Raw genomic sequence first — 262,966 nt, 5'->3', positions numbered from 1 at the left:
TTTTTAAATCCAAAATGTGTTCATTGGGATGGTTTCCCACTCACCTTAGTTCAGGGTGCTTTCAGGGCTGCTTCTGTCTACAGGAGCATTCTTCCGTAAACCTTGCTTTTTTTCCCTGTAGGCTGGCAGAGGACAGCGGAACAGGCAACACACAAAACCACCATTTGCGCATGGCTGAAGACGGTGGTGATTTTATAGCGTCCTGGTCATTCCACACCCATGAAGTAGGAACTGGGGCTCTGTACCAGGTGCTTCTTCTTGTGCTTCCTCTTCTCTTCTGGAGAGGAATGAAGGAGGTCCTCTGCAAGAGGCATGTTCTTGTGGGGGAGGTCATCACCACAGGAAACTATATTTCTTATTATAAATCACAATATCACACCTCCCCTAAGTAGGTAGCTATCATTCAGTCCTATTAAGGGCCTGAATAGAATGAAAAGGTGAAGGAAGAAAGAATATGCTTTCCCTGCCTTACTGCTTGAGCTGGAACATTGGTCTTTTTCTGCTCTAGGACTGGGACTTCCACCACTGGCACTTCTGGATTTTAGGTTTTCAGACTCGGACTGGAACTATACCACTGGCTCTCCTGGGTCTCCAGTTTGCTGACTTCAGGGCATGGGACTTCTCAGCCTCCATAATTGCATGTACCAATTTCTTATTAAAAACTCATATATATACACATATTATATATATGTGTGCATATATATATATATATATATATATATTTCCATTGGTTCTGTTCTCCAGAAAGCCCTGATTAATACACAGGTCAGTTATTTAAAAAACAACAACAACCACAACAAAAAATAGAATCCAAGTATAAAGAGTTGTATGGGAAGAAATTCAACTTCCAGACAACATAAGGCTAAGAACTATGATGAATCTGAAGGGATCATGTCTTTATTTTTCATTTTTTTGTATGCAGTCATTCAGATCCTTCCCCTACGGATTGCTGAAATTACTCATCTAAGGAGAGGTAGGTCTACTCCGTCGGGATATGGAACCCACATAATACTGTCTCATCTTTCTAACACTTGGTATGAAAATATTTTAAATATGTAACATTGAGTTTTATACTTATTTTAATATTATATTACCCGCATCCTTCATGTTCATCTACAACTGTATTTTCTTTCATAGATAGTCATTTCATTGATCAGGGATTGACAATTTATGGTCCATAGCCTGTTTTGCATGGTGTGCAAGCTAAGAAGGGTTTTTACATTTCAAATGGTTTTTAACAAATAAAAAGAATAGTATTTTGTGGCACATGAAAATTATCTGAAATTCAAGTTTCAGTGTCCATAAATAAAAGTTTATTGGAACACAGCCACATTCATTCACTTATGTATTACCCATGGCCGCTTTTGCACTGTCATGGAGAGTTAAGTAGTTGCAACAAAAACCATAAAGGCCCTGCAGAGCCTAAAATATTTAGTCCAGCGGTTTACAGAAGTCTGCTGACCCCTGTCCTAGATGGCAAAAGGATGCCTGTTTAGTTTCTTTTGTATATTATCTAACCTTTCTAATGAAGGTTATGTGCCACTAGCATTGGTTTTGACTAGGCCAATATTATGTAGGAAAGGATTTAATAAGTTGTTTAATAGTCTTCACAAATCTAGCACATAGGGTGTGTATACTAAAGGTTTATCAGACAAATTAGTAAATTAGTAACTCCGATGAATTTGGAAGCATGTAGCCTCGGCAGGAAGCTAAAGAAAGGCATACTTATTCCTGCTGCATATTTGCACACAGCCCGATGACGGATATTTCAAGAAGCACATCCATATCCGAGATTACAACTCTTTCCCGACAGATTTATAGGATGTTAAAGTCGGGGAAACAAACACCCTGTTACTAGAGACAGTATCATAGAATAATAGAACTGTTACCCGAAAACAGTCTCTTTGTTGGTGTCGAGCCAGAAGATACAACCAAGCCAAAGAGTGGGAGAAGGAAGGATTTATTACTTGCAGCAATCAAGGAAAACACCTGGGATCTTTCTTAGAGCAGCGTCTCCCCAAACAGGAAAACTGAGGAAGCTTTAAGCTAAGGGCGTATGCATATTCATGAAGGGGCCTGAGCAGAGGAGAATGCAGCATAGAATTGGGGCAAAGGTCAACAGAGTCCAAGCCTCAGCAGACTGAAGTCTGGAAGGTCAACATCTTCATTCCATCCCCCACCTGGGTGGGGACTTTAGTTCCTGCAGAAGTCTAAGACTGTATCAAATTGTTATGCATATGCCTTGAGGAGGAACTAGGACTCCTTTATTGCTGAACTGTTTCTTAACTGCTTTTCTTTTGCGTTTGAATGCCCTTACTTCCCTTAAGATCACTGATTACCGAGACCTATTCAAGGGAAAGCACTGTAGCCAGGCTTAGATCACAAAATGACTTAGGGCAAAGATGGCTTCTCTTTTGTCAAGAAAGCCATTCCTGGTTTTCTTTCTCTGGGGACCTCCTAAGCTATCTGCTTACAGAATGGAGGAGGGAAGCATTTCATACAGCTTCTGAATTTAAGCAGGACTGTATTTGAATCATTTCCAAAAGATGTTTGATCTGTAATAATCATAATAATAATCCATAGACACTTTACAACTTCCTGTGGTTAGGTATTTCAGAACGTCACAAATAAACTGTTATAAAGTACTTCCTTTTCTTCAGTTTTATTCTTCATGTAGCAATATAAACATATTATTTTGCCATAAAGTTTTATAGTTGTGTCTCCCATCTTCCTAGTCATCTTATTCTCAGTTTGGGTGCAGTGCTTGGTATATTTTTTTGTGTTTAAAAGTTATCACCACCGCTATGTAACCATCCCCAATGCTCATAATGATTGGAATTAATAAATTGTCTGGTAAGAATAATGGGCTTGGAGTCTAAAAATCAAGATGTGTTCCGGCTTAAGATGGTTCCTATAATATAGTGGGTGTTTGGTGAATATTTGTTCTCTTCGGTCTTTTTCTCTGTGAAGCTGGGTGATTTACTGACTCTGAGCCTCAGTTTCCTTAACTATGAAATGTGAGAAGAAAACACTTTCTGGGATGATACGGATATTGAAGACTCTAACCCTATGAAACATTATATAATTATAAATTATTATAGGGAAATGAGAATTCAAAAATATAAGAAAAACATCTACAAATGGCACTACAAATCAAAAGATCAGAGAGTCAACATTTGCCATTGTCTTTTCTCCACCCACATCTAGATTTTGAAGTGAGTGTGTTTACTCGACAAACAGAGAACTCTGGGTCTATACTGTAGACCAGCCTCTCTTCATTCAGGTCAATATGGCATTTCAGCAGTGACGCCCAGCGAATTGCAAATGAGGGTCCTGACTTGTGCTGAAATTTGCATTGGAGTTGTTTCAGAACAGGCAAACAAACAAACAAAATTTTTAAATGGGCATCATTAGAAGTAATAACAAATTGTCAATCAAATATGGGAAATAACTTTGTCCAATCATGTAAAGACTACACAGATTTTTGTAAACAGTTTTTAAATTTAATTTTATTATTATTTTTTTTATCAGAGATTGAAAGCAGCACAGCTCTGGCTATTTTATACTATAATGTGAAGACTGAGGGGGAAAAGTCCACTTAAATAGTTATTATTTCAAGTCTCAGGAAAAAGTATTTGGCTTTAACGCTTATAAATACGTTTTAGTATTTACTTTTAGAAGTAAACTTAAAACTTTGTTTTATTGCTATTTATCTTTATTTGAGGGTGATATTTTGGCTGATCAGTAAGGTCTCTGTCCCAATTTTTCAGTTTGGTGTTGTAAGGTGAAAGCAGTCATAGATGGTGCATAAATGAATGGGAACCGGCTAGGATCCCATTCAACTTTGTTTACAAAACAAAAAATGACTCTTATTCTTTGCTAATAAGTAAAGACCGGAAACAGCTTACTTTTACCCAGCAGTACACAAGAGTCCTGTCCCAAGGCTATATCAGATCTCCAGCTCTCTGTCATAATCTAGTCCACAGGGAATTTGATAGTCTTGTCACACCACAGGACTTCACACTGGTCCACTGTATATTAGTGATGTAATGATGATTGGAACAAGTGAGAAGAATTCACAGGTACCTTTACGTTTCTTAAGACCTCTGCCAGAGGGTGGGAGATAAACTCCTAAGAAATCAGGGCGTGCTAACTTGGTAAAGTGCCTAGGAGTCCAGTGGTTCCAGGCGTGTCCAGTTACCCAAGGGAAAGATTAGATTTCTGCAACTTGCATCTGCAGCCACAAAGAAACAATCTCTAATGCATACTTCATTTAGTCTCAGAACATTATCTGACTACCCTTAGGGTAATGAGTCATATCTTATTTGTTGGTACTTAGCACCATTTCCAATCCCTTTGATTCTCTCCCTTTCATTCATTGCAGGGACTGGATGAATGAGAACTACATTTTCCAAGTAGTTCCTTGCCAGATGGCTTACAAATACAGTTTAGATTCAAGAGAGATAGAAGCCATTCTCTTTCGTGGCAGTGGCCGTGGACGTGTGAATTTAAGATGGGACTTTTTGCAGCAACTTCCATATTTCCTGTCCAGCCTGTCACCCCAGGGCGGCAGGGCAACGAGGATTATTGATTTCGGTCCCTTTCATCTTCCTGACTTCCGTATGAAAGCAAGAAGTTTCAGATTCAGTTTTAGTGAATCTGAAAGCTGGTGGTATCTCCTCTGACTTTCACCCCTTAAATCCTTTCAAAAGTTTATAAGTACCTATTTCTTGGTATTAAATGCCTTTAGCTTTAAATATTTAAATTGCTTTCTATTTTCTTGACTGAGCCTTGACTGTGTACAGAAACAGGATCTAATTCATTTTTGCATTTTCTATAATTCTCAACAAATATTTGTTGATGGAGTGCAGCAGGATGACTGACGAGATCTTTTGTATATATAACCACATTCCAATCATTTTATTTGTCATGAAGCCCTTTCTGGCATTGTTATATTTCTCATAATGGTACAGATCATTATTGTTTGCCTCTAAAGCTCAAGCTAACGAGTCTTCCCAAGGGATTAGTACAGAGTATTATCACTCACTGCCATCTGGCTGTCTGATATAAAGAAATAAACAAGATCTTAGTTGAGATAAACAGTCCTTGCTGGTTTAACATCATGTACAATTTGATCCTATGTTCTAGGGGCACTTGGGTACCATCACTTAGTAAATAACCTCAAGAGCATAGGTAATGTAAAATAATTAGAAAATGGTGTGTTTTAAATATTTATTATCTTTTTTTCAAATAAAATCTTATTGAGATATAACTCATATACCATACAATTCATCCATTTAAAGGATAAAATTCAATGATTTTTAATATATTTATAGAGTTGTGCAGCCATCACCACAATCTAATTTTAGAATATTTTCAACATTCCAAAAAGAAACCCTATTACCATTAGCAGTCATCAACCCTTCCCCTGCCTCCCAGCTATAGGCAGCCACAAATCTACTTTCTGTTTCTATGGATATGCCTGTTCTGAACATTCCTAATTTCTACACATGCTCACCAGTATCTGTTATTGTTTGTATTTTGATTATAGACACCCTAGTGGGTAAGTACCTCATTGGGGTTTTGATTTGCATTTCCTCAATGGTTAATGATGTTGAATATCTTTTCATGTGCTTATTGGCCATTTGTATATCTACTTTGGTGAAATGTCTATTCAAATCATTTATCTTTTAATTGGTTTTTTGTTTTTATTATTATCGAGTTACAAGAGTTTTAAAAAACATATTCTGGATACAAGTCCCTAACCAGATTTATGATTTGCAAATATTTTGTCCCATTGTATGGGTTGCATTTTCACTTTCTTAGAAGTGTCCTTTGAAGCATTAAACTTTTAAATTTTGATGCAGTCTGATTTATCTACTTTCTTTCTTTTGTCATTTTTACTTTTCGTGTCATATTTAAGAAATCATTGCCTAAGGCACAAAGATTGATCCTTATATTTTTTTTCTAAGAGTTTTATACTTACCATCTTTTAAAATTTATCTAACTATAATTTTTATAATTTAATTTTTTTCTTTTACTTATTTAACATCTTTATTGGAGTATAATTGCTTTACAATGGTGTGTTAGTTTCTGCTTTATAACAAAGTGAATCAGTTATACATATACATATGTCCCCATATGTCTTCCCTCTTGCACCTCCCTCCCTCCCACCCTCCCTATCCCACCCCTCTATGTGGTCACAAAGCACCGAACTGATCTCCCTGTGCTATGCGGCTGCTTCCCACTAGCTATCTATTTTACGTTTGGTAGTGTATATATGTCCATGCCACTCTCTCACTTTGTCCCAGCTTACCCTTCCCCCTCCCCATATCCTCAAGTCCATTCTCTAGTAGGTCTGCATCTTTATTCCAGTCTTGCCCCTAAGTTCTTCATGACCACTTTCTTTTTTTTTTTTTTTCTTTAGATTCCATATATATGTGTTAGCATTTGGTATTTGTTCTTCTCTTTCTGACTTCACTCTGAATGACAGTCTCTAGGTCCATCCACCTCACTACAAATAACTCAGTTTTGTTCCTTTTCATGGCTGAGTAATATTCCATTGCATATATGTACCACATCTTCTTTATCCATTCATCTGTTGATGGACACTTAGGTTGCTTCCATGTCCTGGCTATTGTAAATAGAGCTGCAATTAACATTTTTTTTGTGTGTGTGTGTGGTACGCGGGCCTCTCACTGTTGTGGCCTCTCCCGTTGTGGAGCACAGGCTCCGGACGCGCAGGCTCAGTGGCCATGGTTCACGGGCCCAGCCACTCCGCGGCATGTGGGATCCTCCTGGACCGGGGCACGAACCTGTGTCCCCTGCGTCAGCAGGTGGACTCTCAACCACTGCGCCACCAGGGAAGCCCTGCAATGAACATTTTGGTACATGACTCTTTTTGAATTATGGTTTTCTCAGGGTATATGCCCAGTAGTGGGATTGCTGGGTCATATGGTAGTTCTACTTTTAGTTTTTTAAGGAACATCCATACTGTTCTCCATAGTGGCTGTATCAATTTACATTCCCACCAACAGTGCAAGAGGGTTCCCTTTTCTCCACACCCTCTCCAGAATTTATTGTTTGTAGATTTTTTGATGATGGCCATTCTGACTGGTGTGAGGTGATACCTCATTGTAGTTTTGATTTGCATTTCTCTAATGATTAATGATGTTGAGCATTCTTTCATGTGTTTGTTGGCAATCTGTATATCCTCTTTGGAGAAATGTCTATTTAGGTCTTCTGCCCATTTTTGGACTGGGTTGTTTGTTTTTTTGATATTGAGCTGCATGAGCTGCTTGTAAATTTTGGAGATTAATCCTTTGTCAGTTGCTTCATTTGCAAATATTTTCTCCCATTCTGAGAGTTGTCTTTTCATCTTGTTTATGGTTTCCTTTGCTGTGCAAAAGCTTTTAAGTTTCATTAGGTCCCATTTGTTTATTTTTATTTCCATTTCTCTAGGAGGTGGGTCAAAAAGGATCTTGCTGTGATTTATGTCAAAGATATAATTTAATTTTTAATAGTAGCTGGGCATTATCACCAGCTTTCAAAATTCCTGAAGTTCAACAATTGGCTATTGCAATTGTAATTTGGTATGAGTCAGCTCCAGCACACCATTGGTACTAGGAATATACCTTGCTGAGTGGTCCTAGAAAAAAGACGAATTAAAACTCTGATGTCGAGACTAATAGGAGAAAGATGCTGCTGGTCATTCACCCATGAAGGCAGGGGTGCCCGGGGAATCTAACCCTGCTCTGAAAACAGATCTTCCTAATGGCAACTAGAAAAATCATCTAAGGCTAATCCCATGAGAAGTCTTAGGTGTGGTTCCAGAAACACCAAAAAGAATCGGATTCCTTTGGACTAACTGGGAAAACAAGTTGGGGTGGTTGGTGGTGGTGGCAGCATTAGATCGACCTATATTTTATAAAATTCCTCAAGAGATTAGGGCACAGGCAAGTAGGTTCTGACCTCAGAGAAAAAGCACTGACTGGTAGCAAACAGATGTGGCAGTGAGCCCAAGTCATTAGATGGAGCTCAGAGCCAGTTTGTCACTGGACAGATCACCAGCCTTTGCAGAGTATGAAAGCAAAGTCAAATGATACTAGCTATTCTGGATTACACCTACTGACTGGCAAGGAATATGAAAAATTGGAGGAGATACCAAGGATACCAGATATCAGAGCCAGCAAGTAAAAAGGACTGAAGGACATATGGTTCTGATAGAATATCATTTGAGATACTCTGGATGACTCCCCCTCACAACATCATCTCCTTAATCCCTTGCTGCCAAAAACAACTAGAAATACTGGATAAACTACCTAGAAATATTTTTTAATGTTTCATGGAGCGGGCAAGACAGTAATGAATCTACAGAAACAAAAAAAAAAAAAAAAAAGAAAGAAAAAGGAAAAGAAAATACTCCTAAAAGGTAAGTGATCTGTAAAGCTGATTTTCACACTAAGGGTCAACCTAAGGGACCCTGTATTTACATTTTGATAATTACATGGAGTGCAGAGGATAGCAGATAAAGCCAAGGATCTGTGGGAGATCACTGCATAGATCTGAGATTCTAATGAACAATGCTATCATGATAAGAATGAGCAAGAAATAAATCCACCTTAAAGAAGAAGACACTGAAAATTAACCTGTCTCAACCTTTGCCCTGGGAGAATGGGAAAAAAAATTCCCTGAGAATTCATAAACTTAAGCAAGCCCTTACATGAGTTTGAAGCCAATTTCAAGCTACTTATGTGTATGGTTGCCAGACTTAGCAAATAAAAATAGAGGATGCCCAGTAAATTTCAGATAAAGAACAATTTTTTAGTATATGTTCCAAATATTGCACTAAAAAGTGTTTGTTGTTTATCTGAAATCTAAATTTAACTAGGTGTCCTGTATTTTATTTGGCAACCCTACCTATGTGGTATGAAACATCAAAGAGCAAATTTAAACTGTTCCTGGTTAATAGTGCCCCCTGGTGACATAGAAACAAACCTGTATCTTTTTGGAGGAATGTAACTTCAAACCAGGTTTCTAAGAATTTCCTCAGATTAAAATCCAACATGAACTCACAATAAAAACTCACAAAATATATAAGAAGAAAACGGAAGTATAAGTATGAATCAGGAAGAAAATCCAGGAAGTATAGTCATATCCACAAAGACTTCAGAAATTCAAATTATCACATTTAGAATACAAAATAATGTGATTAACATGTTTAAAAACTTAAAAGGAGAGACCTGGAAACATGAGCAACAGACTTAAAAAAAAATACAAGGAGACATGAAAAAGAAACAAATAGAGGCCTATGAATGAAAGAAAAATATAATGCCTGAAATTCAGAACTCAGTGGTTGGGTAAATAACCTATTAGACAAAGTTGTAGGAAGGATTAGTGAACTGGAGAAAACATTTGAAGAACTTATCCAAAATGAAGCTCCGAAAGACTAAGAGATGGAGAATAATATAGAGAGGTTAAAACAAATTGAAGACAAAGAGGATTTCTAACACAATTTAATTAGAATTCTAGAAAAAGGAAAGAGATTATGAGGATGAGGCAATGATACAAGAAACAATGGTTGTATATTTTCCTGAATTGTTGAGAGATACCAATTCTCAGATTCAGGAAGCCCCATGTTTCCCAGCAGGTAAGGAAAATAAATTCATGTCTAGATCCAGAAAAGTAAAACTACAGTGCTCCAAAGACAAAGAGATGGTTTTTAAAAATTGTTGGAGAGAAGAGAGATTATTAGGCAATAATAATAGCACATAATTGAGGAGTCTGAAGCTCTAAGTCCTTCCATATTGGTAAACAAAACTGCTGGTAAATTTCTTGCTTCTGTCAAGATTAGCTCAAGGTCTTGGGGTCAATTACTTTGAGATTCAACCATGGGAATTATGGAAGTCAAATCTCTATAGTGGAAACGAGGCAAAAATTGAAAAAAAGTGTAGCCACTCAAAGGTTTTGGTCAGGAAATTGCTGCATCATCAACTCAAAAATATTGTTTAGGGACTTCCCTGGTGGCCCAGTGGTTGAGAATCCATCTTATAATGTAGGAGACGCCAGTTCCAACCCTGGTCGGGGAACTAAGATCCCGCATGCCGTGGGGCAGCTAAGCCTGCACACCGCAACTACTGAGCCCGCACACCATAGCTAGAGAGTCCATGCACCGCAACTAATGAGCCCATGCGCTCTGGAGCCCACATGCCATAACTAGAGAGAAGCTGGCATGCCACAAAAAAGGGTGGCCTGCACACTGCAACTAAGACTTGATGCAGCCAATAAATAAAGTAATTAATTAATAAAAACTTAAAAATATATATTGTTTAAAATCACCTGGAAATTGCCTAGATTTCCCACTTCACTTTTCTAGCATGGATGAGATAAGGTTTTGGTGTGTAAGTGTAGATCAATCAATTTTGATTTGTTTCAGAAAAAAAAGAAAATCAAGTCTGTCTTAAGTATTAAGCAAAGTGCTAGGCTCCCTTACGGTGCTAACTATCCAATAAGAGGATTACCTATCATGGAAGGTAGAATGCAAAAGAAATTTTCTACTGCCAAAGAAAATAAAGCTCAGGGGATTTTTAGAGTAGAGAATATTCCCATTTGGTTGGAAAGATCAGATGAAGGAGACATATGAGATGGAGATTTAAGGAAGAACTGAAATTTTTTCTACAGGTAATGAAGAAGATATTTTAGATGAAGTTTACATCATACACTAGAATATAGTTGTTCAAGGATGCTTAGGAAATAGCTAATTTGTTAGTTTGCTTGATGTATTTGAAAGGTGTTAAACAATAATAACACCCTCCCTCCCCCAATAAAGAAGTGTGTAGAGATGAGCCATGGCAGGCCTTGAATGCAGAGCTGAAGAACTCACACTTTATTGGGTAGGCAATCCTGATTGTATGGGAGGCTTGCTTCCAAAGCTCATCACAGATAGCAATCTGGCTTTCAGAGTCTATGCTCTTAACCACTCCTATGCTGCCTATGGACAATGATGCCTGTTTATAAGATCCAGTGAATTTTTGGCAAATATTAGGTACTTGCTAAATATTTGACCTTTGGAAAATTTTAGCATTGCTGATGATTTAAGAAGTGCAACTGTAAAGAATTAGGAAGTACCAAATAAATAATAAGCCCAATGCAGTGAGGGCTTTTGGGGAGCAGATGTCTTTTACACTACCTTTTTGTTTTTTTTAACCTGTAGAGCAATCTGATATACTACTAAACAAAAGTCAAAAAAGCAAATAAGTTTCTCTTAACTTGGTAAATTTACTTTTGATATATGCATCAAGAAAATAATACAAAAGAAAGGAAAAAAAATCCAAGGATATTTGTAAGTGCCTTCTACTGGAAAGCCAACATTGTCAAAATGACCAAGCTTTAGTGACTGGTTAAACAGATGATGGTGTAATACAGTAAAACATTACGATATAGTGCAAATTATGCTATATATAAAAATACGCATTTGAAATAGCTATTAGAAAAATATTAAATAAAAGTGGTGTAAACTATTATACATTATTTGTCTACATGTACAAATTATGTCTATAAACTGTACTATGTTACTACAAAGTGATAAAGGTTGAAAGAGTCAGATCTTGGGCAGCTGATACATTATAGAGAGGGGATTTTTCCAGTTTTGTTGATTATAATTATTTTGGCTTTCTTTCATTATATAGATATGTGTCAATAGACAATGAAAGATATTCTTTGAATTGAAACCACATACTACCTAGGCAAAAAGCTGTTAGGTAGTGAATGTATTCAAATAGGTGACTATCAGTAAGAAAATCCTTTACTGTACAAGGGAGAATAGACTCAAGTTTCCTCGAACTCTGATTCTATTTCCTTCTGGGACTTTTAAACTCTATTTTTTTTTCTATTTCTTATATCATCTACTTCTTACATTATTCAAAGAAAACCTCATAATATAATTGTCAATTATACTCTGATTGGCATGCAAATAAGATTAGTCTTGCCAGTGAAGTCTTGTGTAATGATTTAAATATCAATTACACAGGTAAAAAACGAGGAACACTCATGCCAAGTAAGCCATGAGATGACTAAATTTAGAAAGATGTGAAATCTACTAAGCCAGATATTAATATCCTATTAATATAATCCATGTTAATATCTCCCTGAAAATAACTGAAGTGAAAAATAACAAATTTAAACATAAACTGCATTAATACTTTCTAGCATGTGAAGAGGAAGATGAAACCAACAAATAATAATATACAGCCTTGATGACCCCAGAAAGTGGAATTTAACATACCTCTTAACACTTTCCTTTTAGTATTCAGGAGATCTGACTAGAGAGTAACAACAGCAAATCATTAATGCAGAATGCTCTACTGCAAAGTATAATGAAGGTTTACATGATGTGTATGATATAAAAAATAGCCAAGAAAACATAGAGTTTCAAGGTAAGAAATCCTATAGACTATCAAATGAGAAACTAATCCCCAGCACTAATCAAATTCAGGAAGCAGAATTAGAGCTGTTACATCTAATCTCCCAATTTGGCACATGTCCAAAATGTGGTCAGGTGCACTAACTACTTTAGGGCAGAAAAACCGACATGATCTGTTTTTATAAAAACTAAACCAAATGATGATTTAAGAACATCATTATCTCTGAGTAATGATACAAACTAGCATATTCGTTACAATATGTAAATGTTCCCTTTTCACTTGACTGAAGAAGAATCATGTTCTTGATGAATATGTTCTTACAGCGATTCTGTCTTATTCTTAGCCAGAAAGAAAGACATGTGGTAAGCATGTAATAATCCAGGCAGCTGATGAAATGTTTTTTGTTTTTTTTAATTTCGATTGTTATCACAAAGATGGTGAAAGTGTTCCATCCACAGTCCCTTAACTCCATACACTCTCCCTGGGTGACCTCATCCAAACCCACAGTTTCAAGGACGATTTGTACATCTATAAAACTTCCAAATCGCAAGATTCTCCCTGCAGTACCGCCTTCTCCTTCCAGCAAATGTCTTCACCTATTTTCATTAGGGAAACTGACACCTTTAGAAAGCCGCTCCCTTAACCACAGCCCCATCCGATCAGAATACTTACCAAGATCCATCTAGCCCAGCTTACTTCCCACCCATCTCTCCTATCTAAGATCAATGCTTCATCTGGCTCTGACTTTATACTCCCAATATTCCTCAATCAATTTTCCTGCTTTATTGTATCTCTGTCTTTCCGTGGGCATTTAAATGGAACCCAGCTGAATGTCACTCCTGCCCCTCAAGATCCAGTGAAACTGCCTCAAACTCTGATGGCATGTGAAAGTTCAAGTTCAAATTAGGTGCTTACAACCATAGGACCCTTCCAGGCTCCAAGCCCAGGAATTCTTGTGTGCCCTCTGTTCCTCAGCTTTCTCTTTGGTTTCTACAAGAAACTCACTCACACTTCAGATCAGTGGATTGAATTATTGACTTTACTGAAGACCTCTGAGAGATGGAGGACAGGGTCCATCATCCAGCACACATTTTCTGCCATCTTGCTCATGCACCCACCCCTCTCTCCATCCTCTCACTCTTCATCCTTTTCATTCCTGGTTGCTCTGGGAGCACCGGTTTCACCCCACTTCTACCTCTTTGTGCCAGCCAACCAATTTTCAAAGTTTCACCAACTATTGTCTTGCAATCTCTTAAATCTATCACTTTTGATTTTATTTCTAGCACACCACCTTAGCTTGGGTTTTTGACGCTCCCATGTCGATTACTGGAGTACCACAGTGAACTGACTAGATGTGCGGTTTTGACTCAGCCCTCTCCAATAAATCCTGCACAGACCTCAACGATGTGTCTTTCTAGAGCCATCCTTCACCAAGTCAGTCCCAAGGGAAGTTCTTTAACAAATCCTAATTCTTATGTAATAGAGTCCCAATTGCTTAGTCTGGCATTTAAGACCTCCTATAATCTGGTCCTAAACTAATTTTCTGGCCTTATCCCCAGTCCTCTGCCGCCTGAACCAGTCAAACTGGGAGAACGGCTCTCCTTTGCATCTACTTGTACCGTCTCGCCTCCCAAGTCTTCAGTGTGTGACCCACCCCACCCATTCTCACTCTAGCTCTCTTAATCCACTCATTTTCAGAGCTGGTCTCAAATATTACCTCTTCTTTCAAGCCTTTCCTGGTTCTCTAAGCCCAGAGAAATCTTTGGACACATGATCTAATTTCTCTCCATCTGTATGAGGATCAGAATTGTATCTGTTTCACCAGAGACTGAGAGGTTGCCCGGGACATGGGACCTGCAGTGCTAAAAATGAACAGCCCTGGGCAAACTAGGACAATTGGTCACTCTACCTGTAATATGTGTAGCAGCTGTAATATATGTGGCAAGGGTCCTGGGGCAGGAAAGGAAGGCCATGTTTTTTGTGCATGCCTACTGTGGAAATTTAGATGTCAGGGCTGGCCACAGGAAACTCCAGGGAGAGAAAAGGAAGGGGGTGAGGACACTTTCTGGAGCTAAGGATAGGCCAACTGGGGCTGAGACCTTCAGATAAATACATAGCTAAAGGGATCCCACTTTTGCATTTTCCCTCATTTTAGCTCTCTTTTTTTGCTTAAGAAATTAAGAAAAAGAAGGGGGGATAAAAAGATACATTCCAAGTAAAGGAATTTTAATAAGGATGTAGAAGGCTCTATAAATAGTCCTGTGAAAGGAAAATATTTTTAACTGTTACAGCAAAGAAATATAATCATTAAGGAAACTTAATACATAAGACTATATACAAATTTTCAAATTCTGCATGCCAAAAACTACTGCACACAACTTAAAATGCAAATAACAAATTAGGGAAAATGTTTTCAATATATAAGACAAAGGTTTTAAAATCATTAATATTGATAAATAGGGAATTCCCTGGTGGTCCAGTAGTTAGGACTCAGCACTTTCACTGCTAGGGCCTGGGCTCGATCCCTGGTTGGGGAATTAAGATGATGCAAGCCGTGCGGTGCAGCAAAAATAAAAGAATCGCTAATAAATAGACAGATTTTATGAAGCAGTAGAAACAGAAACAACAGATAAACAGTAGAAGAAAAATAAGCAAAAGTTTTTTATAAAGACATGCAAATGGCTCTTAAACACATTCAGCAATATTCAGATTCATTAACAGTTAAAGAAATTCAAGGTAAAATAACAAGCATTTTTATCTTTCAAATGAAAAATGAGCAAAGAACTTAGAATTTCATAAACTACTTACAAGCATGTAAATTGGTAGATAATTTGGCCATATATTTCAAAAGCCTTACAATGATTCATAATCTTTAACCTATCAAGCTTCTTTCTGGGAATTTGTTTTAAGGAAATGATAAAAAATATATACAAAGATTTATAGAATAGTTTTATCATAGAGATATTTTTTTTGTTTGTTTGTTGTTTTTTTGTTTTGCGGTACGCGGGCCTCCCACCGCTGCGGCCTCTCCCGTCGCGGAGCACAGGCTCTGGACGCACAGGCTCAGCGGCCATGGCCCACGGGCCCAGCCGCTCCGCCGCACGCGGGACCCTCCCGCACCGGGGCACGAACCCGTGTCCCCCGCATCGGCAGGCGGACTCCCAACCACCGCGCCACCAGGGAAGCCCCATAGAGATATTTTTAATAATGAAAAAACTGAGATGTATTTAAATGAGACTGAACAACGATAATCAATAGGCAATTGATCAAATACACTGTGATACATTTATGTAAAGATTTAATATGCAGTCATTGAAAAAATAATTTTTAATGACATGAGAAATTTGTCACAATATGTTGCAAGGAAAAAAGCAGGCTAAAAGCCATATGCAAGATGATTCTATTTTTATAAAAATATACTATAATGGTGTGTGTATGCATATGTATATCTAGACAGATAGACTTCTGGTTGATGTATTATAGATCATTTTAATGTTATTCCATGAGTTTTTCTGAATTTAAAAATTGTATAAAACAGTACAATTTATGTACATAAATTTGAAATTTGAAGTCAGAAATATTTAAAATAATTTAAAATGTTCACCCTGATATTTAATATTATCAGGCTCTTTAACTGTGTCTGGCTACTGAAATAAATCTATTATGAAATAGGTGTAGTGATTTCTTTTTTTTTAATGTAATAAACATGGCCTCCCTTTGCCCCTTTATTATTATTTTTTAATGTAATAAAAATGATTTCTTAAACAAATACTATACTCAAACATTAATTGAAAAGCATGCACATTTTACTGTTAAACACATGTCCCTCTTCCAACAAAATGAAATGTCATCCTGAGTCACCTTGGGTCACCAAAGGTCTCAGTTGACTTTCTACTGGTATTTGACCATGTCCTGTATAACTGCATGACTTCATCCTCCTGTTACTGAATGCAAATTCCTGTGCCTGATGTACAGTGGGGCCAAACAAACCAAAATGTCAGAGTTTGGAGCAGAGAAAGGTTTATTGCAGGGTCAATGTCAGAGTTTGGAGCAGAGAAAGGTTTATTGCAGGGTCAGTGTCAGAGTTCGAAGAAGAGAAAGGTTTATTGCAGGGTCACTGTCAGCGTTCGGAGCCTAGAAAGGTTTATTGCAGGGTCAATGTCAGCGTTCGGAGCGGGGTCAAGCAAGGAGAATGGTGGCTCGTGCTCAAAAAACCGTGAAGCCCCTGATGGTTTGTTTTGCAGAAGTTTTTATAGGCAAAATTTGGGGTGAGGGCTACAGGGTGTGTGACTTTCTTCTGATTGGTCGGTGGTGAGGTAACAGGGCAGTGCTCCAGGAATCTTTCCCTCAGTCTGAAGTTACCACCCTCCACCGGGGGAATCTTCTGCAGAAGAACTCAAAGATACTGTTATGTAGATTCCTTGAGAGGAACCAGGACCCTGCCCCAAGGCTGCATGATGGTTTCTTGACTGTTCCTCCCTTTTGTCTGAATTCCCTCTCTTCCCTGATTAGCAACTGTTTGAATCTGCCTTTGGAACTCAGGGAGGGTCAAGGAGGCTGAATGAAGCCTATTTCCTACAAACAGGAAACAGGGGACACGGAAAGGATTTGTACCAGGAGGGCCCCACAGGGTCCTGCTCCATTTCACTACTTGATGAACATTTACAGCTGTAGTTGATGGGGAGGACTGAAGAAACTCCTAGGACCAGAATGAAAACAACAACTATTTTGGTTATGGGGACAGGACCACACCACAAAAGAGAATTAGGGAACTAAAGAGAGAACTTACCACACAGAAGGAGCCTGGCAGAACAAATATGCCAATTCAGCAGCAGGCCCTGGAGGTCGGAGGTCAGAGGTGGGTGGAGGAATAGGAAAAGTGTGCTAGCTTGAACTGGAACCCTTCCAATCCAGTCATCTTGGCAGTGTACACTGTCATCTGGGGAGAGAAAGGGCTGTATGTGTGAATTGTTTAAAGATAAACAGAGGCATATTACAAATTTTAAGAATTTTTTGAGCAAAAACTCAATTCAAAACTGGCAACATCCAATCTAGCAGATAGAAAGGAGTTCCAAGGAGAGGTACAAAATGAAAGATTTTTATAGGCAGAAGGGAGTGGGAACAAGGAAATTATAGTAGGCAAAAGATTGGGTCCGTTACTGCAAGGTTACTTCCCTTTGGGGGATGGCAGGGGTCTATCAGGCAGATTACCTAACTAGTGCTGATCAGACGATTCCTAATTGACTGGTTTTAGATTCCATTTCTGGGAGAATAGAAACTGTAAGTCTCTGGTGACGTGGGGCTTAGCATAAGCGACTCCATTTTGGGCCTGTTGTTTCATTTTTAACAAAAGGAACATGCTATCTCCATGAATTCTATATCTCTCAGAGGTCCAAATAATTTTCCTGGCATCAGTCACTGTGCCCTGTCCACTAAGCAGTGTAACATGTGGTGGAGAAATTGGTCTATTCATTTGCAAGAGATTGTCACCCTGAGGACTGAGAAGATCCATCATGACCAAGTGAACCACCAATCAGCTGATGTCTGGTGTGGACAGAGGACTTTCTGGAAAGGAAACTGGACCAGTGAGACAAGGACTGGGCATGGTGGCAGCCTGGAAGATTCATTAGTGATGTCAGGCACAGTATAGAACCCTAGATGTATTTTGGAGGGATTACACTAGGGGCTGGAGTTCTGGCTGGAGCAAATAGGTCAATTTAGCTATCCAGATTTAGGTATTAGTGTTAATATCAACCGATTTTTAGCCTCAAGCTGGTGAAGCTTTAGGACATTAAGATTACCCATGACATTGTTTCTTTTTTTGAAATTTATTTGGGTGTGTTGCTTTCTTTTTTTAACAAATACCAGTACAGGTCTGATGGTTATAAAACTTTTATTCATTCATTCAACAACTGTTCATTGAACAAGCTCTATGCACTTGGGAAAACAAACACTTTTAAAAGAGTCTGTGCCTTCACGGGAATTCCCTAGAGGTCCAGTGGTTAGGAACCTGTACCTACACTGCCTTTACAAGTGGAAATTTACGTCACCTTCACAAAGTAAAACTGATGCCCCGCTATTAGGCAGAAAGGGGAGGGCAGAGAGTTCTTCAGTATCTGCCGTTTCTCAGTTGCCTCCAAAAATTATCTTAATGCTAAAGTGGCATATTTTGATCCCCTTCAATGTTGACTGTGGATTCCTTTTTTTTCTTTTAGTGTATTACCTATTGCAATTTACTCATGTTTCTTTCTCTGCTATTAGGTGACCGGCTCCTTAAGGAAAAGACTTGTCTGATTCACCTGCACACCCTCAGGACAGAGTAGATTTTAGAGGAATCTGTTGTCCCTCTCCAATCAGCCCATAATTGCTATGGGTGTGCAAACCAGATACCCAACGTGCTAGAATTATTTTAGGGTAACAAGCTTTATGACTTCTTGTGTATGGTTTTGATGTCAACTATTGTGGCTGAGTGAGTTCCTTGCTTCCATTTCCATTCTAGGATGTATTCAAGATAAGTGTTATCTGGGACTTCCTGGTGGCGCAGTGGTTAAGAATCCACCTGCCAACGCAGGGGACACGAGTTCAATCCCTGCACCGGGAAGATCCCACATGCTGCGGAGCAACTAAGCCTGTGGTTGCCGCGCCACAACTACTGAGCCTGTGCTCTAGAGCCCGCAAGCCACAACTACTGAAGCCCACGTGCCACAACTACTGAAGCCCGCGCGCCTAGAGCCCGTGCTCCACAAGAGAAGCCACCGCAGTGAGAAGGCCGCGCACTGCAATGAAGTGTAGCCCCCGCTCACCGCAACTAGAGAAAGCCCGCGCAGCAACGAAGACCCAACACAGCCAAAAATAAAAAAATAAATTAAAAAAAAGATAAGTGTTATCATTTGCAAAATAGGGTACATTGATTTGTTGAGCGATGTACCTCATTTTCTTACTGCATGGTTTCTTTGCACTTAAAAGAAAACTACAGTACAATTCTGACCCAAACTCAAAAGTTTATTTTTATTAATTAATTTTATTAATTAACTAAATTGTTTTTACTCATATTAGTGCTTTACCCTACAAACACCAGTAGCTGCTTTCCATTTAATTTCTAGGCGTGAAACCATTGTTAAAACTTTGAGATATCGCCACAATTTGGGTTTTTTTTTCCTTTAAAGCAAAGTAAATTATCTAATTATACAGATGGACAAGGTCTCGTTCCTATACATCTCGCTCTTCCCAAATATTTTTTAATCACAACTCTGTGTTTTGAAAGCCCTTTTTAAAACTAAACACATGGATCCTCAAGAGACCCAGGATCGGGGAACGCTTTCAGCCCAGGCCCAATCTCACCCCTCCAAACTTGGATGGTAAAGGCCGCGCCACTGGAGATTGCTGAGCGCCGCCAAAGGCTGCACGGGGCCCCGGCCGGGAGCGGGGGCGGAGCGTCGCAGCGCAGAGAAGAGCCCCCGGCCCTCCCCGCGCCGGGCCCGCGTCGCTCGCCGGAATCCGGTACCGCAGCCGCAGCGGGTCGGCCCCTTCCGCTCGTTCCGGGCTCCCGGCATGGGCATGCAGCTTCTGCGGGGACTGCGGCTCTGGGGGATCGGCGCCTCCGCAGGCCTGGTCGCCGCCGCCCGAGCCCCCACCGCCCCCCGCTCCCCGCCCCGCCTCCGCGCCTCGCCCGCTGACCCCCGGCCCCGCCCCGGCTTCCGCCTCCGCACCCACCTCCCGGCTGGCCCCAGGTTGCAGCGCCAGGCCGCAGCCGCCTGCAGAGACCTGCCGCCAGCCAACGCCAGCGCTATGGAGCGCGCCGGAGCCGGTGAGCCCGGGTAGCCGAGCGGGCCGGGTGGGGTGACCGGAGCCCGGGGGCGTGGGCCCCGCTCGGCGCTCGGCCTCAGGGAGGGCCCGGCCTCGCCGCCCCCCTGCGCCCCCAGCGCTTGGAGCGCGACCCCACGCCTGCCCAGCTCGGGGCCTCCTCTCCCCGCTCAGCGCGGGACTCTGTAGCCGCTGGGAGCCCAGTGCAACCGGGGTGTGATCAGTGCTGCTTGTAAGCAAGCGTTTTCGTTAGTGCACGCACTGCTGGTGCGACCGGAGGCCGGGGGTGTGAACCCACGCTAAGTTTCACTTTGCTTTCCCGAAGGTCTTATGACCTTTTAGAAAGTTCATGCCTTCACACACCCTCCGACGGTGTTATTGTGTGGTCGGCAAACTTAGAAAAAGCTCAGTTTTTATACTTTATCACAAACAATCAAAGACCTGAACCACTACACTTGGGGTTTCCTTCTAGGATTTTATTCTAGGTGTAGAAATGACCTCTTTAAACTGGCGCTAGATCTAAAGTAGGGCTCAGAATTGATTTCCAGTTCAGGTCGGCATTTGCCGTGGACTGAACTTTGTGGGTAGAGCGAGTTACGGGTTGGACTTTTAGTGAAAGGGACCAACAAGCCAATTAGAGAAAAGGTGCTCTTCTGTGAGATTTTTGTAATATAAACGCATAAAAAGATATGAAAAGCATGAAAATCTTAAAATGTTATGCAGTAGCCGTTAACTAGTGTGAATATGTTTACAGTTGTTGAGGGAATGAAATGATGAAGACCTTGTAGGTGTATGCTGAGGGCGGGAGTTTTTTTTTTTTTTTTTTTGCGGTACGTGGGCCTCTCACCGCTGGAGCCTTTCTAGCTGCGGAGCACAGGCCGCGGACGCGCAGGCCCAGCGGGCATGGCTCACGGGCCCAGCCGCTCCGAGGCACGCGGGACCCTCCCGGGCCGGGGCACGAACCCGCGTCTCCTGCATTGGCAGGGGGACTCTCAACCACTGCGCCACCGGGGAATCCCCAAGGGCGGGAGTTTTTGAGATGCATTTATAAAGGGGGACCTGTAGGGGATTGTCAGTGTCAAAGAGAAAGGATTCACACCCCAGCTCCTTTAGTGTCTGGCCTTGCAGCTGAGGATGCTGACGGCGTACTTTAAGATGTTTGTGGAGTTTACTGTCTTCTTACATTCCTTTTCAGATATTATTAACTTTAATCCATTACTCTCTAGTAATTTGGGTTATACTTTAGTTTCTGTTTTAACGATGTGGAAACCAAAGCATGGAGGTCAGGTGACTTGTTGACAGCTCTCAACATTTCTCCAGCTGTAAGATGTTTCTATTTTTAGTAGCCAGGCCAGGACTGACATGGATGATGGGATTGACTCTTTCTACTAGTTCTTGGGGAATATACCTACTATATACCTAGTAGAGTGAATAAAAGAGAATCTTTCTCAGTAAAGTTGTACTTGGTTATCCAAATAGGAAACTACATTTTGTGTGACAAAGGGCAGACTATCCTTTTTCTCTTCTATTGGTCTTTGATGAAGGCATTTGCTGAAGTGCACATATATTTGAATATTAGTGTATACTTCATGTATGGTTTTATAATATATTTTAAATGTGTGCATTGTTTCCTTATAAAAGTAATATTAATTCTGTTTAAAACACTTGAATAGCAGAAATATATTGAGTGCAGCTCTGTCAGCCTTTTCATATATAATTGTAAACATAGCGCAAGTGCATAAGTAGTCTTATATCTGCTTTTCAAAAGGTCAGTACAGGTATCCCCTGCTTTTCAAAAGTTCACGTTATGTCACTTTGCTTTTACATTTATGAAAGACCTGCATTAGCACCTGTTTTCACTAATCAAAAGAAATCCTAACAGGATTTTTCAACCAAAGATAATTGCTTCTTCACTTGAGGTCATTTTGGCTTAGCAAATTTTTCGTACGAAGGCTCTGCTTTCAGATAGCAGGGAATCCTGTATTTGTTACGAACTTTTTTCAGCTGTTGTAGTCTTCCTAGCCATTATTCTTAGTTGTCATTATAGTGAGTATCCTTTGTTTAACCATTTCCCTATTATTAGGCGTTTAAGTTGTTAAACTTTTTCTTTTTTGTTTAAACAGAGCTGAGGTGAATCTATTTTAACAAGTATGATAGACTCCCAGATATCTATCTGGTATCTGTTGGGGTAAGAAGAAAATTCTCATGGCTCCTGATTGCTTTCTGAAAGGATTGCCTCAGTTTACAGTGCTATAAACTACGTATGTGAACTTTCCAGCAGGGCATGTTGCTGGAAAGGGTGGGTTTTGGCCATTGAGTAACTGGATTCAAATTCTAGCCCCAAGACCTACTAGCTGTAACCTGAGGCAGGTTACTTAATCGGCTAGGGTGTAAAATGAGTATAATAAGAGTACTGCCTGATAGCATGGTTAAATGAGTTACTGTCTGTAAAGTGCTTCCAGCTGTGCCTGGCATAGGAACGAGCTCAAATGTTAGCTGTTGTTGTTACTACTAGTAGTAGTTAACCAGTTTCACCTGTCTTTATAGTATTAATGCACTTAGCAGTGTTACTTTTATTTGGATTTGTACAAAAGATAGAATTTTATTTTAACTATAGTTAGACCAGATTTTAAGTACTTAAAATGGTGAATTTATAGTTTAAATGCTTTATTTAAAGGTTGGTTATTTTAAGGCAGTTTTCCCAAAGCAACATATTTGCACTTCTGTAAAAGAAAGTGTAGTTATGATGGCTGTGTTGAATTCAGGTCTGCCAGCCTTTGCCCAAACACTAGAGCTTAGAGAACTGGAGGAAGGCTTCCAGATATGAGTCCTGCTGAGAAACATTGTTCTATAGAATGGCCAGCAGTTCTTTCAAGAGTTACTTGAAAGTGGTATTCTTTTTTCTGAGTTAATAATTCATATCTACAAAAAGGTTTTCAACTATTCTGTAATTTAATAGAACAAAATTTGTATTTCAAGTTCTAGATGCTTGTTGATTTTGACATACCATTGTACTCAAGAGTTTATTTATTTTAAAAATTAAAAATCTTTTAAAAAAGATTTTATTGGCATATAGTTGATTTACAGTGTTGTGTTAGTTTCAGGTGTGCAGCAAAATGATTCAGTTATACATATACATATCTTCATTCTTTTTCAGATTCTTCACCCTTACAGGTTATTACAGAATATTGAGTAGAGTTCCTTGTGCTATACAGTAGGTCCCTGTTGGTTATCTATTTTATATATAGTAGTCTGTGTATGTTAATCCCAAGCTTCAAGAGTTTACATGTACTTTATTTAACAAGATGGGGAATGTTGTTGAGCAAGTCATGTTATACTTCAATTTTTATTTTTATGTCAAATAGAATATCATTTATTCTGTGAAAATGAATCTGTGATGTGCTAAGGATGCCATTAAACACCAGGAATTATTTTTAGGAGCACTGAGATAGCTGTGTGGCCATGGAGCTTGAGTAATTTATTAACCACTCCCAAATGGGTACTTACCTTTGTTGTTCAGTACAAGTGTATTGAGCACCTCCTGTGAGTTGGACACTGTGCTAGGCATTGAGGAATCAAAGGAGGATAAGACGTAGCACTTAAGGAACTTAGAGTAGGGCGACCATACAGACAGATAGGGGTGTAATTGGAAAAGTTCCCCGTTTCACTTTTCAAAGGAGCCCTGGTTTGGGCTGTAAATTATCTGGTCACTTTAGCTTAGAGTCTAATGGAGAAGACATGTAAGTGGACATCTATAACATGATGTATTCATGCTGTGATTGTATGTGGAAGGAGATTGGATTACCTCACTCAGCCCTGAGCTGGTCATCGGGAAAGATTTCCCTGCCAGTAGACGATTAATCAGAGTTTTTACTTTTAAGTTGATTGTTCTCAACTGTTAACATAATTTCTTAGTCTGGCACAGAATCAAGGTATGGAATAAGTGAAAGGGGAGCAGTGGTTTTCAAACTTCATTGCACGTTAGAGTCACCCTGCGAGGCTTTATAAAAGTACAAGAGGCTGGCCTCATTTCCAGAGATTCTGATTTAGGTGGCCTGGGGTGAGACCCAGATGTTGATCATTTAAAAAAGCTCTTCAGGTGATTCTAATGTACAACCAAGCTTTAGAATTTTTCAACTAGGACAACCTTGTCATCTAATAGATGAGATAACTACTAGGGCCTAGAGAATTCACGCGACTTGCCCAGGATCACAAGTGAGTGGCAGGTCCAATACTAGAATATCTGTCTCCTGATTTTTTAAAAAAATATTTACTTATTTATTTGGCTGTGCTGGGTCTTACTTGCGGCACGGGAGATCTTCGTTGCCGCGTGCGGGATCTTTAGTTGAGGTATGCGGGATCTAGTTGTGGCATATGGGACCTAGCTCCCTGACCAGGAATTGAACCTGGGCCCCCTGCATTGGGAGCACAGAGTCTTAACCAGTAGACCACCAGGGAAGTCCCTGTCTCCTGATTTCGAGTCCCAAACCCTTTCTTTTATAGTAGCCAGCTTGCCTTGCATGTTACCCAAACACCACTATTATCACCATTGTCACTGCTCTATTGTTCTTTTGGTATAGCCAGAGTGATCCACATAGCACTTGTTCTCTAATTGTTGTTGATTAATTGGTTAAGATAAGGTAAACATTTAATTGTTTCAACAACATTTTTCATTTAAAAATGACTAAATTTAATTCATCATGTTATTTAATTCTTCATCTTGCCTTCAAAACGTGAGCATAGAATTCAGCCTTCCTTCCCCATTCCACATATTGCCAAGAATCCAGTATATTTCCAAGTGGCACTTTGGAGCTAGTATTGAGATGTCACTGTTAAATGGGCCAATTTAATATCACTAATTTCTCCCCTCCTCAGCTTTATTGAGGTACAATTGGCAAATAAGACTGTATATATTTAAAGTGTACAGCGTGATGATTTGATAGAAGTACACATTGTGAGATGATTGCCACAATCAAGTTAATTAACGCATCCACACTTCACTTTTTTTTTTTTTGGTGAAAATGCTTAAGATCTCTCAGCAAATTTCAAGTATACAGTACAGTGTTTATTAACTCTAGTCACCATGCTGTACATTAGATCCTTAGAATTTATTACTAAGTTCTTAGATTAAGAGTAAAATAGAAAAATGAAAGTTGGGTTTATTTCATTTTGTCCAGATTTTCATTCAGCTTTGTGCACTTGTAACTGCACAAATACTCTTTGTTGCTAGCTTTTAAGTGTAAGCAACATGGTCAGTGATGATATTTTCTGCATAGCTGCATGTGCCCCAAAATATAAAGATATGTGTTGATCTATTAAAACTGTTGTTTAAATATAAGCTGCATTTGTATTTTTCAATGCAAGTGTAAACATAGAAAGGAAACATTTACTTGTTCTCACATGTTTCAAATAGTTGTGAGTTTGATTAGATTTAAAGTAAACTAACATTTGTTGAACACCTGCGTGCCAGGCACTCATACTCAATAAGGTTTGAACTGTAATATAAATAAATAGCATTATTAAGAATGTACTATTAATTTTTTTGATTTTGGTATTGAACATGATTAGCTGATATACAAAAAGCAACAACAAAAAGGTTTTATTGTCATTTTTTGCTTTTATCTAGAAAATAGGGGTGTGTGTGTGTAGGTAATATTAGAGATTACCCAAATTGCAATAAAAATTTAGTTTTTTTTGGTTTATGTTAGCTATGACCTACCAGGATATTTATTATCTTGTGTATTGAAGCCATATTCTTAATGGAGTGTGTTTTTTTAAGGCCTGATATATGAAAATAGAGGATTACAGCAGAATGAAATAAATGACTTTAATATTGTTAGTGGTAAATTAATCTTTACTCAATATATAGAGTAGAAATTATATAAGTATCCCAGGATTTTGTTCAGTTCTAGTTCAAACAACATTTGTGTCTGTCAATAAAAGCATGGAGAATAATAGTACTGGGGAGACCACCTACTGATAAACTTAGCAATTGACTATCAATTTGAACAGACACCCTCTTTCCCTTAACCTCCTCCCAACGAATATGATTGTTCCACCCGTAAAAACAAAACAAAACAAAACAAAACAAGGACCAAATGTGAAATGTGGCTCTAATATTAATATCCATGGGAGAGCTGTCGGGAAACTGTAAGATCTTTTTGCTTTTTAACCATTGAATTTCTAGAAAAGCGTATTTAAAGCTATGTGTTTTTAACGTTTGAATTTCCAATGTTAATATAATAATGGAGACAAAAACATTTAAAAGTCTTTATGAAGAAAAAAGTAAAAGTCATAGCTTGTACAGATGAGAACAGGTAAGTGATATTGTTAAAAAATAAACATGAAAAAGACTGCCAAAACCTTGTTGGCTTATTTTCAAAAGGTATGTGAAAAACTGTAGTTTTAGAATTAAGAAAATGCAGCTATAAAGGATCTTGAGGCTTGCTGATTAACTCAACTTCATTTAACCCTGAGTTGAGTACTGTGCTTCAGAAAATTATTAAAGCTGTTTAACATAAAAATGCATTTATAAAAATGGAGAATATGGTATAAATATTTATATAAATAGCTGTACAATATATTTGAATACCAGTTTTAGCATTTCTTAACAGATGTTAATTTATATTGAGTTCAGTTAGTTGAGTTATTGTAGCTTAGGATATGAGTTAAAATAAATAAAATAATATACTTTTCTTTTTGTGATGTTAAAGGAGGAATAAATTCCAATGAGTGTGAAAATGTGTCAAGAAAAAGGGAAATGTCAGAAGAATCTGAAGCCAACACAGTGGATTCTCTGGTAGATTTGCCATTTGCTACTATCGATATTATAGATGACTGTGGAAGTAAGTACTTTATTAAATAAATATGTTTAGAAGCAATGAATAGTAAATTTAGTGATACATATATTTTTTTCTTAATAATTACTTCACCTTAAGTACTTGTCATGTTTTTGAGTTTGGGTTGTTAATTAATAATTGTCTGTTGGTAGTCTATTGATAAAACTATCACAGCTAATATTAAGGCATTCTCACAGAATTTGGGGCCAGATCATTCTGGAGTTTATAAGCTACTTCAGAAAACAATGGGCCACAACATTCCATGGTTTATAACCACCTCAGTTATTCTGGACCTACTGCTAATTCAGCAGTACCCATTCATCTAACAGATGTTTACTGGCCAAAATGATACGTATTGGAATATAAATAAATACATAAAAATATAAGTAAAGGTAAGTAAAATAAATAAATATATATATGAAATAAAATATACAAATGTATGTAAAAAGAAAATCTTTCAGAAATGTTGAGGAAGCAGTACAACCTGAACCACACCTTTGGCCCTGTAGGTTGAATGTTTTCTGGGAGAGAATCCAGCATTAGTGAGTTGCTGACCTGGACCTGGATGAGTCTGTTCTGTTTACAGGCGGAAGGGTCGTTGGTCAATTGGTTGGAAACCCAGTAAACCATCCAGAGGTTTGACGTTGCTGTGAATCCTGCCTCTGAAGGTTGAGTGGGAGCGTGCAATGGAGAGTCTTTCATTCTACTGCTGATAGGAATAACTTAGAATGCTTCCCACAGAGTGTAAAAATTTGTGGAGAGCTTTAGTTTAAATGACTCTACTCTCTTAAGATAATCACAGCCCTTAACTATGAAGCCACACTTAAATCAAGGTTCAAAACAGAGTAGTTCAGTGATTTTTTTTTTTTTGTCACATGTCTTTCCTAAATGTGGCATTCAGTTCTCCTCACTGAAATTACTGTAATCCTTATTTTAGCTCACAGAATTCTAGGTCTAACCTTATAATTATTGAAGATTTTAGAGATATGGGAAATTATCATTTTATTCCTTATTCATTAGCTAATACTATTAAGTAGTATATTAAAAAATACTTTGAATCTTAAGTATTTTAAAGTATCAATTGAAATCTCCCTTTACCTGGAAAAAAATTTTGTAACAGAAAAATGTATATCAAATAAAGATTGAATCTCCGTACTTGGTATAGTAAGTGATTGTCCTGAGTCAATTTTTAAAAAAGGGTAAATTATATCCTGTACCTTTCTGTAATTTATTGGGGAAGCCTGTAATGCATATTTCAGATTTTATTGTGAAAGGACTTAAGGCAAATATTTGTCCCAAATAATAAAAAATAATTGGTATCTGGCAAAGGGTGTAAAAGATAAAACTCAGTAAACAAATGTATGGAAAATTATTCAACTTCATAAGTATCAAAGGATGCACGTCAAAATACAATTGTAACTTATCAGATTGGCAATATCTCTGAAAAATAATACTCAGTGATTTTAATGTTATATCTACACGGCTTCTGACAATGTACTGTTATAGTCCTTTTAGAATGGAGTTTGTTGGGATCTTGAGCAGTGTTCATACATGGGGTAGAGTCACTCATGGAATTCCTACTATAAGGACCTAGTCTTGTGGGAAGAAGTTTTATTTATAAATATGTGTGTCACAGTGTTTTTAAATAGTAAAAATATTGGGGAAAACCCAAATGTCCATTAGAGTGTGGTTGAATAAGCTATACTAGTGCCTTTAGACTACATAGTATGGAATTATATATTATAAAAATATTTCTGAAGACTATGTAATAGTGAACATTTCCTATATAAAATGCAAAGTGAAAAAGTAGAGGGAAAATATATGTGCTGTTTGTTTACAATTGTGTAAATACTTTAGGTGATTTGTCACCAAAATTCACAGTGGTTGTGTTAAGATGGGAGGTTTCTGAGCAATTTCTTTTTTCCTTTTTCTAATCTTCAAATTTTATAAGTGCTCTTGATGCTTTTTTTTTTTTGTAAATTTATTTTTATTTATTCATTTTTGGCTGCATTGGGTCTTCGTTGTTGCACGCAGGCTTTCTCTAGTTGTGGCAAACGGGGGCTACTCGTGGTTGTGGTGCACGGGCTTCTCATTGTGGTGGCTTCTCTTGTTGTGGAGCACAGGCTCTAGGCGCACGGGCTTCAGTAGTTGTGGCACTTGGGCTCAGTAGTTGTGGCGCGCGGGCTCTAGAGCGCAGGCTCAGTAGTTGTGGCACACAGGCTTAGTTGCTCTGCAGCATGTGAGATCTTCCCGGACCAGGGCTCGAACCCGTGTCCCCTGCATTGGCAGGCAGTTCTTAACCACTGTGTCACCAGGGAAGTCCCTGAATGCTCTTGATACTTTTCATGAAAAAATATGATTAAAGTTTTTAGTTGTGGTTAGAAACTTGCTTTTAAAGGTGTAAGCTTCATCAATTCAGTAAACAGAGAACTAGAGAAACTTGGTTTTTTTTTTTGATACTATCCACTAAGATATCACTAATAGTGTTAAAGTTAGGTGGTTAAAAGTTAGGGCTGTGGAGTCAGACTGTCAAGGGACAAAATTTGCTTCTACACTTTCCTATTGTGTACTTTGAACAAGTGTCTGGGCTTACTTTCATTATCTCTAAAATTGGTTTAATAATGGTAGGGTTGTTGGGAAGATTCAATTTGTTAATGCTGTCCTTACAGCAGTGTGTGGCACAAACTTGCCTCCGTAAATTTTTATTAATTTAATCTTACCAAAATTTTTTGCCCAAATATATTTGTTGAATTAAGTATTAAAATACTTGCCCTTTGAGAGCAGTATTTTATAATAATATCGAGTGCTTCTAGCACATCAGTAAATGCTTTATTATTTCTTAATCCTCACAATGAATGAGAGGGGTAAATTATTTTTTTAGAAAGTTTTAGTAATTTGCCAAAGATTATTCAGAGTAATTCTATGAAATATAGAAGGTAATATTCTAAGCTGTATACTTAAGTTTTAAGAATGGTTACTTCAGAGATTTTGACTGCTTAAGTAACAAGAAAAAAGGAAAAGAATATAAAAGCAAAATCGAATTCATTCTCAGCCTTTTGGCTAACAGCAAGTATGAAAACAATCAACCAACAATAACAGATGGACTACCTCATTACATTAATTTCTCCCATAATTCGTTCCCTTGTAGTTTTTCGAGGGAATTAAACAAACTTTAGGAAAATTAGTTAATTTACATAAAATGACATATGTGGTGCTTTAGGTAAAAAAAGCCAACTCATGGATGAGAGAGTTACAGCCTTTGTCAACAAGACCAGATTCATTAGAGCACATTAAAATGGCTACTGAAATCATTATGAAAATTAACAAATGTAATAAATTTATGGGATGCGTTTACAGGCTCTACTACAACTGATACTTTTTTTTTTTTTTTTTTTTTTGCTAAACAATAAAGTTACTCAATAATCCAGTGAAAGATCCAGGGCATATTGCCAAAAGCTTTCTACATTTTGCTTCTATGGTCATTGATCTTTAATGTTTTTATTGTAAACTTGATATTACTTGAATACTTTGCTCATTGTATTTTCATATGCGCTAAATAAAAAGTATAACAGTAAATTGTATTTTAGAACTTAGATTATGATTTAAAAGCTAGAAATAAAATGAAGTTCAGTAAGGAAAAGAGGGATTTTATACTCTGGCCATACAAATAAACCTGCAAATAAACCAAACAAATAAACCTGCAAATGAAAGGCAAAGAAGATATGCAAACAAGTGTCTAGCAAGTTGACCATAAATCATCAGGACTCACAGAAATAGAAAGACAAACTACTTATAATGGTATATTAAACTGCACTATAACAGTAAATACTCACAGAATTCTTTCCCCCTTTTTTGCCCAGCTCACATCAGATAATTTTAAACTTTACCCTGTCTGTGATGCCTAACAAAAGAAAAATGTAGATAATCCAGTTCAGAGGGAAGTTTAATAGTTATTGATAAGAGAAAGCTAAGGGAATTTAGAAAAACCCTGTACTTCTTTATTTTTACCAAGAGGTTGCATTCTGAATTGGGGGCTTTACTCTGTGTCATTCTCACGATACCAGAATTATTAGACCTATTTCACATTATAACTATTACCTTCAGAGATTATAATTTTCCTTCTCTGGATATCTGCAAAATGGACTTATGAAACATTTGAAATGGCAAAAATGAGTAGCTACAGACAGGAGGACACTTTAGTTTTAAACAGGTAATGTGTAAAACAAAATACTGAACACTCCAGTGGTCTTTTAAATACTGTTTTATTAAGTCTATTCCTCTTCTTAGTACTGTTATATTGAGTAAAATACAGCAAAAGTGTGTCTTATGTTCAGAATAAGAAATAGATTTTACATTGCCACCCAATATACATATATATGTAAAAAACTGAAATTTCATTAAGTAATACATGTATCGTAAGCAGTGTACTGTTTACCATTCTGTCCTTTTGCTTTGTTTTCCTTTTCTTTCATTCCAATCCATTCCATTCTAGTTATTAAAAAGAGCTTTTTTTTTTTTGTTTTCTAAGGTGATTTCATAACCCACTAGTGGATTGATACTTGCAGTTTGAAAAAAGAAAAAATAGACTATAGGCTTAGGATTCTATTTCTACTATGTTAATTTTGAGGTAAACTAAAGGTTATAAAATCAGCTGGATTATTAGTTTGGACACCATTCTTTGTTTAATTTCACATAAAATGTCCTAATTAGTACAGGTAGTAACAGTTGGTACCTTTATTCCAAATCACAGAAAACTAGAACCAGAAGAGACCCCTAGTTACTAGATTATGCAGCTTTTGTTCCTCCCATGCCCCTGGGTTTTTTTTTTTTAAAAATTTGATTATAGAAACTTTTAAGCATATTCAAAAGTAGAATAGTATAAATGAGCCTCATGTATTCATTACCTCTTCTTCACTGGATTATTTTGAGGTAAATCGCAGAGAGCTCATTTCTTCTGTAAATAATGCATATCCTTAAAAGATGAGGAATCTTATTAAGCATATAATAGTAAGCGTACTTGAAATATCCTTACTACATGAGAAAAATAATGGTAATTCCTAATGTCATCAAATACCCTGTCATATTCACATTTCTCTGATTGTATTGTAATTATTTATTTATTTATCTTTGGCTGCGTTGGGTCTTCCTTGCTGCGCGCGGTCTAGTTGCAGCGAGTGGGGGCTACTCTTCGTTTTGGTGTTCGGGCTCCTCACTGCGGTGGCTTCTCTCGTTGCGGAGCACAGGCTCTAGGTGTGCAGGCTCAGTAGTTGTGGCATGCAGGCTTAGTAGTTGTGGCGCACAGGCATAGTTGCTCCACGGCATGTGGGATCTTCCCAGACCAGGGCTTGAACCCATGTCCCCTGCATTGGCAGGTGGATTCTTAACCACTGCACCACCAGGGAAGTCCCTGTATTGTAATTTTTAAAAAGTTGGTTTGATTTAGGAACCAAAGCCTATGCATTATATTTGATACATCTCTTCAGTCTCTTTTCTAGGAGATCTCTAGATCGCCTCCTCCTTTTGTTTTCATTTGTGTGTGTGTGTGTGTGTGTGCATGCACGCTTGCACGTTTATCATTGAAGAAATCAAGTTGTGTAGAAGTTTACTGTTATGGTCATTTGATGTTCAAATTGTCCCATCTTTGGCCTGTGGGGGAACTTTCAAACTGGCTCTGGAGACCTTCTGACATGATCCCAGGAGTCTTTGAATTTCTAGCCTTCTCTTGTACATTTTATCCCCTAAACCTAGAATTAGCTATTTCTCCATGGATTGGCCAGATTTTTAAGTTCTCAGATAAAGAAATGAAGTAAATTGATGGAAAGATGCTTGTTGGAAGACTAGTCTTTGGGTCAGTGCCCTTTCACTATCTAGTGCTGCCTCTGCTGCATTGCTGGTTGTCTTCCCAGCAGCCATTTCCACTCCCCCTTTTCCTTTTGTAGATTACTTTTATGCAAAGGCATAGGCTGATAACTGTCAGATACCCCTGCAGTAGAAGCACAGAGTCTTAACCACTGGACCACCAGGGAAAGTCCCTAAGTCAATGTTTAAATGTTCCTATGAGGTAGCTATTATTATTATCCTCACGTTAGAGAGGAGGAAACTTAGGTCAGGAGAACTTATGTGACTTATCTAAGGTCACACAGCTAGTGTGTGGAGCCAGGATTCCAGCCCAGATTATGTTAAAAATGGTTTCCTTTTCCAGAGTGCCAGTTTACTAACAGCAGACGGAGGTGGGCTAGGAATGTATTTTAGAAGTGGATTTAAAATATGTGGTCCTTCATTAGCATGTTTTGTGGCTTTTGTTTAAAATTAGTACATTTAATTCATGTTACTGCAATCAATGGTAGGACTATTTCTTATATATCTGAAATTACAAGCAGCTCAGTGTATTGATTTGATTTTCCATATGAAAAAAGCTGCATGGGAAATAAAGCCCAGTGGCATCTTATGAAGCAATTCAGATAATGCTCGTAATACAGAGAATGCTACGAACTTTTTAAAAGTTCTGACAAGCTCACAGGTACAAAAGAAGCTAATAATTTATATTTCAAATATGTGTTCTCTGTGAAGATATATCATTTTAACCATGTTAATCATTATGCATATTGTTGAGAAATGTAGTAGAGAAATGGTTGCACAAACAGACTGGGTAATTTTGCCTTAACTCATTATGATACAGTCAGACTTATTACCCAGATCACCTTGCTCTCAATTTACCCCTGTCTTAAGTCTTTTTCTAGGGCTCACAGATATGTTAATCCTAGAAAGAAAGCATGTCTATTCCCACAGACTCTTAATTTTTAAATTTTAAACGTTTTCTACTATTTTTCTTAGAAGTTAGCATTAAAGTATTATTTGCAGCATTCATTTAAAAATTGTTTACTATTAATATTTCAAAGAACAACAGAATAAGGACATTTCCTTCCGCTCTTTGGTTTTGTGTGCAGTAGTAACTACTCATCTAGAACTGCGAGAGGGAAGCAGTTTGCTCCAGTAGAAAGTACACTAGAAGGAGACCTTTAAAAGATCTAGACACCAGGCTTGACTCTGTGACATTGAGCTGCTTTAAAAAGGTTTTCTTCTCTTCTCTTCTCTTTCATCGTATGTAAAATAAGGAGTTTAGTTAGATGCACATGGGCCTTGTGCTCTTGGTCACTATGGTCTGTTAGAGTTGATCCCAAAGATGAAACCAACTTCATAGGACTGAATGTAAGGCAAGGTGCTTCCTCCCTCATCTCCCTCTTTGCAAAATCATACCTCAGAATATACAATTATATTTGAATTTTTCAAAGTCTCTCTGATGTACTGTATTTTGAACAGTAAGCTACTGTTCAAGAAGGCACACCTGAAAAATAAATTAATGGTAGTTTTGCACAAGTAGGGAAGCCCCTCATAGAATTTGTAAAAGAGACAATGGCATTTCACGCTGATTTGGAAATTACTTCTGGGGGTATAGCTTCATAATAAGAGTTGTTGGGTGTTGGAAATGTCTTTTGAAGATGACCTTAAAAAGCATGCTAAGTGTTTCTCAAGTTATCTATGGTCAAGGACCATTTTTTTTTCTTTAATTTCTTACTTGTTGCTGACTGATACTTTTGTAAAATATAATAAAACATGAATTATTAGCAAAAAGGTGTTAAAGAAAAAGATCTATAAAATAGAAGCCAAACTTTGACAGACAAAATTACTTTGCCTAATTGCTCTGAAAGTTTATAAAGCATTCTCTCAGTTTCTGGAACAAATGGTTTGTAGTGTGACACTGGCCATGAACCAAACTTTGAATGGCACTGCTGCAAGTGCTTTTGTTGTAAAAGTTACAAATATACATATACAGGATGGATGAAAAAGTGATTTTTCCTAGCATCATGAAAATTGTGGCAAGGGGAAGAGAATGGTGGTTAGTTATGCTTTAGATCAGAGGTTAGTGAACCCATGGCCCATGGGCCACATCTATCTGCTTTGTAAATAAATTTTTATTAGAAAACAGTTGTACCCATTCATCTGTGTTTTGTCTATAGCAGACTTGGGTAGTTTTGACTAAGACCGTACGATCTGCAAAGCCTAAAATATTTATTATGAGGTCTTTGGCAGAAGAGTTTGCCAATTCCTATTTTAGATTTGAAAATGACAGTTAAGAATGATTGCTACTTGTATAGTGCTTGTTTTTTTTCTGATTATATTATCTTTGTTTAAATGCATTAGACATGTTGTTTGACTTTTTTTCTCTAGTCACTGATGTACCTCAGATAAATTTGGAGAGAAGTAAAGAAAAGGAATGGAACAATAAAGATAAAATAAAGAAGAGGAAAAAAAAGCAAAAAGATGGTCAACCCAACTATTTCCTATCCATTCCGATCACCAACAAAGAGGTGCTATTTTTTTTAAAAATTATTTTTACTAAGTTTATTCTAAATTATATTTAAGGTACACTAAATGCTCATAAGCCCATTTGCTCTCAGCTTTTAAGAGTCTTTGGTGGCATTTTTAGCTGGGCCACACAGGGAATATAGAATATGTATAAACAGTAATTTTAAAAAACACTATTTAGGGCTTCCCTGGAGGCGCAGTGGTTGAGAGTCCACCTGCCGATGCAGGGGACACGGGTTCGTGCCCCGGTCCGGGAAGATGCCACGGAGCAGCTGGGCCCGTGAGCCATGGCCGCTGAGCCTGCGCGTCCGGAGCCTGTGCTCCGCAATGGGAGAGGCCACAACAGTGAGAGGCCCGCGTACCGCAAACAAAAACAAACAAATACTATTTAAACAATCATATTTAAACAATAATTTTGCAAAAGCCACTTGAAAAAGTGTTGCCAGGTAGCATGTCAAGCTCCTTTCTAAGTGTTTGTTCATCATAGTGGAGGAATCTTTCAGAAGCAGAGAGCTGGTAAAAAAAGATTCTGAAATCTCTGTGGGAAAAGTAAACTGGGATTTCCTGCTGCTTAGTCCAGTTCATGGTAATGATTATTGCAACGTAGTTTCTTTAAAAATTACTCATTGTTGTACCAACTTAATAGTGCATGACAAACTCGGTAGAAATCTATTAAAAGTCTGAAAAATTAATGTGGCATCGGTAATAGGAAATGGGACCAGCCAACTGGCCCACACTAAGAAACCCTTATATGTGACTGAGAGAGAAAACTGCAGTATCTAAGACCTCTAGAGCAGTGAGTTAGGAATTAAAAATGCCTTAGGAAAGAACACCTTATTCGGATGACTGACTGTTTTTATATCTTGGCCCAATTTCATATATCTTAAGAGCTAGATCTGAATTTCTGTTTGATTGTGGGCTCTGATCTCTTAACTGGGCATGTTTTCAGGTTGCTTTTCCCTTTATTTAACTAAAATGTTTCTACACAATGCTAGTGAATTTTTAAAGATCAAAGCAAATGAAATTGAAATCAAAGAAATAAATATCAAAGAAAAAAATAAATTCTTTTAGGACACTCTAGGAAGTATCTAGTCTGTGAGATACAGTTTAGTTGGGGAGAGAAACACATAAAAAGAGAAATGGTATTACCTAGCAATACAGGATTTTAGAATTTGATACAGTAAAGAATCAGACTTTGGTTTTACTGGTACGTAGTGGCGGGTTAACAGTAAAATAGCCCTTAAAAGTGTTTAGCTGATGCAAAGTTTAATGCAATCAGAAATTATGTATTAAAATACTTGTGAGTTATTTGGACAGGTTTTCTCTGAGATTTAGGATCACGTGTACCTATGGGAATGAGAAGAGAGCAGGAAGCCACAGGTGGTGCTATTTAAGCAAGCAGTCAGACGGAGGCCAGGTCCTGAGGAAACTGCCTGTGAAACAGGCCATGTGATGTCCCCAAGGGCACATGATTTCTGATTGGAAGAGACGCCAGGTTCCTTCTTTTGATTTCTTGCTTAGAGATTGTTTCACTCCAGCGTCTGTGAGTGTAGAAGTTGGGTGAGCCCTTCTCTAAGTTGCTTTGCTGAGGTCCTTCCTTTCCTCTTGCTCCCTGCCTGCCTCTGTTCTTGGCCCTGCTGGTCAGAGCAGCAACTCTGCAACTCCTCTGAGCCTGCCCCAGCCGCTTCCAGCCCTGTGCCGGCTTCCCGCCTCCTCCATTGAAGACTGGTGGGGTGATGTGCTGGGATAGGGCTGGCAGGGAAGGGGACCAAGGGGAAAGAGGGTGGAGAGATTCTTTTCTTCTGCTACTTATTTCAGGATTCAGGCTGCAAAGATGAGAGGAGGGGATGAGAGAACTGTTTGCAACCCTTAGTTCTCACCCCGCAAGCTGCTTTGTTTCACCCTGTAACCTTTGTTTCTGCTTCTCAACTTCTTGGAGGTTCTGTAGAAAGTGAGGAGAGTACAGGCTTTGGAACCTGACAGACCTTGTTCGGATACCAGCTGGATTACAAACTGCACTGTGGATGTAGGTCAGGTTACTTAATTGCTGTAGTTTCGGTGTCTTCAGTTGTTAAATGGAGGTGATAATGATTATTTTCTAAATCCAAATCTGGACACATCCCCTACATGCTTATCACTTCAGTATTTTCCCATTGTTGTTAGGATGAAGACAGAGGCTTTACCATATTCTAGAAGGTTCTACATGGCTTGGCCTTTTCCACCTCAGCCCTCGTTCCTTCTGCTTGAGCCCCTCTGGCCTTGCTTGAACTTGCCAGTTTCCCTCTGCCCTCTGGAAAGCCTTCTCTGGCTGGGAGTTTACTTTCCTCTCCTTTTGATTTTGTTAATGCCAAAATCTCAGCTCAAACCTCTCCCACCCGTGACCACCCTGACTAGGGCAACCCCTTCCCCCCAAAAAAAACCCCAAAAAAACCCCAACAAAACACAACACTTTCATGGCTTTCCTTTTGTCATTTGTCATCCTTGAAGTTTGACACTTGTTAATCTTCCTCACAAAGTTTTTCAGGTCGTTCCCAGTACCTAGAACGGAGTTTGGCAAGAGTAGGTGCACACACACAAAATATTGTCATTTCGGGGTGGAAGGTGTGTTTCTGGCGTACCAAATTCCAACCAGAACGTTTATAAATAATAAGTACAGTGTTACAAATGCTGGTTTTATAATATAGGTTCAATGGCACTTTGTTTTCCAGGGGGTAGGGTGACTTGTAATAGTGGGGCACACAAGCTTCAAGTAACCGGGAAACCAAAGAATTTAATATTTCCCTCTCAAGAGACTTATTTGTGGGTAACAGAAAGCTTAATGCAAAAATGGGGAGGAGGGCTAGGAATAGGACAAGATTAGGAGATACTTTTTTTTTTTTTGCGGTATGCGGGCCTCTCACTGCTGTGGCCTCTCCCGTTGCGGAGCACAGGCTTCGGACGCGCAGGCTCAGCAGCCATGGCTCACGGGCCCAGCCGCTCCGCTGCATGTGGGATCTTCCCGGACCGGGGCACAAACCCGTGTCTCCTGCATCGGCAGTTGGACTCTCAACCACTGCGCCACCAGGGAAGCCCAGGAGATACTTTTCATATCTTTCGTATGAGCACCTTTTTTGTTTGTTTGTTTGAAAGTATCGAATGTTAATTTTCTGTTGAAACTACTTATGGGCTTTTGTGGGAAGGCCTGGGAAAAGGAGCAGCATTTATAACATTATTTCAATGGGAGACTGTATTCCAAGTTCCAATTAAGTGACCTGCAAACAAGCTTTTGGAAGCCAGCACATTGACAATGAGCTGCTCTACTTTTGGCCTCTACTTGTTGGCACCTAGTTTTAAAGAAAAAAGTATTCAGACTTATAAGGGTCTTTGATTTTTAAACACGTTATTAGACATTTGGAATGCTTTAGTTTTGGAAAATCATGATTTTCATATTTTTAAGAAATAGAATTGGAAAATGAATTAGAATGACTGCATAAAAATATCCTAATTGCATGCATGTGAAAGTATGTTTCTCCACTACCTACAATTACACATTAGTTTAAAAATAAAAAGATGAGAAATTTAATGGCATTATAATAAATCCTAAATATTTCTTAACTGGCTAGAATTGCTTAATTATTAGTTCTGGGTGGATTTGCCCATATGTTGGTTTTGTATGCTTTCTTACGTGAGGTAATAATTTAAGGTAAGTCAACACCGAAAAATGCAAGGGAACAATCAGAAGCTGATTGAAATTAGGAGTGTATTAATTTTTTTGGTAAGATAATTGTTTTATACTAAGGGAAAAATACGATGCTCTTTAGGGGTTTTAAAAGGCATTTGCTACATTTAATTCTGTATTTCATCATTTTGTAATGTGAAAATTATTGGTCTTACGAAAAGATGAAAAATGATTTGTGCATTCTGTTCCTTTCTGGGAAATGTAGTTGTGAAAATACTTGATATCATCATGTATGTTAAAATACAGAAAATTCTCCTATTTTAGGATGTTTTTAAAATTTTTACTTATTGCTGTATCATTAAATTTTCAAGTTTTTTCCTTTGTGTAAACAATCAAGAAAAATGACTATATTCAGTTTTGAAGAAAAGTTAGGTAGCAAATTGTTGGGATAATTCTGTTAAATCTTAATGAGGCAGCAAATTTAGGAATAATTTATGTTAACAGCTTAGAAAAAATCCAGAAATAATGTCAAAAGATGAGGTCAAGGACATTCTCCTTCTGTGTGCTAGACTATAACTGCTCTCCCTCACGAACTAACTTGAAGGCTTTTTCTTTGAGCTCATGTATGGTTTGAATCAACTAGAAAGCTTAAAAGATAGAAAAATGAAATTTCTTATTGTGTCATTTTTAGGCATGTGAAACATGGCTTAGTGGTGAGGTTTAGCAGATTCGTGTCTGTTTTTATTCTCTAAATACAAAGAAACTACTCAATGAATGAAATATTTAAGATTTTAATAAGCTTTTATTTTTTAAAGTTTCTTTTAATATTCTAGTTAAATATGGCTCTACAATATTAGGTATAAAAAATGTGCATTGTGCAATACTGCCAGTGGCTGGGGATTATGATGACAGATACGCTTTAAAGGCTTTGTAGAATTTTAAACAGGGACTGTAAAAATTAGTTTCCTTTGGCCTTCAATGACATTGGTACTTTAAAAAAAATTTATTTTTGACTGCGTTGGGTCTTTGTTGCTGTGCAGGGGCTTTTCTCTAGTTGCGGTGAGCGAGGGCTACTCTTCATTGTGGTGTGCGGGCTTCTCATTGGGTGGCTTCTCTTGTTGCAGAGCATGGGCTCTAGGCGCGCGGGCTTCAGTAGTTGTGGCAGTTGGGCTCAGTAGTTGTGGCAGACGGGCTTAGTTGTTCCACGGCATGTGGGATCGTCCCGGACCAGGGCTTGAACCCATGTCCTCTGCAGTGGCAGGCAGATGCTTAACCACTGTGCCACCAGGGAAGCCCGACACTGGTACCTTTTAAAATGGCATACAGAGAAGACTCTGAAGTAGTTTCGTTTTTTCTTTTTATCTTTTAAGAATATAATTAGTAATAAAATGCATTAAAATTTTTTTAAAGATGATATCAAGGAATATGTAAATTGATCTGGAGCATCAAAGCATAGTTAGAAATACATTACTTGATTAGATTATCTTTAGAATTTTCATAGATTAAGGTTATTTTTGCATTATAAGTACTGTATGACTTCAGAGCAATAGTCTTCAAAGTGTTTTACAAATTTTAATTTGCAGTTTTACAAGCTACTGGATAATTCAAAGATATGAATGGTCTAAAACTTTTTCACTGAATAGTAGGACATTGCACTAAAATGCGGAATATACAAATGGATGGAAATTTTTGAGCATTGTCCTGAATTTACATATAATTAGTATTTGAGCTTAGAATGAAGACTCAGTTTTTATGAAAATGCAGATACTCTACCACTAAGTGCAAGTGGCAAACCCCAGGTGTGACAATGAAAATGTCTTCAGGCATTGACAAATGTCCCCTGGGGTAGAGAACCACTGATTTTAATAATAGTGGCAGTGTTGCAGACCTTATATTAGGCAAATGGTGCAGAGCTTGCAAAGTGCTTTCCTGTAGCTTGTCTGCGTGACCTTTAACACATCCCTGTAAGTTTGGCAGTGCTTTACAATTGAAGAAACCAAGACTCACTGAGACTAGGTGACCTCTATGGGGTTCCACCCACGGCAGACCTGGGGTAAAAATCCAGGATTTCTGATACAAGTCCAGTACCTTTAATTTGCATCACTCTGTATTAAAAAGTTATCATCCTAAACCACTTTTTCACGATCAGTTAAGCCAGAATTACCATTTGTACCAGCTAAGATTTGAAGATGTAGTTATACTGTTTTGAGGTCTGATATTCTTGATCTCGCGTGATTTACTCGGCACTGGCTAGGCCCTTCCGACGTGAACCTGGACCGTCTTGAGCTGCTTCATCATTCCTGAAAGCTGATCTCAGCACTTCATTGCACCTGGAAAAATCTCTCAAAAATTCATGTGTAAAATCCTCGCAGAGTGGTGTAGACTTATACTAAAGGCTTTTATGAGAGGGCCTGTGTGCTCTATTACACAGGATCCAGTAAACTTCCTCAGAATCTCCTTTAAATGCCCTTTTTTCCCTTGATGTTTCATGTCTTGAGTCACTACCCACATGTCTGCCCCTCTCCTTGTCTCCTCTTGAAAACACATTACCTGTACCTCTTCCTGCACGGCTCTCTGGCCGCTTCTCCTCACTCCTGGATCTTTTCCTCCAGGTACTTCCCTCATCTTTTCTCATGTATTGTAATTTATCCTTTTCTCAAATTCCTTTGCTATTTTGGGTATATGATCTTGAAAAGATTTTTTTAATCTTCTGTGTTTCAATTTATTTTAATGGAGACAGTACCAACATCTTACCTCACAGGATCGGCGGGAGGTTTCCGTGAACTAATATATGTAAAATGCTCACTCTAGTGCCTAGAGCCTAGTGACCACACAAGAAAGGGTAGTTACTGTTGTGGTCTCAGTGTCGTGTTTATTTTTATTATCAGGCACTGTGGTGAGATGGAGGGGTGGAAGAAATAGATGTTGCCCTCGGGGAGTTTACAATTTAGTTTTATCAATATAGAGGTAGAGGAAACGCTGACTCTGTAAGATCTTTGTGTACTATTGCTTTAGGAGCATTTTAATTATCAGGCTGTCAGTATTCTTTTGTTGGGTGTTGTGGAAGTGACATCTTCCCTTGGGAAGTCTTGTGTTAGGTGTTACTGCATAACTTCCTACCAGGAAAACACTGTTTCTCATTTTACCGTCCTCCAGGTTGCAAGGAATAGAGAAACGCTGAGGTTATTTTGGGTGATGTGGATTTATTGTAAAGATACGTGAGAAGTCAGATCCCAGGATAGTATCTCATGATTTGCCCAATTGCATTCTGCAGATAATGGGAACATTGTTCAGGATGAAACAGCTTCTTTAGTATCAGAACAGCCTGCTGTGCTCATGACTCAGTTGTTTCTTATCTCTGCTGTCTCTTTAGGGCTCTGCTTCTGTTGCCAGCCCCCTCTCTCTTCCTTTTCTCTCTAATTCTGCTGCCTCTGGGCTTCTACGTGGGCCCTTTTCTCTGGGGATTGCTTGGTTTGCTAGTCCATATTCAAACTATTTTCCAGTGCACTCACATTTAGAAGTTGACTAGAGTTGTCTCCAACTGGAAATGGAGGAGGGAAAAGCCACCATTCCTCTTCTTTGTTCTCATTAGGTTGAGAGGGGAAGGCTGATGAGGGACCAGGAATTTTGCTTAGGTGCAGACTGTACAGTTTTTCTAACATACGCATTTAGACTTGTTTGCAGCTCTCTCTCCATGGTGATGCCCCTCCTCACATGTCTGGGGAAATGACAGTTGTCATTCCTGTTGAAATTATTGCTGTCCTAAAAAATCTTAAAGGCCATGAAGAATGGGTTCTCAGACACATTCACTTGGGGACAAATAAATATTACTGCCAACAGAAATGGAATGTTGTCTGCCAGTTTGACCTTTCTGTGGCAAGAATAAAACTTTTATTTTTAGGAAAGATCATAATTATAGTGAGTCATACTGTATATTCCAAGGATACATTTCTGAAAAGATACATGGCCATTAAGAATTTTTCCACGCAACCAGTGGCGCAGTCTGTAAAAGAAGGGTGTTGGGCTTGATGCTTTTTAAATGGACAAGCATTGTGTGATTTTTTTTTTTAACTTAAATGTCCTATTAAACTTTCCAAGTCATTTCTCCAGGATATTTGAGAATAGTTAGACAATTAAGCATTGTTTGGCTGAAGGATCTTGACATCATTCTCATTTCATATGTTGCTTATTTTTCTTCTCGATTTCAGTGTTACCATAAGGAAATTTTGCTTACCTAATCTCTGTTTTGTCTGTGTGTGATTAGATTACAAAAGAAATTAAGATCCTGCAAAATGCAATAATACAACAAGATCAGCGACTGGCCAAAGCAATGAACAGAGATGGTTCCTTTCATATTACCCTGCTAGTGATGCAGTTATTAAATGAAGATGAAATAAACATGTGAGTAATACATCTTTCTGGAATATTGTTTTCCAAGTTATTACTGTAATGTGAGTAATCATAGCAGAACCAAAAGAGGCATTGAAATTCTAAAGAAGTATTCTTTTTTTTTAAGAAGTATTCTTTTATAATTTGTTCCAGTTAATAAGCCAATGTACAGAATTAGCCATATAAATATTCTTCCTGATCTACACTTTTTTTTGGGCTGTGCTGCTGCGTGGTGTGCAAGATCCTAGTTCCCTGACCAGGGATCGAACCTGTGCCCCCTGCATGGAAGAGCAGAGCCCTAACCACTGGACCACCAGGGAATTCCCCTTAATCTCTACTTTTAAACTGTTATTGTTATCAGATGCATTGGTTATGCAGTTATTTGATCTGTGTTAACTATGTAAGCACTCTGGGGTCTGACCATTTAGGTTAGGATTCCAGGTAAAGATTCTGGAACCGTGGCCCAACCATGTCTTAACAGCTGCCCAATTTTGGGCAAATCATTTACTTTTTAAATAAATGGAGAAAATAATAGTACTAATACATGTAAGAACTCTTAGTATAGGGCCTGGCACATAGCAGGCACTTGATATTATTAGCTATTAGAGCTGTCATTTACTAGAGTAACGGACAATTTCAGTTTTACTGCCTTCATTCCTAGAGTACCTGTACACCCTGAACCTCCAAACCCAGAGCTGTACCATAAAAGTTGAGTATTAGTCATTGATTGCTGTTTTCCAGCCTGGAGTGGAGAAACCTTGCTCTTCCTCAAATTCTCTGGGATACTCTGTCTGTCGGTATGAGCACCCCTTGCCCTGTTTAGCCCTCTGGATTAAGCTTAAGCATAAGCTCTTTGGAAAGCCAAAACCAGAATTACAGGTTACAGGTTACTTCTGTTTTCTCCCCTGACATAGTCTCCTGAGGGAATGAAGAGCAAGGCTTGGATTGGGAAGGGGGCAACGAAAAGAAAAAATAGAGGGGAGAAAACAATAAATTAGTAACTCAAAATATACAGTCAAATTATGATTCGGGTAGTGATGTCTTTTTCAATAGTTAGAACTGCATGTCTTTAAGGATCAGTCTTCTGATCTCTCTCAACATGATCTACCCAAGAGCAGGTCTTGAGCACGCTGCAGTGACAGAGAGGACCAGAAGATTTTACTTAACTCATTTTCACTGTTCACTTTGCCAATCAGAAGAAAAAAGAAATACTCTGATGCTCTTAAAAGAAAAGAAGCCAGAGAAGATGTGACACAAGATGAAAGCCTGAGAGAAAATGAGTGGTCCCCTGTGTGTTAGAATGGTGGACTAGTCAGGGTTCCCCAGAGAAACAGAACCAATAGGATGGATATCCATTTGGATATCTAGATATATGGATATATCTGTATCCACAGCTGTAGCTATATAGAGAGAGATTTCTTTTAAGGAATTAGCTCACATGACCGTGGGGGCTAAAGTCCACACTCTGCAAGGCAGCCTGGCAAGCGGCAGACCCAGGCGAGGGTTGACAGTATAGGCTCGAGCCCAAAGGCGGCCTGGAGGAAGAATTCCTTCTTCCTTGGGGGACCTCAGTCTTTTCTCGTAAGGCCTGCAACTGACTGGATGAAGCCCATCCACATTCTGCTTTACTCAGGGTCTACTGATTTAAATGTTCATCACATCTAAAAGAACTCCTTCACAACAACATCTAGACTGGCGTTTGACCAAACACTAGGTATCGTGGCCTCAGTTGACGAACAAAATTAACCCACACAAATGGCAGGAGCAGGAGCAAATACTGAGCTGGTCTCACGGATGGCAAGTAAGAGATGCTGAAAAAGTGATTAATTCAGAAGAACTGCATGTGGTCAGTGAAACCACAGCCAGCTGGGAGGAGGGTTGTCGTCCAGGATGGGAAGGGAATCTAGAGGCCTTCTGGTGCTGGGCGGAGTGAGCAAATCAGAGGAAGAGGCACGAAGCCAGACACATCCTGGCTCCCCTTTTGGGGTTGACTGTTCCAGCCAGTGTTGGAGCAGAGAACTGGGAGTGATAGAGACACTCACCTTGGTTTGGGGTTCTCAGGGTGTAGCTGGGAAAAGCTCAACTCTTTAGAGAAGTTCCTGTTCAGTAATGCTGAAAGAATGTGCTGCCGAGTCGAGGGAGATTTCTAACACCTGCACCTGAGGTGGTTCCTTCAATTCCCCATTGCCTATCAAGGTATATAGATGGATCCAGAAATTTCTTTGTGCCCTGGTGGGTAGACTTGGAAGGTCAGAGAGAATTGGTGGATCAGAAGGCACAGGATGGGGGACAGCGACACTGCTGAACATCCGTGTTTCTTTTCTTTCTTTTTTTTTTGGGGGCAGTACGCGGGCCTCTCACTGCTGTGGCCTCTCCCGTTGCGGAGCACAGGCTCTGGATGTGCAGGCTCAGCGGCCATGGCTCCCGCTCCGTAGCATGTGGGATCTTCCCAGACCGGGGCACGAGCCCATGTCCCCTGCATCGGCAGGTGGACTCTCAACCACTGCGCCACCAGGGAAGCCCTATCCGTGTTTCTTGATCAGAGACCCCAGCAGGGATCTTGTGCTTCAGCAGCACATGCCAGTGCAATGCCCAGAAAGAACCGGTGGGCTTTCACGGACACGAGTGTAGGGCACCCAGGGATATGACCAGACCAGTCGCCCTGAAATAGGAATCTCTTAGGACCCAAACAGCAAGCAGATCAAAGAGCTTTTTCAGTCCTCTTATAAGAGTATGCTGGATTCCCTGGGAAGGGGAAGGGAAAAACAATCCTGAAAGAACGTTTGAATTAACTGAATAATTGTACCCCAAAGAGACCTTTTTAAACCAGAGGAGACTGTTACCATTGATTGGTAAGTTTAGGGTTTATCTCTCTTATCGGAGATGGGTCTTGGCTATGGCATGTATATATATTTCAGTCTCTGTTCCTCAGCCACGATTCCCCAAACAAATGTTATTTTATTTTATTTCCTTAACAAGTGTTCTGAGTCGGGCAGCACAGAAGTGTCACCTTTTTTATACATTGGAGGAAACTGGCAGTCCTAGGAATTAAGCGAATGCGGGTCAGTAGACAAGCCAGAACTAATCAGTTTTCTATTATTATTCCATAGAGTGTGATTGTGAAAGATGCAGAGGTAGAGGGAGAGGAGTGGGATGGGGACAGGAGGGAGAAGATGAGCACAAGTGCATGAAGGGCGGGAGAGATTAGTCTGCTGGAAGTACAGACGGCCTCCTGTATCTCAGTAGCCTCTACTGATGGACACGTAACTGACTAGAAATACTGTTAAGTGGTGTGCAGTCGGGTTGGGGTGAGGGGTTGGGTATGTTCTCAATGTATTATAATGTTTACATTTCTCAGTGGAGGTGGGACTCCCTTCTCTAGGAGACTTTTTTTTTTTTAACGTCTTTTTTGGAGTATAATTGCTTGACAATGTTGTGTGTGTTTCTGCTATATAACAAAGTGAATCAGCTATATGTATACATATATCCCCATATCCCCTCCCTCATGCACCTCCCTCCCACCCTCCCTATCCCACCCCTCTAGGTGGTCACAAAGCACTGAGCTGATCTCCCTGTGTGATGCAGCTGCTTCCGACTGGCTATCTATTTTACATTTGGTAGTGTATATATGTCCATGCCACTCTCTCACTTTGTCCCAGCTTACCCTTCCCCTTCCCTGTGTCCTCAAGTTCATTCTGTATGTCTGCGTCTTTATTCCTGTCCTGCCCCTAGGTTCATCAGAACCATTTTTTTTTTAGGTTCCACATATATATGTTAGCATACGGTATTTGTTTTGCTCTTTCTGACTTCACTCTGTATGACAGTCTCTAGGTCCATCTACCTCACTACAAATAACTCAATTTCATTTCTTTTTATGGCTGAGCAATATTCCATTGCATATGTGTGCCACATGTTCTTTATCCATTCATCTGTTGATGGGCACGTAGATTGCTTCCACATCCTGGCTATTGTAAATAGTGCTGCAGTGAACATTGTGGTACATGCTTCTTTTTGAATTATGGTTTTCTCAGGGTATATGCCCAGTAGTGGGATTGCTGGGTTATATGGTAGTTCTATTTTTTAGTTTTTTAAGGAACCTCCATACTGTTCTCTATAGTGGCTGTATGAATTTACATTCCCACCAACAGTGCAAGAGGGTTCCCTTTTCTCCACACCCACTCCAGCATTTATTGTTAGTAGATTTTTTGATGATGGCCATTCTGACCGGTGTGAGGTGATACCTCATTGTGGTTTTGATTTGTATTTCTCTAATGATTAATGATGTTGAACATCCTTTCGTGTGTTTGTTGGCAATCTGTATATCTTCTTTGGAGAAATGTTTGTTTAGGTCTTCTGCCCATTTTCGGATTGGGTTGTTTGATTTTTTGATATTGAGCTGCATGAACTGCTTGCTTATTTTGGAGATTAATCCTTTGTCAGTTGCTTTGTTTGCAAATATTTTCTCCCATTCTGAGGGTTGTCTTTTCATCTTGTTTATGTTTTCCTTTGCTGCACAAAAGCTTTTGTTTCATTAGGTCCCATTTGTTTATTTTTGTTTTTATTTCCATTTCTCTAGGAGGTGGGTCAGAAGGGATCTTGCTGTGATGTATGTCATAGAGTGTTCTGCCTATGTTTTCCTTTAAGAGTTTGGTAGTGTCTGGCCTTACATTTATGTCTTTAATCCATTTTGAGTTTATTTTTGTGTATTGTGTTAGGAAGTGTTCTAATTTCATTTTTTGACCTGTAGCTGTCCAGTTTTCCCAGCACCACTTATTGAAGAGGCTGTCTTTTCTCCATTGTATATTCTTGCCTCCTTTATCAAAGATAAGGTGACCATATGTGCATGGGTTTATCTCTGGGTTTTCTGTCCTGTTCCATTGATCTATAATTCTGTTTCTGTGCCAGTACCATACTGTCTTGATTAGTGTAGCTTTGTAGTATGGTCTGAAGTCATGGAGCCTAATTCCTCCAGCTCCATTTTATTGGCATATAGTTGCTTGTAGTAATCTCTCATGATCCTTTGTAGTTTTGCAGTGTCAGTTGTTACTTCTCCTTTTTCATTTCCTATTCTGTGATTTGAGTCTTCTCCCTTTTTCCTTGATGAGTCTGGCTGATGGTTTATCAATTTTGTTTATCCTCTCAAAGAACCAGCATTTAGTTTTATTTATCTTTGCTATTGTTTCCTTCATTTCTTTTTCATTTATATCTGATCTGATCCTTGTGATTTCTTTCCTTCTGCTAACTTTGGGTTTCTTTTGTTGTTGTTCTTCTTCTTTCTGTAATTGTTTTAGGTGTAAGGTTAGGTTGTTTATTTGAGATTTTTCTTGTTCTTGAGGTAGGATTGTATTGCTATAAACTTCCCTCTTAGAACTGCTTTTGCTGCATCCCATAGGTTTTGGATCATTGTGTTTTCACTGTCATTTGTTTATAGGAATTTTTTGATTTCTTCTGTGATCTCTTGGTTATTTAGTAGTGTATTGTTTAGCCTCCATGTGTTTGTATTTTTTACAGACTTTTTCCTGTAATTGATATCTAGTCTCATAGCCTCGTGGTCGGAAAAGATACTTGATACGATTTCAGTTTTCTTAAATTTACCAAGGCTTGATTTGTGACCCAATATACGATCTATGCTGGAGAAGGTTCCATGAGCACTTAAGAATAAAGTGTATTCTGTTGTTTTGGGATGGAATGTCCTATAAATATCATTTAAGTCCATCTTGTTTAATGTGCCATTTAAAGCTTTTGTTTCCTAATTTATTTTTCATTTTGGATGATCTGTCTGTTGGTGAAGGTGGGGTGTTAAAGTCCCCTACTTTTATTGTGTTCCTGTCAATTTCCCCTTTTATGGCTATTAGCATTTGCCTTATGTATTTAGGTGCTCCTATGTTGGGTGCATAAATATTTACAGTTGTTGTATCTTCTTCTTGGATTGATTGCTTGATCATTATGTAGTGTCCTTCTCTGTCTCTTGTAATAGTGTTTATTTTAAAGTCTGTTTTGTCACTCCAGCTTTCTTTTGATTTCCATTGGCATGGAATATCTTTTTCCATCCCCTCATTTTCACTCTGTATGTGTCCCTAGGTCTGAAGTGGGTCTCTTGGGGACAGCATATATACAGGTCTTGTTTTTGTATCCATTCAGCCAATCTGTGTCTTTTGGTTGGAACATTTAATCCATTTACATTTAAGGTAGTTATCGGTATGTATGTTCCTATTACCATTTTCTAATTGTTTTGGGTTTGTTTTTGTAGGTCTTTCCTTCTCTTGTGTTTTGTGCCTAGAGAAGTTCCTTTACCATTTGTTGTAAAGCTGGTTTGGTGGTGCTGAATTCTCTTAGCTTTTGCTTGTCTGTAAAGCTTTTGATTTCTCCATTGAATCTCAATGAGATCCTTGCTGAGTAGAGTAATCTTGGTTGTAGGTTTTTCCCTTTCATCACTTTAAATATGTCCTGCCACTCCCTTCTGGCTTGCAGTGTTTCTGCTGAAAGATCAGCTGTTAAACTTATGGGGATTCCCTTGTATGTTATTTGTTGCTTTTCCCTTGCTGCTTTTAATTTTTTTTTTTTTTTTTTTTTTTTTTTTTTTGCGGTACGCGGGCCTCTCACTGTTGTGGCCTCTCTTGTTGTGGAGCATAGGCTCCGGATGCGCAGGTTCAGCGGCCATGGCTCATGGGCCCAGCCGCTCCGCGGCATGTGGGATCTTCCCAGACCGGGGCACGAACCCGTGTCCCCTGCATCAGCAGGCAGACTCTCAACCACTGCGCCACCAGGGAAGCCCTTAATATTTTTTCTTTGTATTTAATTTTTGATAGTTTGATTATTATGTGTCTTGGCATGTTTCTTCTTGGATTTATCCTTTATGGGACTCTCTGTGCTTCCTGGACTTGATTGACTATTTCCTTTCCCATGTTAGGGAAGTTTGCAACTGTAATCTCTTCATATATTTTCTCAGACCCTTTCTTTTTCTCTTCTTCTTCTGAGACCCCTATAATTCAAATGTTGGTGCATTTAATATTGTCCCTGAGGTGTCTGAGATTGTCCTCAATTCTTTTCATTCAGTTTTCTTTATTCTGCTCTGCAGTAGTTATTTCCACTATTTTATCTTCCAGGTCACTTATCCGTTCTTCTGCCTCAGTTATTCTGCTATTGATTCCTTTTAGAGAACTTTTAATTTCATTTATTGTGTTGTTCATCATTGTTTGTTTGCTCTTTAGTTTTCTAGATCCTTGTTAAACGTTTCCTGTATTTTCTCCATTCTATTTCCAAGATTTTGGATCATCTTTACTATCATTATTCTGAATTCTTTTTCAGGTACACTGCCTATTTCCTCTTCATTTGTTTGGTCTGGTGGGTTTTTCTCTTGCTCCTTCACGTGCTGCATATTTCTCTGTCTTCCCATTTTGCTTAACTTACTGTGTTTGGGGTGTCCTTTTCGCAGGCTGCAGGTTCGTAGTTCCTGTTGTTTTTGGTGTCTGCCCCCGGGGGTGAGGCTTGTTTAGTGGCTTGTGTAGGCTTCCTGTTGGATGGGACTGGTGCCTGTGTTATAGTGGGTGGGGCTGGATATTGTCTTTCTGGTGGGCATGGCCACATCTGGTGGTGTGTTTGGGGGTGTCTGTAAAGTTAGTATGATTGTAGGCAGCCTCTCTGCTAATGGGTGGGGTTGGGTTCCTGTCTTGCTGGTTGTTTGGCCTGGGGTGTCCGGCACTGGAGTTTGCTGGCTGTTGGGTGGAGCTGGGTCTTAATGTTGAGATGGAGATCTCTGGGAGAGCTCTCGCTGAGTGATATTACGTGGAGCCGGGAGGTCTCTGGTGGACCGATGTCCTGAACTCGGCTCTTCCACCTCGGAGGCTCGGGCCTGACACCAGCCCGGAGTACCAAGACCCTGTCAGCCACATGGCTCAGAAGAAAAGTGAGAAAGAAAGAGAGAGAGAGAGATGGAGGGAGGGAGGGAGGGAGGGAGGAAGGAAGGAAGGGAGGAAAGAAAGAAAGATTATTAAAAAAAGTAATAATAATAGTAAAAAGAAAAAGAGAGCAACCAATCCAGTAAAGAAATCCACCAATGATAACAAGCGCTAAACACTAAACTAAGATAAACATAAAAATTAGAAATAAAACTGTCGCAGACAGCACACGCCATGTCTACAGTTGCTCCCAACATCCAACTCCTCAGTTTTGGGATGATTCATTGTCTATTCAGGTATTCCACAGGTACAGAATACATCAAATTGTTTGTGGAGCTTTAATCTGCTGCTCCTGAGGCTGCTGGGAGAGCTTTCCCTTTCTCTTCTTTGTTCGCACAGCTTCTGGGGTTCAGCTGTGGATTTGGACCCGCCTCTGCATGTAGGTAGCCCTCAGGTATCTGTTCCCACGCATACAGCATGGGGTTAAAGCAGTGGCTGATTGGGGCTCTAGCTCATTCAGACCAGGGGAGGAAGGGGTACAGTATTTATAATTGGAATGCGGGGCGAGCCTGTGGCAGTAGAGGCCATCGTGACGTTGCAACAGCCTGAGGCGCACCATTTGTTCTCCCGGGAAAGTTGTCCCTGGTCTACGGGACCCTGGCAGTGGCGGGCTGCACAGGCTCCCAGTGGGGAGTGTGGAGAGTGGCCTGTGCTCGCACACAGGCTTCTTGGTGGCGGCAGCAGCAGCATTAACGTTTCATGCCCGTCTCTGGTGTCCGGCTTGTGCTTGTCTCTGGACCTCGTTTAGGTGGTTCTCTGCCTTCTGTGGGCAGATGGGGAAGGAATCCCCTCTCCTCATGCAGCCCGAAACAATGTTCTCTTGCCTCTTTGGCAGCTCCAGACTTTCCCAGACTCCCTCCCGGCTAGCTGTGGCGCACTAGCCCCCTTCAGGCTGTGTTCACGCCGCCAACCCCAGTCCTCTCCCTGGGATCCGACCTCTGAAGCCCGAGCCTCAGCTCCCAGCCCCTGCCCGCCCCGGCGGGTGATCAGACAAGACTCTCGGGCTGGTGAATGCTGGTCGGCACCAATCCTGTGTGTGGGAATCTCTCTGCTTTGCCCTCCGCACCCCTGTGGCTGCGCTCTCCTCTGTGGCTCTGAAGCTTCCCCCCTCTGCCACCCGTGGTCTCTGCCCGCGAAGGGGCTTCCTAGTGTGTGGAAACTTTTCCTCCTTTACGGCTCCCTCCCAGAGGTGCAGGTCCCGTCCCTATTCTTTTGTCTCTGTTTTTTCTTTTTTCTTTTGCCCTACCCAGGTACATGGGGAGTTTCTTGCCTTCTGGGAAGTCTGAGGTCTTCTGCCAGCGTTCAGTAGGTGTTCTGTAGGAGTTGTTCCACATGTAGATGTATTTTTGATGTATTTGTGGGGAGGAAGGTGATCTCCACGTCTTGCTCCTCTGCCATCTTGACGGTTCCTCTAGGAGACTTAGAAATATTTTGGGGGGTATTTTTGGTTGTCACAATTACTGAGGAGTGCCGTGGGCATTTATGGGCAGGTCTCAGTGTTACTAAATCACCTGCAGTACATGGAACAGTCCTGAACTAGGAAGCATTGTGTTGCCCTTAATTGTGGCATCACTTGTTAAAGAGTTACAGTACAGAGCACAGTGACAGTCTGAGTCATTCAGCCCCATGTTTTACAATGTCTGTTTGCAAATTTCAGTTTTGTGTAAAAAATTAAATATTTAGCAAGTCTACTTTGTGTTTGAAGGATTAAAGTGACATTCTTATGCTACTTTATGATACTGGGAGTCACAGCTCTACTGGAAAATGATGACCAGATATTTGCAATTTAGCAATTATTCTTGACTAAGTTGTAATGAAAGATCTAAGTAATAGTTGAAGTTTGCTGTATAGACAAGATAGTATTTTACAGTTCGACCAACATTAATTTCCAACCATGTGTTAGGTACTGAGCTAAGTGCTTTGGCGAAAATAAAGATGAACCATGAATGGATCTTGTACTCATGGATTATACCAGGTAGTTGACTAGGTCATACGGACCCAAGTAGCTATAATAGATAAATGTAAAAAGTGGTATGTTTCAGTTGGTGTAAAGTATTAACGGAATTGCAAAGGAGAGAAGATTTGCTTCTGGTTTGGGGAACCAGGGAAGTGTTTGTGGCAGAAGTATCGACTTTTAGGTGATGATGAGATTCAAGGTGTGGCTTCATTTTGGGTAGCTGTATAGTGAGAGTGAAACTGATTGGATTTCCTGGTAAGACATTGTTTATATGAAGGATTTTCTAAGTCCCTAATTTTTAAATTTTACCTTTCATCCTATACAGTATAATATGCTAGAGACACATATTGTTGGTTTCTTGTTCTATATTCTTACTTTTTGAAGTCTAGTATCATATTTTAGGTGTTTAATAAAGTATTGATCAATGGATTGGATATGGAGTGTGTAGAAACTTTTTTTTAATAATGAATTTCTTCAGGTAGGTATCACCCTTTGTGTCCTCACAGTGCAGAAGAAAGAATAGAAATATGTTAGCCCAGATGCTGATTTGCAAAGACGCTGCCCTATTTTAGTTTTAAGTACAACCTTTGGGTCTGAACTCTAGTTTCAGAATTGTTTCCTACGTGCCTGTACTCTTCATTTTACCATAAAGAAGTCTTTCCATAAACCGTTCTTGAAAAGATACTCTATTTAAAAGAATTTGAAACTTAGTGATATTTATCAGTAGGCACTATGACTCCTTTCACTCTGTGAGCAGTGACATCTCATTAGAACAAATTTATGGATTTATGATACTGAAGAACTGAAAAACTGGACTGAATTTAGATCGTCTATATTTCTTCAAAGAAAAATGGGGTATAGAATTCACTGTCTCTGAAAAATCCTGACCTTCAGGGTGGCCTACTTTCATGTAGAGTTACATTTAAAATGAGTGTATTGAATTCCCCTCATTTACGGTAGATGAGCCGGAAGTGGCTGATCTGTTTTCACATGCTTTAAGTCAGTGTGTGGTGAAGGACAGTATTATAGCAGAAGTGTGTCTTTTTGGATGAACATAAATACAGGTAGGCAAGATTGGATTTTGGATGTGGATTTGGAGGTACAACGAGAAATGCTGACATTTCTAAAGCTATTTTGAAGTATTATGTACTGTTTTGACAGAGAAACAAGACTCAGCATGGGAGCTATGGATGAAAATCAGTTAAAACTTTTATACGAATACTAATTTAGAAATATGAAAGATCTAGAAAAATTCCTAAATTTCTTTTCACACATTTGACATAATTACTACTGGCGAACAAATTGCTGATCAAGATAATTTAAATTAATGGTGGTTCACCAGAAGGGTGTTTTAAACCCCTCTCCATAATGTAATGATGTCCTTAGTTCTTTTTTGAGTAATTGCTGCCCTCTAGTGAGATTTTATTTTTTTTCTCATAATAAAGTACCTATACCAAACTCCTCTTACTATGGAAATAATTGATCTTAATTTTCAAAATATTCCAAACTTTATAATGTCTAATTCACTAATATAGTAAACATTTATTTTTAGAAAGAAAAATAATGCATTTGAAACACAGAATAGCCCTTAGAGGCTATTTAGCCCATAGAGGCTAAACAGATACAGCAAACTTATGTAGCTGTAGTTGGTAAATATAAATTGCACTTTGGTTGAACCCAAGTATAATAAATTATCTTATTGTGGAGACTATTATATTTTAAAGAGATAATGTATTTTAAATTTTAGTAGAGTGCCTCACAAATAGTAAATATTATATAAGTATTAGTACTTTTAACAAGAATCTAGAACTTTCACATAATCTAATATAATGTTTTGGAGGTATTAGGTTTTTCTGCAATATACTGTCAGAATATTCTTTTTTAGTTGTCCATGCAGTATTTCCTTGGTTAAAAACCTTTTGGTGAACTATATCTTCTTTTGTGTCTTTAATATAAAATAAATTATAATTAGGTAAAGATTAATTCACTTCTACAGATTTTGTTAAAAATTAGTATTAGTTTTATTTTGATCATATTGATTAGATTTTGAAGGTATTTTGAGCATTAAAGTAATTAGTACAAGTATAAAAATTTATCTTTCTAAAACTTTCTCATTTGGTTTTGTATATTTTATTACTTAATATGTTACTGAAAAATATATTATTTCTTACCAGTGGTATTGATGCTCTTTTGGAATTAAAACCATTTGTGGAAGAAATCCTCCAAGGAAAAACTTTGACTTTGCCCTTTGAAGGGGTTGACACTTTTGGAAATCAGGTTGGATTTGTGAAGCTGGCAGAAGGAGATCACATAAACCCACTTTTGGAGATAGCAGGTAAAACAAACAGTGATATACTTACATGAACTCTCATCTGTTGAAGAAGCAATTTTTTTCTCCCAATTCTTATAATAGAGATTTGACATCTTTTAATTTTGGGGAGCCAGTGTAACCTCACTTTATAAGTGAGCTGCTTCAGCATTTGTTTGTATAGGGAAGTAGCCAAATAAAGGGTGGGAAAAGTTATCTTGATTCTTTGACCTGAGGAATATGTTGATTCTGGAAGATGATGGACTGGATCAAGTATTTGTTAGGACTGTCCTAATCATAAGTGTGAAGGATCCAACGCTTATCATGACATTTGACATGTAGTTGGCATTTAGTAAGTATTGAGTGAATTAATAAGAATCACCAGTTGCCTATTTGGAGGCTTGTGGGCATTGTCAGCTCTATTCCGGAGAATCAGTAGATGAATCAGCAGCATTTTTCTCTGTGCTACCTTTTTACCTTCCTGTTTAGGTACTGCTCTAGGAGCAGAAAGTCCATTGGTGGTGGTAGAAGGTCTCGCATCCATTGGAGAACACATTGCTTTGTGCAGCACAATTGAAAATGTCAGGGAAATAGAAGCAGGAAATTATAAAACCTGGTTGAGTGCTTTTTAAAGATGATCCAGAGATCGTAATTTGGGTGTCAGTAAAACAATTGTTAATGAAACAATTTTTATTTTCATTTCCTCTCATATTGTGCCAGGTCATTTCATGTCATCTCATTTCAGATTCAATAATCCTTGATTCATAACACACTCTCATCATTGCTCCATGCTGGGTTTATTTTTATCTATGTGTTTATCTGTCTTAAAATAATATCATAATCATCTGGGAATCCACCACCCAAAACAAAAGCTAGGACCTTGGTAGTAAACTAACCACGTTGTCCTTTTCATTAATCTATCCTTTGGCCTTCCTTCATTTAAGCTAACCATCATCCTGAGGTCAGGGTTTATTTCCTTGTATTCTTCCCAAGTATATGTATTTTTAATTGGTTTTAATCTTATAAAAAGGATATCATATTGTATGAGATCTTTTGAGACATACTTTTTAAAAAACTTAATATATTGTCTTTATGCAGTTTTTAGTTGCCCATTCAAAAGTGCACCTCTTTAGGGGTGAGGGAGGCATGAGGATCAGATTTCATTTCATTGTTGGTTAAGTTTTTCTTTTGTGGAGCAAAGTATGTATAAACAACAAACAAGCAAGCAATTAAACAATAGTCATGAGTCAAGTAGGATTTAAAATCATTAGTTGGCCAAGGAGAAGGCAACTCTAACAGTTTTGATGGCAAAGCATTTGGGAACCCATGCCTTCAGTTAACAGACTTAATCTGTTCATCCTGAACTGCTCTGGAGAGAATGCTAGATTCAGGTCTTTCCTTTTGTAATATAAATATGTCTGAGCTCAAGAAACATTTCTAATTAGTCATTCATTCATTGTTCTTTTAAATAATTCAATGGGTGCTTGCAACATTGAGAATTCCATCCATTCTTAGCAATATTCTCACAAAGGCAGTTTCCAGTATTGATGAAAGAGCCATTGTGTGGTGAGGAATGTGAAATCTCACCAGCTTTAGCGTGACTCTGAGCTCAAGGGTGTTGGTTTGTCATTTTAGAAAAGGCCACTGCCCCTGTAATTCCTTTCTAGATGCCAGAGACTGTTTCTTAAAAATATATATACTTTTCTAAATGTTTAAACAAAACATTACAAGAAACGGAAAATAGAATGGCACTCTGTCTACTCATATAATCACTTGCTTTTAATTTTGTGTGTATATTATTGTTTTGGATTATGTTTTTTATTTTTAAATTTTTTTTAGCTGCGTCCTGCAGCATGCGGGATCTTAGTTCCCCACCAGGGATCGAACCTGTGCCCCCTGCAGTGGAAGCACGGAGTCCTAACCACTGGACCGCCAGGGAATTCCCTGGATTATAGTTTTTATGCAATTTTATAAGAAATCTAAATATTTGAATATGTGTATGGAAAATTTCAGTGAAGTTTAGTTGAGCCTCAATTTGTGTAGAGTTCAGATAGTCCAGATGTTCAGTACATGGAATTTTTGTTAATATTTTACTTCATTAGATTTATTTTTAAAAGAATGCCTCAGGATTAGTATTGCTTTAGTCCAACAGGATCAGTAAAATAATGTCATTTGTTTTTGTGTCATATTTTATAAACTTTTTCAAATATATTACAACTTTCAGAAGAATATATTCCATTGACCAGGGTAATACATTTCTTAGATCATTGTTATAAACTATGTATATGTGTATGCTTATACAAGAACATTAAACTCTTATTTGTTCAACATAAAGGAGGCAGAGCTAGTTGACTTAATCGAAAGAAGGAAATTTTTTTTTTTAAGAAAAGGAATTTATTGTTTACATCACTGAAATAGTCCCCCGTAAGAACAATACGTACCGTATTTATTTGAAAGAATCAGATTCCTTTCAGATAGAAAACTGTATAAAGCAATACTGTCAACACAAAACAGTGGTCATATTACATATCTACAGGCATAAGCATTGCAAATAAATTTTTCTTTTTAATCTTATGGCTAGATATTTTCACTGCAACACAGTGTTTGCCCTTAGAGAAGACAGAGCTGGAACAGGACAAAAACTTTTTGTTCATGCTTTTTAGGGCTGAACCAGTGATACGTCCCATTTCAAAATGTACTGCCTTTAACTGCTTTTAGGACAGTGGTTTTAGGCAGGAGTGCTTCTACTTGGCTAGCACAAAGAAACACACTCTTGTTCCTTAGTTTCATTCCTCATTCTCGTGTTTTCTGTTTGTCACACTATGACATATCTATCAGAGCAGACATTTTCCAGTTTTGCTTAAAGAACACTGATACACATACACACCAAACTGAGACAGCTCAGAATTTAGAGATGTTAAGTAGTGAAGTAATAAGAGAAATTGTGTTTATGACAAAGGAATAAGAAAAACTCTCAGTGGTTTTAAGCATACCAAACTAGGTTTCTTACTAAAAACTTTTCTTATTTTGGTTTTAAAAATAGTATTTTCAGATTGGGTTTGGGCTTAGATAAAAACACAGTGAGACAAAAACACAAGACATACTTGTTTCCAAAGTCACAAAATGACATTGTTAAGTATACGTTTTTGTCCACTTTTTGTGTGTGTGTGTGTGGAAAAAAACTCAGTACTCTATGCTGGAGAAAATGTTTTTCGGGAGTTACAGTATATTCATACAGGGGGAAAAAGGTTTTCTTTTTTCTTTTTTTTTTTTGCATATCGCTATGATCTTCAAAAAATATAAAATTAAATTTACAAAAAACTGGAAGACCAAGTGTAAGCAGTCTGGTATTTACTGCAATGTCCAGCACTATCATAATGATCTTTAGCATAAAAGCGAAAAGAAATTCATGGATCTCAAGCATCTTCAGTAACTGCCAGTATAGCTTGTAACTACTGTCCTTGCTTCTTTGAGAGATACCTTTCCCAATATTTGTGATTTAGGTCCAAAAAGTCATCTAACTTTGCTATTTCCTTGAGGTACTGGGTTAATTTTAAAAGTTCTTTGTCTTTATCTTGATTTAGGTGTGCTTTCATAAAAGGTCTTAGCTTTAGTCCATTCTGTGGGTTCATTAGAAAATTTCTTCCTATGTCATCAAACATGATGGGTTTTTTTGCTGTAAAACTCTGAAAACTTTCCCCATATAACACCAAGAGGCTTTACATCTGTTAATCCTCTCCTTGGAGTATGCACTGTTATCATAGCAGCACTGTCCAACATGAAGATAATCTTGTAATTTGCATTTGTACTCACTCGCAGCTCTTTCATTTTAGCTTCAATCCACTTCAGATCAGATAACAATGTCATAATCCTCATATGCAGATGTTAGGAATTCATGAAGATATGGCCACATTAATTCTATCCCAGTATCTGCACAAGAGACTATGGTCAAATAATATATAATCAACGCCTAGTACCAAAGGTTTTTTCCCTTCCCTGGGAGGATTCAAAATTTCCACTTTGTACTCTTTTACTCTGTGGGAAATTTTCAGTAGGTTTTCCTCCCTATTTTCTGCTTCAACTACTTCATCTTCAATATCAGAGTCGTTAACAACATCATCATTGTCAGGAGGTGGACCTAAGGCATCTTCCAAGCTCTCCTCATGAGTTCCCATCATCATGATTTTAGTATTTGGTTTCAGTTTGGGAGCTCCAAGCTTAACATAATTTTCTGCAGGTTTGCCTTTAACTTTGAGTCCAAGTAACTTCTGACATTTTGGTAACACTCCTGTAAGGGTCTTGAGAAATTGAGATATAGCACAGTATCGTCTTCTGAAAGTGCAGTCACTGAATATTCCTGTCTGCCCCATTTTACAATGATAGGGAGAGCCATCCTTGAAACATACGATGAGGCAGCTTGCATTCAGAAAAAGATACCTGGAGCGCAGCGGAACCGGCAGCAGCCCAGGAAAAATTTTTAAAGAACATAACTTTAATTATTAAAGTGTTGATAAAGAAGTTAAGTTTAAGTATATGTTATGAAGTGAAACTAACTTGAAAAATAGTTGAAAATTATAGTTCATGAATAGTCTGATTTACCTAATTTTCATAGAGTTTTTCAATTTTCAAGTTAAAAGAAACAAATTCTTAAAATATTTCACAGTTGTTACGAAAAAAGGACTGAATTTTAGATACTAATATTTGAACTCATTATTGAAAATTTACAGGGTAAAGAGTAATTTAGAATTAATGTGTAATATTGAAGAAAATTATTATGCATTTTGAACTAATAAAGTCTGAATTGATGAGTTAGTAACTGTTATTTTTGGTAGATGCCTGTGGGCTGAAGAGACCACGCCCATCTTTTTTTTTCTTTAATAATTTTTATTGGGATATAGTTGATTTACAATGTTGTGTTAGTTTTAGGTGTACAGCAAAATGAATCTGATATACATATACATATATCCACTCTTTTTTAGGTTCGTTTCCCATATAGGCCATTACAAAGTATTGAGTAGAGTTCCCTGTGCTATACAGTAGGTATTAGTTATCTGTTTTATATATAGTAGTGTGTATGTGTCAATCCTAGTCTTCCAGTTTATCCCTCCCCCACCCCGTAACTGTAAGTTTATTTTCTACATCTGTAACTCTATTTCTGTTTTGTAGATAAGTTCATTTGCAGCCTTTGTAAAGATTAGTTATCTATTTTATATATAGTAGTGTGTATATGTCAATCCCAGTCTCCCAATTTATCCCTCCCCACCTCTTTCCCACTTGGTAACAATAAGTTTGTTTTCTAAATCTGTGACTCCATTTCTGTCTTGTAAGTAAGTTCATTTGTACCATTTTTTTAGATTCCACATATAAGTGATATCATATGGTATTTGTCTTTCTCTGTCTGACTTCACTCAGTATGACGATCTCTAGGTCCATGCATGTTGCTGTAAATGGAATTATTTCCTCCTTTTTTATGACTGAATAATAGTTCATTGTATAAATGTACCACATCTTCTTTTTTTTTTCTTGCGGTATGTGGGCCTCTCACTGTTGTGGCCTCTCCTGTTGCGGAGCACAGGCTCCGGACGCGCAGGCTCAGCGGCCGTGGCTCATGGGCCCAGCCACTTCGTGGCATGTGGTATCTTCCTGGACTGGAGCACGAACCTGTGTCCCCTACATCGGCAGGCAGACTCTCAACCACTGTGCCACCAGGGAAGCCCCCACATCTTCTTTATTCATTCCTCTGTTAGTGGACATTTAGGTTGCTTCCGTTTCCTGGCTATTGTACGGAAACACAAAAGACCACGAATAGCCAAAGCAATCTTGAGAAGGAAAAAAGGAGCTGGAGGAATCAGGCTCCCTGACTTCAGACTATGCTACAAAGCTACAGTAATCAAGACAGTATGGTACTGGCACAAAAACAGAAATACAGATCAATGGAACAGGATAAAAGCCCAGAGATAAACCCACGCACATATGGTCACCTTATCTTTGATAAAGGAAGCAAGAATATACAATGGAGAAAAGACAGTCTCTTCAATAAGTGGTGCTGGGGAAACTGGACAGCTACATATAAAAGAATGAAATTAGAACACTCCCTAACACCATACATAAAAATAAACTCAAAATGGATTAGAGACCTAAATGTAAGACTGGACACTATGAAACTCTTAGAGGAAAACATAGGAAGAACACTCTCTGACATAAATCACAGCAAGATCTTTTTCGATCCACCTCCTAGTGTAATGAAAATAGAAATAAAAAGAGACCACGCCCATTTTTGCGCACTGTGTACATGTAGGTTTATGGTGGTAGCCGCTTGAGGGAGCTGGTATACAGTAGCCAAGACTGTCTCAGCTTACTACCTTGACCTTGAGTGATCCTGTTTTTCCAGAATAAAAAGCACCTTCTGCTTTCCAAGCAGTACACAACAGCTCATAGAGCTAAGAAGGTATTGAAAATTAGGCATTTACATGTCATTTCTCCACATTTTACAGTGATGAAATTGCACTGGAAGCTTTTTGCATAGAAATGAATGTGATTTCATTCATTTTTTTGTGTGAAATGTAATTTTGTTAAGAAGTGTATTAGATTGAGAGATTGCTAAAAATTTAGCCTGCTGGGATTATAATAGTCCTTGCAAATCTTTTTTTTTAAATGAGAAAAATGTGCTTGTTTAGCATGATAAAAGATTCCAAGTGCATTTATCTCATAAAAGGAAAAATGAAAGGTTTTCAGGGTGTTCATTTGAACATTACTCTTTCTCTTATTATGACCGTCATGTTCCCCAAAAGATGGAGAGTATATGCCCTGTGTTTCTGCTCCTTGTGGGGATTCTGTTCAGTTGCTGGTATCTTCGGGCCTTTTTCTAAGCTGTTCTGCTCTTGCACGTCTAACCACCACAGGCAGATGGGCATCCCAGCAGCCTGCTGACCCTTCCCCTTAATGGCTGGACTAAGCTGTCTTCAGAGACATCAGCACACCTTAGCCACACATCATTTAGAACTAAGCAAAGACAAACTTTTCTCCCCAGCCAGAATGTCTGAATCACAGCCCCGCTCCCTAGAGGGCCCTCTGAGCCTCTTGTTGCACGCCCTGCCTCTGTGCAGGCCCTCAGGCACAAATCCTCATACTTCTTCTCCCCTCTCACCTCTCTTTTTACCCTTTCCATTGTCCCGTATAGGGACAAATTGTTTTTCCTTCTGCCCTCCTAGATTCTCCCCCAGGGACCCTGTAGACTTAGACTGACAACAAATTAACAAGGGAAAAGCAAAGAGTTTAGTAATGTGTCCAGTACACATCACATGGGTGAAACCTCAATGAAGAGTAACTCACAGGGGTGGCTAGAATGTGGGCTCATATAGCATCTTAACAGAAGAATAATAAATTTGTAGAGAAGTGACAAGACAAAGGAAAAGGGTTTTAAGCTTTCAGGGTGGGCAGACTGGGGGGGGGGCTCTAATGGAGTAAGATTTGTGTGTATAGGTCCACCTTGGCCATACAAATTCCCCAGGAGAGGGGACTTTTGGCAGTCCTCATTTTTCACAAGTGTCTGCTTTTGGTCAGACAAGGGAAGCTCTGGGAAAGTTTCTTTTTGCATCTATTGATTCTCTTTGTCTCTAGCTCAAAATATGTCTTATGCCCAAGTGGCACATTTTGGGGTGGCATATTCCCTATATCTTTTATTTTACTTGATTTTCAGTCAAACACTTAAATGGATTTACTTTATGCTGGATATTATTCTAATCATCTTACAAATGTTAACCCTTTCAATCTTAACAACTATGTGAGACAGAGATGATTGTCATCACCCCCGTTTTACAGTTGGGAATCTGAGGCAAAAGAGGCTAAATAATTTGTTAGTAAGTGGTAGAGCCAGGACGCAAATCCAGGCAGTCTGGCTCCATATTCTGTGTTCCTTTTTTTTTTTTTAACATCTTTGTTGGAGTATAATTGCTTTAAAATGGTGTGCTAGTTTCTGCAGTATAAAAAGTGAATCAGCTATACATATACATATATCCCCATATCTCCACCCTCTTGCGTCTCCCTCCCACCCTCCCTATCCCACCCCTCTAGGTGGTCACAAAGCACCGAGCTGATCTCCCTGTGCTATGCGGCTGCTTCCCACTAGCTATCTATTTTACATTTGGTAGTGTATATATGTCCATGCCACTCTGTCACTTCGTCCCAGCTTACCCTTCTCCCCTTCCCGTGTCCTCAGGTCCATTCTCTGTCTGTGTCTTTTTTCCTGTCCTGCCCCTAAGTTCTTCAGAACCTTTCTTTTTTTTTTTTAGATTCCATATATATGTGTTAGCATACGGTATTTGTTTTTCTGTTTCTGACTTAATTCACTCTGTATAAGAGACTTGAGGTCCATCCACCTCACTACAAATAACTCAGTTTCGTTCCTCCTTATGGCTGAGCAATATTCCATTGTATATATGTGCCACATCTTCTTTATCCATTCATCTGTCAGTGGACACTTAGGTTGCTTCCATGTCCTGGCTATTGTAAATAGAGCTGCAATGAACATTGTGGTAAAAGACTCTTTGAATTATGGTTTCTCAGGGTATATGCCCAGCAGTGGGATTGCTGGGTCTTATGGTAGTTGTATTTTTAGTTTCTTGAGCAACCTCCATGCTGTTCTCCATAGTAGCTGTATCAATTTACATTCCCACTAACAGCGCAACAGGGTTCCCTTTTCTCCATACCCTCTCCAGCACTTATTGTTTGTAAATTTTTTGATGGTGGCCATTCTGACCGGTGTGAGGTGATACCTCATTGTAGGTTTTTTTAAATTAATTAATTATTTAATTTTTGGCTGCATTGGGTCTTTATTGCTGCACACGGGTTTTTTCTAGTTGCAGTGAGCGGGGGCTACTCTTCGCTGCGGTGTGTGGGCTTCTCATTGTGGCGGCTTCTCTTATTGCGGAACACGGGCTCCAGGTGTGGCGTGCGGGCTTCGGTAGTTGTGGCATGCGGGCTCAGTAGCTGTGGCTCACGGGCTCTAGAGCGCAGGCTCAGTAACTGTGGCTCACGGGCTTAGTTGCTCCACGGCATGTGGGATCTTCCTGGACCAGGGCTTGAACCCATGACCCCTGCATTGGCAGGCAGATTCTTAACCACTGCGCCACCAGGAAATTCCTCATTGTAGTTTTGATTTGCATTTCTCTAATGATTAGTGACATTGAGCATCCTTTCATGTGTTTGTTGGCAATCTGTAAATCTTCTTTGGAGAAATGTCTATTTAGATCTTCTGCCCATTTTTGGATTGGGTTGTTTTTTTGATATTGAGCTGCATGAGCTGCCTGTATATTTTGGAGATTAATCCTTTGTCAGCTGCTTCACTTGCAAATATTTTTTCCCGTTCTGAGGGTTGTCTTTTTATCTTGTTTATGGTTTCCTTTGCTGTGCAAAAGCTTTGAAGTTTCATTAGGTCCCATTTGTTTATTTTTGTTTTTATTTCCATTTCTCTAGGAGGTGGGTCTAAAAGGATCTTGCTGTGATTTATGTCATAGAGTGTTCTGCCTATGTTTTCCATTACGAGTTTTATAGTGGGCCTCCCTGGTGGTGCAGTGGTTGAGAGTCTGCCTGCCGATGCAGGGGACATGGGTTCGTGCCCCGGTCCGGGAGGATACCACATGCCGCGGAGCAGCTGGGCCCATGAGCCATGGCTGCTGAGCCTGTGCATCCGGAGCCTGTGCTTCACAATGGGAGAGGCCACAACAGTGAGAGGCCTGCGTACCGCAAAAAAACAAAAACAAAAAACAACAACAGAAAAGAGTTTTGTAGTGTCTGGCCTTACATTTAGGTCTTTAACCCATTTTGAGTTTATTTTTGTGTATGGTGTTAGGGAGTGTTCTAATTTCATTCTTTTATATGTAGCTGTCCAGTTTTCCCAGCACCACTTATTGAAGAGGCTGTCTTTTCTCCATTGTATATTCTTGCCTCCTTTAAAAACAGTAAGGTGACCGTATGTTTGTTGGTTTATCACTGGGCTTTCTATCCTGTTCCATTGATCTGTATTTCTGTTTTTGTGCCAGTACCATACTATCTTGATTACTGTAGCTTTGTAGTATAGTCTGAAGTCAGGGAGCCTGATTCCTCCAGCTCCGTTTTTCTTTCTCAAGATTGCTTTGGCTATTTGTGGTCCTTTGTGTTTCCATACAAGTTGTGAAATGTTTTTTTCTCGTTCTATAAAAAATGCCATTGGTAGTTTGATAGGAATTGCATTGAATCTGTAGATTGCTTTGGGTAGTATATTCATTTTCACAGTGTTGATTCTTCCAGTCCAAGAACATGGTATATCTCTCCATCTGTTTGTATCATCTTTAATTTCTTTCATCAGTGTCTTACAGTTTTCTGAATACAGGTCTTCTGTCTCCTTAGGTAGGTTTATTCCTAGGTATTTTATTCTTTTTATTGCAGAGGTAAATGGGAGTGTTTCCTTAATTTCTCTTTCAGATTTTTCATCATTAGTGTATGCAAGAGATTTCTGTGCATTAATTTTATATCCCGCTACTTTACCAAATTCATTGATTAGCTCTAGTAGTTTTCTGGTAGTATCTTTGGGATTCTCTATGTATAGTATCATGTCATCTGCAAACAGTGACAGTTTTACTTCTTTTCCGATTTGGATTCCTTTGATTTCTTTTTCTTCTCTGATTGCTGTGGCTAAAACTTCCAAAACTATGTTGAATAATAGTGGTGAGAGTGGGCAGCCTTGGCTTGTTCCTGATCTTAGTGGAAGTGGTTTCAGTCTTTCACCATTGAGAACGATGTTGGCTGTGGGTTTGTCATATATGGCCTTTATTATGTTGTGGTAAGTTCCCTCTATGCCTACTTTCTGGAAAGTTTTGATCATAAATAGGTGTTGAATTTTGTCGAAAGCTTTTTCTCCATCTATTGAGTTTATCATATGGTTTTTCTCCTTCAATTTGTTAATATGGTTTATCACATTTATTGATTTGCATATACTGAAGAATCCTTGCATTCCTGGGATAAACCCCACTTGCTCATGGTGTATGATCCTTTTAATGACCTGTGGATTCTGTTTGCTAGTATTTTGTTGAGGACTTTTGCATCTGTGTTCATCAGTGATATTGGTCTGTAGTTTTCTTTTTTGAGGCATCTTTGTCCATTTTTGGTATCAGGGTGATGGTGGCCTTGTAGAGTGAGTTTGGGAGTGTTCCTCCCTCTGCTGTGTTTTGGAAGAGTTTGAGAAGGATAGGTGTTAGCTCTTCTCTAAATGTTTGATAGAATTCGCCTGTGAAGCCTGGGTCCTGGGCTTTTGTTTGTTGGAAGATTTTTAATCACAGTTTCAACTTCAGTGCTTGTGATTGGCCTGTTTATATTTTCTATTTCTTCCTGGTTCAGTCTTGGGAGGTTGTGCTTTACTAAGAATTTGTCCATTTCTTCCAGGTTGTCCATTTTATTGGCATAGAGTTGCTTGTTGTAATCTCTCATGATCCTTTGTATTTCTGCAGTGTCAGTTGTTACTTCTCTTTTTTCATTTCTAATTCTATTGATTTGAGTCTTCTCCCTTTTTTTCTTGATGAGTCTGGCTAAAGGTTTATCAATTTTGTTTATCTTCTCAAAGAGCCAGCCTTTAGTTTTATTGATCTTTGCTATTGTTTCCTTCATTTTTGTTTTTAATATAACTTATTTATTTTTGGCTGCATGGGATCTTCGTTGCCGTGTGCAGGATTTCTCTAGTTGCGGTGAGTGGGGTCCACTCCTTGTTGCGGTGCATGGGCTTCTCGTGGCAATGGCTTCTCTTGTTGTGGAGCACCGGCTCTAGGCATGTGGGCTCCAGTAGTTGTGGCTCCCGGGCTCAGTAGTTGTTGCTCAGAGGCTCGGTAATTATGGCACATGGGCTTAGTTGCTCTGCGGCATGTGGGATCTTCCTGGACCAGGGCTCGAACCCGTGTCCCCTGCATTGGCATGTGGATTCTTAACCACTGCACCACCAGGGAAGTCTCTCCTTCATTTCTTTTTCATTTATTTCTGATCTGATCTGTATGATTTCTTTTCTTCTGCTAACTTTGGGGTTTTTTTGTTCTTCTTTCTCTAATTGCTTTAGATGTAAGGTTAGGTTGTTTATTTGAGATGTTACTTGTTTCTTGAGGTAGGATTGTATTGCTGTACAGTTCCTTCTTAGAACTGCTTTTGCTGTATCCCATAGGTTTTGGGTCGTCGTGTTTTCATTGTCATTTGTTTCTAGGTATTTTTTGAATTCCTCTTTGATTTCTTCAGTGATCTGTTGGTTGTTTAGTACTGTAGTTTTTAGCCTCCATGTGTTTGTATTTTTTACAGATTTTTTCCTGTAATTGATGTCTAGTCTCATAGCCTCGTGGTCAGAAAAGGTACTTGATATGATTTCAGTTTTCTTAAATTAACCAAGGCTTCATTTGTCACCCAAGATATTATCTGTCCTGGAGAAAGTTCCATGAGCACTTGAGAAGAAAGTATATTCTGTTGCTTTTGGATGGAATGTCCTATAAATATCAGTTAAGTCCATCTTGTTTAATATGTCATTTAAAGCTTCTGTTTCCTTATTTATTTTCATTTTGGATGATCTGTCCATTGGTGAAAGTGGGGTCTTAAAGTCCCCTACTATGATTGTGTTACTGTCCATTTCCCCCTTTATGGCTGTTAGCAGTTGCCTTAAGTATTGAGGTGCTCCTATTTTGGGTGCATAAATAGTTACAATTGTTATATCTTTTTCTTGGATTGATCCCTTGATCATTACGTAGTGTCCTTCTTTGTCTCTTGTGATAGTGTTTATTTTAAAGTCTGTTTTGTCACTCCAGCTTTCTTCTGATTTCCATTGGCATGGAATATCTTTTTCCATACCCTTACTTTCAGTCTGTATGTGGCCCTAGGTTTGACGTCGGCCTCCTGTAGACAGCATATATACGGCTCTTGTTTTAGTATCCATTCAACCAGTCTGTGTCTTTTGGTTGGAGCATTTAATCCATTTACATTTAAGGTAGTTATTGATATGTGTGTTCCTATTACCATTTTCTTAATTGTTTTGGGTTTGTTATTGTAAGTCTTTTCCTTCTCTTGTGTTTCCTGCCTAGAGAAGTTCCTTTAGGAGTTGTTGTAAAGTTGATTTGGTGGCGCTGAATTCTCTTAGCTTTTGCTTATCTGTAAAGGTTTTAATTTCTCCATCGAATCTGAATGAGATCCTTGCTGAGCAGAGTAATCTTGGTTGTAGGTTTTTCCCTTTCATCACTTTAAATTTGTCCTGCCAGTCCCTTCTGGCTTGCAGAGTTTCTGCTGAAAGATCAGCTATTAACCTTATGGGGATTCCCTTGTACGTTATTTGTTGCTTTTCCTTTGCTGCTTTTAATATTTTTTCTTTGTATTTGATTTTTGATAGTTGATTAATATGTGTCTTGGCATGTTTCTCCTTGAATTTATCCTGTATGGGACTCTCTGTGCTTCCTGGACTTGATTGACTATTTTCTTTCCCATATTAGGGAAGTTTTCAACTACAGTCTCTTTAAATATTTTCTAACTCCCTTTTTTTTCTCTTCTTCTGGGACCCCTATTATTCGAATGTTGGTGCGTTTAATGTTGTCCCTGAGGTCTCTGAAACTGTCGTCAATTCTTTTCATTTTTTTTTTCTTTATTCTGCTGTGCAGTGGTTATTTCCAGTATTTTATCCTCCAGGTCACTTATCCATTCTTCTGCCTCAGTTATTCTCCTATTGATTCCTTCTAGAGAGTTTTAAATTTCATTTATTGTGTTGTTCATCATTGTTTGTTTGCTCTTCTTCTAGGTCCTTGTTAAACGTTTCATATATTTCCTCCATTCTATTTTTAAGATTTTGGATCATCTTTGCTATCATTACTCTGAATTCTTTTTCAGGTAGACTATTTCCTCTTCATTTGTTTGGTCTGATGAGATTTACCTTGCTCCTTCATCTGCTGTGTATTTCTCTGTCTTCTCATTTTGCTTAGCTTACTGTGTTTGGTGTCTCTTTTCTGCAGGTTGCAGGTTCGTAGTTCCCTTTGTTTTTGGTGTCTGTCCCCAGTGGGTAAGTTTGTTTCAGTGGGTTGTGTAGGCTTCCTCTTGGAGGGGACTGGTGCCTGTGTTCTGGTGGATGAGGCTGGATCTTGTCTTTCTGGAGGGCAGGACCATGTCCGGTGTTGTGTTTTGGGGTGTCTGTGAACTTATTATGATTTTAGGCAGCCTCTTTGCTAATGGGTGGGGTTGTGTTCCTGTCTTGCTAGTTGTTTGGCATAGAATGTCCAGCACTGTAGCTTGCTGGTCGTTGAGTGGAGCTGGGTCTTAGCATTGAGATGGAGATCTCTGGGAGAGCTTTCGCTGTTTGATATTACATGGGGCCAGGAGGTCTCTGGTGGACCAGTGTCCTGAACTCTTCTCTCCCACCTCGAAGACTCAGGCCTAACCCTCTGCTGGAGTACCAAGACTCTGTCAGCCACCCAGAAAAGCTAGAACATGCTGAGGTTGTAAAGAATATTCCTTGCAGCTCCTTTCTTTTGGAAGCCTTTTGATCTGCACTCTGCTTCTCCCTCCTTCTCTACTGTCTTCTTACAAATAACCTGGACTTTCCACCAGGGATGTTGAAGAGAAGACACATGGATCTACGCAGATCTCAGCAACCTCAACACATGATTTTCTTACTTTCCTTGGCAGAGAAATTTCATCTTTTCACTTCAGGGAAGCACTTTACGCCTTCTCTTTGGCGAATCTGAATTGCCAGTGTCACTCCTCTCGCACTTTGAGGCCATTATTAAATAATATCAGGGTCACTTGAACATAAGCACTGCACTATCGCGAGGCGTGAAGTGACAAACCTGTGTTCTTTTTTTAACAGTATTATTTATTATAACGTATGTGTGATATACAGTCTACATAAAGAAGAATATTTGGTACAGAATAAATGCCCAGTTAAGAAATGTTAGCTACCATTATCATTGTCATGAAACAGTCTCCGAAAGCATTACTTTTACTGGTTGTATAATATTCTGTTGCATTATAATTTATTTTACTCTTCCCCTCTTGTTAGATTTTTTTTTAATTGAGCTATAATTGAGTTATAACATTATATTTGTTTCTGGTGTTCAACATAATGATTTGATATTTGTATATACTGCAAAATGATCACCACGATAAATCTAGTTAACATCCGTCAGCACACATAGTTATAAAATTTTTTTTCTTGTGATGAGAATGTTTAAGATTTACTCTTTTAACAGCCTTCAGATATGCAAGACAGTATTATTAAGTATGGGCAGCGTGGTGTACATTACATCCCCAGGACTTATTTTTTTAATAAGTGGCTGTTTGCATCTTTTGACCTCCTTCACCCATCTTGCCACTCCCACCAGATCCTGTGTTCATAATCGCTATGCTGGTCTGTTACACTGTAAATGAACAACGGGACTCCTAACCAGTGTCCGGGAGCACCCCCTCTACCCTCCAGCCTAAGCTGAAGCCCGGCTCCAGTCCGAGATCATAGCTTCCTCGCTGTACCAAATGCCTCACACCATGGGACCCAGAAATGTCACCCACTTTCTCTTAGTTCTTTCTTGCTTTGGCCCTGTTTTGCTCTCACACAAAAGCGTTTTTTTATTGGTGGTTCATGGTGTCAGGTTTTGTTACCCTCTACCTCTCCTTTCTGCTGTTGTCTGAATGTTTCCTCTTGGGCATTGAGGGCTTTGTTCGCTCTCTTGCTGCAGCACTGTGAGCACAGCCATCCAACCATCCTGGCTCACAGTGAGCTGTGGGGTCAGTCAGAGCTGATTGCCGGCCTGCTCCCTGACCCACAACACAGCCTGTGACCAGCTGAGTGACTTTAAGCAATCTATCTAATTCCTTACTTAATTTCCTTATTTGTAAAACAAACATAATAGAAACTATTGAAACAAAACAAAAACAAAAACAAAAACAAAACAAAATGAGATAATATACATGAAGTGCTTTGGGATAGTGTTTGGCACATGTACAGTGTTAAATAGATGATAGCTATTATCATTAATAATAATAATAATAATAATTACCCCCCCCCGACTACTACCATTACAACTGTTCCTTTTCTTGAAATCCCTTGACTTCTTTGACAGTAGCCTCCTATACTCCGCTCCAGCAGTTTGTAAGCATAGTGAAATCTTTGACTCTTCATCTGCCAGAATGACTCTGAGTATAGCTGGGTATAGCTGTCTATCACAACTTTCCAGACTCCTTGCTATGGCCCGCGGTATCCTTGTGTTCTGGTCTCCTGCTGAGGTCTCCTGTCTTACCCTGCTTCTCTCTTCTCCCTCAGTATGCTCCAGTTACACTGCTTGTCTTCAGGTATGGGAGGGAATTGAATAAATACAAAAAATAAAAAGTTAAAAATAGATAAAATTGTATTATTTAGGATTATAAAAGTATTGTCTCTTTATTATTCATTTTGATGTTCTTTTATACAGCCAAGTCTTCTTGTGTTTAAAATATACATTAAGAAATTGTTCTTCAGACAATTTGCTTCTTTAAATATGAGGTGAATTATATTATTTAGGGAGCATTCGTAGATGACTTTTGAAGGATATCTGATGTATTTGCTATGTGCTTTTCTATTTAGCGCTTGAAAGAATGTCTTTGGTACTAGGAGGAATTGAACAATTTATTAAAATATTCATAAGTTTCTCTTCCAGAACATGAGTTAACATAGATGAAAAATGACATGTGGTTTTTACACTAGCAAGAATTTTTCTGATCTCAAGAATGATATTTCTATAACCATTACCCAGTATTCTGGCTAAGCAATAGATTATACTTATAGATTATATTAGGAATATAGAGTCAGTCCTAAGAAATAACTTTCCCAAATGAAGGTGACATTTGTTCCCCATATTTCTATGTAGCTAGAGAATATACTCTGCTGGAAAAACACAGTAATAAAAATGAAATGTGCTTTGTGACAAATTATTTAAACCGGTATTGTGGATAGATATCCATCATCAAAGAGTTCAGGTCTAGTGAATAATGAGAACTCTTGGATCAAAATTTGATGTAACTGAAGCCAATAAATCAGAAAATGTTGTTTCTTTAGAATCAATTTATAACAATATTGATATAGCAAATAAAATAATATGTAAAAACAAATGTAGATAGTAATGAACATTACAAATACCTACTATTTTGATTTCTGTTAACAAAGCTCCTTTCCTTATATCTCTTGTATTTTCTGATAATTCTGAACTTTTGTCTTTCTCCTTCTTGGGCTAAATCTGTCCCATGAGACTATAAACTCCATAAAAGCAGGGACTGTTTGCTGTCTTCAGGACATATTGTACCTGGCACATAGGAGAACTGCTCAGTAAGTAACTTAATAAATGAATTTTACCTTTGACACTTTCTAGCCATTTCTATTTTGAGGGTTGGTGTGAACACGTTGCTAAGTTGCCATCCGAAGCTCTTCTATGTGATAATTCTTCAAATACTTGAACACTTAGAAGATAAGCCCTAATCTCTTTAGTCAAATTTTAGGGATTTAGTAAGTTAGCCCATTATGGTATATGTTAAACCATCAGACGTTGCCAATATTTGACTGTTTTTGAGCAATAAAAATGACAGTTTTATAATATTCAGCTTAATGTTTTGATATTAGGTTTGTTTAAAACAGTTGAGAATATGCCGAAATAAAGAAGTTTAAAGCTGGGTTATGATAGGGTAGTTGAGAAAAGATATACCTGTTTGTGATTATGTGAACTAAAAGGTGATAAGTTAATTGTAACAGTACAGGCAGACTTCATTTTATTGCTCTTTGCTTTATTGTGTTTGACAGATAACTGCTTTTTTTTTTTTTAACAAATTGAAGGTAACCCTATATAGAGCAAGTCTATCAGTGACATTTTTCTAACAACATTTGCTCACTTAGTGTCTCTATATCACATTTTGGTAATTCTTGCAATATTTCAAACTTTTCTGTGATTATTATATTTGTTATGGTGATCTGTGGTCAGTGATCTTCGGGGTGCCATGAACCGTGCACATATAAGATGGCCAACTTAATAAATGTGTGTCTTCTGACTGCTCCACTTACTGTCCGTTTCCCCATCTCTCGCCCACTCTTTGGGCCTCTCTGTTCCTTGAGACACAATAATACTGAAATTAGGCCAGTTAGTAACCCTACAACGGCCTCTAAGTGTTCAAGTGAAAGGAAGAGTTCATCAATGCGGCAGACTTCACTGGCGTCTTATTTTAAGGAACCGCCGCAGCCTTCCCAGCCCTCAGCAGCCACCACCCTGATCAGTCAGCCGCCGTTGACATTGAGGCAAGACCCTCCACCGGCCAAAAAAAATTAGTATTCACTGAAGGCTCAGATGATGGTTAGAATTTTTTAGCAATAAAGTACATTGTTTTTTAGGTGTAATGCTATTATTGCACATTGAATAGACTACAGTAGAGTGTAAATATGACTTTTTTATGTCCCCCCCAAGTTTGTGTGACTTGCTTTATTGTGATATCCTGCTTTATGGTGGTGGTCTGGAGCTGAACCCTCCGAATCTCTGAGGCATGACCATAATTGGCACGGATACAGTCTTCTTTAACCACGCATATGCTGATTGTTGTCTTTTTGTTTAGGTTGCCTAGTATCTAAACTCTTCCGCACTATCTCTCATGTCAGATATGTGCTTTCACAGACTTCTCTTTTTGGTGTTACGTGATCTTGCTTTGGCCCAGACTTTGAGTCAGAAGCTAGCAACCTGAGCAAAAAAGGACCGTGCAGAATCCATTGTGGGGATAGGTTGTGTCATCAGTGTCTAAAGCAGGTGACAGTTCTTGCCCTTTGTGTGTGTGCATGGCTTCAGTAGTGCCGGCTGGGAGAGGTGGTGGCATCCCCAGACCTGTTATCCACTGTTGGATCCAATGTTGGGCATCTTGGCTTCCTAGCCTTCCAGGCTGCAACTCTAGTCCTCTCAGTGTTATTATATAAATTCCTTTCCTGCTTAACTCAACCAAAGTGGTCATCTGTTGCTTACAACTAAGAACTAGCGTTTTTTTGGTATTTTAATGGTCTATTGCTTAACCTTTTTTATTACCATAGAAGAGAGAGGAAAAATCATGGTGGCAGTGACTCACAGTGAATGGTTTTAGGACATGCCCCAAATTTACAAACCGATCAAAACATCACATTTAGCACATACTAGCACTTGGTAGATATTACAGAAGTAAAATAGCAAAGGGAGATTTTTGAAAATGTGGTGGGATAATATTTTGAGATACCAAGTTTTTATCTGTGTGTTTCTTGTATTCCTTCTTTAATGCCTAGCCCCCCATCCAAGCAGTGGCACCTCGTGCTCAGAAGAGAGAGAATACTGCAGAAAAAATAGAGAAAGGGCTTTGGGGTTTCAACAACAAAGGATAATGGTGTTTTTCCTGCCCTGATGCTAGGAAAGATTCCCTAGTTTGGGTGAAGGAGAGAGTCAGAGGCTAAGCTAGAGTGTGAATTCTTTTTTTTTTGGCGGTATGCAGGCCTTTCACTGATGTGGCCTCTCCCGTTGTGGAGCACAGGCTCCAGATGCGCAGGCTCAGCGGCCATGGCTTACGGGCCTAGCCGCTCCGCGGCATGTGGGATCTTCCTGGACCAGGGCACGAACCCGTGTCCCCTGCATCGGTAGGCGGAGTCTCAACCACTGCGCCACCAGGGAAGCCCTAGAGTGTGAATTTTGCCCCTCCATCATCCCCTGAATGAAGCAACAGAAACACCCTAAGTCTGAGAGCAGAAGTGACCTGTGCTCTGTTTCTGAGACGTGTCCGTAGAGGTAGCAAAGCCAGAGTGGCAGTGGAAGTGAAGAGAGGATGGTCTTGTGTGATGGATGGCTGTACAGTATTCTCACCAGTTCCACCTTTGCCCTAGGGAGCTCTGCTTTTTCTGTGTGCTCAAGAGTAGTGGAAGGGGGCTTCCCTGGTGGCGCAGTGGTTAAGAACCTGCCTGCTAATGCAGAGGACATGGGTCCAAGCCCTGGTCTGGGAAGATTCCACATGCTGCAGAGCAACTAAACCTGTGTGCCACAACTACTGAGCCTGCACGCTAGAGCCCGTGAGCCACAACTACTGAGCCCGTGTGCCGCAACTACTGGAGCCTGCACGCCTAGAGCCTGTGCTCTGCAACAAGAGAAGCCACCGCAATGAGAAGCCCACACACCACAATGAAGAGTAGCCCCCGCTCGCCGCAACTAGAGAGAGCCCGCACGCAGCAAGGAAGACCAAACACAGCCAATAAATAATAAATTAAAAAAAAAAAAAGGAGTAGTGGAAGGGTGGTAAGGGGCCTCAGCTCCATTGAGTTTATGAGCTTGTGAGCAATAGAATGAAATCTTGTGTACCTGCGAGGGCACAGAAATTGCAGAGAGTCATTGTATAGGGGAACAAGGGAGGATACAACTTCAAAAGCCAAGTCTGGTACATGTCTCAGGAGATGCCAGATGGTGACCCAAGACCCCAGTGCCCCCCCTCCCCCATCTTAAACACTGTGACATTCCATTTAGCTGTCTTTCCTTCAACTAATACATTTCCAGGGAAAGAGAAGAACACTTTCAATCTCCTGAGACTCAATTGCTTTCACCAGGAAGACATGTATATTTCAGTTGAAATATAGATGAGTAAAGAAAGTTACTATCATACATAAATTTCCCTTGCTTAAAACCCTCAGAATTTCCCACCAACCTTAGAATACAATCCAAAGCTTTTGCAGTGCCTCGTAAGGGCCCCTGCCCACTTCTCTAAACCCCTTTCCTACCTCTTCCCCGATCCCCCGCTCATCCTGTTCTGGTTATCCTACCCTTTTTACTGCTTTTGAACCTGCTAACCACTTTCCACCATGGAAGCTGTTTCTTCTGCCATGAGCACCCTCGCTCCAGATCCACACGTGATTCTCTTCTAGACCTCATCCAGGTGGCTTCTCAAATGTCTCATCTTCGGAACACGATTCCCAGACCACCTTCTCTGAAATAACAACCCCTTTTCTTCCACATCACTTTGTATGCCCCTACTGCTTTATTTTTCTTTGTGTCACTTGTTGATACCCCGCATTGTGTATTTATTTGTTTGTGGCACCCAGTATAGTTGGATGCTCCCTGAGGGCTGGGGATTTATTTTGTCCATTGTGTCCCCGGCACCCAGAACAGTACCTGGTGTATCTTTTATTTTTAAGGACACATTTCCTTGAAACATTAGGTAATCTTTCACTAGGCTCATGGTTTTAATTGTTAGAAAAATTAGGACATACTTAGCATTGATGAGAATTAGCTGAACTTAAAAGGGACAGTTTCTCACTGAATATTTATTTATTTATTAATTTTTATATCTTTATTGGAGTATAATTGCTTCACAGTGTTGTGTTAGTTTCTGTTGTACAACAAAGTGAATCAGCTATAAGTATACATTTATATATATATCCCCACATCGCCTCCCTCTTGAGCCTCCCTCCCACCCTCCCTATCCCACCCCTCTAAGGTCGTCACAAAGCAGCGAGCCGATCTCCCTGTGCTATGCAGCAGCTTCCCACTAGCTATCTGTTTTACATTTGGTAGTGTACATATGTCCATGTCACTCTCTCACTTTGTCCCAGCTTACCGTTCCCCGTTTGTGTTCTCAAGTCCCTTCTCCACGTCTGCGTCTTTATTCCTGCCCTGCCACTAGGTTCATCAGTGCCGTTTTTTTAGATTCCATATATGTGCGTTAGCATACGGTATTTGTTTTTCTCTTTCTGACTTACTTCACTCTGTATGACAGACTCTAGGTCCATCCACCTCATTACAAACAACTCAGTTTCATTCCTTTTTATGGCTGAATAATATTCCATTGTATATATGTGCCACCTCTTCTTTATCTATTCATCTTTTGATGGACATTTAGGTTGCTTCCATGTCCTGGCAATTGTAAATAGTGCTGCAATGAACATTGTGGTACATGTCTCTTTTTGAATTATGGTTTTCTCAGGGTATATCCCCAGTAGTGGGATTGCTGGGTCATATGGTAGTTCTATTTTTAGTTTATTAAGGAACCTCCATACCATTCTCCATAGTGGCTGTATCAATTTACATTCCCACCAACAGTTCAGGAGGGTTCCCTTTTCTCCACACTCTCTCCAGCATTTATTGTTTGTAGATTTTTTGATTATGGCCATTCTGACCAGTGTGAGGTGATAACCTCATGGTGGTTTTGATTTGTATTTCTCTAATGATTCGTCACTGAACATTTAGATTGAATGTGGGGACTTCCCTGGTGGTCCAGCTGTTAGAACTCTGCGCTCCCAATGCAGGGGGCCTGGGTTCGATCCCACATGCTGCAACTAAAGATCCTGAATGCCACAACTAAGACCCAGCACAGCCAAATAAATAAATAAATAAATTTAAAAAATAGATTGAATATAGTCTTATTTGAGATTCAAAGATGTATTCTGTGTCCTATATTTTACCAGTTTCTATTTTGGTTTTTTTTTGGACATTATTGGTGGGATTATTGCTACTGAAGTGACCCTATATAAGTTTTTTGATCATTGCTTTTCAAACTTTCTTTTTGGTAAGGATTGGAATCCTTTAAAAAAATGAAATTGTACTCAGAAGCTCAGTGTGTAAAACAGGGGAACTTCTCGGACTGAAACCAATGTGTGTGGGCATGGTGGAAGGCGGCAGAATCCCCTGCCTTCCTCTTCCTCATTGAGTTGTTGAGGCAGCTTCTGTGCCCTTCCTTACTCCCAGGGTTCAAGCTGGGGTTTCAGCCAGCTTGAAGATGACAAGGGTAGAAGTTAGGGCACGTGGATCACAGTTCCTTCTTAACTGCTAACAAGGAGTGTGACCTTGAACATCTTATGTTTCAGTTTTCTTATCTTTAAAACTGACTTATGTATTAGCCCTGATTTTAAGGGAAAAAGACCAAATGAAAAGTTGTTTACCAAAGGTCTTTGAAAGGGATGGATTTTTCACATGTGTGGCAAAGGACTCTCTCCTATTTGTGCATTCTGCTATGATGCTTGTGCACTCGTAGCAATGTTATATTGCTAACATATTGTCAGTTTGTTATTGTGCTTCTTATTTTTAAACCTTTTATTCAAAAGTAATACATGCTCATTGTAATCATTCAAACAATATAAATATGTATAAAGAAAACATTACTGTTCTCTTCTGCCTCTATTCAATCTCAACCTCCATTCTAAGGTATTCTATACTATTTTTCTATGCTAATAAAAACATAAATATTTAGCATTTATTTTCTTTCTTTCTCTCTCTTTTAAACCATGAAATTATGTTATGGATATAGTAACCATGCAACTTGCCTGTTTTTGCTTAGTAGATATCATGGATGTCTTTTCAGGTCAATATATGTAGCTCTAATTCATTGTTTTCATTATGATAGTTCTTAGTATGGCGCTATGGTAATTTAACAACCATTTCTTTATTGATGAAGGTTATTTCCAGTTTGTGATAATTCAAACAATGCTAAGTATCTTCTATATAGAATCTTATGTATTGGTACTTTTATTTATTTTTGTGTATTTTCTTAATATTGGAATTACTGGTTCAAAATGCTTGTGTAGCTTAAATTTCGATAGTTAACTGCCCAGATTATTTTCCATTGTGGTTGTGGTATAGCTCTCATTCCCTAACAGCCATTAGTTCTTCAAGTATCTTCTCTTATCTCTTTCTCTCTTGCCTCTTTTTCAGGGACTCCACTTATACATGTATTTGGCAACCTAAGTTGCCTCACAGCTTACTGATGTTCTGTTCCTTTTTTTTTTTTCTTATTTTTCTTCTCTGTTTTATTTTGGGTGGTTTTTATTGTTACGTCTTCAAGTTCACTAATTTTTTGTTCTGCAGTGTCTAATCTGTTCTTAATTCCATCCAGTTTATTTTTCTCAGACCTTGCAATTTTAATCTCTATAAATTTAATTTGGGTCTTTTTTTTATAGTTTGCATGTCTGAACTTAACTTTCTGAACAGAGAGAATACAGTTATAATAACTACTTTGAAGCCCTTATCTACTAATTCTAACATCTGTGTTAGTTCTGGGTCACTTTTGATGAATTAAGTTATCTTCTCATTGTGGCTCATATTTTCCTGTTTATATGCCTGGTCATTATTTTTTTTATTTTTTTTTTTGCGGTACGGTACGTGGGCCTCTCACTGTTGTGGCCTCTCCCATTGCGGAGCACAGGCTCCGGACGCGCAGGCTCAGCGGCCATGGCTCATGGGCCCAGCCGCTCCGAGGCATGTGGGATCCTCCTGTACCGGGGCATGAACCCGCGTCCCCTGCATCGACAGGCGGACTCTCAACCACTGAGCCACCAGGGAAGCCCCCTGGTCATTTCTGATTAGATATCAGGCATTATAAATTTTACCTTGTTGGGTGTTGGATAATTTGTTTTACTCTATTCTTGGACTTGGTTCTGGGACATAATTAAATTACTTGGAAATAGGTTTTTCCTTTGGCGTCTTGCTTCTAAGATTTGTTAGGTGGGACTAGAGCAGTACCAGGCCAGAGCTAATTTTTCCTCTCCATTGAGGCAAGACCCTTAGATTACTCTGCCCAGTGTCCCATGAATCTTGAGGTTTTCCAGTCTGGCTGATGGGAAAAGAATTCCTAACCCTGGGTGACAGCTGGGCATGTTCTCTCTAATCCTTTGGAGTGTGTTTTCCAGCCTCTGGTAGTTTGCTCACACACATGCTGGTCAGTGGCTTAGCTGAATCCACTAGGGGGACCCTTTGCGGATCTCTGCAGTTTTCTCTCTGCAGGACTCATTTCTCTGGCACTCTGTCCCATGAGCTCCAGATGCCTTGGTCTTTTCTACCCTCTGCTCTTTTTTCTGAACCTAGTGTGATGACTGGGCTCCATCTGGGTTTCTCTTCCTTGAGCAGAGACCTAGACAACCAGGGACATAAGCTGGACAATTTTAGGGCTTATCTTGTCTGTTTCTCATCTCTGAGGGATCACTGACCTTCATTGCCTGGTGTACAGTGTCTTGCAAACCATTGTTTCGTATACTTTGTCCTTTTTTTGGGTGGTTTTAGATGGGAGGGTAAATCCGATTCCTGTTATTCTATCTTGGTTAGAAGCAGAAGTTTTGAATTATGAGGGTTTACAGATAAACTAGTCCTTTTTTACACATATGGACACCACTGGGGTATTGTGTGAAATCTGCATCATACCAGCCAAGAGCTATTTTATTTATTAAATGTTTCTTTGTCAATTTGTGGCTTTTGTGTGCTTTACCGAAAGTTTGACATCACTGCAGATTTACCTGTCATGATGTGTTTGTTATCATACATGTTGTGTTTTTTCCTCTCTTAAAAAAAGTCTCAAACCGGTTTATAATCTTCCTTATAAGATAATTTGTTATCTTTTGAAATGCCATTTTTATGATTAAAGACTGCCATGTGTTATAGTAGCATTTTTTTTAAAATTTTAATTTTATTGGAGAATAGTTGATTTACAATGTTGTGTTAGTTTCAGGTGTATAGCAAAGTGATTCAGTTATACATATACATATATCCACTGTTTTAGATTCTTGTCTCATATGGTTATCATATGGTAACATTCTTGTGCTTCTTTTTATTTTCTTCAGATGCTGCAAAAAGGACATTTCAAGAAAAAGGTATCTTGGCAGGAGAAAGCAGAACTTTTAAGCCTCATTTGACCTTCATGAAATTGTCCAAAGCACCATGGCTCCGGAAGAAGGTCAGTGGACATTTTCCCTATAAGCCCTGTTTTGTTAGCCACACCAGCCCTGAGCATGAGGGGCATTTGTAGTGCTTTTCGGCACCCCTGCCACTATTGCTCCTGGAATTCCAAGTCAGTCTGGTTCCAATTCCCAAGAATGCTGAGTTGTCTCAAGAGCCTCCATGGAGGCCATGGCAGCTGTCCCCTCCTTTGCCACCGTGCCTATTAGCCTCACACTCTGACAATCACTTACCATTGCTTCGTCTGTTGCCACATCTGCTTCATCCCTTGAAAAGCCTTGGGGGCGGTGCCAGAGTTGTATTTCGCTGCGTTCTTTGCTTCTGGTTGTTTGCAGCCTGCTGCGCTCAGAGCTTTCTCCACTGGCCTGCATACACTGGGGCTGCTTCCTGAGGCTGGGTTCTTCAAGGTGGGACAAGCTCTGCCCCGCCCCCCTTTTACGTAGCTCTTTCAAGGTTTCCAAAAAGCCACCTTGCTCTTTCAGCAGTTGTCTCCACTGAGGGTGTGGAACAAGTGTTCCAGGAACTGGGTAAGAGGGTAACAGAAGGGCTCCCCACTACCCAGCTCAGTACTTAAAAGTACTTCTCCCTGAGAATGGTCAGCAGTGCCACAGCCAGGGGACATGTCTTTTGACTTCCCCTATCTCAGGGTGACTTTCTGCCTTCCTAGGCCACTGCCTCCTCTCTCAGAGGTTGGAGTGACTTTGGACTTTTCTCTGGAGTCACGAGCAGTTCGCTTGGAATCCTAAGGGCACCCTTCCTTTTTTTTTCCCATTTCAGCCTAGGGAGGTTCTCATGCAAATTAAGACATCTGCTGACCTGCTCTGATGTACCAGAGTTTTGGAGATGGGCATGCAGATTAGTAGTTGTTCCTGCTCTCCATGACTCTTTGCTGCAGTTAAGACTGATTTGCAGCTCTGTAAATGAAGGTCATGTTTATTAGTAAGTAGATCTTTTTTCTGAATTCAACAGTTTGTATTTAATGTCTCTGTGCTCAGAAAGTCTTTTTGGTCCTGTAAAAACATGTGTTTGGGTGGTTGACCATCCTGTGGTTATGAGTTTTCTACATACTGTAAAAAATCCCCCCCCAATATCTTGCATGTTTTTTTTTAAATAGCTATGCCCAAATTAAATAATAACTATATTCCAGAATATTTAGGTAAAATCATTTGTATAAATCATAGATTTGGGAATTAGGAATGATAACAACTGACAAAACCTGTAGACTGACAGTTTACTTTTTTTTTTTTCAGTTTACTTTTTTTACTCATTATCTTTCTTGTTTTGCTTTCAAATGGATTGTCCCCTTCCCAGTGGTATCAAACTTAATCACAGAATGACAAATCAGTGGTGAAGGTAATACCCACATTTCAAACTGTTTCTGTCTTTATGATATTAACTTTGAAATGAGAGCACCCAAGGACGTTTATCAAAGGGATGTTTCAATTAACTCTAGAATTTGTATTTCAACGTTTCAGACTGCGTGCATTTTAAATGATTTCTTGGCAGTTGATTTCACAGAATCTGCTCCTTTACTTTATAGAAAAGGGATCTGAGACTTAGAAGTTAAGTGACTGAAATGAGATCACATCGTCCTCAGTTGCAGAGCCCCGTCCAGAATCCCTCTTACCTCATTCTCAGTCTCATCTTCTTCCCTCCCACTTGCCAAGTCCTGTCCATCCAGTTTCATTTCTCTATGTGGGGAGCTCCTTGGTCCAAATCCTACTAATTCAACAACTATTTATCAAGTGCCTACTGTGTGTCAAACACTGGGTGCTGGGCATAGAGTGATGATCAAAATAGAAACAGTCCCTGCTTGAAGACTGTATAAAATCTAAATCAGGTTGTGTTTTGTTTTGATTAGAATGTTAATCTTTGGAAAATAAACTAAGATCTTACTGTCTTTCAGAAAGCCAAATAAGAATATTTGCCTTTAATTTGTGGAATCTGTCTGTTCCTATTTACTATTATGATGGTTAGTGTTTCTGAATGCTTAAGAAAATATGTCTTAAACTTTGGGATTCATGAGTCGCCTGGTGTACTTGTTGAAGCTGCAGATTTCCATTCTCTAAGTTCAGATCTGGAATTGGACCCAACACCTTGGCTTTCATTCAGTAAATGTGACAGGGCTTTTGATCCAGATGGTCTGAAGAGTAGTATACTTTGAGATGTACAGGCTTAAAATAGCCAGTATTTTCTCTTTTTTTGTTTTTCATCTTTTTTGGAGTATAATTGCTTTACAATGTTGTGTTAGTTTCTGATGTACAACAAAGTGAATCAGCTATATGTATACATATATCCCCATATCCCCTCCGTCTTGAGCCTCCCTCCCACCCTCCCTATCCCACCCCTCTAGGTCGTCACAAAGCATCGAGCTGATCTCCCTATGCTATGCAGAGCTAGTATTTTCTTTATGCAGCAAATCAGTGGGTCCACTGCAGAAGTTAAAACCAATATGAAAAGGTGGCATACACATCGGTAGATTTTATTATGCTTTGTGGTTTGGAATGTAGATTATTTTAAAATATGTGACTCTTCGTTTCTTAACTTGGTTTTTACATTTCCAGCTGTCTGTTTTCCTCTCTCAGCACTAATTCTCTTCTAGGTTTTCATTCTGAGTCCACTCATTTACAAGGGTGAGACAGACCATTGGTAAAGTCAGTAGTGGAATGTATTACCAGCATTCAGTTTACTTAAGATTGATAATGAAATAAAAGAGGGGGGAGAGAGAGAAAAGGGTGTGGAATACTTTTTTTCACTCATATTAGGAAGTTTGTCTCATTTCAGGTACTTGTTATTTTAAAAGTTATTTTAATTACAGAAGTGCTAGATGAATATATGCTCACTGTAAAAAATCCAAATATTGATACATACAAACCTACAGATCGAAAGATACATTTTTTTCCCTCATCACCAATCTCCCACTCCCTTCCTCCCGATATAATTTCTCTCTCTTAGGTACCGCTACTAGTATATCCTCCTGACCTTTTCCTGTACACTACCAACATATATAGAAAGTCTCCTTCAAATTTCTCGATATGGAACTTCCTCTGCTACAGCATGGTATTCTGGTTCCCAAGCTAGAGAACTAAGTTCTCTAACAGATTCTGGGAAACATAAGACTTTTTTGGATAATTATATATTTTTCTAACACCAGGAGGCATTTAGTCAATGTGTTAATTTTACATCTTCTTAGTTTCATAGAATTCTAGTGGAATATATCACCTAAGAGAGTATTAAAAATATTTTATTTATTTTTTTGGCTGTGCCATGTGGCTTACGGGATCTTAGTTCCTTGACCAGGGATTCAACCCACGCCGTCAGCTGTGAAAGCATGGAGTCCTAACCACTGGACCACCAGGGAATTCCCTTGAAAGTAGTGTTGTGTATCGTAAAGCTGTTTTGATTATCACTGTGTTTTCAGAGTTGTAGTTTTTTAAATCAAATGAATGAAGCCTCAGAAAATCTTATTAAATTGCTTTGCCTCTGAAAGAGTAGCTAAAATTTATTTATTTGTGTAATTTCTTTAGAGTATATTTGTTTCACATGGTTAGACTACTACTTGTTTAGGTCAGTGCTTTTTTTACAGTGCATTCTTTTGGATTTATTTTTCACATTGAGTGACGTATTTCTGTGATTTGAACATTGCAGAAACTGGTTGGTTAGCAGTGTGTGCTAACACTTGGTGGCAGAAGACGACCAGTCTCAAATCAAACATGCATCTTAATGCAGATCCAGATTCCTCAAGAAATAAATGCAGTCTTTTCATGGATAGATCAGTTGTTTTTAAGCATGAATTCTTTTCTGGGTTTCTTAGATATCTTTCCTGAGTTATGACTCTTTCAAATTACTAATGTAGCACTTAAAATCAAAGCTGTAGGTTATTAATCGGCACTTCCTTATAGAAGCTTTCACAGAGTCAGTGAGAGAACTTTAGAATGAAAGAAATGATCTTTGAAATTGTTCGCTCCCCTTGTCACTTAGACTAGTTTGTTTTGAGTGCAGAATTCGATATGCACATAGCAAGGGCAGGGGGGTGGTTATTGGACCAAATGATGATGAGGTTAGGAGAATTAGGGGTGAAGATATATGGCAGGCATCAGTGGGAGTGGAAATGGGTAGTGGAAAAGAAGAGTGTGTGCTTGAAAATTCTGTTCTGACGGTACAACTAAAAGGAAAACCCAGTCCCTGAGTTATTTGGTGATTGATATACAGGACCAAGACTGTATTTAAAAATTGGCCAAATTCCAACTTTCTTCTACGTCCTTCCCCAGCTAGGACTCTCTGCTGTCATCTTTCCTTACGTACAACCAATTATTATTTATTCGTTTATCTATCAGGTCGCATGTTTTCTCGGGATTTTGATAACTGGCCTGGTGTAATTTGGCTGCCACGCCTGTTCCTGGGTCTGCATGATAATGGGCCTTTATAAACCATTTGAAAACTCAGGAGTACTGACTATTCCTTCTCAAAGGAGTCTCTGTAATACATTGGAAGGAGCTTGAGTTTTCCTGTTTTATCTCTGTTGGTTAGCCCTGGACAAAATCTCATTACCTTTCTTGACTTCTGTACTCATAGTGAAAGGAGGAGCTTGGTCTTAATGACTTGACTCCTGGGCTCTTCTGACATGTCTTATGAGGTAAGCATTATGACCAAATAGGCTAATTTGGCTTGACGTGGAGAATTTTTTTTTTTTTTTTTTGGTATGTGGGCCTCTCACTGCTGTGGCCTCTCCCGCCACGGAGCACAGGCTCCGGACGGCAGGCCCAGCGGCTATGGCTCACGGGCCCAGCCGCTCCACGGCATGTGGGATCCTCCTGGACCGGGGCATGAACCCGTGTCCCCGAGAATTTTTTTTAGATTGTAGATTAGCGTTCTTGTATGCATGGAAGGAAAATGACAAACAGGGGAAAGGTCTTTAAGTAGTGGTAGGAGTATGGTGGCAATCTTGCTACCTCTCCTCCTGGAAAACCTACAGTACAGTAAAGACAATTGGGAACATATCAGACTACATTTTTAGTGAAACTGGGAGATAGAGAAATCTATAAATGCCACATCACGTGCAGGTGTGGCCAGCAAGCAGCTGGGACCAGCAGGACTTGCGCGAGAAGCTGCTTCTGGGTGGGGAAGGCTGTTCAGGGAGGAGCAGGCCTGTTGGTGAGAGAGCTCAGAAATCACCCACAGATTTTCACTCCCAGTGGGTGAGCGCTCCACTGTAAGGAGGCACGGAAAACGTCAAAAGGGGACCAGAGGGATTGAGTCTTGGCAGGTACCACCTTCAGAAAGGGAGGGGAGTGTCTTCAGGGCGGGTATTAGAGAGGTTGAGCAGGTCACTTTCACAGGGACCCTTATTGTGAAGAATAGCCCATCGCTGCAGGAGAAGAGGCCCTGCCAGACTGCACTGCCACTGTCTTCTCTCCTTCCCTGAAAGAAGGCACTCTAGGTGCCCTTAGTATCAGCGAACCTTTTATTATTCCAGACAAAAGCTGGCCTTAGAAATACGCTTGGTACAAGATAAAGCAGATTGTTTCAGTAACCTATTCCCGAATCTCCCAATGCCAAATGACTTAATCACAATTTTTAGTTGTTTTTGAGTCTCTTTTCATACTATCAGGTGCACTTAGATTTAAGGCCATAGTATGGAATTCCCTTTGGATTTTTCTTAGTTAAAAATCACACATTTTGTTTTAATGTGTTTTTTTTTAAACTAAAAATTCAGTGAAATCTGCTGTGAGATGGAATTGTAATTTCTTCCGAGATTCTAGGTGCTGTTAGTCAACTGTATCATCTGTTGTGTGTCTGAGCACTATCTATAGCAACTGACTTGTTTTTTTTGTTTTTTGTTTTTTTTTTTTTTGCGGTACACGGGCCTCTCACTGTTGTGGCCTCTCCCGTTGCGGAGCACAGGCTCCGGACGCGCAGGCTCAGCAGCCATGGCTCACAGGCCCAGCTGCTCCGCGGCATGTGGGATCTTCCCGGACCGGGGCACGAACCCGCGTCACCTGCATTGGCAGGCGGACTCTCAACCACTGCGGCACCAGGGAAGCCCTTCAGTTTTGTTTTGAATGCATTTTTCAACTTCATGCTGTTCTGTTGTCTGTTTCCATATATTGAAAAATAAATAAGTATGCTTATAATTGTTTAAAAATTGGAATGATATCTACAAAGGTAGACTAAATGTTCATTTGTAACCTTTCAGTAATTTATATGTCTTTGAATAGTGAAAAATATAGAAAATAATAAGCAGAAAGTGAAATTAGTTTTAAGGAAGAATTCTGGGAATTGATTAATGTCAGAATACCAAAATGGCTCCCGATTGACCCTTATTCTGTTAGAGATTTTGAAAAATTTGAAAACCCTAGAAGAAATGACACAGTCAACCTAATAGTAAGTCTGTGCAAAGTGGAATGGAGACTTGAAGTAAGTATCTTCATTGACATTTCCTGAAAATGTTGTCTCAGAACATTTCTCAGGATTTTATGTGAGGTAACGATTCTGTGATCAAATGCGTGCTAGCAGTGATGGGTTAAATAAAGTTAATCTGGGTCTTTATTTCAGGACTTCTTAGGATCTCTGAAATGTGAATGTTTAGTGTGAATCTTAAGAGCTTACAGCAACAAAGGTTTAGTTTTTGCCTCTGGACATGGCTCATCTGTGGCTCTGGTCTTTGTTGTCTTTACTCAGGGTTTCGGCCAAGCAGCTTCCGTTTAGGACTTTGCTGGTCTTTGGCAGAAGGAAAAGAGTTGGTGATTCACAAACTGAAAGCTTCTGCTAAGTGACACACGTCATTCCTGTTCACATCTTATTGGCCAAAGCAGGTCATGTGGTCCCTTCTGAGTTCAGCAGAGCAGGAGGTGTAACCCGTGTGCAGAAAAGGACCCACCAGAAGGGCAGTGAATATTTTGAACAGTTATACATTCTACTTCAGCATCGTTTTCCAGATGTAGTTGATCAGCGTGGCCTTTTCTCATCCATCGTGTTGTAGCACTGGTGTTCGGCAGCACATGGTTTAGGAAATGCTGATCGTGATAACTCAGGCTTTAAATGTTACTTTTGCTTCAAGCATATAGATTCTGTGGACATTTTTCCTTATTTCTAGCACTTGTATCCACAGGCAAAATTCTGATTTAAGTGTAATTTAAGAAACAGTTTTAGAGCTTGCATTAAAAGATGCAATGATGAAGTATTCAGGGTAATTAGAATTGCATGGGTTTGCCTTAACTGTATTCAAATATAAATGTTCTCTCTGTCTCAACCATTACCATTAGTGATGGCAACATTTTTTTCTCAAGTCATTTTTAGACATTTTGAGATCTCTCTAGATTTCATTTTTCTAGTCAAGGACAGAATGGAGCATAATGATCTTGTACGAAACTGGCAAGCCCCGTAGTGGGTTGATAATGGATAAAGGCAAAAGGGAACGTATGATCAAGAAAATGTAAACTTTATTCCAAAATGGTGTTGCTGTAAAATTAGCTTGTTTAATAGGTAACAGCTAATTTCCAACGGTGAATAGTCACAAAGAAGCAAACCAGCTAAAATTATTTGAATGGCAATGAGATTTTCTCTACCACTGCAAAGAGTGCCCAAGCTCACTGGCCAGTCACCTCTTGTTAACTATAATTAACTGCAAAATAAAAGAAGGTAAAGCTGTATTTTTCTTGCGAGCCCCATTTAGATTTGAGGGGAAGGTAAGGTTGCAATCCAAAATTCTAACTAGTTTACATTGGAATTATATTTCCATTCCTAAGTATGAGCTGATTTATTTTGACCATTCAGTCGAATCTTATTCTCCCAAGGAGAGGTACCTTAAAAATAGAATATACTAAATTGCTCAATTCTTCTAATTGATTATTCCTGTAAATTAAAGAAAAAAAATGTTACTGGTCTCTTTGCCAGGGCAAAACTTCACATTAACTGCAGTTAAGACCTAACAAATCTAGCTCATATTGCCTGAGGGATTAGCCACCCTTGACTAGAGGAACTCCAGCTTGGTTCCTGCAGTAAGTGTTCTTTCTCTATAACCTACCTGATAGCAACATTTTTAATTGTTAGTAAACATTGTGACACCATTTTGGAGACCCATCTTTAAGGCTTTCTAAGTACAACTGTGTCTTTACACTGCCCTCAAGCTGATGGCCAGAGTGTGAAAGTACTTTTCTTCCTTCCTTGGCTACGGCCTTCCCCACAGCTGACTTTGACTACAACAATTTGTTACATAACATTATTTAGACCAGAACATTTCTTTCAGAGTGATTTCACATTTGTCTTCAGCACTACTGTGGGATCTTTTTTTTTCTTTTCTAATTAATTGATTTATTTATTTTTGACCGAGTTGGGTCTTTGTTGCTGCGTGCGGGCCCTCTCTAGTTGCGGCGAGCAGGGAGCTACTCTTCATTGTGGTGTGCGGGCTTCTCATTGCAGTGGCCTCTCCCATTGCGGAGCACAGGCTCCAGGCATGCGGGCCTCAGTAGATGTGGCACCTGGGCTCAGTAGTTGTGGCACATGGGCTCAGCAGTTGTGGCTCACGGGCTCAGCAGTTGTGGCACGCAGGCTCCAGAGTGCAGGCTCAGTAGTTGTGGCACACGGGCCTAGTTGCTCCGTGGCGTGAGGGATCTTCCCGGACCAGGGCTCGAACCCATGTCCCCTGCATTGGCAGGCGGATTCCCAACCACTGCGCCACCAGGGAAGCCCACTACTGTTCAATCTTAATCAGCCATTACCTGGGAGAATGTTCTGTGACTTCCTCTAGTGGCCCTGCACCTTTAGCAGTGTCCTCTTCCTATTCGTACCCATTCTGTTTTTCATGACTTGGTCCCTTTGGGTTCCATCTTGCTCCTCACCCTCCCTGGCCTATCCTGATAATCAGAGAACGGTAAACAGAGGACTTAGTGCTCTTGAACTTCCAGTGCAAATATTTCTAGAACTTAATTCAAAGGAATCAAGTGGGGGCAGTAATCACCTGGGAATTAGCTGAATGGATAGGGAAATCATGTCAAACATACCTCCCAACAGATTGTAACTTTCTATCACGTGTATCCCTACTGGCATGTGCCTAAATTGTACAAAGTAGGGATGAGGTAGACGTGCAGGGGATGGTGTCAGGTTTGGCTGGTCTAGCTTTCCTGGGTGAGGAATGTACTGGGTAGAGCAGAAGAGCAAATGGAGTATGCCAGTGTATATGATCTTTGGCATACTATCATCCTAAGGTTCCTTGCTTCTTGTTAACTCTTCTATTTTTATTTTTATTTATTTTTTCCCTACTAAACCCGCTGCTTATTTTATTAGTCTGGAAGTGCTTCTGAAATTTTGAAGAGATTCTTAATTTTTAAAATATCTAAAAATTACTGGCTGGTGTGTTATGTTTTTTTTTACTATACTTTTTGGGAAACAGTATGTAATTGAATACTCATATATTATGCTATGAGTCCGGTAGAGAAACTATGAAATCCTTTTAATTTTGTATTTCAAGAGTACACCGAAGGGTGATTTCACAATTGAATGTTAGATTGTTTGAAATGTGGTCAAAAGAAAGATTCCTATTGAATATTATATATAAAATTATTTTACATAGCAATCTGTGTCACGTTGAAAAAGAAAATCTATGAATACATTTCTTGCTCTACCTGGAGAGAAATATTCATTTTGAAATTGGTTTAAGGGCTACACGTGATTCCCAGGATACATGTTTAATGACTGTTCTATATCCAGTTATTGTGGGTTTTTTCCCCCTAACTCTCCTTTTATCTAATATGATATCCAGGGAATGTTTCCAACCAAGTAAGTGAAAAGGCTTGTATTGGTGAGCACCTTGCTTGCTTGCCCCATTTCCTACCCTATAGCACACTCAGCGTGAACCTTGGTGTCATTATTTCTTTCCCATTCCTTAGCTTAGTTCTTGTTGGGTTGCCTTTCTGTTAGGAAGGAGCTTTGTCCTAAGTGGTGTGCAGGGAATATGCCCAGGCAATTGAAAGAGGATGAGTTAGGGGAAGTAAGGTGTCCTCTGAGAATGAAGGGAGGGAGGAAGGAAGAATGTTGATGGGAGGGGAGTCAAGGAAATTGATTAATTCATAAGAAAGTGGGAAAAGAAGAAAGTACTAGATGCATAGGAGCCGAATGAGCTACAAAAACGCTCTAGGTGTTTCTTGCTTAACATTAAGTGCTGTACTTAGTGATGTCTATGGATGCATTTAAAATATTTTGTCGGGCTTCCCTGGTGGCACAGTGGTTGAGAGTCCCCCTGCCGATGCAGGGGACATGGGTTCGTGCCCCGGTCCAGGAAGATCCCACATGCCGCGGAGCGGCTGGGCCCGTGAGCCATGACCGCTGAGCCTGTGCGTCCGGAGCCAGTGCTCCGCCACGGGAGAGGCCACGGCAGTGAGAGGCCCGCGTACCACAAAAAAAAAAAAAAAAAAATATTTTGTCAATGTACAGTCCCTGCTACACTGTCTAGGTACTCAGTTCTCATTTAGGTTGAATCTGAGGCTATAGTTTGGTCTGAAATTCTATCTGTGGATAATCCAACCAGTTTACAGGAATGGTTCCATGCTTCTGACCTCTAGGCTATAAAAGCAGAACGGATTCAACCACAATATATGTTGCGGTATATAGGCCAATGTTATAGGCCGAGTTAAAATTGTTCGTTAGGATTTTTCTATGAACTGATTTCTGAATGTGCTTCTGCAGAACGCTTCACTGTCCTCTTCCGTTGTTGAGATCCTGAGAGTTTTTTGCATCAGTGGCTGCTGGCATTACTTAATGTGGAGAGAACTGTTGATTAGAAGGGAAAGCTGTTGCAAGGAAGGAGGGAAACAGATTAAGTTATGTGTGTAGCTCGTATTTGGGGAGAGATTTGGGGAGGTGGGGGATATTTCATGTTTTATCTTTAGTTGATAGAAATAAATGGTTAAGTGGGTGAATTCAGGAGAACATGTCCTTATTTGCTCCAAAAAGCAAAATATTAAGAAAACAGAGGTGGTGGGAGGAGCAGGCTGTAGTTTGTTTACACCTGAGTGACCACAGGCTGCGCCGAGCCAGGAACTCAGCTGGAGTTTGATCAAGGGGAGCTGAGGGTCTAGCTGAGATTGGGCTATCAAGGAAGCATCCTTGGATGCCTGAGTTATGAGGTTCTTTGTTTCACTGGAATGAGAAAAGCCACACACAAATATCGTAAACAGTTATATGTCCAAACAGCATCTGATTTCTTACGCTATACTTGGAGAAAGCTTGAGGAGGAATTGCGGTTTGCTAAGTAGACAAAGAATGAGCTTATATGGGAACAGTCTGTGTTGTAAATAAAGGTATTGAGACATCCCTGTGCTTGTTGCACTGAGTCTGCGGCCTTGAGAACTTCCTGGTTGCCATCAACCTGTTCTTTCCCAGTTAACGTGTCGTTAGTCAGTATAAATGAGCTACACGTTTGTGGACCAAATTCATGTTTCTTCCTCTGTTCTATTTGAGGCCAGCACCTCATGGAAGGGAACTCCAGGCCCAGGAAACAATACAGCATATTCTCTTGGTGCTTTTTGTGAAGTGGCTTCTGCTACCAGGAGTTGTCTTATCACCTGCCCTCTGTGACAGCTTTCCTTGTCACTTGATAACCCCAAGAAGCCTCCGGCTCTTCTCAGTGTTAGGACAGGGAGAAGGGGGTGTCAACAATAGGTTAAAAATTTAGCTCTAGCAGCTTTGTTTCTACTTGTTATTTGCTGAAAGGTGCAATATTGTAAATGTTTGATATAGCGCTAGGGTAAAAAGTTTCTACTTTTTCTTTCTCTGAAGCCTCCAGATTAAACAAAACGGTAGTGCTAAAAGCAAGTATATAAATAGAGGGATTAAGAGGATGACCTCTTTCAAAAGCCTTATGAGGCTTTTGAAAAGCCTCATAAAATGAGATGCATAGATGCTCCAGCGTAAGGTAAAATGAAGAACTGAGAAATACTGGATGCTCAAACAAAGAGTTGGTTTAAAAAACGCAGGTAATCTCTGCCAGTATTTTAGTTGATTATTTGCATATTTGCAGTATAAGAAGACTTCTTTTTATAGGCTGGATTATTTGGGTAATTTTTACTATGTGGAAGTAGCATCTATGAATTCTTTCTCATCTCCCTTTATGAAATTCATTTACTATGGACATATAATTATCACTTTATTAATACTAATGCACATATTAAATGCAAGTATTTTAGATGCTCGAGATTCTCAAAGTAATTTTCACATTGGTTTTAGAAATATAGTATATATGATTATATCTTAAGAATGATTAATATTCTTAGAATTTTAGTATTTTAAATAGTGAAAGAGCTTGAATATTATCATTCTGTTCTTTTCAATTTATCTGTGTTCTCCACTTATCCTGAATCTGAATCCAAGCTCTACTTCTTACTAGCTGTGTGTCCTTCGGTAAGTGACCTGATTTCTCTGTGACTGTTTCCTTGTCTGGGGATAATAATGGTACTAATCTTACAGGGTTATTGCAATTATTAAACAAGTTAATAAGTTCTTAGAGCAGTGCTTGAACATAGTAAATACTATGTAAGTATTTTCTATTATTGTTAAACTGATGGTAGGAAGCATCATTTTTTTCAGATTGGTACAAAACAATGAGCAAAGTACAACTGTTTTTTCTGTTTTCCATCACTTGTTACTTTTTCATCTCTGAAGTTACTGACAGGCACGAGGGAGGGTGTCGGGGCCCCAGGCAGGTAGGAAATGGGCATTGCTGGACAGAGGGTCGAGGCAGAGCCCAGGCCCACAGGCTGGCCGAGAGCTGCAGGAGGAGATGGGAAGGCTTCAAGGCAGTTCTCACTCGGGGGTGCTGGGCATTGGCTCTCAAACCACCATGCTGTTCTAGAGAACATTAGCTGTGTGGTGAAGACTCCTAGTCTCTTTCCATCCCTGTCAAGAACAGGCTTGGGTGGAATTGAGCCTGAATGGGAAGTGTCTCCATTTTCCCCACTGAGAGGGGCTGAGGGAGGACTGCAGCCAACAAGGAGGTCATCAGGTGTCTGTATCAGGAGAAAGATGGCAATAAAAGAGTACAAGTAAGAGTGAAAAATGTAGTTTTGCTGAGAGATGGAGTCATTAAGAATCGTAAAGTAAGATTTGCTTCAGGGAAGCCCCTTGTCAATATATAATCTTTTTATAACTTTGAATCACCAGTATGTAACTTTTCACTAGGATGACTATTCATCATTAAAAATAATTTTAGGGGCTTCCCTGGTGGCGCAGTGGTTGAGAATCCGCCTGCCGATGCAGGGGACACGGGTTCGTGCCCTGGACCAGGAAGATCCCACATGCCGCGGAGCAGCTGGGCCCGTGAGCCATGCCCGCTGGGCCTGAGCGTCTGGAGCCTGTACTCCTCAACGGGAGAGGCCACAGCAGTGAGAGGCCCGTGTACCACAAAAAAAAAAATAAATAAATAATAATAATAATTTTAGTCTTTTAACCAATATCGTATCACTAAAGATATGTACCTGTTTTCCACTTATGAAAATGAGTGTAAAAGATTACCATATTCCTCTTTAATCAGCTGATGCCCCAAATGACAGGCCAATTTGCTTTGGCTCTTAGTTTGCATCCTGAATTTTGGTTTCATGCCATTATCACAGGAAACATACTTTTCTTTCATAGCTGTTGGGTGACAGGAATAAACTATTGGAAAACAACAGAGCTCCAGGAATATCAAGCTTAACCTCAGAAGGACACAATTTTTTCGATTGATATGCAGGCTGTTTATTTTTTCATCATGGAAGTTGCGATTATTATAATAAGATAACAAGTGGGCTTCCCTGGTGGCGCAGTGGTTGAGAGTCCGCCTGCCAATGCAGGGGTCACGGGTTCGTGCCCCGGTCCGGGAAGATCCCACATGCCGCGGAGCAGCTGGGCCCGTGAGCCATGGCCGCTGAGCCTGCGCGTCCGGAGCCTGTGCTCCGCAACGGGAGAGGCCACAGCAGTGAGAGGCCCGCGTACCGCAAAAAAAAAAGATAAGTAACAATATGAAATTATCTTCTATTACAAAAAAAGTTAACCTTCTTAACAGCTCTCATTCCATTGTTTTTCTGATCTCAATAACTTTGTTGTAGAAACTAAAGATGAATAATAAGTATTTTATCTTTCAGAACCTTAACTGAATGATTTTCACACACTAATGTGATTTTTCATATTTTGTGGCTCTGTTTCCTTCCTATATTGAAAATAGAGTTGGATGCATAGTAATATAAGATTGAGCCCTCTTTGGTGCCTATTAAATTATACACATCATTTAACTAAATATAAATGATATGGTGAGTGCTTCCCGAGTAAATAATTTCCATTACCAGATGCAGCCATGAGACGATTCTAAAACTACACATCACACTCTCAATGGCATTTTTCCTGTATTGGCTCTTTGCGTGCCAAGTTACAATCAAGAGTGAAGTTCCTCAGGGTTTCATGGTCCATTGTATCAGAAGTTACCAAGTGGCTTTGAACAGCACTGATAATTCTCCCTAAACAATACTTGAAACTAGGCCAAAGGGAAGTAAAACTTCAGTCATTTCTGAGGATTAATTAGGATAGTCTTGAAAAGTTTTTGTGTTTGATGTTTCTTGCCACTAATTTATTGTTTCAAAGTGTGCTGTTCTGTCTTTAACTTCCTATTTTCTCCTTCAATGTTATGATGCATAATTGATATGTCAGTTATATTGGGTACAATTATCAATATGAAGCCTTAAAAAATATACCCTGTTTCTGTTAGGTCCAAGGCAAACGTAATTTTCAAACATAGTACTAGACAATCACAAGGCATATTCAGAATTCCAGAAATGCAACACCCTTAGCGTGGTTTTGTTGAAGATACCCTACATATTGTTGGAAATAATCCCAACTCTCTCAGCCTTTACAGGTCAAATTTTCCTGGCTTTAACCATTTTTCTGTGGTTTTTCTTTGAGCTCTCCTAACATATTATACCTCCATCTTTCTTTAAATGACAAGGTACCTTGGAAAGGGTCTGGGCTGTGAAAAAGGGAAGCAAAGAGAAATTTGTGGTCCAAAACTTGAAAACCAGCCTTGTAAGCTTTAAAATATAACCTTGCCAGGGTGATGTCTCTGGGACTAGTTTGGCAACCCAGTGGATCCATTCAGAAAATAGGAGGCTGCCTAGTCTTACTCTAAAGACATGCAATTTTGATGTACTTGTTTATTTTCTTTGAATGATAGTCATTTCTTTATTATGAAGGAAGAACACCACCTGCTGCAGCTGGATGGTGAGACTAATTCACATAGATTTTACTAGAACAGAGATGTATTGCCATGGGACACAAGAGCCTGAAAAAATCCTGCAAAATATGCTGTCAAACAAAAAATTCCCCAGAGAACAAAGATCATGCTAATATTATATATCAGACAAAGCAGATTCTTATAGAATCTTAAAGATCTTCTAGATCTTTATTATTGAAGATGTTTTCTGATCAGGGCATGTAACTTCAGTGCCTTCTAAGGCCTCATGCCTCTTTGAACCACAGCTCTCTCTATAAATTATGAGTTAAAGAATTAATTCCATTTCACTCTTTGGTAAAAAATAACTCCTTAAGATTCATGTCGGAAGTCATCTATGGAGAATTCTTGCAAAATAGTTGGTGCTTACTTTTTGCTAAAATTAAATTAATTAGCCTAACAGATTAGAGTAGCTCTTATGTTTCCCTTATTTCTTATTTTTTAAACAATGACATCTTACAGAACTGAAATGGAGATTATAGTGGCTAGACAGTGCTGGCAATGGTATCTTGAAAACTGAAGGTCCTCATTTTTCTGCTGACTTATCACTGATCTTCTGTCTGGTCAAAGGGAATGACACCCTTACTCCACCCCACCCCCACTCAATAAACACACACGAATGAAAAAGCATTTGAAAGAGAAATAAGAATGGTCAGTTTCCATTTACTTGGAACCTTTTCCCCCTGAAATCTTACCTATTATTTTCACTAATGGTAATTATATATATCAATATATTACAGCATTTACCATATTTCACTGTTTTAAGCGCTTCTATAAATTTACTTGTTTAGTGCATATAACACTTACCAGGTAGGTAGTATTGTTAATCTCATTTTACAAATGAGGAAACTGAGGTCACATGGCTGAAAAGCGGCTGAGCCAGGACTTGAACTCATGCACTGACTGGCCCTCAGTATTAGGCTCTGCTGTCTCTCAAGGCATTCAACTCACCAAATCAAAAGAAATCCATTCAGTTTCATTCTTGTTGAACTCTGAATGAACAGCATTTGATATTGTCAACTATCCTCTTCTTGAAACTTTATCCTCCTTGGCATTTGTGACAATTATTTATCAAGCACTGCTCCATGTCAAGCACTGTTCTAGGCACTGGGGATATTTCAGAGAATAACAGATGAAAATCCTTGTGTGGAGCTCACATTCTAATGGAGAGAGACAGCTAATGACAGACAATGAAAATAAACATAAATTACAGAGTATGTTAGAAGATGGTAAGTGCTATTAAAAATATAAATAAGTGTGTATAAAGGGAGAAGGATAGAGAGGATTTGGGAGTACCTCCTGGGTGGGGGGAGTACAAATTAAATGGCATGGTTAAGTGAGGCCCTATTAAGAAAGTAATATTTGAGCAAGGAATTAAAGGAGATGGGGATGGGCAATGAGGAGGATATCTGGGGGAAGAGCATTCCAGGAAGAGGGAACAGGCAGCACAGGGGCTGTGAGGTGGATATGCCTGGCATGTTCACGGAAGAGCAAGGAGGTCGGGGAGGCTGGAGGGGGTCAAAGGGGAGAGTGGTGGGCATGAGGCCCAGGAAGTAGGGGGAGAGCAGAACAGGAGCCTGCAGGCCGGTCTGGTAATTTGACTCCTCCTTTGAGAGAAATGGAGACCTTTTGGAGAATTTTGACCAGAGGATGACCTGATCTGGATGTATGTTTTTATAAAATCACTCTGGCTTTAGAAGAGGCAACGGTGGGAAAACAGGAGGTGGTGGGATAATCCAGGTGAAAGACAAAAGCAGAGGTGGCTCAGACAAAGGTAGCAGGAGAATGGTGAGAGTTGGGTGTGTTTTGAAGGTAGAGCCAACAGGATTTGATTGGAGGTAGCGTTGAGGGAAAGAGGAGAATCAAGGATGACCCCAAGGCTTCCAGTCTGATCAACTCGAACTGAGGTGGGAAAGAAAGTCTGTGAGTGAAGGGGTTAGGAAAGATGGGGAGCTCAGTTCGGACACAGAACAAAAACATGTATCAACAAAACATGTTAAATATAATATTAAAAGTTAAGACCAACCTAAATGTTCAACAATAAAGAACTGAATGAATAAATTATATCTCCATACAATGGAGTACTATGGAGATGTAAAAATATTTTGCACATCAATATATTATTTATTGATAGGACATATTAACTGGAAAAAAAGCACTGGTGTCAGTTAGTACTCATGGTATAACTCATGTTGTGCGTAGGAAAAATAAAATACATAGTAAAATTTTAGTAGTAGTAATTTGAGGTGATTTAATATTTTTGTTTTTATATCTCTGTTTAAAAATTTTGTGTAACTTGTGAGTAAAAAGGGAGAGTATATTCTAATTGCATTTGAGTAAGATTTTTATAAATATAATTTGATAATAATACATATGCATAAAAAGGATACTTGAAGGATATGCATCACAGGGTTAATGTATTTTATATAAATAACAGGGTCATGAGTGATTTTTCTTTTCTTTTTTTCTAGATTCTTTATATTTTCTAAGTTTTAACAAATAACAGGTATTTCCAGGGCAATGTAAAAATATATATAAATTTAAAGAAAAAGTTTGTGCACGGTCAGCTGGTAAACTTGCCCTGTAAAGTACTGTATCTTCATCTTATGGACTGTGTTTTTGGACTGTGAGATGGGTATAAGACCATGTATAGTAAGGGGAGGGGAAGACATTCTTTCCCATATTTGGGGGAACTACCAAGTTACCAAGGGCATCCATCCCACTGTAATTTTTCAACAACCAGCCCTATTCCTGCTGTGAAAGTACACTGAGAATCAGGAGGGGCAGGTAGAGAAGAACTTGGAAGATCCATTGACCGCTCTACTCTAATTCAAATAACCTTTGTCTTTCAGATGATTTTTTACATAAGTTTAAAAATTGCATCCATTTATTAAAACATTTTACACACTGTAAAGTGTTAAGATCCATATCACTTTAAAAAATTCACCCATTGCTGCATTGTTGTTGGAGATGATTACTCTTCCCATGGTATATCAAATTTCAACCTGATATACTTTATTATTTCTGAAGCTTAAAGTATATGAAGATTTGAATGCTTCCACGTTCAAACTCAACGCTCTTTAATGATTTTTTTAAAAAAAATACAACTCATTCTAGGCAGAGGGACTTTAAAAACAACTTTACAACAATTTTGTGGTATCCATTTTAAGATGCCAGTAGGCAGTCAAAATGTAATATCAGGTTCTAAGAAAGTGGTATAGATGTGAACTGGTTGCTTAGGTGAAATGATTGATTGATGTGATTTTGTTTTGTTATTTCAAGGGAGTGAAAAACATAGACCCCAAATTCTATGAAAAATTTATCAGTCACAGATTTGGAGAAGAAATGGTACATCGCATAGATCTTTGCTCCATGCTGAAGAAAAAGCAAAGTAATGGTTATTATCATTGTGAGTCTTCAATTGTGATTGGTGAGTGCCATTTAAAAATTACTCATTATCTTTGATTTTGATTTCTTTAGCATAATTTTGTTTTGGCAAACGTTTATGTTGTATGTTTTTCTCAACGACGTATTTTCCTAAGTATTACGTTTTGACAGTAATACATTAAACATTTTGTGGAACATATTTAGTATTCATGTTTATTAATCAAGATTTTAGTACCTATGGTTTTTATACTTTTGTGCTTTAAACACAATCATCATGAAGTCTTCAAATGTTGATTCATAATTCATTTCAGTTTAATTTTATTTCGTGAATATGAAGAAAGCATTTTCTCCAGTGAAGGCCTACGTGACCACAGCATTCCATACCAGGCATTTTTGTGTTCACTGCTTCTAATTAGGAAGAGAATGTGCCAGGTCAGAAAGTTTCTCTCTGGGAAGGGAAAGCATAGGTGGCCTGCAAAGATTGAAAACTTGTCCTTTAATTTCCCTAAGAAAAATGTGTTTTAAGGGGACACAAAGATTCATACATAAATGCTCTGTCATCATATCAGGGAGATGGCATGTGATGAGACAGGTTCATACACAATTATGTTTCCGAGTGCAAAGTGTGTACACCAAATGAAGAATCTGAAAAACCAGAACAGGGGTATTTCTCATTGTTTGCAATGTGAATGTCTTTTAAAGGAGCCTGATCTGTTGTGATTAAAATATACAATTTCAAACTGGGTAGTCTTCTTACAAAATTGTGAACTTCAAGACAACCTGATTTGTATACTTTTGAAGTAACATGAAAATACTCAGAGAAGATAAATACCAATATCTAAATATTTCAAGGTCTTCAACCAAGGTAATTTCTCTCCACGTCAGCTTGAAGAAAACCTATGGAAATATACATCCTGAAAGAATCTTTATACTGAAGTTTAAAGTATTTTAAAAATGTTCAAGAGACACAGTTTTGTTTTTAAATTCTCACTAGAGATCTTCAGAGAAATCATTATTTTACCTTCCAAAGATCTTAGCAGCTATCTTAAACAGAAGATAATATGTCATTTGAATTTTATGTTCTGGAACATTTCAAGTGTGCTTTAAGGAAGATTTTTGTGTTTTCAGAATCTGTAAGAGAGCTGCCTTCCATCAAAGTTTTGATGAAGACCAAACATTGCTGTTTAGGTTCATTGTAAAAGGCAAATTTAAATGCTTCTTGCATAATATAGATTTTGGCTGGCTTTCCATATCTTCTCTGTAATTACTTTAAACCAACCTTGAAGGAGAACTCAGTGCTTCATTGCCTTTCCCACTCCCATTTTCTAAAAAAAGAGCAGTATGTAGATTTTACTGAAGGTATTGTGGGGCTGCATTATATAGCTCACAGCATGGATCTCCTATATTGCCATTACACAGCTCTGTTCAGGTCATCCCAGATTACTGTGTTCCATTCACTGAGTTTTCTTTTATTGCTCTTTATCAGCTTGGTTTCTAAAATTCCCCTTATTATGACAATTTCTCTAGATTTTTCTCTCAGGCTTCTTTCTGTCTCACGCTTTTCTACTTCAGAGCAATTTAGTTTCTTTCAAACTTCACCCATCTTATATCCCCATATCAATCATATAACATTATTTAAAAAATGGTTTTTGCCTGTTACACATACTCTATATTCTCCTGCCTTTATGAACATTAAAGCAATATCTGCATCTAAAATGATAATTATTATTTAATAATTAGCCAATTTTAATACACACTAGAGTCTTGTATTTGCTATGGATAATGACTGATTTTCTTGATCTTACCTGAGTTTTGCAACAGAGAATACTGGGCAGGACTCTATCTTTGTGAATTTCATTTCTTGTTCAGATTTTTTTTTTGTATTATCTTTTTTTAAAAAAAATTTTATTGGAGCATAGTTGATTTTCAATGTTGTGCTAGTTTCAGTTGTACAGCAAAGTGAATCAGTTATACATTACATATATCCACTCTTTTTTAGATTCTTTTCCCATATAGGCCATTACAGAGTACTGAGTAGAGTTCCCTGTGCTATAAAGCAGGTTCTTATTAGTTATCTATTTTATATATAGTAATGTGTATATGTCAATCCCAATCTCCCAATTTATCCCTCCCCTCCCTTACCCCCTGGTAACCATAAGTTTGTTTTCTATATCTGTAACTCTATTTCTGTTTGTAGATAAGTTCATTTGTACCCTTCTTTTAGATTCCACATATAAATGATATCATATGATATTTGTCTTTCTCTGTCTGACTTACCTCACTAAGTATGACAAACTCTAGGTCTATCCATGTAGCTGCAAGTGACATTATTTTGTCCTTTTTTATGGCTGAGTAATATTCCATTGTATATATGTACCACATCTTCTTTATCCATTCCTCTGTTGATAGACATTTAGGTTGCTTCCATGTCCTGGCTATTGTAAATAGTGCTGCAGTGAACATTGGGGTGCATGTATCCTTTCGAATTATGGTTTTCTCCAGATATATGTGTAGGAGTGGGATTGCTGGATCATATGGTAGCTCTATTTTTAGTTTTTTGAGGAACCTCCATACTGTTCTCCAAAGTGGCTGTACCAGTTTACATTCCCACCAACAGTGCATGAGCACTCCCTTTCTTCACACCCTCTCCAGAATTTACTGTTTGTAGATTTTTTGATGATGGCCATTCTGACCGGCGTGAGGTGATACCTCATTATAGTTTTGATTTGCATTTCTCTAATAATTAGTGATGTTGAGCATCTTTCCACGTGCTTTTTAGCTATCTGTATGCCTTCTTTGGAGAAATGTCTATTTAGATCTTCTGCCCTCTTGTTCAGATTTAACTGGCTTCCGTTGGTATGGCTTCTCTTTAATTTGATACTAACTCAAATTTAATGTCTGTTTCCTGAACTTTGAATCAGTATTGTGTTGTTTGCATTAAAGAGTGAGACAGATTTCAGATCTTAAGATATTTTGTATTCAGAATTCTAGAGTGGAAGTTAGGCTTCAGGGACTCTGGGAACCTTCTGAAATTGTTTATAAAACTTTGTATGTAGGTACATATGTGGATTTTTCTGAGGAGAGAATTTATTAGATTTACATATTTCCTATCTCTTAATTTGTTAATGGTGCATTCTTGGAGAGCACTGGATTCCAAATCACTGATTTTCTTTTCAGCTGTCTCAATTATATCATTTAGGACATTAAAAAGAAAACAGGGGCTTCCCTGGTGGCGCAGTGGTTGAGAGTCCGCCTGCCGATGCAGGGGACACGGGTTCGTTCCCCGGTCCGGGAAGATCCCACGTGCCGCGGAGCGGCTGGGCCCGTGAGCCATGGCCGCTGAGCCTTGTGCGTCCGGAGCCTGTGCTCCGCAACGGGAGAGGCCACAACCGTGAGAAGCCCGTGTACCGCAAAAAAAACAAAAAAACGAATGACTATGCTTCATTTCCAAGATCTCCAGTTGATTCTTTTTCATCCTTTCCTGTTCTGATCTTTGCTTTATAGATGCTATTCCTTCATTTATTTCTTTGATGATGTTAATATAGTTAATTTTGAAAATTCATGTTTTGAAAATCTGATTCCTTGGGTGTGAATTCTACTATTTGTTGGGTCTTTTGTGGCACTTGATTTCCTCTGGTGCTTTTAAAGTTTTTTTTGAGAGCTCATTTAATTGTGCATGTTTCCCCCTCATAACCCCATGTGTGGTTTTGCAGATGTCTCAGTTCTAGTCCCACAGGGTACACTACTTTGTATGAGGTTAGGAACTGGCAACAGCAACCATCTTTGTCCATAAGGAGTTGGAGTGCATTCTTCTTGTGTCTCTTACCAACTTGCGAGGTTTTCTTAAGAGTAAAGATAATTTGCCTTTTGCCATATTGACTTCAAATATTTTTCCAGGTTTTATTTTGCATTTAGTTTTGGTCACAAGATATTTTTCATATTAAATGTTTTTAATTTTTGTAAAACTATAGATAAAAAAATTCTGTGATTTCTTTAATTATTATGATAGCGTCATCTCCAAACCAAAGATTTGATACATTTTCGTTTATATTTTCTTCTGATTTCTTTGTTATTATTTTTGCATTTGAGCTTTTCATCTATCTGTTGGGATCATTAATTAAGTAGTCAGACATAGAGGATTAACATAGAAATCCAGTTACTAAAAGTGGTTGTGAAATAGAGATTTAGTTTTAGGAAATTCTTTTAGAATGTTTTTTTTACACCCCACCAACCTTACTTTGTGTTCCAAAGATCACAAATTAGCAGCCTTTCATGTTGTACTCAACTAACACAGAGTTTTTAAATTTGTTTTTATAATTTTAATTACTTGCCAATCTGGGGGTGATTTTATGTAAAAAATCTGGGTTTCTGATGCCTTTGAATAATCCAGAAATGTGGCCACACGTGCTCTACATTCTTGCATGCAGTGATTTCCTGGGTGGGGTAGTAGGCACACCTTGAAAGTAGCTGCCTTTCATCAACCCCTGACTCTTGTTCTTCTACAGTTTGCCTAACTCACTTGCACTACTTGATTGGTTCCTGAAGGCATCTGAGTTTGGATCCCCCGGCAGCTGCTGCTGTTCCCTGGGTCTACTTTTCATTTCCATGCTGAGCATTTTCCTCTCCAGCTTCTGCCATCATGCATCTTTATATGGAGTGTTAGGGGAGTTTGGTAGGATATGGAGGCAACAGTCACATGTTCAGGTGCAAGAGAAAGGTACTACATTCTAATTCTCTCATAATAAGAAATGTGGTTGATATTATGCTTACCTAATATTGAGATATAACTCCTTCAAACCTAACTGCATTAATCAGCTAAAATTCAAAAAAGAAAAAAGTGAAAAACCAGTTCTTCCTGGTGAATCCAGGAATGAACTATAGCTCAGATATCCTAGAGTGGTGAAAGCTGTTGTCTGTGAGCTACTTACTGGAGTTGGGTGAATTAATTTTTCTCTTGCAGCTCTGTTCCATTTATATTTCCTTAGGGAAGGTAATTGACTAAATGACACCCTTTGTAAGATTGATGAGCAGTTTAGTGCTTGCAAAGACTAGTTTACTTTCAGCTGTCAGACACCTCTTAGAGGAGGCAGTGGGGAATTTGGAAAGGTCGAGAAGAGATATATATATATATATTTATATATATATCTATTTTTTGCTGGCCAATGTACTTCTTTATAGCTTCTGCAAGCAGAGGTAGAAACATGATTTTCTGAGAACCCCAGCTGTTTTTTGGTTTAATAATAATTATTCACCATTAATTTAATGAATGTTATTGAACGTGTACAGTGTGTGCACTTTTCTCAGGTATAATGAGATACAGAGAAGTATAAGACATAGCCCTTAAGAGTGATATAGCGTTGGGGGGGGGGAGGGAGATGCAAGAGGGAAGAGATATGGGGACATATGTGTATGTATAACTGATTCACTTTGTTGTGAAGCAGAAACTAACACACCATTGTAAAGCAATTATACTCCAATAAAGATAAAAAAAAAAGTGCTATAGCGTCACTGGGGAGCTAAGACTATATCTGAGAAATGGAGAGGGAGGAGGAGTAGAGAAATAGGGCTTCATCCCTGACAATAATGGGCTTTGATAGGACACAGTGGAAGAAGCTTTAGCTTCTAGGAAAGTGGGGATGGGGCGCGGCAGAGCTTGGATAAATAGGATGAGGTGGATAGTAGAGAAAGGACACTGTCCAGGAACAATAGGTACAGTTTACAGGGGGGAGAGAAGCAATAGATTGGGAGGCAGGGTTGGGGTAATATTAGTGATAATATTAAGTGATAGGAATAATAGTAATATTAGAGATAGGAGGCACCGTGACTGAGTCTACAGTCTAGTTAGCTGAGGAAGCTACAGAGGGGAGGTTTGTGTGTTTGAGGAGTTGGTGAGGGAGGTGGGAAAGGAGATGGGCACAGTTGAATATACTAAGTCAGTGAGTAAGTGATAAAGGAAACTGAGTAGGTAGATGTGAGATAAAAAGAGGGTGAAGTTTAATACTCAAGAATGACTTAGGATTGGATCCTAAAGATAAGACCTTCAATTAGTTCTAACTGTAGAACAGAGGCAGTGAGAGGGTTAGGGTTGGGCTGACCATCAGCTGAAATAGAAACAAACAGGCCTATGCAGATATGGTGATAGAAGAGGACAGGGGTCATAGGCAGTAAGTTAGCGTCATCAGAGCTGTAGTCAGCAGTCTGTAGCCAATGTCAGATAGGTCAGACCAACAATACACCAGACTCAGACTTTATGGGCTGAAATGACTATGGAGAATTCCAAGTGAGTTGAGTCAATGACTTTATTCTATCCAGGTGTCCCTGCTTTTTTAGAATCACTCTTAGACCTGGACAGCTTAGACCAATCCTGTCAGTCTTAAAAGCCTTGTCATGGTCCATCCAGCGATTCCCGGTGGTCCTGTGTAGGTAGTGGTTCAGCCAAAAGGAAAGTACTTTTTGGGGTTACTTCTAAGGAGACCCTGAGATTTGACTGTGGTGTTCTAACCTTCCATGCTTCTTTACCATTAGGGGTCAGGGCAGAGCTCCAAAAGCTCTGAATCTTGCCCAGTTTGGTATGTAAGCGTGGGGGTCTTCTTTATGGAAGATAATGATGTCAGTGTAATTGACCCATTGGTTGATAGGGTAGGAAGGGGTGCAGGGAAAAGGAAGCCAACAGTTTTTCTTCCTTGGGTGAAAGGTGTAGCTAGGACAAATATCTTTCAGCTTTCTAGAATTTCTCAGATTTCCATAAATCTGAGCCTTTGTCATATCAGTGATAAGTAATACATTTCTAAAATGTTTAATTTGAAAATGTTTATGTTGCTAAAATGTCATACATCACTTAAAGGTTTACTTAGTAGGTAGGGGTGTTGGCATTAGGTATGTGCTTAAACGTCTGTTTTTGCTGACATGAATCATTTACTTTTTTTTTGTTTTACATCTTTATTGGAGTATAATTGCTTTACAATGTTGTGTTAGTATCTGCTGTATAACAAAGTGAATCAGCCATACATATATCCCCATATCTCCTCCCTCTTGCATCTCTTCCCACCCTCCCTATCCCACCCCTCCAGGTGGTCACAAAGCACCGAGCTGATCTCCCTGTGCTATGCATCTGTTTCCCACTAGCTATCTCTTTTATATTTGGTAGCGTATATAGGTCAATGCTACTCTGTCACTTCGTCCCAGTTTCCCCTCCCCGGACCCTGTGTCCTCAAGTCCATTCTCTACGTCTGCATCTTTATTCCTGTCCTGCCACTAGGTTCATCAGAACCATTTTTTTTAAGATTCCATATATATGCGTTAGCATACGGTATTTGTTTTTCTCTTTCTGCCTTACTTCACTCTGTATGACCAGTAAAAATGTGCTTCATTGTGCTTATCTTATGAATGATTTAATAGTCTAAGGCTACACTTTTGTTGGGCTTTAAACTCTTATGGCTTTAATCACTATTTCTCAAAGTTTGGTCCATGGATCCCTGGCAGTCCCTGAGATACTTTTAGGGTCTGTGAGGGCAAAACTATTTTTATAATAATACTAAGATATTATTTGCTTTTTCCTCTGGATTATCATTTGCACTGATGATGCAAAAGCAGTGGTGGGTAAAACTGTGGGTTACCAGTGTGAATCAAGGCAGTTGCAAAAAAAAAAAAAAAGCCAATTTCACCTAAGAATGGTCTTGCTGAGTAGTAAGAATTATTAATTGTATTTAATCTCAATCTTTGAGAATGTGTCTTTTTAATATTTGTGTGACAAAAATGGGAGGTGTTCATAAAGCACCTCTGCATATTGAAGTGGGAGATTAACTCAGGGAAGAGCACTGTGTGGTTGTTTAAGTTGCGAGCTAAAATAGCCACTTTCCTTCATGGAACACCATTTTTTCTTGAAAATTGACCCATGGACATTTTTCATTTTCACACTTGGGTGTTCGGCAGACATCTTGAAAATAAATAAACCTGTCACATCAAGGACAACTGACATGATTTACTGCTAATGATAAAATTCAAGCTTTCAGGCAATAATAAGAATTTTAGAAAACTGTAATCTATTACCTTGAGTTGACAGATTCTTAAATTTAAAGACTTTCTCCCACTTTTAAAAAAAATTTATTTTATTTATTTATTTTTGGCTGTGTTGGGTCTTTGTTGCTGTGCACGGGCTTTCTCTAGTTGCGGCGAGCGGGGTTACTCTTCGTTGTGGTGCATGGGCTTCTCATTGCGGTGGCTTCTTTTGTTGTGGAGCATGGGCTCTAGGCACGTGGGCCTCAGTAGTTGTGGCACGTGGGCTCAGTAGTTGTGGCTCGCGGGTTCTAGAACGCTGTCTCAGTAGTTGTGGCACATGGGCTTAGTTGCTCCGCAGCATGTGGGATCTTCCCGGACCAGGGCTCAAACCCGTGTCCCCTGCATTGGCAGGCAGATTCTTATCCACTGCGCCACCAGGGAAGCCCCCCCCACATTTTTTTAATGGAAAATTTTATACACAAAAGTAGAGAACACAGAGTAGAATAAGGAACTCCATTTTTCCAGTTTATCTATCACACTATCTGTCTTTACTTTATTGAGGTATAACTTATCCACGAGACTTGTACCTGTTTGAAGTGTATAACTTGATGAGTTGTTTTTTTTTTTTTAAGAATTTTATTTTTTATTTTTTTTTGTGGGACGCGGGCCTCTCACTGTTGTGGCCTCTCCCGTTGCGGAGCACAGGCCTCGGACGCGCAGGCTCAGCGGCCATGGCTCACGGGCCCAGCCGCTCCGCAGCATGTGGGATCTTCCCGGACCAGCGCACGAACCCGTGTCCCCTGCATCGGCAGGCGGACTCTCAACCACTGCGCCACCAGGGAAGCCCCTTGATGAGTTTTTAACATATGTATGCACTTGTGAAACCGTTATCATCATCAAGATACTGAAAATTTCCTTCACCCCCAAACATTTTCTTGCTCCCCTTGGTAATCCATAAAGACTTACCTAATGAGGTGGTGTAATATTAATGAATTTTTTGATGTTATATAATGATATATGTCAAAATATGGAGAATCTGCATAACTCAGTGAATCAATATTTTTAAAATGACTGATGTGTGTTGTTACAAAGACATGCATGGATAAAAGGCCCATTGAAAGGTCAATATAGACCACAAGATTTGACTGTAAAGAGTATGAAAAGTTCATTGTTACGCTTTTAAGATTCCACATTGCAACTAAACTTTAAGAAACTACAACTTGTCAAGTTTTGATGTAATATCAAAGAAGAATATCTGCAGTTATCTGAAAAGGCTATTATTCTCTTCCTTCTTCTAAATATACTTCTATGTGAGGCTGGATTTTTCTTATACTTCAAATGAAACAACATATTGCAACAGATTGAATGCAGAATCAGATATGAGGATAAAACTGTCTGATTAAGCCAGACATTAAAGAAAATTATGAGAATGAAAAATAATGCCATTCATTTCACTAGAAAAATTTTTAATTTAAAAAATACAGGTATTTTCACAAAATATTTATTATATAGTGGATTTATTATTGATATTTTGAAAGGAATGAATAAATAAAATTTTAAAAATTCTGTTTTAATTTCTAATGTAGTAAATATTGACAACATAATCCAAATAAACAAAAGCTCTTGGTAGGGAGAGATTGTAGATAAGTTTTAAGAGTGTTAAGGGGTCCTGAGGCCAAAACATTTAAGAACTCCCGATTTAGTTCATGTGTCCAAGAAAACTATGAAAAAATTTAATCCTCAGACAACATTCCAAACTTAATTTTGATCAATATTTCCTACTCTTTCTTTGAACAAATTAATTTTGATGGCTACTCAGTTATCTCTCTATAAAATATAAACTAGGTTGATTCCTCTCTCCTTAATGTTTTTGTTTATCCCTTTTAAGTTTCCATTTAAGCATTCTGTGGTAAGAATGTGACAAGTAGAAAAATACCCAAGACTGACAATAGCATAGCTATATGAAACGATGCATTAAAAAAATCATTATTATGTGAAATTTATATTCTATAATATAGGAATGCCTCTTTTGTGGTAGGCAGGACCAAAACATTTTGTCTTGTTTTCTTTTGCACAGGCTGACAGGGAGATGATTAAGAAAATTTCATCTCTAGTTAGACTGAGTAAGATGAATCTACCTCAAGCATGTTAGAAGAGGGAAAAGTGAAAAGACAATTTATCACCTAAGGGAACTGTACATTTTTTTTTTTTTACTTGAAAACTTAATTATCAAGTAATTTAATAAGAGCTGAGTGCAAGGTATTTAATTATTTACTCTATGACACACAAATTGAATGGCCATGGAATTTATTACCCAGATGGATACTTGTAAGTGTACTACGCTGGGTTAAAAGAAGAAAACCAAGAGTATCCTGCTTTAAATGGGACTTACATCATCCTACCTAGAAAGCATAGTGTTCTTGAAAAGTGGAACCTTTGACGTGGTAAAATATTATATTTCAAATGCCAGTCTTGTTCCTTTTTGTAGTCGAATTGTCCTCTTCTTACAATGTTTCCTTGATGAAACCTGTCTTCTAAAAAGAAAGTGAAGTTTCATTATTTATGCCCCTAATAAAATTGAAAAGCAACTGATAGTTGGAACTCTCAGCTTGTTTCTTTCCATCTGCTTGAGTTAGAGAAAGTTGCAGGGTAAGTAACTGAGCAAATTAATCGTAATGATGGCTCACTGTATTTTAACTGGTATATCAGCTATTAATCTGATGCTAACACAGAGTGACAGCTGTGGCTCAGGCTATTTTGAAAATCCAGCCATCCGTTGGCCTGGTTTCAAACCTTATGATTTATATTAGATGCCTTGAGAACCTTACCTATTAAAGGGGTAGTGCTATGTGGTAAATTTAACTATGTGACAAATTAAGCATCACTGCTAGAATGATGCAATGATAATTTGTGTTATTTTATGATTTATGTGTACAGCCTCTGATTTTAAGTGTATTTTAGAAAATGTGAAAGAAAACACTGAATTCCAAATAAAAAGAAAAATAAATGAATGAAATGGAGGGCAGATTCTGCAGTCAAAAGAAGCCATTAAGATATAGGGAATTAGTCTTAGGAGAGCCTACCTAAGTTGCCAAAAGTTATGGCTAACTGGCCCATCACATTGCCTAATTGCCTCTGAACGTGTTTTTTCACCAAACTAATTAATGCTTCTTAATGTTTTAAAAGTACTTAACACAGTGCCTGACATATAAAGTTATAAAAATGTTAGTTATTAAGATTAATGGCACTACTAGTTATACTAGAATACTTATTGCAACAGTATTCTTACTTTCCTAACATCAGAACACCCAGTCAGATTTTTATAAATTTGCCTCATTCCTAATGCTGTCCTTAAATCGGCATGGATTAATTGGTGCATTTCAAAAATAAAAATGCACATATACACAAATATAATATATCTATCAAGTGCCTTTTATGTATTTATGTAATATTTTATATTGCATACACATATTTATATATAATTTATGTATAAAAATACAGTGGTGAAGATGGAAAACTGACTTTTTGGGGGAGCTATGGGAAAAACACAATAAAGCGTTACCTATGTTTTGTATAAAATACCTAAAGCACTAACTGTAGCTAACAGGAAGAACAACATTTTGCCTATTCATGAATTGTGGCTCTATTTGATCTTCTATTGACTAGGGTATTCAGGGGAATATTCTGTTTTGGTTCTGGCTGTAAGTACAGGAAACTACATTTGATTATCATGTTTTATTTTTCCTACCAGGGAACCATAGCTGCTAAATATATTTTCATTGCTAACAGCTCTGATCAAAGCAGAAGCTTTTACTTAAGAAGTCAATCTTGGCCTAATATGGTTTAGAGAAAGGGAGTTCACAGTTTTGCTCCAACTATGCATTTTTAGCAAGAATTTAGTTGAGAAGTGTGGCATACATTTATCTATATATGATAGATTTTTTTAAAAATCTGGGCTTCCCTCGTGGTGCAGTGGTTGAGAGTCCACCTGCCGATGCAGGGGACACGGGTTCGTGCCCCGGTCCGGGAAGATGCCACATGCCACGGAGCGGCTGGGCCCGTGAGCCATGGCCGCTGAGCGTGCACGTCTGGAGCCTGTGCTCCGCAACGGGAGAGGCCACAACAGTGAGAGGCCCGCGTACCTCAAAAAAAATAAAAATAAAAATTACTGTGCCACCCTTTATCAATTCACTTTTTAGGGCTTTTATCGTTTTTTGCTATACAAAATTATTTATAGACCTTTTCAAGAACTTTTCTAAGTTGAATTGACCAAACAGTAGATACCACATTTTTATTAAAAGTTAAATATAAAACTCTTCTGAGTTTTGCCTCTTCTGAGTCCATTCTTTTCCCGCCCTGATTGCTGATTGGCAGAGCTGTCCCTTCCCTGTGAGGCGGTGGGCTTTAGGGCACGTGGGCTCCACTTTTGCCCTGATTGGTTCCATTCTTCTTGCCAGTGACTAGTTTAGGAAGTGGCACGTGACCCAGTTCTGATAAGTGAGGGGAAGTCTGCTTGGGACCTCAGAGAACAGTTTTCTTGATGATGCATAATTTATTGGGAAGAGAACGTCATTTTTTAGCTGGAAATTGTTGAGTATACATGCGATCCCTGGACTTAGCAGCATCTTAACGACGGGGACACTAGGTGACTTCAAGCCCGTGTGCTGAGTATGGGAGACTAGTAGGTGAATCTCGATGATCTTAAGCCACAGAAATAACCAACCCAAATGTCATAGGAGGTAATGACATTTTGAAAAATTCGTAACCTCTTGAATCAGGAGTTTTTTGTTACTTGCAGCTGAATGCATCCTAACAGATACACATTTTGAATGTAAATTGCAAAATGTATTAACAGAAAAGGGACTCAGTGTTTTGGGTTTTTAAGCACAGTTCTGGTAGTTACTAAAACTTGTTAGATGAATCCGTAAACAGAATGAATACTGACATAGTGTATCAGAAGAGTGTCAGCCTAGACCATGGTGGATCATAACAGATCCTGAGACCTGCTGAAACCAATCTTGATTTAACTGCATTTCATCTAGTATAAGAGAATTTTCTTTTCATTATCTTGGGGATTCACTTTCATTCTTCTGTATCACTTTAAATGTTAGAGGAAAAAAACTTCAATAATTATATACTGAGTTATTAAAGCACCTTTTATTTGAAGTCTTCAAATGCTTTACATAGCAGGAAATGTGACTGTTGTCTTGCCCAAGACAAACAGTGAACCACTTTCAGAACTACACGTATTGAGGATATTCTACATAAAGAATTAGGACCTGTGAAAACCCCCCAATAAGTTGGGAACTGTAGAACCAAATTTTGTGTTGTTTACATTGTTAAACTACAAATAGAATCTACTTATTGGGTCCTTTTTGGCTTTTTGAAATACACGTTTTCTTCCTATGAAGGATGTTTCTTTCTCTCTGAAAGGTTCAGGGCATTAAAGGATTAAAGACACTTGAATAAGAAAGCAGCCATAGCGGATAATACGAATACTGGCCAGCAGATTAAGTGTATTCTCTGCTTTTCTTTCTTTCTTTTTTTAAGTAGGTTTTAACATGCAAACATTTCACTTGTCCATGAGTAGGTAACTCATGTCAGTTTTTGTGAATTCATTGTTAATGCCTGCAAAGAAGGACAGACCGTAAAAAAGCAGGCCTGAACAGTATCTGTCCAGGGTAGATGACTGTCACCGGCCTTTGTCCTCCGGTACTGCACTGCCTTCCTAAAACTGTCAAATGGGATTTACCACAGTGCAAATGCTGGGCTTCCTTCTGCTCCTTTCACGCGTGCCTGCAAATGTGGGCCCCCCACCTTCCTTTGACCCAGACTTTCTCTCTCACCTCCTCTGGCAGCACCCCTCGACTCAAGAGTTAACTTCACCCCAAGAGCCGACGTGCTTATCACATTAGCACATACTCAGTGTGTAATAAATAGCACCTGGAATCAAATTGAATTGATAAAATGGTATAATACAAATTCAAGGTGTCCAGGTACACACTGTAACTTCTCAGCCCTTCTCCCAGCCCTGCTGCTGTCTGTTCTCTGAGCAGGGAAATAGATTCTCTGCCCTAATTGATTTCTCACCATTAAGGAAAGGGCTTCAATTACATACATTGTTTAAGGTTTGGCCACATACATAGAAAAGAACTGACTGAATAATAAGCAGGGTGGAGGCATTTGAAGCTTGGCACTAAGCTGGCATGTGTCAGTGGAGATTGGGAAGGTCATTATGGATTGGTAAGGAAGGACTTCCTTTGTACCTCTGGTTATCTGCTTGTTTCCTCTCCTTTCCTAAGTGCACATGGTATATTATGTTTTTCTCCTTGTGTTTCATATATAGGAAAAAACACATTGTCTTTCCAATTACATACTGAAATTGTACAGCATATGGCAGTTTCAAATACAGATAACTATAACTTTCAGTTTTTGAGAAAAACGGCTAAAGCACTGCAGAGAGAAGTTAAAAAGTCTTTGTTGAAAATATGACTAAAGTAGGAATAATGTTAAAAAACCTTGGCTCCCAAATTTCTGGTTGGTCAAGATTCTTTTAGCTGGTAATTAAAAAGGACTTTACTGGTGAGATTTACAGATTATCCTTAAAGTTTTTCAGTTATAATTTTTCAGTCTCTTTCCTTTGCAGACAGACACTCATAAGAACAGCTTTCAAATATCAATATTTAATGATGTAGTTTCAGAACCTTGCCCTTTGGGTACAAAATGGCTACGTAGATGTAGCATGAGTCAGAATGGAGTAGCATCTATGTGGTAGGTATATGCTTACTGTGGATTGATTATTGAGAATTAAAATTTGGTTTTACAGGAACATAGAGAAACAGAATACAATATTAAGTCCATCTAAACTTCTTCAAGCCCAGAGTAACTGCTTGGTTTTTGGTACTCTGATGTCAACATAAAAAAATTGGGATATATTCCAGAACATCCCAGTTTTCATGAGTTGTGTTTCCATAAATTGTCAAGCATTTCTTTTTTTTTTTTAATTTATTTTATTTATTAATTTATTTTTGGCTGCGTTGGGTCTTCGTTGCTACGTGTGTGCTTTTCTCTAGTTGCGGCGAGCAGGGGCTACTCTTCATTGTGGTGTGCGGGCTTCTCATTGCGGTGGCTTCTCTTGTTGCGGAGCACAGGCTCTAGGCATGCTGGCTTCAGTAGTTGTGGCACGTGGGCTCAGTAGTTGCGGCTTGCGGGCTCTAGAGTACAGGCTCAGTAGTTGTGGCTCACGGGCTTAGTTGCTCCGCGGCATGTGGGATCTTCCCAGACCAGGGCTTGAACCTGTGTCCCCTGCATTGGCAGGCGGATTCTTAACCACTGCGCCACCAGGGAAGCCCCAAGCATTTCTTGAAGTTATGTAACTTTTCACTGAAACTGTGACATTTCTTGGTGTAACAGTTTCTGTTAAGAGTGCTACCTGCTTTATAAGGAAATCTTCCTGAAGTGTGCCTTCTGTGCTTAAAGGCATGTCTCCTAAGGCTTGGTTCCAGAATTTGGAGGGATAAAGCGTTTTCCCCCTCTTTTTACACTTCATGATTTGATGTCCTCTTTCTCTCCCCTCTTTTGAATACAGGAACATTTACTTTTTCTTTTCTTTCTCATTTGCTTCTGTAAGTTGTCAAACTCAGATTTCCTTTCTTAATGAATGGGAGATCTCAGAAGAATTGGTAATCTGTACAGTTTTACAGAGTCAGAATATTACAGTGAGATTTTTTCCCTTAGAGTCAGACTTTTATAGCAAGGTTGGCCAGAAATCCAAATATACATGTTTTCAGTTATAGATAGAAAATAAAGCCAAACAGTGACAAAGAGAATAGAGTCTTTGGTCATAGTTAAGAATTATATTTTCCCATTGGAGATAGTAATCAGAGCTGATATTTCAGAGTACATGAAGAAGAGGCAGCTGCTGCCCCCTCATACTTTTTAGTTTTATTCCTGCCATTTCAACCATTCTGATAAAAATTCAAACAGCTATAGCAGATATGGGCAACTGTTTTAACCATGATTTTTTTGTAGCAAGCCCTGTGAGAAAAGAAAACATGAAAAGGTTATGGTTTTAAATTTATGAACATGATATCAGATATTTTTTCTCATTGATGTTAACCTTACTTCTTTTTCTAATCTTCTAGTTATGGTAGATCTCTATATATTACTGAAAGGAGTCTGTTAACTCCCTAATAAAACCCTACTAATATTTTCTAGGATTACTTGTGAATGGTCCAAGTTGCTCTTTTTCGTGGAAGGTGAATGCTTCCCAGGGTTGTTCTGGTGCCCGTGTTCTCCCTTGAGTCATTTCCCCAAGGCATAGCAGGCAGCAGGGCCAGGCTCCAGCTCCAATAAAGGACCTGTCTTTAGGTCTTTGTTTTAAAATAGGATTTTAAATACTTCAGCACCATTAATAAAAGGATCTGGTGACAAAACATGAGAAACCAAGGCATTTACAACATATTACCATAGAGCTTGATTATAAAAATAACTATTTTTCTGAACATTATTCTGAAATTGGAAGAGGTTTCATAAAGTATATACCTGATACCACACACAAATTGTGTTTAATAATAAGGAACTCAGCAATGAGATGCTCAGGGCTTATGCAGCCAGACAGATTGAATTCAAATCCCATTATTGTTCCAGTTCTCTGAGAGATTTTGGCCAAGTTACTTTGCTGAGGTTAAGTTTTTCGCCTGTGCAGTGGGGATAGTAATTGTACCTGCCTCAGAGCCGTGGTAGGGATTAAATGAATGATTAAATGTAAAGCCCTTAGCAAGTGCCTGGTATATAGTAGGTGTCCAGGAAATGTTAGCGATTATTTTTAATTTTAACTTACCACTTGATTGTTTTGTGAGATAGGGATGGGTGAGGAGGGGCTTACATCTAAACTATTCAAGTTAGTTACATACTGACATACTGTTGTATTTCTAAATAATTGGGTAAAAGATGGCTACTTTCTAGGTCCTTCTGAATGATAGCTACTCAGATTTGCGGGGGGAGGGCGCATGGAATGTCAGGGAAACGGATCTATTTTTTTCACCAGAATTCCATATATATAGCTTGTTTCCTAAATGAAAACATACAGACACATGAATTTCTTAGTTATTTTTGAGTTGAAAATTTGTGTATATGAAAACTTATGAAATCTGTAGAAGGAAAATCACATTTAATTGTATGTTGAAGGAATCATCTTTATTGAAAAAATCCAAAACTATGCAGTGTGAAAACCATTCTTGGAAATCCTGAGCTAGGAGTAGTCATAAACCTACAGGGTGAAATTACAGCCTTTCAGAACTGAGAAAAATCTTAGTGACCCTGGACTCAGACTCCATCCCCTCTTTGAGGTTAAACGGTGTGCTAATTATTTGCACAATTAAAAGCAGTTTTAAAACTCCTGTCTTCAATTTCTCAGTTGTTTTCTAATCTTTTATTATGGTTAATTCACTTTTAACGCTTATATAAAAAAAAAGCCTCTAACATAGCCACGCCACCTGCCCACCCCACCTTGGATCGCAGGATATCCTGAGATACACACTGTTACTTAGCTAATGATACAATTTATATCTTTCATTCTTAATTGTATGTTTTCAGTAGTAGTGCCAACAGGGTCTAATTAATAAAGTGAAGTTGGTAGGGTTCATCACAGAATGTTATCCCCTGGATGCTGCACTGGAGTGAGGGGTCTTCTTGTTTGGAGTTTCCATGGATAAGCAGTAACTCAAGATGGCAGCTAGGGGGGCCAGAAATTTGTAGAGGAGGAGGTGAGATTGCTAGCTGGTGCTGGAAAGACTGAGGTGCATGTAGATACACTGCTTCCACAGTCTGTTCTCTTCTCCTTTCCCTCCTCCCAAACACTACCTACTTTGCAACAACAAATTAAAACTTTATATTGGGGCTTCCCTGGTGGTGCAGTGGTTGAGAGTCCGCCTGCCGATGCAGGGGACACGGGTTCGTGCCCCGGGCCAGGAGGATCCCACATGCCGCGGAGCGGCTGGGCCCCTGAGCCATGGCCGCTGAGCCTGCGCGTCCGGAGCCTGTGCTCCGCAACGGGAGAGGCCACAACAGTGAGAGGCCCGCCTACCGCAAAAAAACAAACAAAAAAACCAAACTTTATATTGAACTTACCAGATTTACAGATGAAGAAATCAAAACTCAGACAAAGAGGTCAGTGTTTCAGAACTGTTAATACCTGCTGTCAGGTATTAGGGTTAGGGTTAGGGTTATATCTGAGATTCAAACCTCTGGCTTTTTATTTCTAAAGGTTCTATCACTACACCAATGCCGGGATCGGGGGATGCCAGGAGTTGCTCATTTTCCTCAATGAAGAGTGTTCACTGCAAGTATTTCTTTCTTTAACACAAAAATTAATGCTTAGGATTTTAAAAATTGACAGGTTTTATTCTTCCAGACTGCACACTCTTTTTGTTCAGATGAATAGGGAGGTAGACACACTGCCTCCAGAATTGCGGGCAGTTTTCATTATCATCCACTGCCCTCTCCTTTCAGTGCCTGGTGAATGGGTGTGAGTGCTTAGCTGGGAAGTCGAGGAGTAAAGTTAAGAATTTGGGTGGTAACCCTGACCCTATGAGCAGTCTTTCCTTCTCATGGTGTCATAAAATAAGGCTCTTCCCTAGATAAGATAACAGATTTGGAACGATTTCATGAAATCTTATGTCATGAAGTTCAAAATATATCATCATGTCTGGAAATCAATTGCTTTGTTGTCCCTGAATCTGCCTAACCACCTTGTGTTTTCATTAAGAAAGATGCTATTATCGCTGATCTTTTTCTCAGCGATGCTTCTAGATTTGGGGCATTTTCTGGGCTACTGACATACTTGATGCTCTAATTTTAAAATTCATAGTATTGGTTTAATGCTTTAATAGAGGAAGAAAGCAGTGTTTCAGAAAGCAGGTATTTAACTTTAAAAGATAAGATGTAAAGTGCAGACGACAACTGATGTTCTTTTACCCCCCTACACCCCACCCCCACCCCCCCACCGCCCCCGCATTTCTACCGTTATTGCAGCTTGAAGTTCGTGGTACTTCATTCAAGTTGTGTTTTCTGTGTTCTGCAAAGTCAGGTTCCCTATTCCTAAAACAAAGAAAGAAAAATCTCCTGGGGATGAAAGAAAGCTCTTCCTCTTTAAATGCAGACAGAAAATCTGGGTTTTTTTTTCCCTTTTGAATTTCCCCGTGCAATTACCGCATTTGTCTGCAGGAGAAAGGACCGGTTGTGGTTTGTTCTCGATTACCTTTCTTAAAGACACGTCCGCAGAGCCACGCAGCGCACGTGGCACTCACCTCAGGGCGAGAGAGCTCCCAGTTTTGCGAGAATTAGGCGAGCGGAGGGCCACCTCTTTCCCCGAGAGCCAGTCCCAGAGCAGTTGCGTGGGTCTGGAGCCCGGGGAGGCGGAGCCTTTTTGCTCCCGGCGGCGAGTGCCCCCTCCGCTGCCTGCCTCCCTGCCTGCCTGCCTTTCGGCTGGCCGGGTATCCTGTGCAGCCACTCGTCGTGCTCCTGTGCTGCTCCGCGGACCGTGGGATAAACCGCAGTCGCTCTTTGGGGAGCCCTGGGAGAACACCAGGAAGGAGAGAGAGCGCGCTAGTGCCATGGGCCAGCTCTGCTGCTTTCCTTTCTCAAGAGATGAGGAAAAAATCAGTAAGTGTGATTTGTTCTGTGCCACATCCGAAGTGGCTGGCTATTTTATGTGGCTGTCTTCTAGGGATAGTTTTGGTTTTTTCTTATGGGAAACATAGCAGACTAATGAGCTGTGATTTTTCTTGTGCATTTACTGAAAGGATTGGTAGATGTGTAGTTAATAATTAACTGTCGAAGTACAGCAACTCAATGAATAGAGCTATGTTAAGGATACAGAATACCGAAGTCATTTTTCATTTTCTTCTGTTGGTATTTTACAGCTCGTTTTTATCACACTGTCTAGAGTCAGAATTTAGTTTTGAGTTTCCTTATATCACTGCATACAATTTGATAAATTGTACATGCCAGACTTCATTTTTCTTATCTGAAATTGGGATGTTTTCAGAGCAATGCTCAATAATAACATATAGAGAAGTAAAGCTGGCTCGAAAATGACATATATATATACATTTGCAGATATTTTCATGTGTCCTCTGCTTTGTTCTCCATGGAGGGAGTTCGGGTGTAACTGTAAGATCCCTCCAAACAAGTGATGCCACTTTAATTTCTGCAAAAACTTCACTGAATATTTTTAAACTAATGTCAGGCAGGTTCCACATCTGCTTATGGCTGAAAACAGAACTTAAATTGATGACATTGCACTGAAATTTCTTACTCACTGGCTTATGTGTGTGCACTTACATTTCAACTTTGTTAAAAACAGTACTGGCATTGCAGTTAGTTTGCTGAATAGAATTTGCCTTAAGGGCAGTTGCCCCCAAATATTGAATTTTTACTTCTTTTTCAGTAAAATGTTTACAGACATACTAATGAAAATTTGCAGCCACATTTATGTCACATCAGTGCTTTATTTAAATAAATTTAAATAGGTCAACAGAATCTCTTGATATCTGATTCAGATACTCAAAGATACACATCTGGCTTGTATTTCCTGCTGCTCATTCCTCAGGAAACTAGCCAGGGACAGGTTTAAAAATAATTAATACATATCTTATACATATTCACTTGGGAAAATAAGCCAGGTTTTTTTTTTTACAAGAAATCTTCTGAGAATGCTGTGGAATAAATGTTGGGAGGCTTTGGAGCGTTTGCTTATTAACAAGAGCCCATAGCTGTGCTCTAAATTTTACTTGTGAAAATGATACTGTACAGTAGGCGATGGTCCTGCGCTTAAAACCTGAGGTGACTTCACAACAGAATTGTTCATTTTCTAACAGTGAGCATTGGTATTCATTTGGCAGCGTGAAACTTTTCAGATATTTGTCAGAATGATCCATTTGTAGTTTCTGAGGGTTTTGGTTGATTGATTCCTTGAGGAAGATCTCGATCTGAAAAACCTTGGTCTGGACAGATGTAGGGAGAGTGGATTCTTTCCTTACCTTTTTCCACTTCCTATTCCACTGCTCCAGGTTTTCTTGGAGTTCCTGCTTTCCTTGTGTTCTCTTTCTCTTTGTCCCCTGTCTGTAACTGAAGAAATCAAGTTTCACCTCAATGAGGAATTTGCTCTTTTCTGTCTTTCTCATCTGGGATCCTTGGAGTGCAAAGTCTTCTGTTTTACATACAGCCCTTCTCAGTATTGATCGACAGGAAGTGCTCTTGGGGGTTTACCTTCTCAAGTTACAAAATTTTAAAAAGAAAATGAAGGTAAGACACTGTGTCTGAAGCGAAGTTCAAATCTGAAAGTGCAAATTATGGTTAGAATCAATGCATTCGTGCCCCGTTTCCTCTTCTTCACCCCTACTGGCCCCACATCTTCCCCGTTCTCTCCTCATTATTCTTTCATCTGTCTTTGATTTTGTCGTTACTTCACTGTTTTTCTCCTAATCTGCTCCACACTCTGTTCACATAGCACATCAGCTGTTTTCTGGTGCTGTGTTTAATTTCTCTGCTGCAGGATGGTCTAAAGAGAAGGTTCTCCGCCAGGCATTGCTGTGCTGCTGGTAATACATGTCTACCAGTACTTACAAAGGGAACTTGGAAAAAAAAGGCAGAGAATTCCTTAGCCAGCATGCTTCAAGAAACATGTAAATTAGCACTAACTGTAAATATCCAGTTCACAAGCTGTGTTGATTGCATGTAAAAGAACCCATAGTAGACATTTGGGAGGGCCCGATCTTGCTAGTGGATTGTACAGTAACCGTCTGGGTCTTATGCATCTTCGTGACCCCACCTCGTAGCCTTGTTAGCCTGCTCTGGGCCACATGCTCAGTGAGGACCTCCTAGCCGCAGAGCACAAAAGTGCTTATGCCCACACCCTTCTGATTCTGCTGTAAAGGGTGATGGCCGTAGAATGTATCTTCTGAGAGCAGCTGAAGTGGAGAATTAAACAAGTTTTTGGTGAAAGTTGAAATTTATGGTTGTCATTCTCAAAACACAGGTGAGTTGGGAAGCCCATCCTCTATAGCCCTGCAGAGATACAGAAAGGAGGTGCCCAGCTGGCCAAGTGGTAAGAGTCAAGTGGTCCCTCTCCCCTCCTGCTGTTGTTTTATCCTGCTTTTGTCCTTGGTGGTGGTGGTAGATAGAAAGTATTCTCGTTTCACTGATTTATTAGTGCTACCATTTTAATCTATTAAGAGCAAACAAAGTGATTTTTAAAAAATCAACTAGTTGTGTAAGGGCTATGTTTGTGTGGGAAGTTAACTGTATGCACAGCCAGAAATCTTGGTAATGGGTGAATAGTCAAATACAGTAGAACTCGTCATGGTTTATTTTTCAGTTAATGCAGCACAAAGCAGCTAGACCCTTTCTGTTTAAATCCCAGCAGTTGAACATTTTCTCAAACTGTATACTTTTTGGCCACAAAAGGTAGAATAGACTGACAATAAATGCATATTTCTTGGTAGATTAAGTACTTCCTATTGCTACACAGGACCATATTTAACCTGAAACATTCCCGTAGATATTGTAGGATTAACAAATGTTGTAGATAGTCTCCAATATAGCTTTTGCTGAATTCTTCTATAGCGCTCGTGTCCTTTGAATTACCGCATGTCTCATAGTGAGCTTCCTGAAGGGAATGTTCATGAATAAGAATGTTGTTGCACAGGCTTACTGGCCCCTGCAGTTTATCAGACTCACTAAATAAACCTGAAAAGGAAACTTAATCACTAAAAAGATATCCCTGTAACTAATTTAGAAGACATTTTACTTGTTCCTTTCCTAGTGCAAATTTTCTTTCTTTTTTTTTTTTTTTGTGGTACGCGGGCCTCTCATTGTTGCAGCCTCTCCCGTTGCGGAGCACAGGCTCCGGATGCGCAGGCTCAGCGGCCATGGCTCACGGGCCCAGCCGCTCCACGGCATGTGGGATCTTCCCGGACCGGGGCACGAACCCGTGTCCCCTGCATCGGCAGGTGGACTCCCAACCACTGCGCCACCAGGGAAGCCCCAAATTTTCCCATTTTGAAGTACATTTGTTTTATGTAGAATGAAACAGGTGAATGTCCAGAGATGAACCAAGCCTCCTCCCATGGTAGTTTGTCAAAGGGGGGATGTGTCATAGGGGAGAATGGGACAGCTAATGAATGGATGCACTGACAACTCAGTTACTTTCTAGCCCTGATCTTCTGTGATGCTGAAAATGAACGAGTATTAGTATGTATTTTAACAAGAAACATATCTTAATTTTATAAGTATGTGTTTAAACAATACACAGGCATTTTACTTTTATATATGAAATATGTTTCAATATAGTCTTTTTATTTAAAAAATTTTTATTGGAGTATAGTTGATTTACAATGTTGTGTTAGTTTCAGGTGTACAGCAAAGTGAATCAGTTATGCATATACCCACTCTTTTTTCTTTTTTTTAGACTTTTTTCCATATAAGCCATTAGAGTATTAAGTAGAGTTCCCTGTGCTATTCAGCAGATTCTTATTCATTATCTATTTTATATATAGTGGTGCGTATATGACAATCTCAATCTCCTGATTTATCCCCCCTACCCCTCCTGTAACCATAAGTTTGTTTTCTACATCCATGACTCTACTTCTGTTTTGTAAATAAGTTCAGTTGTATCCTTTTTTTTTAAAGATTCCACATAGAAGTGATATCATATGATATTTGTCAGTCTGACTTATTTCACTCAGTATGACAATCTCTAGGTCCATCTATGTAGCTGCAAATGGCATTATGTCGTTCTTTTTTATGGCTGAGTAATATTCCATTGTACATATGTACCACATCTTCTTTATCCATTCCTCTGTTGATGGACATTTAGGTTGCTTCCATGTCTTAGCTATTGTAAGTAGTGCTGCAGTGAACATTGGGGTGCATGTATCTTTTTGAATTATGGTTTTCTCTGGATATATGCCCAGTAGTGGGATTACTGGGTCATATGGTAGTTCTTTTAGTTTTTTAAGGAACCTCCATACTGTTCTCCATAGTAGCTGTACCAATTTACTTTCTCACCAACAGTGCAAGAGGGTCCCCTTTTCTCCACACCCTCTCCAGCATTTGTTGTTTGTAGATTTTCTGATGATGCCCATTCTAACTGGTGTGAGGTGATACCTCATTGTAGTTTTGATTTGAATTTCTCTAATAATTAGTGATGTTGAGCATCTTTTCATGTGCTTCTTGGCCATCTGTATGTCTTCTTTGGAGAAATGTCTGTTTAGATTTTGCACCCATTTTTGATTGGGTTATTTGTGTTTTTGATACTGAGCTGCATGAGCTCTTTGTATATTTTGGAGATTAATCCCTTATCGGTTGCTTCATTTGCAAATATTTTCTCCCATTCTGAAGGTTGTCTTTTTGTTTTGTTTATGGTTTTCTTTGCTGTGCAAAACTTTTAAGTTTATTTAGATCCTATTTGTTTATTTTTGTTTTTATTTTCATTACTCTAGGAGGTTCAGTATAGTCTTTTTGTGTGGGATGAGTTAAATGGACCATTTGTAGTATTTTATAAATATGAGTCAGATCTCAAGGTGGTTTGTTTCTGATGATTTGGAATTTGATGATATAACATTAATATATAAATTGAGGTAAGCAGTTTGTTAACTTCATGCCTGATGAATGCTTTCATTTTTTGAACTGGTGGTTATTGTTCAGTTATACTCAGAGAAGCATTTAGATTTTCCAGTTTTCCAGAAGGCTTCCTATAAATCCTACAGCCATATACTGTGCTCTTCTCACTTGCACTTAGATACACTGACTTTAGTGTTATGTTTCATACATGTGCTCTGTTTCATCTCATAGATTTCAGGCAGGACCCAGGTCGTATACCTCTCTTCATAGCATCAGATCCCAGCAGGTTCTCCCTTAGACACTGCAGCATGGGCCCCAGGAAATGTGTGATAGGGAACCCCACATCAGTGGACAACAACATTCATCTTCCCTCCTTAGAAATGTGTTTCTGCAGGGGATACAGCGTGACTCCAGTCTCTTGCTGCCTGTTGAATACAGATGGCCCACCCCTTGGCATGCAGCTTTTACTATAGAAGGAGTACAGGACTAGGAGAAAGGAGACTTGGGTGATAAACCCAGCTCTGCTCCTGACATCCAGTCTGACACTGGGCAAGTTGCTAATATCTCTGGGCCTCAATTCCTCATATTTAAGAAGTGGGGGTTGAACTACCATGATCTTGGAAGTTTCTTCATTGTCCCTTAGAGCTAAGAGTCTAGGAAATAAATATTATAGATGCAGTTCTTCTTCTTCCTGGTCTTTCTCTCCACCTCATCTTCATTCTCTTCTTTTTAATTTATTGAATGCTTACTGTGTGCTAGGTACTCTGCCAGGGCCATTTGGAAAACTGCTTATAAAGTGAAACTGTTAGAAAAAAATGCTTCCCATCTGTCCCATTTAAGAGGGGAAGTGGCTGAAAGCTAGTAGTTTGAGGGACTTCTCAGTTACGGTCCTCCAGGGGTGCTGTGGGGCCAAGAGCTGGTAGGAGGCTGGGACGCCAGGCAGCCCATTATCTGCTACCTCCTTTCTGAAGCAGTGAAGCACAGCAAAGCCAGTGGTGCTCCGTGTAACCTGAGACTACATTGTGCCTAAGGTTTCTGTGGGTAACATTGTGGTAGCAACAGTAATGTGCAATATCAAACATTTAACCCTAGTCACTAAAAATTAGATTTTTCCTTTATTAAGTAATGTATACCCAAGAGGTTTATGTTTCCAAAATTAAGTATTGGAACATTAGAGCAAATGCTAATAGTTACTAGGCCTGGTTCCCTTTGTTCATTCATAGGCTATATGGTAACTGAATTTTTTGTTGCTGATTCTATGATCAAATGCTGAGTAATTTTCATTGGGAGTACAAAGGTTGTAGAATTTTTCCCAGCCCCTAGTGCAGTCCTTGGCTGTTGTGAGCTCTGCCTAGATGCCCTGTCAAACAATGTGATGCTACCTGTCCCTGTATCTTCTTTCTTGGGGGCCATGTGAAAAAAGGTGGGGAATCTGATGTACATAAAGGTCTCGGTAAACAGAAGAAAGCCTCGAATGTTACCCCTTCCTGGGACATATGCATTTAACAAGACTGAATTATTCCAAGTGATCTTCGGAAGTATTTGTAGTAAAATAAATTAAGCTTCCATATTGACTTAGCCCAAAGTAACCTCTAATGAAGGAATTTCAGGCAACTAGTAAACTCTTTCAGGGCATCTGATAAGTCACTTCCTATAGATAGTTGCCTTCTGTTTAACTAAGTTGACCCTGCCTAATATGTAGATCTTTGAGCTTTCATCCACCAACTTCTGATGCCCACAGTAAAGAAACTCAAAAGAGCCCCTGAACTCTCAGTGCTGAAAGCGGAGGATTTTGGAGGCAAATGGACTCGGTTTGCATCCTTGACTCTAGTATTTATTATTCTAAGTAACTTCTCAAAGCCTCTGTACCCTCATTTTAAATGTCTACTTATCATAAGCAAATGTCTATAAAATGCCTGACACAGTGACTGGCTAATAATAGACCCAGTAAATATCTCTGTAATGAATGAGAATGTACTGTACAACCAAAGTCACCTTAGAAGGCAACCTGGCAAACTATGGTTTTATTTCCATCATGCCCAGGAAGGGAAACAAGGGACTTAGAATTTCAGACCTTGAATTGTTTAGCAGCCTTACAACATTTATCTTTGTAGCTTCCCTCCTCTTCTTCTTGGGGTTCTGTCCATCATGATGCCATGCTTCCCTGCCCTGGGAGAGACATGTGGTCCATGTGGAGTTAACCATAGCGTTCCCTAAGATTTGATGGAGGATCTGTCTTCCTTTCGGGTTGTGAGTGGAAAGGATGTAAGCGTAAGATTGCTAGCTGGTAGGAAGTGAGGGGGAGTCTTCCTGAGAATGAAGCACAGAAGGAGGCCAGAGAAGGAGAGAGAAAGAGATAGTCCTGTTGATATTGTTTGAGCCTCTGAGTTCAGCTTTGACTGAGACCTTATATTATGAAGCAATAAATCCCTCCTTCTTTTCTTTGTTTAACTTGCTTGGGTTAAATTTTTGTCACCTGCAACCAAAAGGCTTCGGATATATTCTAGAAGACACTCAGTGTATCTAAGGGTACATCCATTCTGGAGCAAATATTTCTAAACCTAGTGAAGAGGTAAAAAGTCTTTGATTTCTTCTCAACTTTCATGTTTCATTTTAGGCAATGAAATTTAGCCTTAAGTGAGAGCTGTTATGAAGAGTAATTCACTTCACTTCAACTAATAAATATTGTTGAGCATGTCGCATTTGGAAAGCCCTGGGCCAAGTGTTAGGAAGATACAGTGATGATACATGGTCCCTATTGTTGGAGGATTTCTTTTTAATTTACATGACTTTTTAAAAAGAGATGTTTTGGGTCCCAGTATTTATCATGCTCTGAAGGGAGAAAGCCGGGATGAAAGATCTTGATGCTCTCAGCCTAACAAGCAGAGCTACACCCCTTCATTCCAGGAAAGTTAGAGCTGAGTCAGCCAAGTCCAGTGAAAGTGAGCTAATTACCACTCAGAGTGGAAGTTACCTCAGGCTCCTATCACAGGCAGCAGTTACAGCTTGACGCAGGCAACCACAGTTTCTACAACAAACATTTTAGCAAATAAAGTTTCCCTTAACAAACATTTATAATGTCAAAGGTACAAGTTAACGGAACTTAGAACTATTAACACCAATCTTTCTGTTGTATAGTAACGTTCTTTGCCCTTAACAAATAGTCGTAGGCAAAAACTGAACTATATGATGAAAATATAAAGAATGAGTATAGTTTTAACTATATAACGAAAATATAAAGAGTAAGTATAGTCTATGCTAACTAGGATATAAGTGATGTTAATTTTACTAAAGACTGAGTCAAAGATATTTGAGGCTTATAATTTTCTGTTTTTACACACACACCCCCCAGAAACTTAGGTCTTTAGTCAAGGTCATTTGTAAACCTCAGATATATATACAGAAAAATTATAGTGCCGGGAGAAAGTGATGTAAAAACAGGTTGCTTGGAGTACATGGCGAGAACTCACCCAGTTGGTAAGAATCTGATGGGAAAGGGTGATTCACTTTTTTTTTTTTAAACATGTCTCTGCTCCCCCATCCCCCCAACTTTGTGGTTAGATAGTTGGTGTTGGCATTTGCCATGTGAATTACACCAAGTTTCAGTTTGATACCTCACATCTGACTGTTAGAGCAAAAATAAAATTCACACTTTCTAAGCATTTAAAATATCCAGCTAAAGTTAGCTGTGAAACTCAGCTTTTTGAGTTTTTATTGATGTTTATGATAACTAATAAACTGGCAAGCAGTTGATCTGTTAATCTAAAACTTTCTATCTAGATCTATAGCAGTCAGACCTTATTTAGAATTCTGGCAATCAGGAGTATGTCCTGAGGAGGGAGGCCAGGATGGTGAAGAGGCTGGAAACCACATCGTAAGAAGAAGGCTGAAGGACTGCAGTTGCTTAGCTAGGATGATAAATTAATTGTCTTAAAATATTTGTAGGATTCTTTAATGTGGAAGGGAAAGAAATTATTCTCTATGGCTCCCGGGTGGCAGAATTAGGACAGTGAGTGTTCATTTTAACACATTTCTTTTGGTGATTTTAGGAGCCAAATGGTAAAGATATATTTATCCAGTAGTATTCTAATTATGTTTGCATAACTCTCGTTTTAAATAACGAAAATACTGAAATGGAGCCCTAAAAGAGAAAGAAGTTATCACAGTCAGATTTTACCTTAATACTTCTTAATACACTGCCTGAAAGAAGATATTTTAAGGTAGCGTTTTCAACTGTTGTAAGCCATCAAACTCTTTCTTTAAGTGGAAAAGCAAAATTTTAATGAAAAAAATGTATGCCTCATTATTATTTCATATTTTATAATGACTGTTAATGCCTATTTTAAATGAGTACCTTTAGGATCAACAAACTTTGCTTAAAATAGAAATGTAACATACAACTTTGGGTTCGGGTCTAGGTACACTGTTGTATCACCTAAGCAGCACATAAAATGTTGATTACTGAACTCTGTAGTAACAGCAGGCAGTTGGAATCAATAAGTCCTCGAGATAACAAGCTAAGGTATATGGCCTGTTGTATGATTGTCTTTGTGAATGAAATTTTTATGAAAACATTTTGTCCAAATTTACATCTATTTTAAATTAATTTCCATAATATGGGTATAGTAAATTTAAGATAAAAATTCATTGTGATGCTATTGTATACCCACTACTGTATAATAGACACTATCCTTTACTTAATCTTCAATGTAAAGTTAGGTATACAGATTTTTAGATTTTATAAAACCTAAAAAGTATATGTAAAACTATATGAAATTTGAATATTAAATTAAAAGATAGTAAACAAATTATTTTTTTAAATCTTTTTTTTTTTAATCCCACATTTGTTTATTTATTTATTTTTTTGGCTGTCTTGGGTCTTCCTTTCTGTGTGAGGGCTTTCTCTAGTTGTTGCAAGTGGGGGCCACTCTTCATCGCGGTGCGCGGGCCTCTCACTATCGTGGTCTCTTGTTGCGGAGCACAGGCTCCAGACTCGCAGGCTCAGTAGTTGTGGCTCATGGGCCTAGTTGCTCCACGGCATGTGGGATCTTCCCAGACCAGGGCTCGAACCCGTGTCCCCTGCATTAGCAGGCAGATTCTCAACCACTGCGCCACCAGGGAAGCCCAACAAATTGTTTTGTAGGGAAGCAAGTTCATGAAGTATGCAATTTTTAGCAATATTTTTTTAAAAATTAGCCTCATAGCTGCTCTTAACTTTGTACCCTTTGCCTTTGTCATTTATATCTTAGTCCTCTGTAAATGCAGCATTGTGAGGGGAAAAATACAGAAATAGTTTGTGTCAGTTAGGATCCAGTCAAGAAAGTCAGAGTGATACCAGTTATTTTAACAGAGAGAATTTAACACAGGGAATTCATTAAGTTTTGGAGGAACTTTTTTTAAATTACATGCTACAGTAATTCAAATTAATTGTTGATGTTTCTAGGGAAACCCCTCACCCAGATCAGTTTAACACACTTGAGGCTTTGCTTGCTGGTGGTGGCTGTGGTTTCCGGCATCCTCTGTGTCCTCACCTTCTCAGGTTTTACTCAGTGGTGGGGCTATGACTTCCAGCAGCTCTGGGGAGTATTTTTACTGTTCAACTTTCAAGTAGAATGAGTTCTTCTCTTCTAATTCGCATATGTAAAATCTGAGGGAAGGTACAGGTTGTAAACTACACAACCCTGGAGGGCACTGTACATATCAGAGACATTGTAATTTATATATTATGGCATAAAGTACTTTTGTATACTAACAGAAGTATATTATGAAAAATTTCCAAGAGAGATAGAAATGAAGTATCTTGAGGAAGAGGCACTTTAAAAAAAATTATACCTGTATCATGTGAACCAGTGTAGCTCTGGCAGATCAGCAGCCCCACTGGAGCCATATAGAATATGAGATGGGCAGTTACCTGAAGGGGAGAAGTGAAGTGGTTGTTTTTACCAGAAAGGCTGGAGGGTACGTGAGGAAGGGGTTTGGGGAAGTGGATGTGGCCTGGAGCCCTGTGGGAGTGTCAGCAGTGGAGCAGTCACTCTGATCCTAAAGGAACCATGATTTGCTCTTCCTACTTTTTTTTTTTTAAATTATTTATTTATTTAGGCTGCACCGGGTCTTAGTTGCGGCATGTGGGATCTTTAGTTGCAGCATGTAGGATCTAGTTCCCGAGCAGGGAACGAACCCAGGCCCCCTGCATTGGGAGCATGGAGTCTCACCCAGTGGACCACCAGGGAAGTCCCTGCTCTTTCTACTCTTGACAAGAGGAACCACCATGTTTCCCTTTTCACTCCGAGTATCAGGAAGCTCAACTCCATTTCATGGCTCTCATGACCTGCACTTCTATGATCCATATTTCCCTCTGTTCTTTACTTGTTACTGTAATTTATGTTTTTTCTTCATCCTGATTTTTACTTTTCATTTGTAGTGTACCTTTTACTGTATTTTTTTTCTTGCCATTAATTATCTCAAGTCTTGTGAGTATTTGACAATGAATGGATGGAAAGAAGCACTGTGACTGAAAGTATGTAATGGCTCTACTAGGAAGACAAGAGCAAACCTGAGGCTACGAAGGATTGTGACATTTACCACATGTGCATAACACACGTTCTAAAGTTGATATGTTCCTGGGAGGTTGCATATATACTAAACTTGATATGATTGTTTTTATCTATTGTGATTTTCAAGTACAGAAAAATCACTATTTTCAATGCTTCACCTTTCAGTTTGGTGCATCTAGAAACCTAAAACCATCTGTATCTCACTGTTTTGAGTACTGTCTGTTCATATGTCTGCTTGGAGGCCTTTTACAAGATTAATTAGCAGTAGCTCTTCTCTTTACCTAAGAAGGAACATCATTTAGTTGCAGAAGAATGTAAATGTAAACTATATAGAACAATGCATACATTTCTTGTTTGCAGTTATTCCAATTGTATAACGTGAATAGGTTGCCCATATCATGTTTGCTTACAGAGCCCTATAGCAGGGACCTCATAAACAAATAGCCTTGTAGCCTTATAAATTAAAAGAGGGTCATAGTATCCCTTTCATTTAAATCAAAACAGTAGTAATAGTAGCTAATTTTGTTGAATATTTACTGTAAGGGGAGCACTGGGCTAAGTGCTTTGTGTTATTATCTTACTTGTGTTATTATCTTACTTAATTTTCAGTATAGCACTACTGTTATCCCTGGTTTACAAATAAAAAAAGTGACCCTTAGAAGTGGTTAAGCAGATTTCACAGAGCTAGTGAATGGGGGAGCTAGGATTCTAGTCCAGGTATTCTGACTCTATAACTAAACAGGAAGCATTATAAATATTTTCTGGTTGGAAGTCTCATTTTAGAGCTAAAAATATCATAGAACATAAAAATAATTTCCAGTTGCTAGACGTAAAGAAGCATGGTGGTATAATGGCAGAAGTGTGTTTTGAGTCTCAACTTGGCCATTCTTCAGTTGTGTAGACGTGGGCAAGTCTCATGGCTTTTCTAACTGTTGGTTTTCTCGTAGGTAAAATAGCAATAATAATAATAAGCTTTTGATTTAAATGTGTAAAGAAAAAAGGCACATAATAGGCAGTTAATCGCAGGTTTATTATTATTAAAAGGATCCATAAATACAGCTGTTACAACTAAAGTTATGTGCTACGTGTCATGGAAACATAAGTATTGCAGAGTCTTGGGACTTGATATGCAGGACTTAACTGGGTCTTAGAAGAAGTTGGTGATGAAGGAACGTGGCTATTCAGCCTCTAAGCTCCTGGGAAGAGTCTCTAAGCAGCGGTGATGGGGGCAGCTCTGGTTTCATCCTCAGAGAGGAACAGTGGACACCGTGGAGATCATCTCTCATCTCCTTCTAACCATCTTTTTGGTGCCCTGCTTTCCCCAGGGACATCAATCTTGCCTTCAGGGGACCTGGAGAGGAAGCCCAGTGCAGTAGTGATTGTTGTTTGTCCACCCCGTACCACATGTGTGTGTTTCTACCCGATTCTTGAAATTCCTTTGACTGGGAGCAATTCTTCCCTATTTAGACATCAAGAGCTTAAGAAGCAAACACCCACTGCTGGAAGAAATGAATTTACACTTACAGACCACCAGCAGTTAATTACTCAACAAGTTCAAATGCTCGTTCAATCTCCTCTAGGAGGAATTCACATATTCAGAGAACTTGAATGAACAGGGGATACCACCAAAGAGAACTTAAAACATCATTTGAGTTTTGTCTGAATGCTTTGTGGAAGCCTCTAGTAAATTGATAGTCTTAGGTCGAGAAAAGGAAAGGATATCCTAAACAATTACTTTTCTCAGTCATTCTTCCTGAGGTGAAAGCAATAAATTTAGGAGTTCACCAAGCTTCATTTTTTTTTTTAATGTAACGAGACCGTGTGTACTGAACACAGTGGGCAGCACAGGCAAAGGGCCGTGGGGGCTCAGGCGACGGGGTGTTTATGAGGACTGTAGTGGCCAGGGTGGTGGAGCAGCGCCTCTCCCCTCTCTGCGGACTCACACCATCCCCCTCAGAGCCTCTCAAAAGTTCTGTGGGGACAGCAGAGCAGATGACTTGCCGCATTTTACAGTTGGGGAAACAGTTCCAGTGCTCGGAACTCAGTGCTTGAACGCGTGCTCGGTTTCTTTATGCGTTTTTATTATATGCCCGGCAGAATAGCCAAGGATGACTGTAAATGATCAGGTTTCTCCTGATTTTATTTTAACTCTTAATCATCTCATCTTCAAGTTTTCTTTAGCACAGAACACTCTTTATTTGACCCACCATCATTGCTGGTGTGATACCCACTTGACGGGGTCCACAGTTTTCTCAGTACTCACAAGCCAAATACATTGGCCACATCGTCCTGTGCACCTGGATTTTCATGGCCAGACTTTAAAATTTAGGTCTTGGAAGCCATGAAGGGAAATGAAGAGAGGCAGTTTAACCTACTTTATGTGTTCGCCAGTTGAATAACCAGATGGTAAATTTTATAACATAAAACGTACTCTGCACGCTCATCCCAAAAGCGTTTGCCTTTGGATTGGGCAGCTAGCTGCGTTAAAGTGAGCTACATTTTGAATACTTGAAAAAAATGGGATTTCTTTCAGCCGGTGTGTGATATTTCAAGTATTTGTGATGTTCTTGATCACATTGTAGTTATGCTTAGATTTCGTCCCTGTCACTAAGTTTGATGACTTGGAAGCATTAGCAGGGTTGTGAAAATCCAATTTTCTTTAACATTATACCTCATGAGTCGAAATAAGCAATTCCTTGAAGACAAGCCTTAGTAATTTGTGTATATCTCAGAATCTAGAAGTGTCATTTGATGATACTAGATGCTCTAGAAACAAGACATGTACAAACTCCACAGCGTGTCCTACAGGAGCCTTCATGGTCTCTCCTGTGTACATTCCCAGCCTCATCATTCTCCCTTCTTGCCACCTCCTCAGTCACCTTATACTAGGCCGAGTTCTGCAGTTTCCCAGACAGGCCAGCCTGGTCTTCCTTCCCTGTCATGCCTGAGAAACACTCATTTCACAAGATCCAGCTCAAGCATCACCTCCAGCATGAAACTTTCTTTTGATATTTTCTCCTCAGTAGAACTGATCCCTCTTTTCTTTATGGATCCACTCTGTATTGTACATCTTTCCTTCAGAGCATTCATGAGCCCTTATTTATGAACACACACTTGTACCTCTACTCAGTTGCAGGTTCCCTGAAGGCAGGGCCCATTTCTGTATTCACAGCAACAATGCTTATCACAAATAGAGGGTGCTCAGGGACTGTGTGGATGGAAGGAAGGAAGGAAGGAAGGAAGGAAGGAGGAGAGCAAGGGAGAAGGAAGACGGAAGGAAGGAAGGGATTGTACTACGTTAATCAACATCCATTATTTAGTCTAAAATTTTCAAAAAAAATAAAATAAAAATTTCAATCTGCTAGCGAAAGCTTCTGAATCTTTCTCTTTTCCAGTCAACCAATCATTAGATGATGTGGTGTTTCTCACATGTATACCTTCATTTCCCCAGGATGAGGGTGCACCAGGGAGCTGTGGAGTATCTGCCGGGGTGTGGGTGCCCTGGATGAATTCATCTTCCTGATTTCGAGTGGGAGCTGTGGATTCCCATCACTTTTGTGTGGTATTGTTAGGCGATTTATGTAGCCTTTTGTATCTCATTGTTCTTACTTGTAATATGGAAGAATAGTACTTATTTTACCTTGTAAGATTTCTTTGAGGACCAAATGAGAGAATGTTTCTGAAAGCACTTTGGAAAGTATGAAGTGTTACCTAAACAGATGGAGGGATGCATTCCTGCTATTGCTATGTAGTGACCTGGTACCGTGGGGTTTTTCTCAGCCTTTGGAACCTTCTGATCAGGGTGTGTCTTTATTGCTTATAAAAGAGGTAAAGTGATATCTACAATTATGATTTATTTCACCAGTTAGATTAATGGCAGCATTTATGCTGCTGATCTACGTTGGTGAACATTGCCTTCAAAACAGGAAAGTGACCTTTATTTTTGCTTGAATCAGCTCCCAACCTGGAATGTCAGCCTAGAAACAAAAGTATATATTATCGTGAGAAGGTGTGTTCGTCAAACAAGTGAAAATTAATTCTAGTTAGTCGTACTTTTAAGTTTTATGTAAAACTCTGTTAAATAGAAGATAATAAATTACATGACCATAATAATTTTAAGATTCAAGGCTCATTTTAAGGCTCATTTCCTAGCCTCCTTGTTTTTCTGCCAGACAAGAGCATGATTATTTGAAAATCTATGCTTTTGACATGTTTGAAACTTATTTATTTCTTCTTTGTCATAAGAATAATTTTCCAGTGATAGCTGTACTTCTGTTGATACTTCTTTGCACCAGGACTTGTGTTTGGAACATCTGCTTCTTTTATCACTGCTCAAATTGCACTCCTCAATCATCTTTGCATAAAATGACATATAGTGGTCCTGAGCAAACAGTCAGGGATATTGAGAACTCCTTATATTCCTACCTGAACAAATACAGGAATCAAAATTTAGGGAGGAAACAACCACGGTTTCCATTGAATAGAGAGCAATTTATGATATAGAACAGCAGATAGACAACTACAAACAATACAAGGCAAAACAAGTGAACAAAACAAACCACAGTGAGTACAGTGCCCCTTGGAAATAGATTTCAACAACAGAGTGACGGTAATCACTTGTCAGTCAAGTACTGGGTACCAATTTAGTTTGCAGTCTTTGAGCAGATTGGAGCAAGTGATACGTGTCTGATACGCTGAGGAGGAAAATTAAAATGATTTGGCTTTATTCATGCTCAGAAACTACCCCAGTCTCTTTCACTGGAAATTATTTTCAAATTTTGATGTTGAGCACAAGAGAAAAAATATGATTCAGAAGGAAAGCACCTGAGAATCTGAGGCCTGCAGCTGGGAGAGATTGCAGATATCACAGTTGAGATGTGTATCTTAGAACAGAGAGAGGGGCTGAGAAAGTCATCCTTATTACTAGCTACCATGCTAATTGCAAAGAGTGATAGGGCGCCAGTCCATTCAGCGAGTCCACATGTTGAATAAACCTCTCCATAGCTCCTCATCACGGGGAAGAAATTGTTCTCATTAGTATTTTTTTAATTGAGGTATAATTTACATAAAGGAAAATTCACTCTTTTTGTGTGTGTACAGTTCTATGAGTTTCAACCAACACATAGAGTCATATGACCACCACCACAGTCAAAATTGGGAACAGTTCCATCATCCTTCATAGGCTCTCATGCCCCTTTATAACTCCCGTTCTCATCCTCAGCCCCTGTAACCACTGGTCTGTTTCAGTACTGATGGTTTTGCCTTTCCCGGAATGTCAGAAAGATGAGATCATGCAGTGTGCAGCCTTTGGACTCTGGCTGCTTTGACTTAACATAACGCACCTTAGAGTCATCTGTGTTGTTGCACGTACCAGTATTCATTCCTCTGTATTGCTGAGTACCATTCCACTGGGTGGGTCTACCACAGCTTATTGAGCCATTCACCAATTGAAGGTATGTCAGTTGTTTCTAGTTTGGGGCATTTATGAATAAAGCAGCTACAAACATTCATGTGTGGGTTTTCGTGTGAGCATACGCTTTCATTTCACTTGTTTTCAATTCTAGCTAGGAATGAGATTGCAGGGTTGCATGGTAAGAATATAGCCAACTTTCATAAGAAAAACTTTTAGTAGAGGTGTCCAAACTTTTTACAAACCAGCTATGCCATTTTTGCATTCCCACCAGCAACGGGAGTTCCACTTGCTTCACATCCTCACCGGCACTTGATACTGTTTATCTTTAAATTTTAATTTTAGTGGATGAGTAGTAGTATCTCATTGTGACTTTAATTTGTATTTCCCTGATGGCTAATAATATTGAGTATCTTTTCACATGTTTATTGGCCATCTGTATATCATTTGTGAAGTAATGCTTCAATTCTTTTTGGCTGTTTTTTATTTTATTTTATTTTGTCTTACTAAATTGTTGGAGTTATTTTTGAATTCTGGATACACTTTCTTTATATGTATTATGTATATATTTTTGCAAATATTTTCTCCCAGACTGTAGTTTGCTTTTTTTGCCTTAACAGTATCTTAAGAAGAGCAAAAGTTTTACATTTTGATGAAGTCCAATTTATCCTTTTTAGGGAATATATTGTGCTTTTCATGTCCTATTTAAGAATCTTTGCCTAATCCAAGGTTACTGAGAAGTTGTATATTTTCTTCTTAAAGACTTCATAATTTTAGCTCTTATAACAGGTTTGTGATCCACTTTGAGTTCATTTTTATGTATGGTATGAGATAAGGGTTGAGGTTCTTTTTTATACATACCATTGTCCTAAGCACCATTTCTTGAAAAGATTATTCTCTCTGTTGAATTGTCTTGGTACCTTTGTTGAAAATCAGTTGGCCATATGTTTGTAAGTCTGTTTCTGGATTTTGTTTTGTTTCATTGATCTATATGTCTGTCTTTATACGTATACCACACTGTCTGTATTTCTGTGGCTTTATGTGAGTCTTAAAAATCAGGTAGTGTAAGTTTTCCAACTTTGTTCTTTTTTAAAAAATTGTTTCAGCTGTCTTAATTCCTTCACATGTTCATATGCCTTTTATAATTAACTTGACAATTTCTATGAAAAGGCCTGGTGAGGTTTGGATTGCAAAACTCTGTAGTTTTGCATTTATAGAGCAATTGATGGAGAATTGACGTCTGAACAATATTGAGTCTCTCGATCAATGAGTGTAGCTTATTATCTCTATTCAGGTCTTATTTAATTTCTTTTAGGAAATTTTGCAGTTATTAGTGTTTAGGTGTTGCATACATTTTGTTGAATTGTACCTGTTTCACATGTTATGCTGTTAAAATGATTATCTTTGAAAGATATCTTTCTGTTATTGATTTCTTATTTGACTCCATTGTGCTTCAGTCAATGCACTGGATGAATGTAATAATTTAAAATTTACCGAGACTTGTTTTATGGCTCAGAATATGCTCTCTTTTTGTAAAGGTTTTCTGTACACTAAAAAGAATGTGTGTGTTTCTGTTGTTGGTTGGAGCGTTCCATAATTATCAGTTAGGTGGTTTTGGTTACTAGTGTTCACATCTTACATGTTCTTATTGAATTTTTCTCTCCTTGTTCTGTCAACTATAAAAGTGGCCTTGCAATCTCAAACTGTAATTGTGGATTATCTTTTATACTTTCAGTTTTATTGGTTTTTGCTTCAGGTACTTTGAAGCTCTTATTATTACGTGCATACACATTTAGGATTTTTATATCCTTCCTCTTGATGAACTGACTCACTTATAATTGTAAAATATCCCTCTTTATGGCAGGTAATATTTTTTTTCCTGAAACCTGCTTTGTCTGGTATTGATTCTCTAGTTTCCTTTTGATTAGTGTTAGCATGATACATCCTCTTCCATCCTTTTACCTTTAACCTTTCTATGTCTTTATATTTGAAGGATCTTTTTGTTGACATCACTGTTGATTCATGTTTTTTATCCAAATTAACAATCTCTGACTTTTTATTGGAGTATTTAGAGCATCTTATGTTTTATATGATGATAAATATGGGTGAGTTTATTTCTTTTTATTTATTTTTTAAACAGGTTCTTATTAGTTATCTATTTTATACATATTAGTGTATATATGTCAATCCTAATTTCCCAATTCATCCCACCACCATCAACACCCCCCTCACCCACCCAGTTTCCACCTTTGATGTCCATACGTTTGTTCTCTAAATCTGTGTCTCTATTTCTGCCTTGCAAAGTGGTTCATCTGTACCATTTTTCTAGATTCCACATATGTGCATTAACATACGATATTTGTTTTTCTCTTTCTGACTTGCTTCACTCTGTATGACAGTCTCTAGGTCTGTCCACGTCTCTACAAATGACTCAATTTTGTTCCTTTCTATAGCTGAGTAATATTCCATTGTACATATGTACCACATCTTCTTTATCCATTCCTCTGTTGATGGACATTTAGGTTGCTTCCATGACCTGGCTATTGTAAATAGTGCTGCAGTGAACATGGGGGTGCATGTATCTTTTTGAATTATGGTTTTCTCTGGGTATATACCCAGTAGTGGGATTGCTGGGTCATATGGTAATTCTATTTTTAGTTTTTTAAGGAACCTCTATACTGTTCTCTATAGTGACTGTATCAATTTACATTCCCACCAACAGTGCAAGACGGTTCCCTTTCCTCCACACTCTTTCCAGCATTTGCTGTTTGTAGATTTTCTGATGATGCCCATTCTAATCGGTGTGAGGTGATACCTCATTGTACTTTTGATTTGCATTTCTCTAATAATTAGTGATGTTGAGCAGCTTTCCATGTGCCGCTTGGCCATCTGTATGTCTTCTTTGGAGAAAGGTCTATTTAGGTCTGATGCCCATTTTTTAATTGGGTTGTTTGTTTTTTTAATATTGAGCTGCATGATCTGTTTATATATTTTGGAGACTAATCCTTTGTCTGTTGATTCATTTGCAAATATTTTCTCCCATTCTGAGGGCTGTCTTTCCATCTTGTTTATGGTTTTATTTGCTGTGTAAAAGCTTTTAAGTTTCATTAGGTCTGATTTGTTTATTTTTGTTTTTATTTCCATTACTCTAGGAGGTGGGTCAAAAAAGATTGTGCTGTGATTTATGTCAGAGTGTCCTATGTTTTCCTCTAAGAGTTTTATAGTGTCCGGTCTTACATTTAGGCCTCTAATCCATTTTGAGATTATTTTCGTGTATGGTGTTAGGAGTGTCCTAATTTCATTCTTTTACATGTAGCTGTCCAGTTTTGCTAGCACCACTTATTGAAGAGGCTGTCTTTTCTCTATTGTATATCCTTGCCTCCTTTGTCATAGATTAGTTGACCATAGGTGTGTGCGTTTATCTCTGGGCTTTCTATCCTGTTCCATTGATCTGTATTTCTGTTTTTGTGCCAGTACCATATTGTCTTGATTACTGTAGCTTTGTAGTATGATCTGAAGTCAGGGAGTCTGATTCCTCCAGCTCCGTTTTTTTCCCTCAAGACTGCTTTGGCTATTCGGGGTCTTTTGTGTCTCCATAAAAATTTTAAGATTTTTTCTTCTAGTTCTGTAAAGAGTGCCATTGGTAATTTGATAGGGATTGCACTGAATCTGTAGATTGCTTTGGGTAGTATAGTCATTTTCACAATATTGATTCTTCTAATCCAAGGACATGGTATATCACTCCATCTGTTTGTATTATCTTTAATTTCTTTCATCAGTGTCTTATAGTTTTCTGAGTACAGGTCTTTTACCTCCTTAGGTAGGTTTATTCCTAGTTATTTTATTCATTTTGTTGCAGTGGTGAATGGGATTGTTTCCTTAATTTCTCTTTCTGATCTTTCGTTGTTAGTGTATAGGAATGCAAGAGATTTCTGTGCATTAATTTTGTACCCTGCAACGTTACCAAATTCACTGATTAGCTCTAGTAGTTTTCTGGTAGCATCTTTAGGATTCTCTGTGTATAGTATCATGTCATCTGCAAACAGTGACAGTTTTACTTCTTTTCCAATTTGTATTCCTTTTATTTCATTTTCTTCTCTGATTGCCATGGCTAGGACTTTCAAAACTATGTTGAATAGTAGTGGCGAGAGTGGACATCCTTGTCTTGTTCCTGATCTTAGAGGAAATGCTTTCAGTTTTTCACCATTGCGAATGATGTTTGCTGTGGGTTTGTCATATATGGCCTTTAGGATGTTGATGTAGGTTCCCTCTATGCCCACTTTCTGGAGAATTTTTATCATAAATGGGTGTCGAATTTTGTCAGAAGCTTTTTCTGCATCTATTGAGATGATCATTCGGTTTTTATTCTTCAGTTTGTTAATGTGTATCACATTGATTGATTTGCATATGTTGAAGAATCCTTACAGCCCTGGGATAAATCCCACTTGATCATAGTGTATGATCCTTTTAATGTGTTGTTGGATTCTGTTTGCTAGTATTTTGTTGAGGATTTTTGCATCTGTGTTCATCACTGATATTGGTCTGTAATTTTCGTGTTTTGTAGTGTCTTTGTCTGGTTTTGCTATCACGGTGATAGTGGCCTCATAGAATGAGTTTGGGAGTTCCTTCCTCTGCAGTTTTTTGGAAGAGTTTGAGAAGGATGGGTGTTAGTTCTTCTCTAAATGTGTGATAGAATTCACCTGTGAAACCATCAAGTCCTGGACTTTTGTTTGTTGGAACATTTTTAGTCACAGTTTCAATTTCATTACTTGTAATTGGTCTATTCATATTTTCTGTTTCTTCCTGGTTCAGTCTTGGAAGGTTATATCTTTTTAAGAATTTGTCCATTTCTTCCAGGTTGTCCATTTGATTGGATAGAGTTACTTGTAGTAGTTTCTTAGGATGCTTTGTATTTCTGTGGTGTCTGTTGTAACTTCTCCTTTTTTTTTTTTAAATTTTATTGATTTGAGTCCTCTCCCTCTTTTTCTTGATGAGTCTGGCTAAAGGTTGCTTAATTTTGTTGACCTTCTCAAAGAACCAGCTTTTAGTTTTATTGCTCTTTGCTATTGTTTTCTTTGTTTCTATTTCATTTATTTCTGCTCTGATATTTATGATTTCTTTCCTTCTACTAACTTTGGGTTTTGCTTTTTCTTCTTTCTCTGGTTCCTTTAGGTGTAAGGTTAGGTTGTTTGTTTGAGATTTTTCTTGTTTCTTGAGGTAGGATTGTATTGCTGTAAACTTCCCTCTTAGAACTGCTTTTTCTGCATCCCACAGGTTTTGGATCATTGTGTTTTCATTGTCATTTGTTTCTAGTTTTTTTTTTTATCTTGCGGTATGCGGGCCTCTCACTGTTGTGGCCTCTCCCGTTGCGGAGCACAGGCTCTGGACGCGCAGGCTTAGCAGCCATGGCTCACGGGCCCAGCCGCTCCGCGGCATGCGGGATCTTCCTGGACCAGGGCACGAACCCGTGTCCCCTGCATCGGCAGGCGGACTCTTAACCACTGCGCCACCAGGGAAGCCCCTCTAGGTATTTTTTGATTTCCTCTTTGATTTCTTCAGTGATTTCTTGGTTATTTAGTAACTTATGGTTTAGCCTCCATATGTTTGTGTTTTTTACATTTTTTCCCTGTAATTTATTTCTAATCTCATAGCCCTGTGGTTGGAAAAGATGCTTGATATGATTTCAGTTTTCTTAAATTTACTGAAGCTTGATTTGTGACCTAAGGTGTCTTGATTTGTGACCTAAGATGTCTCTATCCTGGAGAATGTTCCATGTGCATTTGAGAAGAAAGTATAATCTGCTGTTTTTGGATGGAATGTCCTATAAATATCAATTTAATCTGTGTGGTCTATTGGGTCATTTAAAGCTTGTGTTTCCTTAGTAATTTTCTGTCTGGATGATCTGTCCATTGGTGTATGTGAGATGTTAAAGTCCCCCACTATTATTGTGTTACTGTTGATTTCCTCTTTTATAGATGTTAGCATTTGCCTTGTGTATTGAGGTGCTCCTATGTTGGCTGCGTATATATTTATAATTGTTATATCTTCTTCTTAGATTGATCCCTTTATCATTATATAGTGTCCTTCCTTGTCTCTTGTAATGTTCTTTATTTTAAAGTCTGTTTTATCTGATCTGAGTATTGCCACTCCAGCTTTCTTTTGATTTCCATTTGAATGGAATATCTTTTTCCGTCCCCTCACTTTCAGTCTGTATGTGTGCCTAGATGTGAAGTGGGTCTCTTGTGGACAGCATATATATGGGTCTTTTTTTTGTATCCATTCAGCAAGCCTGTGTCTTTTGGTTGGAGCATTTAATCCATTCACATTTAAGGTAATTGTCGATATGTATGCTCCTATTACCATTTTCTTAATTGTTTTGGGTTTGTTTTTTTAGGTCCTTTTCTTCTCTTGTGTTTCCCACTTAGAGAAGTACCTTTAGCATTTATTGTAGAGCTGGTTTGGTGGTGCTGAATTCTCTTAGCTTTTGCTTGTCTGTAAAGCTTTTGATTTCTCCACTGAATCTGAATGAGATCCTTGCAGGGTAGAATAATCTTGGTTGTAGGTTCTTTCCTTTCATCACTTTAAATATATTGTGCCACTCCCTTGTGGCTTGTATAGTTTCTGCTGAGAAATCAGCTGTTGACCTTATGGGAGTTCCCTTGTATGTTATTTGTCGTTTTTCCTTTTAATAATTTTTCTTTTCTTTAATTTTTGCCAGTTTGATTACTGTGTGTCTTGGCGTGTTTCTCCTTGGGTTTATCCTGTATGGGACTCCGTGCTTCCTGGACTTGGCTGGCTGTTTCCTTTCCTATGTTAGGGAAGTTTTCAACTATCATCTCTTCAAATATTTTCTTGAGTCCTTTCTCTTTCTCTTCTCCTTCTGGGACCCCTATAATGTGAATGTTAGTGTGTTTAACGTTGTCCCAGAGGTCTCTTAGGCTGTCTTCATTACTTTTCATTCTTTTTTGTTTATTCTGTTCTGTGGCAGTGAATTCTACCATTCTGTTTTCCAGGTGACTTATCCATTCTTCTGCCTCAGTTATTCTGCTAATCCGTTTTTCTACCTCAGTTATTCTGCTGTTCCTTCTAGTGTATTTTTCATTTCAGTTATTGTATTGTTCATCTCTGTTTGTTTGTTCTTTAATTCTTCTAGGTGTTTGTTCTTTAATTCTTCTGTGTCTTTGTTAAACATTTTTTGCATCTTCTTTTTTTTTGTGGCCTCTCCCATCGCGGAGCACAGGCTCCGGACGCGCAGGCTCAGCGGCCACGGCTCACGGGCCCAGCCGCTCCGCGGCATGTGGGATCTTCCCGGACTGGGGCACGAACCCGCGTCCCCTGCGTCGGCAGGTGGACTCTCAACCACTGAGCCACCAGGAAAGACCTCAGTCATCCTCACTTTTAAAATGTAATGTGTCCAGATGAAGAATTCTAAGTTGCCTTTTCTTTTTCTTTTAGTAAAGTTGTTGTACTAGTGTATTTTGGCTTGCATTGTTTCTTATGCATAAGTCTGCTGTCATTCTTGTCTTTGTTCCTCTAATGCATCCTTTTTCCTTTGGCTGCTTTTATGATTTTCTTTTGTTATTGGTTTTCAGCAATTTGATCATCAAGTTCCTGGCCCATTGATGGGAAATTTAAATTTGGAGAGATTGTGTACAAGCCTGTGCAGATAGAAAATGGCAGAATTGTATTTCAAAGTCATATGTATATCATATTTTTCCCTCCTTGCACACATATTAGGAGTTCTGCCACATCACCACTGATAGTTCTATCACATCATCAAGATTTCTAATGAGAAATGACAGCATGACAGCAGAAATTGTGTAAAGAACAATGTGGATCATAGTGTGAACTCAGAAAACTGAGGTTGCAGACCGAAATGGAGAAGTCGATCTAAAAGGCTATTGTGTATGTCTGGAAAGAGTTCTTTGGTAGACTGTTTTTGGCCTACAAACATCCAGGGCATATGTTGTGTCCCACCTCTGATATGACCATATGAAGGGCAGTCTTGAGGGTACAAGGCATAGAAATCATCCTCAGCCATGTGATTTGGAGGTTCCTACAGGGATGTGTGAGGGGTCTGGCTTCAGGCGGTGACTCGGGGAACAGTGGAGGAAAGGGAAGACTCTGGAGGTACCAGCTGTGTTAGCAAAAGACTCAAGGGGCTCAGAACCCTTAGTCATCATGACAGCTTTGCCTGGGGCCACCCGCATCATGCCTCTGCCCACTGAGGTTGCAGGTCACTGCCTTTTGGACCTTATCTCCTCTTTGGTTTCCCTCAAGGCTACTATTGATATTCAGTCTAATTGCAATCAACTCCTACCCCTCCAATTTAAAAATAGTGAGGGTGGAGTGTTGGAGTATAGTGCTCTCCAGAACCCCTGGGGGTTGTCCTTTTGTGCATAAAGCATCATCATTTTAAAAAAATCTATTCTGTGCTACTAAATCAAGAATAAAACTTACAAAGGCAGGAGTCTTTCCTCTTTGGACTTTATATTCTAGAAAATATTTAAAATATGGTTTTGTTGTTTTAATTCTAACATTTTCTGGTGTGTTTGTGTTGGGGGTGGGGGAGAGTTCTGGTGTTTGACAAGAAGAGGGGAGCTTTCTTCACAGCAACTCTGTTTTCCGCAGTGTTGGCAGACAAGTGTCCGAGGACGGTGTCAGTTTAAATGTGTACTTGGGGGCAATTCTTGACCTGTCCCTCATCTCCAGTGAGTTGCAGGTGGTGTGCAAGGAAGCTGAGCATGCCACCTCAACTTTCTGAATAGCCTATAGATCTATATTTAGTGTTTCTTTTAGTCTATGTAGGTGAAAGAAAAGGTAAGCTCAGCTAAAAAGAATTTTGCTTCTAAGGAGGATACATTACGCTGTAGGAATGAGAAGGGCAAGATTGTGCAGGTGATGGGAAGGTGCTTAAGAAGCCTTGGTTCAGATACCAACTCAAGTTTTTTGATACTTGGGATGTCAGCAAGTGAGAATATTTTTTTTCTAATTAAGACTTTATTATTTTTAGATCCGTTTCAGGTTCACACAGCAAAATTGAGAGGAAGGTACAGAGATCTCCCATGTACCCTCTACCCTTACACATGCATAACATCCCCATTAGCAGCATCCCTCACCAGAGCAGTACATTTGTTAACAATTGATGAACCTATGTGGACACACTGTAATCACCCAAAGTCCATAGTTTACATTACAGTTCACTCTTGGTGCTGTACATTCCGTGGGTTTGGACAAATGTGTAATGGCACATACCCATCACTGTGGTATCATACAGAGTATTTTCACTGCCCTAAAAGTACTCTGTGCTCTACCTATTCATCCCTTTCTCCCCTCTCCCAACCCCTGACAACCACTGATGTTTTTATTGTCTCCATAGTTTTGCCTTTTCTAGAATGTTACATAGTTAGAATCATACAGTAGGTAGCCATTTCAGATTGTCTTCTTTCATTTAGTAATATGCATCTAAGGCGCTTTCATGTCTTTTCATGGCTTGATAACTCATTTTATTTTAGCCCTGAATAATATTCCATAATCTGGATGTACCACAGTTTATCTCTTCACCTAATGAAGGACGTCTGGGTTGTTTCCAAGTTTTGGCAATTATGAATAAGAGTGTTATAACATCCCTCTGCAGGTTTCTGTGGGGACATAAGTTTTCAGCTCTTTTGGGTAAATACCAAGGAACATGATTGCTGGATCATATGGTAAGAATATGTTTAGCTTTGTAAGACTGCCAAACTGCCTTCCAAAGTGGCCATACTATTTCGTCTTCCCATCAGCAATGAATGGGAGTTCCTGTTGCTCCACATTCTCACCAACATTTGGTGTTGTCAGTGCTCCCGTTTTTGCCATTCTGATAGTTGTATAATGATATATTGTTTTAATTTACATTTTCCTGATGGCATATGATATGGAGCCTTTCTTCATATGCTTATTTGCCATCTGTATGTCTTTGATGAGGTGTTCATGAAGGTCCTCAGCCCATTTCTATAAATTGAGGTATAATTGACATATAACATTATATTAGTTTCAGTTAGGCAGCATAATGATTTGATATTTGTATATATTGCAAAATGATCGCCACAATAAGTCTAGTTAACGTACATCACCACGCATGGTTACAGGATCGTTTTTCTCATGATGAGAACTTTTATGATTTACTGTCTCAGCAACTTTCAAATGTGCAGTATAGTGTTGTTAACTATAATTGCCAGGCAGTACATTACATGCCCATGACTTATTTATAGCTGGAAGCTTATGCCTTTTGACTCCCTTAACCCATTTCACCTATGCCCAGCCCCCCGCCTCTGGCAACTGCTAATCTGTTTTCTGTATCTATGGGTTTTTTTTTTAAATTCCACCTATAAGTAATATTGTACAGTATTTGTCTTTATCTGTCTGACTTATTTTACTTAGCATAATGCCCTCTAGGTCCATCCGTGTTGTCACAAGTGGCAAGATTTCATTCTTTTTTACTGCTGAATAATATTCCACTGTATGTATGTACCACAGTTTCTTTCTTCATTCATCCATTGATGGACACTTGGGTTGTTTCCTTATCTTGGCTATTGTAAATAATGCTGCTTTGAATATGGGGGAGCATATAATCTCTCTGAGTTAGTGGGTTTTTTTCCTTTGGATAAATACCCAGAAGTGGAATTGTTGGATCACATGGTAGTTCAGTTTTTAATTTTTTGCAGAAGCTCCATACTGTTTTCCATAGTGGCTGCACCTATGCACATTCCCAGCAACAAGGATTCCCCCTTTTTTTTTTTTTTTGCGGTACATGGACCTCTCACCATTGTGGCCTCTCCCACCGTGGAGCACAGGCCCCGGACGCGCAGGCCCAGTGGCCATGGCTCACAGGCCCAGCCGCTGCACGGCACGCGGGATCCTCCCGGACCGGGGCACGAACCCGTGTCCCCTGCATCGGCAGGTGGACTCTCAACCACTGCTCCACCAGGGAAGCCCCAAGGATTCCCTTTTATCCACTTCCTTTCCAACACTTGTTATCTCTTGGTTTTTTTGATAATAGCCATTCTGTCAGGTGTGAGGTGATATCTTATTGTGGTGTTGATTTGTAGTTCCCTGGTGATTAGTGATGTTGAGCATGTGTTCATGTACCTGTTTGGCCCATTTTTAACTAGATTGCCTGTCTTCTTGCTGTTGAGCTTTTAGAGTTCTTTGTACATTTTGGATAACAGTCCTTTATCAGATGTGTCTTTTGCAAATGTTTTCTCTGAGACTCTGGCTTGTCTTCTTCTTCTCTTGGCATTGTCTTTCACAGAGGAGAAGGTTTTAATTTTAGTGAAGTTCAAATTATCAATTATTTCTTTCATGGATCATGCCTTTGGTGTTGTATCTAAAAAGTCACTGCCACCCCCAAGGTCATCTAGCTTTTCTCTTGTGTTTTCTTCTAGAGGTTTTATAATTTTGCTTTTTACATTTAGATCTGTGATCCATTGTGAGTTAATTTTTGTGAAGAGTTTCAGGTCTGTGTCTAGATTTATTTTTTTGCATGTGGATGTCCAGTTGTTCCAGCACCATTTGTTGAAGAGATTGTCTTTGCTCCATTGTATTGCTTCTGCTCATTTTTCAAAGATCACATTGCTTACACTTGTCTGGGTCTATTTCTGGGCTCTCTGTTCTCTTTCACTGATGTTTTTGTCTGTTCTTTTGCCAATACCACACTGTCTTGATTACTGTAGCTTTATAGTTAGTCTTGAAGTTGGGTAGTGTGAGTCCTCTGCCTTTGTTGTTCTCCTGCAATATTGTGTTGGTTATAATGTTTATTTTTGCCTTTCCCTGTAAGCTTCAGAATCAGTTTGTTGATATTCACAAAATAATTTGCTGGGATTTTGATTGGGACAAATGAGAACTTTTAATGTGTTTGCACTCTTTCTCTCAGAGCTTACATGGCATTGTTATGAAGATTTTTTTGGTTCTCTTTTAAAAACTATTAATATGATTTATTCTTGTCAGGACAAATAGGCACCTAGATATTGGCATTGGGTGGAGGGTGGTAATGGTTTCTGGAGCCCTTCATGTGATATCAGTTAAGCAATTATTGGGTCAGCTCACACATAAAAACAGCTGACCCACATTAATATTGACCTTAAATTATCACAGTAGGTAGCACATATTCTTGCTACCACAAAGAAGGTCACTTATTTTCTTTTTTATAATCACAGATATAAATTTTATCTATGTGCTGGCTTGGTATCAGCGATCTCAGGTAATATAAATAAAAGCTGAATCTTGGGTACATACCGTGGATTAATTATGTTACAACTCTTACAGAGAGTGGAATTGCTTCCTTCAAATTTGTTGAAAAGTTTCTTAAGTCTGTTCTTTTAGGGACACTACTATGTTTGGTGGACTTGATAGCATTTCTCATTCCCTTTCTTTTATATTTTTAGTATTCTCCTAAGAAATTGATTAAAAATTTTCTGGGGGGGGGATTTCTAAAAAAACAGTGTCAAAGAGAAAAATTAATCTGTCATTTCAAATAAGTATGATAGTAAGTAACCTTGGTAGACCAAGAAAGAATATTTTTGTCGAGAGGGTGCTGCATACACTGGGAATATTTTTTAACATAAAAAATGCAGACATTTTATTTTATTTTTTTTAACTTTTTATTTTGTACTGGGGTATAGCCGATTATCAATGTTGTGATAGTTTCAAGCGCACAGCAAAGCAACTCAGCCATACATATACATGTATCCATTCTCCCCCAAACTCCCCTCCCATCTAGGCTGCCACATAACATTGAGCAGAGTTCCCTGTGCTGTACAGTAGGTCCTTGCTGGTTATGCATCTTAAATATAGCAGTGTGTACTTGTCAATCCCAAACTCCCTAACTATCCCTTCCCCCAACCCTTCCTCCCTGGTAACCCCAAGTTCCTTCTCTAAGTGTCTATTTCTGTTTTGTAAGTGAGTTCATTTGTATCATTTCGTTTTATATTCCGCCCACTGGGAATATTTTTTGTGTGTACTTTTGTTGGAATATCGAATGATAAATCATGTACCTTGCGGTGACACATTGAACTGCCATTGTTAACTAGGCTTCAGGTAAAATGAATGCAGTCGTTTATCTTAGAGGTCACTGTGGGAGACAGATGCCTTTATTCAAGTAGTGGTCAAAAGAAAAATACTTTAATCTTAAAATGCCTCTTTCAAGTAAGCTGAATTAAGTCTACTGAAAGTGGGAACACAAAAAAATCTCACTGGAACGAAGATATACATTTCTTGAATTGCTGCGTTCTAGCAGGCCTCTGTGACGAGCCTTCTAATAGGCTTTTCCCTGGGCCAACGTTGATAGTCTGAGGATGCCTTTGTGGAAATCATAGGTGGGGCAAGAATACAGGACAGATCTGGAAGATTCATTTATAAATTTATTTTTTGTTGATTGGTTAATTGGTTTGTTATTGTAGCTAGTTAATATTTGACCCATAGGCTGGATAGAGTTAAAGATGGTAATACTCTTGTTTTGAGCTTGGTTGTCTTGGTTAATAGTAAAAGCATAAACATATGAAAGTCAGAAGGGAAGGTTAACTTTTTGTGGGAGGATTTTTGTGTTTTAAATTTCTTAATGTTTGAAGTAATGGGACACTTTATTGTGTACTGAGAGAAATCACTGAAGCACACACTTTCTGACCTGAGATGCTTCTTGGAGACTGAGTGATGTTTAGACTCAAATCCAACCCTATTATCTTACTGGTGATGTATCAGTAATGTGATGAGTGATGTTATCTTAAAGCTGACTGGGGTCAGGAAGAGTTGCAAGAATGCAATCTCTGGCCTAGATGCAGAGCACAAATAGGGTGGCAGATGTAGAGAGTCGTTTCCAGTGTATTGAAGGGTACTTGAGAAGTATTTCTTCACGTGAAGTTTGATTTTCCCTCTTAAGTTTGAAGAGCCACTAAAAAATAGTTCCAGGTAACACATCTGGAGGTACATCTATACAGTATAAACACTGTGTTGTAAGATTAATAGAATTCTTTAAATACTAGGCAATATACGCATTCATTCTTACTAATAAAAATAGTTTTAACTTGCTCCCAAGTGTGGTATTAGTAATGAATTTCTTTATCTTTCTTTTAACAATATCTTAACATATTTAGTTTAGTAAATTCTGTATAGAGATCACTGAGTTGAAGCTTACTATCCAGGACTTTTGATCATGGGTCTGGAGTACCATACTGTCACTTTTGAGGGGAGAGCAGTTGCTAAGGCCTCCCACTGTAGCGTGTCCAGATGGGCCTTTAAACCATCCCTCTTCTGCTTGGATGTTGCTAGGAATGATGGTTATAAGCATAATTGGCCTCGGACATGTGTTAAGGAGAAGTGGTGGGACTCAGAAGGAGGGTTAGGAGCCAGTTCTCACCCTTGGCGTATATGCTTTTGTATTCCAATCCCTGTTACATGGGACGTTAGAAAATAATGTCCATCTTCCAGTTCACACCCTTTGTGTCTGCCTGTCCCAGACCTGAGGTCGTAAGTGTGGCATTGGGCTTTTGGCTTCTGGAGGTCATGGGTGATATTCCAAAACTGAGCTGAGGTTTAATGTGTGAGCGTTCTAATTACTTCTTTTTTTTCAGCTTTATTGAGATATAATTGACATATAACATTATATAAATTTAAGGTGTACAGTGGTGATGATTTGATACATTTATATATTGTGAACTGTTTGCTACATTAAGATTAGTTAACATACCCTTCACTTCACATAATTATAATTTTGTTGCTATGCTGAGAACTTTAAAGCTTCACTCTCATAGCAACTTTCAAGTATAGGATCCAGTATTGTTAACTAGTCACCATGCTGTACATTAGAGCCCCAGAACTTATTCACCTTATATCTGAAAGTGTGTTCCCTTTGACCAACATATTTTCCAAGCCTATCCCCCTCAGTTCCTAGCAACCTCCATTCTCCTTTTTCTGTAAGTTCAGTGTTTTTCGATTCCATATGTAAGTGATATCATACAGTACCTGTCTTTTTCTGACTTATTTCACTTAGCATAATGCCCTCAAGGTTTATCCATGTCACAAATGGCAGGATTTCTTTCTTTTTAATGGCTGAATAATATTTCATTGTATATATATACACCACATTTTCTTTATCCATTCAACCATTGATGGACACTTAGGTTGTTTCCATGTCTTGGCTATTGTGAAATATGTTGTAGTGAACATGGGAGCACAGATATCTCTTTGAGATAGTGATTTCATCTTCTTCAGATATATGCCCGGAAGTGGGATTGCTGGATCGCATGGTAATTGTATTTTTAATTTTTTTGAGGAATCGTCATACTGTTTTCCATAGTGACTGCACCAATTTACATTCCTACCAATAGTGCACAAGAGTTCCCTTTTCTCTACATCCTCACCAGCATTTGTTATTTCTTGTTTTTTTTCCATAATAGCCATTCTAACGTGTGAATGTGTGGTTTTGATTTGCATTGTGGTTTTGATTTGCATTCCCTGATGATGAGTGATTTGAACACCTTTCCATGTACTTGTTGGCCATTTGCATGTCTTCTTTGGAAAATGTTTATTCAAGTTCTCTGCCCATTTTTAAATAGGATTTTTTGTGTTTTTGCTATTGAGTTGTATGAGTTCCTTATATATTTTGAATATGAACCCTTTATCGGATATGTGATTTGCAAATATTTTTTCCTATTCTGTAGGTTGCCTTTTCATTTCGTCGATTGCTTCTTTTGCTGTGCAGAAGCTTTTTAGTTTGATGTAGTCCCACTTGTTGATTTTTTTTTTTTTTTTTTTTTTTGCGGTACGCGGACCTCTCACTGTTGTGGCCTCTCCCATTGCGGAGCACAGGCTCCGGACGCGCAGGCTTAGCGGCCATGGCTCACGGGTCCAGCCACTCCGCGGCATGTGGGATCTTCCCAGACTGGGGCACGAACCCGTGTCCCCTGCATTGGCAGGCGGACTCTCAACCACTGCGCCACCAGGGAAGCCCCCACTTGTTGATTTTTACTTCTTTTGCTTGTTGTTTTGGTGTCATATCCAAAAAAGGCATTGCCAAGACCAAAGTCAAGGAACTTTTCTCCTCTCCTGTGTTTTCTTCTAGGAATGTTATAGTTTCAGGCTTTAAGTCCTTAATTCATTTCAAGGTAACGTTTGTGAGTGGTGTAAGATAAGGGTCAAATTTCATCCTTTTGAATGTGGATATGCAGTTTTCCCAGCACTACTTATTGAAAAGACTGTCCTTTCCCCATTACGTATTCTTGGCTCCACTGCCAAATATTAGTTGACCATACACGTGTGAGTTTATTTCTGTGCTCGTGATTCTGCTCCATGGCCTGTTATATGTCTTTTTTTATACCAGTACCATATTGTTTTGAAATCAGGAAGTGTGATGCTTCCAGCTTTGTTCTTTCTCATCATTGCTTTGGCTTTTGGGGGTCTTTTGTGGTTCCACATGAATTTTAGGGTTTTTTGTCTATTTCTGTGAATAAATGCCATTGTAATTTTGATAGGGATTGCATTGAATCTACAGATGGCTTTCAATAGTATGGACATTTTAATGATACTAACTCTTCCAGTCCATGAACATGGGGTGTTTTTCCATTTATTTGTGTCTTCAGTTTCTTTCATCAGAATCTTATAGTTTTCAGTATATAGATATTTCACTTCCTTGGTTAAATTTATTCCTAAGTATTTTATTGTTTCTGATACTATTTTAAATGGAATTATTTTTAAAATTTCTTTTTCAGATGGTTCATTGTTACTGTATAGAAATGCAACTGAGTTTTGTATGTTGATTTTGTATCTTGAAACTTTACTGAATTCATTTATTAGGTCTTAACAGTTTTTTTGGGTGGAGTCTTTAGGATTTTCTGTACACAAGATCATGTTATCAGCAAACAGAGACAATTGTACTTCTTCCTTTCTGATTTGGGTGCCTTTTTTTTCTTATTCTTGCCTGATTGCTCTTGCCAGGGCTTCCATTACTATGTGGAATAAGAGTGGTGAGGGTGGGCACCCTTGCCTTGTTTCTGATTTTAGAGGGAAAGCTTTCAGCCTTTCACCTTTGAGTGTGTTAGCTGTGGGTGTGTCATATACGGCCTTTATTATGTTGAGGTATGTTCCTTCCGTACCCAATTTGTTGAGAGTTTTTATTTCGAAGGGATGCTGAATTGTGTCAAATGTCTTTTCTACATATATTGAAATGATCATATGATTTTTATCCTTTATTTTGTTAATATGGTGTATCACATTGATTTATTTGCATATGTTGAACCATTTTTATATCCCAGGGATAAATATCCCTTGATTGTGGTGTATGATCCTTTTAATGTGCTGTTGAATTTGGTTTGCTAGTATTCTGTTGAGGTTTTTGCATCTAAATTTATGAGGGTATTGGCCTGGGTTTTTTTTGTTTTTTTGTTTTTTTTTTCTTATAGTATCCTTACCTGGCTTTGATATCAGGGTAATTCTGACCTCATAAAATGAGTGTGGGAGTGTTACCATGTTTTTGTTGTTGTTTTGGTGTTTTGTTTTTCTTTTTTTTTTGGCAGAGCTTGAGAAGAATTGGCATTAATTCTTCTTTATTTATTATTATTATTTTTTGCCATTTTACGGTTTTATTAACACAAAACGTGCACACGAGCTGTCTATTCATTTTCTTCGCTGCGCAGCCTGGCGTTGGGCTTGGTGACTCTGATGGCCAGCTGGACTGCTCTCTCCACAGTGGCTTTGCGGTTCTTGGAGGAGATGTTGTGTGCAGTCTCAGCACAGTAAGATTTATTGCACATCAGCAGTTGGTCAAATTCACCCATAAAGCCATACTGTCCTGAGCTTTTATTTGTTGGAGGTTTTTGATTACTGATTTAATCTTAAATTTGTCATTGGTCTGTTCAGATTGTCTGTTTCTTCATGATTCATACGTGAAGGTTGTACGTTTCTAGGAATTTATCCATTTCTTCTGGGTTGTCTGATTAATGACCTGTAATTGTTCACAGTAGTCTCTTACGATATTTATTTCTGTGGTATCAGTTGTAATGTCTCCTCTTTCTTTATAATTTTGTTTGAGTTCTCTCTTTATCTTGGAAGTCTAGCTAAACGTCTGTTGTTTTTGTTTTATCTTTTCAAAAACACAACCCTTATTTTCATTGATCTTTTCTACTGTTTTTCTATTTCATTTATTTCTGCTCTGATTTTTATGTCCTTCCGTCTGCTAACTTTGGGCTTAGTTCTTATATTTTAGTTTCTTGAGATGTCAAATTAGGGTTTTTTTTAAGAGTTATTTATTATTAATTTATTTTTGGCTGTGTTGGGTCTTAGTTGTGGCACGCGGGATCTTTGTTGAGGCATGCAGGATCTTTCGTTGTGGCACGTGGGCTCTTCGCTGTGGCCTGTGGCCTTCTCTTTAGTTGTGGTGTGCAGGTTTTCTCTTCTCTAGTTGTGGCACACAGGCTCCAGGGTGCGTGGGCTCTGTAGTTGTGGCGTGTGTGTTCCAGAATGCTTGGGCTCTGTAGTGTGCAGCACACAGGCTCTCTAGTTGAGGCACGCAAGCTCAGCAGTGTGGAGCGTGGGCTAGTTGCCCCGTGGCATGTGGGATCTTAGTTCCCTGACCAGGGATCTAACCCACGTCCCCTGCATTGAAAGGCAGATTCTTTACCACTGGGCCACCAGGGAAGTCCCAAGTCCGGGTTGTTTACTTGAGCTCATCCTTTTCTCTTAGTGCAGGCATTTATTGCTATAAACTTCCCTTTTAGCACTACTTTTGCTGGATCATAAGCTTTGGTATGTTGTGTTCCCATTTTTGTTTCTTTCAAGATATATGTTTTTTTTTTTTTTTTTTTTTTTTGCGGTATGCGGGCCTCTCACTGTTGTGGCCTCTCCCGTTGCGGAGCACAGGCTCCGGACGCGCAGGCTCAGCGACCATGGCTCACGGGCCCAGCCGCTCCGCGGCATGCGGGATCCTCCCTGACCGGGGCACGAACCCGCGTCCCCTGCATCGGCAGGCGGACTCTCAACCACTGCGCCACCAGGGAAGCCCAAGATATATGTTTTTAATTTCCCTTTTGATTTCATCTTTGACTCATTGGTTGTTCATGAGTGTTTGTTTAATTTCTATATGTTTGTGAATTTTCCGGTTTTCCTCTTGTTATTGATGTCTGGTTTCATACCATTGTGGTCAGAAAAAGATACTTGGTATGATTTCAATTTTTAAAAATTTGCTAAGACTTGTTTTGTGACCTAATATATAATCTATCCTGGAAAATGTTCCATACGTGCTTGAGAAGAATGTGTATTCTGGTGCTGTTGGATGGAATGTTCTTTATATGTCTCTTAGGTCCATTTGGCCTCAAATATAGTTCAAATCCAATGTTTTCTTATTGATCTTCTGTCTGGATGATCTATCCATTGTTGAAAGTAGAGTATTAAAATCCCCTACTATTACTGTAATGCTATCACTCCCTTGAGATCTGTTAGCATTTACTTAATATATTTAGGTGCCCAGATGTCTTTGCTTCCAGTCATCTGCCTTCCTGGATCCGTAGCTCAGTGGAAGGAGATGAAGGACTGACTGGGCATGAGAGATGAGCCCCTTAGTTTTTTTTCCTCAGTTAAGGGAGACAAGAAAGAGAATGAGTGGGAAATGTGCAGCATATGAACAGATGGCAACCACCCCTTTTACAGAAAAATGAAAGGATAATTTAACCTTGATCATCACTAGCAGGGAAGCAAAATGGCCATAAAATACTAATATCTAGGAATTTACTGTCATAATCCTAACTCTTCCTCGAAGAGTTTCCTATTTCTTAAATTGCAGTGATAGCTCTGAAATTAAAAGGAATATTAGTTTTAGAAGCTTATTTTAACCATTTCCTAGCAGTAGTAATTGCTTTTGTCTTCAATGGGAGGGCTGAGACTTTTAACAACGATCCAGGCCAAGGGTTATAAAATTGCTGATCTATGTGGCTAGTTGATTAGGAAATCTCAATTACCTGACGTTTGGTAGTGGTGAAGTAGAAGCAAATACATCTTGTTGGTGATTTCACATGTCTGAGGCTCCAGGTGGTGGGTATGTGGACTTTAGTAGTAGTAATCACTTTTGGACGAGAGAAAAACAAAAATCTCATGTAGAAATGGGGAACTTCCAGCATTGCTAGGTAGAATATTTTAAGATTGGGGCTAATGAACTGCTTTTCAACCTGAAGTCTTCAGGAACAGGCAGTCTCCTGCTTCTGCAAATACCAAATGAAAAGCCAAACCAGTATTCTTGGATTTATAGATCCAGTTTACCAGACTGAAGGACACTTGCTCTTTGTAACTAACTGAACTAGCCGGCCCCTGCATGCTGAGTTTCTGTGGCAATATGATCTCAGTGACCTGTCTTCTCTATTGTGGAATGTAGGTGATAAGAATGGAGGTGAGCCCGATGATGCTGAACTGGTAAGGCTCAGTAAGAGGCTGGTGGAGAATGCGGTGCTCAAGGCTGTCCAGCAGTATCTGGAAGAAACACAGAACAAAAACAAGCCAGGGGATGGGAGCTCTGTGAAAACTGAAGAGGCTGATAGGAATGGCACTGACAGTGACAACAACAGGAAATGAGACCCGAAGGCAGGCAGGCCCCCGCCGCTCCGTGAGAAGCATCCCTGCTCCCCTCTGCCGGGTCAATGGACTAATTTGCATTGTGCTATTTAAGTGTCTCTTGTCCAATCTGTGGAGATTGCCTAATACTTTCATGATCGATGTGTTTGCATTCCTGAAACACAGCAGAAGAGAAATGGAGTGCTGGGACTATCAGAGGAAATTAATTCATGAAGGAAGAATGGCCCAGGTTTTACGTGCCCTCAGCCGAGGCTCTGGGAGAGAGTATTTTGCGTGATGCCTCGTGGACTCAAAGGCCATGGAAGGGGCCTTGCCGTAAACGGAATGCCACCATTTATATTGCTTAGCAGGGCATCTGACTACTTTATCTGAGGCCAGAACACACACAGAGCTAGCAAGTGCTATGATTAAAATGATCACTGTTGAAATTATTATCCATGTAGCTAGTCCATAATGTTCCATGTTTGTCCTATGTGTGCTGTCGCTATGCAGTGATCTTTATTTACAGTAAATTTGTTTCACGTAAATGATATATTTTTGGTGAAATGCAACCTTTTCTATAAAATGTGGGCAGCATTTTAAAGGTTTCTTTTTAACTCTCTTTTGATAAGTCAGTGTACCATATTTAATGTTTTTCATTGGCATTTGTATGTAAAATGTATCATATAATTTTTTTTCCATAGGCCAGAAACCTATTGGAATCCGGGACTTAATTAATGAAGCTTTGCGTCGAGAGAGGATGGGTCTGCAGTCCAAAGTGAAACAGATAAAGGAACTTTTATTAAAGCCTGAGACTCAGGCCAAAATTAGGAGGGAGCTTTTTGAAGGAAGAGTCATTAACAACAGTAATGAAGGAAATGATGTTGATTTCAGCGCAATTTTGACGTAAGCTCTACATTGCTATCATGGTACCAGAGTTTATGAAATCTTTTCAGCTCTTTAAATAGCTCTTTGGTAAATACCACAGAAGTGTTCTGATAGAGTCTGCACAACAGCAAACCAACATTGGTAAGGAGTTAACAGTTTCTTACCAAAGAAAACTGATTCTGCACTGTTATTTTTAAGCTAGACTTGTGTTTTAGAATGTTTATCTCTATAATACCGAGGTTCATTTTATAGAAAGGACTTCTTAATTAGCCATTGTGAGATGTTCGTTGGGTCCTCACAAATAAAATATACAGACTGTGGAAAATCATTTACAGACAAAAAGAAAAAACAGTATTTTAAGGGTAAGTTGTCTCCTGTTGACATGATTTTTGTTGTTAAATCAAAAGAAGCATTGTTCACATGTATCTATGCCTATTGTTACTTTTAATGAGACTTTGAATGTTTATTGATCACTAGTACTTGAATGAACATTTATAAATGTAATTATTGCAGTCACTGGTTAAGAATGTTTTATAATGTCCGTATGTATTACTTTTCAGTGATCAAAATGTAATTTGCTTTTTTTTTTTTTTTTTTTTTTTTTGCGGTACGTGGGCCTCTCACTGTTGTGGCCTCTCCCGTTGTGGAGCACAGGCTCCGGATGCACAGGCTCAGCGGCCATGGCTCACGAGCCTAGCTGCTCCGTGGCATGTGGGATCTTCCCAGACCGGGGCACGAACCCATGTCCCCTGCATCAGCAGGCGGACTCTAAACCACTGCGCCACCAGGGAAGCCCTGCTTTTTCATTTCTTAATGAATGTTTGGGATTTTTATTTTCTACTTTTCTGAAGATAAGCCCCCGGTCTTACTGTATCCCTCATAATCTGAATTTGTTTGCACTGGTTCATTTTTAAAGAAAATTCTTGAAAAGTTTCCCTCCCATACGATAATCACTAGTAACAGCTTTTTCTGTAGTCAGTGTAAAATTGCTGCTACTGAGAGATTATGATGGAGGGGGAAATTATTAGAGATCAAATATGTAATCATTTTAAAGATAAAATCCAGTTTACTCATGGATTTTAGCTATTTTTTCACTGGGTAAATTATACTACATTTATTTATAAGTGAGTTTATGCATTTTCATGCCCGTTAATAAATGTATTGTTTTCCCTTGTTGCCTTTCTTCATTTTTTTTTTCCTCACTCTTAGAAGCTGTTGGATCTTTGTGAATATAGTGAAGTCAGAAACAGGCGCTCTGATACTTTAGTGTTTCTTAACTTTTACGTTTTTGTCCTTCACGCTAAGATAGCACAGCTGGGAGAGCACCTTTAACCTGAGACTTTTAAAGCTCTTCAAATCAGTCAGCTTCACAGAGAATTAACAACAGAACATTGAAGGCAAAGAAAATCTCAGTAGCATCTCATAAACTGCTAACAGTGGGTCACTGAAGTGATATCAGTAGCAGAGATGAAGAGAGAGGGTCCATCGAGATACAAAGACCTGGGAGCTGCTTACCAGGAGTCCCTCCTGGGGGCGGAGGGCTTTACTGTTTGTAGCCGGCTTCCTTAAGTCAACCCTCGAAGTGGGAAGCAAAGATATTTGGGGGCTTGCCTTGTCTTTTAAGTGAGGAAACAGTCATAAGGAGATCAAGTGCCGTTTCCAAGGCCATTCTGCTGCTAGGGCACAGGACCTGAACTGCAACCCAGGGCTCCTCCCAGAACCTAAGTTAATAATATTTCAGGAAAAATAGCACTTCTTAACATACACCTATAAACCTCTTTATCCTCAAGGAGCTACTCCAACCCTTCCCAACAATTTGAAAGGCTTAAAAAAGTATCCTTTTTGCAATCTGCGGTTACGTGCCCTCCTGTTCTTTTATTTAAGAATCGTACCTCCCATCTGTGAAGTACCTGGCTGTGAACGAGGTGGTTTTGGCACATTATTACATTTCTTCCCTTCGGTGAACTTGTTAGGAAGTTACTGGTTCTCTTTTACAGATTAGGAAACTAGGAAACTGGGGCTCTAAATGGTTAAATGGGTATTTATAAAGCTAATAAAAGGTAGGGCTAAATTTAAACTTGGGTCTATTCTAGTTCAAAACCATGCTCTTTCCACAATGCGGCAGTTCCTCTCTCCACCGAGTACAAATCATTACACAAGTTAAGGATGTGGAACAAAGGGAAAGTCACTTTCTTTTGACCAGACCAGCTCCCTTGCAGCCCTGAAGTTCTATGAACATAGGAGAGTGGTCAGCTGATACGATGGAACTGGAAAAAAAAAAACCCAGATATTTAATTTAGGGATTAAAGATTCCAGTTTTGATCAGTGAAATCTTCATTTAAGCAGGTTTACAAAGACAATGGAAAGTGTACAGTAAGATAAATCTTCCTCTTGTTTCCATTTAAAAAATCTAATTAAGACATTAATTTGCAAAAATCAAAGTTTGGAATCGGAAATAATATGAAATGACTTTTTCCTCATTAGTCAAAGTCATAGAAGAATTGCTTGTTGGGTCACATAGATATACTGTGTTGTCCTAAATTGGTATAGTATGTTATGTAGGCTAGTCTCTGAGAGGGAGGCTGCGTGGTTGGTGAAAGAGCATTGGTTTGGTCCAGTGGGTGGACCTGGGCCCACCACTGACGATGATTCTGAACAAACCGATTCACTTTTTTGTATTGAAACAGTGTGGTGCCAGGTGATCTCCAAGGACCCTAGACTCTTTTTTTTTTTTGCGGTACGCGGGCCCCTCACTGTTGCGGCCTCTCCCGTTGCAGAGCACAGGCTCCGGACGCGCAGGCTCAGCGGCCATGGCTCACGGGCCCAGCCGCTCCGCGGCATGTGGGATCTTCCTAGACCGGGGCACGAACCCATGTCCCCTGCATCGGCAGGTGGACTCTCAACCACTGCGCCACCAGGGAAGCCCGACCCTAGACTCTTTGTGACTATACTTCGATGCTAGTCCTGCTGATTCCATGTCTGGGACAGCTACCCATGGGGCCTTCTTGACTGGGCTGCTGTAGTGCATCTGTTGTCTACAAGAGACTTAGAATTCTAGAAGGCTCTGTCGACGTCACATAGGGAAACCTAGTGGCACATATTGTCATTTATAACCAGATTCCCACATTTTCAGTCACTGGTAAAATAGTAGATCCTATATAAATAGTTTAAGGGATGTCAAAAAAGTAATATTTTCAACAGCAGGGCAAGATTCTGCCAGCTTTGAACTTGGTCCCATTTATACTAGATCGTTATTGTATTAACCTACTTTTCAGTCTAAACTAACTATAAGCCTTTGAGATATTCTAGATTTATAGCTAGAGCATACTTAGGATTCAAACTATTCACTCCAAAATCCCAAATGTGCTTCTACCTGGTCATCCCAGCAACCAGATGCTCCCGTAGGGAGGTAATTACAGTAGTTTTGACTTCACACTCTAGATGCCATTTCAGACATAAGACTAATAAGGCATGTTGGTACCTCTATACTTGATTATCAATTCATAAACTAGCTATCAGATTATATAACAAATTAAGAATTTATTTCATTATATAATCAAAGAAAACAAACCTATAGTATCTCCAAACCTAAATTGATGAATGGATAATCTATCATCATCCATTATTTTCATCACTTTCAAATAACGGTTTTATCATTGAACAAATTGTGGGTGCATTCCTGAATAACAGGTTTTCCAGGTAGTCATATAAAAAATAAATAAACCCAGTGTACTTTAAAAAGAAGTTTCCAAGCCCCTACATGAGTTTGATGGCAGTACACATTCTTAACAAGACAAACCCCTGGATTATTCATTCACAGTAAAAATGAATATTAGTGTAACCCACTCTGAGTCAGTGAATTTAAAATTCTGATACTAGCTAGAGCATTTCTTTCCAGGATCACTATTTTGGGGATAAGAAAGCTTGTTTATAAAGTAATTTGAGAGCAGATGGAAGGTGCTATTATCAGCTCTAGTATAATATCCTCAAAACTACTTATTTGCATTCATTAAATGTAACTGATAAATTCAGGCAATTTGGGATTATTTTAAAATGTAAACTGCAATACTTATTCCCCTGTGTAGTCCACAATTAGTTACTCATTGGAAGGCCATGAAGTTCTGTTATAGCATCAAAGATAGGAATAATTAAACTGAGAAATCGATTCATTGTTTCTGGGAAACTTATGTTGCTTTCCCTTTAGTGGTTCAAGTGACTTCTGAAAAGCCACTGTTCTGTGGCACTGCCCTATATATTTATGTGTAAAATTCTTTGACCCATTTGCTTACAGTCCTGTCCACTTAAGCTGCTATATGGTATATGGAGCTCTTGTTCTTAGGTAACCATACAGCAAATGGGTACAACACTTTTGATTACTCCCCACACTTCCTGCCAAAAACCACATGGACACAAAGTCACCATGATTATGCCTTTGAACCAAAGTGCACTGTACTTTTTTTTTTTGCTTTTTTTAAAACCACATACATGTTATCTTACCCCATAATTAAAAGCATTTTTTTTTTTTTTGTAAATGCTCACGTGAGATATGTAAAGGTGTAGGAGGTGAGAGGACAAAGAAATAAGAGGCATAGAGCTGGACAGGAATTACCATGCTGGGACTTCACTGGTGGTCCAGTGGGTAAGACTCCACGCTCCCAATGCAGGGGGCCCGGGTTTGATACCAGCTCGGGGAACTAGATCCCAGCAGCTAAGAAGTCTGCATGCCGCAACTAAGAGTCCTGCGTGCCACAGCGAAGATCCTGAGTGCTGCAACTAAGACCCAGTGCGGCCAAAATCAATCAATTAATTTTTAAAAAAAGGAATTACAGTGCTGAGGAAAGAAACAGCAGTGATAGGTAAGCATCAATCCAGAAAATATCTGATATGCTAACTGAGGTAGGGAAAATAGAATGAAAGTGCAACAGTGGGAGAGACTAAATGTATCTTTTTAAGATGCTATAAGACAATTTTGGAGGCTGTTTTTATCAGGTCCATGCTTGGGAAGTATCTTTATGGAGGGAAATGAGATGAGGGCTTTTGATGATTTTGTGGACATTTGTCACAGTGACTGCTCAACATCTTTTGAACACCCTTCCTGTGTTTGGGGAACCTCCTACCCTGTGAGCCCTGCTTCCCTGGGTAGAGACCCACAGTAGAGGCCAGGAACTCACCTTCTCAGCCTCCTTTGTCACTGGGGTTCCGATGTGATCTGGGCTCCACCAAGCAAGAGGGAGACCTTGCGTGAAATCAGTCCATTCTGGTGAAGATGGTGGAGGGAGACCCAGGTCTCAGAAACTACAGTGGCAAAGGTGCTATCTGGGGGATCCCATGACCTGCATAGGTGGTACATGCTGGCAGAGGCTGGTGGCAACAGCATTTCCCTGGAGCATCTGGCAGTGAAATGAGGCATTTTTCCTGCTACTTGGCCACCCAACCTGATTCTCTGGACCTGCTGGGGATTCTGTGAGCTACCAAATATCCTTTAATGTAAAGTTCCTTTTCCACTTAAACTAACTAAGTTATTCTGTTGTTTGCAACTAAAAGTCCTAATACAGGACGTACTCCGCTAAGTCAGTATATCAACACAAGGCACAACTGGCATTTTGAATTGGACACCTCTCTGTAGTGTGAGCCTGACCCCTAGGCGCTAAATGCCAGCAGCAGACTCCAGTTACTGTGACAACTAAACATGCCCCCCACACTAACCATCCCCTCCAGATGAGGGCACCGTAGCCCCCAGCTGGGGAGCACACTATATGCTCTCCTAACAGCATTAAAGAGTTAACAGTGCTTCCTCTCCTGCCCATTCTGTCAAGAAGTAATTTAGGCCTTAAAAAGGATGTATTCACTTGGGCTTTCTTTGTATACATTTATCATGTCTCTGGGTAGAAATAAGAAAATGAAACCACCTGCGTATTTTAAGTGATATGGGTCAAAACACCTAGTAATTGCACGAGGAAGATGGCAGAAAGCATCAATTGTGATGGTAATGACACCATTGTTGAAAGAATTTTATTGGTTTATGTAATTTCGGGGGGCAGACTTAGAGATTGAAAACAGTTGACCTCCAAATTCTAAAACAATATGAGGTGATTGACATTATTATGATAGGGCTATGTCTTATCCATTTTATTAAAAAATAAGTATTTTACATATGCTTAAGGACAGAAGTTTATAATAAATAGATGTAGGGATATTTTAATGTAAGAAATGTTAGAGATATTTTAGAAATATAAAAATGTTTTAATATACCCAAAATATTAATATTCCCTGAGAGAATATGGTAGAAAGATTTCAGCTATAGAATGGGAAAGCACTATTCCTATAGGGCTCTACTGAAACCTGGAGAAAGGTGGATTCCTGAGTTAAGTGACGCACGTAGAAATACAGACAAAAGTTCAATGGAGCATTCAAATCAAAGAAATGTAGTAAACAAACTAAAAATGAGTACATTACTATAGATTGTGGAGAATTCAAACTTCCTGTTTTAAGAGAAATTACCAGTCTTTAGTGCATTCAGAATGTGTCTTTCATGTTTATACTAAATAAATGTTTGTTGCTTAACATAATCAAACATTACAGAAGATCTATGAATATCCTAGACCTAACTACAAGGAAATGATAGAAAGAAGGATGTTTAGGCCTGGGGTAGACTGGATTATTGTTTCCAGTTCTTCTCCTTTCCCCGTATCCTTCACATGTGACTGCCTGTTTCATGTAACTTTACAGTGAATCCCACCAAAGGCATAATATATTTCTTTGCCCTACTGATGTTGGGCTTGGCCAAGTGACTTGCTTTGGCCAATGGAATGTATGTGGATATGAATCAAGCAAAGGCTTGAAATTTAGAGACATGTGAAGCCAACCTGAACCAGACCTATGGCCTAGAGCCAAGCCCAGCCAAGTGCAGTTGTGACTAGCAGACCCGCTTCTGCAGACACGTGAGTGAGAACCACATGCTCACTGTTCTTTGCCACCTGTTTTTAATTTATATTTTGGCTGCACAGCATGTAGGATGTTAGTTCCCCCACCAAGGATTGAACCCGTGCCCCCTGCAGTGGAAGCATGGAGTCTTAACTGCTGGAACGCCAAGGAAGTCCCACCTGTTTTTGTTGTTGTTGTTGTTGTTGTTGTTGTTCTTATGCAGCATTATTGTGGCAAAAGCTGACTAGTGTAGGACCTATGAGTCAAACTGAAACACAACAGCAAACTTGAGCAAAGTTGTGCTTAAAAAAAAGGCAATAGCATCCAGGGAGGATGTACCATTTTGGGGCTGTATGGATTTCATATCATATAATTTAGTTTATTTTTGTTTTTGAATAATATACATAATATATGTTTATATATGCATATAAAATGTTAACAGTGATGAGTTCTGAGATTACAAGTGACTTTACTTCCTAATTTGTGCATTTTCATATTTTCAAAATGTTATATGTTAAACATTTATTCTTTTTTTTTTTTTTTTCTCGGTACATGGGCCTCTCACTGTTGTGGCCTCTCCTGTTGCGGAGCACAGGCTCTGGATGCGCAGGCTCAGCGGCCATGGCTCATGGGCTTAGCCGCTCTGCGTCATGTGGGATCTTCCTGGACCGGGGCATGAACCCACATCCCCTGCATCGGCAGGCAGACTCTCAACCACTGCGCCACCAGGGAAGCCCTAAACATTTATTCTTATAAATCAAATCTTAAATGCTATTTTAAAATAAAACTAACCTATTGAGATATCAGACAATTCATTGCATTGCAGCCATAAGGAAGTACTACATAATGATTGCCTTACTCAGAAATAGGACCCATTCATTCATGCATTCGTTCATTCACTCACTTTTTGAACATTTCCTCTGGGCCAGATACTGGGCTGGGTGCTTGGTATGCAAAAAACCCATGTTGAAATGATACATGATGTATTGATATAGGTGTATTTATTCCTTTCTCTGTAATCTTTGTTTCCCCCATTTCAAATAAGACCCTGTCTTTGGTGGGAGGCTACCACCAAAATAGAGAAACAAAGGAGGCTGCTTTTTATAGCTTTGGCTTTTGGGCTCCCAGTGCCCCAATTCTTGGTATAAACCACAGGTTTGGCTAACAGGATGTTGGAGTTGGTCTCTGTCTGCTGTTATTTCCACTGAGGCACTAGTAAGCTGATACAGAAGAAGGATGTGTGTGTGAGAGAGACCCTTCCCCTTATCATATGTACAAAGGGAGTGACACCCAGACCCGTCAGTGGGGTCAAGGACACAAGAAAGGGATAAAAAAGCATCTTGTGTGGAGGAGGTATTTGGAGCAAGCTGTGCTTTATACCTTATGCTCTTCCTGGTGGGGACGGCCTGCTGCGAACTGCAGAAACTTTTAGTATAGACAACTTCATCTAAACTTCATCCAAACACCTGCACTAAGAGACGTGACCAAACTCCGCCATGACTTCTAGTGGCCTAAGGTTATGTCCCTGCGATGACCTAGTCCCCCTTGCAGTTCCTGTCTGGAAAAGGTCAAGGCTGCCAAAAGAATTTTACCATTTGTTCTACCCAACACCTGATGTAGGCCCCTGACCTCCCGTTCTTAGAACACTGACTAAAATGCTACTAAACTTATAGCTGTAAATATTTCCTCAGTCCCTTTGAGAAATATTTGTATCTCTTACAACCCAGGAGAAATTTCTCAAAGACCTGAAAGCCATTCCTTTGAAATGTGCTCATCAGGAAGTAGAGGGCTTGTTCCCCATCTGTTGGGAGGGTAGAAACCTGTCTTCCGTAAGCGCCAGTGAGCAGACACAGCTGGCCTGATACCTTCATACTGACCCACCCTCTGCTCACCTTCTGTAAAGGTTCACTTCGCCAACTCTGCTCAAGTCCCCACTTTGCTTCCCCTTCCCACTCCCTCAGCCTCCCTTTAAAATGCCAGTGACCTCTGTGCAAATAGGACTGGAGCTCAGCTGTCTCCCCTGCTGCAGTAGTTACCAAATAAAATCGTGGTTACCGCTTTAATCTCTGTCCAGCTTTGTTTATCCTTGAAGCTGCCCCCTCGCCTCATTCTCCCTGGGGGTTAGAGGCACAGAGGACCCTGCCTCAGGCATCTGAGACAACGAAGCCCACTGTGGCTGCGTTCACTCCCCCTGGGGAGTGTAGAGGATGAGAAAACGTTGACTCACCGCCTTGGGCCTGGCCTGGCCACCCAGGGTGCTGGAGAGGGTGAGAAGGCCTCAGCCAAGGAGGGACCGCTGGGCCTTCTCAGACGGAGCTGTATCCTCTGGGCTGCGGGGAGGGGCTCGGGCAGGAGCCCGAAGGGGCCCCCAAAGAGGACACTTCCATCACCTGTTTTCTCGCTCGGGAATGCCAGCTTGAAACAGGTCTTGAGGGCATGAAGCCACCCAGGCCAGGACGTACTGTTTTCTCCCCTCGTGTCTCCTCCTGCCTGAGCTGCTACTGTTATAGGGAGCGAGGAAGTCAGAGGAGTGAGTGGGGGGCGCAGGGGGAGGACCGTGCCTCCTTCCCCGCTCCTGGCTTTCAGCCCCCAGCAGCCCAGGCAGGGGCTGGGCGTGGAGTTTGACTCTCACCGGGACTGGACATGCTGATGACTGAAAAGAGATGGCGTGTGTTCCTCAAAGTGACTATGGGAATATATATATTCCTATATATATAAATAAAGAGAAAACACAAAATCCCCAAGGGATTTGCAAATATTTTTCCTGGAGAAGGAGAAGAAGAAGCATGGGCTGAAGTTTAAAGGGATGGGAAAAGAAAAACAAAGCTCTGCTGGATAATGTCACCAGTTCTATTTGTTCAGCAAACTGCTCGCAGCAGGATGACTGACTGAATCCGGCTCTCATCTTCTCTGCCCAGGCCAGATAAGGGCCTCAAAACTGGGGGTGGGCCGGGGAGGGCAGGGGAGCAAGTGGGCAGCGCTGTGTCCTCCACGCCTCTGCTGTCTTGCTCTGCTTGGGGTGATGCTAGGACCCTTCCCCTTTTTTTTTTGGCCGTACCACTCGGCTTCCGGGATCTTAGTTCCCCAACGAGGGATTAAACCCAGGCCATGGCAGTGAAAGTGCCGACTCCTAACCACTGGACCGGCAGAGAACTCCCCCGACCCTCCCCCACTTTAAGTTTGGGGTCTGAGAGTAGAGGCACCCTTGGCCCTGTATCTGGTGCGAGTGCCAGAGGTGGCCAGCGTGACATAGAAGTGCCCCTTTGCTGCGGTCCTGGACGCCATCTGTAAGAGTCGAAATGGCGATGGGGTTTGTTTGGACTTGAGGCAGAAAAGAGCCCGTGGCCCACTGTGGGATGAATTTTCTGAGGACTCACAGCACCATGAGAAAAGATCTGAATCGATCCCAGAATGGGCAAAAATATACATCGGCCAAAATCAAATATTGTATACAAAGTTGCAGACCTCACTAATAATTAGGTCAAACAAGTTAAAACAATAATGAGGTATCTTTCTTTAGCCTATCGAAGAATAAAGATTTAAGTAAAGATTTAAAAGTTTGGTAACATATTAGCTTGGTGAAGTGTGAATCAGGAACTCTGGCATCCTTTTGGTAGGAATATAAATTGATACTATATTTTGGGAGGATGGTTGGTGAAATTTATGAAAATGAATAAACTGAAAGTGTTGACCCAGCAATTAATTCCACTTCAAAAAGTTTTCTATAATTACACTTGCATGTCTTTGCAAAAATATGAGTACAAGGATGTTGACTGCATCATTGCTTATGATGGTGGCAGCAACAAAAATGAATAACTGAGAATCAATAAAGGTGTGATGAATAAGTTATGGTACATACCAATTATGCTGCTGTGAAAAAGAATGAAGTAAGTATATTTATTTTGAAATACAGAGATCAGGAAGCATATTAAGCAAAATGCAAAGCACAAGACAATATGAATAATATGCTTCTATTCGTGTGTGTTTTTCAAAAGGGTGTGTGTGTGTAAAGCATGTATATACAGGGAAAGTTCTGGAAAGATACCCAAGAAATCATTGAAGATGCTTCCTTTGGAGAGATGACTGAGCGTCAGGAAGCACACTGAGATTCGCGTTCCATCCGTGCACACTGGGTAAGATAAGCAACTCTCAGACCAACAGACCAGGAAACCAGAAGACAGAAGTCTGAACAGGGACGCCTTCGAGAAAAGTTCAGAGTCCCTGTTGTAGGGAATAAACGGAGTCACTGTGATGGACAAAAACAAGAAAGCAAGGGATGGAGGGCAACTGGGAAGAGGTAGAGATGCAAATATTAAGCTCTAAGAGCTAGTGATGGAAGGTGTCCACAGTGAGACACAGTGAGAGACCTTGCGAACCACGATGAAATGAGTTTCTCTCCTAAGGTTTACCTTAGGGATCTGCTATTTGTACAGGATTTATAGGACATGGCTTGTAAATGGAATAGGGTGTGGATACTCCTATTCCAGAAACACAGCAAAATAGAAAATGCTCAGCCAGGAAAGGGTTTTCAGGTGGAGGTGATAGAGTGTGGACACCTAGACCCACGGTACACTGAAGTGGGAAGTCTTCCCTCTGAGGACTCTAGGTTTGAAGACAGTACTCTCTATGGCAATTGTGTGTGTTCAAACATACAATACCATACCAGGTTCCATTAACAACTTGACCATGGCAAAGGGGTAAGGAAACCAAGGAGAATGAGGAAAGGAACTACTAGTATACGAAAGTCTTTTTCAGATGCTTTATTCATGGCATCAATTTTGAACTTAAAAGTTGGTTTTATTTTATTTTTTCCAACTTTATTGAGAAATAATTGACAAATATAATTGTATTTAAAGTGTACCATGTGGTGATTTGAATACATATACATTGTGGAATGATGACCGAGATCAAGATAGCACTTCTGTCACCTCACATGGTTAACTTTTTTTGTGTGAGAATGCTCGAGGTCTACTCTGAGCAAATGTCAAGTATACAATACAGTATTAACTATAGTCACCATGCTGCAAATTAGATCCTCAGATCTTATAACTGAAAGTATGTGTCCTTTGACCTACCTCTCCTTATTTCCTCCTTCCTCAGCCCCTGGCTACCATCATTCTATTGTCCATTTCTATAAAATCAGCTTTTTAAAATAAAAAACAGACTCCACCTGTCAGTGATACCATACAGTATTTGTCTTTATCTGGCTCATCTCACTCCGCATAATGTCATCCAGGTTCATATGTCCTGGCATTATTGATACCCCAGTTACAGGATAAACCGCTTCTCAAAAATGTGTGAATAGTAATTGTTTTATTACAGTTTCTGGTTATTATTTTAAAGAAGGAAGAGGGAAGGAAAAAATTAAGGGAATTTGTGGTGAGGCATACATTTTTGGTATAAGATAACAAAAATATCCTGTTATTTATGTATCTTGCTAGTTGTGTATTTTAAAATAGTGGCCTCAAAGTGAGAGAAAAAAAGTGAAAGCAGGAACATGGGAAGAGTGCTTCACACCAACAATTACTTTAGTTTGATTTATATTACTTAGGTAAGAGGCGTAAGAAGCTTAAGTGACACTGAAATAACAACGCTCTAATGATACAGAAAATAATGTTGTAATAACGTTCTAGTGATGCTGAAACAATAATACGCTATAATGATGCTGATTAAGACTGTAGGTGAGATGCTGAAAATTCAGCATCATTATAGCAAGGAGAATCTCGTTGTATTGCTACAAAATAGACACTAAAATTATTTCTAAACCAATTAAAAATTTTGCAAAATTCATTTTTTGGTGTACAGTTTTATAAGTTTTTACACATACACGGATGCTTATAATGACCACCATAGACAAGATACAAAATAATTTTAATACGCCAAAGAATACCTTCCAGCTGCCCCTTTCTATTCAGACCCTCCCTTCACTCCAAACCCCTGGCAATCACTCATCTGTTTTCTGTTCCTGTATTTTTGACTTTCCAAAATGTCACAGAAATGGAATCATAGAGTATGAGTTCGAGACTCATACCCATTCGAGACTGAGTTTTTCACTTAACATAATACAGAAAGATTTTTTTTTTTTTACTATTTTTGAAAGAATGTTTATCTTTGCTGAATACAAGATAAGGAAGGAAGACAAAAAAGATTCAGTTACTGCAGAACTCACATGGATAACATCTTGACATTCTAAAAGAAATGGAGAAGTAATTAAGATACTGCCAAAACACTGTTTTCCTTCATATATAACGAGAGCTTCGTCTATTTAAAGCATATGGATTCAGATTTGCCTTTTCTATTTTGGGCATGTTCAAATATATGTCCTCTAGAGGCACGTTGGAAGAAAATTCACCTCCCTACAGGCTTCCCTTAGTCTCTGCATATGGAAACATCATTATTCAGAGCTTAATTAAGTTTTTTATTTAGTTGGGCACTTGAGCTTATTCTATTGCTAGTGAGATGGTCCTTAGCAGCATATTTTCTTGTTCCCTGGAAAACCATTGACCTTCCAGACCATCATAGGTTTATTCAGCCCAGGCTGTGCGGCATAGCACAATTACATGCAACGCAAAATTGAGTTGGATCTATGAGAGTTGAGAAGAGCCATATTTTACTGCCTGAGGGGTATTGCCAGCTTCCATCAGTGTGCTCCCACTGCAGGTATAAGCAATGCATTCTCTTTGCTGCTGAGCTCTGCTCTTTCATACGATGGAAACCATTATTTAGGGAGGGAAGTAATATTGTGTTTTGGAATCTCATGGAGATGAACTTATTTAGCAGATAGTTCATACATATTGAGTAAATAAAAGCAACAACCTCCATTTCCAGCTACACACACACACACACACACATACAAACACACATTCATATGTGCTGTCGGAGTCGGGGAGAGGTGACTTTCAGGGAACAATCTGCATTGCAAACAGGTTCACTACTGGGTTTTTATTAGTATGCTTCCATAAAGAAGCAGATGTGTGTGAGATGTATAAGATGGGCTAGAGCCTAGAGAATGGCTATATGAAAGCTTGATGGCTTTCTTCAAATGGTTAATATCAGACCATTTGAATTGATCAAGTTTTGCAGTGGGCTCAATTCTGTACTTCCTAGGGCTTTCTTTAAAATGTGTTATAATTACCCATGAATTTGTTTTCAGTTTTAATTTTCGATTGCATTTCCTCTGAGGTTGATTGTATTCTCTATTTGCTTATTAAAAACTAAAGTTTGAAATTATGAAAAGTTTGTGATCAAGAGGCAGAGTCGTTGAATAACCAAGCAGAGCATTGAAATACAGTTTCTATTTTTATCCCCATTGTTGTGCCGAGCAGACTGGGAAACCCTTCCCTGGTTTGTCTTTCACACAGGAGAAAGATAAGGTACTGCATCAAAAACTAAAACATGACTAGATCATTGTCTATATTTCGTTGGGCAAATCAGATTGACTGATTTCTTCTGGCTGGGCTATCCTGTTTTGAAATCAGGAATGTTGTCATGAAAGATCTGTTTTGAATTGTGTAGGTTTGGCTTTTACCCAAACAGCAAAAAAATGCTTCATCTTTGTGCTCTGATTACACCTTGAACATCCTCTTATAAGCATTGGCTTAATGTAGCTGTTTCTCCCTCGGTTGTCTAGGAGGCTTTCAGTGACAGGAACTTTTCTTTGTACACATAGACGTTCAATAAATATTTTTGAATAAATATTTACATATTGAGAATTATAGCTTTTCCATTCTTCCTAGTCTTAAAAGTCAATATACTATGGCTATGAAAATGGAAGTTTGGGGGCTTCCCTGGTGGCGCAGTGGTTGAGAATCTGCCTGCCAATGCAGGGGACACAGGTTCGAGCCCTGGTCAGGGAAGATCCCACATGCCGCGGAGCAACTGGGCCCGTGAGCCACAACTACTGAACCTGCCCGTCTGGAGCTTGTGCTCCGCAACAAGAGAGGCCGCAACAGGGAGAGACCCGCGCACCGCGATGAAGAGTGGCCCCCGCTCGCCGCAACTAGAGAAAGCCCATGCACAGAAACAGAAACGAAGACCCAACACAGCCAAAAATAAATAAATAAATAAAAAATGTAAAGTGACATGTCATTTGAAAAAAAAAAAAAATGAAAGTTTGGAAATCTAGTCTGCTATAAAAATGAGTCAGCCATTTTCCAGGTCAGCGCTTCCTATATTGCAAGAATTTCTGAGAGGGCTTATCCAGTATTTTCTGCCCTAGCTTCTGTTTATTGCCATTCTTCTGCCAGGAAGATGCCCAAACGCCAGCGTCTAAGGCTCTATCATTCACTCCTGTGCTCTGCCATGCATGCCTCTGTTGCCCCTTTGGAAGAATGTTGCCCTGAGCAGGGTGGTGGTGTTTCTTCCATTCCCATGGTGGAAACCATTGAGGTGACAAAATGGTACTGCCTTCCCTTCAGTCCTCACTGGGTGGAGCCATGATTGTTCCTCAAGAAATAGAGAGCATGCCCCTTACCTCAACAATGTGGCATACTTCATCATCTAGACTTTTAAACACATTGCCTAGTCTCACAATGTCATCCATGAAAAACTACTCCAAATTCCACTTTGGGCCATGATGAAATAGCAATGAACAGACATAACTTTCCCCCCAAAACAACTTGAAAACTGGACGCAATATATTACACAACTGTTTTCAGACATTAGACAATAGGCAGCATAAGGTTGAAACCCTGAGGAAGAGAAACAAATCCTAAATGTCTCAGCTTTCACTCAAAGGCAAATTCCAGACTGGGAAGGGAGCCCCTTCAAAACACTGGTGGCCTGACTGAGTTGAAGATGGCAATCAAAGTTCAGGGAAGCTGGCTGGACAAGTCTCAATAAATTTAAAAGGACTGATATATTGTAGAGTATATTCTCTGACCATTGAAGAATTGAGGTAGAAAGAAATAAGAGAAAGCTATCTGGAAAATGCCTAAATATTTGGAAACAAAAAACCAAATTTACAAATAATTCTTGGGTCAAAAGATACATTACAAGGACATTTATAAATTATTTGGAACTGAATGAAAATAAAAATGAAGCATATTAAATTTTGTGGGTACATCTCAAGTAGTGATTAGGGGGAATTTTATAGCTTTAAATGTTATAGTAGAAAAAAGAAAGGTCTCAAATCAATGATCTAAGCTTATACCTGAAGCTAGAAAAAGAGAAAGAAATTAAACTCAAAGTAGAAGGAAATAAGAAAACAAGAGTAGAAATGAATGAAATAGAAAATGGAGAAACAATTGAGAACATTTTGAAAAACAACAAATCCTCATTCTATGTTTAAAAACTCAGTTAATTGGTAAGGCTGTTGTCAGACTCACCCAGAAAATAGAAAGAAGGTGCAAAAATGACCAACACCATGGGTGAAATAGGAAACATCTCTATAGATTTTATAGATATTAAAAAGATAATAAAATTGAAAAATATATACCAATAAATGTAAAAACTTAGATGAAATGGACAGATTCCTTGAAAGATTTACATTACCAGAACTGACTTAAGTAAAAGTAGAAAACTGAATAGTGCCATATCTATTAATGAAATTAAATCCATAATTCAAACTTTCCCACAAAGAAGACTCCAGGCTCAGATTGCTTCACTATTGAATTCAAGCAAATATTTAAGGAAAAATTCATACCAATATTACTCAAACTCTTCCAAATAATGGAAGAGAGGGATTTTTTTTCAATTCATATTATGAAGCCAGCATAACTTTGATTCCAAAACCACAGAAAATACAAGGGAAAAAACCACTACAGGCCAATATCTCTCATGAACAGACACAAAAATAACAAAAACTTAGCAAATAAAAGCTAGCTGTGTGTGTGTGTGTGTGTGTGTGTGTGTGTGTGTGTATTAAGTATGACCAAGTGTGGTTTACATTAAAATTGAAAGGTTGATTTAATATTTGAAAATCAGTGTAATTTACCATGTTAACAAAATAAGGGAGAAAACTATATGATGATTTCAAGAAATGCAGAAAAAGCACTTGACAAAATTCAGTACCCTTTCATTATTAAAAAAAAATACCTCTTAGTAAACTAGGAAAAGAAGAGAACTTTCTTTTTTTAAAAAAAACATTTATTAATTTATTTGGCTGCGCCGGGTCTTAGTTGCAGCACATGGGATCATTGTTGTGGCATGCGGGATCTAGTTCCCTGACCGGGTATCAAACCCAGGCCGCTTGCATTGGGAGCCCAGAGTCTTAACCACTGAACCACCAGGGAAGCCCTGAAAACTTTCAGATAAAGGACATTTATTAAAAAGCTATCACTAATGTCATACTTAATGGTGAAAGACTGAATGCTTTCCCCATAGGGCCAGAAATAAGATAAGGATGCCCTTTCTCATGATGATTTCTGTTCATTATTGTACTAGAGGTTCTAGCATGTACAATAGTCAAGGAAAAAAATAAAAGGAATACCGATGGGAAAGGAATAATTAAAATGATTTTAATTCACAGAAGACATGATTAAATACTTAGAAATTCATTTAGAATCTATTAAAAAGCTGGAAGAACTAATAAGTGAGTTTGGCAAGGTCCTAGGATACAAGGTCAATACACAAAATTCAATTGTATCTTTAATATATTAGGAATGACAGATACTGAAGTTTAAGATGTCATTTAGAATAGCATTCAAAAATATGAAATACGGGGCTTCCCTGGTGGCGCAGTGGTTGGGCGTCTGCCTGCCGATGCAGGGGACGCGGGTTCGTGCCCCGGTTCGGGAGGGTCCCACGTGCCGCGGAGCGGCTGGGCCCGTGAGCCGTGGCCGCTGGGCCTGTGCGTCCGGAGCCTGTGCTCCGCAGCGGGAGAGGCCGCAACAGTGAGAGGCCTGCGTACCGCAAAAAAAAAAAAAAAAAAAAAAAAAAAAAATACTTAGGAATAAATTTTATAAAATATGTATAAGATTGGTACAGTGAAAACCGCAAAACTTTGCTGAGAGAAATTAAAGAAGACTTAAATAAATGGAGAGATATACCATGTTTATGAATTAGAAGACTCAGTACTGTTCAGATGTTAGTTTTCCCCCAATTGATTTATGGATTCAATACAATCTTTTTAGGTAGCGTTTGCTTTCACTTTAGGCAGGGGGGATTTTCCCTCTGAGTTGGTTCATCTATATGTTCTGCTGAGCTGGAATACCAATGTTGAGCTCATGGTCTCTGGAGTTTGTGCTGCATGTAGAACATGATATTTTTTTACTTGGCTTCTATTAAATTTGATATCTTGGAAATATGCTTGTCTGGGTGGAATATTTCCTTTGGTAGCAAAGGTGAGGATATTGCAAAATTAAATTTTGTAAGATTTTCTGGTTTTAAATTAGCTCTCCACAGAAACCATTCAAGAAGTAAAAAGGGTGAGCGAACTAGTAATAAGTATCTGAGCTCAGTTATTTCAAGGTCATTTGTTACACTAATTGCCAAAACATACCTTTATTCCTCCTTTTCATAAAACAAGTCCAATAACTGGGGTCTCAGTTGGCAGTGGTTAAGTTCATAGTGATTTAAGATTCAGGATATTGTCATTGGAAATGGAGTTGACAGCAATGACCCCTTCTTATTCTTTATTGCCTTACTTCTCAAAGGGCAGTCCATAGACAAGAAAAATGGACAACCCCAGGACACATGTAGAACCTCAGACCCACACCCAGGTCAATTCAAATAGAATCTGCATTTTAATATGATTCACAGGTGATTCCCATGTATGTTAAAATTTTAGAAGCATTGAGCACTTATTTTCCATTACAAAGCCTCCAGCGAATCTGGGCTGGCCCAGTTTGTCCTGGAGAGGAATAAATAGCAGGGATATCACCAATAAGTATTATAATCTCACTGGGACAACTTCTCAAACTTAACACATGAAATCTCTAATGACTCTGGTTCACTATCTTCCCTGACAAGATTTAGAATCATAAGGAATTGCTTTCAGTTAATATATTGTTGAGGTTTCCCAAGCCTTACATTTTGGATTTGACTATATATATATAATTTAAAATTATACATGCTTTAACAAATTCACTACATATGATTGGGACATAGATAATGAAAATAATTTTATGACTTGCCTTCTACTTTAGAAAGGAACAATTAAAAAATTTGTGTACATCCTAGGTAGTTCACTCATTCATTCATCTATTTGTTACCTTGTTCATTCCTTGATTATCTATTCATTATCTACAGTGTATCAGGTACTGTATTAAATGCCCGGGATATGAAATGGGGTTAAAACATGGTCCCTGCCTTTAAGAAGGTAACAGCTAAGAAGGAAGGAATTGCCATAAAGCATTGGGTACTATGATGGAGGCATCAACAGTGTCCTGGGGCTAAGGAGAGATTCTACCTTGTGGAGGCAGTGTTTAGGAGGGGCTCAATAGAGGAGATACAGCTTGAGTTGACTATTGAAAGGTACATTGAGGAGGGGTCAATTACATAGAAAAGGTGACAATGTTTTGTATTTTTTTTAAGATTTGTTTGCTGTGGACCATTTTTAAAGTCTTTATTGAATTTGTTACAATATTGCTTCTGTTTTATGTTTTAGTTTTTTGGCCACTAGGCATGTGGGATCTTAGCTCCCTGACCAGGGATTGAACCCACACCCCCTGCCTTGAAAGGCAAAGTCTTAGCCACTGGACTGCCAGGGAAGTCCCCAACCATGTTTTTTAAGAGCCATATATTGTTAAAGTCCATTCATTTGAAATAACGTGTGTGTGGGGAATGGGTATGTGAGTGGGTGAGGGGCTTTATAGACATAAAGAGAGTCATGAAAGGGTGGCCATCAAAATGTTAATGGTACTATCTCAGGGTGTTGGCATTTTAGGGGAAAATGAGTAGACCTAGAAGTAAAACATTTCTCATTTTAAGAACAGGCCAATTTCTTTCCACTCTTTAATACTTAACAGTTATATACCCTTTTAAGACATTCCAAACAGATTACTTTTCTTGATTCTCATGTCGACTCTATGAATCTGGTAGCATAAGTGTTGTTACTTTTATTTTACAGATGAGGAGACAGAGGCTCATAGACTCTAGTGCCTTATATAGGGCCACATAGATAGTAAATAAAAAACTATTTACACTCTCCTGAATCTCAGCCTAGATAATCTTGTAAGAGTGGTCCCTGACTTGTAGTTAGCAGACTGGAAGCTGGTTCTAACAATATCCTGTGAGAAAGCAGGGTATGCTGTGAAATAATACATCTAAGCGCTTGTTAGAATTTGAAGACCATTTTACATACATTACAGCAAACTTGTAAAATAGTTTTCTATTAACCATGTTTTACAGAAGAAGAAACTGAAGCTGTATGAGGCTGACTGGCCTAAAGGATGCAAAATAAGTGTGCGGCAGCCCTGAAACTCCATCTTGGTCTCCTGCTCTTTCTGTTACATCATAGTTGTAGAACCTCACTGATCACTCTTAGGTCACAGCACCGACAAGACCCAATCTTTGGAAATAACCATCATCCAGATGAGTAAACTTCAGTGAGTAGCTTTTTCTTCTTTCTTAGGATTTCTTCTCTTCTGTCTCACTCTTTTCCTGCAGATCTTTAGATTACGTGCTTATTTACATCCTGATATATGCAAATTGCTTTTTCCTTTCTCATTTGTTTTCCAAGTTTGTCGAAGACTAGACAACATCTCACACATCTTCATATCATGCATAGCAGCCAACACAATGTCCTGCAAATATGAAGTGCTCAAGAGAGGGCTGTTAAGTGAGCAAACAAGTGAAAGAATGAATGGGTGAAGGAACACTGTGGTGATATGTCTAAGGCCACACAGAGACCAGTGTGAAGCAAAAGCAGAATGAAAGCTCTTGGCTGCAAATCTGCAGATAAAATGATGCTGCTCAGCTTAGTAGCAAAATCTTGAGATGAAACAATTGCAACAAATGGTACTAAAAAGCCAAATTTAGACCTCTTGTCTGGTTCTTGTTTTGTGGGTGACACCTGGCAGATTCCATATTTGGGATTCCATTTCCATACAGAATTGAAATTTGATCAAGTTTTTAACAAAAGTAGTCAAAGGAAATGCACGATGACTGCAAATGCAATGCCTGTGCCTGTATCCAGCCTCAGTGGTCCATCCATTTTCAACTCTGCCACCCAATATCTACTAGGCATTATAGAATCCAGTTAACATTTTCAGACTTCAGTATTCTTCACAGCTGACCAATAATGTTTGTGTGGGGTGAGGGTTGTATTCCTAGATAACCTCTAGGAATTTTTCAGCTCTAGGGTTTTGACCTTATGCTGCCATGTATAACTGCCATTCTCTTTTCAATTGCTCAAAGACCATTTTTCTCAGATTTCATGTGTAATTATGGTGGTGGGTGTGCTGAAATTGAAGAATTGTGGACAGAGAGGGTGCTCAAAGAAAGACTGCTAGAATAACGACTCCTGCTAGAAGTGCTCTAACTTAAAATATTTGTTTGACAAATATATATTGAATGCCTCTGGTGTTCTAGGCCCTGGGGTTATGAGATGAACAAAATAGTTATGCATGAAACATCATAAGGTAGTGAGAAGCCTCCTAAGGAGGGGGTTTAGTTCAAGGAAGGACAGCAAGTATGAAATCTAGACTTGGAGGAACGAAGGAAGCCAGTGTGATTGGAATGTGGAGAGTTAGGAGAAGGTCATGTGGGATGTGGCTGAGAGACTGATCACAGCTGAAATGACACGAAAGGTGCAGTCTGAAAATGTCCTTGGGGTTTAGCAACGTGGTTGAGCTTGAGTGAGCTCCTGTCTTTGGAGGACTGGTGGGGCAGCAGTCACAGCAGAGCAGGTGGAGGATCGTCCAGGAGATGAGACCACAGATGTGATGAAAATGGGCACCATTTTGAGAAATTTGGTTGTGCAAAGGAGGAGGGAAAGAGGGAAATAGATGGGGATGAAATTTTTTGATTTTCTTCTTTGTTTTTAGTGAGAAAACACAGAGTAGAGAGGTAGAGGTTGAAGACATAGGAGAGAGAAGTGATGGGATTCTCACTAGTTGAGATACTAGTTGAGGAATGGGTTATGGGGCACATGTAGAAGATTTGGCCTTAGGTGAAGGGACATACTCTTGTATTGTAAACCCTGGACAGATCATGGGGAGGGGGTGGGGTTCTGAGGTTTTCCTAGTGGATCCCTGAAGAAATGGGTCCTCTAGATGCCAAAGTGATCAACTTGCATGAATGGTCTACATGACTCACCAAACCAACGGAGAACTATGAGATTATGACAGAGCCCCTCTGAGTGTATAGTACAGAAAGGAATGTTGAGAAATATCCATGTGATACTCTGAGTAGCTGGAATCCTTGTTGATGTAGCTTGTCTTCTGCAGAACATATAATGCTTTGTTAGTTATTTGTCTCCACTAGTTTGGAGACTAAAACACTATAAACAGAGAGTTTGCAGTAAGATCTAAAGTAAGATAAAGATATTGATTATCCAGTCTCAAATCCAGGGATTATAGGTCTGTATCCTGTGATAGTTGAAGGTGTACTGAGTATCAAAGATAATCATTCTCCAGTTTTCCCCATTTCTACCAGATGCTCCTTTTCTATCCCACCCCGGCCTCTCCCGTTGCGGAGCACAGGCTCCAGACGCGCAGGCTCAGTGGCCATGGCTCACGGGCCCAGCCGCTCCGCGGCATGTGGGATCTTCCCGGACCAGGACACAAACCCGTGTCCCCTGCATTGGCAGGCGAACTCTCAACCACTGCGCCACCAGGGAAGCCCGGAAGACACATTTTTTAATGTGACAAAGCATATCAATGTAAAATCAACAAACTAGAGCCTAATTTAATAGTGAAATTCAAAAACATTCTCTTTAAAATAAAAAAAAAAACCCATAGATGATCCTTTACCAAAATTATTATTTAATTAGTACTCTGGAATTTCAGGTCAATGTTATGAGATCTGAAACTGGATTAATAATTAGAAAGGAAGTCTCAACATTATTATTTCTGGATGACCTTATCACACACTTATCATACATTTTTGTACATAGACAACTCAAAGGCTTGACAGAAAAATTCTAGGAATTAATTTTAAAGTTCAATGAAATGGCAGGATACAGGATAATCACACCAAAAATCAACTTTTAAATGAATTTTAAAGGTTGCCAGAAATGAATTTTAATATAATGAAAAAAGAAGTGGCACTCACAATTGCAACCGATACTTAAATTGCCTACCAAAGAACTTTACAGATTTCATAGTATTCACAAAATAATCCCAAAGAAGTAGCTTAAGAAAAGTGCAGATTGTCCTCGTAATGATCTCTGGGGAGGGGTGGGGTGGTATGGCATGGATAACTTCCTCAGAATGAATTTGAAAGAAGTACAAAAGCAAATTTTTTCTCGAGGTCACTTTGAATATTCATCAGGATATTCTAAGTTATAATCATGCCTAATGGTCGTATGGTGAAAACAGTGAAGGGGCCAATAGTATATCTTGAATGTATGGTTATCTGATGGCTTAGATTGATTTAAAGACAGATTAAGAGAGAAGGACCACAGAATCGGCTTGGGAGGAATAGCTGTTGGGATTGGGTGACGTGTATAAGGAGGTTCATTATACTACTCTATTCTTTTCTACTCTTGTGAATGTTTGAAATTTTCTATAATGAAAGATTAAACAAACAAAATTAAAACAGCAGGTCTTTATATAGGCTCAACTGATCCATAGAGGGATTTCAGTGGCTCAATAACCCTCCTGGAATCATATACAAAATGTTGTATGGGTGGACATACTTGCATTTTTTTCTAGGGAGGTGGTCCAAAACTCTGATCAGATTCTTAGGAGTCTATTTTGCTAACATCAGAGCAATTGGAGTAAATAGCTTTTCTAACCTTTAGCCAACCCTCCATGAGGATTATTTTTTCAACTAATGTTTATAACTGCAACTGGGAAATAGAGTCTTTAAGGGTATGATCTCTTGCACAGACCCTGAAGTACAAATGAGACTTGCCAAACCATGAAGATCCTTGAAATTGTGTGATGAAGAATTCATGACTGAGGAACCTAAGACCTTATAGGAAAACAGAGTTGGAGAAATTGAGGATGCAAGTGAAACCACGAAAGCTGTTATAATATGCTGTAAAGTTGTTAAAACAACATAACTGGGGTGACATTAAATAAAGCAAGTGAAAGTAACATTTTATAAGTCTTAAAAGAGTAATTATGGGCATTATAAAATAAATTTCTATTTACCGTTTCTAACTGGAGAAACTTATTCATCATCCCCCACTGAGCTGCTTTCAAATTCATTTGCTTTGCTGCTGATAATGTGCATTCTAAAAAGCTCTCCCCCATCCTACCTCCCACTGCCTGGTTTGTCTCATTCTTGGTCCAAATGTTCAGACCTTTAAATATTGTCACTAGAAGTTGTTGATTCCCACCTCCCAAGTCCACGATGTTCTGAAGACAAATAGAGTGAAATAGCACTTAAGAATGTTTTAATACCCTTTCTTAGAAAAGACTGGATTCTAGGATGATTTTTTTTTTTCTCAACTTCCAATGAATCACAAATGGTTTCATTAGAAAACTTCTATTCTGTCATTTACTTTGTCTCTTTTCCTTTTATAAGTAAATTGTTTTAATGAATAAGCAAAAGTCCAAAATTACATCTGTGATAATGATGATCGCTAATGATTACTCTGTGCCAGGCACTTTTCTATGTGCTTTGCGTGTATTAACACGTGCAGTTCTCATGTCAACCCTAGGAGGTAGTATCAGAAAAATTATCTGAAACTTAGAAATAGATAAAAGGGATAAGTGGGTGTCTTTCCAGGGTATTGCTGGATTTGCAAGTTTGATTTTCTATTGCCTAGATCGACTATTTTACACTTTGTACAGGCAGAGGTTGACTTGTAGATTTGTGTTGAGACGTAAATAATTTCTATTGTGTTGGTGGACTCGGGGCGGGGCGGGGGGTGGAGGGTAGTGATAATCCCAAAGGTTATGGTTTATTGTCCTCTTGGACATTAATCAATTTTGTTTCTAATCTGTCTCTTATCTGAACCTTTGTTTATTAAATTGCCCATAAATGCCTACCTTCTCAAATGCCCTTTGGTCCAGTTTTAACGTTTTACTCTTCATTAAGTAATGAGTTAAATAAAACCATTGACAGATTCATTTTTTTTTAACCCTTTGAAAATCATTCTCTAACACTAAGCATTTGCTCTATAATTTCTCATGATTGCATATTATCCTGTTTTGTGCACTACAGTCAATTTCCTCAATGTATTCCCCAGTTGTAGGATATTGAGATGGCTGCCAATATTTTTATTTTTAGGAAAAAATGCTATATTAAATATTTTGTGGCTAAACCTTTGTATTTTGTTGAATCATAGCAGTACAAATGAAATTTCTGGGTCAAAATTGTTAACATTTTAACGACTTTTGGTAGACACTGCTCAGTTGCCCTCCAGAAATTTTGTACCAGTTTATACTTCAGCAGAATATGAGAATACCCACTTTCATTCCTCAGAGCCCTTCTTCCCTTAATGATTCCCAGCAGGAGTGACTCATACATGTATTAAAAGAACTGATGAAAATGTATAATAAAAATTTTGAGAAAAAGGAACTTAGACTTGGGGATAATTTTCTGCATTACGAATTAAGGGCAGATTGTATGATTTGAGAATCAACTGATTAGGGCTGACAATATTTATTTCCTAACTGATCTAACTAGTATGCCTGGATAACTGTCTAATTCTGCTTTGTGTAAAGATAGGGCAATGCATTACTTGCAGACAGAAGCAAATTCTTTTCTATCTTCTCTCCCTTCCGCCTTCCTTCACTTCTTCCCTTCCTTACTTCCTTTTTTTTTTCCTAGAAAACATATCTGGATGCTCTACAAACCATAAATGGCCAATTAAAGGCCACAAATTTTTATCTCATAAAACACAACAACCCTAATTTCAGCGTGGAAAACACTCACAATCTTTATTAGGAACATCTAATTATGGCCTTGCACAAATAAAAAAAACTCTTGAGAACACCTAAATTTTAGTAATATCACTTCCTTCATATAATCATAATCTATTATTTATTTATTTTTGGCTGCGTTGGGTCTTTGTTGCTGCGTGCGGGTTTTCTCTAGCTGCAGCCAGCGGGGGCTACTCTTCATTGCGGTGTGCGGGCTTCTCATTGCAGTGGCTTCTCCTGTTGCAGAGCACAGGCTCTAGGCACTCAGGCTTCAGTAGTTGTGCCTCGCGGGCCCTAGAGCACAGGCTCAGTAGTTGTGGTGCACAGGCTTAGTTGCTCCACGGCATGTGGGATCTTCCCAGACCAGGGCTTGAACCCGTGTCCCCTGCATTGAGAGGCAGATTCTTAACCACTGTACCACCAGGGACGTCCCCATAATCTATTTTTATAATGAAAGTTAAAACTTATTTCCTGGGGCTTCCCTGGTGGCGCAGTGGTTGCGAGTCCGCCTGCCGGTGCAGGGGACACGGGTGCTTGCCCCGGTCCGGGAAGATCCCACATGCCGCGGAGCGGCTGGGCCCGTGAGCCATGGCCGCTGAGCCTGCGCGTCCGGAGCCTGTGCTCCGCAGCGGGAGAGGCCACAACAGTGAGAGGCCCGCGTACTGCAAAAAAAACAAAAAAACAACTTATTTCCTGAAGTTAAAGAAAAAAAGAGAAAAAAACTAAGTGATTTTAACAAGTTTTTTTAGTAAATGTTTTGAAGTGCATATGACACGGCAATTTCGTTTATCATATCCATTGAAAGAAAACTTAATCCTATTTTCTAGGCATGAAAAATAGAAATTCTCTAGATTTGCGATTTCTTAAAGTTCACTGCTAGAACAAGTCCCATAACACTGCTGTTACTACTCCTAGTTTTACAAATTTTCAGTGCTTTATGAATGTTTGCTTTATTATTTAATGAGAGATGTCACAAGGTCCAGACAAGGAGTGGGTTACTGGAAACTTATTTAGGGCTCAAAAAGCTAGAGGACGGGGAGGGACAGATGCAGGTATGAGAATCCAGTGCTTCCAGAAAGAACTTAAATGCATTTTCCTCTTATTGGCAAAGACTTTCTAATAGAGTGAAAACATTGACACTTTGTCTTGAACACTTCATAGCTTTCCATTCAGGCCCAAGTGATCTCAAGTTGAGAGGGAACTATATATACTAACTAGTGTAAACTCATTAATATACTCAGGTTTGAACATGAACAAACCTCAGAGTCTGATGGTAGATTAGGCAGCCTTTGCCTCTGTCTCTGGGATTCCCCAGGGAGGTAGGAACCAGGCAGAGAGAAGAGGAGGAGGTAAGCAGGGGATGGCTGAAGAATCAGAGAATCCCAGGAGCTGTGCTCCCATCTCACCAAATGGCTAACCTGATATCAGACCCGTGTTGGGAAAAAAATACCCCTGTTATGCTGTTCCAGGAACTGTGTGTTATTCTTTTGTGTGTTTACTGAATTTCCGGTAAAAGCATTTAGCTCTTTCTAATTCTTAATGTTCCAGGCTTTCATAACCATTAAGGTGAACAACAACCGAAGAGTCACCAAAGTCATTGACCTCTGTGCTTGAATATCCAGATGTTGGGGGATGTTTACCAGAAATTTTCCCTAACAAGCCAGGCCACTTTGGCACAGGGTTTTGGGTGTTGTTAGAAAGGCTTTCTTACAAATACGTTCAAGAATATCCTGTTTGGCCAAAGGGCCAGACCTCAGGTCTGAGATTCTAAAGATTTATTTCTAAACTGAGACATTTTCAAGACAAAAAGACAGGTCTAGTCGGAAATTAAAACTGAGTCTAGAGAAAGGCTTAAATGGCAAAGAGAGTTTGAAGGGTTGAGATTTCTGCCTACTATAAAGTATAGTTTTAGGACACCTGAATGTAGCTTTAATGCAATGAACAGTTTGGGTCAGTGAATAAAACATTCCGTGAGCTATAGAATTCATACCCTCCCCAACTCCAATTGCAAGTACTCTGCATACCTAAATTCCCATGAAAAACATTTTTTTTGTTTTTTGTTTTTTTTTGTTTTTGTTTTTTTTGTTTTTTTTTATTTTTTTTAACTTTTTTTATTTTTTATTTTATTTTATTTATTTATTTATTTTTTATTTTTGTGAAAAACATTTTAACTGAAGAAAGCAGGGCACTGTATAATGATTTCCCCAAGCTTCTCTGTCTGATTTCCTTGTGGAAATCTGTTTTCCTTGAAGTTCAGCGTTCGCAGGAATCTGCCTGATGTGTCATTCCTTGCTTCTTCACTCCCTAAGACCAGCCCAGTGTTCTAGCCCAGCACTGGAGTAAAAGTGGCATCTCAGGTATGACAGGCCCTGGGGGACCCAGAGAAATCCTGGAGCTGCTACAGTTTGGGATCTCCAGGGTGTAGCTATTGTAGTACCAGCCTGAAGCAGAATAGTAGGATAGCCACACGAAGAGACACTTTAGAGGAGATATTGGGCCAGCCCAGACTCTTGAAGACTTTCTCTGAATGGGATTATGTATAATGGGTTTATAGCCTGAGGGTATTAGAAATATAATTATTTGTTTTAGGATTAGGTAAGAACAGGATTTGCATCTGTGAAAGAGGAGAAAGAAGTTGACATCGCTTGTTTCTCAAAACATGTGTCTGAGTATGTTTTATCCTACATCAGACGTCAGATTTAACTTAACCATAAAAAATTGGACAATTACTTAATTTCATGGTTGCCTTACACTGTACTGCCTTTCAGGTCACAGAGAAAACATGTGTGAAGGATGGAAAATAAAAGGTAAATGGCCCTTTTCAGGTTGGGGTGGTGGAGAAGAAAACTGTGGCTGAGAGGGTATGGTCAAGAGTCCTTGGGCACGTCAAAGAGGCACTCCAGGTCAGTGCCCGGTGATCCATGGAGGCAGTGAAGCATCTTGGGTAACAAGAACTGGAGACAGACCGTCATCTGCAGGCTCTTCCCTGAATATCTTCTCTTCAATCTTTCAAGATCTGATGTGACAAATCAGAAGAAAATGCCAAAGATGTTTTCTTATGAGTGGAGGGTTTGATCCAGAGGACCTTCAGGGAACTCTTTAGAAAATTGTAGTATTTAATAGGTCTAAGAGACTTCCCTGGTGGTGCAGTGGTTAAGAATCCATCTGCCAATGCAGGCAACATGGGTTCGAGCCCTGGTCCAGGAAGATCCCACATGCCACAGAGCAACTAAGCCCGTGTGCCACAACTACTGAGCCTGCGCTCTAGAGCCCACGAGCCACAACTACTGAGCCCACGCACCACAACTACTGAAGCCCACGCGCTCTAGAGCCTGAGTGCCACAACTACTGAGCCCGCATGCTGCAACTCCTGAAGCCCACGTGCCTAGAGCCCATGATCTGCAACAAGAGAAGCCACCGTCCTGAGAAGCCCGTGCACTGCAACGAAGAGTAGCCCCTGATCTCCACAACTAGAGAAAGCCTGTGCACAGCAATTTTGTTACCAAACTGAACTTGGGTCCGCTCCCCTGCCGAGCAGCAAAGCCAATTTATTGACACTGGGTTGTGGTGAAGGAAAGTACAGTGTTTATTGCAGGGCCTAGCAAGGAGAACAAGCAGCTCATGCACAAAAAGCCCAAACTCTGCAGTGGCTTTGAGGGAAGGGTTTTTATTTTTTTGTTTGTTTTTATTTTTTTTTTTTAATTTGTGTATTTATTTATTTTTGGCTGTGTCGGGTCTTAGTTGCGGCACGCAGGATATTTCATTGTGGCATGTGGTCTTCTCTCTAGTTGTGGTGCACAGGCTCCAGAGCACGTGGGCTCTGTAGTTGTGGCATGTGGGCTCACTAGTTGCGGTGCGTGAACTTAGTTGCTCCGGGGCATGTGGGATCTTTGTTCCCCCACCAGGGATCGAACCCACACCCCCTGCATTGGAAGGCAGATTCTCAACCACTGGACCACCAGGAAAGTCCCCCAGGGAAGGGTTTTTAAAGGCAACATCTAGGGTGAGAGCTGCAGCATGCACAGCTTTCTTCTGGTTAGTTGGTAGTGAGGTAACAGGGTGGTGTTTCCGGAATATTAATCATCAACCTTCTGGTTCCAACCAGTCTGGGGTCACGTAGTCACCATCCTCCACCTGGGTGGGGGTCTTAGTTCCTGCAGAAGCACTCAAAGACAAGTGTCAGATTGTTAATATATCCCTTGTGGAGGAACTAGGATTCTGTTTTATTGCCGAACTATTGTCATTACTTTTCTTGCTTAACTGCTTTTCCTTTGTTTCTGCATTCCCTCACTTCCCTAATTAGTAACTGTTTGAGTCTGCTCTTTGGAACTCAGGGAACACCTAGGAGACTAAAGCTTTTTTCTACAAACAAGAAATGCGGGAAACAGAGGGGTTTTGTTACCCAGGACATCCCGCAGAGTCCTGCTTGGTTTCCCTGTTACTTCAGATACTGCAAATTGTGGTTCTGAAATAATTAGCCTCAGGATAGAAGTACCTGAACTTTCTGAATGAAAGTACCCTGCCTTTTGAAAAGCTATTAACCACAGCTAATTTGATTTTTCTACATGGTCCCTGTGTTCTTTTCATTTCTCAGAAACCAGTTTCAGAGGTAAACAGTTATCTGTCAATTTCACTAGATTAAACAAATGTAATATAATTGTATAATTCTTCACTATTTCCCAATTACTTTTCCTTTGCTTCAGATTGATGAAGGAGCATTTACGGATGACATTAACTTGTTGATCTAAATCCTATGCAACTTAGTTTCCAAATAAATTGACATTTATTTTCTTTCAATGTGATACTGCAAATGTAGGGCCAATATTTATCATGCAAATAAGTATTTTATGCACATGGGTGTATTTCCAATTTCGTTTCTTCTCATTACTTCTTCAGCTATTTTATTCTGAAATCTCTCAAATTACTGCAGACTCTCTATGGAAACTCTTTTCAGATTTAACTTAAGTGTTTTCTACAACAATTTCTAATCCTGGCCAGAAATATCAGATGATGAAATATATAGATTTCAGGCCTTGTGTGGCATCAATATGAAGTGCAATGGATATATTTTTTATACTGGTTCAAAACAAACACTAATAATGTTAGGTTTAAAATGTATATTGGTTATAATCTACAAACTCCTAAGATTTGAAAAAAGCTGTTAAAATTGTTGAGTGCATTGCACAGCTGGATGCCAACAATAGCAATAATAATAGTTCTGTGTCCCAGGAGTTGAAATAAGCTTTTTTCATGCATTCTCCCACTTAATCCTCGTAACACATTTGAGGTGGATATTACAGATAAAAACTAAAGTTTAGAGGTTAAGGAATTTATCTGAATCACATAGCTAGTAAGAAGCAGATTCAAGACTTGAACCCAGGTTTTTGGTACTAGTGCCTTATATTCCCAGAAAGCCTCCTCAGTCAGATTTGGAATCATAAATACATAAATGTAGTCATGCTTTTCCTCAAAGTTCATTAGATCTCAGTCTTTGGTTTTCACAATTTTTTAATTTCCTACTTTAAAATTTTGTCTCTATGAATTACCATATATGATGATATTTAGCATCAAGGAAATAGGCTGCTAGTTGGTATGCGTACTCCACTTGCTATTCATAATATTTTAAGAAGTTCATAAGTTTGTCTTTGCAATATACCTAAATTCTTATTTGTGGTTGAAACAACGTGACTGGATACTGAAACTACACTTGTGTCTACCCTACCATCGAATCATTTTATTCTAATTCCTAGGGTTTCCAGATGGCATAAACTTCTTTGTCTTATGCCTGACTCCTTCCTGGGTAATTTCATGCAAAAGGGCAGGAATTTTTCACGTCTTGTAAGTCAAATCGACTTCAAAGTCCCTCTGACCTTGACGGCTTATTCAGTGAATAACACACCTCAGCCACTTGCAGAAACAGGCTCTCTAGGTAACATGCCTCCTGAATTCACTGTTGGCACAAGCCGGCAATGATAACATGAATTTCTTACTCCTGTCTTTTCATCCTATTGTATTATTCTATCCTGGATGTGTATGTATCTTTTCAGGGATTAAAAGCTAATTGTACCATTATTTAGTTTGACTTATCAGCAGGCATTTGGATTCTGAATGGTCTCATTTATGATGAATCAGGGCTCTAATTAGTTAACTGAAAGGTGTCAGATTCCAAAGTATGTGTTTTCATTTCTAATTTTGGTCCAGAAATAGAATTTAATGTTCAGAAGAATAAAATTGTAAGGTCGGATCTTAACAAACGGCACCACGAAACAGAGGAAAGCTTCAAGTGAGCTTTATCAGGGAGCGCACCCGGGCGAGGGTTGGGCAAGATTTTATAGGGGAAGAAGGGAAAGGGGTGTGGTGAATCTGGGAGGGCGCAGGGTATTCCTTATTTGGTGGTCTTTTCGGGTATCCTGGGGGACCGTTGGTCCCGCCCCTCGAAAGGCGGGAAGGCTGGGCTGGGTTCAAAGTCCCCAGGTCAGTTCCTGGAACTGGGTGGTCCGGAATGTCTCCAGGGCAGTTTCTGGAACTGGGTGGTCCGGAATGTCTCCAGGGCAGTTCCTGGAACTGGGTGGTCCGGAGAATTCGGTCTGATGCAACCTGTGAATCTGAATGTGTTCCCCTGCCTCGGGCCAGTTGGCCTTACAAAACTCACCTCAGTCAGCATTCAGTACACAACACATTAGCCATTATGGTTTCTTTGGCTGCTCTGAAGTTCTTTGGATTTGCACAGATTTGATTTTGCTTTCAAGGCTCCCACCAAGACCTGTTCTTATACTATTGCAATTGAGGAATTGAAGGAATTCAAAAGATGACCCTTGAAGGAATTCAAAAGATGACCCCTTGACTTTTTATTTTATACTATTGTCTTGCAATAAAGTATATTTCAAAGAAAAGCTAATATAGAAAAGAAAATCCACAAGATAATATATCAGAATTGAATCTCATGTTTTTTGCAACTTCCCCAAGGCCGGTTTTCAACTTACGCTGTTTTCACAATAAAGCAGCTGATTTCACATAACATCTGTCGCTATGGTGACAACAGGACAATGATAGCTGGAAAACTAATAGTGTTTTTCCAACTTGCTTTCTGGAATGTTTAGCGGACACGGAAGCAGCAGCAATGCAATTACTGAAGGGAGAGGTTAGCAGGCGCTGACCCATCCAGTGAGGCGCTGTCTCTGCTCCAAATCAAGAAGGACGAGGGCCTTTTCCAACCATTCCTCTCGAGTTCTTGCACGTGTCCAACATTTACCTGTTTGACTGCCTGAATTCCTTGAGAAGAACGGAAGGAAAGAAAGAGGGATGGAGAGATGGAAACATAAGTAGCAATGTCCTGGCTCCAAAGGATGTGAACTGAAGCAAGCTCTGTGGGAAGGGAGAGAAAAGCCGTGGGAATGGGATCTGGGTGTAAATGGGGAGAAAGAAAAGAAGGCATGGAGGTGCAGCTGGCTGTCAGCTGTGTGGCAGTTAACACAGCTTATGTGGTTAACAGGTCTACAAGCATTAGCTTTCTATATGGTAATGTACGTGTATGCCCCTGTGTCTGTGTAGCATTAATTGAGCACAGATAAAAATATGGCAGGATACATGGGTTCATGTAAGTGGCTAACATGGGTTACCTTGGAGATGGGGTTATGTGGGGGAAGGAGGGGAGAGAGGCAAGTGAGAACCAAGAAATAAAAACTAAGGTGAAGCATGGATGCAATCACTGTTTTGAATGTCTCTAAGATCATAAAAAGACGTATGAAGATATTAACTCTCCTTCAAACTTTTGAGGGGGCTTACATAGCACAGACAATCACCCGGCTCTTGCTGAAGGGATTTTCGCCTGGGCACATGGAGTGAGAGGCTGATATGAACCAGAAGACTGTAGGCTGTTCCATGCTGCCCCAGTACTCAGTTCTAGATCCTTTCCCTACAGTTTTCTTATGCTTTTTTTTTTTGGTGGAGGAGGAAGCATGGTGGTAAGGTAGGGAATACTTTTCTGGAACGGGAGCAGAGCCAGCGTTATACCTAAGAGTTAAAAAAATCACCGAGTGATTTAAGGAACATGTACAACCTCTCTGTTTAAAAATATCTTGCTTATAGATGCCTAAAATTTCACCTATAATTAGGCAAGGGGGTGGTTAATAGATTTCAAATTATGGACTTCTCCATTCCATGGGTTGTCACTATGTAGTGTGCCATTCTAATTATTTATGGCTGTGTATCAAACCATCCCAACATCTAGTGACTTAAGACCACAGTAAGCATTTTATTATGACTCTTGGTGTCTGTAAGGGCAGGCATTCAGGAAGGGCTCAGCTGGGTGGTTCTGGCTCAGGGTCTCCCACGTGGGTCAGTCAGACAGTGGCTGAGGCAGCGGAGGTCTGGAGCAGCTGGGGACGGACGGAGCATCTCTCTCTTTTTATATATATATGGTCTCTCTGCAAGCCTTCCTCACTGCATGGTGGCCTCAGGGTAATTGAATGACTGAAGATGTCAAGGAAGTGTATTCCACCTTCAAGAGGGAGTATTTCAGCTAAGAAGGCAGAAGCTGCATCATCTTTTATGACTCAGCATTGGAAGGCCAGCAGAGTTGTATCTGCTACGTCCTGTTGGTTACAAGTGAGTCACAAATCTGCCCAGGCTCAAGAAGAGGGGAATTAGAGTCCCCCTCTGGTGGGGGAGCAACAAGATTCTAGAAAGCATGTGGGATGGGAGATATAGTTGTAGTCATCTTTGAGAAATGCCATCTGTGGCCGATGCTTAATTGGAAAGGATTTAAGGGCCACATGCAGGGTGTATGGGAATGCTGTAAAGTTTTGATGTGTGGGAGTAGGCGTGTGTGTCAGAAGGGGACATGTGCTGGGGCCCTGGGTCATGTACTTACCTCTCCTGCGCTATGCGCTTTCTTTCTCCAGCCCTTTTATAAAATGAAAGTGCCCTGCCGGGAATATTCCTATATTGTTTTCTTCTTTGACAGAACACATCGTCTGCAAACCAAAGACAAAACGAAAACACAGGGAAAAGAAACAACCCCTTCTCCACACAAAATCCAGAGTGACTTAGAGAACGGAACATAGCAAGGGAGTATATACAGTATGTAGAAAAGATTTGGGGAGGGGAAAACCCCCAAACCGGAGCCTGGTTCCAAAAGATGTCATAGGAACCCACAGCTGTAAAGACTACAAAATGCAGAGAATATCTGTGTATTTTTGGGGTGGAGATTGTCTTGGGGGTAAACTTCTTAGAAAAAATAAAATAAAATTTGACAGAATGTTTTACATGGAAATTAAAAGCTTCAGTATGGCAAAAGAAAACATTAAAAAAGTTAATAGTCAAACAATCAAATAGGCTGGGAAAAAAATGTTTGCAATAAACATAGCAGAGGATTATATTTCAAAGAGCTTCTAGCAAATGTACAAGCAAGTTATAAACAATCCAGTAGAAAAATGGCCTAAGGATATCAACAGGCAGTCCACAGAAAAGAAAGGGAAAAGGTCCAATAAATAGATGAAGCTTTGTCATCTGGGAAATGCAAATTAAAACAAAAATGAGCTACCATATTTAACCATTAGATTCCAAAATTAAAAATGATAATGTCAAATGCTGGCTAGGATATGAGGAACTCATATGCATTGTTGGTGAGATTGTAAATTACCATAATTTGCACAAGAATTATTTGGCATTTTTATTAAAGTTGAAAATGCCTATATTTTTAACATAGCAATGTATGTCTTTGAGAATATATTTAACAGAAAAAAACTTATGTATCAATGTTTACATTAAAGAATGTTTATTATGCCAATTTTCTTATTTACAAAAGCTAGAAAAAACTGAAGGTCTGTGAATATGGTAATGACTGAATTTTTAAAAGGTGGAATTTTAGTCTATAGAATACTATGTAGTAAAGTAAAATAAAAAGGTGTATCTCTGTTTCTTGTCTTAGACATAATTCAGTATATAATAAAGTGAAAAGAGTTACAGAATAGTATTTTTGTGTATATACCTATTATAACTTATAATATGTAAGTATAAATAAAATGATAAATATACACACATATGATTATTTAAATAAAGAAAGTGTAGAAGGAATCATTTGACATTGTTAGTGGGATTAACAAAGTGTTATTAATACCCATTTGGGACGAGATGGAAGGGAAACCTAATTTTACTTTACAAACATCTTCATCTTTGGAAATGTTTCTGCAAGCTTGTATGGGTGTTTGATCCAAAAGACTAAAGAAAAGGGATATCCATTACATGCGTTGGCTAGCCCAGCTCCTGGTCAAATAAATATCCACTGAATGAATAAATGAATATCTTGGATCCATTGTCTCACTGATGTATGTCTCTGTTTCCTGCTTAGAGGGAGGCTGAGATTTCTGCAGTTAAATCCATTAAAAACAAAAAATCACAGGGATAATACTTTTGTTCTTCCCATGAGGAAGGTTATTCCAGTAAATCAAGTTTCTATTTTGATAATTCAGGTCTATGTAGTATCATCAAAATAATTCTAGGAAAAATCAAGAAACAGAAAAAATGTAAATGTCTCTACTGCTGCTTTATTTGGTTGGAGGATCAAAGATTTGCAGCACAGATTTTCCAACTTGATTCAGTTTTTCTGCCCAAATCGACTAGAAAATTCTCATTCCATGCAATTACAGCTCTTTATCACCCTTCATTATAAAATGTTGCACTTTAGGAATAGACCATTTTTGAGAACGACAAGCTTTCTGGAGTGATTAAAAAATTCTAGCTAGCACCTCATCCTTTTGAAAATGGAATTTGAACAAAATCCAAGAACAGTTTCAAAATTCAACTTCCTGTTTTGGAGGACTTCACTGTAAAACCCATCAATACTAACAATGTACCCAGTAAGAGTCCATGTTTCTATTCATTACATTATTTTTATCACCTGATTACAACCATGGCTTAATTTCTGATGAAAATTCGAGTTCTTCCCACCCACATGATTATCTCTATTTGAAGCTGTGTGGTCACTTACTGTCCTCATTCTCGAGAGAGGAGGGGAGAGGCACCTCCTTCTACATTTTTGCTTCTTCCTTAGGCATCCAACGCTTCTATTACTTATACCCCAGATGGTGAGTTCTTCATCACGCACGCAGGATAAAGGAGCAGGACCTCCTCTGGATGTAACGCGAGACCCTGTGCCTTACCTCCTGGGCTGCTCTGTGAAGGAAGAACCCCCACTAGACAAAGAAGCTTCCCATATACTCCTGCTTCTCCCAATTCCCTCGTACCCGTCTAGTCTGGGAGCTCTACAGAAAGCCTGTGCCCCTTGGGAAGGGAGCGTTCGCTTTCTCTCCTACCTGCAGACAGGTTGGGAGGCTTACGTGGGCCTCGGTTAGTATAGCCCACACGATAGAGGCAGGAACACCTCAAGTGCCTTTGAGAGTGTTTGGGCACAGGAAATACGGTACAATGCAAGGGTTTTTGTGTAGATAGGGAATTTTTCCAAGGGAGGGGACAGAAGCTCAATTTAGAAGGTCTTCTCACCTGCCAGACTGAGGGGACACGCAGCCGTCTTGAGCCAGGGACAGGCAACCCATAGGAGGATCACAGCCGAGGGGCACACTGGGAACTGTGCATTTTCCTCTGGGGACAGACATTTTTCAGAGAGATCGGGACCCTGAGGGAACCACTTTAATTCTGTATAATTAGGGAGTGAGACAGAGCACAGAAATTCAACTGAGCAGTTGCCGTATATAAGAGCCAGACTTTGAGCTATTGTAGGAAGCCTGGAAATGTTGGGATGCTGGCATTAAATGTCATCTAACGAGGAAATGACCATTCCAACAAGACCAGCCTAAAATAGAAGAGGATCGGGGCACCGTGCAGGTAGGTGCCTGGCAAAGGAAAGAAACTCAGACCAGACCAGGAAAAAGATAATTCCTTTAACCATCATCTAATGATCTCACTGATTCCCAATGAGGAGGGATTGAAAGTTAATAGAAAAACCACAGGATATTCAATTTGTAGTTTCAATGAATTAGTGTATATATTCACGGTTAAGTTACTTTTTAAAATAAGTTTGCTGTAATTCTTGTTGTTTGTGTGTGGAATGATGCATTTGTGTCTCCCTCCTCAGGTATAAAGCAAATGGAGTCTGTCTCAGTCAGAGGGTCCCACAGGTACCGAACCCATTACAGAGAAGCCACAGAATCACACACATTGCTGCTATGACAGACAGCCAGCCTTACGCAGCCTGGGTCCTAAGTGCTGCCCAGTGTTCCTCTCACACGTGGTCACTATTTGGCTCCCTGGACCCAGGTGCGTGGGCCAGAGGATGCGGGGAAGTGATGAAGTCGCAGGCTGTTAGTTACACCATATCAGCCAATCAATTGAGGAAATTGATACACTTCAGTTTGGATCACATTTGTGCATACCCTAAGGGAAGGTTTTAAAGACTCATTGTTGTCAGTTGCAGATTCTGATTCAGTAAGAGGTCTGCAGGGGGGCCCAGAAACGGGCCTTTTCTATAAGAACCTCAGGTGGTTCCGATGCAAGTGGTCCATGGCCCACAGTTTGAGAAATACTGCTTTAAGGAAACTCTCGTTGTTGAGCTAAGCAATTTGCAGATTTATTGCAGGGTAAACAATTGAAATTTCACCGTGGCTATTTCCAGTCCAGGTGTGTAGACATGAGCTAACAGGTGTTGTCAACAAGCAGAATTTTTTTGGCCCAGTTCAGTTGGCTTGGCACTCTTAAGGCTGCCGTAAGCATTTTCCACACTGTATAGTGATTTCCTTCTCAGAGATGCCAAGTCAGACTCTCATAAATATGGAAAGGGGAAAAGGAATTTTTCATGCAGATTAAAAATCATACCCCAAGTTCAGCCTCTCTACCACTCCAAGTAAATTGATGAAAATAAAAGGTAAAATAGACAGAAAAGAGTAAAAAGAGGCAATGGGAATAGTTGTGAAAAGGTCAGCAAAATGCACTCCAGAGAGAGAAGTGTCAGCCTCCTGGGCACAGTGGTAATTTGAAGGCCCACAGGACTCTGTTCTCTATGGGTGAGTTCCTGTTTCAGCCACTCAAATCAACACTGTACATAAGTGCTAGTGTGTTAAATTTTTTCTGAGCATATACTTACAATAGAAGAAAAGTCTTTGGTGTGCTGGCAGAAATAAGAAATCAAAGTTCATCTCAAGAGACCTTAAAAAATCTAAGGCAGGATACTTCATGGAGATCACACTACTTCTGGAGCTTCCCTACCATGGGAATCAAGAGATTTATCCCTCTTGACCTCTGCATCTGTGGTGGATGTTTTTAAATCGGTGTGCCCTCAAAAGAGGGTAATTCAAAGCTGACTTTAAAGTTCTTCTCCCACCTCCTCTAAGACCGTAATTGATAAGGTCAACTCTTGACGGTTATCGTAACTCTGACCTGGCTTAGCAAAATCTCACAGACAACCTAAACCTCAGCTGGAATGATGTGCTAGCCTTCAGTACTTAGTCTGAACTTTATCTCCTTCAGTCACTCTTTGTTGAAGATGCTGATAAGCTATGGGGAACAAGACACAGCTAAAGTGAGGCAGGTGGAGGATATACATTGATAAGATACAAAAAATCCTGGTTCCTGACCTTGTGGATCTTAATGGGGTACCTATGGTATCTTCCTGGCCCTGAATTCACACCTACACTGAGCGAGCTCACTGCTTGGTAAACACAGTAGACCCTTACTAGGTATTGCCTGAAAATCACCATGTACTGTGTTAATATTAAGTAATAATAGAATTAAAATCTATCTTTCTTTTTAATCCACCTCGTCTCAACCCTTGTGTTGAAAGGCAGTTCTCCTGTTTGGAGTGTACTTCAGGATAACACAGCAATCCCATGCCACCCCTTATTCTCTGTTCACGTAAACAGCTCATGCATGGAGCATCTATGGAGCTGTGGTAAGCACTTTGCAGGTGAGATGAGGGTAAAGAGAGAGGAAAGTAATAAGCACGAAAGAGCATCCTTTTTTGAGAAAAAACAAGCAAAGAGACCCCAAACCTTTGTTAAAAACAAAATAGAACAGGTTCTACTACTTAATATGTTTATGATGGTTTCACATCACTTATTTTTTTTCTGAGTGTGCTTCCTTACCTGTAAAATGTGAATAATATCTACTTCAATGGTTGTCTTAAAAATCAAATGAAATAATTAAGGTTGTCAGATCTAGCAAATAAAAATAAAGTTAATATAAGTACACCCCATGCAATATACTAAAATACACATAAAAATTATTTGTTATTTATCTGAAATTGAAATTTGCCTGTTGTCATATTTTTTCTGGTATCCCTAGAAATAATATGTGGTAATAATAGCTATTTGTCGAGTGTTTTTCATGTGCCAGGGACCACTACGTACTTCAATTACATTGGCCGTCATTCCAACAGCAACTGAAAACAGTTATTACTAACCCCATTTTGCATATAGGATAAGGAAGTTTTCCAAAATCAAATAGCCAGTAAATAGCATAGTCAATATTCAAACCCATTGTATCATGCTGCTTCTTTAGTTGATGGAAACACTTTGAAATTGGAGAGTACCCAAGTGTTTTATTAGTACAAGGGGTCTCTCTGTTCATGAGTCCTATCCTGGGTATAGGAAAAGGGACTGTGTAAAGAGTAATGGGAATATGGGGATTAAGAAGTGTCATCAAGTGTAGGAAAAAGCCTGTATTTGCCTCTCACCTTCTGGGATGATGGTCTGTTCCCAGGAAATCTGTGTTTCTACGGATACCATGGCAAGGGCGTAGGGGCTCTGTAAAAACATCACGGTGTGTGCTGCAACACATGGGGTTATCTACTGCCAAGCCCATGCCAGAGGAGGGATTTGTTGACTAGCTGGGCCTTAAAATAAATTAGTTATGTAGGCAACCATATTCACATTTTTATTGATACTTTCTCAGGCACCTTTCAAATAACCAGAATATCCTAGATAATGGGTACCATTGCCTGTTACAAATGACAACTGAACAAAATTGCTATCAGGGATTTTCTCTAACTCCTCTCTTTCCACCCTCCCACCCACCAATAACTTCCAATTTTGCCAGTAGGTAACAATATTCAGCTGTATCACCTATACTTCCAATCTTTCAAGTACAGTCAGGACTTCATTCATTCATTCATTTATTCAACAAGCACTTATATAGCACTTTCCAGACACTGTTTTAAGCACTTTACAAATATTAACTCATTTAATTCTCATGATCAACCTATAAAAGTAGGTATTGTTATTACTCCCATTGAAATTTGGAATGGTACCCCAGGTTCCTACGAGGATCTTTTGGTGAACAATAACAACTCCCTCCCCCCAAGATGTCCATGCTTTGATCCCTGGAACCTATGAATACGTTATATGACAGAGCAAAGGGACGTTGTAAATATAATTAAAGTTATAGATCTTAAAATTGGGAGTTTATGCTGGAGTTTTGAGGTAGGCCCAATCCAACCATACCAGCCCTTAAAAGCAGAGAACTTTCTCTGACTGGAGGCAGAAGGGATGCAGCAGAAGGAGAAGTCAGAGATGAGAAGCATGAAGGGGACTTGATACATTGTTGCTGGTCTGAAGATGGAGGTCGTGGCATGATGGGTTATGCAGGTGGCCTTAAGTTGCTCGGGGGACTCCCGGCTGACAGCCAGTGAGCGAATGGGAAATTCAGCCCTGCTGCCACGAGGAACAGAATTGTGCCAACAACAGGAGTGAGTGTGGAGGCAAATTCTCCTTCCAGATAGGGAGCTGCAGATGCGTGCTTGGGCCAGCCTTCTGAGACCCAGAGCAGAGGAAGAAGTTGAGCTCATGGGAACTGGCTGAAGAAAGGGTGGGCTGTTACATTCGTATGCTATGAGCTGTTAAGTTAGTGGTAATGTTTACAGCAGCGAAAGAAACCTAGTACAGATCTTAACATTTTAGGGTACCACTTTTTATTAATGCATCTTAGTATGGTAGCCATATACTCCTCAGTTGACTAGAGTAGTTAATTAAGTAGAATATTTCACTTTGTAATGACTGTGCTAACCGAGTATTCTTTGTATTGTACCGCTGAAGAGGCTCAGTTTACAGTGTCCCAAGTAATGGACTCCCCACCCAATTCTAGGACTCAATCCCTACATTATTCATTTGCTTGGAAGGGGAAGCGGGCTCAAAGGAAACTCTGTAGAACAGAAGAGGGAAAGGTTCTTAAAATGTTGAATCAGGGAAGGCAGCAGAGTAAGAGAGTTAAGAGCACAGCATCTTAGCCTGAGTCTGGTGGGTTTTAACTCAGGCTCCATGACTTACTAGCTATATGACCTTGGAAAAGTCACTTAATTGGGTTTTGGTTTATCTTCAAAATGCGGATGGTGATAAGAGTAAAACCTAGGATTGGCACCAGGATTTAATGAGTTAATATACATATAGAGCTGCTGGAATATGGCCTCTAGGGATATACGTGAACGATCTAGTGTTAGCTGTTACCATTAATCTTTGTTGCAGAAAGTGAAGATGGAAACAGACAAATAAGAAAAAGTTCACAATGATTTGAAATCAGAGAAAAACTTATTTCTGGCCGTGCGTGCAATCTTGTGGGATCTTAGTTCCCCAACCAGGGATCGAAACCGGGTCCCCGGCAGTGGATGCGTGGAGTCCTAACCACTGGACCGCCAGGGAATTCCCTGAAATCAGAGAAATGGAAATTAAAATAACAATGAGATATCACTTAAGCCAATTCAATGGGCACAATTGAGAAGGCTGGATAGCGCCAGTGTCGGGGAGGATGTGGAATGTGGGTACCGCCCTTACCACTGCTGTTGGGAGTGAGATTTGTAGAGTCATTCTGTTGGTAAGGTAAATAAACACACCCCTGTGTTTTGAGTTCTCCTCAAAACATACCCCAAAATAAGGACTGGAAGGGAAGTGGTTTATTTGGGAGGTGAAGCGAAACCCTTATAGGGGTGCAGAGAAGTGAGGTAGAGAAGGAAAGGCACTCAATAAAGGACCTGTTTTCAAGCAAGTTACTACTGTGTGTTAATGGAGTTTATCTGGGGGAGTCTAGGAGCCAATGTAGAGTAAGACCCTCACAGTTTGCCCCCCCCCGCCCCCTCAAGGGGTGAAAGAGCTGGAGTATTTTTTTTTTTTTTTTTTTGCGGTACACGGGCCTCTCACTGTTGTGGCCTCTCCCGTTGCGGAGCACAGGCTCCGGATGCGCAGGCTCAGCGGCCATGGCTCACGGGCCCAGCCGCTCCGCGGCATGCGGGATCCTCCCGGACCGGGGCACGAACCCGCGTCCCCTGCATCGGCAGGAGGACTCTCAACCACTGCACCACCAGGGAAGCCCTGGAGTATTTTTATATAACTGTCATTAGGCATTGGTTGAGGTCTGCTGAGAAAGCCCACAGGCAAAGATATGCAGATGCTGGCACTGGGCAGCTGGGGAGGCCTGCCTGTGTGAGTGCTGGGGAGGTCGAGGGGATACAGGTATGGTGCTGATAGTCTCCGTGCAGGGTGGCCAAGGGCTTCCACTCCTGGGCATAAGCCTAAAGGAATGATACGAGGATGTTCTTTGCAGCATTATTTGTGGTGTCAGGGAATTCTAGGCAAGCTGAGTGACCATCACTGGGAGAGTAAATATATACAATGTGAAGAATGGGCATATTATACAGTAGTTAAAAGCAACATAGCTACATAATGTATCTGAAAAATAATCCTGAGTGAGATTTGAAACAGAATGAAACCTATAACACACACACACACACCAAGGAATATTTTGTAGCAACACATTTAATGAAAAAAAAAAACAAACACATCAGAAAATGTTTCTTTTCTTTGAAAAGTAGTTAATTTACATCGTGTTAGTTTCTGATGTATAGCAAAGTTATACAGTTTTATATGTGTATACCTTTTCAGATTCTTTTCCATTATAGTTTATTACAAGATATTGAATACAGTTCCCTGTGCTATACAGTAAGACCATGTTTATCTATTTAATATACAGTAGTTTGTATCTGCTAATCTCAAACTCCTAATTTATCCCTCCTCCCCCACTTCCCCTTTGGTAACCATAAGTTTGTTTTCTATGTCTGTGAGTTTGTTTCTGTTTTGTAAATCAGCTCATTTATATCATTTTTTTAAGATTCCACATACAAACAATATTATATAGTATTTGGTTTTCTCTGTTTGTCTTACTTCAGTTAGTATGATAATCTCTAGATCCATCCATGTTGCTGCAAATGGCAATATTTCATTCTCTTTTTATGGCTGAGTAATATTTATATGTATGTATATATATATATATATATACCACAATTTCTTTATCCATTCTTCTCTTGATAGACATTTAGGTTGCTTCCATGTCTTGACTATTGTAAATAGTGCTGCTATGAATATTAGGGTGCATGTATCTTTTTGAATTAGAGTTTTCTCCAGATATATGCCCAGGAGTAGGATTGCTAGATCATATGTTAACTCTATTTTTAGTTTTTTAAGGAACCTCTATATTGTTCTCCACAGTGGCTGCACCCGTTTACACTCCCACCAACAGTGTAGGAGGGTTCCTGAAAAATTTTGTATAAGGGAGTGGAGGAAAGGGAATTTGCTATGAGAACAAGATAATAAATGAACAAAAAAATAAATAAATAATATAATTTTTAACATCACGAAAGGGGATCTTCTATAGATCGTTGATGAAAATGTGCTATGAACTAAGGAGTTATTTCTCATGTGTTGGTTTCCTGGACTTCTATCTCCTCAGTGGTAAGTCTGTTGCATGAAGAGGGTGTCTGCAGGGAGAGGGCAGTGGAGGTCAGGGCACTGAGACCTGCTCTGAGGAAAAAGGGGAGGGACTGAGGTCACGTTGGGGTGTAGGGTTTACCTGGACATCCCTACCTGGGGGCTCGAGTGTGAGCCAGGCTCAGCCTAAAACAAGCAGAAGGGCAGTGGGGGTAATGCCAAGCCAAGCAGAGAGCCAGGAAGGAGGAACAGGACAAGGCAGCCCCAGGCAGAGGCTGGGGCGTAGGGTTCATGCAGCAGGTTCTAAGGCAAAGTTAAGTGGATGACCCCTCAAAAGCAACTTTTACATGCTTTTATCTGCCACTATCAGATAAGAGGAAAGATTTCTTTCTTGCCCCAATGAAACAGGAGTATTAACATTTATGTAAAATACTAAATACAATTTGAAGGTGCTTATACTAGTTAGCGATGACTCAGATGTTTAGTTTAATATAGTCTTTATACAAACAATGGGCTTGAGTTCCAAATGGGGTATAATTATTTTTTTCCTGTTTGGTCTCTTTAAACCCTAATTCTTCACTTAAAAAATCTGTTTGTACTAGTCAAGAACAACACCCTAGCCTTTTGTGATTTCCAGCAAGCGCAGCGCAAATATTTAACAAATGTGCATTATGGAGCGGATGGTTTTGCACAGCGTGCATAAGAAATTTGTGGATTTAAATTTAATTTGGAAGCACAATGAATTCAGGACACCATTCCCAACACAGTTGGGTAGATAAAGATTAAAAAGTCCTAGTCTCTAAATTTGATCTGTCTTTAGGGTATATTATGCTGTTATTATAAGTCAATGAGTGTTCCAGAAAGAGAATAACAAAATTTTCAATAACACGGGTATTTTTTTAATATCACACTTCCAGAAGGAATTTAGACATAGGGCTTTTGCTCTCAGATAGTACCTAGAAAGAAGTGATTTGATCAAGGGCTTGGAAAAATTAGCAGTGATTTCAGTTCGTTACAGAGGTCTTATCTTCTATCACAACCCGCTTAGCACCCATGTGTTGTGTTATGAAGCGTTCTGGCTGATCTACTTAGACGGATGGTAGGATTATTTCTGCCTTCTTAGTCTACGTGATGCTGAACTCTGATCAGTCAGAACGGTTCACTGTGGCAGAATGCCTTCCATTGTCAATGCTAAGAATCTTATTTAATGGCAAATTATAAAATTTCTGAGTAGCTCCCAGCTGAAATAGTTTGTTTGTATTCTCCATAACAAATCCTTCCTTTGCAGTAACTGCTATTTCAGAGGAGACTGTAGGCATTTAAAAAATCTGGGTCACTCCTCATGCACTACAGAAAGAAATCTATGACAGACTAAGGCCTAAGGACCCATCTGTAGCTATGTGAGAACTGTGGGAGGTTGTAAATAAAGGCAGTGGGGGGCCCAGAGTAGCTTTCAGACCCTGACCTTCAGCACCAAGATTGCCATATACTGTAATGAAAACTGTGTGTGGGAAAAAACTGAAAAAGGATGTCTTTATGTAAATATATAATTAGAATGCTAATCAGATTCGTGTTAATAATGAGGATTTTCACATTGGGGAAAGGTTGACAGAGGAATTGGGTTATATGGGAGGATCATTAAAGCTCAGCAAATAGGATTTTTTTCCCCTAACATTGACCATTGTTAAAGGAATAGTCACATTAACCTTTTTTTGTTTAAAATAAAAAAGTCACACTGATATTTATTAGGGCAAAAGGTCACTCACAATATTTACCTCTGATTGGTCAAGGATTCAAGTGGCAGAAGGCAAGACGTTTATGTTCCAGGATATCAAGGTCACACAAGTATACAACACAAACTCGGAGACCCTCTTGGGTCTTACCCTGATGGGTAAGAGTGCAGACGTTGAGGAAGACCCATAGCTAGACTGCCAATTACTGGCTTTGTGACCTTGGGAAAACGACTTCATCTCTCTGTGTCTCATCTATCTATCTACGCAAGGGGTTTAATGTCAGGATATAATTAGAATGCTGATCATATTCACAAAAACAATGAATGTTTTGATATTTTAATATTGATAGGGTTGTTGTGAGCATTAAATCAGTTAATACAGCAAAGTAACAGCATCTAGTATGTTAAAACCTTCAATAGGTACTGGCTGTTAATAATTCTTACTTAGTGACTTAGAAAAAAAGACAGACTCCCTGTATCAGAATTTTTAGTATTACTTGAAGGTTATGATTATCAGTGAGCATCGCCAAATTCATTTCTACCTTTTAACAAGCTTCTAGATTACTTCCTCAGATTGACATTTACCAACCTGGGTAACACCTCCAGTATTTACTGAGCTTCTATCCTCTGCCTCATAAGCTTATCGGCCGAGTACAGTGGGGCACACTGAGGATGCTCTGAACTTGAATGGTGCTGATTATCATGTGTATTAGTTTGGTAGGTCTGACATAACAAAATACCACAGATGGGTGGTTTAAACAGCAGAAATTTATTTCCTCACAGTTCTAGAGGCTAGAAGTTCAAGGTCAAGGTGTCCACAGCATTGGTTTCTTCTGAGAATCTTTTTCTTTGGCTTGTAGATGGATGCCTTCTGATGTCTTCACATGGTTTACCCTCTATACGTGTCTATCTGTGACCTCATCTTTTTTTTCAACCCTATTGGACTATACGACCTCATTTTACCTTAATTACCACTTTGAAGGCTCTATCTCCAAGTACAGTCACGTTCTGAGGTACTGAGGGTTAGGACTTCAACATATGAATGGGGGGGTGGACAGTTCAGCTCCTACAAGGAGTGTTGCTTTCTAGTTGGGAGGCAGAAGGCACTGCAGCTGGCTTCAGCAGATGCAGCTCGATCTGGCCTCGGGGTTTGGCATCAATCCTGATCTCCCTCAGAGGATTTTATGAAGTCTTGGTTCAATAGCTCAAGTGACTAGTCACATCATATCACTCTTTCTCTGACTTTGATCCAGTTTTGATAATAACACCAGCTAACATATGTACAGCACTTACTATGCGCCAGGCGCTATGCCAAGTGTTTTCCTTGTATTTTCATTTCCTTCTTGATGACTCTATGATCCACTTAATTCATGCTTAAGGCAGTGTTACCCAAAAGAAACATGGTCAGCTATCAAAACATAATTTTAAAATGACCATATTCATGACTAGCATTTCCTCAATACCATAAGAGGTTATATATAATACGTACGATTACATGTATAAGATTATCTATCTATCTATCTATTTAAAGGGCAATATCAAGAGCCCCTTTCCTCTCCTATCCACTTTTCTAGTATTCCCAGATCTCTAGTCTTTCTCTTCTCCAAAATCCTTGGAAAATTCTTCTCTTGTCCTACTCCTAGCATAGGCATATCTTGAGTTATATTCCTCCTGATCTTCTATCCCAATTCTACATCACAAAAGCCCTAGAAACAACTTTGGCAATAACAGGGCCTTCCTTGGAAGATATGGGGGCAAAATAACTTGAGAGGCCACCACCAGAATCTCCTTTCGCAGACAAAGAAAGGGAAAGGCTGGGCATCCTCGGGCTCATAATTTGTCTCTTTACGTGAGCATCACCTTGCTTAATCCCTACACCAACTCTGGGCTAGATTCTATTTTTTTTTTTTTTTTTTTTTGCGGTACACGGGCCTCTCACTGTTGTGGCCTCTCCCGTTGCGGAGCACAGGCTCCAGATGCGCAGGCTCAGTGGCCATGGCTCACAGGCCCAGCCGCTCCGCGGCATGTGGGATCTTCCCGGACCGGGGCAAGAACCCGTGTCCCCTGCATCGGCAGGCGGACTCTCAACCACTGCGCCACCAGGGAAGCCCTAGGTTCTATTCTTATCTCCATTTTTCAGATGAGTGAAATGAGGCTTAGAGAAATTAAAGAGCAAGGAATTATCAGACCTTGAACTTGAACGTCTGCAGTCTTATCCAAAGACTACACTCTGAGTCACTGCCCACACTGCACTTTAATGGGGCTAGTGTGCTTGCCATTATTCTTGGCCACCCATCATTTGAATGTTCTTATATTTGAGAATACTGCACAAAATTTCCTAGAGTTCATGTGCTATGATAGAAGGTGACACTGCCTTATATCCCCTTTCACAGCCTCCTTTGCAGCTAGGCACATGGACTTGGCTCTGCCGGTCCTACTCCACTTTCTGTCCTCTACTTCCAACCCCTCGGTGCCCCCAGAGTCACACAGATGTTGCTTTGGAAGCTAGTGACATAAAGAAGCATAAGCCATACACTCTGGGGCTGGTGGCAGCAGCATCTATTACCCACAGCTGGTTGCGTCTGAGAGGCAAGCAGTGCTTGGCATCTTCACTGGACCAGGTTTATGTTGTGATTTGGCGGGTGGCCCTGCCTGAATGTCCCCCAAGCCTGCTTCCCTGGCCTACCCAGCGATTCTGTGAGTCACCAACACCATTGTAATGAATGCTCTTTCTGCTTAATTTAGCTAGACATAGTTTCTGTTGCTTGTAAAGATGAACTCAAACTGGTTTGAGTGCTAACTGAGCTTTTTTGTTTGTTTTCATCAGGCTACTACATTATTCTCCAGTCTCTCCCAAGAACATTCCTTGCCTTATCCTCAAAAGCCTTCCCTCTCACACTTGTTCCCAGGAACTAACATTATGTCCCTGAAGTTTCACCCTGTGACTGAGCCTAGCTTGTTACCTGCTGCTAGACCAATTAACATCACTGGTTTCCCGATGTTGCCTAGTCTGTTGACCCCATGTGTCAAGTACCTGCTGCAGATATGTCTGTAAAGATACAGAATATAAAAGAGCTCAAAACCCAGAGCTCATTATCAGGAATAGAGAGCTTGGTCCTGTCAATGAGACGCGTGCACCAACTGAATTCTACATCTTCCCCCTTCCTCTGCTGTCTACTTTCCAATTTTCTTTACATAGATTTTGGATGTGCCAAAATACAAATCTCACTTGATGTTTTTTATATTACAATCATTGTGAAAATATTTATGATAGAGTCAAAATGCTTTTGGCTGAAAGTGACTGAAATCTAGCTCATGCCAACTTAAGAATTCTAGGAATCCTGAGGATGAATATGGCTTCAGGCATGGCTAAATCTAGGTGCTCCAACAGTATAATTAGGGCTCTGTCATTGCCTCCCTTAATGGGTCTCTCCATTTTCCAGGCAAGATCATTATCTATCTATAACCCCAGGCTAATATCTCACCAGTTTAACAACAAAAGTTTAAAGAGACAGTATTTCCCCCAAACTCTGAAATACACCTTTCTGAGGAGGATTCTGATGAGCTAGTCTATGTCTGTGATAGAAGAGGATGGACTGCCATAGTGGACAGATTTACTGGGTCCACATATAGAGTTTGGCATGTAAATCTCCAAGGAAGTGTAGGATGCTGCTTCCAGAAGAAAGAAGAAGGATGCCTGGTAGTCAAAACCAGGAGATATCTACACAAAGATCTTGTCAACTAACATAAATGTTTTATGTACTAAGTTCCAGTGTTCACGTCTCCATCCTTGCCTTGCTTGAACTCTCAGCATCATTCAACACATGGGAATTTTACTCAGTCTTGAAATGCTTTTTTGTTTTCCTGTGAGTTTATGTCATCATATTTGTTTTCCCCTACCCTCCTGATCCTTCCTTCTCATTCTTCTTTGCCAGCTTTTTCTCTTCTAAATGTTGAAGTACCCTCAGCCTCGAACTTCCATCTTTTCTTGATTTATATTCTCAAATGAATGATCTAGGTAATCATAATTAATCCCCAAATCATAAATAATATAATAGTAATAATAATGATGGCAAATACTTTTCTAGCACCAGGTGCTAGGCACTGTTTTAAGTACACTATGTACATTAAATACTTTAATCTACCACAGCCCCTATGAGGTATTATCACAGTGATGGTTAAATGTACGTGTCAATTTTTTTTTCTTTCTTTCTTTATTATTTATTTATTTTTACATCTTTATTGGAGTATAATTGCTTTACAATGGTGTGTTAGTTTCTGCTTTATAACAAAGTGAATCAGTTAGACATATACATATGTTCCCATATCTCTTCCCTCTTGCGTCTCCCTCCCTCCCACCCTCCCTATCCCACCCCTCCAGGCGGTCACAAAGCACCGAGCGTGATCTCCCTGTGCTATGTATGCGTCAGTTTGACTAGCTGGGGGTACCCAGATCAGCCATTATTTCTGGGTGTGTCCAAGAGGGTGTTTCTGGATGAAATTAGCCTTTGGATTGGTGACCTCAGGAAAGCAGATTACCCTCCTCAGTATGCGTGACATCAGTCTATTTGTTGAAGGCCTGAATAGAACAAAAGGCAGAGGAGGGAAGAATTCGCCTTGTTTTTCCTTCCTGCCTGCCTGTTTGAGCTGGGACATTGGTCTTCTCTTGCCCTTAGACTGGTATTTAAACCATGATCAACTCTGGTTCTCAGGCATTTGGACGTGGATTGAATTACACCACTGGCCTTTCTGGGTTTCCAGCTGAGAGATGACAGCTTGTGAGACTTTTCGGCCTCCATAATCACATGAACAGATTCCTCATAATAAATCTCTCTCTCTCACACCAAACAAATTCAGGAAAATTGTATTTGGTGAAATGCAAAAAATCTATACTCATCTCCTAACAAATGGGCATTAAAAAAAAAAAACACTTCAGAATTCTTACATGAAAAACACATAAGAGGGTTAAAAAAAAAAAGAAGAGGTGATTAAATACTCTTAAAAAGACAGTTGAGGTAAAAATATAAAACATTCCAACTGGACTTCCCTGGTGGTGCAGTTTCTAAGAATCTGCCTATCAATGCAGGGGACACGGGTTGGATCCCTGGTTCAGGAAGATCCCACATGCCGTGGACTAACTAAGCCTGTACACCACAACTACTGAGCTTGCACTCTAGAGCCCGCGAGCTGCAACTACTTAGCCCACAGGCTGCAACTACTGAAGCCCTTGCGTTCTAGGTCCCACGTGCTGCAACTACTGAGCTCGCGTGCTGCAACTACTGTGCTCGCATGCTGCAGCTACTAAAGCCCCCGTGCCTAGAGCCAGTGCTCTGCAAAAAGAGAAGCCACTGCAATGAGAAGCCCGTGCACAGCAACGAAGAGCAGCCCCCACTCACCACCACTAAAGAAAGCCCGTGCACAGCAACAAAAACCCAACGCAGCCAAAAAACAAACAAACAAAATTCCAATTAAATTTCCTATAAAGATTAGTCAATTTTGAAAGTGAGGGAAATGTAATAGGAAGTGAAATATACTTGCAGAAATTTTGGATGTTAAACGTTTAAAAATCTCATTGCAACCAGTGCAAACAAGTATTCCTGGACAGTCGACTCCCTGTGGCACCGTCTTACCCCTGGGAAGTGACTACTGGCAAGATAGCTGTCTAGCTCCTGCTTTGTATGGTGGGAAGACTGAAGACCTGTAAACAAATAGGTAAGATCTTTCCAGGGGTGGCTGAGTGCTATGAGGAGAATAGAGGAGAAGGATGTTTTGGAGCATGATTGGTTTAATCCATCACTTTACTTTATATCACTTAAGCAAGGAAGGCACCAAATACAAATCTCATTCTGTTGCTCGTTTTCTAAAGATGACTTTGAGTGGCTGATCTTTTAGAGCGCACAGTGGTCTCTCCCAAGATAGAACTATTTTAGAAGATACTGTGAAATGAATCTGAAATAATCATTATCTGTGACTTAATTTAGAAACTAGTCAGGGTCACACTAAATAGCACGATAAAAATGTTTTAGCTGCTTTCTCTCTGCTCAGGGCTGATGGAAGATTTTAGGCAAACACATTCTGCAGGGCTGGGGCCAGGGCAGGCTCTCAATAAATTTCACTAAAATTTTGGGGAGGGGTGGGCAAGATAACTTGTTGGTTTGCTCTAAACAGAAAGGGGAAAGACTAGTGAACAGAAAAGGGAAAGGGAGAGAGAGATACAAAAAGATGATGGTAGGCTGGGTCTAAATTAGGTGAAAATGCCCACTAATGGATGGAGAAACATTTTTAAGATTGTGGTGATGACTTTTCCACTTAAAGTTATTTGTAAAATGTTTAGACAAATTGGCTTTTCGGATGCTCAAAAAGGGGCCAAAACTTTTGCTTCCAGGAAGATGGAGTAGACACATTTTCCCCTATTCCTCTTGAAATTACAACTAAAAGCCCTGGACGTGACATTTATAGCAAACACAAGAAGACTCTGAAAGTTGGAGAGAAGAAGGCAGACTGCCTTGGGACCTTGGGACATGCGGAAGAAATGATACAGTGGTGAGTTCTTTGGATTTTCTTTTAGCTTCATATGTCCCAGGCCAGGAGCTGAAGGAGCCATCACCTAGAAATGCTCATGAGTACAGACCCCCCAGAAAAGCCCAGACAAAAGCCTGCTCTTTTTAGCCAAAGGTCAGGAAAAGAGCAGCCTAACAAAACAGAAACTTTTAGACAACAATCATCCTACTCCAGCCTCACCATAATTGGAAGCAATTATACTCCAATAAAGATCTATTTAAAAAAAAAGGTAACTATCACATATGGAGGAACTAATTTGACATTTATTAAAGTTATATGCCTCTTTGAATATTCATGATAAATTTATTACATGCTGTTCTTCCAAACTAGGCAACTATTTGGGGGCATAGCAAATTGTCCAAAATTGCAATGTGAGGATAAATGGGTCATTTCTGTAAAGAGTACATCATATACAGTTGCCCCTTGGTATCCACAGGGAATTGGTTTCAGGACCCCCAAGGACACCAAAATCCATGCGTGCTCAAGTTCCTTTTATAAAACAGCATAGCATTTGCTTATAACCTATGCACATCCTCCCATATCTTTTAAATCATCTCTGGATTATTATGATACATCATACAATGTCAATGCTATGTCAATAATTACTGGCACATGGCAAAATCAAGTTTTGCTTTTTGGAACTTTCTGAAATTTTGAGGGCAATAATTTTGATTCACAGTTGGTTGCATCTGTGATGAGGAACCCAAGGCTATAGAGGGCTGATGGTACTATTACCTTTCAGAATGTCAGCTGTCTGACTCTGCTGATCTCAGGTACTACTGACTTAGTGTGATGGTGAGGCTAGCAGATGGTGAGCCTCTCGAGTGCACAGCAAAAATACTTGACGGGTGATTTTCTTTTTCCTCCCATAAATGCACTGTCCACTGCAGTTCCAGTGGAGACAACTTTCATTTCTTCAGTTATGCTGCGTATTTAATTTTATTCTGTGATGATTTAATGTCATTTATAGATTGGTGTTCTGGACAGCTCCCAAGCTAGCTCAGCCTGTAATTGGCTCTGTTGTAATATACTCAGTTGGCAAGTCTGACTAAAACACAGGGATCATTTATCCTTTCTCTTAGGAGAGGCATCTCTGCACTTGAGCCATACCTGATCCATTTCACACACATCTAAGCTGAAACCCTTAGGCTCCTGTCCTGGACAGAGGGAACTGCTTTAGAGAATTCAGAAGGAGACTCTGAGAAGTCTTTATTTCTTTTCCTTCAGATACAGAAAAACCTTTAACAAATATGATTTAGGTAATTTTAGTGAAAATTTACAGTGAACAAAAATTATGAGAAAACCAAATCCTAAAATAATATGCTTATCAGTTTTATATAGAACACATCAGTATTTTCATAGTTAATTAAGAGAGTTGGAAGGGGGTTAGAGTCACCTAATCCAGACCCTTTGTTCTTAGATGATGACGCCAAACCTTCAAGGTGCCATATTTGCCAATTAATTCATTCATTGCTAGACGGTGGCCAAACCAAGACAAAAATGAAGCATTATGGCTTCCAGCCCAGTACTTTTTCTACCACATGCTATGTGAAGTTATTCTTCAATATTTTTAGCTTTTTCCTTCCTTTTAAGAATTAACTTTATAAAAATGCAGCTTTGCTTCAAATTACAAAACTTTTGATGGAGGGCAGGAGCATACAATCAGAAATAGATGTTTGTATTTGTACATTACTGCTTTCTTTTTTGAATTTTATTTTATTTTTATACAGCATGTTCTTTTTAGTGAACTATTTTACACATATTAGTGTATATATGTCAATCCCAATCTCCCAATTCATCCCACCACCACCCAGCCCCCCAGCTTTCCTCCCTTGGTGTCCATATCTTTACATCTGTGTCTCTATTTCTGCCTTGCAAACTGGTTCATCTGTACCATTTTTCTAGATTCTACATATATGCATTAATATACGATATTTGTTTTTCTTTTTCTGACTTACTTCACTCTGTATGACAGTCTACAGGTCTATCCACGTCTCTACAAATGACCCAATTTCCTTCCTTTTTATGGCTGAATAATATTCCATTGTATATATGTACCACATCTTCTTTACCCATTTGTCTGTCTCTGGGCTTTTAGGTCACTTCCATGACCTGGATATTGTAAATAGTGCTGTAATGAATATTGGGGTGCATGTATCTTTTGAATTATGGATTTCTCAGGGTATATGCCCAGTAGTGGGATTGCTGGGTTATATGATAATTCTATTTTTAGTTTTTTAAGGAACCTCCATACTGTTCTCCATAGTGGCTGTATCAATTTCCATTCCCACCAACAATACAAGAGGGCCCCCTTTTCTCCACACCCTCTCCAGCATTTGTTGTTTGTAGATTTTCTGATGATGTCCATTCTAACTGGTGTGAGGTGATACCTCATTGTAGTTTTGATTTGCATCTCTCTAATAATTAGTGATGTTGAGCAGCTTTTTGTGTGCCTCTTGGCCATCTGCATGTCTTCTTTTGAGAAATGTCTATTTAGGTCTTTGGCCCATTTTTTAATTGGGTTGGTTGTTTTCTTAATATTGAGCTGCATGAGCTGTTTATATATTTTGAAGATTAATCTTTTGTCCATTGATTTGTTAGCAAATATTTTCTCCCATTCTGAGGGTTGTCTTTTCATCTTGTTTATGGTTTCCTTTGCTGTGCAAAAGCTTTTAAGTTTCATTAGGTCCCATTTGTTTATTTTTGTTTTTATTTCCATTACTCTAGGAGGTGGGTCAAAAAAGATTTTGTTGTGATTTATGTCAAAGAGTGTTCTTCCTATGTTTTTCTCAAAGAGTTTTACGGTGTCCGGTCTTACATTTAGGTCTGTAATCCATTTTGAGTTTATTTTTGTGTATGGTGTTTGGGAGTGTTCTAATCTCACTCTTTTACATGTAGCTGTCCAGTTTTCCCAGCACCACTTATTGAAGAGACTGTCTTTTCTCCATTGTATATCCTTGCCTCCTTTGTCATAGGTTAGTCAACTATATGTGCATAGGTTTATTTCTGGGCTTTCTATCCTGTTCCATTGATCTATATTTCTGTTTTTGTGCCAGTACCATATTGTCTTGATTACTGTAGCTTTGTAGTATAGTCTGAAGTCCTGGAGCCTGATTCCTCCAGCTCCATTTTTCTTTCTCAAGATGCTTTGGCTATTTGGGGTCTTTTGTGTTTCCATACAAATTGTGCAATTTTTTGTTCTAGTTCTGTGAAAAATGCCATTGGTAGTTTGATAGGGATTGCATTGAATTTCTTAATTGTTTTGGGTTTGTTATTGTAGGTGTTTTCCTTCTCTTGTGTTTCCTGCCTAGAGAAGTTCCTTTAGCATTTGTTGTAAAGCTGGTTTGGAGGTGCTGAATTTTCTTAGCTTTTGCTTGTTTGTAAAGGTTTTAATTTCTCCTTCGAATCTGAATGAGATCCTTGCTGTAGAGTAATCTTGGTTGTAGGTTTTTCCCTTTCATCACTTTAAATAGGTCCTGCCACTCCCTTCTGGCTTGCAGAGTTTCTGCTGAAAGATCAGCTGTTAACCTTATGGGGATTCTCTTGTATGTTATTTGTTGTTTTTCCCTTGCTGCTTTTAATATTTTTCTTTGTACTTAATTTTTGATAGTTTGAGTAATATGTGTCTTGGAGTGTTTCCTCCTTGGATTTATCCTGTATGGGACTCTCTGTGCTTCCTGGACTTGACTGACTATTTCCTTTCCCATATTAGGGAAGTTTTCAACTATAGTCTCTTCAAATATTTTCTCAGTCCCTTTTATTTTCTCTTCTTCTTCTGGGACTCCTATAATTCGAATGTTGGTGCATTTAATATTCTCCCAGAAGTCTCTGAGACTGTCCTCAATTCTTGTCATTCTTTTTTCTTTATTTTGCCCTGCGTTAGTTATTTCCACTATTTTATCTTCCAGGTCACTTATCTGTTCTTCTGCCTCAGTTATTCTGCTATTGATTCCTTCTAGAGAATTTTTAATTTCATTTATTGTGTTGTTCATCATTGTTTGTTTGCTCTTTAGTTCTTCTAGATCCTTGTTAAACGTTTCTTGTATATTCTCCTTTCTGTTTCCAAGATTCTTAATCATCTTTACTATTAATACTCTGAAGTCTTTTTCTGGTAGACTACCTATTTCCTCTTCATTTGTTTGGTCTGGTGGGTTTTTACCTTGCTCCTTCATCTGCTGTGTATTTCTCTGTCTTCTCATTTTGCTTAACTTACTGTGTTTGGGGTCTCCTTTTCGCAGGCTGCAGGTTCGTAGTTCTCGTTGTTCTTGGTGTCTGCCCCCAGTGGGTACGGTTGGTTCGGTGGGTTGTGTAGGCTTCCTGGTGGAGGGGACTGGTGCCTGTGTTCTGGTGGATGAGGCTGTATCTTATCTTTCTGGTGGGCAAGACCACGTCCGGTGGTGTGTTTTGGGGTGTCTGTGAAGTTATTATGATTTTTGGCAGCATCTCTGCTAGTGGGTGGGGTTGTGTTCCTGTCTTGCTAGTTGTTTGGCAAAGGGAATCCAGCACTGTAGCTTGCTGGTAATTGAGTGGAGTTGGGTCTTAGCATTGAGATGGAGATCTCTGGGAGAGCTTTCACTGTTTGATATTACGTGGGGCCGGGAGGTCCCTGGTGGACCAATGCCCTGAACTCGGCTCTCCCACCTCAGAGGCTCAGGCCTGACACCCAGCCAGAGCACCAAGACCCTGTCAGGCACTCGGCTCAGAAGAAAAGGGAGACAAAAAAAGAAAGAAAGAAAAATAAATAAAATAAAATAAAGTTATTAAAATAGAAAAAAATTATTAAAAATAAAAAAATAAAAAAAAGAGAGAAAGAAAGAAGAGAGCAACCAAACCAAAAAACAAATCCACCAATGATAACAAGTGCTAAAAACTCTACTAAAACAAGCAAACAACAGACAAAAAACAGACAGTCAGAACCCTAGGACAAATGGTAAAAGCAAAGCTATGCAGACATAATCACACAAGGAAGCATACACATACACACAAAAACAGAAAAAGGAAAATATATACATATATTAAAAAAAAGGAAAAGAGCAACCAAATCAATAAACCAATCTACCAATGACAATAAGCTCTAAATAGTAAACGAAGATAAACATAAAACCAGAAAAAAATTAGGTTCAGAAAGCAAACCCCAAGTCTACAGTTGCTCCCAAAGTCCACCGCCTCAATTTTGGGGTGATCCGTTGTCTATTCAGGTATTCCACAGATGCAGGGTACATCAAGTTGATTGCGGAAATTTAATCTGCTCCTCCTGAGGCTGCTGGGAGAAATTTCCCTTTCTCTTCTTTGTTCGCCCAGCTCCTAGGGTTCAGCTTTGGATTTGTTCCTGCCTTTGCATGTAGGTCGCCTGAGGGTGCCTTTTGGGAAGTCTGAGGTCTTCTGCCAGCATTCAGTAGGTGTTCTGTAGGAGTTGTTTCACATGTAGATGTAGTTTTGATGTATTTGTGGGGAGGAAGGTGATTGCCACGTCTTCCTACTCCGCCATCTTGAAGGCGCCCTGCTTTTATATTTTTGATGGAGTCTCTCCTCTAACTGGTAGTGCCAGTCTGGGAGATTTTACTCTAATAAGTGGAAGTTTCTGGGTTCCTCAACCCTGTTTTCTCTGAGAGAAATGAAGGACCCCTCTACTTTTGTACCACTTTACTGTCAATTACTTCATTAATTAAAAAAGTAACTTTATTTCAAAAACATTTTTATCTGGGTTGCCAAAATATTCTGAATGATATAAAACCAAACGTGCTGAAGACTCAAAAGAAGTTTAATATGTTATTTCTGCATACAAAGAGTTTATGGTTTATGTGGGAAGATGAAACAAATGCAAGGAACAACTAGGACATAAGAGTCATAGTAATTTCATAAGATTAATAGTGATCTTCTAAGATTAGTCCACCACTTTAATTTGGTAGGTGAAGAAAATGAAGCTAAGAGAGAATAAGTGATTTTTCCAATATCACACTACTAAGTAGGAGCAAGGACCCAGGACTGCCAATTCCACTGGGCTGTAAAAATGCATTATATTACACAAAATCTAAGAGGAAACCAAGGTCAGCCTCTGTCAAAGAGTTAAAGGGAGAAGAGAGGAGGGGGCTGGTTAATAACAATCCTCTGGATTGTGACTCTTCTTCAGCAGGTGACAAGTCTGTAGCGTCCTTCAACCATTGAGACCACACTCATTGGTTGTATCCCACTGACTATAGTAGTTATATTTGTGGTGTCAGACACAAGTCTTAGCCATGTGCATCACTTTTATAGAAATACAAATCAAATGCTCAATTGGAGTGTGAATTAGTCAGGATGCTTTCAACTGCAAGCAACAGAAAACCAACTCAAGGCATAACAAAATAAATTAATAAAAGTAGGGAAGGAATTTGTTGATGCATATTTGGGAAGTCATGGGCTTTAAGGCTGGCAGGTTCTAGGAACCTAGGTGCTGTTGTCAGGACTCTGGCTTCATCTTTCCATCTCACCTTGTCTCTGTTTGGCTTCATTCCTTGGGCAGATGTTCCCCAGGTACTTGGCAAGATAGCTTCCAGAAATCAAGGCTAATGCCCTACCGTTTAGGAACCTCCTAGAGATGTCTCCCTGGAAAGATCTAGCATAGAAGTCCCTGAGAAGACCCATATTCCCCAGGCTCTGCATGTGCCCATCCCTGAGCCAGGCTCTTTTGCAAGGGAATCTGTTTCTTTGGAGATTCAGTCCCATCCTAGACCTGAAAAGGATTCCCCTTTGTAAAGAGGTGTCCTATTAATAGAATGGCTGGGGAAAGGAGAGATCGTGCTCATCAGGTGTCCACTGTGGGATGTAGTGCCAATGACCTAAGCATTAACCATGTAATATAGATGATAAATGCAAAAGGAGAGAAAAGTATAATAATGAGGCTGCTAGCTCAGTTTTCCCAGAGAAGATAGGTGATGACACATCCTAGGGTAATACAAAATTCTGTTAATAATAGACTAAAGAAAGCCTAATGGGGAAGTAAATCTCCTTTTAAGAAAACTCACACTATACTCACAGTGACAATTTTTTATGATGTATGCTTTTAGGGGTAATTGCAGTGACTAGACCAGTCCAACTGCAGCTATTAGGAACGAGGTACTCTATTTTTTGAACAAACACTTAGACTGGAGTCTAAAAGGGAGAGTTGTGATAGCAAATCTCTTTAGATAATGACTCCAGAGACTAATCATTCATACAGTTGATGGAGATTTTAATTAGGCAGCATAATTTCTAAAAACAGTGGAGGAGAAAGCCCCCAGCATTACCTGTAAGTGAAAGCACATTCTCTTATCACCAATGTGGTGGGTGCAGAATTTATTACAACAATAATTCCTCCTGACATTTGCATTATGCTTTACACTGTCATATATTAACTCAGTTGATCTTTGTAACATTCCCAGGAAGCAGGAATTATTACAATCGTTTACTTTTTATAGATAAGAAAACTGAGGTATAGAGAGGTCACTTAGCTAATGAGAGGTAGACTTGAATTCTCCCATTGGTGTTTTTCCATAGATGTAACAGGAAGAACACAGCTTTGGTGAGAGAGAACTGAGTTTGAATCCTGCCTTCACCACGTACTAACTAGGTAACTATGCCCTTTTGACCCTCATTTTCTCAGAAGTAAAAAAGCGATAATCATACCTAATATAATGGGTGTGATATTAAAAATTGTCTCTCACCTGGGCTTCTCTTATGGGTTTTCTTTCTCAAACTCCATATGTCATTAAGTTTAGCCTTGAGGCAGGAGTGGGGAAGAGGAAAAAGACATTTCCACTTTCCTTCACAGTCCAGAGAACAAACCCAAATACACGGGACAGTAATGAACAAAGAGAGGTCTCCTCAGGGCTTTCTCCACTGTTAGTTTCTAAGGGAGCACTTGCTCCGGAGAAGAAGGAAAATAATATTCTCTTCCCTCCTCAGTCAGCTGGGGGGCTTCATTATTTCCAATTAAAGTCCAAAAAGATGGGGACTCCTACCCAGAAATGACATTTTAGTTATTTGACTCAATCCCTGCCCCACCCCCAGTCAATACCCTGGGCTGTATACATCTGTAGCCTTTCTTTCCCCCTGAAAATCAATATGCTTGACTCAACTAGTTGAAAAATGAGAACTGAAACAAACAGCTGGATTCATTTAGGACATTCCCTTTTTATTTCTACTTGAAATAAACTTTTCAGCAGATCGCCTTTTGGCAGTTGAAGGCCAACATAAATTGAAACAGCGGGTTGCTTGCCTTTAAGAAACCAAGACTTCCTGGCCCCGGGGCCAACAAAGCCTGGCCAGGGTTTCAGCAGGCAGCTGCAAAGCACGGGACTCCATCAGCTTCCCGCACAGAAGGGGGACACCTGCTCTCGGGGAAGATGTGATCGATTCAAATGTAACCTGGTGGGGGGACTCTGAGGACGGGCTCACAAGTTGTCAACTGATCCTATACCCTGCTATTCACCATGGCCCCCTGCCCAGCTCCTGGTCATTTCTCTCCATTGCATACCTCCTACTCAGGCGAGAGCAGATTGCTAATTTTCCAAATGGGAAAAAAGTAATAGCACGCTGTGAAAATCTCTGTTGACTGTACAAAAGCCACATTTGATTTCTCAAGCCTCAGCTTTTGTTCAGGTCTATCATTTTCTCAGTGGGAACAAGGCTGCTTAGATTACCAAAGTATTTTTGTCCTGAACCCAGTGCAGGTATGTCCAGGATTGTATCTAGGGATACCACCCAACAAAGCGAGATGAGAAACTTCAGATGGGCAAAGTGATCATTTCATCTGTTAATTCCTTCAACAATCTGTATCCTGAAGAGCAATGATGTGTCATACTCTGTGCTGAATTCTGGAGACTGGGTTTCCACCTTCATTGGGCTCAATGATATTATTTAGATAATCATTCAAATAGATGTATTAGCACAAGAGTGCATGGAAATGTGGGAGACCTTGTCAGGGAACTGGCCGGACCCAGGGGCCAGACCACACAAGTTCATATTTAGCATTAGGTCTTCTTCTAGTAGCAAAGGACATATGGGTTTAGCAGGAATGTGAAACAACCACATTTCTATAGCTCACTCTCTGCTCATGAACTGAAACCCAGGTAGACTCCAGGACTTGCTGTTTGACTTATGTTTGATGCAAAAGGTACATTTGTTAGTGCTATAATTAATTACCTGTCTGACTTGGAAAAACTAGGATAATAATGTCCTTTAAAAAATAAAACTTAGAAATACCGACAGCCAATGTATTAAGTCAGCTTGCTGCCTTCAACAGGTGAAATGAATTGAAGGTGTTAATTCAGATACAGAAATTACCTAGATCTTGTTTTATGTAGGTTTATTCTCTACATGCAATACTAACTAAATACAAATAACTAACAAAATTATTTCATGGGTTGTAAAGGGTTGAATAGTGTCCTCCCCAAATCCATGTCTACCCTCAGAATGTGACCTTATTGGAAATGGGATCTTTGCAGATATCGTTAGTTAAGGGTCTCCAGATGAAATCATTCTGGATTTAGAGTGGGCCTAAATCCAAAGACCGGTGTCTTTTAATAGAAAAGAGGGGAAGATTTGGACACAGAGAGACATAGAAGAAGGCCATGTGAAGACAGAGGCAGAGCTATATTGCCGCAAGCCAAGGAATGCCAGAAGGTACCAGACGCTGGAAGAGGCAAGGAAAGATTCTCCCCTAGAGCCTTTGGAGGGAATCTTGCCAATGCCTTGATTTTTTTTTTAAACGTTCGGGAGCTGGCTGACTAATTTGGAAACAGCTCTTGGCCCTTTGCATGGAACAGATGACTTTCTGGCTTTTTTTTTTTTTCCTTTTCTAAAAAGGAGTGAGTTTGGCAATAACAAAGCTTATGACACACTCTCACCAGATGCAAAGAGTACCCTTAAAGGTTTTCCCCAGTCCCCACCTGCATGCAGCAAAGACGTGTGTGCATCTGTCTGCAACGACTATATATTTAAAAAACAAACAAACAAACAAAAAAACACTTCCAAATAAACGTACAAAATTATATGACTAAAACGAAGCCAAGAGTTTCAGCCACAAGCAAAGGGGAATGACTGCATGAGTCAGGAAACAAAACATCTACTTTAGCTGCAAGAGGCCGTGAGGAGTGGGGGTGGGGAGGAGGTATCCTGAGAGAGTTCAAGACGGACCCAGGTCCTTCGGCACGAGCACAGTACACAGATCAAAATGGTGGGCCGAGGACGGGGCCAAGGTTCTAGGGCTGGTCCGAGCTGGGACACCTGGGGGCTATTTTCTGGATTTGTTAGAAACAGACGAACATTCTTTTGGCCTTTTACTGGCATCGCTGTTGCCAGCAGGTGGACAGAAGTGACTCACCCATCTTCCAGTGGAAACTGTAGATACACTCTGCTAAGTAGCAGACTGAAGGTGAGGCCAAGAGAAAATCAATCATCAAGTGTGAGATGCACTGCTGCTTAATACCTTTTATAGACATAAGGCAAACTGCTCCTGAAAAGACACATTTGCACCATGAAAAAGCACTTAAAAAGATGACGCTATGGATGTCACATAGTTTAGCTTTCATCTCTCGTTGGAGAATCCAAAGTTGAAGAAATTGTCCATCGAGCTTAACCTGAAAATTAAAGGCACAAGAATTCCTATCTGGTAACTGTCAGCAACAGTTCATGCTGTTTCTTGGAAGAAACCAACGCTGCCAATACCTTGATCTTGGATTTCTAGCCTCCAGATTGTGAGAAAATAAATTTCTGTTGTTTAAACCACCCAGTCTGTGATACTATGTTATGGCAGCCCTAGCGAACTAATACAGGCAAACGATTGACTCTCCCCAGGAATGAGCAATAATTCTGCACAGAGAAAACAAATATTTTTCTTGGAGAAGCCAAAAACAAAATCTGCTGAGAATTAGCTCTGGCCGTACATATGCACAAATACACTTTACCAAGATGAGCACATCCTTTTCAGTTTACAACACCTGTTTTCCCAGTTGTTTAATAGTTTTCTTGAAGACCCATGTGCACTACTTTGAATTTGTGTAATGAAAGGGGTGACGTGGGTATTGGAGTAGGAAGGGAACTTGCAGCACACTGGGGAGAGGGGCTGCTCCAGCTGAAGTCTGTTGGGGCTTAGCCTTGGCCAGTGGCCTCTCAAGCCTATAAACATGGTGCTTCTGGAATCTTCCATGGGAGCCAAAGTGTTGCTCAGTTGACTCTGGACTCCATTCATCAACATCCTTTATTCTCCCTTTTATTTCATATTGCCTTTTTTTCCCACCCCCTAAAACTGTGTGTGTGTGTGTGTGTGTGTGTGTGTGTGTATGTAGACTCAAATGATTACTGTGTTCTTTTTTTTATGTAAAACATACCTGCTCCAGGAGTGCAGATAGAGAAAAAATGATGGCGTGACTTCCTGGAACAGAAGGATATTCCTGGGTGAAAAGCAAAGCGCAGAAATGAGACCATGTTTAAGGCCCCCTTTAACTTTAAAATATTGTCTCTGCTTATAATTGTGGGTAGATTCATTGTGCTTTGCTCCTCTCCTCGCCCTGTGGGCAGAGAGAATGAAATAGGAGAATGGCTGGTTAGGAAACCATTCTTTTTTGTTGTTGTTGTGGTACGCGGGCCTCTCACTGTTGGGGCCTCTCCCGTTGCGGAGCACAGGCTCTGGACGCTCAGGCGCAGCCGCCGTGGCTCACGGGCCCAGCCGCTCCGCAGCATGTGGGATCCTCCCGGACCGGGGCAACGAACCCGCGTCCCCTGCATCGGCAGGCGGACTCTCAACCACTGCGCCACCAGGGAAGCCCAGGAAACCATTCTTATTTATGTTGTTGGAAGGGCAGAGGGGTGCTGAGTCCCCAAACAGATGTGCAGGCCCTAGTAGCGAGGGGCATTGAGGACGGTGTCCGTGCACACTTGGCTGCCCTCCGTGAACTTGTGAGGGAGGCTTTCCTTAGTGAAGGCGGCAGTGGGCTACAACAGACTGGCCTTGTTAGGACTCTCTATTGTCTGCCCACTCATGATGCCGGGGCAATCTGAGTGGAATAAAAGCAAGCCGTCCTAATAGTTTCTTTATGAACATGCTTAGCTCCAGATAAAAGGCTAAATACTAAACAGGGTATAAAATGGCTGATTTTCTTTCCAGCTGTAATGGCTTCTTGCTACATTTTCCTCAGCTGAGCTGGGAAAGGAGCTTGCAGCCTGAGGGTTTATTTCTGAAGAAACCCCGCTCACCCCTGCAGCTCTCATTTATTTATAAATATGCAGACACTATGACATATTTCTGAAGAACCTTGAGTCCTTTTCTCATGATTAGAGCTGAAAGCTAAACCTAAGCATTTTTAATGTAAACACTTTGGTTTTTCATAGAATAAGAGCCTTTCAATGACTTCATTGATCGAAAAGCCAAACTGTTATTAAACAGTGATGTTGATAATCTAAACAAGGAGAGAAAAGTATCTAGAATTACTAAATGTTTAAAAAATATGAATCACTTACAAAAATTGTTGATAGAAACAGAGACCTGGAATCCTCAAACTCACTAGAACAGAGAATTACTGTGAATTCAAACAGGTGAAATGCCACAAACCAGGATCTCCGAGAGTGCGTTTCAGCTCCGCAGAAACACCCCCAATAGAAACAAACAGGATACTTGTTTAGTCAACTTGGATCTGGGACAGTTTTGTCTACTTATACAGATACAACAGGAGGCCTAAAGCTCGCATCTCAAACACTGACTTGTGAACCAGGTAAAGTTACCCTGGAAGGTGGGGGGTGCAGCCAGCCTGTGTCCGCCAGCGTACGCGGTGAAGGCGTGCAGCATGTGGTCGGGCGGGACACAGGCAGCACTGCCTCTGTGATGTGACACATTCCTGCGGGATGGGGTGACGCCTCATCCGGGGAGATGGCAAACCAGAGAAGGGAAGTGGGGGGGGCGGGGCTCACGTTCTTGCGTGTAAAATGCGGTGGTTGGATCAGCCTGGTGTTTCCTAAAGGGTGAGCCATAAAAATAGCATTCTAGAGGTAAGTTGAAGAGGACTGGGTTTACTATGTTAACTAGGATTCTGTACTTCTGTATTTCTTAGATTTAATATATCAGTGATATTGTGACTCTCCCCGCTTCCTGCTCCCAAGTGGGGATAAGATGAATGGTGCTCTCCAGAGGTGCTGGAACTCAGAACCTTCGGGCAATGCTGGACTAGCAGGTCTAATTGTCTGTGATTCCAGGCAGAGGATGAGGCCAGGAGATGCAGAAGTGGGGGAAAGAAGGAGATCCTTGGCTTCTCCTTCCAGAACCCCCTCCATATCTTCGTAAGAATGGAGGAAGCTGGAAGGGGTGTTTGGTGTACTTGCAGTGATGGCAGGGGCTATAATTTTACAAAAACGAATGACATCAGAACTTTCTAATTAAGGTGAAACTTGTATTTAACTTGTATGTAACTTTCTAATTAAGGTGAAACTTGTATTTCTCATTCCCCTGGGAACTCATGAGAGAAAGGTCTATGAACATTTCTGGAGTATATACTGACCTGTGATGTGTTGCTTTAGGTGCTGAAAAGTTAACTCCACCCCCTCAAAATTCTTTAGCCAGTAACAATGAATCCCTTAATTCCAGTCATGTTCTTTGTGTCATGTTGAAACACAAGTACCCTAGAAGAGAGGGAGAGAGACCCTTAAACCTATTATCATACATGTGTATGAAGCTGACTCTGTCAGATCCTTTTCTGAGAAAAGATTTTGATTAAAAAAAAGAAAGAAAGAAAATGTAAAAAATTTGAATATTGGCTAGCATAGATGGGGATTTGTGTAAGAGAGTTTCAGATTTTATTTAGTTGCACAGTCTTAGGTTGGGTTCCTCAGAAGCAGAGCCTGATTCTCGTGGAAGAGCTTTGTTGAGGGAATGCTCTCAGGAGAAAGAAAGTTGGGAGAGCACGATCTGACAGGGGGGGAAGGCTACGTAAGGAAGAGTTCTCCTGCAGACTAATTTCAGCCAGGCCCCACCGGATGCTCTGGGCCACAAATGTCCCATCGAGTTTTTCTCACCCTGAGGCAGAGCCCAGCCTTTGTGCCTCTGTGTCAGGAAGTCATTGGTTGCCGACTGTCCCATCCTCCATCCTTGGGATGGGGCACAACTTTCCAGACAGGAGACTCTCGCTCAGCTGAGGGTGCTGTGCTTGTGAAGGGGGCAACGATCACCACACCTGAGGTCAATGCTCCCAGCAGCTGGGACACAGGTGCTGCGGCCACATGATGGGGATCTGGGTGGGGTACCGGCTGTACCCACATGCAGCACATGCATGTTCAGAACTGACTCAATTTGCCTAACAAAATTCCAAGTAACTGAAGTAGCTTGTGAAATTCTTCATGTACCTCCTTCTCTTGGAGTCCTGGGTATTAATTAAAGGTCTTCTCTGGTGATGAGAGGTTGACACTTCCTTGAGGAACTTTAACAACCCTCTAAGCTTTTCTCTCAGTACCAGTAATTATTCATTAAGGTTTAAAGGATTTGTGATGTTTTCCCATTTGTCTAGATTATTTTTCTTTCTTTCAATCAAAAGGATTTTTAAAAAAAGTCCCTTGACATGTCCATATTCTTCTGAGCAATACTAAAGTTTATATTGAAAAAAGGAGGGAAGGGGGGAATTTATCCTTTGAAAAAGAAGCTAGTTTCATGGCATTCATTTTTGCTCACCAATCTGCCCACAGAAAAGTAAACAAAGAAACAAACAAAAACAAAACAAAAAAAGAACACCTTCTGTCTTTCAGAATTTCTTTACCAGAAAGCAATTCTAGACCAATTTCAAGGCAGTCTTTTGTAGCTCTTAGTGTAAGCTAAGAGTAGTGTGCTTCTTACTGTAAAGGTAATTTTTTTTTTTTTTTTTTTTTTCAGTACGCGGGCCTCTCACTGCTGTGGCCTCTCCCGTTGCCGAGCACAGGCTCCGGACGCGCAGGATCAGCGGCCATGGCTCACGGGCCCAGCCGCTCCGCGGCATGTGGGATCTTCCCGGACCGGGGCATGAACCCGTGTCCCCTGCATCGGCAGGCGGACTCTCAACCACTGCGCCACCAGGGAAGCCCTGTAAAGGTAATTTAATTAATTTGCCTAATAATTCTTATTTAGCTATAAAGGCTTTTCCAGCATGTGCCTTGGAGAACTGTTAGGGCTTAGACTTTCTCTTTTAAAAGTCTCCAGTTTCCCGTTTCGAAGCATTTATCAAATGATGGGGGTGGGGAGTGCCTTCTGCTTAATCCATTCCCCTATTTCTGCTGGTGTTTGATAGTTTGTCTGGGTGATCTGTGTATTTTATCAAGTTACATTTCTCATTCCCCTGGGAACTCATGAGAGAAAGGTCTATGAACATTTCTGGAAGATCTTATCAAAAGCTGTATGCTCTCTGGAAGCCCAAACACAGAGCCAGGCATCATAGCAAAGTCTAGGTCAATGTGAAAACAAAGGACACTTCTCACGTGTCTCTGTCGAGAGGGTTTGGCCATCACTCTCATTGGATTATATGATCCTTTTTTAAAAGGGAATTTTCTTTTATTCCCCAAGAGCCTTGCACAGAAGAGGCATGTAAAGTAAATTATAAAACTCCACATTTTTCTGCCTGCTGGTCAGACTATATTCCTTTTGATAGGGAGTGTGTGTGTGTGTGTGTGTGTGCGCGTGCGTGTGTGCATGTGCGTGCATGTGCGTGCATGTGTGTGTGTGTGTTGGGGGGAATGATATCATACGGCAAAAACAATTATTTTGTGATCTTTCTTTTCCAATGGCTTATTTACAAAATCTATGCTTTTGATTTTCCAGGCTTTGGCACTATATTCAAAAATCAGCCCTTGGAATTCCAAAAATAATATTCCCCCCATACCCACACCCTGCCAAGAGAAAACTCTCTTATTTTCTCTCTCAAAAAAGCCTGGTTTATGTAAATAAAAAGTGCTATGGCTTCCAAGCAATTGGGTCTGCTCTGAATTTACAAAATCCATGCAGCAATTTACTTGACTAAAGGCTCCCTCCCCTGGAAAGCAGTGTCTATCTAAGCATTCCAGAGAAAGCCAGACTGTACCTTGCTTGGGTGGTGGGAGTGCAAGGAAGAGCAGGGGCAGCAGCTTCTTGATGTAGCCAAACACTAGCTCCGGTACATCACTACCTATCAGCAGAATTAAATTGAATACCGTGGACACAGCTAGTGGTTTCCAGCAGGTGTGGGTAACCGGAAGTCACCCTCACCAGCTGGCATCACATCTCACTGGGAGACTGCAGCCTAGCCACTTGTCCTTCATCCTTCTCGGGCATCAGAGAGAGAACAGAGGTCATCAGATACTATCGGCGTCAATTTTCTTCCCCATCCTCCATTTCTAAACTAACCTTGGTTAGCATACATTCTTTCCTTTTTCTCTCCTGACTCGAAAGATGAATAGTTCCTATTTCCGTGTAATGGCGATCCTGGCAAATGTCTAATTGTCTGTTAGGACATGGAGTAAACGTCCTCTCTTCTGTGACTCCTAGACGGATTCAGCATGTGGTACATCCGTCACTCCATTTTTGTGCTCCTCTGTTTTGGCAGTGCTCTTCCTACTCTGTATCTCTAGACACTTCTCTCCCTCCTGCTGGATCATGAGCTGCTCAAGCATGGAGACTGTGCCTTATTTCTTTTTGGCTTCAGAACATAGCACAGTGCTTGCATATGATACATGATCCTTTTAGGATTATAGAATATATGACAGACTGAGTCACATGCTTCAAGGAAATTGATATGGGAGTGCTGCATAAAATGGATGGGAGAGGGGCTTCCCTGATGGCGCAGTGGTTGAGAGTCCGCCTGCCGTTGCGGGGGACACAGGTTCGTGCCCCGGTCCGGGAAGATCCCACATGCCGTGGAGCGGCTGGGCCCGTGAGCCATGGCCGCTGAGCTTGCGCGTCCGGAGCCTGTGCTCCGCAACGGGAGAGGCCGTAGCAGTGAGAGGCCCGCGTACCGCAAAAAAAAAAAAAAAAAAGATGGGAGAATGGAAAAATTGGTGATGACTATAACTGTATCTAGTACTGGAGCTCTGGAAAGAGATCAGATATTTAGATAAATATTTGGGAAAGGAAATAGCTACTTTAGGATTCCCAAGGGTAATGATTGCAGGAAGAATTAATGGGATGATATAGTCTTGTGAAATTTTTGAAATATAAATTTTGAAACAAAGAAAAAAATCCTACAAACACTTCAGCAAAAGAAACAGAAGTTACCTCTTTTGGGGGAGCACAGGTTAAGATATATTAAGGCAGAAGATATATTAAGACAGCCATTAGGACTAGTCACAAATATTCTGGTTTTCTTTCCCTTCCGGGAACACAATAGGATTACCCATCTTTTTTTCCGCGGGCCTCTCACTGTTGTGGCCTCTCCCGTTGCGGAGCACAGGCTCTGGACACGCAGGCTCAGCGGCCATGGCTCACGGGCGCAGCTGCTCCGCGGCATGTGGGATCCTCCTGGACCGGGACACGAACCTGTGTCCCCTGCATCGGCAGGCGGACTCTCAACCACTGCGCCACCAGGGAAGCACAGTGTTACCCATCTTTAACCGTCTCTGAATTAGGTAGGTCTGTGTGACTTGCACTGTTGTGCGGAGTGATGTTGTTGACTTCCAGCAGGAAACTTTAAGTGACAGAGCACAGTTTGCCAAGTCCTTTTTTCTCTTGTGTGCTCATTAAATAACATATTTAGATGAAACCCTCCATTAGGCTGGATCCCTGAGCAGAGCCACTCTACTGATCTGTGTTGGACATATAGCATGAGTGAAAAATAAACCTTTGTTGTGTTAAGCCATTACGCTTTGAGGGTTCTTTGTTACTGCAACATCACCCAAACTATCCTGACTGATGCACAGGTTAACCTGCTCAAATATCCGTATGCTACCTGGTCATTCACGGTCACAGGTTCCTTCCTTTTCATAGCCTTCCCATCCCCCTAGTGTATTTCCTCATCCACACGGTTAAAGATTATTCTCTAGCTCCACTTCTGCATTCCAGCCCTAGGGAAGAAACAAAGGGCAGTCAATTTACTTGTAGGGAAATAAAGTTGTACATATCACTCTTCCTCACATTCCAGTCATGAAAACCTGCTCGAAGCAACACGTCTAATGGCATGGGAGGCTGGCAAAAGTAGTCACTAGCCGGGTGGTTATGTGCCCGACTAAATCCGGAGGAGCGTAGGATTGGTTCTGTTACGAAAAAGAAGAAAATGGATCCTGGGGACAATCTACAGTGTCTGCCATAGGGTACATGGCATGTTTAAGGAACTGAAGTAAGTGTTGTATAGCTATGGCTAGAGAATCTAGTGAGACGTGGAGACTGGCTCAGGAAGAGGCACCAGAGATAAGTGAGGCCAAGATCAAGCAAGGCCTTCCAAGAGTTATTTAAATGTGGTGGAAAGCCACCGAAGAGTTTTAAGGGGGAGCATCACAGTCAGATTTGCATTCGGGAAAATATTCTTCTGGTTGCAGGAGGGAGGATAAATGGAAGAAGGGAAATGAGGCAGCGTTAGCAGGATCCAGGTGAAAGCTGGTAGTCAGACTGGGGCAGGGGCTCTGGTGATCAGGAGATGAAGCTTAATTCCACCGTGACGTGGAACACAGAATCAAGAAATCTGAAAATGTGGGTGAAGGACACAGGGGTTGAGGGAAGAGGAGAGTTAAAGACGTTCCCAGGCATTCTGGCTTTAGGATTGAAGTGGATAGTGCTGTCATTATTTGGAGGGAAACTTCTGGCAGAGGAACAGGATAGTGGGTTTTTCAGGGGCCTGGGGTAGAAGGTGGGGAGCTCACAGGTAGGCTGCACCATTGTGTGGCTGTGTCCTAGTTGGGTAGTTTTTTCATTTAAAAAAATAAGATTTTGTACCTTACTTAGACATTAAATATATCATTTTGTATGTATCAGCATAATTTAAACATTTTCCAAAGGGGTCTACACATAACCCAAGATTGAGAAACACCGTCCCAGGGAACGACTATGATTTTTATCTTAAAAAAAATTCAAAATTAGTGTTAACAAGTCTGCGTCATGCCGTTAAAAAATCTCCAACAAAGTATTCTCAGAGGCTAAAATTTAATTAATACAACTTCTTATTAGATAGTTTTTGTACTTGTAAAATATATTCCTAGTTAATCGAATGAGTTGCATTCTCAAAATGTTAAAAGTCAATTTCCAAAAATTACAGCTTTGGCTTTGGAAATATTGAGATTTAGCTCTTATTTCTAATAGTGCTATAAACAGCAGGGCCAGGTTCTGTTGAGATAATTACTGTTGTGTGACAATGAATCATGTTGCCTGCACATGGAAGAAGGCTTATTGTTTTATTCTGTATGATCAGCTCATCCAAAAGTGATCTCAAATTCTTTGGGTCCAGGGGGCCAGGGCCCGCCCCTTATAATCCCAATAAACATTGTTATCAGACCCATGTGAAGAGTATTCCCACAGGCCCTGACACTTGTACTGATAAGGAGCTAGTTCTTTATTAAAATCAATAGTTGGGGTTATATTTTGAATTCAAAGAGCTTAGTTTATACTTGATAGCAGCCCATGGCATCAAAAGCTGAGGAAAGATCAACAACACTTGAACGAACTTACTCTTTCAGCAAGATTTTTTGAAGAGGTGCTACTAGCAGGAGAATAGCCATAGCTATTAGATTAAGAAGCCCAGATTTACAATTTATTTAGAAGGAAATTGACGTAGACATTACCTGGAATGTCCAATGTGTTATTGGTTAAAATATAAGGTCAATAGAGGTTTCCCTTTTATTTTTTAAAAAGAGGAGAGTTTCTGTTATATGTCCCAGCAAATAAGGATATTAGAGAGTAGGTGCTTGTTCTTGAAAAGGTCGGGAGGCTAGAAATACCTCCAGGGTACTTTGTTTTTCTGGAGGTTTTCATACAACCTTAGAAGAATTTCTGAATCTAGTCAGAAAGAAATCTTAGATTTTTAAAAATGTTTTTCAGCATTTCATGAATTTTAGACAATAAACATATTCATCAAATGTCATTTCCACTTAAAATCAACCTCCCTCAGTTGAGTCAGCCTGGGGTTCGACCCGAAAAAAAAAAAAAAGAAAATACTTTCCATATTTGAATGTGTGAAAGGTGGCAGAGCAAGGACCGTATTGGCTCTGGACCTTGTGAAGACTGGTGCTTCCTGATGGCTTTCTGTGGGCCCGGTTCTGGGCTGAACACCATACATACTTCTCTCCTTTTTTACGCCATTAAAAAATTTCCAACAAAGTATTCTCAGAGGCTAAAATTTAATTAATACTTCTTATTAGATATGTTTTGTACTTGTAAAATGTACTCTTAGTTAACTGAATGAGTTGTATTCTCAAAATTAGACAATAAACAGACAATCCTCAGATCACTATGAGGTAGGTACTATCATTATCCCCATTTTACAGATGAAGTCTAGAGCCTTAGAGGTTAAAATGACACTGCTGGATCCAGAGCCTGGCCTCTTCACCACTCCTATAAGTGAACAAATACAAAATGTCAATCTGCGTAAGACGATGGACATACAGATGTGGAAAAATTCAGTTTCTATCTATCCTATTAATACCAGGGTTGAGTCCTTCCAAGGAGATCAGAGGTCATAGGAATGGTTTGGAAGACCTGGCACTCCTTCCCTTCCTCTTTCAGGTTTCCTTTCTATGTCTGACCATGAGCAAATCAGTTGCCACCCAGCTCCTTAAGCTGCATGACTCAGGTCCTCAGCAATCACTACCATCAGTCTACCGATCAAGTCAACAAACACATGCTGAATTCCCGCTCTAGATGAGGGATAAGTAGATAAACAAGGCAGGATGCCTGTCTAGTTGGGAGAGAAGATGTTAGACAAGAGATGCATTCAAATATGTTCTGCTGGTGGCCCAGTACCATCCCCCTCCTGAACATGCTTAGTGCTCACTTGGGGCTTGTATCTGCTTGTGACAGATCTTGAAGTATTTACATCTTCACACGTGTATATCTTTGATTCCCTTAGATGCTGTAAGCACCTCCATGTTTAAACAAGGTGATGCTGCACTCTGGGAGGTGCTTTCTCTAAAGCGAAGCATCTTCGTGGGCCTGACTGATGAAGCATTGTATTTGCAGATATTTATAGCAAGTCTAGAACTGAAAAGAATTTACTCTGAGTTTTAAAAAAAGTGTCGGCTTTTGACACTTGCGATACTTAGAAGAATTCTATTTGACCAAAAGACAATCACAAGTCTAAAATGTTACATTTAAAACAGAAAACGACATCAATTCACACTAAATTACAAATCCTAACTAATATAATAATTTTGCTGTATGTGTGAGAGTGAATATTTGGGATATTTATGTTTCAAGAATTACTACAGTTATAAGTGATATTTTATAAACAGGATGAGTTTAAGGAGTTTTCACTATTAGACAGAGTTAAAAATTCTAGGTCCTTAGGAATCAGCACTTTCATTTGTATGAAACAGTCCTTAGGCAGTAATCAAATATGGGCACAAAAATTTAAGTGTAAGCGTGTTCACCATAATATTATTTATATAATACTAAAAATACTTGGGGTTAAAAATGAAATAACCAACAAGAGGGGAATGGACTACTGCGCAGACACATAAAATGTTTTCATGAAATAGTTAATAATATGAGAAAATGTTAATGTTAAGTTAAAAATAAAAGATAAGGACTACCAGACAACCATGGTAATGATCTCAATTCTGTAACAACCGTGCCCTCAGCCACATGGGGATGCCCTTCAGCAGCCTTATTTAGTTTCTGTGACTCTGACCCACTACCCGTGGAATTTAGGATTAGGGTTGAGATTGAAAGATAGTTTTCTTGGCTGGCCACACAAGTAGCTATGTGGACACGAAGCTGGGAGCGGGGCGAGAGACAGAAAGAGAGAGAGAGAGAGAAAGGGGGAGAGAGAGAGAGACAGGGGGAGAGAGAGAGAGAGAGAGAACACATAGGTGAGTGGATTCCCTGATGGCTTCAAGTTCTGTATCCAGGCCCTTACTGGTACCACTTCAATTCTTTCCCTTTCCACTTAAGCTGAAGTCATCGCGTTGAAAAATTACTCACATTACAATTAGATAAGCAAAGAAAACAGAGATACTTTTCATCTTGAAAATAGATCTGATCTTCCTTACGAGCTCCCCTGGGGAGTGAGAGAACTGTGTTTTAGACACATGCAGTGAATGCAGTGTAATCCAATGACTTTGTTAAAGAGTCTCTGCATATATCATATGCCATGAATGCCTTAGCATTTTATATTTTAGATTAGCTTCCCCCTTACGGCTCTTCTTTAAAATGGTGTCTGGGAATTTAGAGGGCTTACATGTATTCAGTGTCCTTCTGGAATCCATTGCTGAGACACGGAACTAGCATAGCTCAAGGCCTCTTTTTGCTTTGTTTAGCTAGCCTGGTAAGCCCTGCCTATTGACTCATTTCTTCAGCTCTTGCGGTGGGCCCCTGAAATTGTGCTGTGTCTCCTATTCTAGCTCCAGGGTCTCTTTGCCCTAAAGATGGTGATCTCTTCCATCAGGTATCTAGCTAAAGACTGACTCATTTCAGAACGCACTTGGGGGCATTCAGGAGATTCTGGGATCCCGTACATTCCATAGAGAAACTGAGGATGGCTCGGGAGAGCCACACTCAGGTCTACTGTTTGCCTGTCTCAGTAGGTGGTGAGTACCACCTGTGAGATGGCCTCTCCTACACTTCCATATGGAAAGTGGGCAATGGCACTGCTCTTCACGTCCACTCTCTTGTCTCCTCCTTCCAGGACTTTGGCCAGAGAGAAGGCACAACATTGTGTCTCACCATGGACTTGCTTTTTTTCCCTTTCTACTTCTCACAAGCCACCAGAATTGGAAGGGATGGGCTTTCTCCCCTTTGTCCTTAACATCCTCCTACATCATATGCTCTACCTTCCACTGATCATACTTAACCTGTTCCTTTCTCTGGGGCTCTGAGGTGGGGGGAGAGTGGGAGAGAAATCAGCCTCTGATAAAAAAAAGGTATCAGGATTGGAAGGTATATATCAGAATGAATAAAATAGATTCTTATTGCTGGGAAACCAAAAGATTAAGATACCAGGATACACAACTGTATGTAGAAGATTAGCCTAAGTCTGTAAATACACACACACACACACACACACACACACACACACACACAGGCATACACACTCAAAGGCTCTTTAAACTATTATCTCTGCTTTATTTAGATTTGAAGTGGGGCTAAGCTCCTTGTTCACTGAGAGTCTTTGTTATAAAAAGTTCAATTAAAAAGACCATAAGGTCTTCATCATGCTTTGAAATGTGTATGCATTCCTCTGCGACCCGTGTACATCAGTCCTGGCTAGGGTTGCGGCAAGTGTTTTCTTGTAATTACCTTACGCCTGTAGATGAGATAATGATGTCAACTTCTTCCCAGAAGAGAGACAAAAGATTTTAAAAGATGTTCTGAAAGATCTTTCCAGTTACATTGCCCTGCGAATCTACAAAGGCTGAATCTGGGGGAAAGTTGAAGGAAGAAAGAAGCCGTCTTCGACACTTGCTTTTATATTGACAAAGTTTTTCCTGAATGAATCTGATCAGTCTTCCTCTAACTCAGAAGAACTTTAAATGCTTTTCTTGGTTTCCCTTCCTGGTACTGTCACATGAAGCAAGTATACAACCTCTTGTGTGTAAAAGGATGATGAGAACAGTGCATACTTCAGAGGGTTGCTGTGAGAGTTTGACCAGAAATGGAAAAGTTTTCAAATCCCAGAGGGATTCCGGGCACCCTTGGGTCACTGTCGGGGCAGGGTCTGCCAGAACCTCAAAACAGACAAGTCACTTTCTTCATGAGTATCTTAGATAATTCTCCCAGATCAGGAGGTCGAGTACAGTGAGACAAAAAGGGTTTAAATGGATCGATTACTGTCTGGAAAATTGTTGGGAAAAGAGAAATGGTTTGAAGTGGGATGCTGAGGTTGAAATCCTGCTCAGGTTGAATTCCCACTCATTCTATGAGTTTGAGCACATCACTTGGCTTCTCTGAGCCTCCGTTTCCTACGTGCAAACGGTAAACCTGCTCTGCTCAGGAAGATCATTGGAAGTGAATAGATAGTCTTCAGAAAGCAAAGCAAAACCAAACCTGAATGGTGAATAAGCATGTGAGACGATAACCAACTGCACTAATAAGCAGGGAAATGCACATTCAGATGACAAGTTATGCCTCAGATTGACAAAGATTTTGAAGTAGGACAATATTGAATATTGGTCAAAATGAGGGGAAATAGGAATTTACAATCACTATTAGAGTTTCGTTGATATAATTCCCATGGAGATAAATTTGTTTATATTGAGTAAATTTGAGAATGTATTCGTCTACAACCTAATCACTTCACATGTGCTCTGTGAAATGTCTTTGCATACAAGCACAAGGAAACGTACAAGGATATTTATTTGAGTACTTCTCATAATAACAAAAATTTGACACTCAAAATATATGTCAAAGAGGAATACATAAATTAAATATTCATACAACTGAATACCACATAGTAGTTAAAAGGACGAGATAAAATTATATATATATTATATCTATAAGATAGTGCATTTTGAAATGGATAAATTTTAAAAACCTAACGTTTTTACCCAGATATATCTATCTATTACTATTTATGTAAATTAGAAATACTCTTTCACACAAAGATATATATATATATATATATACATATCTCCAAAATAGACTGCTAATATACATACAGATGAAATGAAAGCGGTAATAGTTGCCTCTGGGGAATAGAAAGGAGATGAGACTGGAAGTTGGTGTGAAGGAGATTTCAACTATATTGTGATAAGAAAGAAAAGATCTGATAAGAAAGAAAAGCAAATATGAGCAAATGCTAACAGTTCTTAATTCTGTACGTGGCTGTCTTTTTAATTTTCTTAAAATAAAGATTATCATTATTCTTGACTAATACTTAGTAGTCATCATTACCATGACTTCAAAGAGATTTATGAAATTAAAGAAAAACAATGCAAGTGAACCCACCATTTACATAATTAGTCTGTAAAAGCAATTGAAATTTAATTCCTAGGGCTTCTGACTGTCAGATGGTCAGGAAGGAGATACAGGAAGTAGGGCGTAGGCAGAGGTGGTCGCCCACAACATCAACAAAGAAGGCAGTTAGGACAAGCCTTCCCCATGCATCTTTTACAGACTTAAACTGCTCTTTGTTGTTTTTTTGTTTGTTTGTTTTGATGTGGACCATTTTTAAAGTCTTTATTGAATTTGCTACAATATTGTTTCTGTTTTTTTGGCCCTGAGGCATGTGGGATCTTAGCTCCCCGACCGGGGATCGAACCCTCACCCCCTGCATTGGAAGGCGAAGTCTTAACCACTGGACTGCCAGGGAAGCCCTGTAAACTGCTTATTTTGTTTCTTTGCGAAAGAAACCCACCCACCCCCACCTTTCTCTTTCAAGACCACTCTGGATGTCCGCATTAAGCTTATCCCATCTGTATAAAAAGGCTGAAGTTGGGAGGGAGGGCCTAAGGACGGCTGTGGCATCCCACATGTCCCTGGATACAGACTGAGAAGCCCCACTACCCACCCTGACTGCCCAAACTAAACACACCTCATATTTATTTCCTTATCAAGTTTCCAGTGACCCCTGTCTTCCATTCTGCAAACACAGTATCTGCAGCGTTTGAACAGTGTAGCTCTGAAGTTTGGCATGAAATAAGAGAAATATGGAGCCTCAGCACAAAGAAAAACAGCCCTTTCCACAAGTCAGTCGTCATCTTTATTAGGCCATGTAGTTTTCTAAAGTGAATTTTCAACCAAGGCCGTTTTTACCCCATCAATTATTAAATGAATCAAGGGCATTAAAAAAGGAAGATAAGATGTTTGAGACCTTTCAAGTTCTTGAACTTTTGTGTGTTCAGTTAGCGGTGATAGGAATGGAGGGGCCAGAGGAATGTGGGGAAGGGACAAATTAAAATCACTGTGACAACTACAATGGCGTAGACGCCTAGACTTCACAGAAATCACTTCTAGACTTAACAGAAATCAACTACACTGCCGTAGACTTCTAGACTTCACAGATATTAACCATGGCCCCAAGAGCAATATGGGAAAGAAATTATCCTGGACCTAAAATAAAGCAGATAGGAGACAAAAAGTGGTCAGAATGGATATTTTAAATTGTAGTAAGGGTTTTTGTGTTACACCTTTTTTTCTTGAGTTACTCATTGATCCAGTCTTAGGATACATTATGATTTAATTCAGCCTTTTTTCCCTTCTTTGCCTGAGATACATACAAAACATGAATCTCAGATGGAAAAACACTACAGTATTTCACAGTTGCCACACCCATTGGTGTTGGTGACTTGGACTTTACTGGCTACATCCTGTCACTATATGATGGTCACTATGTGACTATAAGCTGTCACTCTGCTCATTGCTCTTAAGAAAGAACACTGGAAGGTGTGGAACAATGTTATAGAATACATTTGAATTTGTTAGAATTTATTTTTAAAAGAAGTCATTATCCAAAGCTGGTATTTTATAATTTGTAACAGATTATTGATGTCAAACACCACAACCGATCAGGACAAACCAGTTTCTATCAATAGATTAGTGAAAACTGATGATCTAGATTTCTGGTTACCGACTTCAAGTTCTGAGGTAAGAATTTGAAAAGAGTAAAAGAATAACCTCACAAAGACTTGTTGTAAATGACAACCAAGAAACAAAATATTGCTATTAATGTGACAAAGAATATTTTACCTTTTTAAAAAATTGGGATACAGACATAAAACATTATATTAGTTTCAGGCATACAGCATAATGATTCAATATTTGTATATGTTGTGAAATGATCACCACAATAAGTCTAGTTAACATCCATCATCACACACAGTAAATCAGTATTTGAATACATAACATTTTTACAATGTAAAGAGCTAAGATGGTTTGATGAGCAACACCTTAATCTTCCTATTACGTAATTAAGGAAAAGTTTCTGAGAAAACATAAGGATGAACTAGAATTAGTAAACAAGATGGGAAAACTTCAACCTTACTAATACTACAAAAAATGCAAATTAAAATTAGGCCCAGTAATTAGTTTGCATCAAGTTATATTCATGCAGATGTCTATTATAATACAATTTATTATAATAAAATTAGGATCTTATGATAATTAAAAATTTGTAACAACCAGTTTGGATTTGTTAAGTGATCTTTGGTCTACTTATAACATGGCCTGCTATTTAGCTATTAAAATGATATGTATTAAAAACTAGGTAATTAAATAAAAAGCATGATAAAATCATATTAAGTACAAAAAAATAGATCCACTAATGGATATACAAACTTGCAGGGATTTCCTCGTGGTCCAGTGGTTAGGACTCCGAGATTTCTCTGCTGAGGGTGCGGGTTCAATCCCTGGTCAAGGAACTAAGATCGCACAAGACTCAAGGAAAGGCCAAATTAAAAAAAAAAAAAAAAGCAACAATTTAGACCAAAAGAAACAAAAACTCCAGCACTTAAAAAAGTGGAAGAAAACACCTGAAAAAATAAAAATGAGCTCTCACTGAAAGATACAAACTCTAGCTTGCTAGTCATCTAGATGAAATAGCAGGTACCGATGAAGATCAAACCAGCTAAGTTAACAGAAAACTTTTCTCCCAAGGCCATGCTGCAGCTGTAAATGTCATAAGGGCTCCCTTCTTCAAGGGACACTTACTCTCTTACTCACTGGAAAATCTTGTTTTCTAATATCTAGATGGTCAGAAAGTTTGCTCTTTGAAATCATAAGAATAAGAATGAAGCGCTCCATTCTTGCTGGGAGGATTTCAGTCCTTTGACCTAGAGAAGTTGCCTTGACGTTCAACCCGTGAGCAGAGTTTCAGATGAGGGATTTCTGGCACATCATTTCACATCTATCTTAACTTTGTGGTTTCCAAGGAAAAAGGACTCTGGTCTACTTTGCAGTCCAGACTTCACATTGACTCTTTCATCCACAGCTCTTCTTTGATCTGAGCCTATCAAAGCATTGCTTCTCTTAAATCCTGTAAAAACCCTTCCTTTCTTTCTGGGGTGAGACGTCCCATGGTTCCTCTGGTTTGTGGTCTCCCTTATTGGAAAAAAAAAGTCAATAAACGTGATTTTTCAGACGATAGCTTTCTCTGCTAGCAGCCTTTGGCTGATTGGGCTAGAACACATGACAATGGTAATGGGGACCATTTTCACGTGAGAGGATTGCTCTCTCTATATTGTATTTTTCAATGCAAAACTATTTCTTTCATAATGTAGAAAAGTTGGGCACTATGATTTTCGACTAAAATTAATCATGTAAGTCTCACATTAAGCAAACACATCACAATACTATCCATAATTATATCTGGCTGGTAAAATTATGGGTAATTTATTTTTCCTTCCCTGAGCTTTTCTATTTTTTTCTAAAATCATTATAATAAAAATGTGTTGCTTTTAAAATTAGAAATGTCAGTAGTTACTATTTAAAAGAACCTTTTGACAAAAATTCTGCTTATTAACAAAATGAAAGCTATGCTTTTCGACAATTACACTGCAGTGTGGGAGATGGAAACCAATTTAGGGCCCCGCCAGAGGAAGAAGGCTGTGGTGCTTCCTCCAATCAGGTGGTGGTGGAAATCTCCGTCACCTCTGACAAGCCACCTTGGCCTCTGTCCTCATTTCCCATTTGGAAAACAGTGATCCATAAACTATTGCTCTGTTTAAGCCTTTAAGAAGCACACTTCTTTTAGGGTCTTAGCAAGAGAAGGCTGGAAGACTTTGATTTAGGAATACCGAAGAATAATCTTTTTTCAACTCCCTTAATGTCCAAATGATTTATTAACATCCTCCATTTGATAACTAAGGCCTAAGGAAGGTCATTCTACTGCTTTGAACTCAAACCAGAAATGAATATTTCAGAAGTTTTATTGTCAGTCTCATTCATTATGTGGCTTTATTCAAGTTCATCTTTCTGGCCTTGCGCAGTATTTCTGAGGCTTATTTGATGTCTTCGGTTAAAATGCAATGCTATGGGGAGGAAGGGGATAGAGGAAAATTTAAAAAAATTGTGCTAAGATATATAGAACATAAACTTTTCCATTTTAGTCACTTTAAGTGTACAATTCAGTGGCATTAGTGCATTCATAATGTTGCGTGACCATCACAACTATGTCTCTCCAAAACTCAGCACCCCAAACAGAAACTCTGTACACATTAATGAATAACTCCCCATTTTCCTTTCCCTCCCTAACCCTTGGTAACCTCTAATTTACTTGCTATCTCCATGAATATGCTTACTCTAGATATTTCATATAAGGACAATATTTGTCCTCTTATGTTTGGCTTAATTCACTTAGCGTTATGTTTTCAAGCTTCATCCATGTTGCAGCACATTTCATGCCTTTATTCCTTTTTATTGCTGAATAATATTTCATTGTACGTGTATACATCATTTTGTTTATCCATTTGTCCATTGATAGACACTTGGGTTGTTTCCACCTGTGTTGGTTACTGTGAAAAATGCTGCTGTGAGCATTGGTTTACAAGTATCTGTTGGAATCCCTGTTTTCAATTCTTTTGGCAATACTTCTAGGAATAGAATTGCAGGGTCATATAGTAATTCTATGTTTAATTTTTTTGAGGAACTGCCATGCTGTTTCCCCAGTGGCTGCACCATTTTACATCCCATTAGCAATTTACAAGAGTTCTAATTTAAGGATAAAGGTAAATTTGGGACCTAATCCCAACTCTTCTAAGGATTTGGTTTATTTTTTAATGTACTGAATTCTGTGTGGCATATCTCATTCTTTGTTGCACCATTTTTTCTTTTTCTTCTGTTGAATTACAAACATTGACTGTCTCTGAGGATAGGAGATTAATTCATACTTGCCTTGGTATTTATGCCTCTAGATATCCTTTGAGTGATTACACTGGTATTTCAATAACTAAAATCTTTTGGCTGGATTTCAAGACGGACCTTCTTCATATCCAATTCCAAATTTGCAAATAGGATTACAGTACTATATAATATATTATACATTATATTATGTCATATGTAATTTAATTATATATTTATTATTCCATTATTATATATTCCATTATAATAAAATCACCTAGAAATAAAGGTGACCTTTGTATTACATGTAATGAGATATTGTTATGTCATTCTCTTGGGGAAAGAACCTGGGAAAAAAATTTCCCACTTGATATATATATAATATATATAATATATGTTATATATATAATATATAGTATATATATATATTTTTAAGGAGAGATTTATGCTTTAAGATTAGCTAACTTTGGGACTTCCCTGGTGGCATCGTGGTTAAGAATCCGCCTGCCAATGCAGGGGACACGGGTTCAAGACCTGGTCCGGGAAGATCCCACATGCCGTGGAGCAACTAAGCCGGTGCGCCACAACTATTGAGCCTGCGCTCTAGAACCCGCGAACCTCAACCACTGAGCCTGCTTGCCACAACTTCTGAAGCCCTCGAGCCTAGAGCCCGTGCTTCGCAGCAGGAGAAGCCACTGCAGTGAGAAGCCCTCGCACTGCAACGAAGAGCAACCCCTGCTCACCACAACTAGAGAAAGCCCGCGAGCAGCAGCGAAGACCCAACGCAGCCAAAAATAAATTAAAAAAAAAAAAAAAAGATTAGCTAACTTTGGTTCCAAATGTGAGTACAGGTGATGCCCACTTTCTTAGAAAGCATACAAATCCTTCCAGATGGTCGCTCTCTATCCTATTCCTAATTGTTCTTGGCAGTTGGCAGTGGAGTGTCTGGAGTGTTGAAATGTCGTACAATCTAATCAGTAGCAAGATATCTAAGAAGCATGCCGTATCTAAATACTGAATATACCTGCTTTTTGTTTTCCTGGTTATTATCATCTGGTCATCCTGGTTTTGTGAACTTCCAGGAAGGATACTGGTAAAGCTACCTGTTTCTTAGGCACTGGGCTCCCTGGAGAACTGTCACGTTTCAAACATGGAATTGCCTGGAAAAAGCAACATCCACATTCTCTTGCACTGTCATTCCAAAGGCAAAATGCCAGAGATCTTCCATTTCCTCCTCCAGATTTACCTTCCTGTTCTCTGCCCTGGGACCTTTATGAGCTACATCTACATGTCCCTAAACCCTCCGGCTTCTGGGTTGGTGAAGTCAGTGGGGAGCCAGGAAGGCGATCAGAGGGAGAAAGAGGGAGGACAGAGATTTATTTCTCTGGCTCCTTTCCTGAGCAGTCACCTCCAGCTGGCTGGGACTCTTCACAAAAGGTCACTCTCACGTACTTCTCTTATAGACAATTCTCTCCCTTTTTGGCTTCTGCTGTCACTCTCCCTCTGTTCCTAGTTTCCTGCACTATTCCTTGTGGTTCTCCTACTTCTGTAATGAGTTTCTTTGTAAATAATGTCTTCCTGATTTAGTTTCACTTGACTGTCCATCTTTTTTTCTGTTGGAACCCTGATTGATATAGCCAAGAAAAGGGTTTGGGTGTTGCTGTGTCTTTAAATAAAGCTCACCCTGGCTAAACTAGTGATTTTCTATCTTAGGCTGTGACAGTTCTGGGTGACACTATTTCAATAGATATCATGAAATTCTCAAAACCATTTCAACTGTAACTCAGAACCCCAAACTTGACATTTAGCATCTGTAACAGGTGGGAATGAAGGACTGTGATTGTTAGAATCATTGGCTCGGTCATTCTTGGCCATTAAAAGAAGTACATTCCAGGTGGCTGGGCATGAGGCCAAGGAGTGGCAAACACACATTCCCAATAACAAGTCAGGGGAAGACAAGAGAAAATATTGGATACTGTGAGTTAGAGGGTGGATGCTTTGCTCAAGGGCATTCAAATTCAAATTAATAAAAAATACTGAAAAACTAGCAAAACTAAGCTATATATATACTTTTGGATACAAGCACAGGTGTACTTTTTTGGATGCAAGCACAGCTGTAATGAAAAGTGACGACATGTTTACTAATGACTGTAAGTCAAGTTAGTGACTGTGTCTGAAGCAGGAGAGGGAGGGTGTTGTCATCAGGAAGGGACACAAGGGTCCTTCTGAGGGTGCTGTATTAGCTTTCTTGGGCTGCCATAACAAAATACCACAGACTGGGTGGCTTAAAAAGCAGAAATTAATTTTCCCACATTCTGGAGGCTGGAAGCCCAAGATCAAGGTTGTTGGCAAGTTTGATTTCTTCTGAGGCATCTCTGTTTGGCTGCAGATGGCTGTCTTCTCACTATGTCCTTACATGGTGTTTCCTCTGTGCCTGCATATTTTTGCTTTCTCTGGGCCTCCCGTATTTCTCTTCTTATAAGGACACAAGTCATATTGGGTTAGGGCACCCCCTAATGACCTCCTTTAACCTTAATTATCTCTTTAAAGGCCCTGTCTCCAAATAATACACTCACATTATGAAGTGTTAGGGGTTTGGGCTTCAACATAAGAATTTGGGGAGGGCACAGTTCAGCTCATAATACATGCTGGTGTTCTATGTCTTGACCTGGGAAATGGTTTCAGAGGTATTGAATTTATAATTATTTATTAAACTATATATCCATGTATTATGCATGTTTATGATGCTTATGTTATATTTCACAACTGTTCGAAGGTAAACAAGTCAGTATACCATGCTGGCCAAAAGAACAGTTCTGGACCACCCTTTCAGGCTTTTTGTCAAGGCCAATAACACTCATTTCTATGAAGATCATCAAAAATGAGGAATATACTAAGATAAGGAAATTCATCTTCTTAGTGCTGTTTTTCTTCCTCAAGAATGTTACAATATGGAATATTTCAGGATACTTATTCAGAATAAATGATACAAAAATATTTTACTGATTTTATTTAATTCTTCTGAATATTAAAACTGTGTGTGTGTTTTACAAACTCTGGTGTCTGTATAATCTCCACTCCCCCAAACTCGCAGGCATGAGAAAGGCTGCCCTCCTATGAATTATGCTTTGAATCTGTCCTTGGGTTGTGGTGACATTGTGAAACTTGTGGTTCTAGAAATGAATCTGCTCTACTAAAAGAGATCAGCATTTCCAAAAGGAGCAGCATGTTACAATTCAGAAGGGAGAGAGGTGTTTTGTTTTTCATGCTCATTGAGGAAAAAAGGTGTTCATCACCAAACAGAAGTTTATCACTGTGCGTTCATTTCCACACTGTGCCGTTGAGATAACTTAAAATGTAATTGAATTGTGCAATATCTGTTCTTAGTAGGACAATCAAAAATTAGGTTGTACATTTCCACTAAGATCAGGAACAAGACAAGATTGCCCACTGCCGCCGCTATTATTCAACATAGTTTTGAAATTTTAGCCACAGCAATCAGAGAAGAAAGAGAAATAAAAGGAATCCAAATTGGAAAAGAAGTAAAGCTGCCACTGTTTGCAGATGACATGATACTATACGTAGAGAATCCTAAAGATGCTACCAGAAAACTACTAGAACTAATCAATGAATTTGGTAAAGTAGCAGGATACAAAATTAATGCACAGAAATCTCTTGCATTCCTATACACTAATGATGAAAAATCTGAAAGAGAAATTAAGAAAACATGCTTATTTACCATTGCAACAACAAAAAAAAAATACCTAGGAATAAACCTACCCAAGAAGACAAAAGACCTGTATGCAGAAAACTATAAGACACTGATGAAAGAAATTAAAGATGATACAAACAGATGGAGAGATATATCATGTTCTTGGATTGGAAGAATCAACATTGTGAAAATGACCCTACTACCCAAAGCAGTCTACAGCTTCAATGCAATCCCTATCAAACTACCTATGGCATTTTTCACAGACTAGAACAAAAAACTGCACAATTTGTATGGAAACACAAAAGACTCCAAATAGCCAAAGCAATCTTGAGAAAGAAAAACAGAGCTGGAGGAATCAGGCTCCCTGGCTTCAGATTATACTACAAAGCTACAGTAATCAAGACAGCATGATACATGGAACAAAAAACAGAATTATAGATCAGTGGAACAGGATAGAAAGCCCAGAGATAAAACCATGCACATATGGTCACCTTATTTTTGATAAAGGAGGCAAGAATATACAATGGAGAAAAGACAGTCTCTTCAATAAGTGGTGCTGGGAAAACTGGACAGCTACGTGTAAAAGAATGAAATTAGAACACTCCTTAACACCATACACAAAAATAAACTCAAAATGGATTAAAGACCTAAATGTAAGGCCAGACACTATAAAACTCTTAGAGGAAAACATAGGCAGAACACTGTATGAATAAATCACAGCAAGATCCTTTTTGACCCACCACCTAGAGAAATGGAAATAAAAACAAAAATAAACAAATGGGACCTAATGAAACTTAAAAGCCTTTGCATAGTGAAGGAAACTATAAATAAGTCGAAAAGATAACCCTCAGAATGGGAGAAAATATTTGCAAATGAAGCAACTGACAAAGGATTAATCTCCAAAATTTACAAGGAGCTCATGCAGCTCAATATCAAAAAAACAAACAATCCAATCCAAAAATGGGCAGAAGACCTACATAGACATTTCTCCAAAGAAGATATACAGATTGCCAACAAACACCTGAAAGGATGCTCAACGTCACTAATCATTAGAGAAATGAAAATCAAAACTACAATGAGGTGTCACCTCACACCAGTCAGAATGGCCATCATCAAAAAATCTACAAACAATAAATGCTGGAGAGGGTGTGGAGAAAAGAGAACTCTTTGCACTGCTGGTGGGAATATAAATTGATACAGCCACTATGGAGAACCGTATGGAGGTTCCTTAAAAAACTAAAAGTAGAACTACCATATGACCCAGCAATCCCACTACTGGGCATATACCCTGAGAAAACCATAATTCAAAAAGAGTCATGTACCACAATGTTCATTGCAGCACTATTTACAATAGCCAGGACATGGAAGCAACCTAAGTGTCCATCGACAGATGAATGGATGAAGAAGATGTGGCACATATATACAATGGAATATTACTCAGCCATAAAAAGAAACGAAACTGAGTTTTTTTGTAGTGAGGTAGATGGACCTAAGTCTGTCATACAGAGTGAAGTAAGTCAGAAAGAGAAAAACAAATACCTCACAAAGAGAAAAACAAATGCTAACGCATATATATGGAATCTAAAAAAAAAAAAATTGGTTCTGAAGAACGTAGGGTCAGGATGGGAATAAAGACGCAGACATAGAGAATGGACTTGAGGACATGGGGAGGAGGAAGGGTAAGCTGGGACGAAGTGAGAGAGTGGCATGGACATATATACACTACCAAATATAAAATAGATAGCTAGTGGGAAGCAGCCACATAGCACAGGGAGATCAGCTCGGTGCTTTGTGACCACCTAGAGGGGTGGGATAGGGAGGGGATATGGGGATATATGTATACGTATAGCTGATTCACTTTGTTATACAGCAGAAACTAACACACCATTGTAAAGCAATTATACTCCAATAAAGACGTTAAAAAAAAAAAAAGAAAGCGGCAAAGATGTTAAAACGTTACTAAAGGGGGTGGACAAGATAAATGACCTGGGTCAAGTAAAAAGACTGATGGATGGTGGTGATAAGAGTTCACTTAAGGCAGGGAAGTGAAGTGAGTGAAAATGTTATCCTTCTTCCCATCCCCCTCCTCCTCCAAAAAAGGGAGGGAAGGGTGTTTATCAGATCAAAGAATCCAGCAAGATTAATGCAAGGGAATGGAAGAAACCCAACAAGGGGACAGCAAGGAGTAAGGGATGGGATGGTGAGACAGGGTGTGATGGCCTTTCCTTGACTGAGGAAAGAGAGGCAGGGCTGGAAGAGACTGGCTGCATAGAATTTAATCCTGACACACACTGGAATAGACTATTGATTTCTTGAAAAATATAGCTATGACTCAGTGAAGACACGTAATTTTCGTTGCTTTACAACTTGAAAAAACTTTTTTACATGGACTGTTTTATTTAAAGGCAAGACCCATATCACATACTAATTCCTATAGAAGTTAGTACACGGAGGGGCTCAAAATAAGCTTGTTTCTTGTGGATTCAAATATTTTATTAGAAACAAAGAACACAATCAGTTAAGTCTAGGGCAATGCAAGGGAATCTAGGGAAAGAATGAGGCACAGTCAGGCACATTTTAACGGGCGATGGTAGGATAGAAGAGAGCTAGTTGATAAGCATTGCGAAGTGTAGCGGAAAGGAGCTTGGGTCTGGAGTCCGACGCATCTCAGTTGGATTTGTGGCTTTTGTGTGTCTGTGTGTGTGACTGCGGGGGGACCTGTGAGTCTCAGCTTCCAAACCTCAAAAATGATGACCAGGGTGGCAAACTGCTCCCTGGGAAGCTGAATGCAACCTGATATGTGTCAGATTTTGGCCACCACGGAGCTTTTTTAAAAGTTGATTTTGACAAAGTTCTGTCCATTCGTTATAAAAGAAGGGATAGGGGAACCACCACGTTGCTATGAAATTACTGAAACTGACTGATGCAGAAGTGACCAGGTTAAGTTTTCCACCATCTAATAGAAATGGAAGCCAAGAAGAGAGTTAAGTCCAATTACAGAGAATTACAGAGTCACATTTCTTAAGCACTTCAGTTTGTAGCCTATGAAATTAATACCCACTCGGCTAGTTAATATTAATTATTGCATTTGGATTTTCTCAGCTCCTTAGAAAATTGTAGGGATGACCTTGTAGCTTTATTTTCCTCACCGTTCCTGCTAGAAACAGGTTTTCTTTGTTCAAATATCCTCTCCCCCCGACCCTCTGCCATTCGTGCAGTAGCGTTTGGTTTGGTCACTTTGAGCAATTGAAATTTAGGGTCCAAACTAATGTAACTTAGAGAAAGGGAAAGAAAGAAAATGAGATTGATTTAAGCAATCTATTTCTAATTGCTAATAAAAGGGGAAAATCTTTAAGTATCTGAGAAAAACTGCTCTCTGGTAAAGCAATCTAAGGCTGTTAGAATGGCAAAAGTTCCATTCTTTAGTCCCCAGGTTGAAAAACTCACTTTAAACTCTGCCTAAAAGCTCCCAGAAATCTTTCAGGACAGTAAATAATAATGGTACCATTTTTACCATTTCAAAAAGCAGCAGAATATAGGATAAGTAAGAGTTTCAAAGTCAGACCTATGTGTGTGGAATGGATCCTCCATTTATGAGCTGAATACACTTGGATAAAAGCCCCAGTCCATCATCTGTGAGATGGGAGCTGCTGTCTGCATCTTAGAGGATGATCTTAGAGGTCTTTTCTCACCTCCTAATTGCTAGCAGAACACAGGGCAGCAAGCTCAGGAAACTTCAGTGGCGGAATCTTGATTAGCTGACTGGTAAAAATGCCAGCATTTCCCAGTGTGTTCTGTGGAACACTAGTTCAGTGAGGGGTTCATTTTTATATAATTTTGGGAAATACCGAGTTCTCGTCTGTTACCTTCTTGGAGACTCAAAACATATATTTTTATATTCAAGTCTCAGATGAAGCCCTCACTAAGAAAGTTGTTTAATTTAGTGTTTTCCACTTGTCCTTGACCACAGAACTCTGTTTCCACATTCTACTTATTGCCAACCATAAAATTAACCTTCAAGAAACACACTTTGGGAAATGTTGCACAAATATTTATTTATTGCTTTCAAATAAGTTATGTTGAACTGTAAAGCCCTGAAAGACTGTTTTATAATATATTTGCATCTAAATTATTTATATCTAAATTATTCTTTCTTAGGCTAATATCAAAATTACCCTTAGCATCTTTATCTCTTGGTGGAGATGATTTAATAAAATCCTGTGCCATAGGAAATTGGCTGAGTTTTAAACATTTTCTCATGAACTACAGAAAGTAAACAGTCAATAATGACTGTACACAGACACTTACAGGACACTTGTGAGGTGCTTTTGTGACTTTAAACTGTAATAACTTTGTATAAACACAGGCAATTCCTAAACTTTTTCTAGAATAGACAAACATATCTGCAATATTATATTAGCTATCTGTCAGTATGATTTTTCAACCCATTATAAATACACAGTATACATTTTAGCTGCTGAAAAGTTTTGTAAATTGCACCCCTCATTCAGTGAACACTGAACAAGAGCCTTAGAAACAAATACTCTGTCACAAACATACAAATAGTTAACATATCATACACTGTTTTTTATTTGATGATGATAATGAAATCCTACAATTATAAGTAAAAGGAACAATGCATGACCTGGAATCCTCATTTTCTTAACAGGTGTTATAAGAATGTGTGTCATAGGAATTAGAGACAGTTACTTCTTGGGAAGAACTTGAACCATCATATTAGGCAAAATGTTTCTAGGACCACTAAATGGAGGACAGAGGACAGAGACAAGTCTGAGCTGCTGAAGGAGTCAGTCACCTAGCAGGGACAGGATGCACCTCCACCTCACAGGTACACAGTGTCTCTCAACAGGGCTGACATGTCCATGCTTCACATATTTTAGATTCATTTCCTTTTTCAGCCATTTCGGGTCTTACTGACACCTCAACCAATGAATGCTGATTTTCAAAAAGTTTTATCCAGGTAAGGAAAAAACATCATGGATGGTGTAGTTGGTTGAATAATGGCCACTCAAAGATATCAAGTCCTAATCCCTGAACTTGTAATTGACATCTTAATAGTACTATTGGAGGATTTCAAAACAGAATGGATGGTCAGAGTGGAAAGAGACAGTTTAATCTGAAGCAATTAAAGTAGCTTAATGTTACCAAGCAAATGACTAATTAAATACATTGCTAAGGCCTCCCCCAGGACCTTGGAAATGGTTCATGAAGTGAGGGATGCTGTATTGCAAGCTTCATTAACTTCCCAGTGAAGCCACCCCTGCTCCCATGCAATCTTTATTTTTCTAATTTGTAGACGTACTTCACTGAAAACTTAAAATTTTCACATGATACATGCTCAATAAATATTTGTTGATTCATATTCTAAAAGGAAAACTAAAAAAATGCAAAACTGCTTTTGAGGAATGCACTTTTGCAGTATTTTTGTAGCAGTTTTTGAAGTGAGGTTACATATAGAAATAAATGGGAAGGAAACATTCTCCTTTTTGGCTAATTTGGAATTAACAGAATCTCAAAAATATCTTGATTTAGCAATATTAAGTGTTGTGCAAATTTTTTCATTCTATCCCCACAGTGAGTTTGAAATCAATTATGACTAAGTCTTTTCTAAAGATTGAACTTTTGAGATCATCAATCTATAAGTGACTCTAATTCACCAATTTGTTGCCATTACATTTTTCACACAAATATTGAATCAATATGTGATAATCCATATTAAAATATGAAATAAATCAAAAGGTATAAAGAATCCAAAAAAAATTTGTCCAAGAACTCTGAATGGGAAAGCAAACAAAATGTTACCACTAAATAAAACATGGCAAGTAAAAGAGGTAAAATAAGAACTGAAAAGAGATGCCTTTTTTTTTTTCTGGAATGTGGAATTGTCTGTATAGTAGTCGCTGTTTTCATTTTGGTTGCTGGGTCTTTCTAGAGCCTTTGTTTCTTACCCAACAGCATGTATGCACTTATATATACTTAACGTATACCCTTCTGCTTACTTTAGTAAAATAATTTCTTTACTGGAAATATTTGTGAAAATCATTGCATATCAAAGAGATTTCCTGGAAGTGGGGAATCTTGGTTTACTTGTTTGACTTTTTTTTTTCTTAAATCAGTTGATTTTTAAAAAATTAATTTATTTATTTTTGGCTGTGTTGGGTCTTCACTGCTGCACGCAGGCTTTCTCTAGTTGCGGCGAGTGGGGGCTACACTTTGTTGCAGTGCACGGGCTTCCCATTGCGGTGGCTTCTCTTGTTGCGGAGCACGGGCTCTAGTCATGTGGGCTTCAGTAGTTGAGGCACGTGGGCTTCAGTAGCTGTGGCATGTGGGCTCAGTAGTTGTGGCGCATGGGCTTAGTTGCTCCGCAGCATGTGAGATCTTCCCAGACGAGGGCTTGAACCTGTGTCCCCTGCATTGGCCGGTGGATTCTTAACCACTGCGCCACCAGGCTTTCAATGTTACTTTAATATGCATGCTTAGCTAAGTTATTTACCTGCTCAGTATCCAGCTTTCCTGTCTGTGAAATTAATAATAGAGACCACAGCTCAGTCAGGATGATGATGATGGTGGTGATGGTGATGATGATAAACTTCAGAGTAAAATCCAAACTCTGTACAGCAGGTGAGACTGCTCTTCCACCTTCCCCGTTTGCCTGGCCTTTTTTTCCTGCCACTTCTCTTATTATTTCAGACATGAAATAGGCTCTGGCCAGATAGGGAAATTCATTAATCCTTAAGTTCACCCTGAAATTTTTTAACTCTAGCACTATTAACTACATGTGTTCATGCTGTTCGAGACTAGAGATTCCCAATCCTTGGTACACAATAAAGTCCTCTGAAGAGCCTAACTCCCACTCCAAATCATTTAAATTAGAATATTTAGGCATCAGTATTTTTTTTAAAACTCAGTATTCTTCAAAATACTAACATAATATGGAGGAGAGGGTTGGATTCTGTGAAGGTTTAGATGAAACAAATTTAGTAATGCCTTCATAATTGTTGAAATTTGGTGATAAGTACAAGGGGGTCCATTCTACTATTTGGTTTGCTTTGTAAGGGTTTGAATTTTTTCATAATAAAATGTTTTTTTACAAAAGCTTCCCAGGTGAATTTTATGTGCACTCAGAATCTACTTTCTGGGGATCCCAACCTGTAATAAAAACTATGAAACTAGAATCTTTACTCTCCTTTCTTTTAAACCTCTGCATTAACTAATTAATTAGCTAATGAATGAATTAAACAGATGTTTATAAATGTTTATTCTGAGCTGGGATAGTCCTAGCCTACGTCAGACTCTGGAGACCCCTTAAGAAGCTTACAATATAGTTAGATGAGACAAACTATAGGTCTTAGGGGTAGATAACATGTTCAGCGAAGAGTAGGGCATAAAGGAAGACAAAGGTGTGTGTGTGTGTCGGGGAGGCAGGTCAGTTGTACATCAGGGAAGCATTAGGGACTGCTTCATGGAAAAGTGACTCTGAATAGATAACCAACCTACAAGGACTTACTGTATAGCACAGGGAACTCTGCTCAATATTCTGTAATAACCTACATGGGAAAAGAATTTGAAAAAGAATAGAAAAAAAGAAAAGAAATTGACTCTGAAGATGTGTTTGGTGAAATCCTACCCACTCTTTAAGATCCAGCTCAAATTCTACTTCCTAAATCCTCGATTTCTGTTACCAAACATAAATAATCTGTTTCCACTCTGTTCTGTAATCTTTTGTTTCTACATGTTATTTCAATTACGTCTCATTTTATAAGACTATAAGCTCTTTGAGATGAAGAATTGTTTTATGTATATTTGCATCCTTTAAACCCTTCTAGAAAAGTGACGAATATTATTAGGACTCAGTAAAAGTATGCTGAATTAAATAGATTATCCTTCTAATTTATTGCTATATTAAATAATTTTGTCATATCATTTGACATTTGAGTTCACACATGTGCCTTAATGGGCCATCGATATTAATTTAGGAAAGAGTACTGGTCTAAAAGAAAACTGTGTCAAATTGGAAAGAGAAATTTTTTGTCAAAAATGGACACTGCTCCTTTCAAAGAGCTATAAATAAACGCCCTAATTTTTCTGCTCACTGAGAGAGGCACACTCTCTAGCTAAGTACAGTCCTGAATGTTTTGTTCTCTTGAAAGCACCTAGGATTCAAAGGCTTTTCTTCTCTGGCTTGCTCAGCCAGAGAAGAGTTGCTTTATCAGCTGCATAAAATTTGGAATAACCCAATTCTGTCACTTTGGTGGGAACAAATAATTAAAAGAAAGTTGGTTGGCAGAGAGAAAAAGCACAAAAAAGGAAAAAGCAAAGCACAGGAAAAATATCATTGAGGCACTTTCTTTGCACTTCATTAGTTTTGAATGTGGTAGTACTTTTTGCTTTGAACTTGATCAATTCAAGGCCATTCCTAATGCTTGGTTTAAAGCACCTGAGAGGGAGCGGTGAAGGAGGAATATTTTCCACACACTAGGAAGGCCCTTCACTGGCAGAGACAGGGAGTGGATGGGGAGGAAGCTTCGGACCCACGGAGGAGAGCGCAGCAACAGGGGTGCAGAGGGCAAAGCAGAGAGATTCCTGCACAGAGGATCGGTGCCGACCAGCACTCAGCAGCCCGAGAGGCTTGTCTGCTCACCCGCCGGGGCGGGCGGGGCTGGGAGCTGAGGCTCGGGCTTTGGTCGGAGCACAGGGAGAGGACTGGGATTGGCGGCGTGAACACAGCCTGCAGGGGGTAGTGAGCCACGGCTGGCCGGAAGGGAGTCCGGGAAAAGTCTGGAACTGCCGAAGAAGCAAGAGACTTTTTCTTCCCTCTTTGTTTCCTGGTGCGCGAGGAGAGGGGATTAAGAACGCTGCTTAAAGGAGCTCCAGAGACGGGCGCGAGCCGCGGCTATCAGCGAGGACAACAGAGGCGGGCATGAGATGCTAAGGCTGCTGTTGCAGCCACCAAGAAGCCTGTGTGCGAGCACAGGTCACTATCCACACCTCCCCTTCCGGGAGCCTCTGCAGCCCGCCACCGCCAGGATCCCGTGATCCAGGGGCACCTTCCCCAGGAGAACAGACGGTGTGCCTCAGGCTGTGGCAACGTCACGCTGGCCTCTGCTGCTGCAGGGTCACCCTGGCCTGAGTGAGCCAGAGGCCCCTAATCAGCTGCTATTTTAACCTCGTCCTGTCTGGGAGAACAACAGATGCCCTCAGGTGACCTACAAGCAGAGACGGAGCCAAATCCAGAGCTGAACACCCGGAGCTGTGCAAACAAAGAAGAGAAAGGGAAATCTCTCCCAGCAGCCTCAGGAGCAGCGAATTAAATCTCTACAATCAACTTCATGTACCCTGCATCTGTGGAAAACCTGAATAGACAACGAATCATCCCAAAATAGAGGCGGTGGACTTTGGGAGCAACTGTAGGTTTGGGGTTTGCTTTCTGCATCTAATTTGTTTCTGATATTATGTTTATCTTAGTTTAGTATTTACAGTTTGTTATCATTGGTAGATTTGTTTATTGATTTGGTTGCTCTCTTCCTTTTTTTATATATATATATTTTTTTCTTTTTCACTTTTTGTGAGTGTGTATGTGTATGCTTCTTCGTGTGATTTTTGTCTGTATAGCTTTGCTTTTACCATTTGTCCTACGGTTCTGTCTGGCTGTTTGTTTTTTTTTTTCTTTTAGTATAGTTTTTAGTGCTTGTTATCATTGGTGGATTTGTTTTTTGGTTTGGTTGCTCTCTTATTTCTTTCTCTTTTATTACTTTTTTTAATTAAAAAATTTAATAATATTAAAAAAATTTATTTTAATAACTTAATTTTATTATTTATTTTTCTTTCTTTATTTTTCTCCCTTTTCTTCTGAACTGAGTGCCTGACAGGGTCTTGGTGCTCCGGCCGGGTGTCAGGCCTGAGCCTCTGAGGTGGCAGAGGTGAATTCAGGACATTGGTCCACCAGACACATCCAAGCCCCATGTAATATCAAATGGCGAAAGATCTCCCAGAGATCTCCATCTCAACGCTAAGATCCGGCTCCACTCAATGACCAGCAAGCTACAGTTCTGGACACCCTAGGCCAAACAACTAGCAAGACAGGAACACAACCCTACCCATTAGCAGAGAGGCTGCCAAAAATCATAATAGGTTCACAGACACCCCAAAACACACGACCAGACGTGGTCCTGCCCACCAGAAAGACAAGATCCAGCTTCATGCACCAGAACACAGGCACCAGTCCCCTCTACCAGGAAGCCTACACAACCCACTGAACCAACCTTACGCAGTCGGGGCAGACACCAAAAACAATGGTAACTATGAACATGCAGCCTGCAAAAAGGAGACCCCAAACACAGTAAGTTAAGCAAAATGAGAAGACAGAAAAATACACAGCAGATGAAGAAGCAAGGTTAAAACCTACCAGACCAAACAAATGAAGAGGAAATAGGTAGCCTACCTGAAAAACAATTCAGACTAATGATAGTGAAGATGATCCAAAATCTTAGAAATAGAATGGAGAAAATACAAGAAATGGTTAACAAGGATCTAGAAGAACTAAAGAGCAAACAAGCAATGAAGAACAACACAATAAATGAAATTAAAAATTCTCTAGAAGGAATCAATAGAAGAATAACTGAGGCAGAAGAACAGATAAGTGACCTGGAAGATAAAATAGTGGAAATAACTACCGCAGAGCAGAATAAAGAATAAAGAATGACAAGAGTGAGGACAGTCTCAGAGACCTCTGAGACAACATTAAATGCACCACATTTGAATTATAGGGGTCCCAGAAGAAGAAGAGAAAAAAAAAGGGACGGAGAAAATATTTGAAGAGATTATAGTTGAAAACTTCACTAATACGGGAAAGGAAATAGTCAATCAAGTCCAGGAAGCACAGAGAGTCCCATACAGGATAAATCCAAGGAGAAACATGCCAAGACACATATTACTCAAACTATCAAAAATTAAGTACAAAGAAAAAATATTAAGATTAATTAAATATTAAATAATATTAAATATTATTAAATATTCCCAGCAAGGGAAAAACAACAAATAACATACAAGGGAATCCCCATGAGGTTAACAGCTGATCATTCAGCAGAAACTCTGAAAGCCAGAAAGGAGTGGCAGGACCTATTTAAAGTGATGAAGGAGAAAAACCTGCAACCAAGATTACTCTACCCAGTAAGGATCTCATTCAGATTTGACACAGAAATTAAAACCTTTACAGACAAGTAAAAGCTAAGAGAATTCAGCACCACCAAACCAGCTTTAAAACAAATGCTAAAGGAACTTCTCTAATCAGGAAACACAAGAGAAGAAAAGGCCTACAGTAACAAACTCAAAACAATTAAGAAAATGGGAATAGGAACATACATATCAATAACTACCTTAAATGTAAATGGATTAAATGCTCCAACCAAAAGACATAGACCAGCTGAATGGATGCAAAAACAAGACCCACATATATGCTGTCTACAAGAGACCCACTTCAGACCTAGGACGCATACAGACTGAAAGTGAGGGGATGGAAAAAGATATTCCATGGAAATGGAAATCAAAAGAAAGCTGGCAGGGCTTCCCTGGTGGTGCAGTGGTTGAGAGTCTGCCTGCCGATGCAGGGAACATGAGTTCGTGCTCCGGTCCGGGATGATCCCACATGCCGCAGAGCGGCTAGGCCCATGAGCCATGGCCGCTGAGCCTGCATGTCCGGAGCCTGTGCTCTGCAACGGGAGAGGCTACAACAGTGACAGGCCCACGTACCGCAAAAAAAAAAAAAAAAAGTGCTGGCATAGCAATTCTCATAACAGACAAAATGGACTGTAAAAGACTATTACAAGAGACAAAGAAGGACAGTACAAAATGATCAAGGGATCAATCCAAGAAGAAGATATAACAATTGTAAATATTTATACACCCAACATAGGAGCACCTCAATACATAAGGCAAATACTAACAGCCATAAAAGGGGAAATCGACAGTAACACAGTCATAGTAGGGGACTTTAACACCCCACTTTCACCAATGGACAGATCATCCAAAATGAAAAAAATAAGGAAACACAAGCTTTTAATGATACATTAAACAAGATGGACTTAATTGATATTTACAGGACATTCCATCCAAAGCAACAGAATACAGTTTCTTCTCAAGTGCTCATGGAACATTCTCCAGGATAGATCATATCTTGGGTCACAAATCAAGCATTAGTAAATTTAAGAAAATTGAAATCTATCAAGAACCTTTTCTGACCACAACGCTATGAGACTAGATATCAGTTACAGGAAAAAATCTGTAAAAAATACAGACACATGGAAGCTAAACAATACAATACTTAATAACCAAGATATCAGTGAAGAAATCAAAGAGGAAATCAAAAAATACCTAGAAACAAATGACAATGAAAACACGACGACCCAAAACCTATGGGATGCAGCAAAAGCAGTTCTAAGAGGGAAGTTTATAGCAATACAATCCTGCCTCAAGAAACAAGAAACGTCTCAAATAAACAACCTAACCTTACACCTAAAGCAGTTAGAGAAAGAATAAAAACCCCCCAAAGTTAGCAGAAGGAAAGAAATCATAAAGATCAGATCAGAAATAAATGAAAAAGAAATGAAGGAAGCGATAGCAAAGATCAATAAAACTAAAAGCTGGTTCTTTGAGAAGATAAACAAAATTGATAAACCATTAGCCAGACTCATCAAGAAAAAAAGGGAGAAGACTCAAATCAACAGAATTAGAAATGAAAAAGGAGACGTAATAACTGACACTGCTGAAATACAAAGGATCCCGAGAGATTACTACAAGCAACTATATGCCAATAAAATGGACAATCTGGAAGAAATGGAAAAATTCTTAGAAAAGCACAACCTTTTGAGACTGAACCAGGGAGAAATAGAAAATATAAACCGACCAATCATAAGCACTGAAATTGAAACTGTGATTAAAGATCTTCCAACAAACAAAAGCCCAGGACCAGATGGCTTCACAGGCGAATTTTATCAAACACTTAGAGAAGAGCTAACACCTATCCTTCTCAAACTCTTCCAAAATATAGCAGAGGGAGGAACACTCCCAAACTCATTCGATGAGACCACCATCACCCTGATACCAAAACCAGACAAGTTGTCACACAAAAAAGAAAACTAAAGGCCAATATCACTGATGAATATAGATGCAAAAATCCTTACCAAAATACTGGCAAAGAGAATCCAACAGCACATTGAAAGGATCACACACCATGATTAAGTGGGGTTTATCCCAGGAATGCAAGGATTCTTCAGTATATGCAAATCAATCAATGTGATACACCATATTAGCAAATTGAAGGATAAAATCCGTATGATCATCTCAATAGATGCTGAAAAAGCTTTTAACAAAATTCAACACCCATTTAAAATAGCACTCTCCAGAAAGTAGGCATAGAGAGAACTTACCTCAGCATAATAAAGGCCATATATGAGAAACCCACAGCCAGCATCATTTTCAATGGTAAAAAACTGAAACCATTTCCACTAAGATCAGGAACAAGACAAGTTTGCTCATTCTCACCACTATTATTCAACATAGTTTCTGAAGTTTTAGCCACAGCAATCAGAGAAGAAAAAGAAATAAAAGGAATCCAATTGGAAAAGAAGAAGTAAAGCTGTCACTGTTTGCAGATGTATGACAGTATACATAGAGAATCCCAAAGATGGTACCTTCAGACTATACTACAAAGCTACAGTAATCAAGACAGTATAGTACTGGCACAAAAAACAGATATATAGATCAATGTAACAGGATAGAAAGCCCAGAGATAAACCCATGCACATATGGTCAGCTTATTTTTGATAAAGGAGGCAAGAATATACAATGGAGAAAAGACAGTCTCTTCAGTAAGTGGTGCTGGGAAAATTGGAAAAAAAGAATGAAATTAGAACACTCCCTAACACCATGCACAAAAATAAACTCAAAATGGATTAAAGACCTAAATGTAAGGCCAGCCACTATCAGACTCTTAGAGGAAAACATAGGTAGAACACTGTATGACATAAATCACAGCAAGATCCTTTGGACCCACCTCCTAGAGAAATGGAAATAAGAAAAAACAACAACAAAAAAACAAGTGGGACCTATTGAAACCTAAAAGCTTTTGCACAGCAAAGGAAACCATAAACAAGATGAAAAGACAAACCTCAGACTGGGAGAAAATATTTGCAATCAAAGCAACTGACAAAGGATTAATCTCCAAAATATACAAGCAGCTCATGCAGCTCAATATCAAAGAAACAAACAACCCAATCCAAAAATGGGCAGAAGACCTACATAAACATTTCTCCAAAGAAGATATACAGATTGCCAACAAACACCTGAAAGGATGCTCAACGTCACTAATCATTAGAGAAAAGCAAATCAAAGTACAATGAGATATCACCTCACTCCAGTCAGAATAGCCATCAAAATATCTACATACAATAAATGCTGGAGAGGATGTGGAGAAAAGGGAACCCTCTTGCACTGTTGGTGGGAATGTAAAGTGATACAGCCACTATGGAGAACCGTATGGAGGTTCCTTAAAAAACTAAAAATAGAACTACCATATGACCCAGCAATACCACTACTGGGCATATACCTCTAGAAAACCATAATTCAAAAAGAGTCATGTACCACAATGTTCATTGCAGCTCTATTTACAATAGCCAGGACATGGAAGCAACCTAAGTGTCCATCGACAGCTGAATGGATAAAGAAGATGTGACACATATACAATGGACTAATACTCAGCCATAAAAAGAAATGAAATTGTGTTATTTGCAGTGAGGTGGAGGGACCCAGAGACCGTCGTACAGAGTGAAGTAATTCAGAAAGAGAAAAACAAATACTGTATTCTAACACATATATATGGAATGTAAAAAAAAAAAAGGTTCTGAAGTCCTAGGGGCAGGACAGGAATAAAGTCGCAGATGTAGAGAATGGACTTGAGGACACAGGGAGGGGGAAGGGTAAGCTGGGACGAAGTGAGAGATTGACATGGACATATATACACTAGCAAATGTAAAATAGATAGCTAGTGGAAAGTAGCCACATGCACAGGGAGATCACCTCGGTGCTTTGTGACTACCTAGATGTGGGATAGGGAGGGTGGGAGGGTAATGCAAGAGGGAGGAGAAATGGGAATATATGTATATTTATAGCTGATTCACTTTGTTATACAGCAGAAACTAGCACACCATTGTAAAGCAACTATACTCCAATAAAGATGTTAATAAAAAAAGAAATTACATGATATGATGGAGAATTTCAGTAGAGGATCTGAGGACTACATTTAAAAAGTCAAAGGGAAATTGTGAAACTGTAATTTAATAACTGAAATTAAGAGCTCATTATATAGATTCAATAATATATCAGACAAGCTGACAGGAATAATGCCTTCCTCTGTGGGAGAGGGAGGGGTAGTGATGTGCTGTACAGGGTGTCCAGTGATATTCTCTTCCTTTTATCTGGTTACATGAATGTGTTCATTTTATAATAATGTATCAAGGTGTACATAGGTAACTTGTATTCTATTACATATGTGTGTTAACTGATGAGATTTGTTCATTAAAACACATAAATTATCCTCAAAGAGATACTCTGAAATTCTTGGAGGCATGGAGTGTTTTAGGAAACTGAACTCCTGTAGGTGGGCCAAAACACCAAGAGAAAATAGGTAATAACATTTTTTTTTGTTTTTGTTTTTGTTTTTTTGCGGTACGCGGGCCTCTCACTGTTGTGGCCTCTCGCGTTGCGGAGCACAGGCTCCGAACGCGCAGGCCCAGCGGCCATGGCTCACCCGCCCAGCCGCTCCGCGGCATGCAGGATCCTCCTGGACCAGGGCATGAACCCGCATCCCCTGCATCCGCAGGTGGACTCTCAACCACTGTGCCACCAGGGAAGCCCGGTAATAACATTTTTAAGAGAAAAATGTTAGACTCTTCAATGACTTCCTCTGAACTGACTTGCTGGATGAACTGACATGCACCACTCCCTCTGTTTAGCCTTCTGATGGACGCCCACAGAATTTAAACACTCAGCTGGTAGAATCACTTCTTCCATTTGTTAGGGTGTGTGATTACAAGTCAGATGTGTTTGCTACTAAACCTGAAACTAAGCCTATTGTATCAATACTTCTTTCTTTAATAATACAAGATTTAGTTAAATATTATATAAATTAATGACAGCTGAGTGCAAAAAAAAGGAATTGTTTCTATGGAAAGTTGAATGCTTCCTCAGTAGAGGTGACTCAGTAGAAAAGAAAAATAACAGACTGCACAATGAATAAGGAAGGTCATTGAGGAATAATCTTTTTGTGTGACACCCCATTACCATCTTATCCATTGAGAGGAATGTGCAGACCCAGGTGAACATACAGATATGTGCATAATAAAGATAACGTAATAATTACTACTTCATAGGGTTTTTCTGCGAACCAAATGAATTGATTTATCTAAGTGATTTAGAAAACATAGACTAAATGTTAGCTATTATTATTAGGCATTAATACAGAAAAGCCAGAATTTGGATTCAAGTCCTTAAACAGAAATAGCTGTATTTCATGAGGTTTCTTTTTTTAAGTGCTATTGTGTTACAAAATAATTTGCTGACTTAGGTGAAAACATGCCCCCCCAATGGCCATATTCTGGCAATACTGAAATCAAGTGGACCCCAGCCAATAATTGGAAATGTATGCAAATCATATAGATGAATAATATTTAAGCTTGCTTTTTTCTGTTGTACAGGGGCAATCAGAGAAAATGAAAAAAAGATGGTGACAGTTGACCACTGATATAACCATAAACGGAACAAGTAAAATCCATGGGTTTAATCAAAATTAGCTTTATTATTTATCTCCCACTATCCCGTTAAATTCTATGGCTTTGCATCTTTTTTTTTTTTTTACTTTTTATTTTATACTGGAGTATAGTTGATTAACAATGTTGTGATAGTTTCAGGTGTACAGCAAAGTGATTCAGTTATACATATACATGTATCTATTTTTTTTCAAATTCTTTTCCCATTTAGGTTGTTACACAATGTTGAGCAGATTTCCCTGTGCTATACAGTAGGTCTTTGTTTGTTATCCGTTTTAAATATAGCAGTGTGTACATGTCAATCTCAAACTCCCTAACTATCCCATCCCCCCACCCTTCCTCCCTGGTAACCATAAGTTCCTTCTCTAAGTGTGTGAGTCTGTTTCTGTTTTGTAAGTAAGTTCGTTGTATAATTTCTTTTTAGATTCTGCTTATATGATATCACACGATATTTCTCTTTCTCTGTCTGACTTACTCACTCAGTATGACAATCTTTAGGTCCATCCATGTTGCTGCAAATGGCAAAATTTCATTCTTTTTTATGGCTGAGTAATATTCCATTGTATATATGTGCCACATCTTCTTTCTCCATTCCTCTGTTTTTTTTTTTTCTTTAAAGGATTATTTCCAGTATTTTTTTAAACATCTTTATTGGAGTATAATTGCTCCACTCCTCTGTTGATGGACATTTAGTTTGCTTCCATGTCTTGACTATTGTAAACAATGCTGCAATAAACATTGGGGGCATGTATCCTTTCGGACCATGTTTTTCTCTGGATATATACCCAGGAGTGGGATTGCAGGATCATATGTTAGCTCTATTTTTATTTTTTTAAGGAACCTCCATACTGTTCTCCATAGTGGCTGTACCAATTTACATTCCCACCAACAGTGCAAGAGGGTTCCCTTTTCTCCACACCCTCTCCAGCGTTTATTGTTTGTGGATTTTTTGGTGATGGCCATTCTGACCGGTGTGAAGTGATATCTCATTGTAGTTTTGATTTGCATTTCTCTAATAATTAGCGATGTTGAACATCCCTATGGCTTTGCATCTTCCTCTGTCTGACAGAAATTTAGGGTAAGCCCTACTTACCTTAAAGAAAATCACAGACTTCTTTGATCACATTTAGGTAATAAAAACAACCTCAATTCAGTAATAGGAACACGTGATGCTTGAACTCCATTCAAGGTTCAGCTTCTCTCCTTCCCCGGATCAGGCCTGCTCCAGGCTGGCTGTGGACAGTGTGAGAGGGTCTCTTCCACTCTTCCCCAGCTGACCCTCTACCTCACCCCTTCTTGCTACCTCCATGACTGACCCCGCCAGGATCAGAGCTATGTGGAGGAGAGGGAGAAAAGGAAAGGAAAAGCCTGACTTAACCACATGGGCTTTCCCTGGGCTCGGGAGCTCTTAGAAGCTGTTTTTCTCGTAAGACCATGTACCCCATCACTGGGGGAGTCTTGGCTGCATTCCCTGTGTGGGAGATTGTATCTCCTCTGGCTGCTCACCTGGGCTTTCTTCTTCAGCCTCTGGGCATACAGTGGTCCATTCTTCTGTTAGGGTCACTTTGGACAGGCTCTCTGGCCCACATGCAAGGACACACATGAGTGTGTGTGTAACCATTTCCCTGACCATCTCTGTTAACAC

General features: G+C 39.5%; 1 protein-coding gene and 1 pseudogene across 4 annotated transcripts; one reads left to right on the top strand and one right to left on the bottom strand.

Annotated features, from left to right (window-relative positions):
• Nucleotides 1-19,973: 19,973 nt before the first annotated feature.
• On the top strand, nucleotides 19,974-159,248 carry AKAP7 (A-kinase anchoring protein 7). 4 transcript variants are annotated; one of them, XM_060167873.1, is made up of 9 exons: nucleotides 19,974-20,229; nucleotides 26,939-27,070; nucleotides 35,294-35,433; nucleotides 43,354-43,490; nucleotides 55,568-55,728; nucleotides 81,287-81,399; nucleotides 99,934-100,081; nucleotides 122,078-122,146; nucleotides 157,016-158,037. In XM_060167873.1, exons 1-9 carry the CDS (start codon nucleotides 19,974-19,976, stop codon nucleotides 157,210-157,212), a joined length of 1,353 nt encoding a protein of 450 aa, XP_060023856.1. In that variant the 3' UTR covers nucleotides 157,213-158,037. The 4 variants fall into 4 exon arrangements, with proteins under 4 accessions (XP_060023856.1, XP_060023853.1, XP_060023854.1 ...); XM_060167870.1 differs by lacking the exon at nucleotides 122,078-122,146 and adding an exon at nucleotides 118,304-118,378; XM_060167871.1 differs by lacking the exon at nucleotides 122,078-122,146 and having other exon boundaries at nucleotides 157,896-159,248.
• On the bottom strand, nucleotides 58,931-60,094 carry LOC132530769 (ubiquitin-like domain-containing CTD phosphatase 1; annotated as a pseudogene).
• Nucleotides 159,249-262,966: the final 103,718 nt, after the last annotated feature.

This window comes from Lagenorhynchus albirostris, chromosome 12 (assembly GCF_949774975.1).
Source record: "Lagenorhynchus albirostris chromosome 12, mLagAlb1.1, whole genome shotgun sequence".
In the NCBI taxonomy this organism is placed as follows: domain Eukaryota; kingdom Metazoa; phylum Chordata; class Mammalia; order Artiodactyla; family Delphinidae; genus Lagenorhynchus; species Lagenorhynchus albirostris.
Note: the sequence above shows the minus strand (reverse complement) of the source record. Positions and strands in the feature narration are given on the sequence as shown.

Coding starts and splice junctions, on each gene's coding strand:
- AKAP7 (XM_060167870.1), top strand. CDS start 19,974: ATGGGCATGCAGCTTCTGCGGGGACTGCGGCTCTGGGGGATCGGCGCC. Junction 81,400..99,933: donor CACCATGGCTCCGGAAGAAG/GTCAGTGGACAT, acceptor TGTTATTTCAAG/GGAGTGAAAAACATAGACCC. Junction 100,082..118,303: donor TGAGTCTTCAATTGTGATTG/GTGAGTGCCATT, acceptor TTATTTCTAAAG/GTTCTATCACTACACCAATG.